This window comes from Xiphophorus maculatus, chromosome 17, assembly GCF_002775205.1.
Source record: "Xiphophorus maculatus strain JP 163 A chromosome 17, X_maculatus-5.0-male, whole genome shotgun sequence".
Taxonomy (NCBI): Eukaryota; Metazoa; Chordata; class Actinopteri; order Cyprinodontiformes; family Poeciliidae; genus Xiphophorus; species Xiphophorus maculatus.
The window spans coordinates 16,951,805-17,206,450 of record NC_036459.1 but is presented as its reverse complement, the minus strand read 5'-3'; the positions used below and the strand labels follow the sequence as shown (position 1 = coordinate 17,206,450).

General features: G+C 40.7%; 11 protein-coding genes across 22 annotated transcripts; 5 read left to right on the top strand and 6 right to left on the bottom strand.

The window, feature by feature from the left end:
* Positions 1-9,462: 9,462 nt before the first annotated feature.
* Positions 9,463-26,764, bottom strand: pik3cg (phosphatidylinositol-4,5-bisphosphate 3-kinase catalytic subunit gamma). 2 transcript variants are annotated; one of them, XM_023350398.1, is made up of 24 exons: positions 26,563-26,764; positions 24,768-24,987; positions 24,502-24,673; positions 23,312-23,574; positions 22,710-22,796; positions 22,517-22,617; positions 22,253-22,422; positions 21,987-22,174; positions 20,979-21,086; positions 20,799-20,880; positions 19,699-20,128; positions 19,525-19,623; positions 19,309-19,444; positions 16,564-16,629; positions 15,889-16,032; positions 15,586-15,667; positions 14,520-14,623; positions 14,285-14,431; positions 14,114-14,204; positions 13,199-13,329; positions 12,444-12,555; positions 12,198-12,355; positions 12,016-12,097; positions 9,463-11,058 (listed from the first exon to the last, which is right to left on the bottom strand). In XM_023350398.1, the coding sequence occupies exons 2-24, from the start codon at positions 24,978-24,980 to the stop codon at positions 10,859-10,861; spliced, it is 3,366 nt and encodes a 1,121-aa protein (XP_023206166.1). In that variant the 5' UTR covers positions 24,981-24,987; positions 26,563-26,764; the 3' UTR covers positions 9,463-10,858. The 2 variants fall into 2 exon arrangements, with proteins under 2 accessions (XP_023206166.1, XP_005808105.1); XM_005808048.2 differs by having other exon boundaries at positions 24,768-24,983.
* A 789-nt stretch (positions 26,765-27,553) lies between these two features.
* Positions 27,554-36,590, top strand: LOC102233468 (HMG box-containing protein 1-like). Of its 3 annotated transcripts, none has more exons than XM_023350386.1 (13): positions 27,554-27,705; positions 28,536-28,633; positions 29,673-29,777; positions 29,885-30,065; positions 31,547-31,670; positions 31,766-31,877; positions 32,156-32,265; positions 32,747-32,903; positions 32,976-33,120; positions 33,275-33,393; positions 33,513-33,687; positions 34,025-34,166; positions 34,268-36,590. In XM_023350386.1, exons 2-13 carry the CDS (start codon positions 28,543-28,545, stop codon positions 34,289-34,291), a joined length of 1,485 nt encoding a protein of 494 aa, XP_023206154.1. In that variant the 5' UTR covers positions 27,554-27,705; positions 28,536-28,542; the 3' UTR covers positions 34,292-36,590. The 3 variants fall into 3 exon arrangements, with proteins under 3 accessions (XP_023206154.1, XP_023206155.1, XP_023206153.1); XM_023350387.1 differs by lacking the exon at positions 27,554-27,705 and adding an exon at positions 27,721-28,333 and having other exon boundaries at positions 31,571-31,670; XM_023350385.1 differs by lacking the exon at positions 27,554-27,705 and adding an exon at positions 27,721-28,333.
* Positions 36,591-44,770: 8,180 nt separating this feature from the next.
* Positions 44,771-103,102, bottom strand: LOC102225295 (receptor-type tyrosine-protein phosphatase zeta-like). 3 transcript variants are annotated; one of them, XM_005808033.2, is made up of 32 exons: positions 102,700-103,078; positions 81,268-81,336; positions 65,143-65,322; positions 62,242-62,393; positions 62,075-62,170; positions 61,921-61,987; positions 61,170-61,327; positions 60,494-60,644; positions 59,505-59,689; positions 58,696-58,822; positions 58,563-58,615; positions 57,867-58,370; positions 57,545-57,722; positions 56,743-56,970; positions 53,476-53,620; positions 53,307-53,398; positions 53,145-53,230; positions 51,663-51,683; positions 51,336-51,432; positions 51,179-51,261; positions 50,003-50,137; positions 49,790-49,921; positions 49,534-49,691; positions 49,319-49,454; positions 48,206-48,352; positions 48,034-48,127; positions 47,599-47,672; positions 46,843-46,971; positions 46,611-46,763; positions 46,390-46,532; positions 46,182-46,317; positions 44,771-45,393 (listed from the first exon to the last, which is right to left on the bottom strand). In XM_005808033.2, the coding sequence occupies exons 1-32, from the start codon at positions 102,761-102,763 to the stop codon at positions 45,250-45,252; spliced, it is 4,317 nt and encodes a 1,438-aa protein (XP_005808090.1). In that variant the 5' UTR covers positions 102,764-103,078; the 3' UTR covers positions 44,771-45,249. The 3 variants fall into 3 exon arrangements, with proteins under 3 accessions (XP_005808090.1, XP_005808091.1, XP_023206157.1); XM_005808034.2 differs by lacking the exon at positions 51,663-51,683; XM_023350389.1 differs by lacking the exons at positions 44,771-45,393; positions 46,182-46,317; positions 46,390-46,532; ... (13 more) ...; positions 53,307-53,398; positions 53,476-53,620 and adding an exon at positions 53,627-56,068 and having other exon boundaries at positions 102,700-103,102.
* Positions 103,103-109,137: 6,035 nt separating this feature from the next.
* On the top strand, positions 109,138-114,545 carry LOC102225740 (cytochrome c oxidase assembly factor 6 homolog). Its single transcript, XM_005808035.2, has 3 exons — positions 109,138-109,338; positions 109,556-109,709; positions 113,799-114,545. The coding sequence occupies exons 2-3, from the start codon at positions 109,566-109,568 to the stop codon at positions 113,895-113,897; spliced, it is 243 nt and encodes an 80-aa protein (XP_005808092.1). The 5' UTR covers positions 109,138-109,338; positions 109,556-109,565; the 3' UTR covers positions 113,898-114,545.
* Positions 114,546-116,342: 1,797 nt separating this feature from the next.
* On the bottom strand, positions 116,343-152,020 carry slc13a4 (solute carrier family 13 member 4). 3 transcript variants are annotated; one of them, XM_023350256.1, is made up of 17 exons: positions 143,609-143,754; positions 133,887-134,015; positions 130,634-130,770; positions 129,799-129,974; positions 129,013-129,076; positions 128,294-128,333; positions 127,156-127,242; positions 126,870-127,054; positions 123,739-123,858; positions 123,484-123,585; positions 122,658-122,759; positions 122,415-122,524; positions 122,101-122,222; positions 121,775-121,936; positions 118,294-118,431; positions 117,931-118,115; positions 116,343-117,110 (listed from the first exon to the last, which is right to left on the bottom strand). In XM_023350256.1, exons 1-16 carry the CDS (start codon positions 143,729-143,731, stop codon positions 117,978-117,980), a joined length of 1,935 nt encoding a protein of 644 aa, XP_023206024.1. In that variant the 5' UTR covers positions 143,732-143,754; the 3' UTR covers positions 116,343-117,110; positions 117,931-117,977. The 3 variants fall into 3 exon arrangements, with proteins under 3 accessions (XP_023206024.1, XP_023206025.1, XP_005808106.2); XM_023350257.1 differs by lacking the exon at positions 143,609-143,754 and adding an exon at positions 151,425-152,020 and having other exon boundaries at positions 116,343-118,115; XM_005808049.3 differs by having other exon boundaries at positions 116,343-118,115.
* On the top strand, positions 143,155-185,088 carry LOC102229620 (sushi domain-containing protein 3-like). Of its 4 annotated transcripts, none has more exons than XM_023350259.1 (6): positions 143,155-143,221; positions 161,066-161,431; positions 181,949-182,140; positions 182,300-182,453; positions 182,521-182,706; positions 183,513-185,088. In XM_023350259.1, exons 2-6 carry the CDS (start codon positions 161,137-161,139, stop codon positions 183,847-183,849), a joined length of 1,164 nt encoding a protein of 387 aa, XP_023206027.1. In that variant the 5' UTR covers positions 143,155-143,221; positions 161,066-161,136; the 3' UTR covers positions 183,850-185,088. The 4 variants fall into 4 exon arrangements, with proteins under 4 accessions (XP_023206027.1, XP_023206028.1, XP_023206026.1 ...); XM_023350260.1 differs by lacking the exon at positions 143,155-143,221 and adding an exon at positions 143,844-143,925; XM_023350258.1 differs by lacking the exon at positions 143,155-143,221 and having other exon boundaries at positions 160,334-161,431.
* A 3,256-nt stretch (positions 185,089-188,344) lies between these two features.
* Positions 188,345-206,142, bottom strand: LOC102229879 (aryl hydrocarbon receptor nuclear translocator-like protein 2). 2 transcript variants are annotated; one of them, XM_023350392.1, is made up of 17 exons: positions 205,944-206,142; positions 198,495-198,609; positions 198,316-198,354; positions 198,198-198,239; positions 197,880-198,037; positions 197,721-197,803; positions 195,980-196,072; positions 195,338-195,455; positions 195,103-195,252; positions 193,776-194,013; positions 193,218-193,324; positions 192,949-193,099; positions 192,812-192,867; positions 192,509-192,620; positions 191,323-191,401; positions 191,124-191,226; positions 188,345-190,514 (listed from the first exon to the last, which is right to left on the bottom strand). In XM_023350392.1, exons 1-17 carry the CDS (start codon positions 206,071-206,073, stop codon positions 190,366-190,368), a joined length of 1,923 nt encoding a protein of 640 aa, XP_023206160.1. In that variant the 5' UTR covers positions 206,074-206,142; the 3' UTR covers positions 188,345-190,365. The 2 variants fall into 2 exon arrangements, with proteins under 2 accessions (XP_023206160.1, XP_023206161.1); XM_023350393.1 differs by having other exon boundaries at positions 198,513-198,609.
* A 5,159-nt stretch (positions 206,143-211,301) lies between these two features.
* Positions 211,302-228,044, bottom strand: stk38l (serine/threonine kinase 38 like). Its single transcript, XM_005808036.2, has 14 exons — positions 227,535-228,044; positions 219,460-219,599; positions 219,034-219,085; positions 218,552-218,674; positions 217,999-218,082; positions 217,796-217,919; positions 217,569-217,723; positions 217,395-217,497; positions 217,216-217,277; positions 216,461-216,578; positions 216,189-216,312; positions 215,958-216,053; positions 215,778-215,869; positions 211,302-215,505 (listed from the first exon to the last, which is right to left on the bottom strand). Exons 2-14 carry the CDS (start codon positions 219,591-219,593, stop codon positions 215,381-215,383), a joined length of 1,392 nt encoding a protein of 463 aa, XP_005808093.1. The 5' UTR covers positions 219,594-219,599; positions 227,535-228,044; the 3' UTR covers positions 211,302-215,380.
* Positions 228,045-232,696: 4,652 nt separating this feature from the next.
* On the bottom strand, positions 232,697-236,965 carry med21 (mediator complex subunit 21). The gene is made up of 4 exons (XM_005808038.2): positions 236,893-236,965; positions 236,408-236,522; positions 235,620-235,720; positions 232,697-233,436 (listed from the first exon to the last, which is right to left on the bottom strand). Exons 1-4 carry the CDS (start codon positions 236,932-236,934, stop codon positions 233,257-233,259), a joined length of 438 nt encoding a protein of 145 aa, XP_005808095.1. The 5' UTR covers positions 236,935-236,965; the 3' UTR covers positions 232,697-233,256.
* Positions 236,966-237,034: 69 nt separating this feature from the next.
* fgfr1op2 (FGFR1 oncogene partner 2) lies at positions 237,035-241,492 on the top strand. The gene is made up of 6 exons (XM_005808037.3): positions 237,035-237,258; positions 238,043-238,179; positions 238,997-239,114; positions 239,216-239,358; positions 239,434-239,547; positions 240,783-241,492. The coding sequence occupies exons 2-6, from the start codon at positions 238,045-238,047 to the stop codon at positions 240,918-240,920; spliced, it is 648 nt and encodes a 215-aa protein (XP_005808094.1). The 5' UTR covers positions 237,035-237,258; positions 238,043-238,044; the 3' UTR covers positions 240,921-241,492.
* Positions 241,493-241,945: 453 nt separating this feature from the next.
* Positions 241,946-252,779, top strand: tm7sf3 (transmembrane 7 superfamily member 3). Its single transcript, XM_014472127.2, has 12 exons — positions 241,946-242,222; positions 244,134-244,288; positions 245,954-246,104; positions 246,223-246,343; positions 248,136-248,307; positions 248,383-248,560; positions 248,641-248,727; positions 249,868-249,948; positions 250,035-250,187; positions 250,302-250,402; positions 251,127-251,289; positions 251,363-252,779. The coding sequence occupies exons 1-12, from the start codon at positions 242,156-242,158 to the stop codon at positions 251,614-251,616; spliced, it is 1,683 nt and encodes a 560-aa protein (XP_014327613.1). The 5' UTR covers positions 241,946-242,155; the 3' UTR covers positions 251,617-252,779.
* The last annotated feature ends 1,867 nt before the right edge of the window (positions 252,780-254,646 follow it).

Sequence of the window (254,646 nt, the reverse complement as noted above, 5' to 3'; positions counted from 1 at the left end):
GCTCATTAAATGAAATTCATTCCCAACATTCTAAACAAAGTCCCTGTAAGGTAACATTAATATCAGCCTTCACCATAAACTAGCTTAAATCTCGCATCAACTTCCTTCTGTTTCATATAAGAGCTGCTTTATTATCAAGTAGACTTGTTTACATAGATCCAGAGCATCAGCACCAAAAACGTATGCCTCCATCATTATCACAGTCATATCTCCAATGTTTCTAATGAGACATCTCTTGCCATCTCATTAAATGCTGCAATGAAATGAAATGCATTGCAAACACAGGAAATATTTCATCATTAGCTCAGTTTAAGAGGGTCCTCATATTTCTGCATGAGCTACTGTCTCACCCGAACAGTGGCTGCGTTTTCCATTACAAATTTGCACAAAACTTTTGTCAGCGGTTCGCTAATATGGGGGAAAAAAATATAATTTTGCAATTGTGGTGTTCCCATGAAATAAGACACGCAATTAAAATCACACATCAAAAAGTTTGCTTGGCGCCCCGGGCGAAACGCCATGAGGTTGTTGACGCCGTAGAGGGTTGTTGATCATGTGACTCGTGATGCAGAAAAATGTTTCAATTGCAGTTTTGTGAAATAAACCAATTTTGATAGGAGGGGGGGGGGGGAAGAAAAGCACCTCCCTCCTCCAAGCAGGAAAACGTTTTATCGAAAAGCAAGGTTTTTTTATTTGATTTTTTTAAATTAGCATGTTTCCATTAAGCGAATTTACTTTCGAAATGTCAAATTGCGCAACCACATGGTGAAAGTATAAACTCAGCTGGTGTAAACAGTGACAGCTTAAGCTCCAGGCTGCCGTTACCTGCAGTAAACTCTGAGACTCCTCGGCTGTGGCCTCCTCCCGGTGACCCTGAGGCTCCAGGACGCTGCAGGGCATGGGCCTCAGCCCGGCGCCGGGGAAGTCCCGGGTCAGGAGGCACGGGGCGTCGCTGTGGATGGACGAGGACTCGCTGAGCGCAGTGGACACCCGGCTGAACCCTGCACCGTTGGGCCACGGCTCTGGAAGACATTTTCTTCAGAAAGTGAGTCGTCGTACATAACTGTACGGTTCTGGTGAGAATCTGGGACATGATAGCCAGAACATTGAAGTCAGTAGCAAATATATATAATATAAACATAAATATGGTGATATTTGCATTATTGAATCAATTAGATTTATATGTATATATATATTAAACATAAAAGGAAAAAAAGATTTATTTATTTTTCAACAAGAAGACATTTTGACATAGTTTACCTTAACATTCACATAAACACAGAATCAAAAGCTAACTTTCCATCAACCTGCAGAACACTGAAGCACCACAAAGAGAAAAACTCAGTCAAGTTATTCAGGAAAAGCAACGGTGAACGTCGCTTACATTCAAGAAGAATGTGAAAACTAGTTTCTAAGAAAGAAAGAAGAATTTAAGGGGGAAAAAAGACAAAGAAATGTTCAGAGGGCGAGTTTTTCACATCCAAGTATAGGCTGCAAACCGCTCAACTGGTGACAAAAAAAAAACATAAAAATCTACCGAATGATTAAGAAAAACGGAAAAATATCAAACTAAGACTTTAAGTGACTGAAGTGTATAAACATATAGCTCTAAAAAGGCAAACCAGCATCTGTGATCAGCAGGAGGATGGCCTGTGTTAGTGCAGAGCTTTGCCGCGGTGTCGGCCCTCGTGATCCCCCGGCTTCATTTCCAGCTGATGCTAAGTGTTGCTCGGTGCTACAGATATGCTAAGTGGCTGGATGAAAGCTCCGCTTCCCACTGAGCAAATTGTTACGTGTGTCAGTCAGTGACAAAGCCAGTCTGAAAGCACAATGAAAAGGAAAAGCCCACTTCTCCGTTTTTCCTCGAATAATTAGAGAGAGAGAAAAAAACATGACATACACAGCAAGTATTTTCACCTTTTGGACCGATAAAGCAGAGCGCCATTCAGTCCAGCGTCAATTACTGGAAACAGTTCCTGCGTTTTCATTGCACATGTGCGCAAAACCTTTTCGATATTCCGCTAACGTCGGAAAAAATACAATTTCGCACTTACGGTGTTTCTATTAAATAAGCAACGCAATTCAAATCACATGTGAACACGTTTGTTAACGCGATAAGTCATTTTAAAAACATGCAGCGCCAACATTCTCCTACTACTTTCTTCTTCGTGGTTTGTGCCAGTGGCCGTCCGGTTGTTGGTCATGTGACTCGTGTGACGTGGAAAAAAAGTGTTTCCGTTGCAGTTTTGTGAAATAAATCAGTTTCGATACGGCCGGAAAAAAACCTCATCCAATACTTTTTATTGAAAAATTATGGGGGGTTTTTTGTTGTTGTTGTTTTTAAATTAGCGCGTTTCTATTAAGCAAATTTATTTTCTAAATTTCAAATTTCACAATTATGTGGCCGATGGAAACGCAGCCGCCTGCCAAACATGACCGTGTAGCTAAACTGTAAGACAAGAAGTGTGGGGTAAGATAATGCTTCGTGCTAACTCTGCCGACGTCGTCATCTCGCGCGGACGGAATCTATTGCCATAGAAACACCAAAACGGCCTTGTTTACAATTAGCCCCAAACCGCGTAGGGAGCACGTGTAGCGCAGAACAAAACTCCAAAAAGTATTAGGTGAGGAGAAAAACTAACTCTGCACATCCACGCGATGGAACACAGTGAATAAATACTTGGAAGTTTTTAGTTCTGGCGTGACGAAACGTGGAATATTTCAACGCTTCCTTCCACGAACTTCCTGGTTGAGGTTTTACTGTATGTACAGTAGAGGCGAACATCAATAGAAGACTTGTGGCTGAGTGTTTAGAGACGCCTCCTCTCCTGCTGCTGCTTCCCTGAACGATTCTAAGCAACAAAACAGATATTCCTCCATCTTTGTCTGATTGCCATGCTGTCAGAAACAGATTGCTATTTTTCCTCTCTCTTTTTGTAATAAGGTTACCGCATTTGTGTGTGTGTGTGTGTGTGTGTGTGTGTGTGTGTGTGTGTGTGTGTGTGTGTGTGTGTGTGTGTAGTTATTTTAGGGCTACAGACAGCTGTCGCCATAGTAACGCACCAGGCCACGAGCGGCGCTCTCATTTCAGCACCACGGACAGCTCTCTTCATGTATTCTGTATATTTTTTTTTTCCTTCTTTTTTTTTTGAAAATGATTCGAATCCATTTGTTGCTCGCTTGCGACAACGAAGCCGGCCTTGAGGTCAAGGGTCGTACTTGTGTTTCTAAAACATTCAAAGGCAACAGACTGACATGCGCGCGGTCACTCGGTTACTGGGAGGTCGCCAAGTTGCCTCTGGTGGGAAGAGGGGGGGTTGGTGGGCTTGGTGGCTGATTGAGGTAATCCCAAAAGTATAAATATAAAAGAGGACACCCGTAAAACTGGAGTTCCCATTGAAACCAGTTTCCTTTAAAGAGGCAGCATTATGAAACGCTGGTAAAAATGTTGTTAAAGGGTTTATAGAGGAGCCGTGCTGTGATGAAATCTTGAAGGCAGAGTTTCATAAAGAGCAGGGACTTCTTAAAGAGACAGGGGCCCAATTTCAAGACGTTGTATTATGAAGTCAAATTTCTTTAAAGTCATATTCAGTACATCACCACCTTACTGAAATAAGAAATTTCTTTTGCCAAAAGTGATTTTTAATTTTTTTTTTTTTTTGACAAAATCATCCTTTGGCAATAAAGACATGGTGATTTTTTTTTCTTTCTGTAAAAATCGGTTTTGGGGAAAAGAAAAAAGACCAAAAAAAAGATGTAGGCCTTTAATTTAGTAAGGTGATGGTATATTGCACTTGTATAACAACTGAAGTTAACAGTTACTTGATTGTGCTATATGTGCTACAATACGGTGCTATATATGTAGCACATATATAGCACCATAATGCTTTCCATTATTTAATGGAAAGCACATTAAATAAAAGCTAATAATAACATTAGGTTCTGGAATTGAAAAGGTACCAGATTTCTCTTAAGTGTGCCTCATTTGGCTTTCCATCCGACTCTGAAAAAAAAAAAATTCTCTCTCTCTATTTTCACACTTGATTGTAATGGCAGAGACAAAGGCCACCTTCCAGGGAGCAGATAATGTGCAGCGGCAGCAGCGTGGCACAAAGCCTCCATGCTGACGCTTTTATCACATGCTGTCTCACTTGATTGTATGGAAACTTCAGCCAGAGGCCTGTTTGTCTTTGGTTTTCGTGTTATTAACTGCTGAGCAGAGAGAACACTAATGCGCTACAGCTGCACGCATCTTCATGTGACCGCAGGTTTCGAGGCTGTAGTCATGCAGCGTCGAGATGTGGAGGCATTTATGAGTGTTTGCTTGAACATAGCTGTGAATTTAGAGCCTGCATGTGTTCATTTTTGACTGGTTCTGGGATCCAGATATTGTCTGAAATTAAGATTTTTTTTGACTTTTTACAAATTCAGAGGTGAATTTTCTCAGTCTTCAAATTGTACAAATAAGGTCAAAGGTTCAGAATATTGATTAACCGATGCCTTAAAATAGATTGCTAGAATTTTGGTCCGACTGAGTCAGATTTCAAGGTCAACTTGCTTGCACGCCCTTTCAGTTCGGATCACATGGAAATAATGTTGGAAATATGACGGTTTTGTTTGTTTCATAACTTTTCTTGAAGAATTTTTTTTGGGTTAGAGTCATTGTGGTTTTTGGGGGGTTGTTTGTATACGAGCTACGTCTCAGTGCAGCGCAGGTAAAAACGTTGTTAAAGGGTTAATGGAGGTGCCATGTTGTGATGACTTCCTGAAGGCGGAGTTTCGGAAAGAGCAGGAGCTTCTTAAAGTGACAGAGGCCCAAAACACAAAGTCAATTTTTTTTAAGTCATATTTGATATATATAATTTTTATAACAACTAAAGGTAACAGTTAGTTGATTCTGCTATAAAACGGCACTATGTGCCTGCAAAACACATAATACTGCCCATTCAAAAAAAAAACTAATGAGTTATATGTTCTGTTTAAACAATTAAAATAAACATTTCAGAAATCTCAGGTTGCTCGCCTGGTTTCCAGTTGAGCATGGATCACTGGACTACCGGAGTGAACTGATTTGTTCTCAAATGAACCAACAAGGCATGCTGGTACGTCAAAGTCTGAAGGAAACTAAACAGCTCTACACCTTAGCTGCTGATGCCCGCCCCAAACCCCCATAGGGTCTGCTGACACCCAGCGGTATCCATCTTTTGTTGTGTGGAGGTGCAGGAAGAGACAGACGGGACAGGCCACACAAAAGAGAGAGAAGAACGTTTCCTATTGGTTACTCACCTGCACAGGTGGATGATGGCGACCGGCGGAGAGCCATGTCACGTCGACTCCGACTGACTTCCTGTTTCCTGTGATGGACCGGTCAGTCGGCCATGCTGCCTGCCTGCGAGGAGCAGCAACAACAACAACAACAACAACAATCCTCAGCTCAGTGGAAGCTTAGCTCTTCCAGGATAAGAGTCTTTCCCAAACGGCCGGTGGGAATCGCACAATCTCTGCACCTCTCTGCTTATTGTGCACACTTACTTAAAGCCACTGCACCGCGGACTCATGGGTAGGAGAGCGGGGCGGCTGATTGGGCGCTCGGCTGAGGAATTACAGGAGCCAAGCAGAGATTATTGGGCCTTCTAACGTTCATTAATTATTGGACCATCTGTTTAGGCTTAGCCGCAAACCTGCGAGGTCTTAAAGGTCGGCTTTATGGAGCTTAAGACAAGGAAAGAGTCATCACGGCACAGATTACAACCAAGGAGTATTTCTCCCAAAAATAGGAGATGAGGTGAAGCAAATTTGTAAATATGAGGTCAAAGTGTCGAGGTTTTGAAATGACAAGAAACGAGCAATTTAACTCCTTTACATTTGGAAATCTTCAGCTAATTGATTCCGGTATTACTTAAAAGAATATCAGGAGGAAAATGTAACGTCTAAACCAAAACAATAACAAAAAAAGTATTTTAGGGGACATATCTGAAGGTGTGGTGGTGGCAGCATCATGGTATGGGCTCAAAGTTGATGGGATTTGTGGATGTACAACACAATAAACATGCAGGAGCCTTACAACACCAAAATGATTCTTACACAACTTAATTTTCATCTTTCACTTGAAGTTGGTATCTAGTTGGTCGATCTAAATAGGCTCTGCATGTTGAACAACTCTACCTGGAATATCATTAACTTCCACTAGGGGGCGCAATAGCTTATGCCAGAACACGATATTTCTCTGGTTAAGGTTCCAGGAAGAGGCACAGGTCCAGTTTGGGATACGGGAATAATCAATAGTCTTTCCTCATTGATTATGAAAGCATTCATTCAGAAAGATCACACAAAGAGAACACAGGGCACTGGCCTTGGCAAAAAATATCCTCTCCAATTAGTAATCCTTTAGGATGACGGTTACAACCGCAGTCTCATGCCAATCCATGCTCCACAAATAGCGCCGCCTACTCTGCAACTTCTCAGGCTAAACACAAAGTAGGGTTTAAATAGTCAGAGTGATGTCAGGTTGGTGGTTTTGCATATCCAGAATTACATTCGATGTCTAGTTGGTCGTTCTAGTTGGAGCTTCTTTGTGTTATATTTCACTGGATGATTTTTCCACTTTCCTGTTTTGGGTCAATCATGTAATTCGCAGGCCCTCATTTTAAATATATACCAATAGTAATGTTAGCTATTTAAATCAGACCGTTAACTCCGGCCAAACCTCTACAACTGTCAATTAAATTGTCCCAACAACACGCTGTACATTTCTACCTCTAATGAGGTAATTAATGAAATAAATTCAACACAGTCTGATGTGTTTGTGCACTCTGTTTCCCACCAATCTAATTGCCTGGCAACCTTCCTGGGTGACTAATTGTCCTACCCAATGGTAACTGATGCTAAATACAGATAGAGTGTGAGAGCCAGCGTCAGGTTACACACACACACACCCGCACACAAACATACACCCGTGAGCCTTCGCTTCCTGTCAGTAAAGATATCTAATGTGGCACACACACACCTTCACCCTTTGTCTTCGGTTACTGTGGGTACAGTCGTGTTGAGGGTGTTAAATATTAAATGGTTGTAATGAAAACGCCTAGGTGTTGTAATCGGGGAAACTGCTAAGAGGTCAAGTTCAGACTGAAGGCTGCCCACTGGTCATGTTGTCCATTTTGTTCTGCACGCTGGCTTTTTGTGGTTGCTGCTTCTCAAGTTCTTCACAGGCAGGAGACACCTTGAAACTTTATCAGACTAAAACCACAAGACAACGTTGGATTTCATTGGGATTTTGTGTAATAAAGACCAACGTAGAGAGGTACATAGTGGAAGACATAAGATTGAACAAATAACCTTGTTTCAGTCATAAAGACTCCTGGCTAGCTCGCCATCTTTAAAGATGGCAAGCTAGCCAGGAGTCACTGTAGCAAAGCAATCTCGAATCATGACACTTCTACCTCTGTGCTTCATTGTTAGTATATGTTGCCTTGGTTCAACAAACTGTCCTGGTGTTCAGATAACTCGATTTCAGACTCATCTGTCCAAGAAACATTATTCAAATTGTAGAAAAAAACCTGGAAACTTGACTTTTGAAACTCAAGAAATTTCCAAGTTTTTTTTTTCTCTAAAATGTCAGAGCTCAATCTCAATATTTCTAGAGTCTTTTTCTAGCAAATTTTTGACTTTGAGTTAAAAAATTTCCTGTTTTTCTGAGATTTTCTTTGACGGAAATTTGCTCAAATTTTTATATCTACAATGGTCCTGATATGCTATTGTACATTTCTGACAAAGTTTTAGAATAATAATAAAAATAAAACTGTTAGTAGCAACATGGAGGCAACTGTGAGCATGGTGTTCCTTACGGACGGAATCATGAAAATGTCCGTCTTCTCTGCAAACCTCCACCATGGGACGCTCTAGCTCGTCCGCCACGTTTTTCCGCAGGGAACCTTTTGTGTAGAAGATACTTCAATGAAAATTTCAGAGGTACAGAGTGCAGAACGTTCCGTCCTCGCAGGAGTCAGTTACTGAAATGATGTAATTTGACCTTGCGGACGCCTCAGTGATAGTTTGTTTTTTATGCCCAAATATATGTGCACATCATACACATTTTTCTTTTTTTTCTTTTAATTATCCTACTGGGTTGCATAGTTGTTTTGTCCTTAGTGTGTCATTTTTAATATCTGTAGGCCTACTGTATTATTTTTCTTTTGTTGTAAAATTAACTGTTTTGCCTCTTATTCCTATTTTTATATGGCTAAGTTTTGTGTGAATGTGCTTGTTTCCACTTCTCTTTAACCTCGTGCTGGTATAGCTAAATTCACCCACTGTGGGACACTAAAAGACATTTTGTTCAACATCAGCAGTAGCTAACTTCTTCTAACGTTTTTGAGAGTAAACCTATGTGGAAAGAATGGATATTGTTTTGAATGACTGCTTTCTGTACAGCGAAATGTGTGATTTGAAATGTCTTTATGCTATTCTGAATCTTTTTTTTGTATTAAATCCTTAAAATTGAAGTAAGATGCACTTTGTTGTCCCCCCTTCCACTGTAATGTTGAGAAAAAGAGCATTAAATGTGTATTTACGCTATTTGGGCCACTTAAGACTCCCACCATAAACAGAGTGAATCCCACCCACACATATAACAGCCTTTATGTTCTACAAACCATATACATTCAGGCACCTTGCTGCCTTTCAAGGACAATAACCCCTGGCCTGGATTCACTAATTACGCCCTCTAACCTCTTAGTAACCCTTCAGAGAAGCGAGGTCAGGACAAATGGCCTCTGCTGGAAAAAGTAGCTGGAAAATCCCACCCACACACCCACTAATGCAGGGCCGAGTGATTTCCCTCGTCGTCTGATCTGGTTCAAGCCTTCCTAAAGGGGAACAAAATGGAACAGAGAAACGGAGTGAATCGATCGCGGATGCTCCAGTTCCCTCCAGTTTCTTCCAGCTGCCTCCCACACCAACCTCACAGGCCCGTGACAGCGCAGGGAGTTCTCCTGTGGAAAGCTACGGCGCATGTCTGCGGGGGGAGAAGAGAAAATACAAGAGGATTCCTGAAAATCTACTGGAAGTCACGTTAAGGCCATATTATAGATGCGTGTTTTTTTTTTTGCTTGTTTGTTTTTCAAAGCGTCTAAGGTGAAAACGCCACAGATTCTGAGCGAGCCATCAGGTCATTTGGTGAAAAGGCACTTAAAGCTGTCTAATCCACTTACACCCTCGCTGCATGCTGGCGGATTGATAGAAAACATCTATTGTTCTCAGCGCGGGGCCCTCACACACACCCACTCTCTGTTGAGAACTCAGAGGAAGAAAACACAAGCAGCAAAATCTGGAGAAACGCAAAGAAAAGTAAGAAAGAAAAAAAGTGACTACATGGAGTCGGGCTTTTGGTGAGTCGAGGTGAGCTGGTTGCAGGGCTCCATCTGGTGGATAAAGCTCATAATGACACTCTGAGATGCACTCTTGATTTTTCATCTTTATTTGCTAAACATGTTCAAGCTTTTTCCAAGAAGCAACCCGACTTTTTCCAGTGTGTTTTAAAGGAAACTCACAACACAAATACTGGTTTTAAAGAGGCAGTGTTATGTAAAATCAACTTTTAAGATTTACATGATGTCATAATCAAAACATACACGGAGTATTGCTTTGATTCTTTCATGCATGTTTGAGAAACCCTTTCGTCTCCGGTGGCAACGATTTGGGGTAAACGCTTGGTCTCACCAAGTGCTGCCTTTTCCACTAAGCTCTCCATGACTCCCCCTTTCAGCTCCTTCAGACTAGCCAGCAACAATTAGCAAACATCTGGTAGAACTGTGCATCTGTTGAGCTCATTGTACAAACTACTTCTCAGTGAAACATTCAGAATGGCTGTAAATGACTTAATGGAGAAACGTTGTGATGACTTCCGGAAGGCGAAGTTTAGGAAAGAGCAGGAGCTTCTTAAAGAGACAGAGGTCCGATTTCAAGGCGTTAAAATTCCAAAGTCAAATTTCTTTTAAGTTTTGTTTGATGTATACAAATGAAGGCAAGATAAACTGCATTTTCATTCATCATATATCATATCACTTGATCAAGTTTTGGCGCTAGGATGCGTTGCAGTTTTTTGGTTTCAGAAAACTGCAACAGAAACACTTTTTTCCCCATCACAGGAGTCACATGATCAACAACTGGATGTTGAATCTGGTGCAAACAACAAGGAAGAAGAACACGACAGGAAGTAGCTGGAGGATAGCTCAGTGGTGTTTTTTTAATGACTTGAACAAATGTATTCACTTGGGATTTTGATTGCGTTTCTTATTTAATGGTAGCACTGCAATTGCAAAATTGTGTTATTTTGACAAAGTTTTGAGCACTTCTGCAATGGAAACGCGGCTACTGTTACTTGATTGTGCTATAAAATGGCACTATGTGCCTTGTAAAATACATAACACCGCCCCTTTAAGACAGATATTTACTCTGCAACTCAGATCTTAAAGAAGCTCATGCTTCTGAGAGTTGAGAGCCAAAAAGTTTAAGCATTTTGGAGAGACGGGGAATGTTTCTCAAAAGAACAAAAAAAAAAAAAATACAATAAAATGTACAATTTTACTCATTTGAAAGCTGCACCGATTATTGATCTCATGTGGAAACTGGTTTAAAAAAAGCTCTAGGAATGTTCGTTTATGCGTATGTGGTCTCGACTTGGTCTTTAAAGTGCGATATAAACTGTCTCTCTTTGGCTTTTTGCTTTAATAACGATCAACATTAGTATCTACCTTGTTAATTCAACGAAAAAAAAAAAATATATGTATATAAAAAAGGGAAAAGCTCTGAAACAATAAGGAAGGGTAGCTGTAGCCGTCTGAGGAGGAAGTGCCGTCTACGTGGAGCGTTTCTCCACGCCCTGCTTGATCCCCAGCACCAGGTGGACGAACCAGTTGATCTGAACCATCCAGCCTTTCTCCCGGCAGATCTCGATCTGGTCCAGCAGGTGGCGCTGCGCCTCGTCCTCGCTGCGGCCGACCGTCAGCGCCTCACGGATGTACTCTATGTCCTCCTTGCTGGTCAGCTGCGGCATCCCTGAATGTCAAAGAAACGACTTCGATTTGAGTCTTGAAAAACGTTTGGAAAAAAAAGAAAACAATGGCGCGTTTGTTGTTTGGGTGTTCAAAAGTATTCACGCATTTTCAACTTTTTCGCTTTTTTGTTCCAGTCACAAATTTCAATGTGTTTCTTTTTGGAACTCTATATGACAGGTACTGCATAACTGTAGACACTTTTATTCTGATTTGACAAATCACAGACCATGCCACACTTTTCAGATTTTCATTTAAAGTGTAGAAGTCTGTGTTTGGATTTGTCACTTAAAGCTCCTGTACTGTAAAACTCAATCATTTTTCGTGCATTTTCAAAATGTTTTCCAACCTTTCCAGCACCACTATGGAGATAAAAACAATATAAATATTTTTTAAAATTCCCTTTATTATATAATTTATTGTTGTTAATAATGATTTTTGTTGTGGTAGTATTTCACATGCTGCGATGAGGTAAACTAAAAAAGAAACTAGCAAAATTTTATATTTTTAAATGTCAAAATTAACAAGAACAAAAAAACAACAAAAATTCCTATAACTTTAATGTGTAAAATGTAAGACAATCAATAAGTCATTGAGCAATTAGCATTAATAAATATTAAATATAATAAACAAATCCTGTAAAGGTAAATGACCCTCCTGCTCAAATTAAATGCTAACACACAATATACTGTACAAAGAAAGTAACAAAAAAAAAAAAATTCCTTGCTGAGTTTTCTGTCTCTTAGCGAATAGAAATAATTTGGGTCATTCTAATCAACCAAAAACAAGCAAACTTTAGTCTGATTTAAGTTCAGACAGTGAGAAAAACATATGGATTTTATTAGGTGTATGAAAATATCTGGTTTCAATTGTAGGTAAGGTTTTCTAAATTTAGGCCTTTAATGAAGCGTTAGCTTGCACTTTGTGACAAACCTGTGGCGTGAAAAGGTTTGCGGCTTACCGGTCATCAGCATCATGGAGAACAGGATGATGAGCAGGTTGGTGTGATGGCGGAGAGCGAGGTAAGCCTTCACACACACATCCTGCAACGGCGTGGGAAAATGAAGAGCGGTCATTTTGTTTCTGACTGGATCCGCAATAAAAAAAAACAAAAAAACAAACAAAAACAAACAAGTCTCGCACCTGGAACTTCTGGAAGTGGGGGCTGCTCTTCTTCCCCGACGTTCCCATGACGTACAGGAAGTCCGGCGTGAGCACGAAGGGAACCCACTCCTTGCTGATTCCCATGAAGCTCTTGTAGTTCCCCAGGATGTGACCGAAGTCGATGTGGAACAGGTTCCCTGCAGAAAACCGTCGGCGCGTCCTTTCAGCTGCCCGCATTTTGACCATTTTTGTAAATGTATTGTTATGTTTAAACAGACAGACTACCCGACTCTGTGATCATGATGTTGTCATTGTGGCGATCTCCGATTCCAAGGACGTAGGTGGCCACGCAGTACCCGCCACAGGAATACAGGAACCTCTCCACAGCCTGCTGGAACTACACACACACACACACACACACACCCACGCACACACACACACACACACACAAAGCTTGAAAACATGCAGTCACATGCTGATGTTGCATGTTATGACAGCTGTGTGTGTCGTGTCCTTACTTCCTTCCTATCAGGAACTAAAGGTACTTCCTACTTCCTGCTATTTGGTAAACAAACTTGCAGCAGGAAACAAAGCAACGCTCTGATTACATAACGCTACTGGTCAGTCCCTCCACGATGTTGCCATGTTTTTTTGTGATTGTTGTTCCCTGAAACGACTGATTTTGCGCCATTTTTTTCAAAATATTGTGTTAAAGTCACAGTAATTTTTAAGCTTTTTGTTGGATTGCAAACACAAAACTGAATGTTTTATTAGAATTTTTTATTCTTGGGGGCAAAACAGCATACTGCATAAATAGTAAATGCAAGAAAAAATGTATACTCTCTTTAAAATAATAATTTACTTTTTGATTTTTATTTCAAAGCACATTTTCAGCAGTTGGAGAACTACAACGGTTTAGTATTTGACTCTTGTTTACTTCTATGATGGAAGGTATTCATTTACTTATATTTGCTCAGTAGTGTCCCTGCTGGTGGTTTTGTGTTGTGCAGAAACGTCCAGTTTGTGTTTGTGAAGGGCACCTTTTCCTCGCTGACACACTTGTCCCGCAGCCACTGGTAGAGGATTTCATCCTTGAAGGCACCGGTGCTTCCGACGACGCTCTGCTGGATGGTAGCGATCGTGGTGGCGTCTTTAACGATCTCAATCATTCCTACAGGGACGATAGAGGCAGAACGGACAGTCATGGCAACAGACGACCAGCTGCAGGCTCACCCTACACAGAGGATTCTGCTCTATTGGAGGGAATCTGGCTGTCACTTTGTGGCCATCAGTTCAAATTCGCTTGTGTTCTGCAATATGAAAATGATCTGAAAAAAGAAAATCTAAAAAAGTCTCTGAAACTGCAAGTGGCTCTGTGGACATTCCATAATAGCTCAACATGACTTTGGCTACAAATTACCGGTTTTTAAATGTTTTTCAGTTTTCTTCCTGCAACATTTGCACTAAATTCCCAAAAGGAATGACACTAAAGTAACAGCAATATGTGTTTAGATCTGTTTACCTGGAATCTAAGTGATTTTTTTTTAAAAATCTGTCTTCTTCTTTGTTTACCTTTATTTTAAGTACTACATATAGAGATAAAATGTCTAAAGTAGATATTTATCTAAAATGTTTTTTGTTTTCAAACGCTCATGTGACATTTGCGGTTCTAAACGAGTTTCAATTGGCTGTCTTGAGACGTTGTAAAGACTGCAAACCCCTGGTCTAGTCAAAGTCTAGACTTAAATCCGACTGAGATGAAGCAGAAGGTTGAAAAACTCTCCAATGTGTCTGGATTAAAGGGATTCTGCAAAGAGGAGAGGGACAACGTTCCTCATCTGATAGCAGACATTAGATGGATTTATCCAGTTTATTGTTTTGTGGCAATAAAGTTTGAAAAAAAAGGCGAGGGGGTGTTTTGTAGCATAGATAAAGCATATAAGAGTGTAGCGGACCGATCTTGTTGCCGGTGGAGATGCAGCCGTACGGCAGGAGGCACAGATCCAGAGACTCCGTCTCCCAGATGGACTCCATGATGAGCAGAATCTGACAGGAGGAACGGAGACGTGAGCGGACTTCCTGGAACCTCTGGCTGTGTGAACTTGTACGTCTGGTTGCCTACCCACCTGCAGGATGAGCATGTCCTGTCGCAGGTCATCCCCGTCCTTGAAGATGATGCCCACGGGGTCTTTGGACAGCGTGGTGGGGTCGGCGCGTTTGAACTGCAGCCACAGCGGCTTCTTCTTGGACGCCATCACCTTGCACTGCTCGATCTGCGCGTGCACACCAAACGATTCGACGTTGGTCCTCATGGGTGCAGATGTGTGTGCGCGTGTGTGTGCGCGCGTGTGTATGTCTCACCAGCAGAGTCCCAGCTCTCAGCCCGGGATCGTAAGGGACTCGGAAACTCTCCGGAAGGCCCGACAACTGCAAGGTCTCCAGTTTCTGACGCAGCTGGATCACAACTGACAATCACACAGCACACGCACGCTTAGCTTCACAGGAAGTCTCACACTTGAAGTGACATTTTATGTGACAGAGCAACACAACGTAGAGCGTATAGAGACGTTTCAACATGACGTCACATGAGCAAGATCCCACCCCCCAGCTCCCTACTGGGCCAAAAAACTGTTCGCTGACAATGGCTAGCTTTGGTTTTAGCTGTTATCAATGTAATGTGCTAAATCTTAGATGTAGACTTGATATATAAAATAATATTTGCTACTAATTGTCAACACTCCGACAACTAGATAACAAGGTCAGGAAAAAGTTTTAATCTGAAACAAAAGTAGCAAAGGAAAAGGAAGAAGGTCATGCTAGCTTGACTTTGACAAACTTAACATGTAGATTAGCTGCAGAATTCAGTGTGTTTAGTGTTTAGAATTCAGTTAAAACAAATAAATAAAAAAAGGTAGCCCACACACCAACTCTCTCACAGATCATCAGGGGTTTAAATTTGCTCATCAACACAGCAATCACTTATTAATAATCACAAAATAAACATCAAGACTGAAAGCAAACCTGTAACAGACTTAATGTTCTGTTCAATGTGTGAGAAATGTTTGCCTATTGCTGTTGAATCCTGATACACAAGTGGAGCTGCTGTCAGTTAGTTGCTATGGAAACAGGTCTGTGTGTAGCATAGACGACACAGAGAGCAAGAAAAAAGGTAGATTAGAACGGTGGATAAGATTGGTTTCTCAAGCAAGTATCGGCCAATCACCAATCTCCCAAATTTAACTGAATTTTAACAGATTTTTGTGTTGTTGTTTTATCAATTAAAGATTCAGCAAAATACATTAAAGTTTATTGTGATGCTGGCAAAACTTTACTGGAACTTTAAGGAAGATTTAGTAAAAAAATCTCGCTTCTAAATTTGTGAGAAGTGACTTCAGAGCCACATGATTGAAGCCGTTCTCCTCCTCACCTTGCTGTGTGACGTCATATTTGTCGGCAGACATGGCTTTCATCTCACGCGTGACTTTCTGAAGGGCCTCCGTCATCTCCACCTGGAGAGAGTCAAGTTTGTTAAAAACTATACTCTGTATCCAAAGGGTTTAAAAAAAACAACAAAGAACTTCAACAGGTGGCTCTACTAGAAAAGGATGAGAAACAAGAAGCTTTCAGAAACGGAACAAATACTCCAAATGACTTGTTTTTAAAAAATCATAACACTCTGCTGACTGAGGATCGATTGTGATTATTGTCTGTAGAGGGGGAGACTCTTCACCTGCTTCCTGAAGTCCTGCAGCATGTTCTCCCCGCAGCCTCTGAGGTAGGCCTCCAGCAGCACGGCGTACCTCTGCTGGTAGTGCATGGACTGGGCAATCTCACTCCGCAGGAACCAGAACAGAAAATGGCCGATGCGCTTACTCTGTGGAGAGGAAGAAATGATTAGAAATGTCTGAAAAAAAAACAAAACAGGGGAAACACAAGTTTATTTAAGGCTAGGTGTTGATTTTACACTGGAAATATCATAGGGGTTTTTTTATATCCCATGTACATTTTCACTTCCTTGTAACTCTCTACAACCAAAGTACATGGGTCCTGAAGTCTGGTGGTTCACTTAGATGCAGCTTTGATAACATACTTTTTTTTCTTTTTCTCCTTAATATGTTATAACAGGGATGCACTAATTGCAGTTTTCTAGCCAATCATCAATCTTTAAAAAGTCTGACTTGCTGATTCTGATTTTTTTTTTTTTTTTTTTGTCTGGAAAAACGAGACAGTGGCTGATTTTCAGACCTTTGCAGAGGAAGATAAGATCAGAGAAGAAGATCAGTCTCACATGTGTCGGCCGATTTATGTCTCCCAAAATGAAGGAGATTGTGGCCGATTCATCCAGTTCTAATACTATCCAGTTATAGAAATGTAAACACAGGAGCACTCTTGTTGTTGAGCTTACCCTCAATGCTCTCTTCAGCAGGAACCTGACCAGGGCGCTGTCATGGTACGGCTCAAACTTCACTGCCTGCAGGAGAAGACAGACACACAAACATGTCTGCCTGTCACAATGCACTGGTTTTCTTTTATTCACTTATATATGCTCAGTAATTACCATATTATAGGCAACTGTAACCATAGAAACTATGCCAAAACACCCAACATAGAGAGCTTTAAACCAGCTAAGACTAAATTGAGACAGATTATTTTTAGGTTTTGATCATCCAAACAAACTGATGTTCCCTTTAAAGTCAGACGACAGAAACCAGAAACTTAAGTTGGAAAAAAAATGTTGATTATATCAGTAAAAATGTTTCTAAACTGCCAAGAGTTATACTGTTTGCAGACGACACACGTGTATTTTGTGGTAAAAAGAATTTAAATCAACAACTACACAACAACGGAAGAAGAGACTGATGAAAGTTAAAGAACTACTTTAACATAATTAATAGGCCTGAAAACCTAAAGAGCTGTTTTAGGCCCTCAAAGGTTGTAACAGATTATGGTTTTTGTTAGAAAATTAACAAGGTTTTAAAAACAATTGAAATCATCCGTCAATAACAGCCTTCAGCAGAGGAAAGTTAAATCAAGTGACTTAACCAGTATATCCTGAAAACAAATCTCTCCAAGAAAAGCATAAACAAGCTTTTAGCTTGTCAGAAAGAACGGATACAGAAATGCATTTCTGCATTATTTGGACACCAGAGCAGAGGATGTGCTTGGCAGTCCGGGAAAATAACCTTATACCTGCTGTGAAGCACAGAAGTGGAAGTATCATGGTTTGGGGACGCTTGATGAAACACAAGCTGCTGTTGTGTTCTGGGTTTTTTTCCTGTTTTGGCGTTCAGCTGTAATAAAGCCACTTTCTGTTGTCTAAAAATAAATTTAAAAAAAGATGACGAGAGCTGAATATGTAAACATTGTTCTTGAACAAACTGAATATTTCCTAGCATTTCTATAACTTTCCACATTAGTAAGAACAAAACAAGTGAAACAAAGTTCATATCCATCTAACCCTGCTGTGCTCTGACATATATAGCAAACATAAAAGTGTTCTTATCAGTGATAAACAACCGCAGCTCATAAAGAGGCTGGATTATTATGTCATAAAAGTCATCCTGTTGACTTTCAACAAGGAAGTGGCATCATTTCCACACAGGGCCACAACCTGCACCCAGTCAGTGTTGAGTATCGCCTCTGTTGAGCTGTTAGCAAGTCATGATAGCTGTTAGTCAGAAGATTCTTTAGGTTTTTTTGTTGTTGTTTTTTGCGAGACTGACTGCTACTACTTTATTAGGGACAAATAAAGTATTTCTGAACTGAAACAAATTTGAGTGAAGCAATGAAGGAAGTGAAAACACAGAGTCTATTGTGCTCACCTGGGGGAATCTGTGGGGTGAGCTATGGATGCAAGGTCAAATATAGGGAGCAGTTTGAGCTGAAATTCCCCCTCTTGAACGGCTTCCTTACGAAACTTGTAGTAATGGGGAAGATAAATGCTTTCCTTCACTGCAAAACGTACTTATTTTCCACATTCCAACGACTGTGTTTTCACTCCCGTTCTGTTATTCAGCGGTTAATCTAAGATTAGACTTTGCGGCATTCGAAAACAGATCAGACGGAATGAAGCGAGTGCTGCCTGCTGAGTCACTCCCACACATTTACAGAGCACTTCATCCCTCAATATTAGTATTTATATAAACATTCAGTACTAATCCTCCACCGGCGATTAAAATGCACAGCATGCAGAGATGGAGTCTCATTTTCCTATCCAAGCAAAGGGCCCTTTGTTGGCCTCAGCTGACGCTTGTTGCTCATGCAAAGCTGAGCGCAGAGTCAACTATGGAAACACACCAAGGAGAAGCGTGAGGCGTGAGTCAGCTGTTTCCACTGGCTGGTGAGCTGGAACCGAGACATGAGGAGCCTTCAGTGAAATGAGCAGCAGCTCAGTTAGTCCAATTATTAACTCTGACCAGAACCGGATTCCGAATTCATATTTCAGACACGCCCGTCTGTGAAACACCAGCACTAACAGTAACCCGGTATGAACAGCAGCTGCTGCTTTCACCGAATTGGTTTAATGATTATGGATTGATTATTATTAGTGCAAATGGCTACCTATGTGGTGTTGTACCCAGAATAGGGCCCAAACATGTTGAAACTCTGGAACCTTTAAAAGGTCAAATACAAAACTGAGGCAAAAAGAGAGAGAAAGAGAGAATGGGGAATAAGAGGTAGACAGAATGAAAGAATAAATATAAGAAAGAAAAGAGGCGGAAAGGGAAGAAGGACAATAAGAAAGGAAATAAAAGACGAAGGAGGAGAGCGAGGAAGGAAACCAGGGTGGAAGGAAGGAAGAAAGGAAGGGAAGAAGTAAGGAAGAAAATAAGGAAGGAGTGAAGAAAAGAAAAAAGGAAGTGAGGAAGAAAACATGTATCAAAGAAAGGAAAGGAGGGAGGAAAAAGGCATCAAGGATCACACCTTTGATCCCAATAGACTTGCTCTATGTAGAACACTGACAGATGAACAGAAACTAATTTCCTCTGAAAAAGTGACGGGACCTAAAGTACCACAAAGCTCCTTCATTTCCTAAAGTTTAGACTCTAATGGGTTTTCAAACATCACATATTTCAAACTGTCCACCTGCAGCCTCAGGTTAGCTGTAACGCCTGTTAGCAGATAAACACAAACACGAGATATGACCCACCTGGACGAGCTGGAGGAGATACCGGAGGACGTCATCGTCCTCCAGCGTCTCCAGCTTCCGCACCGCCATGGATCGGACCTGGGCATCCGAGTAGTGGCAGTCTAGCAACTGCATCGCCAGACCAACATCCAGACCACTGAGGAGCAGCAACGTGCCAGCAGGTCAACACAACATCGTCACTACAAACAGAAATGTGTACCGCGGCGTCGGCTTTACCTGGTGTCCCAGGCATTGCTGCGATCCAACAGGCAGTGAGTAGCCAGGACGTCTTCCTGTTTCCCCCATTTGACTGAGCCCAGCAACTTCGGGTAAGCCCTAAGCAAGATTAATGATTAAATTAAGCAAAAAAGTAATATATAGTATAATGTGATTGGGAAGTAAAACAAATACCTCGGATCACGCATGCACTCATGCCTGAAGTGCCACAGCAGCTCTTTGTCCTCTGGACTCAGGGGATGTAATGGATCGGTGGACACAATCGCCTCAAACTGCTTCTTCAGGTGGTTGGGCATTTCTCTCTGTCCTCTCTCTCCTCCGTCGCCCTCCTCACCGCCGGCCCCACAGTCCCTGCCCACTTCCCTGCTCTTGGGCAGCACCACCGGGTAGCAGTACTTGTCCAACAAGATGGCGATGGCCATGGAGGAGGCCTTGTCCGGGTTGGTGGCCGACGTGAGCTTGTCCGCGTTGATGCTGCTGCTGCTCTCCTCGCTCTTTTCGGGCATCTTCCACATGTGGAGGATGAACTCGCCTTGGCGGAGGAGGGAGCGGTGGTCGATCAGGAGCAGGTTGACGTAGTACAGGAGGCGGTTCTTGGTCTTTCCTGAAAGACAGACAAAGAGGCGCGATGATAGAGGGTTCTCTTGTTGATGGTGGCAAATGGCACTGATCGCAAATGACGGAATGGCGACACCTGAAGAGCGTGTAATGCTGGAAGATGAGGACGTCCTGGGACCTTTGTTTCAATATTCTTTGCTAATGAAGTACAGTGTGAAGCAACTTAAGCAAAGGAAGAAAGACACAGGACGCTTTTTCTGGCTATGGACTGTGGTAGCTAGGACAAGTTAGCACTAAGTTATCTGGGCCTACCTTGCCAAGTAACCGCTCAGCAATCAGTTTGGTAAAAATACTGATTTGTCAATGCGTGATAGTTCATTTTCCAATTCGGAAAAGTCTGTGAATGGATTAAATCTCCTGTTGAGCCATGGTGAGAAACACTGCCAGGAGCAGCTCGTACAGTCAGCTCTGTGTCATCTAAAAGAGTTCTTCATCTTGAGTTTATTTGCTGTTGGCAAATGACTATCGGTAGGCATTAAATTGTACATCTTTATAACATAAATCAGCCGATCACAAACAAAATCAGCTGTTCAGACACATAGATGTTTCCCCAAAAACACATCTTGTTTGTCCGAGACTAAAATGGCCATAGTGCGCTGTTCTAAATTTAATAGCTTGACTCATTTGCGATCAGCACTGTTGTAACTGGATATTACCTTCAAGAGTGGAGCTTCCTGCTGTGTTGTCGTGGTAGGAGCTTTTGGAGTTGGGGGTTTGGGGTTGCTTCCCACAGATCACCTGGATTTAGTTAGAGTGTTTCAGAGGTAGCCAAGCGACCCTATTGTAACCAAACACGACAAAATCTACAAAACAGTAGTGAAGGTAACCAGATGTACCTGCAGGTTGAGGCGTGCCCCTTTAGGTAGGTCCTTGATCTTTATGTTAAACTCCAGCCAGCAGTTCCACAGCACTTCTTCATTAAACGTCTTGGAAGTTGTTCTTTCCTAAAAGAGTTCATTGATGTCATTTAGGGTTTTAACGCAGTCACTGCTCATAACTTCAAAAAATCCCCCGGAATGGTCCCTTTAAGAGTCAGCCGCCTTACATTCAGGATTCAAATGACGTTCACAGGAATCGGAGGACAATGTTGGCCTGTATTCATGCTGTCAGCCGTAGCGTTTATTGTCTTCACACCGCATCCGAAATGAATAAGCTGATCATGCAAATTCAGGATAGTTTAACAGGATTGTTGGTGGCTTATGGTTTCCAGGGAAAACGCAGCAGGAAACTGTGTGTGTACTTGACTTTTGTCACAGCAGCAGGTTGTTGGTATATGGAGAATGCCTGTGTATTCATAACATATTATAGCCAATGTATTTTGTGGTGATTTTGTGTGATGATTCTGGTCACTAGCCATACACTAGCCATTCGATTCTCATCTCCTTTCAGTGGTCTGTCTAGAATTTCTCCCACTGACCTGGATTCCTCCAATAGAATTTCAATCGGGCCAATCAGCAAATCAGAAGTTCTGAATGATGACATTGATTACATGCTCTGTTTTGGAATAATAATTTGCGTTCAGCACACAAAATTTCTCGTAATTATACCGTTAAACGTAAATCACAGTCAAATGTTAGCGATTGGGTAAAAATTTAAACTTCGACACAGGGTCCAGACCCTCTGGATGAAGCAAAGTGTAGAACAAAAAGCTGTTTACATTTTTTTTTAAACCAGGCTAGTGACGAACAAACACAATCTAGTAGGTAATTTTCTTTGTAAAAACATCCTTCCACATTTGTGTTGGTCACATGAATTCCTAGTGAAATACTTTGAGTTGTTATGTGGTAAAATGTGAAAACGTCTCTCTAGTGTGTATGGAAGTCTCATTGTTCAATGTGTCCAACCTGAGCCAGAAGCTGCTGCCCATGGAAGATGCTGGCCTCGATGAAGACCGTAAGCTCTGGGACTTTGGGGAGCGTCGGGATGTCGATTCCAAGCACTTTGACTCTGAACTTCCTGTTGCAGTCCCACATGGAGATGGTGAACACTCGCTCATGGTCTTTCTCAGCAATGGTCAGCTGTTCGTGGGTGCCTGTGATAAACCTCTAGAGTTTAATTCGGCTCATATTTGAGTAGAAATAAACAAACCGCAGCGTTTAAAAATGGCAACCTGCGACGCCTGTGCAGTCATCCACTTGGGCCCAGTCCTCCCGCTGGACCAGATCCAGCTCCGGATCAGGCGGAGTCTCCAGAACCAGGTGGATCTCCTCGCCGTTCTTGAGGGACTGACGGATCCAGTTGAAGCTCTGCAGGGCTTTCTCTCCATACAAATACTCCTCTCTTAGTGTGAGGCAGAAACAACAATAACCAACTCAAACCTGACCACACCGACCCCAACGGGAAGTTTCCCAGGGAGTTCCCACACACTGCATACCTGCCACACACACGCAACACAAAGTCCTCGTCGCTCAAGTGTTCAGGGATTCCCAACAAAACCCTTTTATTGGCCGTTTTTGCAAAGAAGCTCGCCAATACCTAAAACACAGGGGAAAGATAGAAACGCTACAGGAAATGGTATTTTTACCAAACAGGAAGAGGTGCATGGTTCATGTGCTATATTTATCAACCTGTGAAGGCGTATCATCAATGGAGACTTTGATAGTCTGGCTGGAGGTGCTGACATGGATCACAACCAGGATGTAACCATTATTAACCTGGAGATTAAGGCACAATTTTGTTTGTCAGTAGTTCAGGAGGAAATGTGAAGAAAATCATTAACATTAGATATGACATGTTCCTAAATCACCAAGAATCATTGATTCTGAAGGAAAACGCATTCTGACTGCCTGAAAAGCATTCACGCAGGGTGCAGAACGAGCGACGCACATTACAAACTAGTTCATAGCAGCACCACTCGAAGCTGGAGGCTGCCCACATGAAACAGGAGAATGAGATTGAGTCGTGCTGCAGCAGCGCTGCTTTAAAGGTGTCACCACAAATCGCAGCGCAGGTCATGAGTGAGCCTTCCTCCTTCATAGTGGGCAAGGAGTGGGAAGTGAGCACTTCTTAGCTGACGGAGGTGGTTGGTTGGTCGGTTGGAAAATATTATTACATTTGCAGTTGAAGAATCCAAAACAAATTTTATCTGTAGTGTTCTAAACTCTTTTTTTCCTCTCAATAATCATGGGTGGTCAATCGGGTGAAGAAGGGGTTCTGGAAGAGAACGCACCTTGGAGAGGAGGTGTTCGGGCAGCGGCTTCCGGGTGACCCAGGGGTCCATGGAGTAAAGGTTGGCGTCCCGGTCCGACAGCTCGATGCGTCGCGGCGTCAGCAGCTTCCTGCGGGTGAATTCCAGCTCGTCGTCGTGGACGTTGCTAACGTCAGTCACGTCGTAGCCAATCAGGTAGTTGAGGTAGCGCTGGTACTGCTGGGACTCGTCTGTGGGCTGCGGGCGCGGCGCCAGCTGGATTCGACCCACGTCTCTCTTTAGAGCTATTGATACGCAAAAAACAAGACACCTGAAGTTCCTGCTGGCACAGTTTGGCTGTCATACAATAGGATTTTGTGAAGTAGTTCAAAGAAGCTACATATGCTAAGCTAAAGCCAACAATGTCCCAAACAAATCACAATTGGTATCAAAACCCTTACAAAATCTTTTTTTTTTTTACCTGCTACAAAAATGTTCACACAGTCAAGGATGGCCTCTATTGGACTTTGTGGTCTTAAATAGACAGTTACTCATGTTTGGATGTTTGAAGAGAGAAACCAGTCCTTCGATTTTTATGAGGCATTGTGCGCTATGCTGTAAAGCATAGCGCACAATAAATAATGCAACTTTTGTCTTTAAGTTTTGCTGACACACAATTTCTACGGAGTTGTACAAGCTGTGTTAAAAATGAAAGAGGGAGAAAACGAAGACAGAGAGCCCTTGTGTTGACTGAAAATATATGGCAGAATGTAGCTCTTCTTTTGTTCCTATTCTGGGAACGAAATGCAGTTCCATATTAGAAGAGCCCCTTTATTGTGCAAAAAAAGGGGAAAAAATGTGTTTAAAACATGTTTTTATTCTGTGGCTTTTAACACACGTTGAAAGTTTTGCTCTTATTTCTGCTAATGTTTTATTGTTTCTATTGTTGTTTTTTGTCCTTTGCATATCTTGAATGTTTATTGCTTTTGTCTGTACAGCAATTTATTGCAGCTATTGCTGCTTTAAAGAACTTTATAAGTAAAATAGTAAACAATAGTTAGTTTGTTTTTCCCAGGAGAATTTTTCCATTGTCCTCCAACATGGCTGCTGGCTACTGCAGGTGGGATATTGTACTCCATACAGTAAGAATACATGTTAAGAACAAATCTCCGTTTTTTTCCCACTAACAGTTATGATAGAAATAGCTTCTGGCTCCAAGAGGCAACCAGTACCTCTCCAGTAGCGAATGCAGTCCAGCGTTTGGAAGACCTGGTGCTTGTCGTAGATCTCGCACACAGTGCCTTTCTTCTGATAGAGGAGGATGCAGTGATCAGGACAGAAGCGCTGGTAGAAGTCGGGACAGAGGTTCAAAGACACCGCCTTCATCCAAACTTGGGCTTTCACCTGGAAAAACGACAAACGGGCAAAACATGTTTCATCCGTTCGCTGGAGTTAAAGTGGAAGAAAAGAAACAAAGAAATCCCTGCGCATCCCCAACCTGTTCCACAGTCCAGTTCCCGGCCACCTCCAGCAGCAGAGAGTCGGGGCTGCTCCCGCCCCGCGCCGCTGTGGGCAGCACAAACTCAACGCTGATCTGATCCATGGAGGCGGAGGAGGCAGAGGTGATGGCTTTCTTCCTCCTCCTCCTGCGGCTGTCTTCCCGTGCCACTTCGCGCTCTTCGTCACTCACCTGGATCTGCTGCCTGTCCATTGCCTAGCTTGGACACAACGCACGCTGTTAATCATTACCTGTAATCATGCAAACACCTTGTTGCCACGGGACGCAACGAGCCAATCTGTCTGTGGCCACAATCTGGACTCCGAGTGGCAGGTCGACTGGAGCGAGCAACGACGGACACTCAAAATGATTGTTCAGGCACGGCGACAGAAATTGTCGGAGCAAAGCTTCGAGTTTTGCAGTTGAAGTTAGCATTCGCTGCAGGCGATCCCACGCGAGGGTCTCCTCTCTGTCAGCTGGAACCTTCCAAACAACTCTCACACACACACACACACATCAATATGTGTTTTCGTATCAAAAAGGCAGCGAGCCAACCCACAGTCATAATATTTCCACCACCATGCTCCCACTAATGTTGTGAGTTAAACAAGATTCTGGTGAATGCGGCCGGAGGACTCTACGGTGCCTTCAAACCGCTGGAAACACGGCCGGGGTTTAAGGAGGAGCGGCAAAAGCAAATGAGGAGGATTAGCGGAGCTTATGAACAACTAATGATGTCACCCAGAGTATAATAACGTGGAATGCGCTCTGTTGAGCTGTTTTATCATGACAGTCATGAAACTGTCAGATAGCAACATCCTTCAGTCAGAAGCCTCTTTAGATGCATTGTAAGGCTGACTGGAACCAGTGAGCAGGACTTTTAGGGACATGTGCAACAACAACAACAACAAACGATTGTTTGTGCTAACACCATTCAATCCCATCCAGACTGTAACGTAGATGAAGTTCTCACTAAGATCGACTCTTAAGTTTTTACTAGAATGTCTTGTGGATTTATTTTTGTCTTGAATCTGTTAATGGGGACAAAGGTGATGATAAATGATGCAGTGATGAATGCATGCATTTTTTACACATTTTTTCTTTAAGTCAGAGATTCAGACAGGTTAAAAAAAGGGAATTATTTTAGGAGGTTTTCACAGGTACTTGATCTGAAACTTGAATGCATTTTTATAGTTAGTTTGATGCACAATGAGCCAAAAATATCATGTCTGGTAATATGCAAATATGGTGAAAGCTTAGTGAGTTTTCTTCAGGTTTTTACTCCATTAAAAAAAGGGAGGGTTACTATAAACAACTGCTTGGTTTGTATTGGAGAGAATTTAAATAAACCGTAACTTCGGCAACATGTTTTGTCCGTAATGACTTTATTGTTGACAGAAATAATCAATTCGCTCAGTGGAGCCCTGAATGACTCGTCCCAAAACTGCTCCAGCTACAACAAACGCGAAGAAGTCGGTGGAGTTTCCCTTCTGCTTCTTTCTGCATCAGCAGAGGAAGCTTTGAAAAGCAGGAAGCAAAAGTCAAACAGCGTGGATGGACTAGAACAGCTCTCTGTCAGCTGTTTTGGGTCCGACGCACTTTTAAGTGTGGACAGCAGCTAAGAGTAACAGCGCAGAGAGGTAAAAAATAAGGGATAAAACAAAGAGAGAGAAAACAACGCAGCCACCATAAGAGTGAGATACAGCCGCAGGTTGTGGTGTAACGGTACAGCAGGAAGCAGAGAGGCGCGTGTGGCTTTACGCACACAAACATAAAGCTTTTAATAAGGACTCACCGAGGAACGCAGAAGGCGACCAACCCCGGAGCTGTCGACGAAGAATTCGGCATTTATGCTAAATGACGAGCTCCGGAAACAGTGAATAAAATCAGGGTTTTCTGGAGTTTGTGCTCAGGAACTGCTGGTGGGGAAACGCTGCGCCTCCACAAGTCCACCAGAACTTGTCAAAAAACTCGCCCGCTAAGTTTTCTCTAAACTGAACAGCAACCCGCAACTTCCGCTTTGTCTTCAAACTAAAACACCGCTGTGCAGGAAGTGAATCACACTGCGCGTGCACGTTTGAAGAAGCTGGGACTATAACTTCATTCTTCAAGTGATTAAACTAACTAATTACATTAATAAAAAAAATAATACTGAGGGTAAATATATTTTATCACTTTAAAACAATGCACCTTTTAAAGCAATAACAATAATACAATTACTGCTAATAATAATAATAATAATAATACATTTTCTACATATTAATAAATAGGTATTAACCTGGCATTATCTTGTCTTGTACTGCTTGATAATATTCGTGATGCTGAGTACTTTAAATGTGAACTTACCTCCCTCTTGTGGCCGCGTAAAGTATAGCTGAAACAATTTGGAGATTTCCATCTAAAGATTTTTTTTCTCCGCCTTACAACATATTGTATTATATCTGTATATATTAAATATATTTCTATTTTTTATCTTTGTTTTTGGATTGGTGTTTATTTTCGGTGCATCACTGACAAGTTTGGGAATAAATAAGATGCATGGTGTAAATGTTGCACACTGCCACTGAATAGTGCCAAACTACGACCAGTAGAGGGCAGTAAAAACTCGCCTCCCTCCAGGACAAGACTGAACTGTATTCTTGACACGAACATTGGAGTTTTTGTGGCCTGGTCTCTACGGCAACGTATTAAAGCCAATGGGTGCACCGAATATGACCAAATAGCATATATAAAAGAGCGAAGTGTTTAGTCATTCTTACTTTAACCATCTTTTATCAAAACCAACCCAACCCATATGTTTTAGAGAGCGCAAGCTCACACTTGGCTGGCCAATGAGAAACGCCAACACCAAAGATTGACACCATGAAGGACCAATTGGATAACTAGAACATTATGTTTACAACGACCCCCCCCTTCTCCCTACAAGGCGACTGTTTTGGTGAGTTGAGAAAAGTTCATTGAAGTCTTTGACGGCTTTTAAATCGCTGAATTTGAGAAGACGCAACAGAGTCGAACATAGACATGTCTAAACTCGGAACGGGAGTAAGAACACGAAGCTGTCAGCGCTCGTTTTTTGCTGTAAATGCGGTTTCGCAGCTCGCTCCCGTAAAGCTTTCATTGTTGACGTTGTTTTGTTGTACTGCGTTTTACGCAATAGGACGTCTTAGCCATTTCACTCGGCCTAGTCTTTTTTTTTTTTTTTCACCTTTCGAAAATCCCTGTCGACCTGAGTTAGTGTGTCTGCCTCGGTTCCGAATGTAACGCCTTTGTTCTTGTTCTTTTATCGACGTTTCACTGTACTTTCCTTTGAAGTTGTACAAAACGTAAAGACGTCGACATATGTGGCGTTTTTTTGGTTGTTGTTTTTTTGACAACGGGCAGAATTCCGCCATTCTGCTCGTCTAAATACCTTTATCCGAGTTTATTACATTGGTTTCCACTTGTTATTTAAAGTGTATGTTCTCCGTCCTTCTCTGTACTGAATGAATGGACTTTAAATGCGCATGCGCGCTGGACCTGAACGTTTATAAACAAGGCATCGTCACAGGACAATAGTGATATAATAGGTAAAAGTGAAACAAGTTCGATTTTGTTCTGAAAGTGAACAATCAGTGCACATTGAGGTGATTTATATTGTTGTAAATGTATATTGATGTGGCTCTAATGTCACTTAAACCGTAAATAAACACTAAGACTGATGCCATTATATTTTTATGTGGTTGATTAAAGCAAACCCATTATAAACATGTTATAAACTCTGTGTTTCAGTTACATCATGGTTTGGGAGGTGAAAAATCCACCTCTTCCATCAAGCGACTCCCATGATTGCAACATGCAACAGGCTGACCATCAGACTCAGTACACAGGTAGCTAACCAATTAGCTGTTTATTGCATTTTGAGTCAGTGTCAAAAGCACAGTATTTATTCTTCCAAAAATGTACTTTATTTCAAACAATGAACTTAAAAAAACTGATTTTGAACACAACACAATAAGTAATAGCAGATTATATTAAATGAAAAAATAATAATTTAATGTCAAAGAAATATTCCTGCATATCAGTCAAGCTTTCTTTTGAAGAAGCTGGTTAAATAACACAACTGGGCAAATTAAATTTGGGGGGCGTGCCGTGGTGGCGTAAGGGACAGCGCGACCCATGCTTGGAGGCCTTGAGTCCCCGACGTGGCCGTCGCAGGTTCGACTCCCGGACCGAAGATATTTGCCACATGTCTTCCCCCCCTCTCCTTTCCCCTTTCCTGTCAGCCTACTTTTTTTGTTCTTTTTTTTTACCCCTCCAGGGGTCTTTTTGTGGGCTCTAGTGTCCCTTTTTACGAAAGTAGGCTGACAGGAATGGGGAAGGAGAGGAGGGAAGACATGCGGCAAATATCGTCGGGTCTGGGAGTCGAACCCACGACGGCCACGTCGGGGACTCAAGGCCTCCAAATACGGGTCACGCTAACCCCTACGCCACCACGGCACGCCCCAGCCTACTTTCTTATATGACAGTAGAGCCCACAAAAGACCCCCTGGAGGGGTACAAAAAAAATGTTAAAAAGGAAAATTTGGGGGAAAATTTGTCAAATTTAAAGGCGATATGAATAAAAATTCTAGAACTAGAATGAAGACAATTCTAGACTAACACTATCAATTAAAAAAATGAAGAATAAACAAAGTTATTGGGTTTTTTTATATGATGAAATCTAAAGTAAAGTAAAGTAAAAGGTGACTTGGATACAATTACTAAATTTCAAGTAAAAACCAGGCTGGAAGTATCCGTTTTTAATCTGCTTTTAAAAACATCAACGCTGAAGACCATCTGGAAGGAAACCAGTGAAAAAGAGACTCATTAATACTCAGTTCCATGAGTCGCTCTAATCCTCAGCTTTCTTTTCACTGTTCCCTTCAGGAAGAATGAGCGCTGACGGGGAACAGGCTCATGATCCGCTACGCTGTGACGAACACTTCCTCTCCTCCCCCGGAATCCCCACCAGCGACAGCTTCATGGAATATGGTAGCTAACGTATAAACAGCGACATAGCTGCTTCTATTTTTTTTGTTGTTCTTGTTGGGTTTTTTTTGTGTGTGTGTGTAATTCAAATGCGTGGCTTGCTCTCCCAGACGACCTGCCAGACCTCCAGGAGGTTCGGGAGGAACTAACGGCGGCGCCCGTTTACCAGGTGGAGCTTGGTGTGTCGCACCAGGAGCGGCCTCAGCCTCCAGAGACGCTCTGGCTCACACAGCTGGCTCACATCGCCACGGGGCCCCAGAGCCCGCTTCTACAGGACCTGCCTCACAGCAGGTCGGCGCTCAGCTCCACACCAGAAATAGGAACTTATTCCACGAGTAGCAACACACCTGAACCACAACGGGAGCACTAATAGAGCTTATGATCATTAATTCTTCAGGCAGTCAACCACTATCACGACAGCCAGTTGCATTGTGCACTGCTCTCATCAAGTACGGCAAGCCTTTCATGCCAAATGGTGGAACTTTTCCAATCTGTGTGGTAAATCAATGATGTGAAAATAGGCATTTGATAAGTTATCCACACTTAATCAATGGCACTTTCTGAGTGTCAAAACGTTTTATGATATGCAGCTGAACAGTGAGCAGCAATTTATACACGCCGTAAAAAAGTGAATAGAGTAGTTTTTGGCACTCTTAATGGGGTATTTAAAACACAAGCTGGTATGGTGTTCCGGCAAAAGCAGGGTCTTTGCAGGTTTCACCAACGCAAATATAAGACTTCTATGTATCATGAGAAAAATTTTCAAAAAAAGTCACATTTTACATAGTAGTAGAACTATGTAAAATGTTTTACCTCGTTTGCCAACCCGTACTTTACATAGTATGGGTTGGAAAGAGAAGTGAGCCTATGGTACCGACATTTGTCGTCAAGTCAGCTGGTAAATAATTTACGCTTACCAATGATAAATGCAACAAAAAGCTAACTAGCTAGCTGGCAAGGGTTTATTAGCAGCTTGTTAGCGGTAGCCTCAATTGCCTTGAGTTAAAGAACACAATGAAGAGGTCGTCACGCAACAAACTGTTGACGGAGAGAAGGTCTAATAACAAAAATAAACTATATGGAATATGAGATGAAATAGTCTCGCCATGACAAAATTTAAGACCTGCGATTAATATATTTAAGGCCAACTTACTTTAAAAAAAATGTTTTTTTATTTAAGACATTTTAAGACCTTAATTTTAGAGACATTCATTTAAGACTTTTTAAGGGTGCACGTAAACCCTGAAAAGGTTTTAGCCTACTTTAACAGTGTAACAACTGAATCAGCTAGATTTATATAATTTCTTAGGAAAAATGTAAGTATTTGCTACTGATGTCTTACCGTAACCACAGATAATATATTTTTCAGTCACCTTTTGGCAGGAAAATTAAAATTCAGCAGGTCTAATAACGGATTGGCTCTATGACATGATCTTCTTGCGTGTTGCCTGATCCTGAACTGTGCAACATATTTCATGACCCAGTTTGTGGGAGTAAGCAGTGAGACTGTTTTGGGAAAGTTCTGCAGACATATTGAGTGTCTTAAAGATCACATTGAGAAACTGACCTACTGATTTTTGTTATTCTATTGTAGAACGTTTTTTTGGTTTTTTTTAAAGCTCAATCCACCTCAAGCAGATGGAACATCCTCCAATGTAGGGTGGCACTTTAGATTTAGTAGATTCTTTGGAGAATATCTTTTAAAACACAATAACTACATCATGTGAATCAAAGCACTGTTGTTCTTAGACTGTGTGGTTGGACATTTTTAGCTCCTCTGCGGTCTGCATCCCCAGCACCAGCAGTGATCTACACACCTACGCCCGTCCTCCACCTACTCTCCCGATCAGCTCGTCGCCCTCTAGAGTTCACAGCAGGGAGCGACATCGCAGCAGGGTAAAGCCCAGCTTTACTTATGTTTTATAATAGAAATCCTTATTCTTTGTTGTGACTGGTGCTAATTGTGCCTGATGGCGGTTTTGTATTTGCAGACGAGCAGCGAGTGTGGCTCTGCCGTGTCAACCAGGTCCTCCCTGTCTGATGATGAGGACATGGGCTGGAGTTTCTCCTGTCCACCTACAGTCTGGCACTGCTTTCTAAAAGGTACATCTGTGAACAGAACAATCCTGGGGGGGGAGGAGCGTGATCTTCAAAAGGATTTAAAGTTTAACCCAAGGAAGTTGGGACTGAAAATGTCTGGAGTTAGGAAAAAGTAATTAGGTATTCTACATTTGATTTCCCCTTTTCCTTCCTGCGATTGTGTCAGTGACTGTGATGTTCCTGTATGTGCACAGTTGTAGTGCAAGTGAGCACACAAACAAACTTGTGTTTCCTTGAACTAAAGTGATACAAGTTGAACGTTTTTGCTCCTCTCCAATCAGGAACTCGCCTGCGGTTTCACAGAGGCTCATGTATGGACTGGCAGGACGTTGAGGACATGGGGTCTGGTGACGAACACCTTGCCGATGAGGAGCGCTCAAGATTCCTGAAGGTACAACAGCTGCCATAGGCACCTCTCTGAACTGTTATTAACTCCATTATCTTCAGGTTTTTCTGCCAGTACATCGAATTAGATGCAGAGAGAAGTTCGGACAATTAAGCCATTATTTAGTACCTCGTTTCCACTGAGAGATATGGAATGCCATTTTATAGTCCAGCATATTCAGGATGAAATCTCCATGCCTGACATTGTGTCATACTACAAACATCGGTAAAAGCACTTCTATGTCTAGTTCTCGTATCAGCGCTTTTTAGTCCCCCAATCAATAGACCATGTGTGATGGCAGTAGCTCCACTCTAACTGTACCTAGTCCTATGGATTTACAACTGAAGTGGGCCCAGGTGTGGTATGGTTTGGTTGTATGAGCCACGTTTACAATGCAAACAAACTAGTGTACCAAACCTTTTCACCCACGCCGTACCTGTCAGTAGAAACGAGGCACAAAATGCATGGAACATCTTGTCTTGTACAGAGTTATGGCTCTGAGGGCCTGCAGCTGGTTGAGCACGAAGAAACTGTGTCCTGTGGTCAGGCCGTCTTGCAGCTAACCTTTGACCCCGGCGTATTCGGACATACGCCGATCACGGCCCGGTGCCAACTGGATCACCCTTTCTACGTCAAAAACAAAGGTACCAGCGCGGGTGACGAACAGTGTGTGTCTACCAAGGACATCATTATTCAAGCTCTTTCCCTTCTCTCAGGATGGTCCTCATTTTACCCAAGCTTGACTGTGGTGCATTATGGGATACCGTGCTATGAAATGGAAGTGGGCGACATGTGCCTGCCTCCTGGACACCGGGATGCTAAGCATACGGATGATTCGCTAGTGTTTGACACATTTAGAAGGTAAAGCAGACTTTTATATTTTGGGGTATTGCAGTCTACTTTTGGGGTGAACGTCTTCTGTGAGTTTAAAGGGGCTTTGGAAGGAGTAGTAAAACAACATTCTGCGACCTAGCATTAGCGTTGACTTTCTTCTGAAAGTGTGCTTCTTTTGCAGTTATGACTTCACTCCTCTGGACTCCTCCGCTGTTTACCTGCTGAGCAGCATGGCCAGACGCCGACATGCCTCACAGTCCAGCGGGGGCGCCGTTTCTCCCGACAGAGACACAATGCGAGGTCTTGTAATTCTTAATGTTTTCAGATTAGGCCCAGCTCTTAACTCAGACAGGCTAATATAATGATTTCTGTCACACAATGTAATGAGAAACTGCTTACTCTACTCCGACACACTCCAGATAGCCACAGTCCCAGCCATTCCCTCTCCAAACATCCAAAGCCAGCTAAAGCTAAAGCGCAAGCTAGCAGCAGTGCCTCGCCCAGCAAGTGCAAGCGGCCAATGAATGCCTTCATGCTGTTCGCCAAGAAGTTCAGAGTGGAGTACACGCAGATGTATCCCGGCAAGGATAACAGGTGGGCAGAGCCACATGACTTTATTTTAACATTGAGACTCACAAAAATTCTTACGCCTGCAGACTTCACCCTCAGCCTGGTATTTTCTGGGTTTCTTTGCATTTCCTTGAGGGGTATCAGAACAAAAGGGCGAGGGGTGATTGCGGTGGTCTGTCACTACACTTTTCAGATTTTTATTTGGAAAAACAAAATGAAATAAATTCCCTTCTACGTTCTACTCTGTGCCGGTCCTAATAAAATACATTCAAGTTTGTGGCGGCAACATGCGAAAGCTCCAAGTCAGAGATGCTCTGAATAGGCGCCGCACGTTGGTCATGCGTGTGCGTCTGTGCCGCAGAGCGATCAGCGTCCTCCTGGGCGAGCAGTGGAAGAAAATGCGAAGCGAGGAACGCCGCATGTTCACCCAGCAGGCCAAGGCGCTCGCCGACGAGCAGAAGAGGCTCAACCCCGATTGCTGGAAGCGCAAAAGAACCAACTCTGTAAGGCCACTCCCATGCTCACAGCGCCACCTACTGCTTGGCTTGACCTGCGTCTGATTCACCTCTTGTGGTTTTATTTGTATTTTTTTCCCCCCCAACAGGGCTGTCAAGGAAATCAAAGCTGAACTGACGAAGCATGTGGGAGTACACACGCAGTCGGAGAAAAAAAAAGGATTCAGTACCGCATCCTGCGCTGAGCTTACGTGTTTATGAGATTTCCACCGATCTCAGAACAAAGTAAACACTCACAGCTGCTCTTGCCTCGAAGCATGTTTTAAAAAAAAGAAGTTATCGTTCCTACCGATGGGTGTGGTGTCTCCCCGAGCCGCAGGTTTGAACTCTGAGTGGCGTTCGTCAATTCACAAAATGTGGTCTTATGAAAACAGAGAGACTGCGGGTATCTCAGCGTCTCTCTTTATGCTTGAACCAGGTGGAGGTTGTGGTGCTGTAGCATTTTAGCCAAAGCAGTGTAGCCAATTTCTCTAAAATCTACACCATAAAATAGGATATATGCAATTTATTTTCTTGCCTGTACTATTTGTATTTAAACTATGTTTCATTGCACACAATTATATGATATGTATTTAGTGTTAGCTTATTTTAGCCTTGGTTTAGTGCAGCGTTAGTGCATAATGTTCATCTACTAAACAAATTTACACCAAATGTAGCGTCAATTCATTAACACTTAAAGGGACAGCTCGGGATTTTTAGTCCAAGGTTCTGCTGGAGAGTTGGAAGCAGTTAATATCTTACCCACAACAGATAACAAACTTCATTTAGTGTGAGACAACATTAGCTGATCTCAGAGGCTAATGCTAATGTCTAGTCTAAGAGGGGCCAAAACGAAGGCCTAGAAGAACTCCAATCTCAAAAAGGCCCTGAACATGTAATCTGTCTTTCCACTGATTGGCTGTTTAAAGAACCCGGTTATTATTATTTACACTGATACTTGGTCTTGGATGCGGTGCGCCACTTATTATCGTCCTACACGAAACACAGCAATTTGGCTGACAGTGAACATGTGATATAAAACGGAATAAACAGTAAAAATATTACAGTTTTTTTTTTTAAATGGAAAGCTATTGTATTGTAGTGTTCATTTTTGAAAGTCCATTTTAAATGAGCTTTAGCCATAGCATTTTGACTAAAAAGTGGTGAATTTTAGTCATATTCAGGCCATTTTAGTTTGACTGTAGCATTAGTCAACTAAATCTTACCATAAATGTCATGACTGAAGTCATAGAGGAATGCGTTATTAAGGACCTCTGACGTATTTGGGAGCATCAATTCTTTACGCCGAGGTGAAATATTTCATCTGGATTGAATTCACTTGGTGAACTTTGCCACACACAGACAGCCCTCCTCTCCTCCAGCTGTTAGCTTTAGCCTCCAGTACCAAGAAATTCAACTTTCAACTAACAAAGGACACCAAGAGGTAAGACAGTAACTGCTCATAATGCTTCAACAGAACCTCACATCAACAACCCTGAGCTGTCTCCTTTAGGTTCTCGTATAAAAGGCAACGTGTGTAGTTTTTTTTTTTTTTTTTATGTAAATGAGCAACAGTTCTGTTTGAACTCGACAAACATTACACATCTTTGAGAACACATAGAGTTCATTTCTTTTTTCACCAAACATCTGCAGAGCCAGACTTTAAAGCCGCACCTCAAACACAAAAGTGCAGAAAATGGCACCAAATCCTGCAGGGGACCTTCAAAAGAAACGCTTTACTTGTCTCTGGCTTTTATTTTGATAGAGGGAACAGAAGGTTGAATTTCCTAAAGGAAGTGAAACCAAAAATTCATTTGACTTGATCACCTCGGTGGTTAACTGAATATGGTCGCAAAATGTGCCTTTGGTTTTAATCCACAGGGCCAGATTTGTGTTTAATTAAAGGTCATTTGTGTAAAATAGAAGCCAGATCAACTTAAGCAGTTCTTCATTAGGATTTGTGTCACTCCGCTCTGTTTGGGGTATTTTGCCCCTCCACAGATAGTGTTTTATCTTTTATTTTGAAATGTTCCAACCAAAATCACAGTGACGCCACCCATTTACATCAAGTCCATCTTCAACCTTTTAGCTCTATTCTGTTTGAATTCCAGAGTGATTTTTGTATTTTGTATATTTCTAGTCACCGTCAGGAAATTACAGTGAAAACTTTGCATAAGGCATAAAAAGCAACAACTGGATTTACATGCCCTCTTTAAAGAATCTTTTTTACAGAAATTGGTTGCTCCAGTGAAACCAGAGGCCGGTTCCTATTTACATTAGCTTTGCCTGAATTTGCAATTTAAAGAAAATGAATCGAAACAAAGGAATTAACATAAAATCAACTAACATATTCACCCGTTAGCCCAGCTGGGTTTAACTCATGATAGAATTAAATATATTTTTTAAATCTTAAGAAATTTGATCTAATTTGGATGTAAATGTAGCGTCAATTCATTAACACTTAAAGGGACAGCTCGGGATTTTTAGTCCAAGGTTCTGCTGGAGAGTTGGAAGCAGTTAATATCTTACCCACAACAGATAACAAACTTCATTTAGTGTGAGACAACATTAGCTGATCTCAGAGGCTAATGCTAATGTCTAGTCTAAGAGGGGCCAAAACGAAGGCCTAGAAGAACTCCAATCTCAAAAAGGCCCTGAACATGTAATCTGTCTTTCCACTGATTGGCTGTTTAAAGAACCCGGTTATTATTATTTACACTGATACTTGGTCTTGGATGCGGTGCGCCACTTATTATCGTCCTACACGAAACACAGCAATTTGGCTGACAGTGAACATGTGATATAAAACGGAATAAACAGTAAAAATATTACAGTTTTTTTTTTTAAATGGAAAGCTATTGTATTGTAGTGTTCATTTTTGAAAGTCCATTTTAAATGAGCTTTAGCCATAGCATTTTGACTAAAAAGTGGTGAATTTTAGTCATATTCAGGCCATTTTAGTTTGACTGTAGCATTAGTCAACTAAATCTTACCATAAATGTCATGACTGAAGTCATAGAGGAATGCGTTATTAAGGACCTCTGACGTATTTGGGAGCATCAATTCTTTACCCCGAGGTGAAATATTTCATCTGGATTGAATTCACTTGGTGAACTTTGCCACACACAGACAGCCCTCCTCTCCTCCAGCTGTTAGCTTTAGCCTCCAGTACCAAGAAATTCAACTTTCAACTAACAAAGGACACCAAGAGGTAAGACAGTAACTGCTCATAATGCTTCAACAGAACCTCACATCAACAACCCTGAGCTGTCTCCTTTAGGTTCTCGTATAAAAGGCAACGTGTGTAGTTTTTTTTTTTTTTTTTTATGTAAATGAGCAACAGTTCTGTTTGAACTCGACAAACATTACACATCTTTGAGAACACATAGAGTTCATTTCTTTTTTCACCAAACATCTGCAGAGCCAGACTTTAAAGCCGCACCTCAAACACAAAAGTGCAGAAAATGGCACCAAATCCTGCAGGGGACCTTCAAAAGAAACGCTTTACTTGTCTCTGGCTTTTATTTTGATAGAGGGAACAGAAGGTTGAATTTCCTAAAGGAAGTGAAACCAAAAATTCATTTGACTTGATCACCTCGGTGGTTAACTGAATATGGTCGCAAAATGTGCCTTTGGTTTTAATCCACAGGGCCAGATTTGTGTTTAATTAAAGGTCATTTGTGTAAAATAGAAGCCAGATCAACTTAAGCAGTTCTTCATTAGGATTTGTGTCACTCCGCTCTGTTTGGGGTATTTTGCCCCTCCACAGATAGTGTTTTATCTTTTATTTTGAAATGTTCCAACCAAAATCACAGTGACGCCACCCATTTACATCAAGTCCATCTTCAACCTTTTAGCTCTATTCTGTTTGAATTCCAGAGTGATTTTTGTATTTTGTATATTTCTAGTCACCGTCAGGAAATTACAGTGAAAACTTTGCATAAGGCATAAAAAGCAACAACTGGATTTACATGCCCTCTTTAAAGAATCTTTTTTACAGAAATTGGTTGCTCCAGTGAAACCAGAGGCCGGTTCCTATTTACATTAGCTTTGCCTGAATTTGCAATTTAAAGAAAATGAATCGAAACAAAGGAATTAACATAAAATCAACTAACATATTCACCCGTTAGCCCAGCTGGGTTTAACTCATGATAGAATTAAATATATTTTTTAAATCTTAAGAAATTTGATCTAATTTGGAAAAAAAATAAATAAAAATCTTTATAGTGTACCTTTTTTATACTTTGAAAACCTAGTTATGCAATGGTAGGGAAGTGAAAAGCTAGCGTTAGCATGCTTTCTACTTTATTCACAGTACAAACCCAGGTGTATATTTTAATCGAAACAGACTTATTGTTTAAAACTAAGAGTATATATATATATATTTTACTTTACCTCTTACCTTTTAGAAGGCATTTTAAAGTTGGGTTAACTTCAGCAACATTTGTCATTTCAAATAAGCTTAGTTTTTCTTGGCAGCTAAAGCTAACAGCTAATCAGATTGGGCCAAGATGGAAGCAGATTTTCACTCTTCAGTCAAACAGCGCTTCCTCCACAGAATCTTATAAATCTTTTAAGATGACATTTTTTTATATAAGCATGATAAGCGAATGCCGTTTTACTGTTTTTTTTTTTTTTTTTTTTTTGAGTGCTATGTGAAAGTCTGGCGCACTTATTTATTGTAGCCGAGACAAAACTCATTTTAATTGGCTGGTTTTATCGTCACTGTTTTTCTCTTGCTTTCGGCTGTAAGCTGGTTGAGCTGCGTTTGTGTTCCGCACAATAGGCGGCCTGTCAGTCACTCAGTGGCTTTTTTCTCTTAATTTTGCGCTTTAATCACTTTCACTTTCTCAACAGCTGTCTCTGTCCAGGATGCCATTCTGTTTATATTTGAAAAAAATAAAATAAAAAAAAAATATTATATATATATAAGAATAATTTAGAAAATAGAATAATTGTGTACAAGTTCTAAAAATAAGACATTTGCTTTCGAATACATTTTGTCCTTTACCTTTTATTTTTGTATAATGACAAAAACTTTTTGCTAGAGCAACTTTTTATACACATAGGCAATTCAGACTCTCTTAAAAACCTGCATCAAAAATAGCATTTATTAAACCATAAGTCTTCAAATATTTTTGACTTGATTGGAACTCCTTTAGAGGGTGTATGTAAATCCACTGCTCATGCAGAGGGTCACGGCATTCATCCTCTCGCCGCACAGTAAGGGTCATTTCTTAATGCACTTTATCTTCCGAGACTGCTACAGTATGTATCATGACAAATATTAAGATTGTTATATTAAAAAAAAAAAACTATATTTTTGTGGGTTGAATTCATCTTTAGCTTCTTGTGTTGGATTATCTCACGTTTTGTTCACGTCACGTACAGCTCAATCAGGGGGAGATGACGTCATGTAATTCATGAGTACAAATAAAAAAGCATGATAAACTTACCGTTTGTGGCTTTTTTGTGTGTGTGTGTGTGTTTAAGACAATGAGCTCCAGAAACTTTGTATTTTAAATAAGTTGAACAGTATTTCACACCTTTGACTGCAATGGAAAATTTTAAGTACAACACAACCGTTGTTTATCTAAAAAAAACTATTACTGACTAGTCGACCGCGCGACATCCAAATCAGCTTTTATTCATTAAAGTTGTCAAAATATAGCATTTTGAAAGAAAATAATCCGGTTCTTATAACCGAGAATCGGTATTTGTTGCTTAAAAATGCGCTACTACTAATTTATACTGTAGTGACGCCAAACAGGCTTTATTAGAAATAAGCACGAGCTGCTATTCGTGAGGCTGCAGCTCACGCCTCTAACAAACTGGCACACTCTACTGTTAGCTTCACTGCTAACTTCCCTGTGCACCCTCCACACTTCCGGTCCTCACAATGCAACTTATAACAAATACAAATAACCATATGGACCCCAGCAGAACTAAAACACAGAATCGTTACAATACTTAAAAAAACAACAACAGTGGAAAGACAAATTAAAAAAAAAATTCAATACTCGTTAAAAGGTTGTGGCGCTAGGATGAGGGTGGAGGGGCTTGGTCGTATTTAGCTTGGTTTGTTTCGCAGAAGCTCAAAGGAACCATTTTTTTCCCCGCATCACACAGTCACATGATGAACAGCCGGATGCTGCCACTGGCTCAATCCACGAAGAAGACGACGACAGGAAGTAAAAATTGCGGACGATGGCACGGTATGTTTAATATGTTTATTCGTATGTATTTTAATTGGATTTCTTATTTATTGGAAACACCACAGTTGCAAAATCGTTTGTTCGACGTCAGCGGAATATTGACAAAGTTTTGCTCACATTTGCACTGGAAACGCAGCTGGCATATATTAAGACCCTGTTTACACGACAATGATGCAACGAAAGTTGTATCGTTGTAAAAATTAAACATTTTGTTCCATTTCTTTTAACACATTTACATGAAGGCATTCTAATTACAATCTTTGTTTACAGCAACGGTACACATCGAAAAGGTGTAATGCCCTCGCCACGCCACTAGTTGGTGCTAGTTTTTTTTTTTTAAACTAAGTGCGCGGTATTAAAAAAAAAAAAAGTTCTACTTGAAAGCACGTCGATTCGCGTTTCCCCATCAGAAACCATTTCCCCAGATATTGGGGGGAAAACACGCCATGATATTGGAAAAAAGTGGGATAACTTCGCTGAAACACGTCGTTTGAGCTTTCAGGTTCATAGGAACCTTTGTGTTGTAGTGTGTTTGGGGGCGGAGCAGAATAAAAGAGTACTTGCTAAGATGGAGACGTCTCACGCGTGCTTCCGTGTAGCCTCAAGATTTTATGAAATATACATATCGCAGAACAGTTATGATCGCTGAACAAGCACACGTGTATTTTGCCACCTGGGCGGTGAAGAGACGCTGAGGGAGCCGCAGCTGATGGGGAAACACGAATTGTAGTAACACCAGCATCGTCAGTAGTTTCTTCTTCTGTGGATTGTAGGAAGCTGCTATGTTTTGCGTCATACAATGCATGAGCTGGGGATTCCCTGACAGAAAAGATCCATTTATTCTGTTTACAAGACAACGGACACCGGTACTTTTTAGAACCATTGTACTCTGGAACCCGTTCTTAAACTGTGAACGAATGAAAACATTCGGTGGTTTCGTGTAAATGTGCAGTACAAACGCAACAAAACTCTTCCATTTCCACCAGAAATAGTCGTAAACTGACAATAAACTGAGTAAACTGACAATATGTAAGACAGAAATAAATCGGAGTCAAAACTTTTGGAACAAATCTTTTTAATTTCATGGTTTTGACATAAACACTTCCCCAGTTTTTCGCTGGAGGTCAAAGGTAAAAGACACAAAGCTGCTACAATAATCAAGAGGGACAAAAACAAACTCCAGAACATTCAATTAAAACTATAGTCATAATCAATATTTCCAGGCTAAGTTCATCAAATAGAATCCACAAGTCTGCTCTTGGAAATGGCTAGAAAAATCAGCTTGTATAGTAAAATAGAAAACTATATAAAGGTACAGTATAAACATACAGTAATTTGGCCTTGAAAGGGGTATTTACATGCAGAAGGTGAGACGGATCAGGATCACAGTCTGCTGAGCTCGAAGTAACATCAGTGACTTTCCTGCATCTTTACAAAACTGCAACAGTCGTAGCAGGTTACCGAGGGAACGGCTGGAATTCTTAGTTTTTTATTTTATTTTATTTGTTGCTTATGTTGAAGAGAAAATATAAAAATTGGTCTCAGGTTCTCGCTGCTACTTGTGCTGCTTGGATTTCTTTCTGAGCGTTCGGCAGGCGGAGTCGCAGCAGAGCACGTGTTGAAACGAACCACAAGAGTTTTAATGTACAGTAATGGGATTTACAGAAGGCACTGGCAAGGAGACAAAGTAAGCAATAAACAAAGTGCAGCTGATCTCATATCCGCCACGTCACGATTTCTGCTCTTATCTGCATCTCATTTCTACAGCATCAGTCTGCTAACCCTACAGAGAAAAACAGATTAGCAAAAGAACAAAATACATAAATTCCCCCAATCAAATCATTTCAAAATCTTTTCCACCTTTAATATAATATAAAGACCTATAAAAACCTGTGATGGGAGAAATTATGAAATGTTTTACATTTCTGTCAGTTTTGAACCTAATTTTCTGTATCACTTCAGAAAACAAAACAAAAAATATGTATAACAAAAGAATGACTTCATAGGGGGAAAAAATGCTTTGGACCAAGCAAGAGCATAGAACTATATCTGGCAGAAACCATTTGTGTTGCCATGGGTTGCCAAGTCAACATTTGATTGATAGACATCAAATTAAAATGTGCTTCAGGACAGGAAAGGTGGAAAAAGTTTTGAGTTTGTTTCTCATCATCTCATTTAAAAAAAAAATTATAACCAGGATTTTTAACAGGGGGCCTCTATTCTCTGTATATCCACTTTAGATAGAACAGGTAAGGTACTAAAGCTGTTCTTGGTTACCAATCTGTGACTAACCTCTTTATCAAACAATAATGAATCACCATTTAAAAAGAAACCATGCTGTTTAGATGTAAATTCTGCGGCTGTTAAGAGTTAGCAACGCATTTGCATTCTGCAGTTTTTAACCACAGTTCAAAGGTCAGGTCAGACAATACAATTCTCATTTAGACTCTTCTCACGTTGTAACTCCTGATCTCATATGTTTTTACGAGAGCTTTAATGACGCCACAGTGGGACCTGAAATAACTGAAACGCCTTTGAATTCTTCAGATGTTGGGCAAACGTCATGGCTTCACTTTGATTCGTCCGTTTCATGATCCTCAGTAGATGGCATAAGGAGAACCAAAGAAAAAAAGCTATTCTTAAATGAGGAACCAAAAGTTTAAGAATATTATATATCCTTGTGGAACTTCAATAAATACTGTATGTGTCTTATATCAGTAGCGTCTGAAGAGACATGGCTTTAGCAGCTTTTGGTTCTCTAGCAAACTTCATGGAACACCTCAGATGTTTTTAGACATTGATAAATTCTGTGTCCTGAACATTGTTACTGAGACACCATACATATACCCCATACATTTGCATCATTGCTATAGAATTTGCATCAACAGGATTACCTAATCTCATGCTCCACAATGCAGGCGCTCTGTCTACACTGACGAATAGTCATTCACCACAGCATCCTGAATGTCTGAAATGGTTCCAACAGCAGGGCAGCCTGGCCCCCTTTTTCTTGATGATTCAGACTAAGTTTGGTCAGGCGACCATTAAATGTGGGGGGTGGGACAGAGACTGACATGGAGGCAAAACGTTACTCACTTCAGCCCCTTCTCCATTTGCGTGGCTTACCCGGTTCTTTGCCAGTCAGACCTAGCCAGATTCATCTACATTTGCAGATCCTGCGGCATTTGTTTTTTGGAACCACTTCCAGAATGGTATAGCGCAGAGGTGTCAAACTCCAGGCCTCAAGGGCTGATATACTACAACTTTTAGATGTGCCTCTGCTGCGCCACACCTCAATAGAATAATTAGGTTATTAAGGCTCTGGAGAACTGATCTACACAAGGAGGAGGTAATGAAGCCATTTCATTCCAGTGTTTTGTACCTGTGGCACATCTAAAAACTGTAGGACTGCGGCCCCTGAGGACTGGAGTTTGACACCTGTGGTGTAGCAGGTCCTAGTTTGGTATTCTGTGCAAATGACTTGATTGACAACAGGTTTCATCTGTTGACTGGCCAGTGGATTTACGTCAGCAAACCCTTCTCAACCACCATTTTGAATCAGACTAATGGTCCTTGTCTCATCAACAAGGATGAGACCATAGTTGTTGGCCAGATGGTCAGACCTTGAGGTCCAAACGTTTTTAGCAATTTTGACGGAAGAGAACACAGCGTCAACTGTTCAGTTGATCCTGCAAGAAATATATCTGGAGATTTTGGAGAAACTGGCCGCTCAAGGGTATAAATGACATCGCAGGAGTGTCGACCACAACTACTGTACGCTCACAGCCCACCTATGTAATGAGGAACACGATGCCAATGGAGAAGGACCCAACTTTGGTTAGAACATAACCAGATATTAACCAGCTAGTGAGATTTGACAATGCAGAAGAGGCACATCGACGATTTTACACCCTTTATCCCAATACAGACGGTCTATACACAACAAAATACCAGCACCGAAGCTTAAATTCTTCATGTTTAGACCAACGTAAAGTCCTTTTTTTTTTAGCAATGCAAAAACACTCAGCAGCATAAAAACCAGCAGCCTTAACATTTACAGAATTCAAACAGCATGGCTTCCTTTTAGATACTTTCATATCTCACGCCAACAAAGTAAGGTGTAATTACACCCAGAGGGAATGCTAACAGATTGTTTGGTTAATCCTGTGAGCAAAATAAAGTTTAACTGTAGGTGCGTTCACAGAGCATGATGTCACTGCAGATTTTTTTATGATGTTTTTTAAAACGTGTATATTAGGCCTCTGTTAATTCGAGTTTGACTGAAACTATAGTTGATGTTTTGGCTAATTGCCACTAAACATTACAACTCTCTCATAACCTTTGACCTGCATTGTATCTTCGAAACATGTTAATGCTATAATCAGAACTTTTGGAATACTTTTGTATTTTATCTGCCACATGGGATGACTTTTTTTTCTGTTGCTTTCAAGGCATAAGCATAACCAACATATAAACATTTCAACCTATCAATTTATTATCCATGATTATTAATAGAAACTTTAGGGTTAAAGTCAACAACAAAATCAGTAAAGTCATCACTTCCCATTGGTGCTTGGGGAAACGTGGGATGCTCATCAGATGATGAACTGCAGTGTTCCGACAATATTTTAGATGATGAAATATGTAAAAATAAAAGATTTTAATAAATGAGCACTTTAAATAGCAAACAGCTTTGTAGGTGTTGCTGTATTTCAATCTCCCTGTGATGAGCTTTACTGCTTTTGAAAGACAGCTGAAGAATATTACAATAAATTGTTAAATTTGACCAAGTGGACATTAAAGCGTTATGTTGCTCACTTTCCACAGTCATGAACGGCCCAGGCATAACATCCCAGCATGTGGGAGTTTGGGCGGGGCTACATGAGCGACTCCAGGCTCTCTGTGGCGTTGGACTGGCCCAGCGGTACCGACCCGTTCGTCTCCGGGCTCTGCAGGGCTCTCTGGTCCTCCTGGCTGCTCACCAGGCTCAGCATGGCTCGGTACAGATACTGATACTGCTCCTGTGAGTTGAGTCGGGAAGAATCACAGCTTCGTATGTACAATGTACTACATGAATTTTTAGATTTATTTATTTTGGATGCAAACATGTAAATTCCATAAGTTGTTTATGTTCTGGTATCAGTAAAGTTTAGGATAGCTCTATGGTCTATATGAGTCTTTCTCAAACTGTGGTCCCCAGTCCACTGATGGTCCGCGGGTGCCCCCTGGTGGTCCACAATGTACTGCATGTAAATGACAGTTTATTTACTGTGACGTTAGCTCAAAGTGCGACGCTACAGTTAGCTTACAAAAGGATTGTGTTTAAAAATAATAATGGATAATTGGCTTAAGGCAATTTATAGCACAGCAGATACGGAAAACCACATATGCAACAATTCAATCATATAAAAATCTATTGTCTCTTTATGTTAAATAAAAAAAACAACTTATTATTTAAATACCCAATGCTCACTGACAGGGGGGAGGCACTCTTGATATTATCTCAAAATTTCGAGATAGTGTCTTGAAATTTAAATAGTATCTCGAAAAATGAATAATTTTAGACTTTTTCTTTTTACCAGAGTGGCGGAAACAGGCTTCCATAATAATCAACTTGACTTTAAGAGAAAAAGAAAAAAAAATCACAAACTGATACTAGGTTATTCTCAGCTTAACTGTAATTTGTAATTTTTCTTGTTGTTGTTTTTAGAAAGTTCAATTTTAAATTTTTTGAAACTTTAATATAGGAATGAGTTACTCAAGTGAAATTCAACGCTCTTCCACAACTCATCGCCGATCCAGTACTTACAATGTCATTGAAAACCCCAGGTCTCATGAGGTTGGTCATCCGTGCCACCATGTAGACATCCACGGCTCCCTCCTCCTCCAGCTGGCTGAACAGGGTGCTGAGGGCACAGAACAGCCCCGACGTAGCTCCTCCCAACCTGCACACAAACACACATTTAGTTCCTTAAAGGAATCCGACCATTTAGGAATCCTCTCCGTGTTTTACTCACGGATCGTGAACGACTACGGGTTCCTGTGAGTGTCTGCTGCGCTCTCTGACGATGCTGATGAGGTCGAAGCTGTTTCTGATGGGACTGTCTGGGTTAGGCCAGCAGGGGGTGCTGTACTGACGTACAAGTAAGATGCAATCGTTCTGCGGGGAGGCATGGACACTGCATCAGGAATCATTCTGTTGGAGGATTTGATAGTAATGTGTGTGAGAGTCTATCACCTGAGAAGACTGCATTGTAAAATCCTGCACAAAAACCCTCTCATCATTGGTCAGATGTACAAGCTCCTCCCCCGTGTGAGACACAGTGAATGTATCAAATCTCAGTGGCAGGTCTTTACTAGGCCAGTGGACACAGCAGTCCCTCTTTTCATTCTAGAAAATAAATGCAAAATGAATGCAGCTGCATTAATGGAACTCATAGTCCAAAAGGCAGAGTGTGAGCAGGTCGTACCTGATTGTTTGTGTCCGGCAGACAGATAACTGTGTGTGTGTTGTGCTCCCAGATCATTCTCCAGAAATCCTCCACAGTGCTGCTGAGAGGAGTTTGACTCACTATGAAATCTTTACAGCAGTGGTGTCCCTGTAAAAACAGGAGTTGTAACACTGAAGAACTCCGGAGGGTTTTAAAAACAGCAACCAACAGAGAGACATTTAGAGAAACACGAGGGCTTTACTGACATTTAGAGGTCAAAATGCAGATGCCTACGGTGCAGTATTATGGCCAAAATTAAAACTAATGCACACTCAGCGGTGGCTACTCCCTTGTCAAAGGCAGCTATATCTTTTCTGAAGCTAGCTACTGATCTGATTTGTGATCGGCCAACACTGGTAACTGAGTGACCGGCGCTGGCAAATCAGAAAGAGAGGACTCATTTGCGTTAGCATTGGAGAGCCTAATGATTAGCATACTGAGGCTAGTCACCCACTGGATTGCCTACTTCCTGTGTTCATTAGCATTGGATAGGCTGGTGTTAGCATAGGCTCAGTTACCACTGAGATGGAGAAATGCCAGATGTTAAGTTTGTAATATTATAGAATGTAAATATTAGTACAATCCTGTTTTACACCAACTGATCCGCAGTAGGATGATGTCACCTCTACTCCTAGTACCAAAGCAGAACTACCATTGCTACTCATACTGCAACTCTTCAGAATAATCCTCCTAAATATTACACATGACAGTGTTAAACTGTAAAAAGTCACTTACCGTTACATAGGAGGCATTGATGTAGCCAGTGGAGTTGGATTCTGAGGCCCCCAGAGAGACTCTTGATCTCTCCACTAGACAATAAGAGAAACATAAGTTCACAAGAAACCAAAACGTTGTTTTGCTTAATTGATCTTTTACATTATTTTGACATGTATCCACTTTGAACGCCATCATAGCTGCCAACTCTCACTGTTCTGCAGTGAGACTGAAACTTGTCCTTCAGGTTTCACTCTGCCCAGATCAATCTCACTCTACATAAGCAAACTGTCAACCATGCAAAACATGGATTCTACACTGCTGTTTGGTCTCACAGATCCCACCTGGGCTTATGTTCTTTCCCCAATGGTACATCATAAATATCACCATATTACATCCAACTATGGTTACTGGAAAATGAGGCGGTACACATGGGTTCTTTTAAGTCTAGTTTACCAGGCATCAGCGCTCTTGCTCTGTTCCTCTCAGCATTGCCATCCTTCAGGGCAGTGCTGTAGTCTGCGTACTTTGCCTGGCGCTGACTTATCAGCTGAAAGGTCGAGAGGAACGGTGAGCTTCAAAACGATCGCTTAGAACCGATGGAAGAGGAATCAAATGAAGGCCCCACCTTGAACTGTTTATCCATGCGCGTTCTCCCTGTGGCACTTGGGATCAGGAGGTCAGAGACGTAATTGTGGAGAAGGTCAGAGGTGACTGACGTGTCCCGACTTAGGATGGCCTCCACCAGAGTGTCATGGATGAACACGTACTGCTCCTGGAAAATATGGAGGAACAATGAAACTGAAGGTTTAGAACTTTGTTGTAATGGGCAGCTTGGGTTAAAACCTTAACTCTGAGTTTTAAATTGCAGACATTTACCCCAACAAAGGATGACCTTTGGGTAAGCTGACATTCTCAGACTAAGTCCCCCCGTCACACTATTGCCCGTCACCCAAGTGTGTGTTTACACCTGACAGATTTGGTCTGAGCAGATTATTTCCCCTATTGGTCCGGTGCAGGCGTTAATACACTCAAGCATATCCTGGTGTGGATCAAACAACCAAAATCATCTGAAAAAGTGGGTCAAGGTCCGTTGCACACAAACTCTCCGGTTGGCTTCTGTTGTGCAGACAGACCTGCATCAGTACGAACCAACTCCATGAAACATGGACTGCCGTTGCTAGGGATCATGCATTAGCCATTCAGTGTTGCTAACACTACTACTGCATGGATTGCCCTGAACAAACAAGCGGACCAAAGCTGGATTCCCTAACCCTCTGGTGTAAATACACCTTTAATCTCACTCTAAGCTATGCTGTGTGCACTGATGAAGGTCCACTCACCTCGGCATTATGGACGTTTGAAACTGAAAGTGAAACCGACGGTTTGACCTACTTTCTGATTAATTTGGCCAATAATTATCTGGCCACTTGGGGCATTCATAAAACCTTGAAATGTTATTGCCAGATAGACAGTTGATCTTAAAATATGAAAAAATACCCTAACATCAATAAAAAAGCAACCCGACGTCATGAGGCAGCAGAAAAAAGGATTACACAACCGTGATCCCAACATACATGTAGGTTTTAGAAGAGGAGATCAAATATGACAGGATATGACAGGACTAGATGCTTCACAAACTCATCTTACTGTCCTAACACTGAAAGCATTCATAGGTAGGAAAGAGCATGACAGATGCTTAATATTAAGCGATTATCTAGTGGAGTTTGACTGATTTTACCTCCGTCTGAACCAGGAAGTTCCTCTGTGTCCGGACGTGTTTTAGGAAGCCCAGTACGTTTACCATTCCCTGATCTTGGATCTGCTGCAGCATGCTGTCTATCACTATGTAGGTTCCTGTTCTTCCTACGCCAGCGCTGAAACAGACAGATGAAAAGAAGATGCCAGATTTGCTGTAATGTTGTTGATAACATAAGAAATGGTGTTTAGCTCTACCTGCAGTGAACCAGGACGGGTCCCATCTCTTGCGTCCGGGCCCGAGACGACGCCCTGATGAAGGACAGCAGAGGCAGAGTGTACTCTGGGACGCCCATGTCCGGCCACTGGGTGTAGTGGTAATGCAGGACCGTGTGCTCCACTCTCTTCTGTGGCACCTGGACGAACAAATGATATCAACTATTTAACTAAAACATTGCAAAGCTTCAGGCTCTCTGTGTGGTAAACAGAGATAAGAAATGTGTATATGAAGTACCTTATTAGCTGTATCCCTGACTGTGAATGTCCGGAGTGTGTAGTACGCTAGAGTCTTGGTGCTTCTCAGAGCCACCTGGTAAGCGCCGTACTCCTCCTGGTTCTCTTCCGGCCAGTACTGGTCACATTTTGTCTGCAGAAGAAGGAGGAGGCATGAAATCCTGACCCGGCGCTGATCTTGGAGGAGACCTTCAGTGTTTGTGTCGGGTCTTACGCGTCCTTTCTCCTTCAGATTGGTGATCATGACAATAACTCCAACGTTCTGCTGCCAGATCATCCTCCAGAAGTCCTCCCGGCTGGCTTTCAGTGGCCCCTGAGCCGCGATGTAGGCCCTCGTTCGCTCGTAACCCTGCAAACGCAGCAGCAGTCTGACCATTTTGCTAGTGGTAGCGTCAGCTGTGACCCTAACCTCAACCCAAGGACCCCACTGTTCTCTGCAGACTTTCTGGCTTTCAGATTGACAGTAAGGGTTCCTACACCTTTTTTTTTTTTTAAGAAATAGAAAATACAGACTTTTTCAAAACTCAACTTTCCTTAGATTTTACTGTAAATAAATACTGAACTTAACCATGAAATTATGAGATATTCTTATACAATGGCCAGTCTTGAAATATGGGCACCTGGATAAACAAAAACAGAAAGGAAAAAAAACAAGAAAGGAAAGAACATGTAAGGATGTAAGGAAGGGAAGAAGGGCATAAATAAAGAGAAAGTTAAGAAGGGACACAAGGAAGCAAAAGAAAACTATTAAGGGTTTGATGAAGTGTCTTCCTCTTCTTGTTGAAGAAGAAAAAGAAAAAAGGATGGAAGGGCACAATGGAGGAGAAAATAATTAAGGTCAGGAAAGAAAGACAGAACAGCAAGAAGAAAGGTAGAACAAAGAGAAGGAAATACAAAAAGAAAGGACAGAAGAAATCCAGAAAAAAAACATGATTTCAGATTTGAAAATCACAGTGAATATATAAAAGGTAAAATTCACGTGGTACACACGTTTTTTTACAAAAAGCCACAGGTATTCATGTGGATTTGGAACGTTTCTTGTGTTGTTATTCTGTACGACACAATAGAAACTGGTAAAAGCTACAAAAAAAAAAAAAAAAACGGCTTTTCTAAACCTTGAAGCGGAACCAAGTAACCGTCTTTATGTCCGCATAAATCAGTGGTGCCCAAAATGGGTCCTCTTTGGCCGACATCCTGCATGTTTTAGTTCTCTCCTTGGTTTAACACACCTGGATCAAATGATGGCTCGTTAGAAGGCCTAAGAAGAACACTGACATGCTGAAAAGGTTGTTGGTACCACCAGAGAGAGAACTAAAACACGCAGGATGCCGGCCCTCGAGGACCCACTTTGGGCACCCCTGGTATAAATACTTAGAAGAAAATCACTCACATCGACAAAGTTAGCGTTGATGTAGTCCCCACACTTCCCATTTCTGTCCAAACTGTTGGAGAGCTTTACTCTGCTGTGGTCGTCTAGGAAAGGAGAAACAGGCGGTTAGCTGACGCTCTGCCTAAATGCTGACTGATTGCACTAAGCAGACACATACAGGCCAGGATGTTAATGTAGCGGTTCTTGTTTTTGTTGTCGGGGTGATTTGAGCTGTCGGCGGTGATGCCCATATCGACTGTACACGCCTGCACCTCCTGAAGCACAACACAACCAACGAGAAACGGGCTCAGCTGAGCAGAGCAAATGTCAATGTAGACACAAACAGAGTGAGCCTGCTCTCGGCTAGCTGAAGAAGAACGGATGTAAAACTCCGTTGACTCAGGGAGTCAAATCAGGGATGCTAAAGTAAGCTGATACTTTGCCTTTCCTTCCCAGAATGACAAAAAAAGCCCTTCTGCAGCAGAGGGATGGAGGGGGGTCTTACCTCATACGACTCTTTCACAATCTAATGGAGGGTGGTGAGGATGCGGAAAGCACGACGATGGTGGTGGAGATGGTGAAAGGAGAGTGGGGCAGAGGGACAAGACGACAGACAAGGAGTCAGTGCAGGTCCTGAAATGTAGGTTTCAGATCCACACAGAGCAGAGGCGCCGAGTGGGAGTGGGGGGGCACACCATCCCACCTGAGCCGCTGCCTGCAAGCTAGCAGCTATGTTAGCGACGATGTAACATTATTCTATGGGGCGGGTGAAACGAGGCCTGGGCCTCCTAATAATTGAAGGGGTAGACTATTTGGAAGACAGAAACAGTAACACAATGGGAGGGAGACACGGGGCACCAATCAGTGCCTTGCAAATGCATTCATTCAACCTGGAGGTTTCTCACCGAGCTACAACCACAAACTTCAATGTGTTGGCATGTTATTCGGAGATGAAAGGGAAATGTTTTGACATAGAAATGTACAGGGTTTATACTCCAATGATCTTTCCCAGGACTGATAAAAAATAACATAAAATGAACCAAACCCTTTGAAAAACCTGTTCCACCACCTTTGCCTGTGGTGGCGCTGCACCAAGAACTATAAAGAAACAACACAAAAAACTTCTGAAGAAGAGAGAGAGCACAAATTACTTCGTCACAAAATGTCAACCAATGGAGTGGCGTCAGATTTTAGCAGTTGTAAGATTTAGCTTCTTTCTTTGGAAAAGATTACAAGGTATTTTTGCCACTAGCGATAGACATGCGCGTTTGCTTTGGTTGTATTTACCCACAATACCCTCCACTTCCTGTTTGTAGAGTGCTCTGTAGTCAGCTTGGCATCCACTTTTGCATTTGAAACAAACAAGAGTTCACTTCAACCAAACCAAGACTTTGGTTTGCTTTTTTGGTTTGCATCAGAGTTTGATTGCGATTTCACACCTCCGCAAACGAACCGGAGTTTGATTAAAGTGGACTAAACTGGAGCTGAGTCCGCTTTAATGATGGAAACTTTATTTGGTTTCACCAGATTTAGGTGTAACAGAGTTAAGGGGGTTCAACATACATTTATAAAAACTGCGTTGAATTCACAATTATGCCCTACTTTCTATAACATAAAATAACAATAACAGACAGAAGTTTGTGGTTGGAACATGAGAAAAATTAGAAATTTAGGGTAATAATAGTTTTGCAAGGCACTGAACTCTTCAAAGAATCAAATCTGCATGTGTGTGTGAGCGGATCATGTGTGGAGATGTATCATTGATTCATACTGAAAACCACAATCAGGGAGTTTTCTCAACACAAAATATTATCAGGCTGCCAAAAAAAAAAGAACTTCCCTGTGAGTTAAAGCATATCTTTCTGCACACAAAGTCAAATTAAATTCTAAAAGCTCATGATGTTAAAAAGAAACATGGATGCGCATTAGGGAGCTGTGACAAATCATTCCACCCATTTTTCTTTCATGTGGATTTAATGTGACACACCTCAAACTCCCTGGAGAAGGTATTGGTGCTGTGGAGCTCCAGGACATGCTTCACAAACTGCTTCACCGTCAGCGGCTCGTGGCAATCTGCAACACGAGACTCTCAGTTTGTCTCAGTGCTTAACGAGGTGAAGAGCGAGAAAAAGCCCTCTGAGTGGCCTACCTGTGGAAAGCAGCAGGGGCGTGGAGGGAGCAGACAGGACTTTAGGTGATGCGGGGTCATCCGGGTAGAAATTGGCTGCCTGGAAACAGTTTCTGGAACCAGAGACGCCAAATTGCTCGTGAAAAGGTGATCAGGCACGATGTAGAATGGGCAGGTTGTGTGTTTGTACCTCCAGTAGATGAGTATACCCACTAGCACCAGCAGACAGAGAGTGGTGAGAGTGGAGACGACAGCCAGAGGAACGACTGTCCTCTTGTCCTTCTCCACGCCTTCAACCAGCCCCACCCGAGACTCATGGCTGCTGTTGCTGCCCTCTGAAACAGAGAAGGAAGTCCTACATACTCATGTTGCACATCAGAAGGGTTTAGTACTGCTACCAAGAAGACGAGAATGCAGCATTTTGAAGACTCATGTCAGCTTCTTAAAGAAGCTTCTTAAAGAAGCTAACACTCTAAAAAAAGAATTTTCAAGCTACATTTCTTTTAAATTTGAAACCTCATAGATACAATCAGCCTTCAATCCAAAGGGGGCGACAAAGTACCACATAGAAACAAGTTAAAGAGCAGAAGGAAGTCATCGTCCAAAATGGGTCAAATCAAACAACCCCCAAACACAAACTGGTGACATATTTTATTACTTTAGACCTTGAACTTCTATGTAAAGGTCATAAAGCTTAATAAAGAATGTAGGAAGAATTTTGTGAGGATTTAGAAAAAGAAAATGGTGCTGCAACAAAAATCTGACCATGGTGACACTAAGGCCCAATCTGTTTTAGTGTGAATTGCAATTACAATGACCGTCACTTTGAATATGAAGCACTGAGAAATGTGAGTCAATCTATGACAATATGTGGTTTCTTTTCTTTAAAAATATCAAACTAAGGAGACATTACAGCTTCTTCCTTTTTATTTCAGACTACACAGCACTAGCATTTTGCCTTTCTTCTGCCTCACTCTGAATAAATATTTCAACTGAAAATATATGTTTTTACTGTTTTAAGTCTTTTTATTCTTAGCTGTTATCACGCTCATTAATTTCTTATTCATTTTGTGTGATTCTTACCAGAGACAGACTAATGGTGCACTCCATTTGTAATCAGAAGTCTTGAGTTTAAAGTCTACAAAAAAGTCTGGGAAAGACCTCTGAGGCTGGAATCCTGGCTTTCTCGCCAACTCAGATCTCTAGGGGGAGTCTGAATCTCTGATTTGCTCACTGAAGTCAAGAAATTCAATGCAAAAGACAGAGATAGTAACAGTAACTACATTTCTTCTTCAGACCTAATTAAGTCTGATGGGTGAAATACTCTCATCTTCTAAACTTAAAATGCTTTGTAGTAAAGTTTTGCATTTACTACTACACTTTTCTAAACCTTTCTCTAAAGAGACAAATTCAAACATTGTGTCTGTTACCTCCCTTTTGTTCCAGTTTTCCTTCTTGAGTGTCAGTGAACCTGAGCAGAGGGAAAAGATCCTTCAACACGGAACTTCCTGCGGTCTGAAACGACCCAGTCACATTTGAGAAATGCTCCAAAGAGTCTTTAGCAGCACTTCCATGACCAGCTCCTTCTGCAAGTTCTTCCTTTTCAGTATATCCCTCTGTTGTATCAACACTAGACCTCAGTCCAAACCCTGGGCTTTCCAGAGTTGTGTTGTGATCCTCTTTGTCATTCCCAACATAAAGGCTCTGGTCATTAGTCACAAACCATGCTTGGCCTGGTGTCGATGCGTCTTCCCTTGATGTCAGCTGATGACTGACTGCTCTTTCAGATCCTAATATTTCATTTCTGATGTGTGTTCTGTTTCCCCTGGACGCGAATCTGTTCTTGCGTACAGCTTTGAAACGTTCCTGATCACCATCGTCTTGCTTTGGCTTTACATGATCACTGGCAGTCGCCTGTTCTCCAGAACCACTACCATCCTCAGCCCCACTGCCACTCCCACTACACACCCTCCCTCTGTGTTCAGGGTTCTCTTTCCCTTCAACACTTCCACCGTTTCCCTCTTCAATTCCCTCTCCGCTCATCTCATTTTCCTTCTCACTGCCCAGTTTCCTACTTACCCCGCTTTTAACTCTTGCTGCAAATATTTTACTTTGAGGCACTGAGCTGTTTTCTCGAGTATAATTCACATTGACGCTAACAGGAGAACTTGAGAATGTTGAAAATTTAGGTTGAGCTTCGGCAACTTCATCCGTTTCTCCTCTCAACATGTTGCTGTCTTGACCAGAGCCCGATCCACTCTCCTCTGTTGAAACCAAACCTCCAGAATCAAGTAAAGACATACTTAAATTAGCATAAAGTTCATCCTCATTTGTATCTGCACTGGATCCCTCTTCATTGTTGTGAATCAGCTCTGACAATTCAACAATGTCTTGACTCCTGACGCCAGTCAGAGAATTGTTCTGACTGATTTCTTCGTGTTGGGTTGTCTTTGCTAGCTGGGCGATGGCTGATCCATAATTAGACAGCAAAAAGAGAGAGTTAGTGGTGTTTACCAGATCTTGGGAACTCAAAATAGTAGAGATTGGTAGCTGGTCTAAATTTGGCTGTGAAGAGTTCAACAAGTATTCCAGGAGGGCAAGAGAGAGATGGGAACTGTTGGTGAATTTGGTGAGAGGTGTGAGAGGTAAAGGTGTAGAGAGTTCCCCATCAGAGACAGACGGTGTAGGGTTTATGTTCATCTCTGTCAGGGAGTTGAATGACTCTATGAAGCCAGAAAACTGGTCAACTGTTGAATCTTCAGTCCTGGATATTGATGCATCTGCTGCAAGAAAAGCCAAAACAGAGGAATCCTTTTTCAAATGTTACCTTTTTGAAATAAGAAATGTATTTGAAGAATGGGTTTTACCAGTGCACATTAGGCAAGCCAAGGAATTTCTGCTTGAAAGTGAAGAAATGCCAGAAATCCTTAAGAGTTGAGACAAAGCGAGGTAGCAAAAAAAGAACCCACTAGAGAGCGCTGCTGAGCTACAGAAAAGAACACAGATGTAGAACAAGCCCCCAGCAGTAGATGTCAATCACCAAGCTTCAGTGAGTTCAAGTAGATTATTATGAGGCAGAAAACTTGGACCTCTTCGAGAAACGTGCGGCGCGATTTATCAAAGAGTCAAGCAGATTTCATTCAGAGCCACTTAGGAAAACGAGAAGCCCCTAATTATCACCCCAATCACAATCAACATCTTATTCCTCATGGCTGCCACTGGAATCCTCCCCATCATGTCCCTCTGATCACAGGGCACAGCACTGATTAGATGCACAGTTGTGGGTCATTAAAGGCAGAAATAAAAGCACCCATTGCAATCTCATCCCGCTGTTTGCCCATCGATACATTTGCTGTTGAGTAAAATCCCTCAAAATGAAGATTAATAGCCATTTATAAAAGGAATAGGATAGCTTAACGGAATGTGGGACTTTCCCAGAGAAAGTGTTATGTCTTACCATTGAACAGGGGCTGAGTGGTGTGCATCAGCCCTCTGAGCAAAGAGGAGGTGGTGAAGGATTTATAGAAGGAGTCGGACAGAGTGTTTCCCCCTGTTGCCGTGTTTTCTGTTATCCACTCTGACGTTGGGCTGGCTGAATCTGAGGTAAAGGATGTTTGCAGAGGTTCGCTTACAGCGGCTCCACTCTCTTCGGGGTTCATCGTCGAGTCTTCGTGCACTTTGTTACCTGTGGACAGAAAGTGCATGAAAATGATGTAATGCAATGGTACAAGATGGGACACCAATAAGGCATTAGAAAATAAAATTAGCTGGGCAACCCAAAGAATACCAACCATCTTTGCAGGATCTGATTATTACATACACCCTGAGATCTTGTTCATCAACACCACGCACAGATTTGGAGAGACAGGAGCAGCAGCGGTTCTGATGGAGTCAAACTCTCATTGAAACACGCTCAAGTCACTCCGTCCATCCTTACAATCACAATCTTATGCTTTACTCTGAATCCCTCCAGGATGAATGAACTTCTCACTCTGTCTTTAAGGGACAGTCCAGACACCCTGCGGAAGAAACTTATTTTGGCTGCTTGTATCAAGCATGTACCAAAAGCTTGTGGTGACCAAGCTTTTGGTCACCACCCAAAGCTTGTGACCTCATATAAGGAGCCTTAAGTGTCGAGTGTCTACACTTAGGTGTCTAATACCTAGCTTTAAGTGTTCAGCCTCTATCTCTAACCCTAAACGAAGTATGAAACACACTTTTGAGTGATCACAAAGATGGAAACCAAAATTAAATCTCACCTGGAACCACAGAAGGAGATCCTGTTGGAGGGTAGGTGATGACTCCTAGTGGAGAGCCGGTGACTGTGTCTTCATAGAAGACATCTGTGACCTTAATGTCCTCCTCTGGGTGGGTGAACAGTTCAGACTTAGTGGGGGGATTTTCACTAGCCTGTTCTGGTAGATCAGGATCCAATTGCTGTAACATGAAGACATGGTGGACATGAACCCACAGTTAGAGAAAATGTCTAGATTGAGAGAGAAAATAGTGAAATCTTTTATCATCTCAGACCTGTTTTAGCACTCAGAGCATTTGATGATTGGTAACAAAGTACATCCTGACCTGAGGTGACAGGATTGACAACGACGCCTCTTCTGTGATTTGCCGACGAATTGCAGGTGACACCGTTGTCCGAGCAACTGGAAACAAAAGGCCTGGCTCCTCAGTTATCCGGTTAACCCAAATAGCACTGGTGCTGTCAAAACTTGGACTTGTGAAAGGTGAGTTCGCTGGGATCAGCTGATCATCCTCTATCCAGTTCTGGTTGCTACCATGAGGGATCAACCTGTTTGAGCTTGCTTTCCCTCTCATGTTCTCGTCCGGCAGAGCTTCTTGTAGGTTGACGGACTTGGACGGCGTCTTTGGCGTTAACTGTCTGCCGGTCTGGACCGGAGTGTGTTGGTTTATTTGGGTTTGATCTGTGGGTTTTTTCTGATGTTGGGTAGGTTGGTTCTGGTAGACTCTTGTCTGGTCAGCGGGGACCTCCTCCACTGGACTGTGGTCTTCTGAAGCCACGTCCAGGTGATTCTGGTTGTCTGGCCTCTTCGGTCCAGTTACAGTTGATCCCTACAGGGACAGAACTTTGTTTGCTTCAACATCCTTTAGAATGGCCTTCAGATGCTCCATTATTAGCTACTGCCAACTCAGTGACACTCATTTGCATAATAATTTGTGGACGTGACTAATTACACTGCAGATGAGAACAAAGCAGATACAGAAATTCAGCCCAGTTGCAGCAAAGCTAACAGACTGTCCTACCTCCCTGTGGCTGTCAGCCTCCTTTGTCACCGTGTCGGGGCTGGAATCACTTTCTGGAAGGACAGGGATAGAATAAAAACTCCTGACCGTAGTGAGAGCGACAGGTAAAAAGAGCTCCTGTGTCGGTTCCTACCGAGTTCTTCTAACGGCATGTCGACTATAATCTGATCACTCCAGCGTCCTTTGAGCCCGTTGTTGCAAATAGCTACCACCTGAACCACGTAGCTGCTATTAGCTAGCAGGCTGGAGATAATGGCACCCTGAAAAAAAAGAAAGAAAAGAAAATCACACAATTTGGTCAATATTAATCATTGTTAAAGCTCTTCTGCAAGACACAAAACAAGCTTTTTCTTTACTTATGCCACACATTTCCACTTGAATTGAAGTTAGTGCTTTGTGCAGGTCAGTCAATAAAGTTCACTATGTTCTCCTGCAGGTAGTTGGGTTCCTCACCAGGAGAGCCATATGCTTTAGGTCACGACTTCTTCCATCTTAAAAAGATTCCCAGTGGCGGGTGGCCAGTGGAGGCCGTGTACTTTGGATTATAAGCAATGTCTCTGTCATCACAGAGCTCTAGTTTCACCTCATCTGATCAAAAGACATGATTCCAGTTTGCAGGGTTTTTAAAGCCGTCTCTTTGATGGTTTTGTTTCAGTTGGTCCGCAGTTCCTTCTTGTGAAGAGCTCCAGTCACTGTCTATCATCTGTCTTTTTCAGATGATAATTCCTAACTTGAGTTATTAGCCCATTTCACAAAACACTTCATGGAAATGACTGATAAGACAAAGGTAACAGGGTATTGAAGCTATTTTCATCAATTTTCCGTTGACGTGTCAGATGTAGCGGTGAGGACGGCAGATAATGGAGTAAAAACATCAGCTGTAATTACAGTTACTACTTTTAACACTATTTTCCCCACCCACCATAGAAAGCTCCCTCCTACCACATCTTGGTCTCCGTCGGTCCTGTACTCCTGTTTGTTCTGATCCCTGCCCTGAAGCCTCTGGTAGGTGACGGTGTACCAGTCGATGGTGGTGTCGAACACCGCGCGGGGGCGCTCCCACGTCACCACGATGGTGGTGTCGTTCTGAGCGTCGGCCTGGACGTTTTGTGGCTCTGAGCTGCATGCTGGAAACAGCAGAAATAAATATGTTCTCTTAAAACCTTGAATAATTGTGTGAATCTTCAAAATGTGGAAATAAATAGCTGACACCACCATTAATAAAACATCCTTATACCAACAATGTTTTCAGAGGTAATATGAGGTTAAGTGACTTGATAAAAAAAAAAAACGGAACTTCGTTTTAAAAAGCCCAGTTTCAGAGTAAGTGTCACCTTGAGTATGTGCTGCAGGTGTGTGTAGGTGTGTGCGCGCGTGTGTGTCTGGATTCATAAATTTGCTACAAGTAAAAAGAGCCTTTTATGAATATCTGAATATGTTATTTCAATTTCTAAAAGAGCTGCAAAATAAATTGCCTATCCGCTCATTGGAGCAGTAACAGTGTGCTACAAAGTGGCAACGCTGAAGATCCACTTTGCTTCTGGGTCGACTTTATGAAGGTGAAGAGTGTCGAGGACTTTTTATGATCCAAAAAGCAGCTGACCTTAAAGGACACGGAGAATTCTGAAAATTTATCCCCAAAATGTTCAGAATTCAAAGTGGTGAAAAGCTCCAACTTATTTTTATGCTACAAAATGATGATATGCTGCTTCTACTGGGAGTTTGAAGCGCTGTCGGTTTCCCAGTTTTGGTGCTGAACTTTCATAGATCTGAAAATCAACCAATCACTGAGCAGGAAAGCATACTATGCTGTGACTTTTTAAAAATCTAGGATAAAGCAATTAGAAATATTATGAAGTGACAAAAAATATTAAATTAGTGCTGTTTGTGCGAGGTAAATTAGAAAACTTTGAAATCAGGTGATGACATACTGGGTGTGGGTACGTCCTCCACTCCAGTGTAGGAGGCAAACACCTGGCCCATAAACTGCTGCTGCTGCTCCCTGAAGTTGTTCTGCAGGTAATCCGTGAGCATCACAAACCCGGCCTGCTCCATGGTCATCACCTCGCAAAACACCTCCAGCTGATGGGAGAGAAATTTAAGTAATTTATCAAAGTTTCCATTTTTTTTCATCAACCACCAGGTTTTTTTAAGAATGTTACGTAAACTATGAAGTCACTAATTATTACAATAAATATCATAAAAATATTCTAACTACACATAATTTCATTATGGTATTTAAAAAAGCCCCATTTACATTTATTGTTAGTTCTGGTGGCTGTTATTTTTATGATCCCTTAATAAATCCGAATAACTCTGAGACCTCCTGATGTTAAATATTATTGACGGTACTCTATTATTTTTACAGTTTACTAAACAGATTATGAAAAAATCTTTCACACTATGACTCAACAAAGTCGCACTAAAGTTAGCAAACTCTTGGTGTCAACTTGTTACGTCATTGCTTACAATGCAATAAAAAAATGCAACAAGTGTAAGAAAACACTTCTCATCCCACTTTAAAAAATTTCAGATATTTGGTTATTACATACATTATTTATGTCTGTCCTTCCTAAAACTACAAAAAACATTTTGAGAGTGACTGACCTGTGCTTCTGATATGTGCGCCGTGTGTTTAAAGACGATCCATTCTACAGATTCAGAGCAGGGAGGAGTGGTCAGCGAGCCGTTGTAGATGTAGTACTTATCGGTGACGTTGGGCAGGAGGGAGCTCAAGGTGATAGCGTCCACTGATCCACTCTTACCTGGGGAAATTAATCACTGGAGTCAAACCTCAAGTCTTCCCATTCTGCTGTCTAGTCTGTTTATAACACAGAATTTCTGTAGGTAATTCATTCAAATCATTATTCTTATCAGAAGAGTCAATGCTACATAAAAAAAAATATCAACTAGTGATGCACGATATTGCGGCACTGACATTGATAACAGCCGAAATGATTCTTTTTTTTTTTAACATATTGGTATCGGTCCGATAAATAACATTTGGGCGATGTCAATATCAACAGTAGAACAACAAAGGCAGTCAACAAATAAAATTGATTAAAAAAACAAATACCACTAGAATTACCAGATACATTTGGATTATCTACACATAAAAAGTCTTCTATGTTACTCATATACTGTTTGAGTAAAAGGGCAGATAAACCTTTTACTCAAAAGATCATCCATAGAGCTAGATGATAGCTCTGTGGATGATAGCATCCATAGAGCCTGGATAATATCCAGATTAAAAGGAAGTGGACACAAGATAAAGCTATAAGCTGTATGTGTTTTATTGTAAAATATTTGCCATCTTCATCTTTTGTAACAAGCTTAGACTTTTCATGTAGTGACCTACCATATCTGCTCACACCACTGACTGCTTCCACTATAGGACTGAAGTTTCCATTGTCCTCCAGGCTCACCTGGAAATGAAAGAAAGATCGTATTGTTGCTTTATTTGAGGCGAGGTACAGAAACAGGTAGGGGGTTCCACAGTCAGGTCGCCTCACCTCAAAGAGAACGGCCAAGGCAGCCACCCTTCCTCCATTCTCCATCGCGTCGTCTAAACTTTGAAATTCATTGGGATTGTAACAGTAAATCTGCACCTGCGACACAGTCAGAGTCAACGTTAACGTTGACGTCAGAGAAGAAAACGTAGCGTGCTGCTGACACTTACCTCCAGAGGGTATTTCATCCCGTTCAGGCTGTGTTCAGACCCATCTGACGTTGCATTGCAGCGCCCCCAATGGAAGCTGAGTCTGGATACACGAAACCTTGAACTCAGCCCTCCTCCACTTACAAAGAAGTCCCCTCCCAGGTTGATGACCACTAAAATGTTCATAAAAACAAACGCTTAAGCAGAACAAAACTTCAACTTAATGAAAATAAATTTACTTTGGCTCCTTAATGGTTCATGAAACAAACCAGCAAGCCCCAATCAAACCGAGTCTACTGGATTACCAAGTGTGAAAACACCCTGAGATTCCCAAAGTACCTTCCTCTACACAGGTACACCCTGAAATCCAAATAAAGACCACTGCAGAGTCTGAATTGCAGCAGAAATGACCGTAACAGTGTGAGCAGTTGAGCTGGTGTGTAGATTTTTCACGTCATAAGCCAAGATATATTTTCACACCACTAGAAGTTCACTTGTGCTGAAACTTTTAAACGTTCAGTGATGCTTAATCAACATCCTGACAGATTTTTATTCCACTAACACCCCGACAGAGCCGTTACATAAAATGTAGTCTTTGTGTGTCTCTCATGAGAGATATTTAGCTCTGGGAGCTATATCTGGGAGTCAGAGCGAAGAGAAGTTGCCTTTATGCGTGTTGTTCATGCAGCCGACTGCACTCATGGTGTTGAAGCAGCATTAAATGTGCCACTCTGGGACTATATGCTGGGAGAAGATCTTCTTTTCCCACCGAAGCAATCGTTATAGGTTTGCATGCCCATGACGGTGTGAATAAATCGATGAACTAAGCTAATAGCAAGTAGTTCTCACAAGCCTCTATCATTAAAAGCTCTCAGATGTTAAGAAATCAATATGAAAGTAATTGACACACACGCAAAAATATGTCGCATGAGCTCCTAATTTTGCAGATGCCATTTATGCAACACACGCACCACTTCTACACAACTTCTCAGATATTGAAGCAACAGCCAATTGATAACAGTACTTAATGTCATGTTGTTTTGACTGATGAAGATTTACTCACATCAGCATACAGAATGCTTGAAACTGTAGGCGTGTACTTTCTGATTAATTTGAATTTATTTTAAATTTGAAGTTTCATTTTCAGACAATGAGATTTGATGTCATTGCAAAAGTAATCTAGCCGTTCCTGAATGCAACACTGAAATCCACACCCTTGATCCCAAAGGACACACTAATTAGAACAGCTGCAAGGACATTTTTATATTTTTTTACAGTTTATTTTACCAGATAAGTTGGTTGATAACTGTTCAGAAAGCATCAAAATGAAAAGACTCATTCACCAAAATCCCCTTCATAACACTTGCCTTTCAATACACCAGCATGTATAACAAGATATGAAGCGGTGTAACAGCAGTTTATAGGCTGAGTCGGTATTTCAAAAGCAAATCTTTTTACAATTACACACCAGTTGAGTCTAAAGCTGTTCCCTCAAGTCAAATATTAAGATTCAAAAACCTACTCTGCTTTTATGAAGGGTGTCCTAACGTTTTATGAACACTTTAGTTTATATGGATATAGAATTATGACCAGTTTATCATACAAGCTGTGTGTGATTTCTGCCATTTCCACTTTCATACCACTAACGTACAATGCTCACACAGAGGCACAACATGGCTTGCAGCTCAGGCAGTATTGCAGAGATGGAGAGGATAGAGTAGCTCAGACAGCTTTCATCTGTTTATCACTTCAGACATCACTTCACGTCTCTTCACATCGTCCATGCTCCCCCACTCGCTTTCCTCCCTCCTGCTCTTTTCTAGCGACTCCTCTCTTCATTGCTGCCTCTCAGCACCGATCTTTTCTCTTTTCATTACATGATCCCTCAGTCGGTGCCGTCTCTCTCATTGCTCTTCTTGCAATTACATAGTCTCTTTCGCTTCTTGTTTCTTTCCCAACAGCTCACTGTGTCATTAATCTTGGAGCTGTGGATTGGTTTTTTTTCTTTCTTTTTTTTGAGGGGGCTTATAAAAACGTAATCCTTCCACCGCTCAGGATTACCAAGTCTTGCTTTACACAATCATTATATCAAAAATATTCCCACATATTTCCGCGGTGTTAAAGCTGCAGTATGTAATTTTTATTAAAAAATGTGTTTTTGACATATTTGTTAAAACTGTCACTATGTTGTGACAGTATAGACAAATAATCTGTGAAGAGATCGACCTCCTTCTTGCAGAGCCATTATTGCCATTTGAAGAAATGCACCGCTCCCAACCAAAAACAACCAATCAGAGCCAGGAGAAGGGGCTTTGCGCTGTCAATCAATCTCATGTATTCGCTGCTAAATGTGATAAAGGTGGAGAACAGAATAGAATACCTTCAACAGTCCCCCCTGGAGGGAAATTGACAAATCAGTACAGCAAGTCCGAAAGAACAAAAATAAAAACATAAGACATGGGTAGATAGGTGCCTGAGGCTGCAGCCATGGGAGGCTCTACCCTTTCGTGACAACTTAATGCTACAGGAAAACTATTAATTCTACATAATTGGTGGCAATGATAATTAGCCTCAGCATTTGTAACAGGATCTCCTAGCTGCAGCGTGGCATAGAGTGTGGAGAGGAGGTGATTGGCAGCACTAAGACCCTCCTTCTGGCTCTGACTGGTTTATTTGTAGTTAGTTCACAGATTATGTCTCATACCGTACTGCCACGACATAGAAATAATTTCAAGAAATATTTAAAAAACTATTTTTTATTAAAGTTACACACTGCACCTTTAAGTACGGTGCTTGTACAGATAAAAAAATGAAGTTGTAGAGACACTGGTTTCACTAGGATACACAAGTTTGAGGATTTGCTTAAAACTTTTCTTCGTTTTGGTATTTTATGCTTATGAAAGAAGGCGGTTTTAAACATACCAGTTTTCCCATTGTTTTGGATGGTGGTGGACTCCGATGTGGGTATGTGCCAGCCCTCTAGCTGCAGGTTCTGGAACTGCATCCTGACCTGGGTAAACATCTCGTCGATGTCCACGGGAGACTGCCGGGCGCCATTACAAGATGGGTAACTCTTCCCCCAGTTCTGCTGGTTCAGGCTACCTATAGGTAGGTATGAAAACTAGCTTAGTACTGCTAAAAGAAAAAAAAATTTAAAAAAAAAAAGCAGTGCAAGTCCACTCACATTTGAGTTCAAAATTATTCATACCTCCGGTAGATTTTAGGTTTAAAGTAATCTTTTTCATTTTATCAACATGCTTCCTTTGACAAGAAAATGTGTTATGATACTGGCAGAATCTGAGCTAAAGATTAGGATGATGGCATCCTTAAGCCTCAAGTAGTCTAACAACACATCATGACCTGATCTAAAGAAAATCAATAACATCAATCAGTCTGAAAAGGGTTACAAAGCTATTTTTTTGTTGTGTCAGAATTATTGTCTGAGTCCCAACAATTCCTGAGAGATTTACTTTCACAAGTGAAGCATTAAGACTTGTATACATTAAAAAATATATATTAGAAATTTCTTTGTGTGTATTTCAAATGTAATGGACACAGATACAGAAAAGAAATGGAGAAAAGAAAGGTAGAAAGCTGTGGAAAAGATTTAAAGGGAAGTAGATAAGAGGAGAGAAAGAAGCATAGAGAGACTACAAGTCAATACCCTAAAAGTCTGAGAGAAAAAACCATTTAAGATATATTTAGTGGCAGCCGCAGCTCAATATGGAGTGAGTACAAAACCATTTAGGAACAGAGGCTTTGGGATTCCAGAGAACCACAGTGGGAATCATTATCCACAGATGAAGACATGGAAAAGTGGGGAACATTTTAGTGTCCAGCCTAAAATTACTCCAAGAAAGCAGTGATTATTCATCCATTAGATCCCGAAAAAAACAAGCTCAACATGAGAAGCACTGCCAGCATCAGATAAGTGTTCATGATTCAACAATAAGAAAAGATACTGGGCAAAAACAGCATCGAGGGTGAAAAACAACCAAAAATAACACAAAGATCTGTTTAAAGAGTTCCCCAGATGATTTGACCTTTGGAAAAATATTATGTGGACTGACGAAACAAAACTACAACTTTTTGGAAGGCTGTAGAAAGATTTTTGAGTTTTTACTGCAGAGGAATAGTTTTCATTGTGATTATATGATTTGGTACAACATTAAAAAGTACAAAGCTGCAGTGAAAACGCCTAATGCTTTCCATTGCTTGAATTAGGGAAAAAAAGGGTCTTTTATCAGTAGTTTGAGTATGTGCCCACTCACACGCACCAGCTATGCTCACAGCAAAGTTGTACAGAAAAGAATCTGAGGCCGATGAGCCGCTCAGTGAAGTGGCAGGGGGATAGTCTCTGAATATTTATTTTTTATGTTTATGACTAAATGAGCTATTGGCTGAATAATCTTCTACATGTATGTCTTTGTTTTATTTTTTCAAAACGGTGCAGCGTGGATTGTGCTGGAAGTCACTGATGCGGTGTTGGTGTGTGTGTTTTTCTGTTTTATAAGGATGCTTTTCACATGAATTATGTAAGAGAGGATGAACACACGAAAACATGGAGACAAACAAAACTCAAAGCCAAACCAGCAGCAGCACAACATTCAGTCAGAGGGCCGTAACATGAAAGACAAAGCCAGAGCGCTTCTTTATATGTTAAAGCTTCATTAAAAATGAACCTTATGTGAAATGCAACAACAACAACAAAAAGCAGCAACTTGTAAATAAAATATGAGCACATGTCAATATTGTAGGCTCTTGGCTGAAATTCCAGACAGCGATTGTGTGTGTTTGTGTGAATTTATTCATGATAGCGCGCCTGATCTGAACCTGCATTCAGTCACATGATCACAGCTGTCTGCTGGATGCGTATGGTTTCGTTTATTATGTCTACACATTCGTGTTTGTAGGATTGACACTTCTTTGAGATGTTTGACGCATATCTTGCACGGTAAGGCATGTTTCAGTTCACCTCAGCACCTCAGTGAGATCAGAAATGGGCATTGACTAGGCCTTTACAGTGTATTGACTCTCAGACTCTCAGTTCTTTGTTGAATTTACTGGTACATTTTGGGTCTTTGTCTTACTGCAAGATCCAGTTCTACTAAAGGTTCAGTCTGGTCCATTGTACAAGCGACCCTTACAATCGGCTTGTACGACACCATTCCTGGTCCCCCTTCAATTGTAGGTCTATAGGACAATGGTATGGTGCGGTTAGGGTGGAGCTACTGCTACACAACACAGTCCATTGATTGTGGGACAGAAAAACACCATTGCTTGACTCACGAGACGTACTAGTGCATCACGTTCGTCGTCGCACTAGTATGACGCAACGTTAGATGTGTGGGTTTAACCTCAACTGGTGGTGGAAACACTCTCCTGAATTTAACAGAATCCTAACCTCCTACAATCTTCTCTTTGAAGGCAGATCTGACCATGATGTTCACATTCACTTCAACAGTGAAGAGCAACAAAACTAGAGCTTGACCATTTCTGGTTTCTCCTGAAAATTACAATAATCTTTTCTGCCTGGCTCATGTTCAAGACAAGATTATTATTTGGATGCCATGCCATAAGCAATCCAGCAGTTCTCAGTACTCAGCGCATTAACAACAGAGTAATGAGAGTATTTCTGTGGTAGAGAGGACTTTGACTTGCGCTAGAAGTCTGATTCTTTTACTCTCAGTTTGTCAGGTACTCATTGATTCAGGTAAATTCCACCAGGTGTTAACTAATTGCTGATGCCACTAGTCTGGGGGAGCAGAGTGAGGGTGGGGGAGGGGTGCTTTATGAGATGGAATCTGGTCATCCTGCAGTTCTGAGGAGGAACTTCATGGAAAAGGTGAAGTGAGAACAAGCATTTAGGCACCTGTGGGAGATTAAAGGATTTCTCAAACAGACATGAAACACTCCAGGTGTGTTTTTGCTGAGGGAATAACATTATAACATGATACTAGAAAATTCCTGAAGAAATTTAACCGGGGACTGCCAAAGTGTGCCCGTCGGTTTGGACCCAGCGTTCTGATGCTAGAAATTAGCATCAATGCTACAGAAAGCTGCAATCATATGAGGACAATGACAAGAATGTTGACTAACATGCACTTGCACCATTCAGTATGATAAAGTAAGTGTATCAGCTAAAATGAGCAAAAATGCTAATGTTAGCATCATTGCTGTCACTAGCATGTGGGACATCACTAGGATGTTCTCTATAATGGACTTACTCCATTCAGTAGACTAAACATGGCTAATAAGTCAAATAAATAGCTAATAGCTTATTTAAGCTAAAATGCTAATGAACCCTAACCTGAGAGAAAAAGATAATGCAGAATAATAATATTGCACCGCCTGCGGCGGTGCACTAACCTCAGGGGCATGTTGAGGCTTTTATATTGAAATTTGCATCAAGCTTCATATTAAAGGCCCACACTCTCCCATTGTGTAACAGTGCTTTGGATAAACCAGTCACATAAAGCCAAAAAGAGCAATTACATGATGTAAAAATTGTCAAGGCTTTTATTTTGAAATTTTTGTTAAGCTTCATTTCAAAGGACCAAACTAATCCCATGTCTAATAGTCATTGGGTTAAATCAGTTATATAATGCTCAAAACACAAGTAGTTGATGTAAAAATATTCTAGGCTTTTATTTTGAAATTTTCTGTATGCTTCATTTCAAAAGGCCAAACTAATCCCATGTGTAATAGTCATTGGGTTAAATCAGTTATAAAAAGCCCAAAACCCAAGTAGTTCTAAAGGCCAGCTCAGTCCTCCTCTGTAGTAACTGACAGTTCCTCCATGTTTGTAGTTCTGACATTCAGCTCAGACCTCTTTTGTAGGCACTGAGTGTCCGCCATGTTGTAGTTCTAACCTTCAGTCATTGTAGTTCTAAAGAGCAGCTCAGCTGTCATGTGAGTTTGACAGAGAGGGAGAGACAGAATTGTAACTGTTTGAAGCAGTTAGTTTTTCTGATCAAATCAAGCTGAACATATCTTTCTCTAAATGCTGTCAATAGCATGTGGGATATCATTAGAATGTTGTCTGTAATTGACTTACTCCACTCAGTATATTAAACATGGCTAATAAGTAAGAAAATAGCTAATAGCTTATTTAAGGTAAAAGGCTAATGCTAATAAACTGCCTTGCTGCGCAAGGCAGTTCCCTAATCTGAGAGAAAAATATAATGCATGCTAATATTATTGCATTAACCTGAGGGGGATATTGAGGCTTTTATTTTGAAAAAAAACATAAGCTTCATATTAAATGATCACACTAATTAAAATGTCTAACAGTGTCTAACAGTGTCCGTTATTTACTGGCCAAATCAGCCAATAGTTCTAAATGGCAGCTCAGCACTCTGTTTTAACTGAGTGTTGATTAGAACTACAGTGATGCGTATATGTAGTCCTAACCAGCAGCCAATCCCCTCCTGTGTTCCATTGCTATGGTTATCAATCCTCTGCTAACTGTCATGTGTGTGTGACACAGAAAGGTGGAGAAAAAATTCTATCTTTGTGAGACACCCCATTGGTTTATATGGAAAAAGCAGCCTGAACAACTCCTTGCCGTTCAGGAACCGAGAGACGTATTGGAAAACCGTTTGAAGCATATGAGAGGGCTATTTGTCATCTCCCATAGTACCGCGATTCATATTTGTAGCTCACTCACAGTAATTGCAGTGATGAGACAAAAATGGTGTATGCAGAGCTCAGAAATTTTTCAGAAATACATGGAAGTGAATCTGGGAGAGCGTCAGTTATCCTGGCGCATGATTTCGCTCTGAAGCACCTTGACAGAAAACCGTAAGCCCTAGAGAAATTTCGAAAACATTTTACCGGAGCAGGCATGCGTATCAATGTCATGACCGAGTTTGATACCAATTGGGCGATATTTGTGGGTGTGACGGCGATTTCAAAATTGTTTTGGGGTCAAAAATTCTCTTCATTTCTCACTCTAAAAAAGCGGCAGTTGGTGTCAGTTAGGCTCTGCGTTTCGGCAGTTGGAAATTTTGCTTGTTTTTCGCTTTTTACGTCGCCATCGTAAGTCCGATTCCCAATAAAAGTAATAGGTCCCTTCTCGGCATCGAACCGCACGTTTTGATACCACTTTTGTGGTGGTGTACGAGCCGCATTAACAGTGATGGAAGAAAAATAAATAAAGAGACATTCTATTGGGTGTAGAATAATAGGTGCCTGCCCATAGCAATGCATAAGGAGAGCAGTACTGACTTGCTCCTTATGCATTGCTATGGCAGGCCCCAATAAATGTCAAAGCTCTAAACGATGAAACTTCCTTCAAAATGATGAGCAAAGATGAAACAGTCATGTGCGCCTGATGACTTTGTCAGTATTGGCAAAAATGATATCTATATGTCCAAATATGTCCAAAAAATACTAAATTATGAGTGCCCTATTTATTTTTTTCAAATGACTGATTATAAAGATGGGTGTTTAAATGAAAAATGAACTCCTCCTGTCTTCATCATCAAGAGAAGGCATCCTGATCACAAATTTATTGTAAGAACTGACATGGGTGAATAATACAATTACACAGCTAAATTCCTGTAATTCATGAAGCCTATGTTTGTGTTGGGTACTGTGCTACAGTGTACAGTAAAGACAATGGGCATAATGAGGTCAGAGCAGATGGTTCAACTGTCACTGGCTTTACATTCCTGGATGTGGACGTTTGTGTGGACGATGGAGACATGGGCAAAACAAGCTTCATCTTGGATGCGCTGCAGCTTTTCTAGGTAGTTGTATTTGATGTAGATCTAGAAATCACATAGCTAAAAACATTTTACATGTGTACTACATTTCAGAATGATGCCCATGTAACTTTAAGTTGTTTTTGTTGCAGCACAAGGGGGAAATCATTCAGATTTAGGTTCAACAGGTGCAACGACTGCTGTTTTCTGGATAATTGCCGATCCTTAAACAGCCAGACCTGCTGGTTCTGATTTTGACCGATACCAATTTTTTTTTGTCTGAAATGTTGGAAAATATAGCAATAAAATGGTTGAGTTGACAACAGAGGGGTAACTATTGTTAACTGTGAATGTGCAGAGATGACTATATGGGTGGTCATTTCATAAAGAGGACAGTTGTTGATTTTTAAACCTTTGCACAAGATCAATGGACAATATTGGCTACACATGAAAGTATCGGCACGTGCACCCCTATTAGGTTCTTATAAAAATGCGTTTTAGGAACAAAAATCCAAACTAAAACAAAAGCGGCTCAGAAATGTCCAAATACAACAGTTTGATAGATACATCAGACATGATGCAATCCTTCAGTTTACTTCAGCTCCAGCTGCAGAACGCTGGCTCCTTCAGCTCCTAATAGCTGTCAGTATGTTGAAAATAAAGAGAAAGAGCACAAATGTAGAGTGGGAACAACATCAGCCTATAAAGCAGCTGAGCCAACATCTCTTTCACCCTCCTCTTTACTGGACAGGCTCAAATTAAGCACTGCTTATAATAAAAGCAACAACCTCAACCTTTTCTCTGCCTAAACTCGCATTTCTCGCAATATTTATTCAGGTTTTCTGTTAGGGAACAAAGCCGTCCAGAATTCCAGCTGCAATAAAAGAGTTCCACGTGTCCGTCTCCACTTGTGCTCTGCGTAAAATAAACACGCGAGCCGCGCAAACGTGCTGCGGCGCGTGAGGGGGAAAATGTCAGGAGGGTGTCAGCGGTCAATAAGCTACATCTCACCCCAACAGCTGTATCTGTTAGCATCACCTCAGGCACACACTCATACACGCGCGGGCACCGAAACATCCGCACACACCGAGCGACTCCGCTGACATAACGCTGCCATGACAACAAGTAGCTGACAGTTTGAAGACAGGAATAAAAAGGAAAAGAAAAAAACCCTAAAGCCCGACTTGGATGTCACTGAAGACTGCTGTGCTCGTTTAAAAGCCGCACCGCCTTGCCTCGCGCGCGCTCGAGCTCGCACTGGGAGAAAAATGGGGATGATTCAGAGAGGAAATTACTTTTCAGGTCTCTTAAGTTCCGTGTGCTATTCAAGCGCGGTCAGACAAAGAAGTATCTAGATGTGTCACCAGCGCTTCTCCAAATCAGACCTTTATTTTTTTTATCTTACATTCAGAACATTAGAATATTATGAGCCCTCCTTTTTATTCTTCAGGCCTTTGTTCTATATGAATGTTAAAAGCAGGTCAGATGCGGCTACAAATGATCTAATTTTAAACCACAATAATCCGTAATTTACTAAATCTTTGGTATTATTATTGTTGGACTTAATTTAGAAGATCTCCAAAGTTAATAATTGCACATACTGATTAATGCAAATATCCGCAGGGATTACCTAAGATGCTAAAGGTTCTTAAAGAGAGTAGGTCTGGGCTTTGACTAGGCAAAACCAAAAAGGAAATGTTTTTGTTTATGAATGCAATAAGAAATTGTCATTTTAGGTGTTTTTCCTGTATTTTTTTTATGCAAAATCTGCTTTTAATATTTATGACAGACTTTTAAAAGTAGTCTCAAACTATGCTACCCATTCTTCATTTTTTCATCTATACTTATAGAAACGGCTAACCTCATTCAAAAAAATCGTTCTTTTTTCCTTTTGACATAGAAGATTAATCTTGTTCTAAAATCTGAAAGTAGAAAGAAGTCTTTGTTTAGTTTTAATAGCATAACGTTTTATGTACATGTTTAGAAAAGTATTCGTTGCTGCTCTATAGGTGAGTTTTGTTTTAAAGCGTGATAGCTCTGGCTGTGTGTTTAGGATTATTGTCAAGTTGGAAGGTGAACAAGCCTCTGACAAGTTTTCCCCCAATTATCTTCTCATGAAAAAATATATGAAATCTCTCAATTTTTTGTTCTTGTTTAAAAAAAAAACCAAACAAACAAAAAAACCCTCCTCTCCTCTCCCCCATGGCATGATCCTGCCACTATTAGTGGCGCTCCGATAAATCAAACCCCATTTCCTTACTTTTGAAATTGGGATCAGCTCAGGCTTTTTAAAAATCGGTGATCGGCCAGAAAACTGCAATCGGTGCACCCAAAGCCACTACCGTGTTTCACAATCAGAATGGTGGAATTTTATGAAGATCAAAAAGAAAATGAATTTTTCTGTCTTTTAACAATGATCATGCATTAAAATGAGGAAAATATTTTCTTCTCATGTGACCGCGACTGCTCTTTTTATCCTCGACACCCTTATCCTTTCAGGCCTGGGTGGAGGGGGGGTCAGAGGCAACAAAAGAGAATGAGGGGAGTGAGGAGGACAAAGAGGGCGAGACAAGGTGATGAAGGAAAATATTACAAAAAGGCCTCCAGAGGAAGGAACGTAGTGTAGGAAATGTCACATGTGCTCCAGAGCTGCAAGCAATGCAAATACACACACACACACGACCCATGTGTGTTTTCTACCACTTAGAGCTGACGTCACCCTCTGCTTCTCCGCTCTGCTGAGTGAGCTAACTGCTCAGAAAACAGGGGAGATTGTTCGATTGAATAATGCAGGGCTCGGAGGGTTTTTTGGGGTCCTGTCGGCTCCTGTTTGCTTCACAGTTGGCAAAAAATAGCTGAATATGTATTAAATATTCAAATGAGAGGCTGCTGGTGTTGTCTTAATGGCACTTTCTGAATCTGCAATATTGCCGCTGCATTCGCAGGAGATCATTATTTTTCATATTCCATTCAGCCTTATTCTTCAGTTAACTCATGGCTTCTTTTCACAGTGGGAGAAAAGAAGAAAAAAAAATCTAACAAAAATAATTTTAAAACATGAGCTGGAAGCAAGATGGAAAATCATTTACATTATTATTTATTTTTTACTTCATGACTTGCAGTTTCCCCAGATAGAACTACATTTCCCAGGAAGACATCGACCCTTATCATTTAGGTTTTCCTTCACACACACCCGACTGCCACAGTGTGACATAGTGACACAAAGGAGAGAGTTAGAGAGAATCCAAGATAAGAAATGAATCTATTATGGATAATAGAGAGGCTTCACACGCAGAGAAACGGGCACATGATTCATTCAGGAGATCTAATACAGACAAGCTGTCACACACAACAGCAGCCACCTCATCTATCAATCAAACGCTCTGATTTTTAGAGGGAAAGAGAGGCCCTGTGTGTCTGTCAGGAGATCTTAGGGGCCCTGAAACATCTAATCAGAACTAAGATCCGTCAGAGTCAGCTTTATTTGCTAAGTTTGTGCTGTTTTATGTGACTATAAATAGATATAAGAAGAGAAAGTTGAGTTAGTGCACACATGCTAAAGTCGAAATAGTTTATGTCCAGGATGTGTGGGGTCTGCCTGTACTTATTATGGCTGAATTTCACACGATGGAAGACTGTGTCTGGATTTTTAAGGCATATTATTTTTTGTTCTTTAAGCTGTTGTTTAATTAGCAAATAAAAAACTGGAAGTGTTGTTTAAATGGAAGCTTAGAAGCACAGCAGTAGTGAAAAATAGTAAAAAACTGAAAGTCAAAGTTGTTTTAGACAAAAGCAGTCACTCATTGCACATTTTATTTTATCGGTCTACATATAAAAAGTAGGGCTGGGCGATATGGATTTGGAATTTTATTGCAATATTTTGTAGTAGTATTCCAATAATAATAAAAATGATGTTAAAAAGACTATTTATTTCTTCTTTTTTTGCATACCATAGCGGAATAAACATAATTACTGCTCTTGCAAAACATCAAGATTTAAAATAACCACATACATGAAGAAGTGTGGTTTAAGTCACTAAGATGCAAAAAAGAGACTTCATTTAATCATACTTTCGAATTTATTGATATTTTTGATGCTCTCGTGAAAAAAAATGGGAGAAATAGTAAAAATAAGTTTTTAGTCAATTTTTTTTAACATTACCTAAAATTTATTGTGTTATTAATGAATCAAAAATGATTATCACAACAAGACATTTTTCACAAAAAATGATAAATGATTCACTAAATGCCCACCTCCACTATAAATTCAAAATGTTATTTATGTATTGTTTGTCATAAGGGAGTCAACCCATAACCAAAGCTCAATTCCATTTAAGTATATTAGCCAAGTTTACAGTGAGGGGAACTAAATAGGCCTAGTTACCAAAAGAAGTCCTTATAAAGCTGAACTGTGCGTACACACACCAGCACACAGCAGTCACTAAGCGCCCACCTTTTGGAGGAAATGCCGCAACTCTTTCACCGTTAAATATCCAATGTTTGGGGCGTGCTGTGGTGGTGTAGGGGGTTAGCGCGCCCTGCGTTTGGAGGCCTTGGTCCTCGATGCGGACGTCGCGGGTTGGACTCCTGGTCCCGGCGACCTTTGCCACATGTCCTCGCCCTCTTTCCTGTCTGCCTACTGTCGCAAAAAATACGAGCCACTAGCGCCGCAAAAACTCTTCGGAGAAAAAAAAATATATATCCAATGTTTGCTCCTGGAACATACAGTGTAAACCTTTCAATCACGGCCCAAAACAGAGCGCAGTTGATTTCTATTAAATATTTACCCTCCAGTAGTGTGAAAACATGGTGTTTCAAAGGTACCACGTGTTTGGAGTCCAAGGTAGTCGGTGCATGTTGCAAACCTTTCTGCTAGGCACTTGAGATGTGAAAAAATGAGCTCTCCTATAATGTTTAACCGCTAATGTCCTCACAGTCCACACCATCTCATGTGGCGGCCATTGTCATTAGCTCTGCAACACGCTGATGAAGACTGGACAAGAAGCAGCTATTTGTGGATGAAGAAAGACACCTCTGCGTGATTACCTCTCGACTCCCCCGAAGGCTTCCAGAGGCGGCTGCACAGACTGAGTAGCAACTGGAGCAGAAGAGCAGCCAGAACGGAGTATTTGGTGACTAAGACAGCAGTTGAGAACATTGTGGGTGGTGTGCTGAAGGATAAAGAGAGATGAAACGCACAGGAGGCTGGATGAGAGGAGCCTACTTATATAGAGCAAGCGACTCCTTCTCCTCATCTTGTTCTGGAAACACCACAGCAAGAGATTTTTAGCTCTCAGATTTTAAAATAACACTGAAAGACAACATAAAGGTGGTGATGCGGTCCACCTGCTTCTGGCCAAATGCATGTAAAGCCATGAAGTGGTGATGGTGGTGATTGCATGGGAAAACAGCATCCAATTTGATACTTGATCAGTTGGGTTCTGGAGAGTAATGTGGCGTTATAGTCTTGGTGTAAAGTAGTTAGCAAACTTTCTCAACGAGAGAAAAAAAAGGTCCTAAATAAGAATGGAAGAGAACCATTGTAAAGTAAAGTGACCCGCTTCCTTTTTGACAAGAGGAAATGGTAAACGTGTTGTTCGTAGGGTTAGCAGTTGATGCTTGTTCACGATGCCAGCGGTCCGGAGGCGGACCATAAAGTCAGAGCCTGTATGTCAAGTAAAATCGGATCGGAGTAAAGTGTCAAACACAAGAGATGTTTTTGTGAAATGCAAAATTATGTAATTCCTAAATGTGAAGGGAAAGTATATTCCTTCATCAGCCAGCTGAATGATAAAGCCTGAAGATGTTCCATAAGAACTGAGAAATTTGGCCACAACAAGAACGATGTTTGCTGTGGCCACAACATTTCATCCTTCAGGAGAAGTTCAAGAACAGAACTCCTTGTACAAAGTGGCAGGAGAAATGTTGATGAAATGCACTTCCATCTTCGACCACGACATTTATAAACTTCAGACAGATCAAAACAGAGGTCTGGCTAGATGATGTGTTGAGAACAATGAGGATTTGGTTTAAAATCTTCTACAAGCTACTAGTTTCAAACTAACTCCTAGGTGTGTAACTCTCAAGTCCTATTGAGGGCAAAATGTTTCCAAATGGTTTTTGGATCTATGTCAGGTCACCAATGTATTTCCTGCTTTGAAGATTGTCGACTTAAAAAGAAAAAAAAGAAAGAAAAAAACGCAACTCGCATGAATCACTTCCACGTCTGCCAGAGCCCACCTCTTTCCAATCACATCGCTTCAGATGTGAAGGAATACGTAGCGCAAGCAAAGCACACGGGGGTGGGAGTTATGCATAATTAAAACCTGAAGGTGTGTGGGTGGGTGTGTGTTCCATAGACAAAGCGCAACTGAAGCCCGCATGTCCCCCGGCTACGGTTTGGTGGGTAGAAGAGGAGAAACAGATGACAGGAAGAAAAAGAAACAAAAACAGGTAGACAGATGACAAAACATGCGGCAATTATCTAGTAATAAATTCAACATTTGGATTCAGAATGCTCGTATTTGGCTCAGACTGCTCAGAATGTTCTGAAGTGGCGTAATCTGACATGCTGCATAATCTTCCTTTGGTTCATGATACATTTATGAAAACTGTAGCAGGGGAAAAAAAATTAATAATGAAAAAAACAACAATTTATCAGAAATAAGAAAAAACAACATACATGCAAATTCTTTTGATTAATCACAGTGTGACAACTCTGGAATATTCCTTTGGGAACTTCCCAGTAAATTTGCCTGGCAGGGGAAACTCTGGGTTAACGGGATTCACAACAACACGTGCACCAACAGATTGGGCCCTAAGGGGTATCTTCCAGGCACAAGGATCCCAGGGACTCCCTGGAGACAAGGCACAGAGTAATAATGATGGAAACACAGAACATTAAAAAAAAACTTCCTGCCTTGCTATACAAAAATAGCAATGCTATAAAAGAAAAATCAAATGGGAGTGTAGCTCTTCAAAGGACGTTTTTAATGTCCTGCGTGTTAGATTTATAAAAACTTTTACTTTATTTTCCACCGTAACAAGCTTCGTCTGGATTACCAGAAGATTATTATTTCATGTTGAACCAAATAAAAACATAAAAGCATTAATAATTTAAAATGAATCCACTTGGGGAAACATGGAAGTAGGATTTTTTTTTTTCTCAAGAGCAAGAGATGTCCCAGAAGAGCTGGTACGGAAGAAAAGGTATGTTTGGGTTTTTCTTTTCTTTTCTGAAGCTTAAAGCATAAATAAATCTTAATGATATTTTGAGATTCTTACGGACTTTCAGGTTTTCGTTTAGGTTTTAGGTTGGATTTATGTTGATAATTTTGCATTTAAATTTAGAATTTGTTTTGTTAAATGAATCTTATCTATATTTTTAACTTAACTGTTTTTTTCACTCAATATGGTAGAAATGCAATTTAGCTTCTGTCCAACAACAAGGCTAAACTTTTTCTGTTTTAAGTCAACTGGGATCAACAAAAGAATTTCTATTTGAAACATGCCAAAACAATCGGGTAAAACATCTTTTGTTTGTTTTTCTTTGTTCAAATCTTTTCAAATTCAAAAATTCACATACATTTCATTAGTTTTTGGCGATTAAAATTGCCTTTTAAACATGTTTTGTATCAAATATTTTGAGATTCCTTCTACAATCATCTCCCAACAGTTTGCTGGGACTTTGGCCCATTTGTTGCAACAGAACTGAATTTGGGGATTGGGTTTTTAGACTGCCTTGCTCGAGCACACACACCTATTTAGCTTAATCTTAATGTTAGTGTGCGTTCACACCAGCCCTGTTTAGTATGCTTTAATCAAACTCCAGTTTGTTTGTCTAGTAGGTCCAGTTCGTTTGGGAAGGTGCGAATGCGTAATCAAACTTTGATAGGAACCAGAAACGCAAACTCTGGTTCCCCTACAAAAGTAAGTCTCAGTTTGATTGACGTGAACTCTAGCGCAGTTTGAATACATATGTGAATGCCAAGTGAACCGTAGAACCGTAGACCTCTCCAAAAAGCAAGAAGCAGAATACAGTGCAGGGCATTCTGGGTAAATACAACTAAAACAAACATAAGAGTCTAGCGTTACCGGCAGAAATGTCTCGAGGTCTTTTGCCAAAGACAGAAGAGAAATCCTTCAATGATAGAAATCTCACACCACTCCATTTATGTTTACATTTCATGAAGATAGAAGTTGCGTTCACTTCTTCTTCAGAGGTTTTTGTGTCATTTCCTTCATTGGTTCTCGGTGCAGCGCCACCACAGGCGAGAAGGAGAACAGCTGGCAGAGTGAAAGTGAACCACATCAGCTGAAAATCTAACAGCTGGTGTGGGGAATTTTGGTGCCCAATCGAACACAGTTTAACCGCTATGAAAACAATTTTAGTGCGCATATGCTTCTAAATTTAAAGGTAAAAACTTCTGTGAGAAATTCCCTTAATGTCAAACAAATCAAATCTGCCTTTCTTACATGGCAGGTTGATAAGTAGTTGTGTAAGCACATTTAATGCGAGGTATGTAGTCATTTAAACCTGTTGCAGTAAATCTAAGCGAACAGCCATGGTTTGTTGGAGGCGAGTTCATTGTAAAGGCCTATAGGGATTTGGATGTATCCTGTCTTGAAAGTTCTCAGACTCTCACTCTCTCTCGTTCTGCTGGCCGTCTCTCTTTCATTCGCTTCCCCCCGGTCCCCCCTTTACTTCTGATACTTCTGACCTAACTAAAAACGCAGTGCGCTGTGCCTCACAATGAAGTGTGGTCCTTTCAAATGTTAATGCTTTTACTCTCGGCTCAGAGCACCGCACAAGGCGAGAAACAGAGCTGGACACAAAAACAAGCTTGTGTACACATGCACGCTTTTGCACACACACACAGTGGTAGCTACAGTTACAGTGAATCTCAATGAACTACCAGAGGAACTCATTTGTGTTGATGAACTTCCATATCCAACACAGAGAAAAGGAAAATGTGTATCCACTTCACTTCTGCTGCTGACAGGTTGTTCATTATTTATGTCAGTGTATCACACACCAAAAAAAAAAGCCATTACAATATGACAAACAAGGTGAAGGTGGCAGACAAATTGATTGCAAAGCTCTGACAAGACGACAGAGCAATCTGAAGGATGAAATGCAGGTGCAGCTATTGAGATTCAGTCTTTGTCACGTATAACAGCAGTAATGGGTAGAAAATGGATCAAAGCATTGGCTTTGTATTCATCCAAGGTTGGAAGTAAGGGGGTAGGTCAATAATTGAGCATAAACCCCATTGAATTTTGCTCAAATGAACATGTAGAAATAGGTTTTGTTCTGTTGTAATTTGGCTTGGTGTCTAATGGTTCCTAAGTATTTCAGAATTCTCGTATTGATTATCATCATTTGGAGGTAATGCACTGAAAATACTGTGCTACATCATTTGACAAACAGCAGTTCTTCCCATTAATATTCACAGTGAAATCTGCTGAGAGGGAGCTTTAGAAAAGGTTTTCACTTTGCTGTCACTCTAAGTGATCAAACTGATGATGTAATTGTAACTAATCAACTAAACAAAACGGTTTGCTTTTATAATTCCAGGTGAGATCTATTAGCAGCAGTGGAAATCATCGTACATCTTAGCATTTTACAGCTAATGTGATCCGTGGAGGTGAAGGTTAATAACCCTAATAGCTCTTGTTTTACCCTGCTGATGGCCGGTGGGTCTCTCCTGAGCAGTAAAACTCTAATCGCTCCCTGAGGGGTCCTTACTGCCTGTCTGCGTCCACTCTTTGTTTCTGTCTGATCGTAGCTTAACTCTGCAGGGGCTCCGTGCTGAGTTAGCTCAAGTCACCGAACCATATGGTCCGAGGCAGATCAACCTTTTCCTGCGGGAGAGGTTAATGGATAATATCTGCAAATCATCAGATATTCATACTGCTGTGGCGTTTGCGTCTAATACGGGCTCTGCAGCTGCAGAATGAGTGATAAGTGATTATTTCTGGGAAAACTGATTAAGTTTTATGACACCAGAATTTTAAAAAAGTAGTTTGTTTAAGCTAAGCCGGCACTAGAAGCAATAAACTGGAAAACAAAATTCTACTTGCAGCCACTAAACAAGTAAAACATCAAAAGAAGGGCCTGTTGTGGTGGCGTAGTGGTTAGCGCGACCCACGTTTGGAGGCCTTGAGTCCTCGACGCGGCCGTCGTGGGTTCGATCCCGGACCCGCCGATATTTGCCGCATGTCTTCTCCCCTCCCTCCACCTTTCCTGTCAGCTTACTTTCATATAAGGGACACTGGAGCCCACAAAAGACCCCCTGGAGGGGAGAAAAATAACAAAACATCAAAAGAATCAAACAGACCTGAGTAGGACCAGTTCATTTCTTCTGGGAGTTTCTCCAGGCCTTGGGCCGGCGGCTCCACTGCCAGAACTATCAAAAACAAGACAGAAATGTTATTGTAGCAGATATGTTTAACAAACAAGTATTGGTTTGTATTATACTCAACTATGGAGTTTTCCAAAAACTTGTACAGAACAAATAAAAATCAATCACCCACTGCTTTCCAATATTCACATTTTCTCTCATTTGACGTCCAAGTTTGTTACAGCAGATTTGCATGAATAACCTTAAGAAAGGAATAGAATCTATATCAAATTTAAATAAAAAAAACAACAAGAACACTTTTTTTTACACTTGTGATTCAACTGTGGCACAGTAGGAAGTGTAGTCAACTCGTAGTTTTAAAGTTTTAAAGTTGTGGGTTCAATTCTAGCTCCCTACCTGCCATCTCAACGTGCCCCAAGTTGCCGACCGATCTTTGAGTCAGAGTGTTTTTTAGTGACAAAAGTATTCACACCCCTTGAACTTTCACATATTTTGTCACATTATAGCCACATACATTAATGTATTTGATTAGAATTTATTGTGAAAGACCAACACAAAGTGGAATACAAATGTGAAGTTGAAAGGAAACTTTTTTTTTTACTAATAAAAACCTGAAAATGAATCCTTTTGTAAGTCACTGTAGTTATGGATTTTTTTAAACTAAATGGTTAAAATCTATTGTGTAGCAATTAATAGCTTATAGTCAATAGAATATATTAGGCATAACATGTAATAAGTGGGGAGAATTGAACTAAAAGTTGCCTTGCTGTGTTATGGTAAGCTTATTTATATGTATAGAGTTGAACATAAAAAAAATAATCAGTTGGCAACATTTTAAATGGAACTGCAAAAAAGCAACACACACACACACAAAGGAGAAATATCAAAATGATACATTTTCTCTTTCTTTGATCTTTCAAAGCGTAACTCTGAAAAAGAAAGAAAGAGAAAAAACAGAATAGATGAAAGCGTCAGAGTCAGAGTTAGGTCGCAGTAACATCCCAACAACAACATGTGGCACAGACACACTGTGAATAATCCTATAGTTACAGTATTTGTGTAAACATCATAAATTACTGCACGGGTGACACACCGTATGCCCCACTGCATTTACTTTCACAGTTCAGTCACGAGTCCTCTATCACGTCACAGAGGTTACTATGGAACGGCTTGTAAAGTATTATTGGCCTTTGTGTGCAGATTTCTCATATTCAGCTTCAGCCCCGCCTCTATTTTCAGAGTAGCCATTTTTGTGTTTAAGCTACTTAACTCTGATCCATGAAGCACCAGCAGAAAAAAACAGAGATAAAAAAACACCCATAGCTTGACAGATTGGGCAATTTTCACAGTCTAACATAAGGACAAAATCTGCTCCATTCCTACAGTAAAAAAAAAATATATATATATATATATATATATATATATATATATATATATATATATATGTATATATATATATATATACAGTACAGACCAAAAGTTTGGACACAACTGTGTGTCCAAACTTTTGGTCTGTACTCAATACAGACCAAAGGTTTGGACACACTTTCTCATTGAATTCAATGAGAAGGTGTGCCCAAACTTTTGGTCTGTACTGTATATATATATATATATATATATATATATATATATATATATATATAAATATCCTGAAATATTAACTTTTAACACCAGATATTGTGTAGGTAGCACTAATATTGTTAGCCTCCTTGCTATAGAAACTCTACCTAAACAAATAATGATCATTCTCTTCTTTCCATTTTTACTAAAAGCTGCCTTTCATTTTGTTTCCATTTGGTAACAATAGGAAGTGTTTTTGTAAAGATTTGTCGCGTGAACAAACTTGTTCCAGTTATTTCAATTGTGAAATTGTGGGGGGGGTTTTGCATTAGCAGAATACTGCCAATTTTTTGTGCACATCTGTAATGGAAAAGCAGCTACAGATACAGTTTTTGCTAAAACATTTTGTGGGCAAAAAACCAAACCATCTACTGAGAGGAAGAGGAGAAGAAGGGAAGAACTGAAAAGAAAGGTTATCTTTCACAAATAATAAAAAAAAGCATTCTAAGATGAAAGCAGAAATTTCAACACAGTTTTTTGTCTAGCGCAGAAAAAAAGACATCAAAGCTGCTCCGTTTTGATGGACACTGGGTCATTCAGGTACGTTTACATTTTAAGCGGTGACAAGCTGGTATTAGGGGTTTAAGACGCTCATACAGCAGCCATCAGTCATCTAAAAGGCAAAAGAAAGAGAAGCCATGGGGGCTCTGTGTTTTAAAGAGAGCAGAGGAAAGTGAAGGGCCTTTATTGCTGCAGGTTGGCCATGCATGAAGCCCAACGCTGAATCACTTCATGATTTCACCCATCTACACAGCACCTGCTTTCCAACACTTTTCAGGGCTTGATATCAAAAGGTTTACAAGACAGAATTTTCTGTAGAAAACCACCATCAGGAAAAAAGTCAAAATCTTCAGTTTTCTTCCTACGAACTTGATGTATAGCTCCAATTCCATTACAAATGTGAGCAATTTATTTTCTAAATATCAAATTGTGCACTGATACAGTCAATGAAAACACAGCTTATGTTGTATTGTAATGTATTGCAGGTCAACATAACAAATGCTAATATGTCCCTTAAGAATTCCATAGACACGGTCCAGGAAGTTGAACTATATCAGTCCAGGATGGCTGATGTTTGCTGCTCTTGCTTACAAATGTGTACAGGTCTAGATTTTACTTATGCAATTTTTAAAATGCACTGTACAAAGATCATCGTTTGCAACAGATTGTTGCATATGCAGTCCTTCCTATTAATCTTAGCTTAGCAGGATGTTTTTCGGTAATGGAAAGATTACGACATTACTGAAGTTTATTCAAGATCAAAAGTAAAAATGAGTCTAGAATTAGCCATCCAATCACTGAGGCAGAATGCTAGTAGGTTTAAGATTTTAGGAAGAGCTCTATCAAACACTCCAAATATTCCATTCATGCTGGAAGGCTAGACGGTTCAAACCCAGGAAGAAAAATACCTGTGCCAACCAGATTGTTTTTCTTCTTCTTTTGCAAAACTAGAAAAAAATTCTCCAAGATTCCCAAGATGTTGATGAGTCCTTACTGGGAGTTCTGGGTGTTCCCTCTGATGTCCTCCTGAGATGTGCCTAGAAAGGAAGGCCCTCATCAGGCACCTCAACGGACTGCTGTTTAAGCAAGGTTTATGTTTTCTATTAACCCAAAGCAGAAAAACATAATTATTTGATTCTTTCTTGCAAGTTATGTAGATTTTGCAAATCATCCAGTCTATTGCACCCTATAGAGGAAGCTCTTCATATCCAGGATCCTGTTCTTTGTGACATGATCTACATTTCTTGACCATAGAGGAAAGCTGGAATTAAACAGAAGTCAAAATAACTTTCTCAATTTTGCCACGAAGTTTTTGCGCTAGCTTCAGGTGGTTTTTGGCTTTACTAAAAAAGAAGATTTAGTGTGCAAAAGGGGTGATGGAAACACATTTGCCAATATGGTCCTCCTCTGTCCAGTGTCAGAATTCAATGGTTTTACTATCCTCGTCTGTAATCATAACCATGCCTGGACTGGGTAAGATTTATGAAAAGGCTTGTTTGAGGTTAACTTTGAAGCAAGCAAATGGTTTGCTTCAAACCATTTTGAAAGTTATTTCGACTTCTGTTGACTATACAGCTGGACAAAATCTTACCCAGTCCAGGCATGGTTATGATTACAGATGAGGGTAGTAAAACTATTGATTAAAGAGGGAATTACATGGAGATTCCCTCTCTAATTCAGCTGTTTTTTCATCACAACAGACCACAGTATCACCAGCCTTACCCTTGACAACATCCATCTCTTGCTCCATCCTACCCACAATCACTCACGAACAGGAAGAGGTATTAAATTCCTAAGGCAATGACTGACCCCAACCAGCAGGAGGCAATCTATGTTTGTCTGCTGTCCTCAGATTTAGAAAATCTGATTCTCATTCCAGCAACAATAAAAAAAATGCATCATTTAAAAGAAGAGATCTAAAGAAAATAAATAAATCTGTGCAAGCGGAAGCATTAAAACTCAAGCAAGAACACAGAGAAACCATTTGCTTGCATCAAAGTTAACCTCAAACAAGCCTTTTCATAAATCTTACCCAGTCCAGGCATGGTTATGATTACAGACGAGGGTAGTAAAACCACTGAATTCTGACACTGGACAGAGGAGGACCATAATTTAGTCCAGATTCCAGACCAGAATAATAAATGTCTCTGTTCCAAAGATCATTGTTCTGACCAGAAATTAGAGTTAACATGGAAGTCAAAATGGTCACTTTGAGAATTGCCTCAATGGAAAAAGGTCTCTTTGAGATGCCAGAGAAAGTATCAGTGACTGAAGTTTTGTCCAGCTGTATAGTCAACAGAAGTCGAAATAACTTTCTCAATTTTGCCACGACGTTTTTGCGCTAGCTTCAGGTGGTTTTTGGCTTTACTAAAAAAGAAGATTTAGTGTGCAAAAGGGGAGATGGAAACACATTTGCCAATATGGTCCTCCTCTGTCCAGTGTCAGAATTCAAATGTCCCTAGTAAACTAGTAAACCAGCCAGTATTAGCTTGTTGTACTCTGAAATGCAACATAATAGCATAGCATAAAAGAGATAAAACTCCTTGCAATCTAAATGTTTTCTTGAAAGATATTTAATTTTTTTTATATAAATTAGATAATGGTATAGATTGTTGTGTTGTTAGCATGAAGCTGCTCATCATACACTCCTCTCACATTGACCAATGCTAAGTAAAGAAGCACTATTTTTGTCTAAAGAACCTTCGACTGGAAGCCAAATTGAACCATCAAAACCTCTCGCCGCTTCCCGATCTTCAAAAACATGGCATCAATCTAACCAACTGTCATCACATAATAAGTAGCACTTTCTTAGTTTTTTTTAGGTCACAACTTATAAAAATAACTACACTGAAATCTCTTGAGTGAAAGTAACCCTACACAGCAGCTGCAGTCAGTGACAAACACACAACATCCGCCTCACATAAAACGTGACACCTGTTGGCCGCCAAACCACCAACACACACTCCCGCAGGCGCAGGCCTTCAGAGGCCAGACGATAACTTATATAGCCTTCAGCTGTGTGTGGAGTGTCAGCCGGGTAAATTACCACACTTGACCTCTCTCACACTTAGCGTTTCTCTGGATTTATCCCACTGCGTCTGCTTAAGCAGAGAACGTTCTGACTGTGCTGTTGACACAATGAGCTTCAGGCGCTTATTTCTGTTCATTTTAATGATTATGGCAAACAGTTAGACCAACAACTCAGTGTTCCAGAAAATGATGTTGCATGAGATTGATATATGAAACCATATACTGAAATATTTATGCTATGGCCTATGCAATCAAGGGGAATACTGCTAACTTAACAGTTTTCCAGCAGAGTCACTTCAGCCTCCGCAGGCAGGGGGTTTTAAAGCGTGCAACGTGTGAGAAGCCTAAAAAAAAAAAAGTAACTGCTGACGAAGCAGGTTGAATAGTTAAATACAGAGGGCTGTATCTAAGTATAAGACTGGAAAGTTGAGTGGAAGGAAAAAGTGTGACAAAAAACGCATACAAGCAACAGGGATGATCACAGTCTAAATAGGATTGTGAAGGAAAGAAAACATTCAAGAGATGAAATTGGACTAGATTCTGTATTTTTTTATATAATTCATGTTTGGCTGGTGCTAGTGGACTTTTACCTTTTTACTGACTGTAAGTAGACAGGAAAGGGTGCAGGTAGAAAGTACCGAGGTCAGGAGTCAAACCCAGGACAACCACAATGAGGATTATCGACTCTACTTACAGAAACAAGCAACTAATGATTATTTGATTATTCTAAAGATTAATCAATTAACTGCATAAATAAATGGCACATTCTGCAATTTTTTTATTCAGCAATTAAAGCTTTTTTATACAATATTAGAAATACACCAAAAGATGCAAATAATCAAATACTCAAATTCCTTTTCAAATACAAAAACAAACATTTTATTGCCAAAAATGCATAAACGTAAGATTTGTTTTGTGTAGCAAAAAGATGCATCTGCAGCTAAAAAATACTTCCAACATCAACGTGAGAGAAGCTCAGCCATTGTGTTTAACACCCATACAGTGGAGTAAATGGTGCTTAATATGAGATTATTTTATTTTTAATTTTTTTTACTGAATTTAAACCAGGTTAAGCTAAAACTGGCACTTGAGTTCTGGGTTAAACAGATCAACAGACAAAGATGATTGTTTATCTTAAACCCAAAATGTAGATATTTTTTGTATCGTTTTTTTTGTTGTTTTGGTAAACTTGTCTGACCGTTGTGTTCTTTCAGCAGACGGCCTTTTTTAAGAGTCTATATACTCCAGTCAGCAATCAATCAATAACTAATTTAGTTAATAATTATTAATCATGATTAATCGATTGATGCTCCCTGGATTCAGTATTTGAAACATGTCACAGAATATAGTCGGCCAGAGACAATCGAAGCCAGTCTATCTATAAGCTTTATGAAGGAACGTTTTAAGCTTAGTCTAGAACGCAGCGGTATTCAGCTTCTATGCACCTCTGATCTGGAACAAACTTGAAGAAAACTGCAAATCAGCCAAAACACTGAGCTCCTTTAAATCAATTCTGTTTAGAGTTGATTTTGAACCATAATAAATGGAACACTGATGATATTTTTGATGATTTTAATGATGGCACTAAACAAAATAATGTCTGCTATTCGTTGTCACAGCTGTTGACTACGTTATGTGTTCATGTTTTTTTATGTTTTCTTATGTTTTCATGATGTAAAGCACTTTGAATTGCTGTGCTACAACCATACAGTTACCAAAAAAAGTATTAATAAATAGTTCTTATTGTCTCATTATCACAGTAGTATGACATCCTGCTGCATCTCAGATGATGGAGGGATGAAGAAAAGCTGAGAGCGACAGAGTTTCTCCGTCACTGAGATTAGGCTCCATGCTAACTAGGAGGATTGTGTTTCTGGGTGCAGGACAAACCGAGCTTTGTGTCGGCGGCATTAACGCTGCAACAGAAACTTTTATCAGGACAGACTTTAACTGGAAGCAGTGACTGTGTAAGGTGAGTGTGTGTGTGTGTCTATATTAGTGCGTGTGAAGCATCTTGCTCTCCAGTAGTTTTAAAAAGCGGAAAGGGAAGACTTGTGAGAAAGTTTTATTGTGAGTTTGACCAAGACAATACGGGGGCTTGTGTTGGAGGTGGTAATGTGGATGAACAGCTGACACACACGCATGCACACGCCCTCACAGTGTCAAGTAACCCTCTATATATCCAACCAGAAGCTAATACCTAATCACAAATTCCTCTAGTTATTTGGCTCCACTAAATTCACATAAAACTCTTTTAAAGCAAATGTATTTCCCAAATGTCAAATTGTGCAGTTAGAAACACAGCTGCAGATCTTATCCACCAATCTTATCTACTTCCACAAAGGTCTGAAAGGTCGCTGAACTTGCTAAGTTGGCCACAGTGGGTGACTCCTATTAAACTCACATATGCAGGTGTGACCTGGTTTGCGTGTCTGTCAGTCAAAAGGAGAGAATACCAACACCAGAAATTGGTGAGGGACAAAAAATTACAATCAGCAGGTCAGGCTTTTTAAAGATTGGTGATCTGCTGGAAAACTCCAATCGGTGCAGAGCTGAAATTAATAATACAGGCACAGAATCTACCCCCCCATTGTGATAGGGATATTTTTACAGATTGTGGGAACACTTCCTGCTGTAAATATGATGTCACAGTGGTAGCACTGTGAGAGGACAGACAAGACAACAGCATGGATACAAAGAGTTTAGTATCCTGAATGGGGCCGATGTTGAGCTTCAGACCTAGTTGTGGAAGTAAATGTGTCAGAGGCCTCTTTTTGTTCACTGTAAATGTTTCAGCAAAGCTCTGCTGTTTCCCCCACAACTGCACTTCAGAAATCTCAAATCTAGGTGAAAGCCCGGAGTTGCAGAGAGGTTTTCGCCACATTTTAGCCTGAAGCTTGCATGTCTCCAATGAGCTGTGAGTAGTACAGACCCTGCGGGGGGCTGACCTCAAATTCCTGCTTCTAGTTAAAGCTCGGGCGAATAGAGGGCTGGGGGGAGTTGCTGTAAAATGAAGCTATGAATAACTGCTGAACGGATACACACGTTCAGAATCACACTGAGGGACTCGCAGCGAGACGAGCGGGCGAGTTTGTGTCCGTTTGATGTGTGCGGTTAATGTTTCAGCCCCGCTCCCGCTTTCTGATTGGTGGCGAGTCGTCGGTGGGCGGACGCGCCGCAGATAGGTTTATCCACAGAGAATTTGTCATGGCACACGTCCAGCCAAGTTGTGTGCGCGTGTGTATGCGTGTGTGAGTGAGAGGCTCACTAATCTGCAAGCCTAGTTAGGGCAGTAAGATGCTACATTTCCATCTGCTTGGCACAAATTGAGAAAATACTATGTGTGTGTGCGATTAGTAATCCGCTAGCCGTTCAGTGGAGCAGGGATGCAAGCTAATACCTAAGCTCCTGGTTTAAAAAAAAAAAGATCTTTTTGAAGATTTTCTTGGATTTAAATGGAAAGGTCCATCTTTAACCAGGAGATTTTAAGGTCAGCTGTAGAAGAAGAAAAAACAGGATGTGAAAAGAACATCCACTGCTCTTTATAAAAAAGATGCACAGTTCAGTCACAAAGTGACTCACAGATTTGCGGTTTTGGTTTCTACCCAAAGTGTTTCAGATCAACAAAGACATTATTTTGTGGTCTTGTAATCTACAGTACTTCATGCTGTCAGAGAGATTATATTTCAATGGTTTCTTGAGTTTACAGGTTTATAAACCATCATTTAAAAAACAAGGGCTGGAACAATTAATCATTATTGAAATAATAGTCATCTAATTTAGGAATTGATTGTTACATGTATACAAATGCAAAAAAAAGGCCATTAGCTGAAAAAAACAATCAGAGAAGTAATTATGCCTAAACTGTACAATATATACGTTTATATACATTTTGGAATCAAGATAAAAACCTTGATTACTTTTGTCTGTATTGTTTTACCCAAAACTCCTCAAGTAGCATAGTTTTAGCTTCACCTGTTTCCAATCCACTGAAGGAATGCTTTGTTATTGCATTCTAGGCACCAACATATTTATTTGGTGCCTAGAATGCAAATAAATCATTTATTTATTTGCATCTTTTCATGTATTTTTTAATGTTGTATGTAAAAAGCTAAATCGGTTAGATTAAAAGTGCAGAATGTTAAAAATGTTTATCCACTTAACTGCCAGAATAATTTATTACTAAACTAATCATTAGTTGCTGCCCTGAAAAAAACACATCATATTTACTCTGATTGTGTTTGATATTAAAATTTGACAAAGTATGAAAAGTATAAACAGGAAATCCATGAGAGGGCTCTTCCACAGCATCAGCTTAACATGCTGTCCATCAGCTGTGTTTCCATGACAACTTGCAGCTCCCCCTCCAATCCCACCCTCCCCCCACAATGGCGTGTAGAAGCCTCAGACTTCCTGTCAGCTTCTTACTCCGACTCTTTCCATCACCATGGATACAGAACCATCCCCATCCCGTCGCTGTTTTCCACCTCGGGTCATGCCCTCTGTTTCTCACTATTGTGGACGCACACAGACACGCACACCCTGGAACAATAAGACAAAGACACATGTATGCACTCACAGGCCTGAGTCTGAGTCTGAAGGAGGCGGGGTTAGCTTCAGAGGGGGGGTGGATCAAGATTCTGACCACTCTCTGGTCACACTCGCAGCCCGTTAATGAACTTTCCCAGAAGGAGAAGAAGCTTTATGCTGACTTCTGCTCTGTTCCCTCAGTGACCAGGACGAAGAAAAACTTCCTCCATCAAACCAAACTGGTTCTGCCTGCTGCTAAATCTCAATGTTGCTGTAAATGATTATTTTGGGGTTGTTTTTCTCTCTTTCTGCAGGTGTAGAAGCAGACTTCCAGGGTGCTGACTCATATTTCCTTGTATTTCTATGTTTTTTTCCTCTCTACTCTTAAACCTTTCTCACTTTTTTCTTTTCCCTTATTTCTTTTCTGCCACCTTTTCCACTACATTTGCAGTAAAACCCAAAGCAGTTTCTACTAAAGTTTTATACAACTGGAGGATCATGAGGCGTAACGTTTCACTCGTAAAAATTAATTTGTTGGGCCTCACTCTGACAATCCAACAACAATTCTGAATGTCACACTGCTGGAGAAGACATCTTTAAAAATGTTGAAAAAATAGGACAACTGTGAAATATCCTAGAGCAATCACCACAAGTCCAACTTATTCATTTCATAAGGCCTGTGTGGCATAAATTCTGCCGTTTATTCCCTTCAACCAGAGTCCACAGCCGGTCAGGATGGCCATCTGTGAGAAGTACAAAAATTGGAAGCTGGGGGGACTGTGCTTACTGCAAGTGTGCCAAATGCTCATACACCTGGATTAACCTTTGAGTCAAACAGCTGTGCCAAAAATAAACCCCACAAAGCCAAGAATGTGCAGAAGGGAAACAATACAGACAGTTGCTTCGAGGTCAAACTCTGTGAGAAGAACAGATACCCTCAACGCAGTTGAGAGACCAAAATGACAAAAGTGTGGCACCATGAATCTCTTAAGTCTGAATGAATGGACATGAGATGTTACTTACGTAATTGTAAGTATCAATTATAAATCGTCATAGATTATAAATGTAGGAAAGACGTCTTTATGTTGACTATAGAATTGGTATACAGAGAAGTTCATGGCAAAACAACCCAAATCTTCAGCCAAAGCATCAGCTTATCACCACCATGCTGGACATTATGAGATGTGCGTGCTGCATTTGGTTTTCAGAAAACATGCCACTGTGCATCATGGGCAAATATCTTTTCTTTGGTTTCCTCTGTCCAAAGAACATGGTTCCAGAAATCTTGTGGCTCCTTCAAACAAAACTTTGATAATCTAACTGGTGCTGCCATTTTGTTTTTAAAGAACAAAAGGGCAAACAAGCCACACTTATCCGGATGTTTATTTATTGTACTATACGTACTAAGTGGTGTCTGCAGAGTGTGGGAGACTTAGTTTCTTTGTGAAAGTGCCTATGATCACCAGAAGGTCTGATATTTGGCAAATATAATGGAGGACTCACTTTTGTAGTTATAGATGTTTTAAGTTTTTTTCCTCTTTCTCACCGTACAGTAAAGGAAATTAAATTATTAGATCGCCTTATAAACTTTCCTACATTGAGTTGGAACAATTGCTTTTACTGATGACTTTCCCTACATACAAGTCTAGTCTGAATCTAGTTTAGAAAGAAAAAACTTAAAAAATTAAGACATTGTAAGATTCTTTTAAGAATGACATCATTAGGAGCTACTGTTAGTCTTAGAGTTCTTTAAGAATGCCAGTCGAGATCATTTACCAATCTGCCCTCGTGTGCATAATCCTACAAGTACAGCTGGCTGCCCACTCTTACAATGATTCACCAGGAAAGAGGAAAGGGACTGAGTCCACAAGAGTGAAGAGAAAGCGAAAAGTCTCATGGATTTTGTCGTTGATGACAAAAACATAAAAAAGAAAATTCAACATCTGAATTCGACACCTAAATCAACAATGTTGGCAAAACCAGAATATCCACGTTTATCTACAGAAGTGACAGCACATTTCTGTTGCTAGGCGAAGGATTGGCATGTCAGTTGGCCACATCATTACCATGCCACAAAAGGAGCCTGGGAACCTCTCCCAACACTCAGCAACCATGAGGTGGGTAAACCCTGAACAGGTTGCCAACAAGCACACACACGAGACTGGCAACCATTCACACACACTCTTACCTGAATGCAGTACAACCAACCTAGCATGCAGGATTAGGGGCTGTGGCACAAATCCAGAGCAGCAAACAAAAAAGCAACAGCTGAGATTTTAAACTAGCAGAACTGCAGCTGTGATTCAGCACTGATACCTAAAATTCAATTGTGCAACTTTGAATCTGTCCAACATATGGCCAGAGCTACAACGAACAGCACACTCACGTATCAGGACCACGACGTGACATTTTTAGTAGAGATGCGCCGATACGATATAAATAGCTGTATCGGTTCTGATATTGAAAATAATTCTGGATCGGGTATCGTTGACAATGTGCCAGATCCATAAGGGCAGATCTATTCAGTTTAATTCTATGCTTTGTGCTCTGAACAACATCATGATTTATTATTGACTTTACATTATATTTAGAATTCCTAATTTCTGAAGCATTTGAAAGAAGGCTTGTTGCAATTTATTTTTACATGTTCGACCAAGGTAGTTGTTTTTGTCAGTTTCACCAAGCTTGTGAAGCTGTTAGTGTACTTAAGTGTGCTGTACTGGTGCAGAGTTATCAAATAAATATCTGTATGTCAGTACATTTATGTCTGTGTTTGAAAAAAGAAACGTATTAAGTCAATTCAGCCAATTTTGGTATAAGATCAGCTGATACTAAACTTCAGATATCAGTTTCTGCATCAGAAGTGAAAAAGTGGATTGATGCATCCCTAACATTTAGCAATATAATATTTTGTAAAGCTTATATGTGCCTTCTACTTTACAATTATGTCCTACTTTGTGTTTTTCTGTCACAAAATCTTGATAACACACAAAGTGGAAAAGTTCAGTCTGGCCCAACAATTAAACTGCAGTGTTAAGTTCAAAGTTCACTAACAGTAGTAGAGCTGTTGAAGGAGTCTTTGAACATTAGAGGACAATGATGGTATTCTTTAGAAATCCTGGATTTTGACATATGCACTGAAGTCTCCACTGACCATCATCTGGGTAGATTAAAAGGTAGTGAAGTTGTCTCAATCCTTGGTGCCAAAGGGAAGAAAAAAAAACAACAGTAGCTTTTTTATGTGAGCCCAGTCAGACACAGACAGCCATTGTCAGCTAATGGAACTTCAGACAGGCTTCCTCATCTGGAGAGAGCGCTGGCATTTGATGATTGAACATCGGAGCGCTGGTCTTAGCGACTTAGTTTCACTCTTCTGCTCCTTTTCACCTTTTGTTCTCTGGTATCCTGCCATCATTCTTTTCTACTGAAAACTTTCTGCTCCCCATGCCTAGCTGCTTCCTTTATGTAAATGTTAAATGTATTTGGTTTCTTCGTTAATCCCTCGTCTCAGTGCACAACCGAGTAGTTTCACTAGTTATTCAAACTAAATGAAATTCTTACAGGAATTGCCACAAAATTGATACTATTTGATTATAAAAACTTTATTATAGTTGCTATAAGTAGAGGTGTAGTCAGAGGAGGGTTTTCATGTTGACCATATGGGCAGTTGCCCAGGGTAGCTATAGAAGGGGGACAAACAAAGATCAAATAAAAAAATGTCTGATAAAGTGATGAGTTGGCAACATGGATGCTGGTGAGAATTAGGATACCAAAAGTTAGTCAGACCCAACTGTAAATGAAAATTGATTTCACTATCTTTTCATTAGGCGGGGTTGCCCGTCGCATTATTCATACAAGAAGCACCACGTCCATCAGCTGTGACAATATTAAGCACACAAAATCTTTTTCAAAAAAATATTGGCAATATTCTTGGGAAATGTAATTTAATTTGAAATTAGAGATAATCAAAAGCAGTCTAGATTCAAACAAAACAAATCTGTAAACTAGTGCTTTAAGTCCTGAAGGAAATGCTAATGTTAGCAAGCAGTTTGTCTGTAGCATTCTTACAGTGCTGGCATTGCTTTGTTTTGCATCAAGCAGAGGCAATTGTTGCATCAGTTGAGCCCAGAGTGTGGATCTGTTCTTCTGCAGCACTTATAGATATTTTATATTTCATAGGTAGAGTTAAGATTTCTCAAACCAGTAGTACATCACCAATATTTCAGTCGCCCTTGGCATGCAGACTGTTTTTACAAACATTTGAGAAATAATGTATACTGTATAAAATGGTGTTGTTGTTTTTTAATCAGATTTTTTATTATCACAATATTACCCAAAAAAGAAAAAGCGAGATAAAATTCTAAGTCCTTATCGCCATTTTGAGGCATATTGGGAAAATGCAATAGTGTCACTATAAAGAAACAAACATGTTTTCTATGCATCTTTAAAAGCCAGTAGTTTGCATAAAACTGGTATTCAGATCCTTGTATACATTAACCCAAATTTTCTGGGTGAATAAGTTGGTCCTGGCAATGTTTCAGTTACTCACAACAACCACCCAGTTGCCTGAAGCAACACATTATTTATACGTTAGGTTTACCTGATGAAAACCTGCAGATAAAAAGCAACAATATGGCTTGATGCAATGAAGGAAATGGTGCATACAGTGCGAGTCGTTATCCACTGTTGACTCCATGCTGGTTAAAAGGGTTGATTTATAGTGGAGGTTAATGCAGGATTAACCTTTCAGCAGATTAAAAGCTGAAAATATGACCCTGATTTAATATTTTAAAATGAAAACTGTGTTAGAATGATTGAATTCTGAGATGCGTTTCCTAAAACTTCATCTATGCCTGACAACATTCATATGTTTAGATCTTATATTCATCGTGAGGACAGACAAAATGTTCGGCTTTGATTCTGGGCAGCTCTTTTTACTGGTTCATATTGTATAAGAATCTAAAAAAAATCTGTAAATATGGTGTTCAGAGTTCTGGTCGACTTGATAATCACATGTGAAATTAGCCTTTTAAAAAGAATATTGTGATTTTTTTTTAACTATGCTGAGAAATTTAATGTAAAAGAGAGATCAATTTAATAATTACCATAAAGTAAATTTTTTAACCTGGTGTTTACTTGTCAGGCACTTTGTAAAGAGAAATTTAGTTTCATTTAATTTAGTTTTATTCCCAACATTTACCTTTAAACAGAACCTCTGGTGATTAAGTCATGATCATCTGTTTGAGTATTTTAAAAAAATCCAAACATCTAATTTACATTTTTCTATTGATATTTGACATTTGATCAAATGTTAACCCACTTAGCTTTATTTAAAAGAAAAACATTACTAATTTCTTTTAGAAAAACCTTTGCATATTTCGTGAAACAGATTGTGTGTTTTGCAAACTCTATGTACATTTGGCAAAATGACCTGGATAATGCAGCACAACATCATGGATCAGCTGCAAAAGGTCACATCTCTCCAAAAACACTTCATGTATGCTTCAAAACTAAACTGAAGAGCATTACCTACAGGAGAGTCTACTGTAGAGCTGCCTCCATCATAGATCGCACCCACCCCCAACATGGACTATTCACACTCCTACCTTCTGGCCTGACGGTCAATGGCCACATTTACAATTGAAGAAGGGATGCTAACTTGAGCCATCAGAGTCGTCAGTTTGGACTCAGGGTCTTTTGACCCTCTTTCGGGACTTCAGGGGGGAGGTCGAAAACCCTGGTAATGCTAGTAAAAGAATCTACCGTCACAGTAGCGAGATCGGGGTTTCACAGAGTCTGCTTCACTGTCCAGGTGCCTCAGCATCAAGAAGATCAAGACATCCTCATGGCACAGAACAGCTTTAAAATAGCCGTGACCGTATGCTAAAATAGCCATGACCGTATGCCGCTAAAGTTAGACCAGACCACAGCTAAGTGGATTAAAGAATGAGAGCATTTATGAATATAACCCTTTAGATGGAGAGGTCAGATGAAAAAGTGACAGTGAGAAAAGCGAGAAAGTGGTGGGAAAAGAAGATAAAGTATCAAAGAAGAAAGCAGGTAATCAATTATTCAGTGTAACATCTGTGTTTTTTAGCAATGCTAACTCTGTGGTAACCATCCCACTGGATTCACTGTTCATCTTCAATGTATGTAATGGAGTGCAGTTTGAACACAGACGTTTCTATGTAGTTCAAATCGCTAAATCTTTCTGACACTCAGAAGAGTTTCAATGTAGCCAAGTTTAGAATAAAACTTTCTGCATTCTTGCGTCTTCCTCTTCAAAGTCAACATTAAGGCGGCTTTAGGAAAACTATCTGAATCAATCATGTTGGGATGATTTGTTATCGCTTTGATGTTAGGTAGGTTGTGTAAAAGAAGCTCCAAACCTGAGTTTTATTCCCCAGCAGGAGACATTCCTCCTCAGTAGAAAGCATTTCAACAAATAGCAAATATCCTCAGGTGGCACCAGGGTGGAGTATTCACTCAGGATAGGATGTGAGAAGCGATACAAATGCAGAGTTTTGCAACTACACACTGGGAATGACAGTCAAGAATGGGGAGCGATGATATAGATCATACAAAATGGAACAATTCGTCTCAGCACACATTCATTTGCTGGAAGATCACCTACTGTATTCATTTCCTTCTAACATATTGTGAAGATTCTATGCCTTTCTTAGCCCTAGTCCAAGTGTAGCGCAATATCTTGGTTTTATGCATTTCTGCCTTTTATCCACTCAAAAGCTCAGTTTAGTAACGCTTATTTATAAAAACTCAGACCGAAGTAGATATTTGAGAAAAAGTGTACATGAGAAATTACAGTCTGCGTCCAATATGTGTCAATATCCATGTACTTGCTCTGACAAGACTCCCAATCAACATCGTCCATATTAAGTCCCATTACAACAAATTCAGGTTTGTGGATCTGATATGACAAAATGCATTAGAATAGCTCATGAGGGCATTTAAGAAGAGCTGTAGAAGTAAACACCGACAGACATCCTAACCACTCAGACCAGTGAAATGCCATTTCATTCAAGTATAATTATAAAGTGGTTGTAAGGCAACCTTCCAGCTGGATGTGAACCCCCATACCCTGGTGATTTGTATCTGACTGCCAGTTATGTCATCGCTCTTCCACTAAATTCATGGATGTACTCCCTCTGCTTTGCTATGGGGCCCCAGAAGCATGTGTCACTATTTTGTAGCCAATTAATTTTGTACCATCCGGCATCCCGTTATGTCGACCGGACGAGCCCCCTCTGGATCGAGTGCTCAGCCAGATGGCATCCCACCAGCAGAACATATGATTGCTGATGTCACATTGAACCTGACATAATGTTTGGTGGCACTTTGCCCAGATTTCCCTCAGTGAAACGAAGAGGGCATCTTTTATCTTGTAAGAACTGTCACTGGACAGCTATTTATGAGTGTCTACTTTACAAAAACGACGTCCACCAACAGCATATACAGTGTACTTGCAAGTTGCCAATGTGGTTCTTGTCCAACAAGCTAATATCCAGTATCCAATGTTGGCCCAAACACTAAAGCTAAACTAATCAGAATATCTCTACACCTACAGTAGCTGCTGGCTTTTATGGGCTTAGTATTTTAAGAAGAAACATGATGCCTTTTATTCACAACATAACAAAATTCAAAGGTTTTTAAGACGACTGTGGTGTTCTTTAGTCTGAACATAATAAGGTTAGAATAACACACAACACCAAAGACCAAGGCTGTCTGTAAGGCTACTTTCTCCACTGATTTGATAACTTGTGTGGACACTCAATATCACTGAACCACCCTTAAAGAGAATCCACAATACCAATTCTTACAACAGAATGAATTTTCTGGGCTTTTCTGGAACCACACCAATAACTTACATGGGTTGAATTATCAGCAGCCATGTCGACATTTTTAAGTATCGCATTTGAAAAGGTTAATGGAACGACAAAATTCTAAATCATTTTCCCAATTTTGCAAAAATGTGTTTACAATCGCTTGAGGTGGTTTTTGACTTTTCAGAAAAAAATTTAAGGCACTAAAGGGGAGATGGAAACACATTTGTCAAATAAGTTCTGACGTAGCAACTGGCTTCTGTGGCAGAGTGTAACTGAGCTACCCGCGGTGTGGCATGCTAAACTGTGGAAATTTGTACATCTTTTCATCAAAGAACAAGTAAGACAATAAAAGTTTTTTAAAACATTTCTAGATCTACCCAAAGCTGCTGCCGCAGTAAGCTATGCCAAAGTCTGTTCCCGAAATTCTAATTTTCTCCTCTAAAAAATATCTTGAAGACCATAAACTGTGGATTATTTGTTGACAATTTGCACTGACAAATATAAGTTCTGACATGGCAAACATTTACCTTTAGTCCATCTAACTATGAACTTTATATATGTTTTTGGTCCTTTTTGTTCTCTTTTTTTAAGAACTCAATCTATAAAAGCCTACATGTCCAAGTACAAATATTTTGGCAATGTTATAAAGTACAGAATTTTGAAAAGATTTTTTTTTTTAAATGCACAAGCACCAATAGGTAAAAGACACTGTCATGGCAACACCTTTCAGGAGCGAGCACTTTCCTGCATCAGCAAGCAGAAGCAGTTATCAATGGAACCCACTGATAACTGCTTCTGCTTGCTGACGTTTATTTCTAATCAACTAAAGTAATATGAGATTGAGACCTTGTATCTACAACTCACAAATCCAAAACCTAGTCAATCAATATTGCAGCATTTGGTCTTAAATGAACTCATTTGTACTTTGATAGGTTTTGGGCTATGGAAAGAAGCCCTAACTCTCCTGAAAGTCCTTTTTCTGCCTTTTGCCTTTTATTTAGAGGCTTCCACTTAGTATTCACACATATCTCAACTGGTGGGATTTAACACACGCAATTATAAGTAGAAAGCATCAAATGCAATCATGTTGTGCAGGCTAAGTGGGATAAATGGAAGGCTGGTGTCTGCTCTTAACATTAGAGGAAAGTACCGCATAGACAACAACCATGCTGAGCACAAGAAGATTAGCTTCAAATCTGAACGCAGTTGGATTCAAAGAACTCAAAACGCTGTTTTTTTTTGTGGGGGGGGATTGCGGGAGGGAGGGTTAATACTGAATGTTAAAAGTAAAATTTTGCAGAAAAACAGGAAAGCATGTCATGATCTTGCTCCCCTGCTGAACTGCAGACACCATCAGATTGACGGGCATCGTCTGCTAGAGCTACAGAGATCCGTGGAGTGTAGATGGAACCATGCTGAAGAGCATATGTCTCGGTGAGAGAGGCACATGCTGATTGGCGGAAACAAGGCCAGAGATGGCAGCCATAACATCACAGCAATTTATATGTATGTAGCAGAGTGTGAGAAGGTAGGGCGTGAAAATGTGTTCCTTTGGAGTCCAGGCTTACTGGAAGACAGGCGGCGTTTTCAGAAGTACTTATCGGGTTCACTTCGTTTCAATAGAGAGAGAGCAAATAACAAGACATAGAGGAAAAGGGTTAAAAGACAGTGAATTGAGGATGTGTGTGGCTGTAGTGATGCATCTTTTAACTCATTCCATCTCTCACCGTTGGTATATTTCTACCGTATATTACAGTTCTTTTGGGTTTTGTTTCTATTGGTTTCCTCTGAGTAAAACATGATCACAGAAGAATCATGTCAACGCAAGTTGAGGACATGGAAAAAGCCTAATCTGGGCTTCCGAGGCAGAACGTCATAGTCTTCATCTTCTGGCGCTCCTTAAAAGAAATGCCAAATTAAATCAAATAACCTTGTTAGGAGGGAGTGGTAAGTGTGTTAGCGTCCTCATGTTGATTTCTCCCAGTTCTAATCAAACTATCAAAGCTTTTGGGATGGTGAAAAAACTTGAGAGTGAGGCGTTTCCAAACTGATTTTAAAATCTGTGGGAAAAAATTATAGAAAGGTCATTATTGTTGAAGCAACAAACCAATCAGTGGTTAACCAGAATCACTCAGCTTTTCACTTGAAGAGTGACTGGACTATCAAATGTTAAAAACAGCGTAAAGTGAGTCTAGGTTTGCTATGATGCGTTGCATAAATTGGGATTATGAAAATAAATCCACTTGATGGAAAGATACCAATTGCAGAAAAAAAACCTCAGGTTTTTTTTTTAAATAAAAAGTCTTTCTCACAAAACTACAAAGGAATCACTTTTTTGCATCACATGAGTGACATGATCAACAACCGGATGCTACTACCGATGGAAAAGACAAAGACGGCAGGAAGTGGTAGGAGGACGAGGGCGGGGCATGATTTTTAATGACTTATCACATGTACAAACTTATTCACATGTGATTTTAATTGAGTTTCTTCTTTAGTGAAAACGCCACAATTGTGAAATTTAGTTTTTTTGACATTGGCGATAATGCCTTGCAAATATATTGCAATTAAAAACCACAAGCGTTGGATTGTTCATTGACAATTTGCAGTGTCAATATTTTCCGGTGATATGTAAAAAAGTTAGCACTGATTGGTCACTGAGCATCTTGTTTGGTCTAACCACCGGAAGACGCTTTAGGGATGCTATTTGGGTAATTCAAACACAACTTCTTAATATTTTCGAATATTTTCAGATGTTTTCTTATGCTTTCCGGCGTCTCATGATAATCCTTAATAACTATACGATAACCCTTAATCTTTTCTAATAATTTCAGTTCAATTCTGCCGGTTTTCAGAGCAGACTTGCTGTCCAAACCAAAATCTTTTGCATTTTGGAAAAAGAAAAAAAAAAAATCACAATGATTATTGATTATTTCAGCAGATTGTTGTAGCAATACTGACGGATTGTGACTTCAAGCCACGTTCATTACAAATGAATCACCATCATCATCAAAATTATTACCGCCAGGCATATTATTGCCATCTTCAGAAGCTTTAACCGAAACAGCAGCGGTGTAAAATATGTAAATGTCAGCAGTCACAACAATATCCACTATTATATGAACAAATCTGCTGCAGATGAGTACATTGTCCATATTTCAAAAATGTCCTGTCCTAGACCCTCCACTCAAAAGTTCTCACAGGCATTTAACCTGAGGTAATTTGTCCATTTTCTATCTGAGTAGAAATTAGACTACTAGAAATTAACACCCACCTTGTCACCTGTTACCAAATCCAGTGTTCTCTTCAGACTTAACCAGTAATAGTTCATACAGACAAAAAGTATCCAGGTGGAACAAAAAGAGCAATTTGTTAGAAAGATGCACATTTGTTCTTATTTATTTTTAGATTTCTTTTTTTTTTTTTCCTTTTTCTTTTCCATACATAATATTTGAGGCAACTAAGATTGCAGTGAGCATCTCAAGTCCTGCACATGGTCCCTGTGCAGAACATCGCGTTTTTGTTTTGGTCATTCACAGTGTTTGTTCAAAAATCCTGACCCCAGAGACTTTCATTTGCATGACGGACTGCAGAGGAAAATATTCTTTCAGCAGGGAATTAAAAAGAAAAAAATTATATATATGTATATCCCTGCATAAAAACAGCCCCGTTGCTCATTCTAATGAGGCTGAACTAAAATCCACAAAGCAACTCTTTACCAACGATTGCATAATCTCAAAAGTGCGTTGGGTGTCCGTGGGAATTCATTAGACGCGCGCATCTCAAAATGAAGCGCGTTCATATCGTCACATGTCAGTCAGAAGACATTTAAACCCTTCTTTCTATCCCCTCTTTTCTCTACCGCAACAGTTCGTTCTCTTACCTATGTGGCTGATTAGAAGCAGCTGGCAGATGCCAACATCGGTTCTCGGAGCCGTTGAGTACATGGTGTCGACGAGCTCAACGTAAAAAGCCGGGAGGAAAAGAAAAAAAATGTTTTCCGTTTGTTTAAAAAATAAAAATAAAAAAATAAAAAATTATCGGATGCGCTAAGAGGTCATCGTTGAGCCCGTCCTCTTCTGTGTGGGACGGACTCGATACAGACTGGCTCAGCTCGGCTTGGTTCTGCTGGGTTGGTTTAAGGAGAGCGGGCTCGCGCGCCGCCTGGTTGGTTGGTTCGTTGGACGGTTGCGGACTCGCGCGCTCTTCACGTATATCGCATTAAGGAGACGGACAGTGCGCGCGCCGCCCACTGCCTTGAACGGAAATCAGTGAATCGCTCCTATCATGTGCGTCTGATCTTCCTGGAGGGACCCATTTATCTGCAGCGGCTGGGACTCGCTGGCTGCCTGTCGCTCACACAGCCTGTCATAAATACAGTTGATATTATATCATACAGGTTGATCGTTGCACTTCTTGTTTTTTTTAGCATTTTAACCCATGGCAATATGTTAACATTTCTGGAGTATTACAGTATTTGCGAGGACATAAAAAGAACCCTAACAATGACGTATGTAGGTTAAAAACGAGTAAAGCGGCAGCATTTAAAATCTCAAAATTGCATTTCTCACCATTTATAATGAAAGGCTGTGACCTAAAAAATTTGAACTCTTTATATATATATATATACATACATATATACAGTATATGAATTAAGCTTTCAGAAAATGTTACTTAATAAATGCTTAATTTTTTTCCGACAATAAGATAAATATTAATCATCTGGTTGACTACCAATAATCCTTTATACTGCCAATAAAAAGTATATTCTGCACTATAGAAATATGTATAGATTAGCTGTAACCGCAGTGATAAAAGGACAATGTTGAATAAAGCCAAACGGTACTCTAGTTGAGCATTAAGAAACGAACAAACTTGGAATAAAATTCTGAAATACAAATTGAACTTTCAGAATGTTTTCTGAAATGTGCATCATTTTGGTGATGTTATGTTTGTTTAGTTGTTGACTGTATGGTGTTTTCCTTATAACGTTGTAAGTTAGTGTTTTTATGACATAAAGGACTTTGAACTGCTGTACTGCTAAAATGTGCTATACAAATAAACTTGACTTGATTGATAGAAATTTCAGTTCCCCTTTATTTTAACTACATTAACATAAAACGTGACACAAAAAGGTGTGCACCCCTTTTCTTTTAGCATTTTCGTCATGCGTTTTTGCTCCAAAAGGATGGGGCTCATGTTTCAATCAATTAATCAGTCAAGTTTATTTGTATAGCACATTTCAGCAACAAGGCAGTTCAAAGTCCTTTACATCATAAAAACACAAAAATCAAAAATAAAAATGGAAGAAAACACATATACGCATCATCAAAATCCTCAATTCACATCAGATCCGTTGGACAATGTTCCACCTCAAAAAGCCTTGATTTAAAGGATCAGAAGCGCCTGCTAATAGTCTACTAGTGGAGGAAGAACTGGTTAAAGCCAGGCCTGTGGAGAAGGAGCTTTTGAGAACTAAGATTGGCTGAAGTTTCCTTCCAGGACAGCCGTGAATTGGGCTCCATCCGTCTTCACATCAACTCCAACAAGTTTTCACCACCATGTGGAGGTGAAAGGTTCACGGTTACAAGTAGTGTCAGTCTTCAGTGCGCCTAATGTTCTGCATGAAGGTCAAAAGGTTTCATTTCATGTCTCCCCTGACCAGAGCACGTTCTTCCACAAGTCTGCTGCTTCTGCTGCCTGGCTTGTGGGAAATCGAGAAACGTAAAAGTAAGAAACCTTCTTGATCCATCTTTTATTTAGAAAGCGCAGCATTGTAATTTTCCACAGAACCAAACAAAGATGGCATCAGTGCTCCCGGGTGTTACTTCAGGCAAGTAGAAGAGCCATGGAGGAATGGTAATGCGACTTCAAAGATACCTTCAAACTGTGAACCGTCTGAAAAACTGAAACAGTACCACATAATGATGCAGGAATGTGAGCCAAGAGGACCTGAATCAATGTGGGCTTTTTGTGATGAGAGTGAGATTTGGCAGCGGCTGGACTTCAGGATTCCCATGGAGTACACAGTTGTGGGTTGCTGGGTGTTTGAATGTGCATGTGTGTGTCTTGTGAGAGAGAGAGAGGGAGCGCGTTTCCACAAGCAATCAACAGGTTTCACTGGTGCAACAGGGCCACGGCTGATGGGAGCTTGGAAGTGTGTGCGTGTGTGTGTGCGTGGGCGGGGGTGGGCGTGTGGGGGTGTGTGTGTGGGGCAAGCCTCGGCCGCACAATGACACAAGGCTCCCATTACTCTGTGTGCATCAATTAGCATACATTAAAAGAGATAATCCCCTTGAATTCACGCAGGAGCCTCGTCTCATTTGTTGGACCAACATTGTTTTTCAGACGCTTGTCTGACAATATCCTCTCTGGTTCTCTGCTTCCGGGTGTAAGGCGGCGGCCCCTGAATGCACGCTTGTGGCTCATGAAAGGGATTGTGGCTCGTACAGTAACATGTTGATGGCAGCGATGGAGTGTGTACGGACGTGAACCGATGAGAAAACTCTTTGAAAGTCTGCAACGCCTTGCTTGTCTAACATTTCGTAATGTTAGACAAGAAAACCTTGTTAACATGACAAGGTTAGACAAGGTTTATGGAATCTTATGTGATATGCCAATTAAAGTGGTTTATAATCCCAAAGAATGGCATGCATTGTCTGTTTCTCATTGCTGATATCTCAACTTCCCTTCCCTGCAATCGGTGACTTGCTCCCTCCTTCTTGATGTGCTTGGTTTTTGATCACCAGTGGCAAGCCTTTTCAACAATTTGGGCAAAACATAAAAGGCTTTTTGTTAAATGAAAGACCTGTTGAAAGCTTATGACGGTTAGAGTGGACGCTGAGTTGGGATGAAGGAACATATCATGTTGCTGTCTCCGAGTTGCCTTTACCTCCCGTTGCGGCGGAAATCTGATTGTCTTTTTTTCTGAGCTCTCAGGCTGCCATAGATTATGGATGCTGTGTTGCCACTGTCTGTTTTCTCTCTGATTGTGCAATCAAACCACAACTGGAACATGGTCAATAACTCGATGGTTCTCATTTGAGCTACCTACAGTGAGCTTTCGAACAAGTCGGGTCTGGATTGTCAGTATTTAGTGTCTTAAGATATCTCTTACTTTTCAAGGTGGTCAAGAATATAGAAATAGTGCAAAATTCTCTTTGCATCTGTGTGATCCTCTGCATATTTGTATATGTTGAAACCCTGGTGAAAGGACAATACAGTGGTATTGACCTCCAACGGTGCCAATCGGAGGTCAGTATCCTGGACACCACTGGGCTGACAAGCACTGGTCGATGTGTGTGTGTGTTTATTGGTTAGAGTGGTGCTGTTGGCAGGTCAATGGCTGCTGTGGAGCAACACCTCTCATTAGTCCAGAACATATGTGGCATTCAGATCAATACTGCAGCTAATTATTGTATACAGTGTGTACGCTTGAACGGTGGCAAACGTAACGTGGGCCAATTTTTCAGAATTTTAAATGGGCAGTATTATGTAAAATAGATTTTTTTTTTCAGCTTTAAATCATGTTATAATGTTATTCCCTCATCAAAAACATACCAGGAGTGTTGCTTTAACTCTTTCATCCTTCAATCTCCATGGCAACCATTCAGCTCTGGTGGACCTAGCTCCACCTTTGAGACACAGCTCCTACCGTGGATCTGCAGTTTCCAGTCTTCTGAGCTTCTGCCTTACAAAGCAGTGATTCCCCACTCAGCTCCTTCAGACTAGCCATCGGCAATTAGCAAACACCTGGTGGCATCTATTGAGCTCATTGTGGAAGTGCAACTCTGGTAAAAACGTTAAAGGGTTACTAGAGGAGCCATAATGTGATGACTTCCTGAAGGTGGAGTGTCAGAAAGAGCAAGAGTTCTTAAAGAGACATAGGCCCAATTTCAAGATGCTAAATCACAAAGTGAAACTTCTAGTAAGTCAAATTTGATACATACAGTATTTTTATAACAACCAAAGGCAACATAGTTACTTGATTGTGCTATAAAATGGCACTATGTATCTGGAAAACACATAATACTGCCCCTTTAACGTAGACAGAACTGAGGTTTGTGTAAGACATTGCTGAAAAGTTTGCATTTCTAGCCATATTAGGACTTTACATGGACTTCCGTTCATTTTATTAATTCCACTTGTACCTGACAAAAACACTTTTCTTAATCCCAACCATCCAAATTGGGGTCTGTCATATTAGGAACAGACTCATGATTAGGCCCCCAGAGCCTATCGGTTTTCAGTAGCTTAGTAAAAATGCCAGAAAAGGTCCAAAAGAGGCAACATAGATGAGTCCACATGCACACACGCATAAATTCACATCCCTAAGTGTGTGTTGGATCTGTAGTTTCAGTGGTGGGTCTCCTTTGACTTCTCAAGATTATACTAATTACAAATCCAAAAGCTTTGGGCGAGGGAGCTGGTCCCTAAATGTCAGGCTCAGTCATAGGGGCCCCTTTGAGGAATAGAAGCTGGAGCACAAACACCCTGACCTCACCAGGCAGCCACTAATGGCATGGCCCCCATCTTTCTTCCTGAGAACATTAGGTGGTTTTGTGTTTCAGAGATTATTCATCCTCTGGGTTTGTCTCGTTGGAGTCTTTAACCCCTGGTAAAGATGGGACTGCTAAGCAGACCCCACCTTAAGCACAGCTAAGTCATCTGAGTTGGGGATTTGTCCTACAGATGTCCCACACCTCAGTCTCAAAGGATCTGCTCAAAGAACAGGAAATTAAGGGTCTGCTTGTAACATCTTGACCTGTAGCTAACTCACACTTTCCTCAGGCATGGCTCCTACATTTTCATGAATACATCATGTGCTTATGCTCCATTACTACATCAACAGATTATGAATATGAGATTATATGGCATTTGCGTTGTTGGAGGAAATGCATGGAAGGTGACGGCATTTGGATGAAAATGTTTAATGGTGGATCAACCATGACGTCTGTGTTAATCACTTCTCTTCAGCCAACAGTCTGTGTCTATGTAAAATGTCAAATGAAAGACTTAAAACAGCTAGCATTGTTGTGCAAGAATATTGTGCGACAGAGCAGAGAGTGATACAGGACTTGTGCAAGGACAGTTGGACAGTGGTGAGGTGTGCAGTGGGAGCAACGCAACATCCCAAAGGAGGAGTAGGAGTACGTCACGGATGATCATTGACCTCTTTCTTCTTCTTTGCAACTTGGATTTCAGTTAAAAAGATTTCACTTGAAGGGAAGATAAAGAAGTAGTTTGGGCTTCAAAATATTAGGTCTTAAATTTCTGCATATGTGTACAACTAATCTGTAGGGAGGTCAGCAGACGGGGCGAGGCATAAATAGAAAATGAGGTCTGCTCCTGAAGAAACCAGAGGAACTCTGTCAAATCTTTCAAACACACACAGACCCACCCCTACATGAGGCAAAACACACTCTTCTGAGAAGTGGGTGAGCGCCTCATCCCTGCATTTGTGTGTGTGCGCGCGCGTGTGTGGGTTTTTTATTCCCTTCTGACAGTGGAAGCCCACAGACAGAGATGGATTGCTGCTAGGCTCCATGGCAACCAGTGGGGCTATTCTCAATCACTGCAGATGAAGGAGGGACCAAAGGAGTTAATCAGCAACGCACATTTTCACTCTGCCTTCACGCACTGTCTTATTATGCAGACATGTGTGGTTATTAAAACTTTGCTCTGCCTTCACATTGTTATTGCGTGAAAATGTGTTCCTCTTCTAGCTTGATTCCTGTTGGTTAACTTTAACTCTCTTTCACATCTGGAGAAGACACGTGGAAATGGTTTTTACTTCACAAAGAGTCTCTCTGTTTCAAATCAAACCTTATAAAGTCTGTTTCTTAACTGTAAATGTTGATTTTAAACATTCTTGTTTTCCAGCAAATCAAGAAAACGTGTGCCTCAACAACCTGAGAGTCTAAATATTCACCGGTTCATCTCTCATTGTTACTTTTTTAAATATTAATTTGACTGTGGTTCCACTTCGCTCTCAATGAAGACAATTTAAATGTAAATATATCCAAAAAAGGGCGAGAAAACCCATACATATTATATAATGCTTTTACAAAAGTGAGAAACAAGGTTGAATTAGCTGAAATGATTGCACAAAGACAACATTTTGGTGAGTATTACGGTAATAAAGTAGTCCATGAAATAGAACTATCCTGAAATTAAGTGTTTTCATTAAAAAAATAGTTAAATTAAATCCATTTTTTTTCCAAAGACAATTTAACAATTTTCATTTTCCATGTTCAAGTTTGTTGTACAACAGCGACATCACCTGGCCCAACCACGTAATTGCATGTACACGTCATTACCGCGCGACGAGGAAGTGCTGTTGTTGTCGCGCTTGTCCTTCACGTCCTCCATCCCCTTCATGTCGTTACAAAAGTGTACCTACCGTACGTTGTTTTTGAAGCTAAGCTGTGGTGATTGTCTTTTTTAATGGAGTGACGAGGGGAAGAGAAGAAGTGGGTCGGAACCGCTGAGTCGTCTTTTTATTTGTTTGGCTTTTTATTCGGTAAGTAACGGCGAAGTTAAATTGACAGCTGACAGTTTACTCTGTTATTACTTACTAATTAGTCAGCGGTGTAAGGAAAAAAAAATTTTCAAAGTATATTTCATCAGAACGTAGTTTAAAAATACATTCGAATTATGAAAGGAAGCTGTTTTTCAACAATTTACCCACCAACCAGCAGCTCTTTCTGCAGCATAGATTCTCCTAATCTCTCCTGCAGGTGATCAGGAATGGCGGCTCCAAACTCAGCGCAGAGGAAGGCCTGCTGGGACGCCAGGGATCAACTCTGGCAATGTTTGGACGACAACAACGACAAGACTCAATCCTGCCAGCAGGTCCAGGGAGACTTCGAGGCCAAATGTCCAGCTCAGTGGGTAAAGTACCTCCTCGTTTTTAATCACCTGCTGTGCTCGTTGAAGCAGAGATGCTCGAAAACTCAGGAAATGTAACATTTCTTTAAAAATAAAACTAATCTGCACATCTGTTTCTCATTTTAAGTTGTTAAGAGATGAATTGGGGCCTGCCATGCAAAGCAATGGCAGGAACCTATTGCTATTCTCCCAAGAAAAGTTTCTTTATTATTATTATTCTTTATTTTTCATCCGTAACCGTTAATGCGGCTCATACCGCTGCGTGCACACCTACAAAAGAGGTATCAAAACGTGCAGAAAATTCACGCCATTCCAGCTATTACTTTTGGTGGGATTTGGGCTTAACGTGGCGACATAATTCGCAAAAAACTACGAAAAAAACCCCATTATAACTCAATGGGAAAAATCCTAGAAATACCCTATTTTTGAGGATTTGCTGTGTCGTCACAAATTCACCTAGAAATGCCATTCAAATTTCATTTTGTAGATACGTCTGTGATCTCTTCGAAAGTGAAGACGGCTCGTCGATACCAGTTATGGTTTGTCCACAATTTGCCTCTAAGCGACCCAAAGTTTCTCATTTTTGCTCATATTAGAGTGACAGCCGACCTCGGTTCATATCTGGGCACAACATTTCTTTCTCTCATCACTGTAAATGCTCTGAGTGAGGTACAGATATGAATCTCGGGACTATCGCAGAAGACACATTGAACTGTCATACGCTTAAAACGCTTTTCGAATATGTATTACGGTTCCCGAACAAGAAGGATTTGTTTCCAATGCTTTTTTTCAGTAAAGTGTGTTTGCTCAAACACACTTGTGTGTTTGAGAGCTCACAGCTCAGAGCTCACACCTGCTGAGACCATTATTTGCCATAGCAACGGAACTCAAGAGGCTATTGGCTGCTGGTTAGGACTACGAATACGCATCGTTGTAGTTCTATCTATCCTCAGTTGAAACAGATCAGGACTGAGAACTGGCCTTTACAACTACTTGCTGCTTTGGGCTGTATATAACTGATTTAACTCAGTAACTGTTACACATGGGATTAGTTTTACACTTTAAAATTAAGCATATTGAAAATTTCACAATAAAAGCCCTGAATATTTTTACATGACGTAATTGCTCTTTTTTGGCTTTATTTGACTTTTTCATCCAAAGCACTGTTACACATGGTATTAGTTTGGCCCTTTAAAATGAAGCTCAACAAAAATTTCAAAATAAAAGCCTTGAATATTTTTACATCAGCTACTTGTGTTTTGAGCATTATATAACTATTTTAACCGAAGGACTATTACGCATGGGATTAGTTTGGCCCTTTGAAATGAAGCATCCTGCAAATTTCAAAATAAAAGCCTTGAATATTTTTACATGACGTAATTGCTCTTTTTGGCTTTATTTGACTTTTTCATCCAAAGCACTGTTACACATGGTATTAGTTTGGCCCTTTGAAATGAATATTAACAAAAATTTCAAAATTAAAGCCTTGAATATTTTTACATCATGTAATTGCTCTTTTTGGCTTTATTTGACTTTTTCATCCAAAGCACTGTTACACGTGGTATTAGTTTGGCCCTTTGAAATGAAGCTTAACAAAAGTTTCAAAATAAAAGCCTTGAATATTTTTACATGACGTAATTGCTCTTTTTGGCTTTATTTGACTTTTTCATCCAAAGCACTCTTACACGTGGTATTAGTTCAGAACTTTAAAATGAAGCATACTGAAAATTTCAAAATAAAAGCCTTGAATATTTTACATGAAGTAATTGCTCTTTTTGGCCGTATATGACTTTTTCATCCAAAGCAATGTTACACATGGGATTACTTTGGAACTTTAAAATGGAGAATAATAATTTCAAAATAAAAGCCTTGAATATTTTCACATCAGGTAATTGCTTTTTTTGGCCGTATATGACTTTTTCATCCAAAGCAATGTTACACATGGGATTAGTTTGGAACTTTAAAATGGAGAATAATAATTTCAAAATAAAAGCCTTGAATATTTTTACATCAGGTAATTGCTGTTTTTGGCTTTATTTGACGTTTTCATCCAAATCACTGTTACACATGGGATTACTTTGGAACTTTAAAATGGAGAATAATAATAATTTCAAAATAAAAGCCTTGAATATTTTTACATCAGGTAATTGCTTTTTTTGGCCGTATATGACTTTTTCATCCAAAGCAATGTTACACATGGGATTAGTTTGGAACTTTAAAATGGAGAATAATAATTTCAAAATAAAAGCCTTGAATATTTTTACATCAGGTAATTGCTGTTTTTGGCTTTATTTGACGTTTTCATCCAAAGCACTGTTACACATGGGATTAGTTTGGAACTTTAAAATGGAGAATAATAATTTCAAAATAAAAGCCTTGAATATTTTTACATCAGGTAATTGCTGTTTTTGGCTTTATTTGACGTTTTCATCCAAAGCACTGTTACACATGGGATTACTTTGGAACTTTAAAATGGAGAATAATAATAATTTCAAAATAAAAGCCTTGAATATTTTTACATCAGGTAATTGCTGTTTTTGGCTTTATTTGACGTTTTCATCCAAAGCACTGTTACACATGGGATTACTTTGGAACTTTAAAATGGAGAATAATAATAATTTCAAAATAAAAGCCTTGAATATTTTTACATCAGGTAATTGCTCTTTTTGGCTTTATTTGACTTTTTCATCCAAAGCACTGTTACACGTGGTATTAGTTTGGCCCTTTGAAATGAAGCATACTGAAAATTTCAAAATAAAAGCCTTGAATAATTTTACATGACGTAATTGCTCTTTTTGGCTTTATTTGACTTTTTCATCCAAAGCACTGTTACACGTGGTATTAGTTTGGCCCTTTGAAATGAAGCATACTCAAAATTTCAAAATAAAAGCCTTGAATATTTTTACATCAGCTACTTGTGTTTTGAGCATTATATAACTATTTTAACCCAAGGACTATTACGCATGGGATTAGTTTGGCCCTTTGAAATGAAGTTTAACAAAACTTCCAAAATAAAAGCCTCGACAACATTTTAAATCGTACCGAACGATGCACGTCCGCCTCGCTTAACGTTCTTGCGGTTCTCCGCGTGCCACTGCTTACGTCGCGGCGTTCTTTGGCGTCGACGCCGATTTGTGGCGCGACGACGCCGGGCCCGAACCCCACGGCCGCGCCTTGGCAGGCCCCGGCTAAATTTCTTCCGAAATTTTCTAGTTAGTAGTTGTCAGATAAAGTCCACTTCTAGATTACTTCTTTTTTTTTTGGTCGCACCTGATTGTTTCAGATCATTAGCTCTTTCCAACACTTTCTCTAAATTCTGATCTTAAATCGCTGACTAATGTTTTGCGAAATTTAAACTCCAATATATTAAAACTTTGGTATAGGCTGCTGCTGTAACTGGCCCCGCCCCTTTAAGACAGCTGGGTCTCTCATTGGATGTAAGATTAGGTTCTTTTTTAAAATATCCTGGCTTTAAATTTGGGATCTGTCTGTTGGAAGCCGCCATGTTTTATGTAGCATTATGCTAAATCAAGAATAAGCTGACTTGGCAGCAGAAACTGTAAAACAAAGTATTAGGACTAGGCTAGGAAATAAACAATTACAAGAATAAAGTCATGTTACGAGAAGATAGTCAGTCTTATGAGAATAAAGTTGTACTATGGGACTTTAATCTCATTATTTCGACTTTATTCGTGTACTATGACTTTGTTGTACAATTTTCTTGTAATTAAAAAAAAAAAGTTCTTAGCCTGGCCCTAATACTCATGGAGCTTAACCATATTTAAAGTTATTAAAAACTGCCCATTTCAAACCAAACTTCATTAAGGTATGTTGGTGTGAATCATTTATCTTTGAATGGACAGATGGATCAGAAATCTGTGAGATCCAAGTTGATCACAATTTGGATCGTTTTCTGTCCAAAAGACTCAAATTACACTTTGACAAAAGTTCGGACACCGGATATGCCGAAGGTCAAACGCACAGAATTGACTTCCTGTTTACTTAAGTCATCAAGGTGTAAAGCGATGCAGAATTAGGGCTTGTGTTTCGTCTCTTTAATTCACCCCTCTCCCCCCCATCTCTTCCCGGCAGGTGAAATATTTCACCAAGAGGAGAGACTTCCTGAAGTACAAAGAGAAGATGCAGACAGAAGGCTTCACACCTGCTGGAGGCCCACAAGTAAACTCCTAACTCCTACCAAACAGGAACTCTGGAGACTGACTTTTAATCACATGAACTCCTGAGTGGAGTTTTCATCGTGAATACAAAAACACCTCACCTTTACCGTTATTTATGTGACAAGGTTTGAATCCTAAGAATTGCGCAACCTGGCAAGTTATTGGACATTGTTCCTTAGAATTACTTAAATAATGTATTTTTCTTTTTTCTGCAAATTGGTCTTAATGGAAAATCAAGACCAGTGGAATCCACCCAGAAGTGGCTGTGCAGTTTGTATAACCGGATCAGCTGTTTCTGTCGCAGAGCATTCAGGATTCTGGATTATGGCCACTCTGAAAAAACATCAACATTCACTACAGTTTTGGAATAAACCAAACCAACAGGGTGATTTTGATGGCTTTTATTGTCGCACATGTATATTGTTTTCTAACTCTAGCGTAATATGAATACCCTTTCAGGATAAAACAGCTGATTTGAGAATGTTACAGGTAATTAGAAACGGGCAAAAAGAAACCAAACAAAAAACACATTGTGTTTATATTACAAATTAGTGTGTATTTACAAAGGAGTGTGGCCTCCAGATCAAAGGTCTTCAATGAAACCATTGCTAGAAACAGGGTTCCTACATTCTGGAGTTTGATAAAAGTTCTTGGTGTCAAATGTATCCGTCAGTCTGTCCACCCGTTTGTATGGCCGCCCCTCTGTCCGGTCAGTCCTACTGTCCATTCGTCCTACTTTTCATACACCGATCAATCCACTCATCACTACGTCCAGCCATTCATCTGTCCATCTGACCAGTCGTCCCGTAATCCAACAATTCCTCTTTCGGTCACTCATCTCCCAATCTGGCCATTTATCCATCAATCATCCCTCCGCTCATGTTCCAGTCATTACCTTTTTACATTTAGAAGTTTCCATAGCTTGATCTTTGGAAGTACCACATTTTGAAATGAACCTGATCAAGAATTACTTTGGAGATGAAATTTTGACCCCGTAAATGTGTAGGAACCCTGTAGAAATCTACAAACCACAAAGAAAACTGTAGACTTCTAACAGGGGTCTAAGGCCTCTGTCAGTACAAAACAGTCACAAATTACATCTCAATTTTGTATTTTCTGTGAAAATATAAAACATATCTTTTGCATTTCTGCTCAGTACAATGGAGGTTTTTGTGTAAACCTTTTCGACTTTGCCACCATAAGAGTTATTGTGATTTGATGAGTGGATTGAACTATTGCACAATACAGTCCCGTACTCAGTTTTCAGTCAACCAGAGCTTGAATGGACTCTGCTGCCTCACATAAATTCTTCTCTTGCCCATAATCCAGTCATGTACTTCCTACACCTCGAAAAAAACTGAGCTAATCCAACAACCGAATACTTCTCCCTGCGACCTTAAGGACATTGAGATATGACAACGAGACAAAAATATATATATAAAAAAGCAAAGTTTCAAGATTATTTTTAGTAAAGAATAAAGGGTCACTACTGGAAATACATTCTTGTCGTAAGCAGAGTAAACAATGTGCAAGATTTAAGAAAGTAAGCCGTGAACAGAGGTTTTCCAACATCACAGCAAGGCACCAATGAGCTTATAAGGTTTGAATCCAGGTTTAAAACAGGCAGCCAACATTTTAGCATTACAGGCTTGATACAGAAAAGGCATTTCAAGACGTTTTGAATAAAACAGGCGGCAAAAACAAATTTGGTATTTGGTGCAAAGCTCCAAATCAGCTTTAGAACCTTTGCAAAAAATGATTGGTCCCATGATAGGAAGCCGTGGTTTGTGTGGCGAATTAGATTTTATCCAAATGAAGAAAAACATTTGGTTATATGTACACTAGGCTGACTACACTCACTGGGAAAACAGTCGAGATCCAAGTCAAGAACTCAGAAGACATAATTTGCTCAAATTAGCGATGGTCAAAACAGGGGTCAACTACCTTTACATTTCCGCCTTCAGTCCAGCTAAATAAAACTCAAGAGCTGCAAGTGTAACATGACCTTTAGAGAAAAAGACACCTTATAATTTTTGAAAAACATTATGTTTGATACTACTGCAGGTTTAATGCGATGCTCCGGAGTTGCGCAGCAGATGTCACCGTCAATAGCAGGGAAGTGGAAGATTTGTCCTGTCAGACCGTCAATTCCCAAAACGAGACACAGGCACAAAAACAAAAAAAACTTGTCAAAGTGCATTCAGTCTTAGTGTGTCCCTTAAGACTGTGGGGACCACAGTTAAATTTTTTGTTGTTGTTTTAAGATAAAGAGAAAGAAGAAAAAAAGTGTTTCCAAAAAGAGAATTGACAAAATATTATGGCTATTTTTAGTTTCATTCTGTTGTGAAAATTTAGTGCTGCGAAAAAACCGAAAACGATTAAAGCCTCATTTAAAACAGTATATATATATATATATATATATATATATATATATATATATATATTTTTTTTTTTTTTTTTTAAATTAAAAAGTTGTTTCTTTATTATTTTTACCCAAAGTATTAAAAGCCATTGTGGAAGGTCCAAATAACCACTTTTGACTCCAGAGCCTCAGGTTGCAGGGCCCTGAGTGGATAAGTGGCAGCATCACAATCTGAGCGATGGTGAGTGAAGATCACTGGAGTAGGAATGCAAAAAAATGTAGTACAATTTCTGAAGGTTAAGTCCAATAATAACAGCTCCAGGTTTTTGGATTAACCATCGAAAGCAGCATCTCCAACTCTCAGTACATTTGGACTACAAAAGAGCACCAAATGCTTAATATTTTATGTAGGTTGTTTTTTCTTTTAAACTTCATAGTTAGCCTCACTCTCCAGCAGCTTAGGTCATTTTGAGTTGAGTGTTTGAAATCATCGGTGTTAATTTAGTCTGTTAAACTTGTGGCTAGCTTCTCAGATATATTTGCTAGCATTGCAGCTGCAGTACTGCTAGTAGCAGGACTGTTTGAAGTTAAAAATCTCAATACAGCTAAGACAGAAGTTCTTGAAGATCTTCACAATGAAAGGCCAACAAATAATTAATTCCGAACTTTAAAAAGAAAAAAGATTTTAACCTCGTTAAAGAGCTTGCAGTACCTTCTTTAGTTGTAAAAACACATGAATCAGAATGCTGGCGTGTTGTCAGTTCAGACTTAACTAGCCTGCATCATAATTTCGTCAAGGTAAAAACTGTTGCTTTAGTTACATCTGTACACCAGACACAGATGATGCCTTGTAGACCCATTAACCTTAGCTTAAGCTAACAGTTGAACGTTCTGCCCCACTGCCTGCAGCCCCATCAGCTTTTGCGTACAAATTATGTTCTCTTCTAGATGTACCAGAGTGTAAAAGTCAAACTAATTACATACCCGCCACAGTATTACACCAGTTTCTTCTGGGTTCTTCCTCTTTACTGTTTTAATCAGTGAGTGTATTGATACAGTACAGCCACAGTAGAAACCTCGCTTTAACCAGTTGACCAGTGCGCTACGCTACCATGCACATCTAGGTAAAGCATAAAAGAGGTTTCTAACAAGTGGCTAGTTAGCTTATTTCTATTGTAACGTTTACTACAAGAGTACAAAGAATACATTAAGACATTTTATTCATGGTGAATTTGTAAAAAAAAAAAACCCATAAAAAAAGACAATAAAACCTCTCAGTTCTGTTGTATATTTGAAATATCAATACAATATGAGCTCTTCATTTGCCTCAATTAGCTTTCTAATTTGTATTGCTTCATTGAAAGAATCAGTGTATTTGTAGCAAAGGAGGTAAAGTTAATTTGTTGAAGTTCGGTTTTCCCCCAGAGTGACCACAATATGGCCAACTTAAACTGAAGCTAATATTCTAGCTAAGCTAGCTTTCCGCCATTTTCTCGTCTTTCTTTCCGTAAGGCCGGTTCTCTCAGTCTCTTTCTGGGGAAGACGATCCTTTTGACTCCGTCATGTTTTTTGTTTTTTTCTGTCTTCATCATAAAAACTCTTCTTTTCTAATTTTACCCCCTGCCTCAACTCCTTTCTATTGGCTGTACACCAGACACAGATGATGCCTTGTAGACCCATTAACGTTAGCTTAGGCTAACAGTTGAACGTTGAATCTTAGCTCGGCGTTGGTTATAAGCCTCCGGTGACGTTTCTGGCCACTGCCCAGGCGGGGAACTCGGTCAGGTTGAAAAGCGGGACGCCCCAAGTGGTGATGGCTAACATAACCACCGCCACGCCGATCAGGTTCACTCCAAACCCTGCTTTCACCTGGATGGGAAGATTAAAGAACACACATAAACTGACCTGAAATGACTGGGGAGAGAAAAAAAGTACAGGAACATTCAGTTCTAAAAGAAAACAAAACATTATTCTTTGATTTTAGACAAAACAAATCTGAAGCCGTTTGGTGCTGCAGGTGCACTAAGAGTGTGTGTTAGAGACCTACCATGTCGCTGATCTTCACGTGGCCGTAACTGAAGACGATGGCGTTGGGGGGGTTCCCCACTGGAAGCATGACCCCAAATGACACGCACATGGTGGACGGGATCAGAGTGTGGAGGGGGTTGATGAGCAGGGTCTCCGACTGGACCGTGGGGTGAAGAACAATACGGATACAGTCAGGGAACATTACAAGGGAGGAACGGGGGAGAGTGGCTGTTGGTTGGAGATCAAACGGAGGGAAGGAGGAGGAGGCAAGATGACGATAACACAATGATTGAAAAATTATTTAAGAATCGAGATGGAACAAAATTTTACATGAGAGCAAGCTTTTGTATTTTAAGTTCATTTCACCACAGCACTTATGAGAGTTCTACAAATCTCTGGTATTCCATCCACCCATTTTCTTCCACTCGTCTGGGGTCGGGTCGTGGGGGTAGCAGCTTCAGAAGGGAAGCCCAGACTTCCCTCTCCTCAGCCACTTGTTCCAGCTGGTCCGGGGGTATCCCAACGCGTTCCCAGGCCAGCTGAGAGACATAGTCCCTCCAGCGTGTCCTGGGTCTTTCCCCTTGGCCTCCTCCTGGTGGGACATGCCCGGAACACCTCACCAGGGAGGCGTCCAGGAGGCATCCTGACCAGATGCCCGAGCCACCTCAACTGGCTCCTCTCGATGTGAAGGAGCAGCGGCTCTACTCTGAGTCCCTCTCGGATGACTGAGCTTCTCACCCTATCTCTAAGGGAGAGCCCAGCCACCCTGCGGAGAAAACCCATTTCGGCCGCTTGTATCCGCGATCTCGTTCTTTCGGTCATGACCCAAAGCTCATGACCATAGATGAGGGTGGGAACGTAGATTGACCGGTAAATCAAGAGCTTTGCTTTTTGGCTCAGCTCTCTCTTCACCACGACAGACCGGTACAGCGCCCGCTTGACGGCAGACACTGCACCAATCCGCCTGTCGACCTCTCGCTCCCTTCTTCCCTCATTCGTGAACAAGATCCCAAGATACTTGAACTCCTCCACTTGGGGCAGGACATTGGAGAGCTCAACCCAGAGTCCCCAGGCTCAGCTTCCTCAATGGAAGACATGTTGGTGGGATTGAGGAGGTCTTCGAAGTATTCTGCCCACCGGCCCACAACGTCCCGAGTTGAGGTCAGCAGCACACCATCCCTACTACAAACAGTGTTGGTGCCGCACTGCTTCCCCCCTCTGAGACGCCGGATGGTGGACCAGAATCGCCTCGAAGCCGTACGGAAGTCTTTCTCCATGGTCTCTCCAAACTCCTCCCACGCCCGAGCTTTTGCCTCAGCAACCAACCGAGCCGCATGCCGCTTCACCCGCCAGTACCCATCAGCTGCTTCCAGAGTCCCACAGGCCAAAAAGGCCCAATAGGACTCCTTCTTCAGCCTGACTGCATCCTTCACCAAAGGTGTCCATCAACGGGTTCGAGTGTTGCCGCCGCGACAGGTACCTTGCGGCCACAGCTCAGATAAGCCGCCTCGACAATGGAGACATGGAACATGGTCCACTCAGACTCGATGTCCCCCACCTCCCCCGGAACGTGTTCGAAGTTCTGCCGGAGATGGGAGTTAAAGCTCCGTCTCACAGGGGATTCCGCCAGACTTTCCCAACAGACCCTCACAACACGTTTTAGGCCAGGTCTGACCGGCATCCTCCCCCACCACCGGAGCCAACTCACCACCAGGTAGTGGTCAGTGGACAGCTCCGCACCTCTATTCACCCGAGTGTCCAAGACATACAGCCGCAGATCCGATGAAACGATGATAAAGTCAGTCATCGAACTGCGGCCTAGTGTGTCTTGGTGCCAAGTGCATATTTGGACACCCTTATGCTTGAACATGGTGATCTCTGGTATTGTTTATTTAAATGCATGATGGTCGAGTTTTACTGAGCATTATCTAGTGCAACCAAGCGTGTAATCTGTAATAAAAAAAACCTAACATTTCATCAACTATGTTGTGTTTTCTGTATCATTTCTTTGGGGGGTATACCTAGGCTAGCTAGTTTGCTAGCTCAGCTGTGTCTCATTTGTGCATAAAGCCATCAGTCAAAGCATTGCTATCTTTGACAACTATTACTCTGTACTAGACAAAGCTAGCTTGTTAGCTTAGCTGCATCTCCTTTGTGTATTAAGCCATCAGTTCTCATCACTCTGTGCTAGTGTGTTAGCAGTGTCTCTTCTCCAAATAAATCCATCAATAGAGCTCCTAGTGCCGCTACCATTAATGTTTTTTCATGGAAAGTACTCCTGACCCAGCAGTTCTACGTTTAGCAGTGTTGCTCTTTCCTAAATAAGGGTACCAATATTAATACCGACATATTAAGTATATGTGCCATTTGATTTTCTTCCCCAAAAAAGTAACCCAAACGGTTCGGCATTTCCATTACAAATCTCCACAAAACTTTGTCAATATTCCGCTAATGTTGAAAAAAAAACATTTCACAATTACTGTATTCTACATTGAATTTTAAAAAAAATGCTATAAAATCACACATGAAATCGTTGGTTCACGCAATAAGTCATCCTCCAACTACTTTCTGTCGTCTGCTTCATGGGTTCCTCCAATGGCAACATCCGGTTGTTGATCATGTGGGGCGAGAAAAGTGTTTCGACTGTCGTTTTGGAAATAAACAAATTTCAATATGGTCTAAAAACCACCTCATCTTAGAGCCAAAACTTTGACTTTGTTTCTAACTGGTTCTTGAACTTCTTTATCTGAACATTTAGCACTTTGTGAAGATTTGAGCCTACTTCTTGGTGTCACACAAGTTCTATTAAGCCGAGTTTGTGATTCTACAGAACAGGCAGTGATCAGATAATACATTTTTTCAGTGGTCTGAAGCATTTGACTCTGTGACTAAACAAACAAAAAAAAGAAATCTGTAATGGGGCAAATATTTTTTGCTGCTTTGTAAACTGTAACAACATCTACCTAAGTTCCTGTTTTACTGAAAAACAAGCATTTTTTTCTATAATTGGCAAATTTTCATTTATTTTCAAAATGTCAAATTGCACAATTATAATGCCAATAGAAACGCAGCTAATGTTTAGCTGTGTCTCTTTCCCAGTTGACAATGTTGACAGAACTATCACCCATATTAACTTTGTTTACTCTACAGACGGTACTCCTAACGTAGCAGTTCTACGTTTAGCTGTGTTTCTTTTCATTATCGCCGAAAGTTAAGGACTTCATGCAGGGGCGTCAAACTCCAGTCCTCAAGGGCCGCTGTCCTGCAACTTTTAGATGTGCCTCTGCTGCACCACACCTGAATAGAATAATTAGGTCATTAAGGCTCTGGAGATCTGATCTACACAAGGAGGAGGTCATTAAGCCATTTCATTCCAGTGTTTTGTACCTGTGGCACATCTAAAGACTGCAGGATAGCGGCCCTTGAGGACTGGAGTTTGACACCTGTGACTTAATGCAAGATTTTCAATGCATGCAAAGTGGAGGACCTGACATACGTACCAGAGCTGACAGGATGGGCAGGAAGACTGTAAGAGTTGCTGGGTTGGAGGCAAACTCTGTGACCGCCGACACCAGGAGGCAGGCCAGCAGGGTGACGGCCCAGGGCGGAAGGCCGCTCATGGGCTCCAGCTGCCTGCCGATCCACACAGACAGGCCCGACACCTGCAGGTTACGGTTTATTAATCCCACAAATACAAATCTGACCAATCGGGAAAATTTTTTTTTACGGAAACACCAGGCTGACCGACAGGCAGAACTACATGATTTGTTTGGGAAGAGTTTGTACATGTTGTGTTGCCGCATCAGCAGAGATGCGTGTGTTTTACCTTGCAGCCGGCCGCGAGCGCGTATCCTCCTCCGACCAGGATCACGATCTCCCACGGCATCAGCCTCTGGAAATCTTTCCAAGTGATCATGGGGGCGAGAGGGTCGGGATCTGAACTGTCTTCTGAAGGTTAAAAAAAATAAAAACAAAACACAAACATAACATAAAGCTGATTACCTTGGGGGTTTTTTGGACTTATTTGTGTAATTCATTGCTTCTTTGGGAAATTCTTGGTAAGTTTTACTGCGTGATTTACAACTGGTAAAATAAATAAATAAATAAAAAATGTGTTTTTGCTGTTCCACTGGAACCGACCCGAGTTACTGCAGCTGGGTGAGGATGATGAGAAGGGACGTCTGGCGGGGATGAGGAAGAGCAGGAAGCCCAGGAGGACAGACACGGTTGCATCGGTCCTGTAGCCCTTCCTGGAGACAAAGACAAACAAAAATCCATCGTGTCCCACGACGGTGCCATATTGGACCATTTTTGGCGCGGACGGCGGGGCCGCCGAGCACAGGACCACAGAGGAGTTGTTTTGCGACGTCCGGAGCCGCTTACTTCTCAAAGAGCGACGTCCAGCCGGGCACGAAGCCGGGCTCTCTGGTGAACCACAGCAGAGTCATCAGGATGAAGAAAATCCCCGTCACCACCTCGGGGTAGCTGCAATGCAACCACAAAAAGGCACGTCACCAACTGTCGCAACTGTTGTGGGCATCGCAGCCACGTCTGGGTGCGACCTCGGACAAGCTGGATGCAGTAAAGTTTTAACTCCTCCATTTCTAAATTTGTCACCCTTACAACTAGAAAACTGACTAAATATCTCACTGTATCATTTTATGAAAGGGCAACACAAAACAGTGTAAAAAATAAAATAAGATAAAATGCAGCATTTTAGCTTAGTTAGAATTACCAAAATTATTTCTATTTGCCAAGTGCCAGAAAACTGCCAGTTTTTAGAAAATTTGTTGCTTTTATTGAATTTAAACGCTTGCATACATTTGGTTAGTGTCAGGGATAATGTGTACCCCCGTCTACAATCTGTAAAATGTTTGACTTGTGTCAAACTTATCAGGTTTCTCTCCACAAATGTCTCGACAGGTTAACTGACGCATCTGAGTTAGCTGTGTTTTGAGGTCACACCTGAAGCCAGCTGCTTTCTCGCTTCTTGTCATTTTTGTAATTTTAAGTCGGCTAAAACAAGAAAGGTTTGGTTGGAATTAACTTCTGATAGGTGCAGCAAGACTTGAGAATTAAGGTAAAAAAAAAACAGTTAACTTTAACATTTCTGAGCTCATTTGTGTCGATGCGTCACTTAAGAAAAAATCCCAATAAAAAACACAGCAGTTTTTCCAGACTACACTCCGACACGAGCCTCTCCAGTCACCTGATGGGGCCCAGCTTGGCGTACTCCTCCTGGATCCGCTGCTCAGACATCGTTTCTCTCCTGGTTTTGCGTTTCTTACTCAGCGAACACGTCTCTCTGAAGCTGAGCACAGAGACGGCAGCGGCCTGAGTTACACACCAACGGATTGCCGTAATGACAAGATGCGGGCGTGAGCAACACTAATAATTACACACCTGGATGTGTGTGACCGAGAGCAGAAAAACAAAAAAACAAAAGAAAAAGAAGTGCGCTCACTTGCAGCCAAGGAAGAGGAAGTGCAGCCAGAGCCAGGTGAGGACCAGCATGATGATGGCTATGGGGAAGCTGAAGATGAACCAGGTGCCGAAGTTGATCACCTTCGCCTCCGGATAGCGACTGGAAAAGGGAAAAATCCAGACAGGGAGACGGGGAGGGAACTTGTGTTTTAAAAGGACAGACGAGAACAAGCAGGTGTGTCGCATTTCAGCTGATATGAATGAAAAACAACAATCAAACCCCGAACCGTTTCCGAACCGCGTCACGGCCTCACGCCTGCTGTGAATGACGGCTGTTTGTCTCACAAATCTGAGCACCAACAGGTGGAGTCGGTGTGAGAGTCACTGAAAACCCGCAGACTCAACCGGATTTATTTCACTGAAACCAAAACTTCGGTTGGATTCAAACAAATCTGATTCTGCCAAGTAGCAATGCTACCTGCGCTTAATAATGTTTTTAGCGTCTTCGCTTACAGTCAAGTCAAGACAAGGACAAAAGTGGTCTTAAAATAGGGCCGGGGCTATTTTGATTCATTAATTAGTAGATTTTAATGCGCTAAAATTTTTTGCGGGCTTCTTGTACATCCGTAAATCTGACGCACAAACGACATCCGCTAATAGCGAGAGACGTTTCCCTTGGTCCACTGTGGCTGAATGTTTGCTTCTAAAAACAACATGATTGGATGCTAAAAAAAAAACTTCTGTCGTGCTAAATGGAATTAGCCGAGCAGCGACGATATTAGCACCTCAATGCTAAATGTGGAGCTAGCACAGACGTCCAAAACACTAGGAATGTCCAAAGTCCACATTCCTAAAGAAGTTCTATGAATGATCAGGAGTTCCTGAAACACTTCCTGAACATCACTCGGCACCAATCGGACGGCTGAAGAACCAAAATAGCAAATTAAAATCAAGAAATCTCAGTGGTATTGAGCTCATTTATTCAATAAATCAACTGCAAAAAGGGGTTTTGAATTGAAAATGTTGCTTATTTTGTTTATATAGTTTGAGTAAAATGTGATTAATTACAGAGCCTGAATTTAACTCAAAAATTTGTAGCAGAGCAGCCAATTATATACTTTTTTTTAGATGTGTCCTATCTTCTCAGCTTAGGAAAAAGCATGGTGGGTCTGGATGCATTACAGAGTTGGAGGGTAATTTTTTTTTTACAAACTGAGTGACATCGTTAAATTGATGGAACAATAGGAAATGGCATCTGGTTCCAGCCTACAAAGCGGATGAAACAATACAAACATGGCACTGAACATCACAAAAAAAAAAAAAAAAAAAAACACCTGGGCACATGGTGGTGGCAGCATCATACACTGGGGTTGCTCTTCTTCGAATGTACCTTAGATTTTTAATCAAGGTTTTCTCAATAGCTTCGGCATTAGAGAGCTGAAAATAAAGGTGGGTCTTATTTTCCAGTGAATCCAGACGAGAGACGTCCTCACAGTCTGAACCTTTGGAAGGCAAAGAGTGTCTGAATATGACTAACTCAATAAAGTTTTAGTTTAGGCATTTCTGCAACCACGTTGTTTTATTTCGCTTTGGTCACAGAAAACGGGACTTGCATACTTTTGAGAGCAACTGCACTCTCTACGCGTCCACCACGAGTCTTGTTTTTAAGCAAAGAGTTAACTTTCTCAAAAGACTCCCGTTCCCGGAAATATACTCTTAGGATTACCTCTGCCACACACACACACACACACGCACACCCACACACACACACACACACACACACACCCAACTGTGCAGAGAATAAAAAGCATGACCTTTGCCCACTGAGCTGTGACATGAAGGAGGCCATTCTGTGGGGCTTAAAAACACTGGCTGAAGAAAATCGGCTCTATTAGGACTGTACAGGCTGATTAGTTTGATTTAAGACCCTTCAAGGCCCCCGGGATCTGATTTCACACAGAGTGTTAAATCACAGCAACGTGGCTGCCAAAACTAGCCGCACATGTGTTCGAAACCAAATGGAAAGATGGTCATTATGAGCTGCCGTCACAGTAACAGCTTCTATGTTTGTTTAGCTTCCATGCTGTTTGAAGTATCAGGAAACTTTGAATGAAAATCTGTTGGCATCAGAATAAAAAATATTATCGTTTTGCTCTCTCAACAGAATGAATTAGAAAAAAAAACAAAAAAAAACATTTACCTAAAAAAAAAAGTCTTATAATTTATACTTAAAGCAGTTTTTTTTTTAAATACCGATTTAAAAATGTGCAACTTCAGAGAAATTTTTTAGTTTTACAAAGTTCTCCATTACATCCCTGTCGCACTACTGCATACCTGCCTTGCTGCACTCTCCCCCCAAAATACTGTAGCGAGTACACAACACAACAATCACTTTACTCTGTTTAATTCAGCTAATCATTATCTTTATATTGAATTGCATTGAATTTTTTTTTTATTTCCAGCCGTTTACTTGATCCTCTTATATTTAAAAATTAACTAATGAGGCTATGAAGTTGAGGAAAGTAATGCACGACACAGCAGAATCCCGTGAATATTCCACACCACTGATCCCAGTATACGGCACTTTGCTGCTCCACAAAAATCAGCTTCGTTATTTTGTGTTGAAAAAAATCCCAGATAACAGGGGTTTTGTTTTCTCAAAACAACAGGACCGCCCTCCATAAAAACAACACAGACAGCGACTAAGCTGTACTAAGACGGTAATACTGTTGTTGCACATTTAGAATAAGGGTTTTCTATAAACCTCATGGTGTATTTTAAATGTGTTCGGTTTCAATGTAGAATCATCAAATTCACCGCTTTACAGACTTAAGTTTTTGAACTACACATGTTAAAATCAGAATTTATTTTTAAAAAAAAGAACAAAAAGAAAAATCAAAACCTGCTATTAGGCTAACGTGACAAACATTAAAGCTAAGTAGATGTTTTGAGGTTAAGAGTAAAAACCCTCCACACCTGTTACCAGTTAAATAGCTCGTATTGAAGAAAATTAATGCTCATTTTCAGGGTTTTTTTCTACGTAAAGCTCCATTGTTGATTTCTGAAACGTCCACTCGCTGGCAGACAGTGGACTAAGGTTCTTATAGCGGAGAATAAAAAGCATGACCTTTGCCCACTGAATATGAAGCCGTAAACAGAACGTGGACCTACGTGTTGAACTGCTCGGCGAAGATGAGGTTGGTGGACGTCCCGGTGATGGTGATCAGTCCTCCGATGGTCGCTGCGTAGGTGATGCTCAGCGACAGGCATTTGCAGATCATGTGGTCCCTCTTCGTGGGGTACTGCGAGTCTCTCCTGGCTCTCACTCGCTTCACGTTTGGGATCTCTATGGCAACCTAAAGAGGAATCACGGGAACGCGTCAGCTGAAATAAAACACTATAGCTGGCGGGGAGCCGCCGAGAGAGAGTTTAAAGCGACGGCGTTTTGTTCCCCGACCTGCGGCAGGTGTCCGTTGGTTTGTCGAACAAAAGTCTTGTTCAAGACGGGCTGAAGACCGAAACCGTTCAGCTCACCCGCCTGACCCTACGGGGCAAAAGGAGAAAGACAGATTTGACCGATTTATGTTTTGTTATTGTTTGCATCTTTTTATCCATTGTCCATTTCATATTTCCCACGTTTTGTCAAATTTCAACAACAAACTTTACGGGATAGGTGAACACAAAGGTCATTGGGAGGTGAAAGGAAAAAGGATGCGTAGGTGGTTTGTAAATTTGCATCCTAATAGAAGACTGGAGCTTATTTGCATTCAGTCACCTTTGCTCTAAAACCCCAAAATAAAATCCAAGTCAGCCTATTTTGGGACAGAAGTCGCCTAATTAGCAGATGGTGTGTATCTGTGTGTGTCTTATAAGAAAGTTTAGTGGGGGAAAAAAACAACCTTATATGTCACAATAAATTTTTTATTTATTTTTTAAAATCAATCTTTACCGTGAAATATGGCTGGTGGCAACATCACACTGTATGGAGGAATTTACTTAAATTGTCGATGGCTGGTTGTATACAGTGTAAGTTTTTTTCTGCTAAAGTTTTGCCTTCAGGGCCAGAGCCGGCCCAAGCAGCAAGCAAACCAAGCTGCTGCTTAGGGCCTCCTATAAATACTTGAATTCTAACACAAACTATAGATCTAAAAGTCTTAGATTTTGTTTATTGAGAATGGGAATACTGTTAGAACACACACACACACACACACACACACACACACACACACACACACATATATACATATATATATATAAATAACAGTTTGACATTTTACCATAAGAATGAAAGGAAATGGGAAGTTTGCTTTGCAAAAATTAAAAATAATTTTTGTTCTTTCTTGCGTTGCCAGTTACAATGTAAACTCAGGATTTTTGGTGGTGATGTTGTTAATAGATAGAGGGGCCCCACATCAACTTCTGCATGAGGCCCCCACACCCTCTGGGCCCGCTCCTGTTTGGGCCAGTAATTTAAATACATGCTTTTTATTTCACAAAAATACATTTAAGTTTGTGGTTGTAATATAATGAAAACGTTTAAAAGCTATGAAACATTTTTTTCAGTGCTCTTCACCTCAGCACAAACTGTATCTTACCTCGGTGAAGGAACTGAGATCCTGTTTGGAGCGTTCGTTCCTCGAAAGGAGAAAAAGAGAAACGTAAATCTTAATCAGATTCACAAACTAAATGCAAAGACAAAATGATGCAAATGAAAAAAAATCTGTCAAATTTACTACACACTTAAATTCCGCCAGAACTGTTTCATGATGAAGACAATAAAAGTTTGGAAAACACATAAAATATGAACGAACGTACAGAAATGTAATATAATATATATAATATGTTAGTATTCTGTCTACAAAGGGTAAGAAAATTGACTTCTTTAGAGAGATAACATGTCTTGTAAAAGAGATTTTGTAAAAGTAACAGGAATTATTTGTTAAAGTAATTGTGAAAAATATTTGGTATGATTGTCAAACACACAGCAGAATATTGTCAATCTATGTTTTTAAACAGCAATATAAATAGATATTAAAAAAAATAAATTATGATGGAAAATTTGGCTGTAAACCAAAGGGGACTTTTGCTTACAGCCAAATTGGTTACAGCCATTACTGGTACACCTTCAATAATCTAAATAGGAAAAATAATCCAAATTGTAAGCCTCTAGTAGCCACCACACAATATTAATTTTTGCTATAACAGAACCTAAATAAAGCCTTGTAGAAATTCTAATGTATTAGCATAAAGATGTTGAAAGTGAAAGAAGAAAGGTGAAGAGAGGAACATGTAAAACCAGACTCTGCACACATACTGTTCATTTTGATAGAGCAGCTCTAGCTGGTTCTTGTCCAGGTTCTCCTCTTTGGTTGAAACAGCTGCAATATGACAGAAAAAAAAAAGATCAAAAAGGTTCTCTGCATCATGTTTACCTTCACACAGCTACAAAAAAAACAAAAAAAACTATTTGTCTGTCCTGAAAGAATTCTTCTGATTTCCTTTTGTTCACACCTAAGTGACAATGTTTCATCATTAAATGTCAGACAAAGATAACCAGGGTTATTTTCATTCAAAGATACATTTTCAATTGAGGATGTCATCAATTGCTGTCAATTGGAGTAAAGTTGTTTTAGAAAACGGTTTCCCCCCCCAAAAAAAACACGATACTCCAAGAAGTGAAGAATCAGAAAACCATAGAAACTGTCTGTCCAGTTCGTTTCCTGCTTTTGGTCTCAGGTCCACTTGGCATTCATGTATGTATTTGAACCACAATACAGTTCACTTTAACCGAACTGAGACCTGTGACTATAAGCAGACTAAAGTTAATGTTTTTGATCTGCGTCAGAGTTCAATTGTGCATTCACACCTCGGCAAACGAGCCGGACCTTCTGGACAAATGAGCTAGAGTTTGACTGAAGCAGACTAAACGGGGCTCATTTTTTTTGAAAAGCGATTCCAGTACTCGCTCAGATTAGCTTTGCAAAATATTAAAATGAACTTGAAGATCTAAAACATCAGTCAAAGCTTAAGAAATTTGTCAGGGGTAAAACTGTTTCACGGCGCTACACGCAGTGATGCGGAAACAAAAACGTGGACCCACCGCTGTCCTCCTCTGGAGCGTCGCCGGTCTCCGAGTCGTGGTGGGAGTCGGCCAGGCCGGTGCAGATGAGCTGCTGCAGGACGGCCTCAGCGATGGGCATCACCATGGCGGTGGTGGACGTGTTGCTGAGCCACATTGACAGGAAGACCGTGCAGCACATGAAGCCCAGCACCAACCTGAGCCGCAAGGTAAAATCATGTCCTGTTTTGTTTTTTATTATTTAGATGAACATATGGGACGTTCCCAAATGTTTTACTTATAGGTGCAGTATTATGTGTTTTCCAGCCACACTGTGGCATTTTATAGCACAATCAAATAACCACCTTCCTACCTTCAGTTATTGTAAAATGCTATGTACTCAAACATGACTTAAATGCAATTTCACTTTGTTATTTAACAGCTTGAAATTGGGCCTCTGTCTCTTTAAAAACGACTGCTCTTTTTGAAGCTCCGCCTTCAGGACGTCATCACAACATGACTTCTCTATTAACCCTTTAACACAATTTTTACCAGTGCTTCACTAAGAAGTAGTTCATATAATGAGCTCAACAGATGTGAAGTTCCACCAAGTGTTTGCCAATTGCTACTGGCTAGTTGCTCTGTGAAACAGAGGCTAGGAAGCTTGGAAACTGCAGCTCAGAGGAGGAGCGTTGTCTTGAAGGCGGAGCTAGGTCCAACCAGGTGTTTTGCACAGCTGAATGAGAAATCCTTTCATCTCCCAAGGCAAACACTTCAGTTATACTTTTGATGAAGGAACAACTTTATAACATGATGTAAAGCCAACAAAATGCAACATAATACTGCCCCTTTAAAAAATCGGAGATATATTACTCACATGCCAGGTTTTGCCCCTGCGATCATCACCATGCGCAGTGCGATGCGTTTGTGCAGGTTCCATTTCTCTATGGAGGCGGCCAGGCAGATGACTCCCATCAGCAGCAGAGTGGTGTCCTTACAGTACTCTGCCGCTACCTAAACACACACAAACATAACGAATGGTCATGTTAGTACCCAAAGCAGACGCTATTGAAACTGAATTATGGCCCAAAATTGCATTTCCCTCCCTTGTTGGGGTCGTCAGTTACAATTTACTGTTGTTCTTGTTAATCTGCTCCACTTCCCACCCACTGTGTTCATGGCACCCGGCGCTGTGTTAGCGCACATCGTCTAACCTCTCCCCTAATAAAACCAGACGGATTTTCTCCAGTCGCGCTGCATCAAATCACAGACTTTTTATGTCTGTTCTGTTCACTACAAGCGGTACCAGTAACACCAATCTTCACAGGGCATATGTAAATATAAAAAATAAAAACAAAAAAAACAAGGTACACCCCCTCTCAAGTGGAGGCATTTGATGTGAGGTGCATAAAAAAAACGTACTCGTAGGGCAAGCACTATAAGAAAACATGGCTGAGCATCGAAGCTAGCTAGCTAGCTAGCTAGCTAGGCAGCGACTAGTTAGCTAGTTGCCGCCAAGCTAACTGGTTGTTTCACAGTTTTTCTACAAATTTGGATCCATTCTATTTTAAAATCAAAAACAGACTAATCCAACCTGAACTGAACAGAGGACTTTAATGTGACTAAAACTCCTGCGGCCAAAGTATTTACCTCAGCTAAAGAGCTGAATGTTAACAGTGGGGAGACAAAAAGACCAACTGCTCTTGATTAGCTATCATAAAACAGTGTTTGAGGAGGCACATTTATGGCTAAACATCCTGAACTGGTTTATGTTTCTGATAACTTGAAATACAGATAAAAAGCTAAAGTTCTGCTTTCAAATGGTGATTTTTATCCTATGAAAGTTGGAGGTGAAACAGCGCTCTGCTAAGAACTCCATTAGAAATACTAACATCAAGTGGTTTCTAGAGGAGAAAAGGACAAAAAGAAACAAATCAAAAACAATGCAAAAACCAAAAATAAATCAATCTGAGGCCAGAATGAGTCTTGCACTCGCAGAGAGGATCTGGCAAGTATACATATTTATTTTACTAATCTGGCACAATTTCAATAAAATTCAAATTCAAAAAGACTGTATTCATCTCAGAGGGGAGTTAAATGTTATTGTAAGAAGGATTTCCTGCAGCACACAGTATTACAGCGGTTTGGAAGAAGCCTCTGACTGAAAACACTTTCGTTGTTTAATTCGTCACAAAATTCCTCCAGATGTTCCACAGTCATACCCAAATCAGAAATAACTTTGTTTTTGTTTAGTTTTTTGTTTTTTAGCATCTTTAAGTCCTTCGTACTGATATTGCTGCCACAACAAACTTGAAGAACATATACAGCCTCTCGCTAGAGGGAAATTAACAGGCTTTCTGATGGGATAAGATTTACTTTTTGTGTTAATTTTAATTTAATTAGGAAAGTTACAACAGAGATAAGCTGCAATATAGATTAAAAAAAACTCTAACAATTGTAAATGATTTCCAAAAAGGGACAAAATGTTAAAAAAAAACAACATAATTAATTAAATGTACCATAAAATGAAAAAATAAAGTTGAATTAAATTCACAGACTTTCTTTAAATATTTAAACAATTTATTTGAGAATTTATTAAATATATCCACCAGTTTTACAATGAATTGTTCTACTTTATCCGCCATATAATCCGGATGATGGCCACAGCCCCGCCCATAGCCCCGCCTCTTGATGTTAATGAGCGAGTTTGACAGATGGTGATTTCATGTTGATGCAGCAAGAATAGGAACCATAAAATAATTAACTACATATTTAATTACTTATATGCATTTTAACAATTTAATGACGTAAAATTTCATCTATTAAATAACTTCATTAAACATCTATTTATTTCATGGTATATTTAATTATGATTTAATGGTATTTTGGTTCCATTTCGTCCCTTCGTATTGATAATAATGCTAATGCTACTCCCATCAGCTGCAGCTAACGGCAAGTAAAGCTCAAACGTAGAGGACAATAACAGACTTGAAATGTTGCATAAATCTCTGCTGGCGTATTTTTAGAAAGTACTTGAAAGAGATTACAGTGTTGCAGATTCTTCACCGCCTGGACAAGAGCCAGCCCGGCCACACGAGGCGTTCGGATCAAAGTTTATGTTCGGCTAATGAGGATCGTGAAGAGCAAAGGAAAGTTGGTATGAGAACAACTAACATGATCATCTTTCACTATTTGTCCCGTGTTTATGTAACTAATTAAGGTTAGTTAGTTAGTTAGTTAGACTCTAAGTCAGATAGATGAATATGAAAATTCAGTGCATGTAATTGCACTGAATTGTTGGAACATAAAAAAACCTTTCACCAAAATTCTTTCTGATCGGGTTTCATTAAGAGCACTGGAAAAACCAAACAGCTGCACATTCATATCAAATCAATTAATTTCTTAATTGTGTAATACCTCTCTTCCGTTCAAGTGTCTTAACTCTCTTCCTAGTGTCCATCCTTCCTTCCTAGTGTCCTACCTTCCCTCCTATTCTTCTTACATGCTTCCTAGAGTTCTTCACTTCCTAAAGTCACTCCTTTCCTCCTAGTGCCTTTCATATTGCCTTTCCTTCCTTCCCAAATTCTCTTCTTCAGGAAGTCAACTATATATTTAACTGCCTAGTAAAATAGGCAGTAAAAGAAGGAAGTGCCCTTCTTTCCTTCTCCCTTAGCGTCCTTCCTTTCCTCCTTCCTAGTGTTCTTCCTTGCTTTCTAGTATCCTTCATATCATCTTTCCTTCCTTCCTAAAGCCCCTTCTACCTAGAGTTCTTCATAAAGTGCTTCAGTCCTTCAAAGTGTGGTTCCTTCATTTCTAGTGATGTTGGTCATGTTCTTCCTTCCTTGTGTCCTCCCTTTCTTCCTGAAGTCCCTTCTTCCATCCTAGTGTCAGTTTTCTTCCTTCCTGTCTTCCCCCCCGTCATTCCAGCCTGCGGTTTTACTAGCCCGCCCACAATAGAAAAATCTGCCAAAAAACTCATTGTGTGAACTTATGTATTTTGTTTTAAGCTGAATGTTAAGAACTGAGAGCTCTGGAAGACTGAGGGTTGACATTTTCTTTTCCACAAAAGCCTGAGAGAAAAGAAGCTCCAGCTGGTTGTGTGTGTGTGTGGGGGGGATCTTTAGCCTCACCTCGCTGGACTTGAGAACGCCAAAGAGAGGATAGAGGAATGCCGGGACCAGGGCAGCGGCCCCCAGGGGGACGGCCTCCGACACCCAGTAGACTGCTGTCACCATCAACACATACGCACAGCAAGCTTCCTGTGAACCAGAAAACAATCCATTAGATCCACGTAGAATGTAGAAACAGCAGTTATTGTAATGTTAAGCAATAAGAAGAGTGGAGAAATCAGAGTTTCTCATCCAAGCTGTAGATTATTTTAAATTATTATTTCATTCTAATATTACAGATGCTAGGCTAGCACTTGGTTGAAACATTAGCATGGATGTTAGCAGGCTCTTCAGCCCTAAAAACTGACTCCAAGTCTCATATTTTTAAGACGCCAGGATTACTAATTACTCCCATCGATCTTGCAGAAGACAGTTGTTCTTCATTAAATAAATAACATCTGAAGTAAAGGCTATATTTAGTATTTAGTGTTAAACATGGGCAGTCACATGCTTTGTAAGCTGGAAGGTTTATGTAAGAGAAGCGTTGAGTCTAATATCTTGATGTGGGTCAGTTAATCTTAAATTAATAAACTCAGGGGAGGAGGAATTAGCTACCGGACTCAGGCGTGGGGCATGTCCAGACCAGTTTCAATCTTACACCTTCTCTAAACACTGACTCCGAAAAAAATCACAGCATAAATTACCTGTTAGGAACAAGACAACTTTTGAAAAGTTCAGTTCAGAAATCTAGGTGTAAATCACGCTAATGCTCGACATGTTAGGTGAGGATCAAAAAAAGATATTTCCAAGTGATATTTCCAATCTGTAACATACAGAAGCATGGTAGTAGACTCGTTATGGTCTGGGTTCGCTATGGGATGCACCAATTGGCAAGAATTATCTGCCGTTGTTCCTTGATCATCTCCAAGCTTCAATTCCTGTCCTTTCCAACACTACAGGTCTTTAATACATACAGCCTTGGAACGCTAAGGGCAAACCTCACTAAGAGATTTTCTACAACCAAGTACCTACAGAGTAAATGGTAACTGGCCTGTACTCGCACAGTGCTTCATCAAGCCTAGAGGACCCCAAAGCATGTCACTGTACAGTCATTCACACATTCATGCTGATGGTGGTGAGCTACTGGACAGTAGTCATAGCTGCCCTGGGGCAGTGTGGCAGTAAGACAGGTAGCCAAAACCCATCAAAGACGTCTATCATGAGAGACCCTGGCAGCGTAACAGCCAGGTCAAGCTAGAAGAATTGAGTCACTGACATCAAGACAATAAAGCCTCCAATGCCTTTAGGGTTTGACCCTACGTCTAGCACCCCAAGACTGTAGTTAGGGACTGACAAGTGTCTCAGCCACCATCAAGTACGAAGATCCCACAGTACACAAAAAGAGATGGTAATGAACTAATGTACTGCAGGAAGATGTCTGAGAGCAACTGTTAGTGAAGATATGCCTTTTATGGCACATTGCTGACAATGACAAGACCTGCCTGTCCAGCTTACAAAGACTCAGCACAGAACAGAGATCAAAATCTACCACATCAGTAAGCCCAAAAATCCAGACCACGCAAAGATGCAACTGAGACAATCCAGGACTTAAAAGCAGGATAAGTAAGGTGCTGTCAGACAAAGGGTCAAGGGAACTTCATAACCAGGTGGCTGGAAAGGAGGACCAGACCTGCATGAGCATCGGCTGGAGCCGCCACAGTGAAAGTTGTGGACTTCACCAAGAGTGGCTGAGAATGGGAGTGGCTAAGACTTCCTGATCAAAGCAATAATCTATTGGGTGTTGAGGGAGTGCCCAATTTAAAGAGGGTAGTAGTGTTAGACATAGTGATCCAAAGCAAAGACATCATCATAAACAAGGTACATGAGAAGCTTGAGAATATCAAAGACTCTGTGTGGAAATATTAGTTAGAGAGTCACTGGAGCCCAAACTGGGAGAATGGCATCAGCAGAACCCATGAGTGACCTCTGAGCTCTCTGTCCAGAAGGCTACAGTCCAACGATACTACGCAGAAAGTTTCAGGCCTCTGTTAAGGGACCTGAAGTGGAACAAAGCGAATGCACAGCAGTTCCCTTCAGTCACAGACAAATTCACAGACGGTACTAAGATATTGTTTCCCAACCATGTTCCCTGGTGAACACCATCCTGCAAGGTCTGCTTCACTATTTAGGCTGTTCTGGTGCTACATAATCAACTTCTATAAACACCTAACTGAAAAATGTAAATGGACTAAAAAAAACAACAACAACCTCGAAGCAAAACATAAAACTTTGAGGAAAGACAGGTAGAAAGACCACAAGGTGAAAAAATGGCAAAAGGAAGAAATAAAAAAGATGGAGGTAGAAAGGAAAGACAATAAAAGTGGAAAGAAATCAAAAAAGGACAAAAAAAATGAAGGACCAGGAAGATTTTAAACAACTTAGGAAGGAGAAGAAGGAACGACCAGAAAGAAAGGAAGGAATGACGGAAAGAAGTAAGGAAGAGAGAACTGGAGGAAGAGCACAAAGAAGTAACTTGTATACTGAAGGACAAAAGGAAGGAGGAAAGACTCATGGAAAGTAGATAAGGAAGGAACATAACTCTTAGACAAAGGGTATTGAAATAAAGTTTTAAAAAATTTAATTTTCATGCACTAAGCTCTCTTTCCACACTTTGCTTTATTTATTTTCATGTTCTAGATCTAGAAAATAATAAACTCAAATTCCAGACATTCAGACTGCAAAGGAATGTCATCAATCACTCTTACATCCAAAACATTTTTACACGCCTGACCGACTGCAGGGCTCCAACCGACCGTCCAGATGGCAAACAGCCACTTCCTTTACAGCATTTTCAAAACCCACCATAACCAGGGCTGCAGTCGGTCTGACTTCCTTTAGATTTCCTCGTGTTTCACTTCAAACTTTCTCTAAACCGGGCGGCGCGGTGACACAGTGTGCTTCCGCATGCGGCATTAGCCCCGCGCAGACTTAGCTTTAACCGTCACCACCGTCAAGGATTAGGATAATGTGAGCTTGTTCTGAGATTTCAGGGAGCTTTTCAACAACCACCCATTATCAGAGAGTTCTGTTCTTTTTAAGTAATTATGAAAAGTGTTAAAAACATCTGGTAAGCCCGATTAGCTGTTAAAAATGGCTGTAATCTGACCGTTAATGTTTGGGAAATTAGCCAAAGTCAGGCGGCGGTTTCTTTCGCCATTCTTCGCTTCATTCATTTATACGCTAAATACATTTTTAAAAAACATCGTTACAGTTCACAACATTTTTAATTTCTAAAAGATCGTCTGAAACCAAATCCATACTTATTCACATCCCTTCACATTTCTTACCGACACACTTAAAAGCATTTTATTAGGATTTTAGGTTCTAGAGTGCCATGTGGTTATAAACTGGAAGGAAAATGGAACATGGTTTTAAGAAACAAAAAACAGCTAAAAAGTGTCATAAACTTGTTTCCAACCCTAAAAAACAACTTTTTTTCTGGGTTTTTTTTACACTGTAGTTTATTTTAAGGTATTACCATAAAGGGGCTAAACACAAACAAACGCCACACTTTTCAGATTTTATTGCTAAAAATGTATATTATGTTGTTCCTCTTCACAAATATCAACCAGGACTGCAAGTGTGGTCAACCTAAGAAATATTCTGACAAAATGATTATCGATCCATCTCTGAGCCATCAGCAGAGTTCAGGAATCTAAAATCTCTCCTGTCGATTTTTAGCCTTAAAAGAGCTCAGATGATCTCCGGGCGTTAGGAAAAAAATATTAGCTGAAAACAAAACAAGGAGATTGGAGCTCAGAAGCGTCCTCGCACGCAAATGTGCAACTAAACTGTAAATCACTTTTAAAAGCAGCCCAGACTTACAAAGACTTTGTTTTTGGCAGCGCTCCTCTCTTTTGTTCCGAGTCTTGACACGTGAATCAGGAAGAAATGTTCAAAGAGGAAAGGAAAGATGCCACACACACACAAAAACACATAGAAAATGGAAACAGACACAGGAGGTTAATTAGCAGTCACTGATAATTGATTATTGGCCCCAATTACTGATCTACGATCTTCTATTATCATTTAGTTGATCTGCTTTAGTGTCCTGACACATCTCAGTATAAAGTCTGATTACAGCAAAGGTTAGATACAGGTCAACGAATAGAAAGTCGCTTTCAGCTTAAAATTCTTAGTCCTACGAAGATAAAAGATAAATGCATCAATACAATTTTCCTTAAAGCAAACTTTTCAGACAGGACATGATTTGTAGCTTAAAATTCCACAACTCTGATCCCGATATACATGTCCTTTTCAAAAAGGAAGAGCATCAATAGGGATGTATTTCAAAGACAAGACGAGATTTCATCTTCCATGAAATCCTCTAGCTTCCTCACGTTGAACACACTTTTCAACACGGCAGGCAGAAAGTAGCTATAAATGGTTTCCCTGCTAACAAAAACTGTTTTTTTGGAATGCAACCTATAACCTTGAAAAGGGTGGAGGGTGTTCTCCGAAAACTACATCAAACCAAACTATTCCCATGTGAACATCCCATTGATTATCTCATCAGCCAACTGGATGACAGTCGGCTGATGAGGAAATAGGAACAAAGGAAAACACACATTGGTTTAAAGGCCTGCGAGTGATGAAATCGGGGATACACTGTTTCAGTCTGTGTGCAAAACCAGATAAGAAGACGCCTGACAAAAGATAGCAGGCAAGCTCACGTTGAAAGGCCAAACACTTAAGATATCACCGAGACTGGATTTTTGAGATAAAAAGTAGTGGAGGTTACACTACATCAGGGTAGCTTCCTTTGTTTAATGAAATACTGGAGCCATCCAGTCTGATATTTTCACAATTTTAGTCCTAGACTTGAGAAAGCACAGAGAGCGCAGACATGCCAACAATCCACACAAATGCTTTCCTGGTGCTACACCAAACTGAAGACCCTAATTTAGGGAATCAACACCATTCTGGATTTTAAAAAAACAAACATATACATATTTTCCTCTTTTTTAAAAGAATTTGCCTTTATGAAATTTGTGGGACATTTTTTTTACAGTACTATTAAACCTGATTTATGCTGACCACACCGCACACCTCTGAAACTTTGCAAACACCCGGATGGTTCTGTGCGGAAAAACATGGCAGACGAGCAACAGCTTCTATTGGTGGAAGTTCGCGAAGACAGACATCTTCCCATAAAGACCACCACACCGTGTTACTACTAACAGCTATGTTTTTTATTAAGTTTTTTTTTACTTCTAAACATGTTGCACAGAGTTCTACATTTGCCATACACTGCCCCCCCCCCCCCCAGAGTCTATCAGAATATGGGCTAAAATGAAACGAGCCACGCAGGACATAAATACTTATTTGCTGTTTTGTGCGGAATGTACTGTACATGTGTCGAGCAGATATCAACATTTAGGTGACAATTAAATACATTTAAACGCAAAACGAGGACCATGAAGTTTTAAACGATTTCAATGCGCTAGCTTAATGAGGCTCACTGGAATTGGTGTGTGCTGTAAGCCACACTGTGGGGAGTAGGGCGAAGACATCTTTACCAGCAATAAAATGTCTTCAGCATCCCTCTCGCTCCAAATTGGACTGCTCCGTATTTGGAAGCGTGGCCGACGCGGCCTGAATGGCTTCATTCACTTCCTCCACTGGCATTACCAAACTGCGACACTATTCAGGCAGACTACAATTCTAAAACGATATGAAAAATTGACGTCACTGTTTAACAACTTATCCTTCTGACCCGGTTGAAATTTAGCCGGAGAAATCCCTGATGGAGCGTTAAAGAGAGATGAGAACCGAGCGGAACTGAGCAGGAAGGCGACGGCTAGGCTAGGTTAGCCAACCTCGCTCGGCTTGAAAAGGCGTTGGAGAAGACGCTACTGCTTTTAAAATGGTTTGTGTGGCAGAGTTATTGATCATGCAAAACTATTATTTAAAAGAGTAAGTGACAGAATGGCAGAAAAGACAGGAATGATATATAAAAACTGTGACGATACTGCAACGGCTAACGTTAGAAGCTACAAACGCTGAAGTTGCCGTTTTTAAAATGGACTGAATTTGTTCTGTTTCGCCTTACAACCCGAAATACTTAGACCATGCTCGAATGGGTTTATTCTACAGTGAAAACAGAAAAGTAAAACAACAATCTGAAATCTACAACATCTCATTTGTATGTTTCAGAAAACAAAGAAGGGAATGTTAGCAATGCCGTGTTGGCATTTGGACCAGTCAGGTTGTACAAACCCACGAATTGCAACATTTAGAGTGATAAAGCCTGTACTGCACTATTTTTACACTAATAACAAAGCCTTAAAAAAGGTTTGGGATTTACAGAACGTATTTATGAAAACAAAAATTAAAATTAAATTAAATTAATTAAATTGGACTTTGTTTTACAAAAAATTCTGCTAAAAGTCTTGTTTCGAGTCATTTTCTCAACACCAATAACGTGTTGAGAATTATTGGTATAGAATCATCCTATTCTATGAGAAATATACATCATCCCGATCTTTATTTAACTTTATATATAGGATTACATTAAAGTTAAGCAGGCCACAACTAATTTCTAACATCTGATGACACAAAAATCGAGCATCAAGTGCTTGTTCTTTGATTCTGTGTCTCTTTGACCTGCCCTGTCTGCATCCTACAGATGTTCTGTTCTTCTGCAGCTGGACACAGTACCACTCCAAACACACACTCTCAGACCCACACACACACACCCACACGCGCGCACACACACACAGAGGAAGGATCGTTCTGAACCACTGTCGCATTCCTGACGCAGTCTGAGGTCCCCGCTGTCGTAACGAAGCCACGTGGGGGCCAAAATCCAGCATGGAGGTGGGTTGATTATGTAACTTAATTGCGCGGATTGTTTCTGCCCCAGCCCCCTTTGTCATGAAGTTGTTGGGGGTTTTTTCAACTTTGTGCTTCAATGGCCACATCCTGCAGCCGTCACTCGAGCCAAGCATCCAACGCCGCTGACGTAACAACATGGATGTTGGGCAATAAAGTTCGACAACCAGGACACCTGCTGTATAGTAGATCCCTTAAACTGTAAAAAGCCTTAATATGGACTCATCTACTCTCACCAGCAGAATCTCACTGTAAAAAAAAAAAAAAGAAGAGTACTTTCATCTAACGAGGGGAGAAAAATCTTATGTTAAGAAGAAACAGTTTTTAACTTCAGCAGTCCCTTAAAATTATCAATAAACCATATTTTCAAATGTTGCTTTACTCTCTAATTTAATTAGAGCTACTACACTCTTCAAAATGGGCAAGACTCTAAACATGCAACACCAGCAGGCAGCTGTGTAAAACACGGCCAACATGGAACATGCAGAGTCCAGGGTTTCCCTCGGTGTATTCTAAGCCTGGCGGGTCACCAGGCTTCACTTGACCATAACCACTGGGCTTAGCAGGTTTTCTGGGGTAAAACCCTGCAGACAGTGGATGAGAAGAAGGGAATAAAAATCTGCAAAGGTTTCTGTTACTCACTGAGTGACATCGGGATTCTTCATAACCAGCCATAGATGCTATTTATGCCAAATTATTTCAAAGACAAAAAACCTGGAAACATGTTTGACCACATGCTCAGTGCTTTGGCAGATTATTTTGACATTTTTCCAGTTTGAGCAGCAGGAAGTGATGAGCAGTTTTTTTTTTGTTTGTTTGTTTGTTTAAACAGTGAACTTTATGTGTAATTATTACGACAGAGTTCTAACATTTTAAACCAAAAAGCCAGAAAATATTTGGGGGGCATGACCCATCCGGACAAGGCGAGAAGACAAACAACTGAAAACGTAGTCAAACCCAGTCGTTGTCGCCATGGCAACATTTTCTTTTTAATCTAGATAGTTTGTCTTGACTTCATTTTAGATCATCTGTGCAGCAAGATAAGTAAAATACATTTCACACAGAAATATAAAGTCATATTTTATATAAAATGCAGTATCTGCAATAACTATGCTAACTTAATGCAGCTGTTGATTTACTTCCAGTAAGATTTTTTTTTATGCAACTGCATCTGGATCCGCATAACTGGCTGAACTACAGCATGAAAGCCGAAATATATCAACCCTACAACCGAATGTGCATCATGATCACCACAAACTGTGACAATCGTTTGTGCATTTTGAGATTTTTTTCAGTTCGCCTTCTCATTCCTGCTTTTCAATTAATTCAGATTTACTCCATACTTGGACTTTAAGTTGTTCTAATTAAAACCATGGACAGCCGGCAGTGACGTGATCATTTGAAGAAAATTGGAAATATAGTTGCGCAAAATATTCTTAAAGTTCCTAAATTATAATTCAATAAAATAGTCATGGAAATTAATTTCAATTTTAATCACATATATAAATGTATATTTATTTATGTCCTGCTCAAAAGTACAGGATGAAATAATTGCTTTCTGATGGATGGATGGATGGATGGATGGATGGATGGATGGATGGATGCTTTTGTTGCTGAAAAAAAATTCACCAACAAATCTATTTTGAAATAAAGAAATTCTTGACTATGTTTTCAGGAAAACATATTTGTCATTTTTGTCATAAAATCTCTTGAGTTTCTCTTCTGTGGAACAATAAAGGCCATTTCTAACAGATAGATTAAATAACTGTCTTTTATAAGCATCAACATCAGATCTACATATAAACGACCCAGAGCTACATACAACATTTCCTCAACAAAGTCCAGTTCAAATCCAATAACACAGTCCAGTTCTAACACAGTGCAGTACAATAAGTGTCAGTAATGTATGGAAAAGTTTCTCTAAACTCTGGAAGCTGGTTAATGTTATCAGAAATTCCCTTTGATTGAATTTATCATCGTTTCAGATAAACGACTTTCATGACAGCGAGGAGTTTTTCTGTTCCAAACGGTCTGCAGTCGGAGTCAGCATCAGTCAGAACTCCTTACTGAATCGACCCATTTGTAACCAAACCAGATCCATCTCTTCTGGAACAAAGTCTGAAAATGTGTCAGGAATTTTTAAAAAGAATTCGTCTTTATTTAAAAAGAAGAAAAGGCAAATATTTGCCTAAATAAGCTCAAGTTTTTGCTCAGAACTGATCTCCATCTCATCACCATGTGGCGATGTCTCCCCTTAACACACACACACACACAAAACTCATCAGCTGAGGAGTGGGACAGCGCAGGACAAACAGAGGGACAGTGTGCCTTTTGATTGATTCTCTTTCTCTCTCTCTCTCTCACACACACACACACACACACACACTCACAGAAACGGAGCTCCCATCAGGACTGTGGAGTCATGTCCAGCCACCAGGAGGAACACACACAGGCAGCAGCAGGTAGTTATCAAATCCTAGATTATGGATTTATTGAGACTTTTAATAACCTAAACCAGCTTAAACTTAATTCCACAGGAATTTGCAAAATGTTACATTCCTCAACTTTAATATTCTCATGTTACTAATTCTGATCAGTCATTCGGTGTATATATTAGACGTTCATCCACTTATGGTCACCTTCCTAATTTAAATCACCATTATTTCCCTTTCCAGAAGATGTTTTAGGCCAAAAAAAATAATAATTTAATTAATAAACACTTTTGGCACAAAATGCCTTACGCCACTATTTTAGGAAGGCGACGATATGCAAACGCACGCTTTTATTTTGAAAAGCCCCACACGTTTGGATGCTTTTGAGGGTAAAGTGGTGCACCGAGCCGTACTCACGCTGGTGGGGTGGACCAGCGGCAGCGGCAGCAGCGACAGCGGGATGAACACCACCACGATCAGTTTCCTGGCCCTCCACAGCTTCCTGAACACGTCCATCCTGGCTGCGGCCTCCAGCCTCATGGGGCACCCGGAACTCTGGCTCGGAGCGGACACGGGTCGGCGGGAAACCGGGCGTGAGGGAACCACCAGCCGGCCGACGAGGTGAGCCTGGGTCCACCTGAGGGAGCGCAAAGTTCTGGTTCGGCTGTGCGCATTTACGCACAAGAACCCAGGCGGCGGCGGCAGCGGCTGGTCCTGCGTGTTTCCACAGTGAGGTGAGAGGAGAGGGCCAGTCAAGTTCCTCCAGCTTTCCTTCCTTGGGTCTGGCGCTCAGGTGAAGCTGCGGGAGTTTTTATCGGGCTTCATAGGTATGCTAATTAGCTTCCATGTTGCCCCACCTTCATTGGCTGAGACCTCACCAATCAGGGTGGCTGGAAAGGTTTGATGAAGGCAGTGCGCAAGATCTCCAGATTAATTAGGCTAATGCAGATGGACGCTACTTTAGGATTACATTAACATGTTTTTTGTTTTTGTTTTTTTTTTTTACAATTATAACTTAAAGGGAAAATGTTAGATATAACACGTGTTTTTTTCCTCTTTCATTTTAATATTGTTATAACATTGTGACGTTTTACTCCAGAGCAGATCCACTTATTAAACTTTGCTAAATACAGCAAGATTTAAAAAAAAGAAAAGAAAAAAAGAAAGTTCTTGTTTTTGTTGCCAAGAGGAATCTATAGACATTTTAATAACCAACAAAATATAAGAACAAAAAACTTAGTTTAAAATAGTTAGTAAACCAACTATATCTTATACTGACCCCCCCTCCTCCCCCCCTCACTTATAATAATTTGTTGTTTTTTACTTTTTTTCATAAAATATTACATGTCACATTTATTGCTAGGCAGGTAAAATGAATTTATACCAAAATTATTTTTGCATTTTCAAAGATACATGATTTTAACTTGCAGTTGAAGAGGTTTGGACACCACTGACTAAGATTGTTGTATTTTTACAAGTTAAGTTTGTTTGAATGAGGTATATTTGAAGTTCAAAGTGGCTTTAAGCTCTGCTGCAGAACTGAGAAGTTTGTCAGATTGTGAGATGTGTTGACAGTTTTAGCAAAGAAGGGACTTGTTGAAGTTTTTTGTACATTGGGCAAAAAAAAAAAAGATCTTTGATTACGATATAGATAGTCCAAGAAATCTGAGAAGTTATTCAGACAAAGCAAACGCTGAAGATTACAAACTTTCAGCCTGGAGGCAGAGAACTGAAATAAATTCTTCCTTAGAACGAAAATGCAGCTACATTTAAGATTTGATGCTGTTTTGTCGTAGAATACCTCAGTTATACGGTGGCATCTGTGTTTGACGGATGGTCAAAATACATTTTATACAGTTATTTTATTGAAAAACAGTAGGACTAACAATCAGAAATAAGTTCAGTGTTTTCACATTCAGTGGTGACATCAAGAGCCCACATTTAAAGAATGTGGGCTCCAGTCACATATGTAATCAGTTTTATTACATGACATTGGATATTTATTTATTTTTTTAAGATTTTATAAAAAATGAAACTGCATACATCAGCAGGTATGAAGTGATGCATTGTAGGTTTAATTCGTCCCCAATACCAATAACTCCGTGTTGTATAACTTCACAATTTTCAAATATTTTTTATAAATGTTGCTAAATTCATAACAATCCTAAATTAATACAACTCACATGATTTGGCATTTTATTGTACAGTACAATATTTGTGAAATACGCATTCAAGGAAAAAAAACGGAAAATAAAAATCTTTAGTTGCGTCCCGTAAAATTGCCGCCCTGGGCTACCGCCCTGTCAGCCCTTTATAAAGTCTGACCCAGGCAGCAGAGCAAAGGAAGCAGTCAGAGTGGATGGGAAAATGAATGGAGATAAATGCTGAGTTTGTTCTATTTTGATTTGATCGATTGATAAGTTTTCTGTTGCTTTGGAACAGAAAACCTCCAAAGCTAATCTGCTAATGGCAGAATTCGTCTGCCATTAGCAGATGAATCCCTAATGGCAACAATAACACATCTTTAAAAATAAGGGAAAACACACATAATATCCAACCACGGGAGCAGAAAATCTATTCTAACCCGTTCTTCAAAACCAGAGAGAAATCTCGCCTCAAAATGCAGGATTGTATCCAGTGGAACAGTACTGCCCTCTGGTGGATAAACAGCGTCAGTGCAGGAAGGTACGTTTTTTTTCCCAGACAACTTCCCAGTCTAATGTTCCTGCTGGCAGTTAAAAACTTTCATCAAATTCATCTCAACGAAATTTGCTTTGTTATTTATTTACTTATTTCTTTATCTTCTGGACTATTGCCGCTCTAGGGAAGCTAGTTTTACTTCCAGTTTTGACTTCTAAAAACATTGGAGAGAAAGACAGGAATATGAATATTCAAAACGTCATCCCAAGTTTATTTCTTTCTACAAACGATTAGACATTTGTTTCTGAACTTTTAGGTTTGTGTGTTACAGGTTACATTTCAAATAACTAAAGCAAAAGACGCCAATAGAATATCACAAAAACGCTTAGTATTTCAGGCAGTAAAAATATTTTATTATACAGATTTATTTCAACTCTAGTGAAATATTTCAAGCCTTTATTCTATATAATTTTGTTGATTATGGCTCGTAGAAAATGAAAACCCACAATACAACATCTCAGACAAGTAGAATAGTGTGAAAAAGGTTTAACGTTGAGTGGAAGGAAAAGGTGTGTATGAGCAACAGGGACAACCACAACAACCACAAGAAAAATCCATTCAAGAGATTCACATCTAGAGACGAGGAATGGAACTACATATGTGGCATTCCTCGTCTCAAGCTTCTCCTGAATCCGAGACTGTCAGAAGTGATTTACCTCCTGGGCTGAGGAGACTTCTTAGTCTAGAAAGGAACAAGTGGAGAGGTTAGAAAAGTCCCCCCGCCTTCCTCTACATGTGTTACCCCACGTCTGGCTGTCTAGGACTAATCTGATGCAGCTGATTGCCTTCCAAATCAGTGTCAAAGCTGCATGGAGTCACTCAAAGCCAGGATCTTCACCCAAATCCTCAGATGACCGATTAACAGGCAGTTCTGTGTTTGGTATTCAAGATGTTAGAGACTACAACAGCAGCCTCTGGTTCTAAAATCTTCTTCCATTTCTCCATCACACGTGTCTCTTCCCAAGCATTTCTGAAGAGAGATCTCCAATGCATCAATCGACCGTTGGGACAGCATGTCTTTTATTACGTTTGCGATCAACAAACAGCACTCAAGAACATCTAATGTGGTATTTTCTTGTTGAGGATGCTTTCCCAGGAGCTCCTCCGATTTGCATCAGGCCACTCCCCGCTGGCCTTCCAATCCTTTCCATCATCCTGACCTCATCATCCTGAGGCTTTGTCACAGCGGGAGTCACAGTCAGCTGCTTTAGACCCAGGCGGTGTGCAGAAAGCAAGTTTTTAAGGCTGTATTCAATCAAAGGAGATTTTTTTTCCCTGTCTACAGACCCCAGCTGTGAAGCAGCAAGATCCTGAGATCTCCTTAATGTTCCTGTAATTAAAGGCTTAGTGAGAGTAATGGGTGGACTTGGTTTGACCTGACGTTGAGGCAGATTTGAGCAAGGAAGTCTCGATCGAGGCATGGAATCGAGATGAAGCTGGAAATGACTCAACTTTTCTCGCATTAATCCCAAAGATTCAATGCTCTTCACAATTTAACACATGATTAATCCTAGGATTATTATCTCAGAAAATGTTTTCACTACCAAGGCAGAAAGAAATCTATTGGTGGAACAACATGGACATTCATCACATTGAATGAACCTTGACCTGTTCTAGGTTTAGCAGTGCCGAATCGTCCTCATGGGTGAATTTTTTCACCTAGCAGTCTTCTTGGCCCTAATGTTCCAATCACTGTGGAACCAAATAGACCTGGACTCACCAGGCGACAGCTTTTAGGATTTGTGTCATTGTCCAGTCTGTCCCAGAGACAGAGAAAGTCCTATCTTGACCACCTTTTATAAATTAGTGAAGAAGTATATCACAATATTGTTTCACTGAATGTTAGTGAAACTTAACATGGGGATGTGAGGGGGTCCACTGAGACTATTTTCCATCTTGGAAAGTCTTAAGACGTCAATTTTGACATTAGAAAACGTCTGATGTTTGTGAGAACAAACTGTGCAGCCAAACATTTTCCATCACCCCAAAATCAAGAACATGTCTTTAAAAGGACAGTTGGCTTAAATCTCACCAGAAAAGACTTTGAAAGTAAACTCAGAAATGCATTGTTTTCCACATTTGATCTATTTAATACACTTGATTTTCTGCCAGTTCAATGGAGCACTGAGTAAATCGAGAAAGGTGTTGATGTAGCTCAGTTGTACCCAAAGTCATATTCCAGGTTTACTTTGAAATAAGGTAACCTTACGAGGCATCACTTTCAGTTCTCTATTCTGTCTCCACTTGGAACTGCTTTCCAAATTCAAACGTGTGTAAATATTTTTGACTTATTGTCAAAACTATACTTTTCTGATTTTCATTAAGTAGAATCGAAGGTGATCGTCTGCAAAAAAAAAAGCACATTTCCGGGGAAAATTAGCAGACAGGACTTTTTTTTTTTTTTTTTCAAATATTAAGTTCAAATGAAATTGAACGTTGGATTTGAACATTGCAGTGTCATAGACGAAATAAAGAACAAATATCTCTCCTTAGTTTTAAAGAAGAGCTAGCATACTACTTAATGCTAATACGAATGGCAAAGGTTTGAATACTCCAAGAGATGACTACTCTTTGCCCAGAGATTAGAAAAGTTGCATTTCCATACTAATAAAAAACAATAAATACATAAAAAGGCATTTAATACAATAAAAGTATATAGTTTTTTTTGTTTCAAAACAAAAAAACTTATTACTGTCTCAAAGAAACTTATTCTGCTAGTAAGTGACCATGTCCTTTTTATTCGGTTTTATAAGTTATTTCAGTACTGATTCAACAAGAAATCAAAATACACATTTAATTTAGTTTATTGAGCCTTTGCAACAAAACGAAAGCCAGATCTACCTCAAATCCTTCACTTTCTTTATAAACACAGGCAGAAAGAAGCTTGCAGACAGATTAGCAGAATATCAAACACGTGAGCATATGCCATTAGTGCAGTCAGTGGGTTTTTGGATTATGTAACGGTATTCAGCAGGTTCTAAGATGTCACACAGAGGTTTAGGCTGATATTGTCAGAGCGGCAGATTGCTGTTGTGAACATCCAGGCAGATAAACTGCTGATATTAGTCATTCTGGCTCCTCTGTGCAAACGTATCGCTTTACTGCTCATCGTGACAGATTGAGTGTGTTTCTTCGCCTGGTCAGTAAGATCAGAAGACTGTCTGACGTTTTGAGTGCAGAACATGGTTTGACATGAATTGTTCTGAAAGTGAGTGTTTCACTTGGAAATACATCTGGTCTTTGATTTTTATTTTATTTTATTTTTTAAAGCTGTTTTTCTCGAGGTGAATGCCAAAACTTCGGCATCGCATTTGAAATATTAACTCCACGACTTATTTCTGACTTACATTGATGTTTGTACTTGACGTTTAAACAAAGGTGTGTAGAATTATTCTAACCATGAAGGATGCACTGATAGACAATATTTCCAGATATCAAATATATTCTTTATTTTCCCCCCAACACTTTGGACACTGCGTAAAAATCCCTGAAACACAAACAGCAACAATAACAACTGTTGTTCCTATTGACCCAATTTTACTTATCGGACCAATGCCAATAAAAATAATGATCAACATCGGCCGATACCGATGTATTGTGTATCCCTTAAATCCATAGAAGCCTACACATTTCTGTTTAGAAAGTAGGATTTTGTGGTGTAAAAAATAAAATGCATTAATCATGAATCATTTGAGAACTTGGACAGGACAGGGATGTCTGTGAATCCGGGAGGAAGGTTAGTTCCTCCAAGCAGTGGGTTAGTTTGTGCGTCAGCTCAGGAAAACAGACCTTGCACCTGCAGCTGAAGAGGGAAGAGCTGAACAGGTTCTTGGGGAAAGGTTATTGTGTGACGATTTGGGCGGGGTAGTCTCTTGATTAAAACTGTTGTTGGGGGTAAAATCTCTGACCACTTCGGGCGTTTTGCTGTCAGAAGTGTGATCCCTAAAATATTCAATTCAATATGAGTAATTTTACCTCGCTGACTCTTTGTGCTGGTTTAATCCTTCACATACGAATCTAGGGGAGGTTTACTGATCTTAGCAACATTCAATAGTTCTAGTTATGTAAGACTAATGTGCAGGGCCGGATTTAGGAGGATGGGGGCCCCTGGGCTAGAGTCAAAAAAAAAAAAAAAAAAAAAAATATATATATATATATATATATATATATATATATATATATATATATATATATATATATATTGTATGTGTTTTGTTTTAGAGGATGAGCAGAAAATGACCGAACAGTAGGTTTTGACAACTTACAACTTTAATAAGCCAGTTGTCACAAACTACAAACAACTCTGAACTCTTTTCTAGAAAGACTAAACCACATGTTGGGGTTGAAACTAGAATATGATGCTTGCATCACAAAATAAAATCACTGAATAGTTATTGTTGCCTGGACTTCAACACAAACTATAAAACAGATTGAGTGCAAGAAGGTGCAATGCTCAAATATACTTTTACAAAGCAAAGCGAGTAAAACAATATTTATACAAATGTCCCCAGCATTTACAAGTCCATATAAGTACAAGTGGAATATATCAAAACTCAAACTTTTTCTTTGGTTTTAAAGTTCTTGGTAAATAGTGGAGGAAATAAATGTCAAAAAAGTGCTTCTCTGCCAGTCAGACAGAACATGGATATAAACAATATCTTCTGGAAAAAAGAGATCAGGCATACTGTAGTTTTCAGAGAATATCCTGACCCAGGTAAGTCCAAAGTGCTGCCCTCTGAAGGATTTTTTACAGCCCCCGGTTCTCAATAAAAGCAGATGAACAATTTTCATCTTCTAGACCAAGGTTTTTACAGAGAACATCTTGAAAAACACGAAGAACAAAATACAGATTTCCATTTATTAATGACACTTTTGCATTCAACTTCTCTGTAGGAACTCGAACCACAAACACGACCTACATTTACTCAAGCGCAAACCAAAGAAGAAAACAATACTCAACCCTGAAAAGTTTGAAACTTTGCCATTTTTACTTCACTCACTATTTGTGATAGAACACGATCACCCATCAGCTGAATAAATTCCTCACGTGTTTGGGAAGAAAGATATGAGGGTTTCCCTGAACCTGCATTTCCATATTTCTCTATGTGAGACTTCAGAAAAGGATCAAACTCGCTGATTAACTCCAGTATTCCCAGATAATTCCCATTATCAGTTCTTCCAAATTTGTCACTGGCTCCTCTCAGAGCCAGTCCCCTCTCTGCTAAAAACCTGACAACAGACACAACTCTTCTCAACACTTCAGTCCAATATGAACACTCTGATTCAAATTGTTTCTGCAGTTCTGTGTCTATCCTCCCGCTGGCTGCTGCAAGTGAAACATATTTCAGCATTGCTTTTCTACGATGTTCGCTGTTTTCATGCTCTCTCATGCGTTCAGTTGCCTGCTTCCAGTCACTGAAACCAGTCTCAAAGTTTGACTGAGTATTAGCATTGCTGAAAATGCGGCATGCAAAACAAAACGCAGCTCCGGTGGATGGAGAGTAGAGCAGCCACGGTCTTTCGATGTACTCACCATTTAACATCTTGCGTTTAAAGTGAGATTTGGAGAAGTGACGCTTTTGATGCTTGTCCACCCGTCCTGATGCTTGAAAGCCAACATTCATATTTTGACAGCTCTCCGGTCCTCGCTCAGTCCAGTAAGCTCGCACGGACTCGTCAATTTCCCCCCAATGCGCCGGATCGGTACTGGACGGATCCACAGTCGTCTTTCCATCTGCGGAAGAAAATCCCGCTTCCACCGACTCTGACTCCACAGACGCCAGTCCAGCCACCGACTCAGTCACGGTTAAAGGTTCTGGCTGGATCTTAGTGCCGGTGTTAGCATAGCTAAGGGTTCGAGGAGCGGGGATAACGATGTTTCTGCTCCATCTCCGCTAACAGGTTGAAAAAAGCCTGTCAGTTTAGGCATTTTGTTTGGCGCGATGCTCTTTTTCTTTTCTCTTCCTTCTTTTCTGCGCTCCGCTGTCATATTTTCTGTTGTCCGCCATTGTAAACTAATATTCCCTTGACGCTCCTCCTCCCCAATGCGTAAGATGCGTCAAAAGTGGACCAATAACAAGCAAGCATTCAAGATGGACGTTTGCCAGAACAAATTGGAACATTTTTCATCGGTGCTGTCGAAATCATCGTAGTCATTGATTAAATTCTGACACTATCCATTCACAAAATTATAAAACATCCTTCGGGGCCCCCGAAATGCCGGGGCCCCGGGCTACAGCCCCGGTAAGCCCCTGCTAAAATCCGGCCCAGCCGACAGGACTCGCTATGAAGCCCGGGAGATCAGCCGGGAGACCAACGGAACTTGCCACGAACCCCTGGAGGCAGGCTGCGAGACCGACAGGACTCGCTATGAAGCCCTGGAGGTCAGCCTGGAGACCAACGGGACTCGCTATGAAGCCCTGGAGGTCAGCCTGGAGACCGACAGGACTCGCTATGACTGCCCCGGACTGCCTTCGGGGCGAAGGCAGTCTGGGAGACTGACAGGACTCGTTACGAAGCTCTGGAGGCAGGTCGCGAGACCAACAGGACTCGCTACTAATCCCTGAGATCAGCCCGGAAACCAACCAGACTTGTTATGAAACCCCGAAGGCAGTCCGGGAGACCGACAGGACTCGTTACGAAGCCCTGGAGGTCAGCCTGGAGACCAACAGGGCTCGCTACAAAGCCCTGGAGGCAGGCCGGGAGACACTGCTGGCCCCAAGCATCTCATCTGACGCCTAACTAAAATAAAAACAAAACTAGAGTTCATAATATAACTCTATGATCTGGCGACAAAGGAGACCAGAATTCGATGGCCTCAAGTTCCCGTGGCACCGCAGTCCTGCGGGCCTCAAACTCTCCTGCCAACATCTTTCAAGCGTTAAGCTCTTCCGCCATCAGCCCCCAAGTGTCAAGCTTCCCCTGACACCGCAGTCCTGTTGTCCTCAAGCTTTTCTGCCATCGATTAAAGCTTGGAGCCCTCATGACACTTCTTTGTTTAGAACTTCAATCTTTCATACCAATACCTGAGAGTGTCAATACACATTTTCAGAAGTTTATTGGAGAAGCCTCCGATCACACGACTCAATACTGGCGGCTGCACCTGTGGCTGGTCTGAAACTGATTGAATGTCTTCGTGGGTTTCCTCTGATGGCTGCTGGTTCAGCTGTTCCATTCTGACCCTCAGGCAATGGCTCAGCTCTACCACTTTAAGCTGCAGGTCAGTGCTCATATTCTCAAAGATGGTGCTTTTCTCCTCCAGGGCGGCTTTTTCCATCTCCAAGGCTGTGATTATTTCCTCCAATGCAGTGCTTTTTTGATTCAGAGCTGTGATCCTCTGCTTCAGGTTGGTGTTTACCTTCTCTAAGTAGGTGCATCTCTGCTCAAAGGAGGTTCTTCTCTGCTCATAGTAGACGTTTTCCGACTCCAAGATGATGTTTACCTGTCTGAAAACTGAGTTTTCCTTCTTCAGGACTTTTTTTCTCTTTTCCAAGGCTGTGTTTTTCTGCAGCAGGGTGCTGTTTTCCTGCTTCAGGGCGATGTTGTCCTGCTCCAGGGTGTTCATTTTCGTCTCAATCGAGGGTCTTTCCTGCTTGAATAAGGTGTTTTCCGTCTCCAAGATGGTGTTCACCTGGTTGAAAAAGAAGTTTTCCTCCTTCAGGTCATTGTTTTCCTTTGCCAAGGTAGTGTATTTCCGCCCCAGGGTGGTAATTTTCTGCTGCAGAGCAGTCTTTTCCGTCTCCAGGGTGGTGTTCTCCTGCTTCAGGTTATTTTTTTCCTTTTCTAAGGCGGTCTTTTCCTTCTCCAGGACAGTGCTTTTCAGATCCAAGTCGGTGGTTTTCTGCTCCAGTATGTTGTTATCCTCCTTTAAAGCTCTGATTATGTCGAGCAGTTTTTTTAATTCCTCATCTTTCTCCTGAAGCAGCTTGTCTTTATCATGTGTAGCTTTTTCCATGTTGACAACTTTTATCTTCAGCTCCTCGTTGCTCAGCTCCTTCTGAGTCTCTCTAGCTGAAGTCTGTTGGTCAGAATCAGAACACGACGCTTTGCTGCTCTGATTCATTGTTAATCTGTTTAGTCTGAACAAATCCAAAAGCTGTTCCTTTATTATTATCTTGAAATGCTTTCGTTGTCAATCTCTTGTTCGGATACAATCCTTCTACTTCCTCTCTCTCTTTCTTCTGCAATGGTTGTGACCGTAGAGTTCCAAGAATTCAGCGTTGTGATGCAAAGTGTGCATCACTCTTTGTGACATCAATTTGTGTGATGTCACAAATTGATGTCACTACCTCAGCAGAACAACTAGAAAACTGCTGAAGTTTGAATAAAAACAAACTTTATGGCTGAATGCAGCTCGGCTTAGCTGATGGCTACAGAAGACAGTTGAGCTGGTAACATATCACCAAGGCTTAAATCCGCACTTGGGAGACAGCGGCTCTTGAGGACAATGGACTGGCACAGCAGGGTGCGAGGGCCAACGGTCAAACGGAAACATTGTGCCCAAAAACAGAAAAAGGGGAAACGGGCTGACCGGTTGATCCAGCTGATGCATATAGGAAGCCACCAAGTCCGACTCTCTTTCTGGCCATTATCCGCTCACTGGATAAGAAAATGGACAACCTCTCTCTAGCTAAGCAAGGTTGGTGGAATCAAATAATGTTCTCACTCTTTGGTTACCTAGCAACTCACTCATTCTTTGGTTACCTAGCAACAGCCTATTGAGTCCCTTTCGCAGCGTTCAGCCTTACCATAATTAGACTATTTCTGTGTTTAAAAGCCGTTTTAATTAGTTATTATTTAGGATTATTTTCTGAGAAATTGAGTTTGATTAGTTTGAATGTAATCACTGAAATTCGTGGTTTGGGTAATGTTATCATTAACCCAATCTATATGAGTTACAACAACATTTAATTTCCCTTTTGGATCAGTAAAGTTGAATTTTGAAGGCAAAATTTTACCAAGTATTTTTTTTTTTGTCCAGTTTCTAGTGAAAATATCTTAGTACACTTAAAATAAGACAAAACTGACCAATAAGCGACTTTTAAGCAAGACATAGAAGCTTGTTTAAGTAAATAATTCCTTAAAATTGCTGAAGAATTATTAGTTCCATTGACAGAATATGATACTGAAAACAAAACATTTTTCTCCAGTTATAAGTGAAATAATCTGCCAATGGAACTAATATTTTTTCCATCAATATTAAGGAATTAAAACAAGCTCCTATATCTTCCTGAAAAGTTACTCATAATTTAGTTGCTACTTGGTGAGATTTTGTGTTTGTGCAGTGAGGGAGCTGAAAACAATCGGAACTCCTTTTTATTTCCAAAAGATGTGAAAAATGATGCGAAATTCTGCACTAAAATAGAGCGTACTGAAGTTCATAGTTATAATGTGTTTAGATTTGTATTAATATGATTAATATGTCTGTTATTAATTGGAAGAACAAACACCCGAACAACCATGTCTTATTGACGAAGAGAGGAATCAACATAGTTAAAGAGTTTGTGAAAAAACAATTAAGTCCCATGTCATGGAGGGGGAACACATTTTGTCAAGTGGCTAAAATATATGGTTCCCCCCCAAGTAAGTTTGATAAATAAAGAGTAAATATTACTAAATTCACAGGATTTGTTGCTGATGAAGAGAGGACTAAGAACAGTTAAAGAGATTGTGAGAAAAATAATTATCTCCCATGTTGTGTATGGGGAACAGGTGATTTCAGGCAGCTGAAATATGTGGTAAAATAGCGTAAACAGAGAAAATAGCACTTTTATTGTGATAAGTTTTAGTTGTTGCTTAATGTAAGTGGTGTCTGAATAACAGTCAGTAAATGGATACATTTTAATTTACAATTTTTTTTTCAGAGCAGTTTATGTGTCTGAGGGATTTTGATGGCATGCAATGATAAAAAGTATTTTTTTTTTTTATATTTTGTGATAACTGCTATGAAATGGCAGTAAAGTATTTTTTATTTGCATAAGACTTTCATTTTCATTGGAACTTCCGATAAAAAGTGTCTTTAATACAGAAATGTCATGTCGAAAATTAAAAGGCGAATAAGGATGGGAAACCTTTTTATTGTAGTTACTTCCACCCTGTGACCAGCAGGTGGCATTATCAGTCGAAAATCAAATCCCAAAGCATCGCTTCAAGAAATGTGCAGAAAATGATAAGCAATGACAATTGTTTTTTTTGTTGAAAAAAACAACATTTTATTAAAGAAGTTTACGTTGCTTTACGAGCTACCCAATGAATTTACAGAACCAGCCGGCGTTCAAGTCCTGACCCCAGTTCAGTCAGGTTACACTCATCAGAGAAATGTCCGCACCTTACCAAAGTTTACCTGCTCTGATGGGGGGGCAGGGAGAAAATGTGACTATTACCAAAAACCTGAAATATGTCCTCCACCTGCAGAAGTAAAAGATTTGTCACCGAACGGCAGTGCTGTCGAACACGTACCGATCGGCACCAAATGAACTGTTACTTTTGAAATATTGAAGAGAGACGTGAGTCGTTGAAGCAGGTTTTTAAACCATCCCTGATGTTGGATCACGGCTCCCTCACTTCGTGATCTACATCCGAGACTCATCTTGAGTAAATGTAGCGGACCCAACCTTAATGCTCGATCATCACACCTGGAACAGACGTGCTTCTGAAAAATAAGCTGTAAAAGTAAACGTCTTCTGACAAATACTTATTTAGACATTGATTTTTAAAAAAAAAAATTTTTTAATGTAGAAATATGTACAATTTAGAAATAGGAAATAGTGACGAGATGCGAGGTTGTTTTTGTTTTGACGATTGTATTTAATGATAAGTCTCTGAGAAGGAAGGAACATTTACAGTTTAGAATGAAAAGGAACAAAACACATTTAAAATGCTAATTAAGTCATTTCAGATTCCTTATTTTTTTGAAAACTATAAATAAATAAGTTATGAAGACTATTCAATGGATTAATTCTGCGCTTAGGTTCTCGGTAAATCCGAGGGTGCATCACTTGTGTGTCTTAGATCTCATATGATTGTGAACAAGCTAAACTGGCAGAGTAATCAGCTTTTATAAGGGCATACATCACTTTTTTTTTTTAATTGACAAGAATTTCATTGTTCGGCTGTTTACTTCCATGTTTTGTGCACAGATCAAATTCTTCCGTCAGTACAGACACTACGCTATCATCCACATAGACAATCGGTTCCTATTTTGAACGAATTATTCAAAAGACTGTTAACTTGAGAAAAACATTCGTAAAGGACCAATCTGTCTTGAAAAAGGAAAAAAAAAAAAACATTAGAAGAGCTGATTGTAATTGATGTTTCACACTTTATATATCTTATTTGCTTTAACTCTGTAAATATGATATACGCCCTTTTGAGAGAAAGCGAAACATACACTGCCTGGCCAAAACTAAAAGTCGCCACCAAAAAATGGTCACACTCTCTAATATTTTGTTGGACTGCCTTTAGCTTTGATTACAGCCCGCATTCGCTGTGGCATTGTTTCAATAAGCTTCTGCAGTGTCACAAGATTTATTTCCATCCAGTGTTGCGTTAATCTTTCACCAAGATCTTGTATTGATGATGGGAGAGTCTGACCACTGCGCAAAGCCTTCTCCAGCACATCCCAAAGATTCTCAATGGGGTTAAGGTCTGGACTCTGTGGTGGCCAATCCATGTGTGAAAAAGATGTCTCATGCTCCCTGAACCACTCTTTCACAATGTGAGCCCGATGAATCCTGGCATTGTCATCTTGGAATATGCCCGTTCCATTTGGGAAGACAAAATCCATTGATGGAATAACCTGGTCATTCAGTATATTCAGGTAGTCAGCTGACCTCATTCTTTGGGCACACAATGTTGCTGAACCTAGACCTGACCAACTGCAGCAACCCCAGATCATAGCACTGCCCCCACAGGCTTGGACAGTAGGCACTAGGCATGATGGGTGCATCACTTCACCTGCCTCTCTTCTTACCCTGATGCGCCCATCACTCTGGAACAGGGTAAATCTGGACTCATCAGACCACATGACCCTCTTCCATTCCTCCAGAGTCCAATCTTTATGCTCCCTAGCAAACTGAAGCCTTTTTTTCTGGTTAGCCTTACTGATTAGAGGTTTTCTTACGGCTACACAGCTGTTCAATCCCAACCCCTTGAGTTCCCTTCGCATTGTGCGTGTGGAAATGCTTTTGCGTTCACAATTAAACATACTCCTGAGTTCTGCTGTTGTTTTTCTTCGATTTGATTTGACCAAACGTTTAAGTAATCGCCGATCACGGATCATTCAGGATTTTTTTCCGACCACATTTCTTCCTGGAAGACGATGGTTCCCCACCATCCTTCCAGTTTTTAATGATGCGTTGGACGGTTCTTAACCCAATTCTAGTAGTTTCTGCAATCTCCTTAGATGTTTTCTCTGCTTGATGCATGCCAATGATTTGACCCTTCTTAAACAGACTAACGTCTTTTCCACGACCACAGGATGTGTGTTTTGCCATGGTTGTTTAAGAAATGAGGAGTTACTCATTGCAACAACAAAAACAACAAAAAGAGAACACAATGCTTCACCTGAAATATGACGGTGGCAGCATCAGGATCTGGGGTTACTTTTATTCTGAAGGAGTTCAGAATAAATTGAATGAAATCATGAGCAGTCCTAAACACTAATCAGCTTTGACCCTTGACCTTCAGCTGTCTAACAGGAACCTGGAGATGAGGAGGAAGTTTGGTTTTAGTCCTAACTTCATAAATCCAAAAAGTGACTCCACCAGACGTGCTGTAAGGCTTTGGACTGGCCTAACCAAAGTCCAGAGTTAAATCTGACAGAACAGCTGTGGAGCTCAGAGTTTCTCTCAATCTGGTAGATTTTGGGGAACTTTTGCTGTTGGGACTTGGGAGATATTGGCGAGTCAAGATGCTAGGTAGCCTCCTGAGCAAAGAAAACTGCTGGAAGTGATTCGAAAAGGTGCTTCAGCAAAGAGTCCCTTGATGTGCACAATCACGCAGCCAGGCTTCTGCAGCTTTTTAATTTTTCATATTCTCCCCCAGAACAGTGGTTTTTTAGCTAAAAAGAACAGGAGACATGTCACAAAATGATTTATTATTATTATCTATTGTATATCATAGCAATTTTACAGGGTTACTTCGATTTTTTTAATTATTATTATTTTAGAAATCTTTTGTTAAAGTAAACAAAAGTAAGACATGTTTCAGACTTAGCAGGCAGATATGAAAACATTCAAGAGGCTGTCATTTGATGGCTTAAAATAACTTTCCACTTTGTCCACTTTGGAAAGGCGGTGGCTGTAAATAATGCAGTTTGCACCAGCAGAGCTTTCCTCATCCCCATATCTACAGGCCCAGCATTAGACTAACATTTTGTTGTTTCAAGCGGCTAGCTCTCCTTCCATCTGCATATGTTTTCAAATCTGCTGTTTTCTTTTCTTTTCTATTTTTTTTTTTTTTTTTTATTAAAATGGTCTTTTTTTCCCTTCTGCTCGTGTTGACACCATGTTTGCTCCTCTCTCGCTCGCCGACAGCATCTTTTCCCGTCCGTCGCATCTTCTATTTTTGGTCCGAGACGCATAAATTATTCACAATTTTTGCACGGACTTCCCGGCCGGAAAGCTATCGACGCGAGCTTTTGTGGGTCATCGCATTACACCTGAACATCCACCCCCGGCACTCACCAGGCTCACAACGAAGGAAAGAAACGGCTCCAGTGGAATCGCGTGCCAGGAAGGCGCCGTAGTCACGTTGTTCACCGCACCGATGAAACAAAACGAAAACCCGGACGGTTTGATAAGCTTGTGATCATACATTAATTTACATCACCTTAAAGACAGTACACCAGTTCTCGTCACCTGGTTTTCACCGGCTACGTTAATTACACAAATTCACACACTGCGGATTCCACCTTTTCACTATTTGGTGAAAAAACAAATCTGAAGTGAAAATGGAAAGTGTCGGGTTAAATTAAGCGCGCCACTAAAACGACAAAAGATGCTTATAAAATGAGTGAAATGTTTGAATTTGAAAGAGATGTGCTGAAGCTACACGCTAACTGTAAACCTTTTAAAAAACATTAATTAAATGTTTATGAGTGCTTTTAGGCATGAAAAACTGGGAATGTCAGCCATCATTCCGATTAAAGTAAAACTATCTAACTAGCTAGCTACCTAGCTACAAGATCCATCTGTTAAGTAGCCAACTGCAGGCTGGGCAGGAGCAGACAGCCTGACTATTTAGCTAGCTGAAATAAACTTGTTAGCTTGTTTGTTGCTCTTTAAAGAGCAGAGCGGCAAAAAGGTTTGCGCTCTAAGATTTTTAAAACTGCAAAAGTTAGTGTAGCTAGTGTTAAAGAATTTGAACGATTAGCCATGACCTGTGGAGCCACGAAAAATGGCAAATTCTGTCATGACCTCAAACATACGTTGATGCACAGAGCGGCCTAGCTAGGGTTTAGGGCTTCACGTAGAGCCAGGCTGGCTTGCTTAGCTTCTTCACGTTTGCAAACTGCCTTTTTGGATGTTCTTTCATAAGATTATGTCAGGATTGTATTTGGAAACAGAAACTGACTCAGACTTTTCAACCACAAACACCTCATGTTAAGTGGCTTTCAGCTGCTGTTTTCATTGTCAAACCTCCTTCCACCAAGTGAGATTGCGCCTTCAGGTTGCTGTTGAGGAAGCTAACGTCTTCTCAGTCTGCAATCTTCCCTTACAAGCGGCAGTCTGCACTCGGCTCTGAGAAACAGGTTTCAAGGGTAGACAAGGGACCAGGAATATCTGGACTTAAGGCTGCATGAGTTACAGCTCAGCAAATGAGTTTGTTACGCAACAGCTCAGTCAGCCCAGCTGGAGACCAGGGGGAGAGAGTAAGCCAGCTGAGCGAATGAGTGAGCCCAGGGACAGAGAGTAGAAGGCTGGAGAGAGAATAACAGCGAGTGAGCAGAGAGCGGGGCAGAATACAGCTGGATGCGGCTCGTACGCGGACGTGCTTTCCGTCTCTCACATCCCTTCTCTCTCTGTCATGCGGCGAGATGATGAGGGAAAACACAGTTTGCTTCTGTCCACAAAGGGTTTGAAGTGAAGGGCATCAAGAAAAATAAAGAAAAAGAGGATAAGAAGAAAGCAACCAACATCCCCCCAGTGAAGGATTTTGCTTTTTTGTTTGCAGCCAGACTATGAGGCTGTGAGTTCGGGTCCTTGTCCCGCTTGCAGAGTTCTTCTTCTTCACCACCTGACACCATGCCACTGAGGAACAGATGGAGGAGTGGAGGCAGCTGCCTCTGGATGCTGCTGCTCCTGCCCAGGCTCTGCTGTCTGGTTCTGGCACAGGGCTCCACGCTGAGCCCAGAGGACAGCCGGTCCATCACTGCTGCGATGCTGCCGGAGGACTGGACCAACACCATGGTGCCACTGCAGCCGGACCTGCAGACCGTAGCCCAAACGCCCACAGAGGAGCCGGCAGAGGCGCCGACGGAAGACCAGACGGAGGCGCCGACGGAGATGCAGACTCAGGTCTTCACCAACAACTACACAGGTTGGGTCTTCCACTAGTCAGCCACTTGTGTAGTGTTTTCTGCGATTTTTTTTTCGTCTTCAAACTTGGTTTAAGTTTATTTTAAAATGTGTTGTGACTTTTGACTCTCACACTAAAACGATGGTCTTGGTGTGGCAAAGCCCGGCGTTAACCTGAAGCAGTCCGCAGTCACAGTGATGCCACCTGGGAAAATCAAGTTCTCATTGGGGAGTTCAGCAAATGCAAAACTTTCCACAACTGAAAAAAAAAACACTACATGAAACATAAATACACATTTATACATTTGGTTGAAACATTTAAACTAATTCTCATCAGAACAACACTGACTGTTTCCAGTTACTTTCCACTCTAGTTCGTTTGTCTTGAATTCCGGTTTGTTTGGTGAGGTGTGAATGTGCAATCCAACTCTGATGGGGACCAAAAAAGCTAACTGGTCCGCCTGCAAATGTAAGTTTCTGTTTGGTTGAAGTGAACTCTGGTGCGGTTTGAATGCGCAATGGGAACGTCAAGCTGACCAGAGACCGCTTCAAAAGCAGGAAGCAGGCTATAGTGCAGGGCATTCTGGGTAAATACAACCGAAACAAACGCGCAAGCTAGCGCTACATGGAGAAATGGCTTGTGGTCTTTTGCCAAAGACGAAAGAGAAATCCTACAGCCACTAAAATCTGACACCACTCTTATTTCTGTTTGTATTTTGTGAAGAAGGAAGTTGCATTCGGCGTCTTCTTCAGACGTTTTAGTGTTGTTCCCTTTAGTGGTTCTTGGTGCAGCGCCACCACAGCCCAGGGGGTGAACAGATTTTTTTTATAGGGTTTGGTTCATTTGACACAGTGCAGTGTGAAATTGAACAAATATTACAATTCTGGTCCCCAATCGAACCGAATCTACCGACTATCATGTGCGAAAAAACACCCCAACAACCAACTTCCACCATAAACCTGAAAAGCCGAGCTACTCTCTAACATCTGGTTAATGCTAGCCATTTCTGGAATTAAGAACGATTACAAACCCCCAAACATCCCCCCCACACACACATATGTAATCCTGTCATCTTAATTTTGGCCCTGAAAACAGATGATGAATAAAGACGTATCAAAATTATTACAAAGGGGGGTGTGCTGTGAGCACGCCCCACGTTTGGAGGCCTTAGTCCTCGACGCGGACGTCGCGGGTTCCACTCCCGGTCCTGACGACCTTTGCCGCATGTCTACCCTCCTTCCTGTCTGCCTACTGTCAAACAAACAAATACGAGCCACTAGTGCCGCAAAAACTCTTCGGAGAAAAAAAAAATTATTATAAAGGGAAACACAAATCAAAGTTTTATATGAAACCCAAACATTTTGTAGAACCAAACAGTGAATCTAACTTGAAACGGTACTCCACAAACACTGATATCTTTAAAAACGACACAAAAAATGTCTCAGAAGTACTGTATATACCGGCTAGTACAACTTTTGTCCGTGCAAAAAAACAAACAAGTGTAACTGACTATTTTAAGAGAGTTAAACATCTATTCTGCCTTTTAATGCCATGATGATGTTTTTAGAGAATCGAACAGCTTTTAATCAAAACCCAACAGCTAACCAAATTGTTATCTCCTCGTTAGTATAGTGGTGAGTATCCCCGCCTGTCACGCGGGAGACCGGGGTTCAGCTCCCTCTTGATCTCGACGGGGTTTGATTAAATAAAGGAATATTTAATTTCACCATCAGGTTGATATTTCACTGCTAACTGGGACAGCAATGAGTGGGAATGGCGTGCCATCAGACCTGAGTGCTTCTTAGTTCTTAATGAGGTTCTTTCTTAGTTTTACAGCTGGATGTGTTCAGGAGGTACGTTGGAGGTGAGGCGCCGGAGTTCGCGTGCTTGTTGTCGGCGGCGGTGTGCTTCAGGTGGAAAACAATTCATTAAAACTGGAGCTGTTCAGGCTGAAGGGAACGCTGCAGCGCCGCTCGCATGACTTCACTTCCACTGGAGCATGAGCTTCCACTCTCCTTCCTTCCTTCCTTCCTTCCTTCCTTCCTTCTCCCAACGCACGTCTCTCTTTCTCTGTCAATGCGTCACCTTCTCGTTTTTCCTCCTTTTCTGTCATTTCGTCTTCTGTCCTGCTTTTTTCCCCCCGTGGCCACGTCGTCACGTGTTTAAGTGAACTGCCCAAAGCGGATACATTTTTTTATTTTTTTATTTTTTAAGCGGGGACCCTCACGTGCTCGGTACACACTCGTTCACTCACAAACACAAGAAACGGACGCTCAGAAATCTTCTTAAAGGTTTAGAGAGTAAACACGGCTGCTTATTTCATAATGGCAGCTTTCTGTCTAACCGAGCCAAAGTAAGCACTTTATGCTTTAACAGCACGCGCGCAAAGAGATCAGCTGGCTTGCCACATTTGCACCACGTGCGTGCTTTACACCAGACCCGAGCTTCGGCTGTGAGGTCATTTCCGAACATTTAAAATCCCGAAGCTGTGATTAATATCACAGCGTTCGTCGGACGGTAAAAACTACTTTGCTTCGTTCAGATTTTATTTGATTCGTTTTGAAGCTGTTCTTTGGCTTTAGAGTCGGATTGCAGCAGCAACGCTGGGTTTATGTTTGGGAAATTTTTTTTTGTGGTTATTTTTAAATTGGCTTCCTGTACAGAACAATTAATTCCAATTAAATGGGCTGTCAGAAAGGCTTTTTCCACCACTGGACCCCAGGGATTCTGGAACAAATGAAAGGCAGTCAGAGCTATTTCCCAAGGAGTGGGAAAACTTTCCCTAATAGGCCTATATTTATTATTTTTTAAAGTAATCACAGGGTCACGCAGTACTATTTACACAACTTGGACTCATTTTTTTTGTGGTGGCTTTTTGTCTGCGTGTTATTATAGTTTACAAAGCGGTGAAGAATATTTTCTCTGTTACAGATTTCTTTTATTTTTGTTTAGCCACATCAGATTTGAATGCTTCACGCCACTGAAAAATTGTATTATCTGATTACTGCCTGTTCAGTAGAATCATGACATCTGCTAAATGGAACTTGTCTGACAACATGATGTCGGCTCACAACTTCAAAAAGTGGCAAATGTTTCAGATAAAGAAGAAACCAAGTTAAAGTTTTGGTGCTAGGATGAGGTGTTTTTTGTTTGTTTGTTTGGTTTTTTGTTTTTTTTTGGCCGCATCAAAATTAGTGTATTCTGAAAAGCTGCAATGGAAACGCTTAACTTTACATAAGTCATGTGATCAACAATCAGATTTTAATACTGGTGGAAATGACGAAGAAGACGACAGGAAGTGGTAGGAGAGCGATGAGTCAGCATGTTTTAAGGACTCATTGTGTGAACAAACTTATTCACATGTGAATTTAATTGTGTCCCTTATTTAATGGAAACACAGTAAGTGCGAAATTGTGCTTTGTGCCGACAAAGTTTTTTGTGTGCTTGCAATGGAAATGCAGCAGCTGTTGTTCAGTGGAACCGACAGAACTGGATACAAACTCTCGTATTGGTAGATTGTTGAGAAACCTCCTTCATTCTGAGGCAGAATCCAGAACTTCACGCGGCATCAAAGTTCATTTTTCTAGTTTGGAATGCAGACTTTCACACTTTTTGGAGAAAATGGATCATAAGTCTGGGCGAAGCCATGATTCTCAGTCACAAAACAATGAAAGTCTCCCTCCAGGCTAGGAGTCAGCCTATTCCCCTACCAGGGGGAATAGATTGCTGTAGAGTGCGGTAGAGAAAGGTTAGGTCTGTTGTGAATAAAGCAAAGCTGTCAATGTACCGGACTCTAAATTCTGACGTTCACCTATATTCCCAAGAGTTGGATCATGACCAAAAGAACCAGATCTCATATATAAGCAACTATAATGCGCTTCTTTTGTTGGGTGGATCCTTACAGATAAGTGAGTTCCTTCACCCAGGTAAGTCTTGGCGCAGAGTTACTTCTCCTCAGCATCAAAATGGGTCAGGTGATGATGCTATCTTGGGTTCCTCCCTGTGGAAGTTTTCCAGTACATAAGGCAGACCCAAAACTTCATGGAGAGACAATGAACGGATGGACGAACAGGCGGCTGGATGGATGGATGGACTGGGATTCTTCAGGTAACACCTGTTCTAACTCGAATAAATCAAATGAATGACTTATTAACAGGCCTTAGTAAAAATTCATAGAGTAGGGCGTGCCGTGGTGGCGTAGTGGTTAGCGCGACCCGTATTTGGAGGCCTTGAGTCCTTGACGCGGCAGTCGCGGGTTCGACTCCCGGACCCGACGACATTTGCCGCATGTCTTCCCCCCTCTCCTTCCCTGTTTCCTGTCAGCCAACTGTGATATAAGGGACACTAGAGCCCACAAAAAGACCCCCTGGAGGGGTAAAAAAAAAAATTCATAGAGTTCCAGGAAGTAATTTCTCTAAAAGTTTCTTGTGGATGCCTGGTTGGTAAAACCCTCGCTTGGTGTTGGTTTGCTTGGTGTCCTGGTGTTCCAGATTAGTAGCAGGCGACCTTCTGATAAGTAGTGTTTATTTCAGCTTTAGAGACGCGCTAAGCTGCGACATTAACACGGTAACACAACCTATTGACCTCAACAGTGTAGGCGAGAGGTAATGTTAGTGCTAATCCCCACATGAGGCCTCTCACTGACTGAACTATCTTTAATCTGTCCTGCCAGCAGTTCACTCATCTCATCTTTTACTTTTTTAAAAATTTTATTTCAGAACTAGGTTTCCTTAAACTTGATTTTTCTGTTTCCAGATATTAGTCACCCAACTCCTTTGCTGATTCTAGATTCTAGGCATAGCAAGGTTCCCTGTTGCTGCTGTTAAAAGCTGAATAATTTAACAGTACCATAAATACTGACCAAAAAAAAAAAAAAAAAAAAGAATTCAGATTTAGACTCATCCGCATGACAGTAAGCTGCTTATTCTTCGCTCTGAGTCCAGTAGGATGTTTGGCCAAAAGACTTACATGTGGAAGCTAACCCTTTACCGGGGTTTCAGTCAAATGAGTTTATGCATAAAGCCAATTAGCCTTCTCTATTTCAGTTTTTTTCTAGTACTACCAATCCTGCTGACATGTTAACACACAGCAGAACGGATTTTCTCTCTAGAAGCAGATGTATGTTAAAGCCAATTACCTTTGTCCATTCAAGGTTTTCTATTCTTGGTGCTGATGCAAGACTTTGTGCTTGAGTTTCACCTTAGCGTCCAAAACAAGGACTGTGGACCACAAGTTTTGTTGCAACATAACTGGGAATGTATATTTAAAAAAAACAAACAACAACAAGAAAACAGCTTCTCAAAACCTATCAGGAGTTTAATTCTTTGATTTTTACCCTTTTGTTGCTTTTACAAATCAATCTGTGTGTGCAATTGGTTTCAATCGGGCAGCATCACCTTGTTGACTTCAAATAATTTCTGTGTAGCTCTAGCTAGATGTTATGGGTTATTGTCTTGCTGGAAAATAAATGTTCTCTTAAAGCTGTAACTGTAGCCAGAAACACTAATAGTGTGACAACACCAAACACGTTTCACGCGTCTGGTTTACATTCAGACTATGTGGAGGCACGACGAGGGCCCGTCGTGGCATCAGATGCGTCAAGCTGATCCAATGCGTCCGATAAATAAGCCGGCAACAGAAAACAACGGCTAGAGAGATTTTGACGCACCCTCGACACACCTCCACAAGGACTTTAGATGTAAACCAGACACACCTGATGTGTAAAACACTGTAGAGCAACATGTCAAGCATCTGCATTCAAAGTGCATACGGGTCGAACTTCAAGCGTCAGACACGTTTTTGGCGTGTGTGATGCGTTTGGTGTGAACACACCATAATGAACCAGTGAACGGACCTTCCAGAACCAGCGGTCTCTATATATTAGACACAGACACATAAACTGCTCTGAAAAAAAATTGTAAATTAAAATGTATCCATTTACTGACTGTTATTCAGACACCACTTACATTAAGCAACAACTAAAACTAATCACAATAAAAGTGCTATTTTCTCTGTTTACGCTATTTTACCACATATTTCAGCTGCCTGAAATCACCTGTTCCCCATACATAACATGGGAGATAATTATTTTTCTCACAATCTCTTTAACTGTTCTTAGTCCTCTCTTCATCAGCAACAAATCCTGTGAATTTAGTAATATTTACTCTTTATTTATCAAACTTACTTGGGGGGGGGAACCATATATTTTAGCCACTTGACAAAATGTGTTCCCCCTCCATGACATGGGACTTAATTGTTTTTTCACAAACTCTTTAACTATGTTGATTCCTCTCTTCGTCAATAAGACATGGTTGTTCGGGTGTTTGTTCTTCCAATTAATAACTGACATATTAATCATATTAATACAAATCCAAACACATTATAACTATGAACTTCAGTACGCTCTATTTTAGTGCAGAATTTTGCATCATTTTTCACATCTTTTGGAAATAAAAAGGAGTTCCGATTGTTTTCAGCTCCCTCACTGCACAAACAAAATCTCACCAAGTAGTTTTGGTCCAGTTTGTTGTGCAAACATCTTAGTACATTTAAGATAAGACACAACTAAATTATGAGTAGCTTTTCAGGAAGATATAGGAGCTTGTTTTAATTCCTTAATATGGATGGAAAAAATATTAGTTCCATTGGCAGATTATTTCACTTATAGCTGGAGAAAAATGTTTTGTTTTAAGTATCATATTCTGTCAATGGAACTAATAATTCTTCAGCAATTTTAAGGAATTATTTACTTAAACAAGCTTCTATGTCTTGCTTAAAAGTTGCTTATTGGTCAGTTTTGTCTTATTTTAAGTGTACTAAGATATTTTCACTAGAAACTGGACAAAAAAAAAATACTTGGTAAAATTTTGCCTTCAAAATTCAACTTTACTGATCCCAAAGGGAAATTAAATGTTGTTGTAACTCATATAGATTGGGTTAATGATAACATTACCCAAACCACAAATTTCAGTGATTACATTCAAACTAATCAAACTCAATTTCTCAGAAAATAATCCTAAATAATAACTAATTAAAACGGCTTTTAAACACAGAAATAGTCTAATTATGGTAAGGCTGAACGCTGCGAAAGTGACTCAACAGGCTGTTGCTAGGTAACCAAAGAATGAGTGAGTTGCTAGGTAACCAAAGAGTGAGAACATTATTTGATTCCACCAACCTTGCTTAGCTAGAGAGAGGTTGTCCATTTTCTTATCCAGTGAGCGGATAATGGCCAGAAAGAGAGTCGGACTTGGTGGCTTCCTATATGCATCAGCTGGGTCAACCGGTCAGCCCGTTTCCCCTTTTTCTGTTTTTGGGCACAATGTTTCCGTTTGACCGATGGCCCTCGCACCCTGCTGTGCCAGTCCATTGTCCTCAAGAGCCGCTGTCTCCCAAGTGTGGATTTAAGCCTTGGTGATATGTTACCAGCTCAACTGTCTCCTGTAGCCATCAGCTAAGCCGAGCTGCATTCAGCCATAAAGTTCGTTTTTATTCAAACTTCAGCAGTTTTCTAGTTGTTCTGCTGAGGTAGTGACATCAATTTGTGACATCAATTTGTGACATCACACAAATTGATGTCACAAAGAGTGATGCACACTTTGCATCACAACGCTGCACTCTTGAACTCTACGTCACAACCATTGCAGAAGAAAGAGAGAGAGGAAGTAGAAGGATTGTATCCGAACAAGAGATTGACAACGAAAGCATTTCAAGATAATAATAAAGGAACAGCTTTTGGATTTGTTCAGACTAAACAGATTAACAATGAATCAGAGCAGTAAAGCGTCGTGTTCTGATTCTGACCAACAGACTTCAGCTAGAGAGACTCAGAAGGAGCTGAGCAACGAGGAGCTGAAGATAAAAGTTGTCAACATGGAAAAAGCTACACATGATAAAGACAAGCTGCTTCAGGAGAAAGATGAGGAATTAAAAAAACTGCTCGACATAAACAGAGCTTTAAAGGAGGATAACGACATACTGGAGCAGAAAACCACCGACTTGGATCTGAAAAACACTGTCCTGCAGAAGGAAAAGACCGCCTTAGAAAAGGAAAAAAATAACCTGAAGCAGGAGAACACCACCCTGGAGACGGAAAAGACTGCTCTGGAGCAGAAAATCATCGCCTTGGAAAAGGAAAAAAATACCCTGGAGAAGGAAAAGACTGCTCTGGAGCAAAACAGTACCTCCTTGGAGCAGAAAATCACCACCCTGGGGCGGAAATACACTGCGTTGGCAAAGGAAAACAATGACCTGAAGGAGGAAAACTTCTTTTTCAACCAGGTGAACACCATCTTGGAGAAGGAAAACACCTTATTCAAGCAGGAAAGACCCTCGATTGAGACGAAAATGAACACCCTGGAGCAGGACAACATCGCCCTGAAGCAGGAAAACAGCACCCTGCTGCAGAAAAACACAGCCTTGGAAAAGAGAAAAAAAGTCCTGAAGAAGGAAAACTCAGTTTTCAGACAGGTAAACATCATCTTGGAGTCGGAAAACATCTACTATGAGCACAGAAGAACCTCCTTTGATGAGAGATGCACCTACTTAGAGAAGGTAAACACCAACCTGAAGCAGAGGATCACAGCTCTGAATCAAAAAAGCACTGCATTGGAGGATATAATCACAGCCTTGGAGAAGGAAAAAGCCGCCCTGGAGGAGAAAAGCACCATCTTTGAGAATATGAGCACTGACCTGCAGCTTAAAGTGGTAGAGCTGAGCCATTGCCTGAGGGTCAGAATGGAACAGCTGAACCAGCAGCCATCAGAGGAAACCCACGAAGACATTCAATCAGTTTCAGACCAGCCACAGGTGCAGCCGCCAGTATTGAGTCGTGTGATCGGAGGCTTCTCCAATAAACTTCTGAAAATGTGTATTGACACTCTCAGGTATTGGTATGAAAGATTGAAGTTCTAAATTAAGAAGTGTCATGAGGGCTCCAAGCTTTAATCGATGGCAGAAAAGCTTGAGGACAACAGGACTGTGGTGTCAGGGGAAGCTTGACACTTGGGGGCTGATGGCGGAAGAGCTTAACGCTTGAAAGATGTTGGCAGGAGAGTTTGAGGCCCGCAGGACTGCGGTGCCACGGGAACTTGAGGCCATCGAATTCTGGTCTCCTTTGTCGCCAGATCATAGAGTTATATTATGAACTCTAGTTTTGTTTTTATTTTAGTTAGGCATCAGATGAGATGCTTGGGGCTAGCAGTGTCTCCCGGCCTGCCTCCAGGGCTTTGTAGCGAGCCCCGTTGGTCTCCAGGCTGACCTCCAGGGCTTCGTAACGAGTCCTGTTGGTTTCCCGGACTGCCTTTGGGGTTTCATAACAAGTCCTGTTGGTTTCCGGGCTGACCTCAGGGATTAGTAGCGAGTCCTGTTGGTCTCGCGACCTGCCTCCAGAGCTTCGTAACGAGTCCTGTCAGTCTCCCAGACTGCCTTCGCCCCGAAGGCAGTCCGGGGCAGTCATAGCGAGTCCTGTCGGTCTCCAGGCTGACCTCCAGGGCTTTATAGCGAGTCCCGTTGGTCTCCAGGCTGACCTCCAGGGCTTTATAGCGAGTCCTGTCGGTCTCGCAGCCTGCCTCCAGGGGTTCGTGGCAAGTCCCGTTGGTCTCCCGGCTGATCTCCCGGGCTTCATAGCGAGTCCTGTCGGCTGGGCCGGATTTTAGCAGGGGCTTACCGGGGCTGCAGCCCGGGGCCCCGGCATTTCGGGGGCCCCGAAGGATGTTTTATAATTTTGTGAATGGATAGTGTCAGAATTTAATCAATGACTACGATGATTTTGCCAGCACCGATGAAAAATGTTCCAATTTGTTCTGGCAAACGTCCATCTTGAATGCTTGCTTGTTATTGGTCCACTTTTGACGCATCTTACGCATTGGGGAGGAGGAGCGTCACGGGAATATTAGTTTACAATGGCGGACAACAGAAAATATGACAGCGGAGCGCAGAAAAGAAGGAAGAGAAAAGAAAAAGAGCATCGCGACAAACAAAATGCCTAAACTGACAGGCTTTTTTCAACCTGTTAGCGGAGATGGAGCAGAAACATCGTTATCCCCGCTCCTCGAACCCTTAGCTATGCTAACACCGGGACTAAGATCCAGCCAGAACCTTTAACCGTGACTGAGTCGGTGGCTGGACTGGCGTCTGTGGAGTCAGAGTCGGTGGAAGCGGGATCTTCTTCCGCAGATGGAAAGACGACTGTGGATCCGTCCAGTACCGATCCGGCGCATTGGGGGGAAATTGACGAGTCCGTGCGAGCTTACTGGACTGAGCGAGGACCGGAGAGCTGTCAAAATATGAATGTTGGCTTTCAAGCATCAGGACGGGTGGACAAGCATCAAAAGCGTCACTTCTCCAAATCTCACTTTAAACGCAAGATGTTAAATGGTGAGTACATCGAAAGACCGTGGCTGCTCTACTCTCCATCCACCGAGCTGCGTTTTGTTTTGCATGCCGCATTTTCAGCAATGCTAATACTCAGTCAAACTTTGAGACTGGTTTCAGTGACTGGAACCAGGCAACTGAACGCATGAGAGAGCATGAAAACAGCGAACATCGTAGAAAAGCAATGCTGAAATATGTTTCACTTGCAGCAGCCAGCGGGAGGATAGACACAGAACTGCAGAAACAATTTGAATCAGAGTGTTCATATTGGACTGAAGTGTTGAGAAGAGTTGTGTCTGTTGTCAGGTTTTTAGCAGAGAGGGGACTGGCTCTGAGAGGAGCCAGTGACAAATTTGGAAGAACTGATAATGGGAATTATCTGGGAATACTGGAGTTAATCAGCGAGTTTGATCCTTTTCTGAAGTCTCACATAGAGAAATATGGAAATGCAGGTTCAGGGAAACCCTCACATCTTTCTTCCCAAACACGTGAGGAATTTATTCAGCTGATGGGTGATCGTGTTCTATCACAAATAGTGAGTGAAGTAAAAATGGCAAAGTTTCAAACTTTTCAGGGTTGAGTATTGTTTTCTTATTTGGTTTGCGCTTGAGTAAATGTAGGTCGTGTTTGTGGTTCGAGTTCCTACAGAGAAGTTGAATGCAAAAGTGTCATTAATAAATGGAAATCTGTATTTTGTTCTTCGTGTTTTTCAAGATGTTCTCTGTAAAAACCTTGGTCTAGAAGATGAAAATTGTTCATCTGCTTTTATTGAGAACCGGGGGCTGTAAAAAATCCTTCAGAGGGCAGCACTTTGGACTTACCTGGGTCAGGATATTCTCTGAAAACTATAGTATGCCTGATCTCTTTTTTCCAGAAGATATTGTTTATATCCATGTTCTGTCTGACTGGCAGAGAAGCACTTTTTTGACATTTATTTCCTCCACTATTTACCAAGAACTTTAAAACCAAAGAAAAAGTTTGAGTTTTGATATATTCCACTTGTACTTAAATTTACTTGTAAATGCTGGGGATATTTGTATAAATATTGTTTTACTCGCTTTGCTTTGTAAAAGTATATTTGAGCATTGCACCTTCTTGCACTCAATCTGTTTTATAGTTTGTGTTGAAGTCCAGGCAACAATAACTATTCAGTGATTTTATTTTGTGATGCAAGCATCATATTCTAGTTTCAACCCCAACATGTGGTTTAGTCTTTCTAGAAAAGAGTTCAGAGTTGTTTGTAGTTTGTGACAACTGGCTTATTAAAGTTGTAAGTTGTCAAAACTTACTGTTCGGTCATTTTCTGCTCATCCTCTAAAACAAAACACATACAATATATATATATATATATATATATATATATATATATATATATATATTTTTTTTTTTTTTTTTTTTTTTTTTTTTTTTGACTCTAGCCCAGGGGCCCCCATCCTCCTAAATCCGGCCCTGCTCACTGCACTCAAGTGATTTCCACTCTGCTCATCTTGAGACTAGCACCAGTTAGTTGGACCTCTGTCAAATTAGGTCAGTCACTTTAAAGGGGGTGATTGTTTATGCAACCCCTTATTTTATGTTAGATGTTATGTTTTTAGTTGCCATATTGTTGTAGAAATCAGTTTTCGCTATGATACTTGAGTTATTTTTATTTTAAAAAAGCCCAATTTTGTTGATCCTGGTTGATTTGTAAAGGCAACAAAAGGGTAAAACATCCACGGGGGTGAAATACTTTTTTGTAGGCGTTGTAACTGAACTTTAACCATAAGCTTAAATTGTGAAGTTATACAAAGCTAATTACCCTATGGATGAGCCGAAAGCATGGATGGACAGGTTTTCCTTTGTCCATGTCCCAACCGGAAACGCTCATAATCTGGAAAGGATTTTTCAACTGTGGCAGCTTAAAGGGTTGTCGAGCCTCTGAGAGATGTGGAAAATTTACAGCAATATCCTCTGGCACACCACAGAGCAGGCGATGTTACTTAGACAGGAAGCTGCAGCAGCCAATACAGTCTCTTTGACAGGAAAAATCCTGATCCTGTAGGGTTTGCAAAACTGGCAAACCCTGCAGGATCAGGATTTTTTCCAACAAGAATCATAAGTAGGGTTTAGTTAGTGGCCTCTAGTCCAGAACTTGTGATCTGTGGTGACAAGTTTACTGAATTGTGAGTTTTTAAGTTGGTAGCAATTTCTCATCCCTATAAATAACCTTTACAGCAAAAAAAGAAAAAGAAAAAAATCCAACTTTCCTACCCCCTTTAAACGACAGCGTTGGGATTTCTGCCGGCCTGAATGGCGGGTAGAATTTCTTCGGACATAAACACACATATGTAAATGCCCCAACAGTGCCGGAGGTATTTATGTCAGCAGCTCACACTGGCGTCACTTCAGGTCCCCGCCGGCTTGGAGAGCTTCGGACAAAGACGTCCCTCTGTCTGCTGTCTGTCAATCCAATATAGCCGTTGGCAGTGACTCTGCTTCGTTATTACCTTCCCACAGTTTAAAAGTGGCTCCTGAACAAAGACACTTAGTGAGGGACTGAAATGAGCCTTGCCCCTCCTCACTTTGGTGAGGCAGCGAGAAATTAAATGAATTGCAGGAGCCAGGAAGGTAAAGATGTAGCACGGTTAAACTTGCGTAGAAAGTTGTATACTAACATGCCACAGTTCAGGTTGATGGACTGTATAAGACACATTTGCCACAATTATTGCATCAACCCTCAATCCATGTTTCTGTTACGTGGAAACATTGATTTTTATTCATGATATTCAGACAGGAAACAGGCAGCAAGGTTAGCAATCTAACCCCAGACAGCTGGTTCATGGACTAATAGCCTCTGAACATGTGGGTCTCACTCTACCACCATGCCAGCAATGTCACCTTGTATGACATTTTAAGTGAAACTTTAAAGGTCGGTCTATTAGTGCAGTAAAAGTCGATTTAGTCAGTTCAACAATGTTCCGTGAGTTTTCCATTGGTAGATCAAGGTTTTCAGTGCGTTTCCAAAACCTTAGAACTGGCTTTGGAACCCTTTGAAGACAGATTGATATCAATGACTTTGTTTTGGGGCCATAATGTGTCCAAAAACACATCTTTTATTCTACTTTATATTTTGTCAGGCAGGTTCTGTTAAAGTGGAATCTTCATTCTACAAGTGTGGCAGCAAAAAGCTAATGAACTTGAAACAAAAAATGCCTTTAATATTCACTATAAGTTTATTATTTAACCATGGAGACCATCACTGTTTTGCTTCTCCTGCAACTTGAATATGTTTTTTCCCCCTTTTCCTGATGCATTTTTTTGACTGATCTGTTAAAAATTAATTCACAAGCCAACGAGTAAGCATTTCCGTCTGCAACTGCGATGAAGGCTAATCACTGGCTGGAAACAAGATGGTCGTGTCTAATTGGGCATGTGAAATAAGCGCTGGCGTATGAGTCTTGTCAACATTGCAGTTACGTTTCCACAAATTAGTAGTTGCCATGGAGATTAATATTAATGTTTTTGGAGATGGGCACTTTGGAGGTGGGTTCCTCACTATGTGGATGTGAATATGGGTGGAAACATGGGCTGGAATGTGGGAACGTGGGCGGGCCAAGAACGAGGAGGAGCTGTACTGTAGTTGACATTCCTGGCTAGTTTACACTAGTTCCTCCGAAGTCTCTCAGAATATTTGATCGTTGCGGGTTTTCCAAGTCCAGTTGACGCTGTATGTGCTCTTCCGCCACAATTGACGAAAACGTTTGGACCTCAAAGTTCGACCACGGAATAGTCAACTTGCAGCTCAACTTTTCGCCAGTATGGTCTCGCTGAAAATGGTGGTTGAGGTGTTGACGTAAATCCACGGGCCAATCAACGAATGCAGTCTGCTGCCAATCAAATGGCTTGTATGCAGTACCCGGCTTGGTTCGGCTTGTGCCACCCCTGAGGTGGTTCCAAAAAATGGGGGAGGAACTGCGCAGGATGGAGACAAATCTGGCCCGGGTTGACTGGAGAAGAACAGGTTAAAGCCACACCTGTGGAACACACACTCTGTTATCAAGTCCTGGACTAGAGGGGACTTTGGTTTGCTTGCAAAACATAACCTTACAGGTTTTTCTGGCCCGTAGTCCCCCTGGTTACACTAATTAAAAGCTCCAGGTCACTTTACACTGTCTGCTGCAACAGTGACGTAGGCGTTTTAGCTTGTGCTCTATTTACCTGGGCAGATTATCTTCTGTCAGTTGAAGCTAAAGCTGTTAGTTAATTGAGAGAGAAAGTACCTTTGTGCTTCTGTGTATGAAAGAATGCAAACATAAGACGTACATGGTGTGTCTAAATGGTACTGACTTCATGTTTGTAAATGAAAACTCCAGAGGTTGTAGGCAATATACCCAGGGCTTCATGTGTTTGCTTGGGGGACATCTCCTACGCAAGCAGAGACAGAGCTGAGGGGATTAGGTAATCAGTTGTGGTACAGCGCGTCAGCGAGTGGCAACTGAAATAGATATGCGGATGGGGAGGACACAGAGGAATGATGTTTGAGGTCAGATCACACAAGAGAGCATCTGGAGCAGAGGGAAAACAAAAGCTGGGGAAGGGACACGTGGAAGGGGCACGTCGGCCGTCAGCCACGAATACCATCATTCATTAGCTTCAGGTCCGACTTTCAGCATCTGGTAAAGGCTGACTCAGATTATTTGTATTTTGGTGCATTGTTTATTTGGAGTGTTTCAGATCTGTCATGTCCAACTTCGAGACATTTCTAGAAGTCTTTTGAGTTGTGAGTCAGAGAAGGAGGGAATAAAGGTTTTTCAGAATGCATGTGATGGAAGAAGCCACGTGTTTTTAGACTTTAAATTGGTATAAATATGTTCAGGTTGAACCACGAAGAAGAATGGAATATTCTGTAGTACGTCGCAAAAGTACAGCTTGAACTTTTCTACATTTTAGCAGGTTGCAACCGCAGAAGCAATGCATGCTTGATTTCTGATAGTCCAGTACAACTTGGTGCGTAAGTGGAAAGTAGAATAGAAATTATACTAGCAATACAAACATTTTCATCAATAAAAAGTGTGACATGGATTTGTTTTCAAACACGTTAAGCCCCCGTTTTGCAGAAGCACACAAACCCTCTAGGCAACCTGTTCCCCTTCTCGCCTGTGGTGGCGCTGTTTCTTTTTTGTGTTAAAAGAAACGACACAGAAGCCTCTGAAGAAGACACAGAGTTCACAAAATGTTAAACAGTAAACTGACACTGAAATCCTACAACCAGATGTTATTAGTTGTAGGGTTTCTCTTTTCTCTTTGGTAAAAGACCAAAGCTAGCATTTCTCTCGCTAGCGCTAGACTCGCATGTTTGTTTTGTGTGTTTGCGTTTACCCAGAATGCCCTGTGCTTTCGCTTGCTTCCTGCTTTCCCACTTTCAGTCACATGTGTATTCAAATCACACCAGAGTTCATTTCAACCTTATTGAGATGTAGATTTGTAGGCAAATCAGAGTTAGATTACGGATTCAAACCCCCCCAAATTAACCAGATTTTCTAAGCAAACAAATTGGAGTTGGAGTCGGTTGCTCTGAGTTTTATTTAGGAGTATCAGAGTGAAAAGACCTGTACACCAAGAGATTTGGGAAAACTATGATTTCCCTCCACCACTCTGTTAGCTTGCCTTCTAAAATCCCATTAATGTTTGTAAAAGTTATTGGTAGTAGCTCGGCAAAATGTGGCAAAAAATAAATAAATAAAATAAAAATCAGGTTCTCCGGGTTTATCTGTGAAAAGTTTGTGGGAATAAGGTCTAATCTTTATTTAATCACATACTAGTCCAAGCGACTCTCCTCACAGAGACAAGTGGGGATAGTCATGAAGAAGAACGCAGCAAAGTGAATGTTTGGTTGGCACTACCGGGTTGCCGGGGTCGGATGTGTCGGAGTTGCATTAGTGAAGCAAGAGGATTAGGCAAATAGAGCAAAGAGCTAAGTCAACACACACACACACACACACACGATGCTTGAGCTGATTTCAACCACTTGCTTTTGTCATGGACACACAAATTGGTGTGAAGGAAACGTTCTTTAAATAATATTGGCATGAGTTTTAGTTTTTATTACTGCTGCTCCCCACCAGTAGCTTCAACCCACAGGGAGATTTTGTACCTTTCTCTGGCCACTGAGGTATGGAACTGGGAATGTTAAAATTTATGTGATTAATTATGTTGTTTTTCTTAATCTAAACACAAATTATTTTTAGTGCTTTTCCACATACAGCCTGTATACGCATCTCACTCTACTGCTTTTTTCCCTTTTGTTTTAATAAAGTAGGAAGACCTGATGTTGCAAAAAAATAAGTCTCCCACATCACTTTTTGTTACCTTGCATTTGAGGCTGTAGCAGGAACAAGATGAGCGCCATAGAAGCTCGATTGCCACTGACTGTTTTGACAGTCACTCGCTTCTGGATGCTGGAAATTGAAAGTGAGACTGAGGACATCACTTACTGTGGGGTTATTTTGCATAATAATTACCCAATATTATTATGGGTGATAATAATTTGCACAGTGCATAAAATGTACTCATGGAACATTAATATGTCAACACAGTAACTCAACGGGAAAGCAGCGTACCCATTCACAGTAGGTCATTTTGAATTCCACACCACTGATCCAAGTGTACAGGCACTATTCAGAACAAGCATTCTTCAAAAGTGACACCTGGGGTGCTGTGGTGGCGCAGGGGCAAAGCACGACCCACGTATTGAGGCTTTTGTCCTCGTGGCGGTGGTCGCAGGTTCAATTCCCGGCCTGGTGACATTTGCCCGCATGTCTTCCCTCTCTCTCATTACCCTGTTTCCTGTCAAACTACTTCCACATAAAGGCCACTAGAGCCAACTAAACCTTAAAAATAAAAGTGACACCTAGACCTCAAAGATGTGACAAGAGTATTTTTTCACCAAAATCCCCCACATTTCTCCACTTGTAGACCCTAGATGAGTCTTCAGCCTGAGGAGAGATCTCCAGAATCGATTGCCCTGAGCTATCTTGTCCACCTCAAGCTCTGAGGATTTCTACAGCAACTGTAGTCATTTGTAACGCAAAAGAGCAGTTTCCTACACTGAGTTACTGCATCAGGCAACGGTCCAACTCTTTCTGTCTTCCATAGGGTGTGTGTTACTCTGACCCTACCCTAACTGTAAGGCACAATATGAGAGTAGCACTCATCAAATTTATAACAAACTTTGAGATGGCTGTAAATACGTGACAAAGAAAATTCCAGCCTTTCCCCCACTAAGTATAGACGAAGTCCAAGTTGCCAGCAGTGCGTATATGAACATGGGAATCAGTTCTTGAATGTGGCTAGCATTGCTTTGAGTGGTTGGAGAACACAACACAACGCAATCGATTGTCTACTGTTGTATGCCAACAGCTTTAGGTTGTTTTTTTTTTAACTTGTGTGACTTAAACATGTGGCATGAGACAATTTGTTTTATGTGTCCTCTTTGCAGTCATGACAAAACAGCACTCTATCATGTTACTTTTTAATAAAAATAGATCAAGGCAAAGCAACAAAAAACACTAAGCACCCCCGTATCGTTTAAGATTTGCTTCTTTTTATTTCTACAGTGACTAAATGATCCGGTTGCTGTATTCTTTGGTTGATGCAACAATCTGGTGGTGGATTTAAATAAAATCCCAAAACAGTAACAATAAATGGGGATTCACTGCACAGTCAGATAAGCAATACATGAGCTCCCCGTTTGCCGAAAAGTGGAACGATAATTTACTCGGATGCATGTCACCTCCTTTCAGTTTAATGTCCTGATCTCATTCAGATGCAAATTTCGGTCATTTTTATCCTTTTGGGCAGATTTTAGATGCGTCAAACACATGAAAGACAATCCTAGTCTGTTTTCAGCAGCAGGAATTATGGAGGTGACGCACAGACCTACAAAGCACACCCAATTCCTACTGAAGTAATGATATTTTGTGACTGAAAAATCAAAGTGTGGAGAGTCATTCTACAAGTTTACATTTTTCAACTCCGCTCCGCTTTATCTGCCTCGCCAGTTTCTGGCTCTGGACTTCTAGGCGTTCTGTTCCCTAGTTAACTCTGTTACTGTTTGTTACTTGTTACACCATGTAATGCTGCAAACACTTCAAAATCATCAGTCCTAAAAGGTTCTGTCCCAGATACTGGATGTAGGCTAAAGACCCTGGTCGAATTTGATGCAAAAATGATTGATAATCCCCAATGAAATCACTAAAACCAGAGTTAAATGAGGATTTGGCAGACATTGTCTTCATGGTTCACGACAGTCAGTAATGGCATTTCATACCGTGTGTTATCCCAGAGACACAGGTTAGGAAGAGTCCAGAATGCAACAGTTTGCTTAGCGACCATCTACAAATTCTAGTAGGACAAAACACATAAACAAAAAACTTCTAGGTGACCCAAACACTGAGAATCAATACTGAATTTGGAAACTACTCCAGACTAATAAGGTTTCTCAGATTTCATGAGATTTTTATTGATGGCATGGAAAGATGTGGGTCTTTCCAAGATGGTGGTTTGAATTGACAAATTGGCAAGTTGACATGGTGACCAGAAGCAGGACATTTATGCCTAGAAATCTCTGAAGTGAATAAGTTCAAAGCAATTCTGCTAAGAAGACTGGGCCAAAGTTCTTCCACAAAGATGTAAAAGACTCACTTCAAGGTATCGCAAATCCTCAATGGCAGATTGTTCTTGCAAGCGGCGGCGCAGCCAGCTATTATTTTGAGGAGGCAATTACTTTTTTGGGGGCCAGGTTCACTTGAACAACTTTTTTTCTCATGATAATGAATCTGCGTTTTGTATTTACTCAGGCTATCTTTGGTTTATGGTAAAATTGGTTGGATGATCTAAACAGGAGCAAAGAAAATAAAATAAGAAATATGCAAGGCAACAGAAACAAATCCATCTAAAAAAAAAAAAAACAAAACAAAAAAAACTAACAGCCTGCTCATTTTTTCCCAGCGCTCTGTCCTGTATCCCTATATGCACGTGTCTGGTGTGTGTGCTTTGACGTGACCGCCATCATCTTTGCACAAGATCACGGGATCGTCTCTCTCACTGTCTCTAGCATTGCAGAAATCCTCCCATCTGTCACTCCTAATCAGCAGAGAGCAGCCTGCATGTTCACAGGGTCTTACAGTGGGATGACATAGGCCCCCCCCCCCACACACACACACACACACACGCACACACACCCACAGATTACATTCATGCTGACACAGTAAGTCATAGAGCGGAATCCTACTCCCCTCTGGCTATTACTCATTATAGCGACATCTGGAAACACGAAAAAGCCATTAGAACATTTACAATCTGCACAAAACTTCCTTATTTATGATACAATTTATTACTTGTTTTTACAGTATGAATATGACGTGAATTATGTAAATTCGAGCTTTGCAAAATCGTAACGCAATATTGCTACGCAGGCTGGGTCTGCATCAAAAATGGATTTCAATCTACTCATCAGTTCGTCCATTTGTCCATCCAGCAGTCATTGGGCGAGAGGCGGTATCTACAACTTGCATAGATCCTCAGTAATGTGGGAATATCCTCTATAATTTTATAGAAATCTTACATATTTACAAAAGAGGAGGTTGTGGAAATGAGAAAGGAACTAGGAGAGTTAATGACAGGTGAGTGGATGCAGTTGGGGAAAGAGGGTGATGGAGGGAAATGAGGAAGTGATTAACAGCTGGGAAGGGGAGGGTAATAGTGGGATGAGGTGAGGGGAAAAAAACAACAAAGAGAACTGAAAGGGAGAAAGAAACCTGAACTAAACAATAAACCGAAAGATACACTAGCCAAAAGAAACAAATCTCAAACGCAATGAGACTAAACTGACACAAGGGATAAACTAAGGAAATAACCAATAAATGATCGTAATATATACATAGATGACACACCAAGTCCAAGCACTAATACATCATAACCCAGTTTTAAAACGCCCAGACTTTCTTTGACATCTTGTCATAATGACTTCCAACCGCAAGAACGGTGGAGGAAGTCATTATTACCAATTTTACAGCCATACCTGGTATACCTTGATGGCGCTTGCTGTCCCATCCGCTTTACAGCGTAAAAATAAAAACAAGGGTCCACATGATAATGCTTCGTCTTTGTTTCCCTTTCAATCAGGTATGTCCTGCGTCCCGGTCCTGCCACCTCGTCGGGGCTCCTTCTACGTGGAGAGAGGAACAGGCATGTCGGTGGGCAGTGTGCTGGCCTTCTGGTGCAGAGAGGGATACCAGCTGGTCGGCAGCGACAAAATCTCCTGCCATATCAGAAATGGCAAAGCGCAGTGGAGCAACTACCTACCCGTCTGCGAAGGTGCATAGATCCACCTTTTAATGGGTTTATGTATACTGCGTTATTAATGGCCAACTTCATTATCTCATTATCTCATGGCTCAGCCTTGAAGTCAGTCCAGTCCAGATGGAAAACAAATGATTGGAAGTGTTAATATAAGCATGCTTTATCCTATAACAGCGATCCCCAGACCAGAGGACCGTGGACTGAGAGTGGCTGTGTTGGCTTCAGTTGTGAGTGGCATCGTCATTTTTGCCATGTCCTTGTCCTTCCTCGTCTGCTGCCTGCAGGAGCGATCTAGCCGGGACCGTGCCAAGAAAGACGGCCGGAGCAGGTGGGCTTGGACGTGAGAGACATGTTGGTTGTTCTCTAGTTAGCTGAAAGACCTTTGTCTTGGTCAGACGCAGAGAGAAGAGATCAGGCCGCCGCAGTGAATGCTGGCTGGAGACGGAAGAGGGAGAGTGGGAAGCCTTCCCTCCACCCAAGATTTTCCACCTGTCCCAAAGGATGGACCCCCGACTGGCACCAGACAGTCCCCTTTACCTGACAGGAGGTCTCAATGGATACGAGAACAGAGGATACCAACGGTAAACCATCTTTACAAACCAAATCAAAATGATTGTAAAGTTTACATAAAATAATATCCAAACTCAAGATTTTCTACACCTCAACATAGTGTATGATAAACTACTTTATCATACACTACCTTGTTGTCGCACTTACACTCAATACATTTTAGTTTTAGACAAACATAACCTCAGTAAATACAAAAACTGTTTCTTACATACTGTCATCTCTCTAAAACAAGTCATGTGTGCCAAAAGATTATTTAGGGGGGGGGAAATCACTTTTGGCAATAACTGGTGTAGGCCATTATTTTAGGAAGGAGACAATATGCTAAAATATTAGATTTTACTCTTTGACTGCTAATGGACAAATCTCATTGGCATTTCATGATTTGTTCAAAAAATGTGCTTCTACACTGGAGTTGTACACTAGCTATTACATTCAATCATTATTAGGGACAATGGTTGTGACCATGGTAGGAGTCTATTCCACACTCTGTCACTGAGTCCTTGGACAAGACACTCCACCCACCTTGTCTGCTGATGATGGTCAAAGGGCCTACCTCTATCAGTGTGCCCCACAGCAGCTGTAGCTACTGTCCAGTAGCTAATGGTAGCTTTCTACCATTAGCAGGTGACAAGCTTGAATTGAGGAATGACTTAATGCAATGTGAAGCGCTTTGGGGTCCTTTGGACTTGATATAGAGCTATGCAAGTACAAGCCATTTACCATTTGAGTCTTGGAACTTTAGACACTTTGAACTCCAATATTGCATTGGCTTGCATTGACTAACAGTGTTCTTCTCGTTGTTCTGTGTCCCGTTCAGGAGTCAGGAGAGTCTGCTGAAGACCTCTCTGCCTGGACTCTACCGTTCTGAATCCCAGCTGTACCCACACGTCGTCCTCCAGAGGGTTCCTACTCCTACTGCACCCTCTGCTCCTTCCGCTCCATCGGCTCCCCTGTACCTCCACCTTCCCCCGTCTACTTCGGCAGGCTCCTCTCCAGCCCACACCATTACCCAAAGCCAGCCCCGGATCATGGCGCAGTACCCCACGCCAACGTATCCGCCCAACCCCAACACAGCTGTGCCTACTTACCTCCACCCAACACCAGCTCCTATTTACCCCAACCCTAACCCACCACCTCAGAGGCCATGGCAGTAGCTTTGTCTTCTGTTGTCCTGCTCTAAAGGGTTCTACAGGTTCTAGCTGGCTATGCAGAAGAAGAGCAAAGAAAGAAAAGGCCCGAGTCACATTTTGAGAAAGCCTTTTAGGTTTTCTTATCCCCGTTTTCTCTGTTGAAAATGCCCTGCTCCAAAGCAGACATAAAGGAAATGCAGCAAACAACAATGTACTCCTTGTTACTGCATGCTTGAAGCACTTTTCCTACCGCCAGCACTTTACCAGTGAACAGTTGAGTTTTCTTAGTTCTACCTGAAATGTTGGTCATCAGCGAAAACTCTGCTTTCTTACAAGGAACTCTGTCAAGCCAGTAAACAAAGGACCTTGGGTTGGGGTTGTAATTTCTGCACTAACCTCATTTGTAAGAGAAACCTGCCATAGTAGGTGTGTTTAGGCAGCTCTAAGCCATTTAATGTATTTTCTATCATTAACTGCTTTTAAAGAAGATCCCTATCAGCCTTTTTTCAGGTGTTGCTGATCTAACTAAGTTTTAACTAAGTGAAATTATGCTTATGTATTGACTAGAGCTGTGAATTAACTAAGGAATGCAGGTCTTCTTAATATTCTTGTACTTTCTGGTCCTATGACTACAACAGGCACTGTGACTGAAAGGCTGCTGTTGTTCCAGCCACTAAGCAAATCTATTTTGCACTATTTGTATGGATTTCAAAATGTAGCAAGAGCTTCTCAGCTGATCTTCAACACCAAAACAGTTCAGTTAATGTTTTCTCTGTGTGTTATCTTACAAAAGTCAGCACTCGAGTGCTTGACTAACTAGACATTGTGACATTCCCCAACAGGGGGATCGTGATTTGCTTAGATCGGTTATATAGAGCTTTCTTTGAGAACCAGAGTTCAACGAGTAACCTATATATTGAAGATGATCATTTTTAAGATAATCTCTGGCTTTATATAATAAAAGTGGTGTAAAAGAATGCAAATCTATTGTTGATCCATTGTAAACTCTGTTGAGTTTGTGTATAAAGTCTAGCCGTATAGATAGTCCCTTGCAAAAGTAAACATACAGTCTCTCTTTCAGCCTTCCACATTTTGGGTGGCAGTGAAGTACAATTTCACAACTGTAATACTTTTGGGGTATCTGCTAGCTTTGTGTCTGCCCTTCTGTGCACAAATGCTCCAGCTCAATAGGAATTGGGAAGCAAGCCTAGGATTTAGGTCGGGACTTGACTGATCTAACGAATAAAAGTGCTTTGATCTAAACTGTTCTGTTGTATTTCTGGATGCATGTTCAGGATGATTGTACTGCTGGACGGTGAGCAAGTCTTTTGCAGCCTCTAAGAAGTTTTCTTCCATGATTGCTCTTATACGCTTGGCCTCTATCCATTTTCCTTTAACAGCGACAGATTCCCTGTCGCTGTTAAAGCCGCATGAATCTGGAAATGGTTTGTTCAGGATGTTGTGCGATATTAAACCCCTTCTCCATTGTCAACTTTCAGTCTAGCCGGTTAATGTCTGGTTTGGGTCTAGCCAAATACCTGTTGGCAGTGTGTTCCTCACTATATGGGCAGGAATGTGGGAAGGTGAGCGGGCATTAACTCTGGTCAATATGTCGATAATATAATTTTGACTTTCATTATGTTTGTTTGTTACGGGTTGTTCTGAACCATTGACGGAGTAAGCGCTCTTCCGCAAGTACCGCCTATGCCTGTCCAGTGACATAGAACTACGGGCCAATCAACGAATGCAGTCTGCTGCCAAACGAGTCGCTTGCATTCAATACCTGGCATGACCCGGCTAATCCAATCCCTGACACGAATCTGTCTGGAACTGACTGGGGAAGAACCAGTTAAAGCCACGCCCCTGGAGAAGAGGCTTTATCAATCTGACCAGAATAACTTCGTCCATGTTTCCTGTGTCCCCTACAAGAGTTGTGGTGATGACTTCCTTCTTGTCATTCCTCCATAAAAGTCTGTTTGTGCTGCATTGACTTATAATTATTCTGCCGACAGATTCTCACAGCTGACCTGTGGATGTCTGCAACTCTTCCAGATTTACCACAGGCCTCTTATTAATCATGCTTCTCTGCTTAATATTTCCTATGGCAACACATTTCTACCAAAAACGCTGAGGAGCGAATTAATGGGCTCTTTGCGCCTCAGCTTCCGCGTTCGGGAAAAAGCGGCTCAATCGTTTCCGATCTATTGAAAAAGGCTCTTTGCACTGGGTGTTTGCAGGGCTTGTCCAAGGTAACAATTAATGATGAACGTCAATCCGAAGCCCCAACAAGTAAGCTGGAGAAATGTTTTAAGATGTTCACAGATGTTCGTTATACACTCACAGATACAAAGGTGAGTTTTACTTTCTTTAAACATTGTGGCTAACATTGCTTTTAGCTTATTCTAGTAGGCAATATTCTTGGACATTTTTCTTGTAAAAATGTGCTATTTAAGTATCTAAACATTTTTCATCCATTCTAACGGACAATGTTTTTACCTTGTGAGGTCTGTGAATAAGCATAAATGTCCCTGGTCAGAGCATGCTCTGTTGATTAATAAATGATGCTCTGTTGTGTTTCCTTAATACACTCCTCAGGGTTTTTGGCAGGACTGTGATGCCATATTCTTCTTACCTGGCCAGCCATTTTATTTGCAATTACTAAAAAGCTAAATTTGACACAGGTGGACTTAATTAGATAACTTCTTAAGGCGATTTGTTCCTATAAATTTCAGAATTAGTGTTAAAGAGACTAGATGCAAAAGACAACATTTTCTCTGTAAAAATTTTTGCAAAGTCTTGCATTCTTTTTCTTCCACTTTATAATTATACCCTACATTGTTCTTGGTATTCCACATGAATTCTCAATGAAACATATTAAGGTTTGTGTTTATACCATTATAAATGTGGAAAAGTTCAAGGGGTTTAAATACTTTTGCAAAGCACTGTAGGTAAACTCCATAACCTTAAGCTTTGTTTTGTCCTATTAATAAAAGGTTTCTGTTTATATTGTAGGTTTGTGGTGCCTTTCTATCCTAAAGAAAGATATAAAACTTCAGATATTTCACAAAAAGATACTAACATTCATGGAAAAACCTCACATAACCTTATATTAAAGCAGAACGTACGGCGCCCACCGTAAGAAAGGCTTGCGGTACTTGACCCTAACTTCACTGCGGTACAGTATTCAATTATGCTGCATAACTGACCAGTACAGTTTTGCGTGGGAACGCAAAAGAAAAAAACTTCCCTATGTCCCCTAAGGGGCTCCGTAGAATACAACATACGAACAACCGAACGTATGTATTTTCATCGCAAAATATGTCCAGTCTCCATTAGTGCTCTATTTATATGACACGTGCCAACATACAACATGAATCGATGTTGTTTTCGAATTGATGGGAGAATGTCATTTCTGTTGATTTACAGCACGAGCGAGCGACGCGTCATATTTTCAACATTTTGAGGATCCAGTGTGTCACAAACTGCTGTTTGTTTGCTGGTTGGAGATATAAAACAGATTACATCTCGATCCCAAACACTTAGCTTATTTTCTTCCAACCCAGGAATCATATTTGCAAACGTGAATTCAGACGCCATCTTATGACAGATAAAAACAATCTGCAAGACAAGGCACATGAAAATAAACAGGCTGACCACATAAAGCATCTGAGTGCTTGACTGGGAAAACAAAAAAAACATATTTTTGCTTGCATGGCAAACAAAAGGTAAAAATTCTGCCTGGAAAATACGAGTGAGAGTAGTTCAGTGTTTTTCAAAGTGGGGGGCCGTCAGGGGGCGCTGTGGGGCCCTCAGAAAGCTGGAGGGAAGATAACGAAAAAAAATGCCGGATTTTTTTTTTTTTCTTTTATCTCAATTTTTTCTTCAGAATTTTAGTTTTGTTTTTCAATCTTTGTGTTTAGGTAAAATATAACTTCAAAAAATTATTTAAACGTTATTTCGGAGGCTCATTTTCTGATTGGCTGCCAGTCAAATTGATCAGACTGCTTGGATGCTCAAGCTAGCGTAGCCTAGCAAGCTAAAAATGGAAACGTTTCGGACAAGAAAAAGACGAAACGAACCGTCCAGCAGCCCGACTGTGGAGAACATAAGAACTGTGTGAATAAAACAATATGTTACATATTTTCTAATAATCAAAAGAGTTCTACTGAAAGTGTGCATTATTTGGAAATAAAGACCTTTTTTGCAACAGAACTATTTTGAGATATTTCATGTGTTTTACTTTTATTAGCTCTATCATTATGTTTCATACACACAGAGCTACAGCTTCTACTTACCCTTAAAATCCCACTGACAGAAACGTATGAATGTTTTATAGAAAGCTGGTACAATTTGGCTTTGTTACATAAATAAATGACGGTACTTTCTGTGCTGCGTCATTGTTCATCTGCCTTCATAGTGTCACCTAGATTTATTGGTAAAGATGTGTAAAAAGTCATAAAATAAATTATTTAAGGAAGTTGCATAATCTAAAAAAATAAAAATGTAGAACATCCCAGCCTTGAATTTAGATACATTTATTTTGTGGGGGGCATCCATGTCAAAAAAATATAACTGTTTACATCTACGTTCCAGGCAAAGTTATTGAAATTCTTAATAATCCTCTAAAATAAATGCCACTGAAGCATTTTACATTTGATAATAACTTCTAATAAGTAAAATATGACACTTTTTTCGCCCTGTGCGTTTAAACATAACATGACACAAAAAGCTCGTTATGTAAGCTAGCCGCTGGCTAACCACCACGGGATTCAACTTACACCTCAACTGGTTGTTTCGGGAGTGATGTCACATAAAAGCATTTTCTGCACAGCCATCACGAATGTAGACATGTGGAGTTTGCTCAGCTTTTCTCGAACTTTTACTGAAACCGTGTGTTTTGGCGATACAAAGACAAAATCTTTTTTAGAAAAAAAAGAGTGAATATGTGGAAGAGCGCGTCGGGCCAGGTGTTGAATATGGTGGAGGATCTGGGATGCTGTGGGTCAGATTCTCTTCCAAAAGTCCAAGGGACACCGCAAAGATGCTGTCAAGCTATACTCTTGTCTTGTTATCCAGGTATGTATTCTACTTCTGATGTGCTCCCATTGTGGAATAGTCCATGTCTATTGGGAGCAAGTGTGTGACATTCACAGTGTCTGGCTGTATCAGGATCGGGACGTTATTTTTGGCCCTTATTTCACCGTCTCATTTTCAGTTTGTTTTCTTTAGGCTTTATGTGTGCTCCTGAATGTTAAGATAATTATAACAACTAAATGATTAGCTGAATCAATCAGAAAGTTGGGCATGCCGTCAGTTTCACTTTCAGTTTTAAGTATCGAGATGTCTGCATAGCACAGCACGCAATACGTAGTGGCATAAAAAGGGTTAATGTAACAGATTTGTGAGCCATAGTTGCATCATTTTTGTAGCAATGGTGGACATGTATATATTTTTATATATAGGGTTTTGTGAGCTGTGTCAGTAATGTGGCAAAATCTTCCGACCTGCCCAAAAAATTTGTAGTAGCCAATTTGTGTAGGCTACAAGGTCAAGTGCGTAGTAAAGGTGTGTGTGTCCTAGCTGATCAGTGAGAGAAAAAAAAGTATGGAAAAGAAAATTGATAAAAAAGCGGCAGAATATTTTTCTACAAGCAAGGCAGATATACAAAATCATCTTAACCCTAGCCAATTGGGTTTGTACCCACAATTGACTGTCCTGTGTTAATAACTTTGGAGTGTATTGTGATGCTTTATTGTTACTCAATTTAGAGTAACAACAAAATTGGTTTCAGAATTTTTATGTGTCACTAAAAACAAACCTCGTGTGGGTGATTGAGTTGGATGGTTATGACTTTTTAAACACCAAAATCTAGGGGAGCTGGAAGGATAAATATTCTTATTTTGACAATCTCTGAACACAAGTTCGGACAAAACGCCTCCTTTTGGAGAATTATCTCACTTTTACTTGACAGTTTTTTTGCAAATACGGCTTTAGAAATGCAAATAAAATCAACAACAAAAGAAAGACAATCATCCATGTGATGGAAAACATGACCGTTTTCACCGTGTGCCGGTGATGCGCGACTGTTCAAAGTTTGAGGAGTTACTATAGCAGCACTGAATTCGTCAGGAGTCTCGTTCTTCTTCTTCCACCTTGATAACTGATGGCAGCAGAGCAAATACTTTGTTCCTTTATTTTTCTGTAGAAAGTGTTGGTCTAGACCTCCCTGAAGGTGCTAAGGTCTCACTGAGGAAGACTGGCTCACCACTGGCTCCGGGGGCACTTTAACCTCAACATGCTTCGAGCAAGAACCAAGAAACCAACAAGACGATCAGTCACAATATTCTGTCCTCAACTAAGACATGTTGCAACCTTTAGGACAAGTCCAGCGCCTTCACTTGGTTGAGGACAGGCAAGTCTTCAGATAATAGTTTGTTAAACGGTTCACAGGTTTGTGGCATTTGGCAAAAAAAAAAAAGAAAAAGGAAAAAAAAGGGCACAAGAACTTTAGAGGGGTCGCTGAGAGTCAGAGCTCTCCCTCTAGAAAGGCCAGTGTAAATCTTCAAAGTCCCCCGATTGGCTCATGTTCACGTCCGTCTCCAGCAGGCTCATGATGACCGCCATTGCTGCCTCGTCGCTGCTGAAGCTGCTGAGCCCTGGGACATCCAGGTCCAGCTGGGACAGGTCACCTGGGGGACAGCAAACAGGAAAGAACTTCAGAAACTCTCATCTAAAGCTTTCAGCAATGCTGAGGGCTTTGTTTTCTTGTCAAGTTATTGTCCCTGAATCCTGTCTTGTTTACTTGTAAACAAGTACTTGTATGCTTTATTGGGTTTATTTGGGTGCTAATACATCATGTGTTACATAATAACACAAACTAATATGTGTCAAGTTTCAAGTCATGAAGATGAATTGACGTCCTCTTGAACACGAGATCCCGTATGGCTGCCACCCATCGAAACACAACAATAGTTGCAATAATAACAATAGTTTACTAATAACAATATTAATGACTAATAACAATAGTTTACTTCCACTTTCAATGGTCTGAATTTTTTAAAGTCAGTACTTAACATCTATTGACAAAAACTTTGCAGTTGTGTTTAAATGCATACAATGATGAGAAATAAAATATTAGCTTGTACTGCTAATTGTTGCTAGCCTGATTACCCGGCTACTTAAAACAGGTCGCTCAAACTATTAAATATTTTCCTTCCATTGGAGTACCAAACATTGATTTTCGCACAATTGTGACGTACTGAAGTTGTGTTTGAAAGTTGCCAACAGACTAAAACTACCTCGACTCTCAGGAGCTCCACTGCTTTCAGCAGCTTCCTTACTGGAATCAGCCTGGGACTGGGAGGTTGAAGAGCTGCCTGCTTCCTCTTCTCTGCTGGGAGTCTGCAAGAGTCAGAGCTCAAAGTTAAAGCAAACACACTGTTAATGCTTGGAAATATGCTGTGGTTGACAGTCTGCAGTAGCAGTGAGGCAACTTACACTCCTGCTGGTGAGTAGACATTTCTCCTGGACAGAACCAAATGGACTAGAAGCTCCACTCGATGGGGATGAGTTTGCCCTGTTAAAAATAGACATAAAACTCTGGTGATGTGCGCTTAAGGTATTCAAACCTTGACGGTTGCAGCATTGAGAACTCTAGGTCTGTTCGACTGGGGACCAGAATTGCAACATCTGTTCCATTTTCAGCGCGGTTCACGTTCACACTGCACTGTGTCAAACCAACCGAAACAGCTGAAAAACCTGTTCTCCTCCTCACCTGTGGTGGCGCTGCACTAAGAACCGCGGAAGGGAATGACACAAGTACAATTTGGAACACTTTCTAAAAGTATATTTTTTCTAAAATATACTTTAAGTTCTAATTAAAAATATTGATAAAATTATACTTTGGATAATCCTTTTAAAATGCACTTTGCATGTATTTGTAAAAATGTATATTTTGAATGTACATTTAAAGTGTACAAAGGATACCTTTATTTGTTCCAAAAAAGCATGTGATAGATACACTTAGCACACTTCAAATTGTGATTTTCTACATTTTATTTACAATTATAACACACTAAGCACAAAATTCATTGTTTCAAAAAAACTTACATCAAACATACTGATGATTAGTCTGGCTTCAAGCATGCTCAAGGACGCTAAAATTTTATATACCTACTATATTTATTTTTCACAAGGGAACTACCATGAGCCATTTCTCCCACTAGTTTTAGACTTGTGTATTTGTTTTCATTGTATTTACCCAGAATGCCCTGCGCTATAGTCCTCTTCCTGCTTTTGGAGCAGTCTTCAGTCCGCTAGGCGTTCACGCAGGCATTTGAACTGCACCAGAGTTCACTTCGACCGAACCGAGACTGAGGTTTGTAGGCGGCGGACCACAGTTTGCTTTTTTGGTCCGCATCAGAGTTTGATTACGTATTCAGACTTCACCAAGCACGCAGAACTTTCTCGGCAACCAGACTGGAGTTCGATTAAAGCGGACTAAACACGGCTGGTGTGAATGCACCCTAAATCTGCCTTTCTGTCACAACAGTCTTCATGTCTTTCTACATCGCTCATTTGTATAACTTGTTGGGACTTTTTTAATGGTACCGTCCAATTATTCTCATGGCAGTTTTAAAAATATTAAAATTATTTCTCACGTGTCATACCAAACGCGTTTTACCTGTATGTGTCGCTCAGTTCGTTTGCGATCTGGGTCCCTATGCTGCCTGCGTAGATCATGGTGCCCACACCAGTGGAGAGGCCAGGAATATCCGGGAGTTGCTGTGCTTCATCTGTTAAAGCAAAGCCTCAAAAATTAAGTATTCATTTCCCTGGATTGTTTTCACTTAATTTTCTGAGGTATATCTACTCAAAGCTTCCTGCTTTTGGGAAGGGACGGAAAAACTATACATGGCTTTATACAAGTGTGAAAGGCAATATCAAGAAAACATCTTGATTTTACAGTTTTGAATGAAAACCTCACCCTGAGTCGATTTCGAGCTGCCAGCCTCGCTTTCGTCTTTTGTGTGACCAGGCCCCCTGTTGGTGCAGAGCAGCATTGCAGCTTGCAGATCTAATGCATGAAATACGAACCGAATCTGAGCGGGGAAACACACTTACGAGATCACCCTGTTCGAAGAGACGATGAACTCCACTTCTTTGGTCCACGGATTGGTGAAGCTAAACCACTGGCTTTGGAGCGTAACATAGGAGCCGTGTTTTGTTCTGAACTTGTAGCACTGGGTCTCAATCTTCTCTTTGCTTCGAAGAACTGCACAAGACATTGGACTTCATCAAAGAGAACTTCTAAAACCTTCTAAATGATGTGTGAAAACCTTCTTCCAGGCGTTGAAAGTTGGGTTTTCTACAATTATAGTCTGCTCCATCACCTTGCCGGTGCTTCCCTGCCATATGCTGCAGGTCGTCCTGGTGGAAGTACTCGTAACAGGAGGTGCCAAGGACTTCCTGCGGCAAATAACCGATGACTGTCGTGGCTCTGGGTAGGAAACAGAAAGGGTGGAGTTTAACTATTCAGCCATTCTCTGTCTTTCCTACCACCTCCCAAGATTGTGTCCAATACGATGCATTCTAGCAAAAGCTGAACAGCAGCCTCAACATTTCACACCAGAAATTGGATAAACTTGAATCACTTTACGTTATTGGTGTTGTGTAATTACTTCCCAAAAAAGTGAGAAGAGATTGTCATGTGATGCCATCAAGACGCACAGCTTCTTCTGAGAAACAACGGCAAAGACAGAAAGGATTATCTCCACTGACAGAGGAATCGACGCCACAGCAAGCCTCTGCCATTCCTTTCTCAGCCGAACCGTGGCTTCAGAGCAAACCCGTAACCGACGGCAAGGGTGGTGGTGAAGGGGTTTGTGGGGGGCAGGGGTGAGGACAAGATCAATGGTGCGGATGGACGTAGTTAGAAAGTGGAAACTCACTGTTGATCTACAAAAGTGAACTTGCCGTCGATTGCACAGCGGGTTACAAACTCGGTGGCCTTGACGTTAACGTCTTTAGGGGGCTGGTGGGAGACGTTGGGGTGGAGGCGGCACACCGTCACCAGGCAGTTCAGGCTGGGCGTCTCCTTGTCCGCGGCGTCGCCCTCCGGGTCCAGCTGGCCGCTCGGCCAGGTCCGCATGTACCCGGTGCAGTGGAGGGTGCAGTACCTGTAGGTCTCTGTGGGCAGAAACAACGCGTGAGGCGATGACGCTCAACGTGTTTTAGTGGGAGTTTATGTTTGTTTGTTGGAGAAAGTTGGTGTTTAAGCAGCATCATAAAAGGAACAGAGACTGGACTGTGGGAGGAAGCCGGAGTACCCAGAGAGAACCTACGCATGCACAGGGAGAACATGCAAACTCCATGCAGAAAGACCCCGGGCCGGGAATCAAACCCAGGACCTTCTTGCTGCAAGGCAACAGTGCTACCAACTGTGCAGCCTGTTCTTATATTTAAGAACGGGCTGCTGTTGTTCTTATATTTAATTGGTTATTTTGTAGATCAATGCCTCTGTTTGCTAGTGTACATTGCTTGTTTTGCATGAAGTAATTGGTGAATTAAAAACAAAAAGAATCCACATGTGCAAAGCTGATGGAGACAAAATGCAGCTGAAAAGGCAGTGAAACGTTGTTGCATGAAGGTTTGGGGTTGAATATAGATGCACACAACATTTTAAGCTGCGGTGCAGACTAAAAGCATGAGGCACCTGGAAGGTTACTGATTCCCCAATGTAGTGATCAGGTTGTACCACAAGGTGGCGTCAGACCTCGAGGCATGTCATTTCAGCAGATCCTGGACCATTTCACTTGTTGGTTGTAAAGCAACCAGATCACCCAGACCTACTTTTTGTCTTTTAAATTGTCTCCTTTTATTTTTAGTGAAAAGAGACAAAAAAAAACATTTTGTAATATTTAGAGTCACTCACAAAAGTTGAACAAAATAGTTTTGACTGAAGAATATTGGTTGTTTTTTTCCCCTTGTTTATGAACTGATGGAGCCTTTATTTATATCTAGTTCCTCAAACTTTACTAATTCTTTCTTTTGGCAGTTTTTGAACATTTAATCCAAATAATAAATTGGTTAATAGTAGGATCACAAAGTCCTACTACCTCTAACCACTCTGACAGAACCTAACCACATCCTTGTTTTCACCTGTATGAACCAAGGTCTTCTGTTCCTTTTTAGACACTAACTCGCCACCAAAAAGAGCAATGCGGTACGGGCGTGCAGCAGAACGGCCATTTCAAAATCTGACAAACTGGAATTCACCTTTCTTCTTAGAAGCGGCGGGCAGCGAGTGCTTGCCTTCGTGCTTCCCTGTGACCCGACTGTGCTTCATGCGGCAGAAGAAGGATCGCCTGGCTCCGGTGGCCAAGTGGGACGGCCTGACGGGGGCTTCGGCCTGGACCTGAAGCCCCGCTGCACAGAGAAGACCACAAGTTCTGACACAAAGCGCCTGACTCCCGTCTGGTTTGCTCTAATTCGGTTTCGCCTGCAGTCTTACTGGAGGCGTCGACGAGGCGCTGCTGGGGGAGCATCTCTGAGGACGAGAACTGCTCCTTCACCTTGTGGATGTCTTTGGGGTGGATGAAATCGAACAAACTCTGGCCGGTCAGCTCCAACTGGAAGAGAAACGCATGTATTGATGATATTTCTGACTTTAATTTGTAAAACTTATGGCGCGAGTAATTCAGCATTTAATCAGTACATAATCAGTTTAAAGTACGACAAAGACTTACGGCTTTGTTTTAATGATTGAGGGAGTCTAACTCCAAATGAAAGATTATTGAGGGTTTGAAACAGATTGTAAAAGTTTGCATACTCTTTGAATTTTCAAATTTTTTACATTATAACTACAAACTTCAACATATTTTATTGGGAATTTGTGGGACAGAACAACATAAATTAATGTTCTAACATGGCAAAACAAGAAAACGTTCCTATGCTATAAATATTTTTGCATGGTACAGCTGATCACTGCATTTTCATGGGCTCAAGTGTAAATTCTAATTTGCATCAGGACTTCACCAAAATACTTTTTGATGAAGTGTCATCAAAAAGTATTTTGTTTTTGTTTTGTCTTGTTTTTTTTTTTAAATCAAGCATAAATATTGACAACAAAATGTGCAGTATGGCCTGAACAAACCTTGCTGAAGTTAAGGATCTTGGAGACAGACTCTGAGATGAACAGGATCTTCGCCCGATCGCACCTTACGACTAACAGGAAGCCATCGGCTGCCTTGACATGAAGACACCAAGAAAATTGAGAAATAAAAAGCCGGTAAAAAAAAAAAAAAAAAAAAAAAAAAGAGGAAGTGGACGTGTTGTGGGAAAGTTGAGGCTACAGTTGAGGCATGTGACCGAAGCCATAATCCCAGACTGGGAAAACTGGCTTGAGTAAATCCAAGCTATAACATATGGGATCCCTGTTCTGAGGAGTGTGAGAACAGATGTGTCAAGCTTTTAAAGCTCAAAGGGGGGTTAAAGCCAACGTCGTAAGACAATGGAAGGGGTATGATGCAAGTGGAGAAAACTTATGGAGTGTGGTACACGCTGCTGAACCGCCATTGAAAATAATCTGGTTATGACGAGGGTTTAGGAATGTGCAATACATGACTGAAAAAGCAGCAACTCATGTCTTGTATTAATTTAAAACAAATACTAACAAAATAAAAAGATCACGAGCATACATTTGGTGCATCGAAGAGTACACAACGTACTCTAATGTCAAGACACAAACTCGTAAGCAAATACCTCTGAGAACCATTGAAATCGTTACGTTAATGGCTCCATTTCAACTCGTGAAGATTCATGTAGGCCTTAGGGTGTTTTGACACCTGATAGTCCGGTGTACTCAGTTCAACTGGAGAATAATATTGCAATATTTGTTACATTTTTAGCCGCTGCAGTTCACTTTCACACTGCACTGTGTCAACCAAACCAAAGCTTTTGAAAAACATGTTTACCACCTCACCAGCGGTGGCGCTGCACCAATAACCACAGAAAAAAGCAACACAAAAACCTCTGAAGAAGACACTAAGAGTAACTTTCCTCATCCCAAAATGCAAACAACAATGAAGTGGTGTCAGACTTTATCTGTTGTCGGATTTGTTTTTGGCAAAACACCACAAGCCATTTCTCCATTGAGTGCTAGACTCAAGAGTTTGTTTCGGTTGTGTATACCCAGAATGCCCTGCTCTTTATGCTGCTCTCTGGCTTTGGACCGCTCTCTGGTCCGCCTGGCATTCACATATGCTCTCAAACCACACCAGAGTTCACTTCTATTGAACCTAGACCTAGGTTTGCAGGTGGACAAGAGTTTGCTTCTTTGGTTCACATCAAAGATAGCGCGAACATTCACACCTCCCCAAACAAATCTGACTTTCTAGGCAAACGAACTAAAGTTGGACAAAACAGGGTTTCTGTGAATGCACCCCAAGTTGCCATTTTGAAGCTACGTATAGTTGGACTGAATGTTTTATAAAACTTGCCAGGAGAAAGCATCAACTCTGAAAGGAACAGAACACATTTTGGCTTTAAAGTTTCTACTGAAAAATTGATAGTTCTAATGGAGCAGTGCAAACTTGGGCAGAGAAGACCAAAGTGCAGATATCTGCACATAGCAAACACAAACTCCTAATACCAACTATCCAAAAGTCCAAAATGAACTAAGCAGTTTTCAAAAATATTCCAAAATTAAGTGTAAGGCCATCTGTCACATTGCTTAAGTGGAGGCATTCAAGAGTCATACTCTGAATGTTATCTAGTTGCCTAGATTTAAGAGCTGATAAGAAGCGGGTGACTTCAATGTGTTGTCCTTGTAAATTGCACCAAGACTTTCCAATAATCAAATAAAATTTTTATGACTTTAGCTTTTAAAATTTTACCCTGAGCAGAAGGTGCCGAAGGTCATCGTGAGGCAGGATGGAAGGCTTGTGCTTGGCATCGGCGAAGGCACCGCTCGCCCCAGCTGCAATCAAACAGAATCCACTTTTAGACCATCTTTACCAACATTTTCAACAGCAGTGCAAACGGTTATGAAGTACCTTTGAGGGCTTTCAGGTGTTGTACAGCTTTCCGTAGAACAGTGAGCTTGTCAAGTTTTCTTGCCCTGGGCTGGCACGCAGGAATCATGGCGGAAAGCTCGTCAATGAGGTTGTTCATTTTGTCCCTCCGTCGTTTTTCAATCTGTCGGTGAGGCTCCCTGTAGGTACATATATCTTTAATGTTTAAATTATGATGATTGTAAAATAAAGTGATAAATTCAGTGAAGAACCGTTTAAGCTCATAGAACTCATTGAAGAGCCATTGACGTCAAAAGTTCCTTAGCTACTCAGATGATCCAGACATGAATAAAGGTTTACCTGAAGCATTTCATTTTGACTTGCTGATCCTCTCCCTCAGATCTACAAATAAAATGATCAAAATCAAACTTGATGTATCCTCCATAATCAAGATGTAAAGCCTGAAGGCTGTGAGTACCTGCTGAGGTCATCCTCTAAGTTGAAGTTGAGGCTTTGCCTGTGAGATCAGAGACAACGTGAGTCATTTAATACTCCAGAGAGACAATTTGTCCATTGTATAGTGTCGCGTTTATGATACTACATAGGAGTAAAAAGACACCAAAGTTGTTTATTGCCACAGACAACACCCGCTCTTACTGTACACGGGTGTCTGACCTCTCCTCCACCTCCCCTTTCCGTTTCCTTGGCAGCTCGACAGATGGCATCGTGGATTCTGCTTGGATTGGCCCCTCCTCCTCTTCTGCAGCTCGATCTAATACGTGAGGACAAGCAGGAATGTAGCAGACTGTGAGTGAACACTGCAGCTTGGAGCCCAAAAAGGGCCCAGGCTGTAACATGGTATCAGGGTAACAGCAGGACTCAAAACGCAAAGAAAGACAGTTGGGAACTTTGGGCAATGATCTGATGGAAGACCTTGTGTCTTGACATTCATTGGGAAAAAACTTTTCCGGTATCACCTATTTAAACATTGTTGTGTCCATAGCGGTCTCTCATGCCAGTCGACTCTTGGATGTCAAGAAAAAATAAAGAAGAAAAAAATAAGGTACAGTTTTTTGCCTACTGTGGTTCCTATTGAGGTTTATTCCAGGGCGCAGCAAAGGAAGTTAAGACCAACTGTTGAATATAAGATTCAAGAGGGGGAGTCTAGTTCTCATACTGGTTACACTTACTAGGCAAAGAGGGTTACAGAAGTTTGATTTTCCAGTTCACATAGGTTTGTAGCATGTCTTTATTGACATGCTGTGTCCCTAAAGACATGCTGTGGGCATTGTTGAGTAAATTTAGGTGAGCTGAACATCTCATTTCTAGAGGATGTCTGGTCTCTAGTTTCCGAAAGCAAAAACTGTGTGCTTGTTCTGGGTACAGAGTCAAATTTGTTCCTTCAGCATGTTGTTCTCCACCAGGGCTGACCCTGAAACTGGTCGTATTACAGGTGTTGACAGACAGGACGTCCAGGTGCAAGTGTGGAGAGGAGGTGTTCTGGTTTGAGAACTTCTGAGTCTCATTATTCAGAGGATGCAGTAGAGTTACTGTCTTCAAGCAAGGGTGCCCTGCAGTGACTTATCACTTCAATTAAATAAACAACTTTGTAGTCAGGCAAGTGCCGTTCTCCTAGCAACTGCCAAATCCAGACTTGCCCAATGAACTGCCAAACAGAGAAACATAATTAACCACTCCAGAGAACTGCTCTAGAATCCACTGGTGGTGTGCATTACTAAATACTTACCAATACTTTGAATTTGATGAGGTAAGGCTTGGATATAACTTTGGGCCATTGAAACCTATACCACCAAGCTGTCCAAATGTACTCACTGCACAGTCCAGTTGTGAAATTGCGACACTTGAGAGCGTCCTGTTCTGTCATAAACTTGTGTAGAAGCAGATCGTGCCCGAGGGCTGTAAATAACACATCTGTAGCCATGGAAGTGATTGGGTGACTCACTACGTTTGCCAATTTAGGGTAAATTTCCTTCAAAAATGCTCTCATGTTTACTACTCCTCTCCCTCCAGCTGTATTTCACTTTAAAAAAAACAAAAAAACAACTAACTTCACAAGAATCCTGTCATTTCCCTTCACTCTATTATCCTTCAGCTTCCAGCCACATTCCTTCCTCAAAAACTCAAACTCAACTGCTTTGCCTCGGTCTTGCTCTAGAGTCATCTGTTTCCAAGCGAACTGTGACACGCCGACTGAACGCTGCCATTCAAAACCTGGAGCTGTGCAGGTTTTGGCTGTTAAATGGCATGTGTGCGTAAATAAGGTTTGTTCTGTGTCTTGCCTAATCCTTATATAACCGCTGGAACACTGACCTACTTACAACTCTCGGGTGGACTCTTTAAATTGTGACATCCACTTACAAAAAAATCAAACCTGCACGTGAGGAACACTTTATAGTGAGATAGCTGACCGCCATAGTGCCTCGGTTGAATTATTGACTGGATTTTTAATATATTAGGTGATTTAAGAAGATTGCCGTGTTTTTTAATTTAATCCTCCAGCGAGGAAGCAAGGTGTCCTGTCAGACCGTCAGTTCCCGAAACAATCTGTTTTGGAAGCAAAGATTATACGGTTGACTCACTTGCACTTAAGAAATAATTTCAGATCATTCTTAAAATGTACATCAATAAAGTGTAACATATTTATTTATATAAATTACAATACTATTTGCTATAAGAGAACCTTTTTCCTAGACAATGTTGATATTCTCTTAATAAATAATAATTGTCATAATTTAGTTCAAAGATTATAAGCAGAAGACTAGACCCACTGGACTGTTAGCTAGTAGCTACCATCAAAGTGACATCTGTTGGACTCATCACAGACCAAAAAAAATACCTTTATTTTTACAATAATCATTATGAAAATAACTAAAAGTGTTATCGGACTGAACAATACTATATACCATGTGCTCATGAAAAACTACTTCATTAACCTACCTTTCCTCACCTTTGATTGTTGTGCGTAAATTACTTGTTTTTTTTTGTTTGCTTTTTTCAGAAGCAGTCTCAAAAAATACGGTCTCGCCGACTTTCTTTATTTCTTGTTATTCCCCTTAAATCATATTCTATTTTTATGATTACAATGTCACACAAAAAGGAAAAAGCAATAAAATCGTACCCTCCCTGGAAATATTTCTTTTTGCATGAGTGCAAATTAGCTCATGGTACAGATCGTGCTTTCAGAACAGATTTTGCAGTAACAGCCACACGAGAACACACACACACACCTACACACCCACAAAACCTCGTAAAAGCGAACATGAGGTCAGTGCAACCCGATAGACATCACACAGGGTAAAAAACTTGCGGAGTCCTACTGACCCTGTCTCTTAAGACCGTGGGAGGGCTAAGTAATTGGTTCAGAGCAGCAATCTGAATAAAAATGTATTTTTATTAAGTAATAAATTACTTTGAGATGTCACAGTGACCCCTCCCTGGCTCAAATGACACCTGGGAGTACTCAAGAAGATTTAAACCAGCAGTGGGGGAAAAAGCTGAATTTCATTGACATATTTTCTTTAATCTTTCCGGTGCCGTTTAGTGGGTCACTGATGCACTAGTGGAAACACCAGATCTCTCCTCCACCCACTGTGGACCTCTGCAGCTGATCCAGCACAGCACACTGCGTCCCTCAGCAGGGGGTTTTACCACCTTTGTGTCATTCAGCTAAGGCTCTGAGGACTGTTTCGTGCTTTGAACGAACATATATGGGCAACACTGAGTCGCATCAGCAGTGACAGGAGCACTGTGGAGAGGCCAGGCCTGCAGGGCGCCATGGTGACGACATACAGGAGGGGAACGACAGGATGAGGCGGAAGCACGGTTTTCTGTTTAACTCCACTTGAATACCTTGAGAGAATTTGCTGGTGGACAATAAACGACCTGATTTGGGTTCAAGTGGTGCACAGAGGGGGGAAAAATCCCTTTGAAACACAATGCAGCAACTCACTTTAGAATCAAAAGACCTTGAAAATGTGTCCAAGCTGCTTGACAACTGGCTGCACGTGTCTTTAATTCACTTATTTATGCAAATTCACAAACAAACTTACATAAGGTCCCTGCAGATAAAGAGACCCAGTCACGGGTAGAAATAGTCTCCAGTTTAGGTCAGGATATTCTTCAGAAAAACTCAGAAAAATGAGCTTACTTGAAGCTGTAGAATTATAATTACATACACCTCCTCTCCACACTTGCACCTGGACGTCTACAGTTTCAAGCACACAGCCAAGCTACAGCAGAAATACAGAAAATGGTAGCTTAATATTATAGTACTTTGTAGCCAGGCGTTTTTTTTGTGTGTGTGTGTGTGTGTGTGTGTGTGTGTGTGTGTGTGTGTGTGTGTGTGTGTGTGTGTGTGTGTGTGTGTGTGTGTGTGTGTGTGTGTGTGTGTGTGTGTGTGTGTGTGTGTGTGTTTTGAATGTTTATTTTCCCATTTTCTGTCCACAAAGTGGTCGTGGTCTTTACAGAAAGTGCTTCGAAATGAGTAAAATGGGCAAGAAGAGGACAAAAACTGTTTCAGGTCTAAAAGACACAATCTACACCAGAAGAACATTATGCGATTCTTCCATGCTAAACAATCATTAAAAAAAGTAACTTAAGGTGGATTTATCATTCGTTCTTAATTAATACTTTACATCAAACCCACATAATGGGCCAGTAGCTACGATTCCATACAATGGTCATGCCAATTTTGACTGGAATTTTAACATGTTGCATAGAGTAGTCCCTCCATCCATCCATCTATTTTCTGTACACCATTGTCCCAGTGGAGTCGGGAGGGGTGCTGGTGCCGATCTCCAGCGAATGTTTCGGGCGAGAGGCGGGGTTGCATATAGTAGTTTGGAGAGAAATTAACCAAGATACGTAAAGCGTTATTTTGTCAGATGTTGACGCTACATGTGGCTGTTATAAACAGAAAGAGGAAGTTGCAAGCTAGAATTGACCATACATATCAGGAAAAACATATGTGTTTTTCCGATAAACTGCTGAGGAGGTGTGGACTTGTACATTTGTCAGGATTCTGTGCCTCTGGTAGGGCACAGACCCACCAGTGGATGGGAACGTTCGATACATTCAAACTTATTCAGCAAATGTGTTTCAACCCTTTTTAACGCAATGCTTCAAATGTGAAAAACGTGAATAGAAACACAGTTAAAATGGGTTTCAATTATTTTATTACAGTACAATCACACACTAAAAATTTGTGGAATATCAGCTCCTTAATTTGAGTGACAGAGAAAATAGACATTTGGACACAATCGACATATGACCTAATTTTTTCCCTCAATTATTTGGTTGGGCTAGTATTCAGAGTCCCTGGACTTTTTCACATTACACATACAAATCTGATAAGTCTTCCATGTTTTTGTATTCGCCCATCGTGAGGCAAAGCTTTTCACAACCATGTTTCACTGCAATAACAGCTGCAAAGTCTTTGGAGATACGTCTAGCAGTTTTTCACATCTAGACACTGAAATTTCTGCCCTTTCCTCCATTTTTCTCCACTTCACAATTTTACACAATTCTAACTGTCTATCATTTAAAAAAATAATAAAAAATACATTTAACTGCACGTGACATGTGAAAGGTTCTCTTGGTTGAAGAATTTTGCGAGGCACTGTACACAGGAAGTGCTGAGCATGACACAATAAGCAGCGTTCTATCATGTAGTGTAGGTGTTGAATGTTTTCTTTCATTTATGCGTTGCTGACGTATTTAGCTTGATGTTTGATTATTGGTCATTTAAGATAACCAGTAAACTAATAGTCTCTCTGCGTTTAGATAACCTCTAGCTATTTGGCACTTAGCTTGCAGGTCAAACCAGTTTGAACAGCCAGTAGTTGAGTCTGCTTTGTTTCTTAGTAATTAGGTTTTTCTGTTAAACGATTTGTTTGAGGTCTTGTTAAGTTGTTGTTAAGGCTTAAGAAATGGGTATTTTTGGCCCTTTGCAATAAATAAAACACACGTTCTAGTTTGAAATTATCACCTTTTTCTAATGCCAGATCTGTTTAATCTTTGTTATTATTCTTGAATAATAAATTGACAAACTTTTGATAATATTAAGGTTTAAGGATTCCATGTAAAATGTAAAAGCAGCCAGTTTTTTTTTTTCATTCCAGTGCAAAAGACGTTTATTTGCTCTGTTCAGACAGAAAATGGGCGAAAACAGAAAAAAATACAGCAAATGTCCCAAGGTTAGGAATTGCTATGTATTGCAAATTTTTGCTCAGGTCCCTCTTGAAAATGAGATCTAGATCTCAACGGGGTTTACCTGATTAAATAAAGGAATATAAACCCTGGACAGCTGCGTTGAAGAATAATGGCTTCTACAAATTCTGCAAGTTTAAAGTTATTTTTTTTTAAACGACAAAAAATATGGCTCAAGACTTGGGTTTAGCTGACTTATACACTCGCTCCTGTTAAGAAAAACCAAGGTTCTTGTGAAACATCAGGAAGAGTTTGCGTTATTCTTAGAGCTGCTATCTATGCATCCAGGAACCGAGACAGCAGTTCCAGAGCCAGGTCTGTTTTAAGGTCGTTATAAACATGCTGCGAGACTCGGATGGCTCATTATTCTCCAGCCCAGTTTGAGGTCATGATCTGATATCCGTGATGCCTGGAGCTGGTTTTGCACGACTATTACTGAAACCAACACTAGTGAACCTCATTTATGCACAGGACACAATCAAATTAGAACTTCAGTGAAAAAGTTCAGAGGGTGTTCAGACTTGTGCAATTTGTTTAATTTGCGGGTGAAGTTTCAATGTTTGAACAAGGGGGAATGCAGCTGAAAATGTTAAGTTAAATTATGCTTAATTAAAATATAAAAAATAAGCACAGTGTTTTGGGCATTAGTTGCCTTTAGTTCACAGCAATTGGACAAGACACAGGGAGGAGAGAGAAATGGAAAACATGGAGCAAAGAGTCGAAGACTTTTTTGTTAAAAAAAACAAGCACACATGCTTTTTTGTGCAGGACAAACAAGGAGTTCAGCTTATTTAATTATTTTTGTCTATTTAAATCTTAATTTGCAGACATTTTAAGCTGCTCTGTCATAAATGTAGGGTAGGCGGAATATGCCTGAGTTTTGTTATATTTCTAATATGGCTGAAAAAAAACAAAACTCAACTGAACTGAATTTTTTGGAACTGTTCATTTACAAGCATATTTCATTCATTGAGGAAAGGTCACTGTATATTTAAACGACAGGCTTCATTTAAACACTGCTGCTGAGTTTTGATAGGACTTATACCGAATTGAGTTTCGCGTTGTCAGAACGTCACGTATAAATTGATCAAAACCCACTTTCGGGCGGACATTCCTACGCTTGTAAGAATTGTGGCGCTTTCCCGAGTCTTTTCATGCTTGACATTCCTGCACTCGTCCCTGGGCTGATTCAGCGGCTCTCGGCCACCGCAGGAACCAGCTGCCTCCCCCTGCCGCACGGCGCAGGCAGCGCTGCTCTACTGATCTACTGACCCACTTTCGGGAGGAAGCCTGAAAGAGAAACGGTATCTCGTGGAAACACGTGACGCAGAGTAGCTAAGCTCTTGTTGGGGCGGTTCTTGGTGACGGTCGGGTCAACCATGCAGAAAGGCTCACCGCTAGCTTCGAGGATAAAGCTAGAAACACAACAATGATTTAAATTGTAAAACTTTGGGAGGTGCTGTATTTCGTCACAGCGGCGTTGACGTGGTTGCTGCGGGAGCGTTGCCTGGTGAAGGGCTCAACAAAGGCACTTCGTGCGCGTGCTTGCCGTTGCTCGAAGATTGAATGAAACAAACTACGTGGAGCGCGCGACTAGATAACTCAACAATATAATAACTCAACAATAGTTCAGCAGTGTTCATTTCATACTACTGTGGCTAAACCCTGACGCTAAGAGGGACACTGAAAGTAGCTGAATTACTCTAAACAATAAACGAGTCGAAACAGACCTTTTAAATAGTAAGTATCTCAACATTTAAATGTTTATCGTTAGAAATAGGAAAGACGGTGAAGCAGGAGTTCAACAAAAATAAATACATAAAACTGTAGCGTCAACCCAAAAGTAAAGGACTGACAACCAGAGCTATAAGGGCTTACCTGCCGGTTTGTCCACCGTGCTGTCGGAGCCCCCGGTTGACATGCCTGCGGACTGGAACCGGCGCTCCCGGTGAAGGCTACGGAGAGCCGCCGAGCATGTTGAGACACCAGCTGTTGTGGTGTGATGCATAAAAGAGACGGTGGGAAGGAGGGAGCTTCAGATAGCCGGGGTGTTGTATAATTGACTTCATTTTTTTCAACCCCCCCTCCATCACTCTCCTCCTCCTCCTCCTCCTCCTCCTCCTCGCGTAGTTCCTGTTTTTTTTTTTCTTTTTTTTTCTTTTCACAGAACGATGTGAGTGGAGTGGAGAGGAGTAGGGTGGGGTGGGGTGGGGGTAGAAACGTGAGGGATGAGTGAGAGAGGAACACCCATTTTCAATAGTGGACGGGGAAAGAAGGAGAGAGTTCACGCCGGTCTTATCCTCCATTAGCTACTATACCTACATGGTTCATTCAGGTCCACAGTCGAAAAAGCTGCAACGTTCCGAGGATTTCTTTTTTTTTTCCAATGTAATTTAATAGAGCCAGTCAGTGAAAAACGACACATTTTTTTTCCAGTAGTTATTATTGTGTGGTTAAGCTGAACAAAATACAACTCTGACTGCAGTTTCGTGTGACAGGTAATAATCCATTTAAAGGGCAATTAAATGGCCTGACAGGAAGCGTGCAGCGAGCGCGCGGCAGTGCTGATAAATTCATTTTTGATTTATGCCGAATAGAGCCGAATAGAGCCGAATAGAGCCCGGTCACTTATTCTTCCCCTCCCCGTGTCGTGCACGTTTCGGTGACCTCAATAAGAGCCCCGAGCTCGTCACCCATCTGACGCAGCTGCAAGCTTTCTCGCTTCCTTCCTATCGGAGCAACGAGAGAAGTGAGGTCTCACTCTGTTTCTTTTTCCAAATCAACTTTCATCCAAAAATATATATATTATAAATCATGTTTTTTGTTGTTTTGTTGGGGTTTTTTTTTAAAATCAAACTAAACTATTCATATCCCTGGCCATTTAAGATTGTAAAAATATTTATTGTACTAAATGACAGAAAAAAAATTGTTTCACAATTACAAGTTCGAATCACTCTTTGGAACAATTGACTACGGAAGAGGATGGGCACTGAAAAAAACTGGCTTTTTTTATCAGAATTTTTACTTTACTCTCAGAAGTGTTTGTCTTAGAAGATTGCAGTCAGAATAATGAGGGGGAAAAAAAACATCTGAAATTTGAAATCTGAATTTCCGTGGCCCTAATCCTCTTCCCTGATGAAGTGAAGATATTCACCTGTTCAGACGCTGATGTGCCAGGGTACCTTTTCTGGTTAGAAATGTGCAATTCAATCTGCTTAATAAAAGAATAAAATGTAAAGATGCTTGCCGAAGCTACTAAGAGCCTGTCATTTTTAGAGTGTCATTTTATATGCTGAAACGCCACTCGTAGAGGAAGACGCAGTTACTTCAAAAGCAACACATGGAGCTAGAGTACAGTTTACAAATCCACCTTATAGGCATGAGACTACTTTTTTTTTTAAGTTAAACTGTTGTGCAGATTAACCACCCAAATGCTAGGGTCCATTTGATGAGCCATAGCAACAGTTTTAATTATTTAATGATGGATTGTAGCATATTTTAACTAAATAGATTCTGAAATAATTACATATAACTTTAACATAACGGATTCAACTTTTAATTCACCATCTATATTTGCAATACTGCACTTAAGTATGTTTTCATTTCATTTCAAACATCGATGCATGTTACTTATTTATTTCAGATATAAAAATGTTTTTGATTTGTTGTTGTCTGTTGGATTATAATAATTTTAGCTTTCAATAGTCTCAATCTAAGATTGTATCCATGCTAGGCAGGACGTAAAAGTAATTTTTGTTTGTCTGTTTGTGTGCTTTAGCAAACCCAGAAGCACAGTTACACAGGAGTTAAACGTGTTAAAAAGTTTTAATATGGAGCTTTTAGGTCTTTAAAACAACCTGCACGGCAGCAAATAACAAAGATTAAATACATGGTAAACTGATTTTATATAGCAAATTCTACAACATGAAGGATAATGGGGGAAAGGGGAGCAGACGTAGACTATTGTGTGTTTTAGTGAAAACATTTACTTTGGGGAGTTTTGTTCAGGAATATGTATGAGGAGTGATAGGTCCCCACTAGTATCGACGATCTTCGGCGCTCACCTACATAGTGTTATTCGAGACCTTTGCACGAGACTTTACGTAAGAAAGAAGGCTGCACGTGCCAGCGAGAAACGTGCTGACCTATATATTATATAACTCGAGGGTCACGTGGCGGCGGGAGGCTCATTAACCCATTTTATAAAGAGTCTGTGGAGAAAGTGCGGCGATTCCACGCACGCATTCAGCTGCCCATCAGAACAGCGGAGTGGTCAGGTGATACCGAACCAGAGATATTACAAACATATTCTGATGTTTCAGAGGAGCAATGCAAGGAGTCAATACCAGTAGTTCTTATAGGTTGACATATATAATAAATATTTAACTTATAATTAATATCAATCTATCTACCTACGTATTGAAATCGTCAGCATTAACATAATGATTTATGATTAAGGAGTGAAATGTCCTTCATCTTTCCTGATGACAGAGGAATGTTGCCCCGCAAATATTTCAGTGTGGTCATTTAATAACTGACGATGTAAAGGTGAAGAAATTTGATAGTCAGTGTTTAAATATGAGGGAAAACAGCAGTCAACAACTGGAAGACAAAGATGGCGTCCAAGATCTACAATGTTCTTCACATTGAGCATTTAATGTTGTCAGCTGCTGTTTTTGAAAAGTTCCTTACATGAAGAACCTTAAGGGAATTTTCTCTGCGATTTGCTGCGTTCGAAACACTTTTGAACACAGGGGAGGTTCCCTGAAGGTTACATTTAGCAACTACAATGTGACCTTTGAGGAACCTTTCAGGAATCTTCTCTCTAAAGTAACTTGAATGTAAGTTAAGCAACATTCATGATGTTTCACTCTGCGAGCCTCCAGGGAATGTTCAAAAGTTTCAAAAATAACCTTTGGGGATGAATTCCTAAATCAGAAAGCATGTTAATTGCAATATTCATTGTTTGATTTCCTTGTAGTCTTTAGGTAAAGTTCTATGACAATTAGCTTCAACATTTACAGGGACATTTAGAGAACATTCCCTAGATGCCCCAAGAAGATTAGCTTCAACACTATATGACTTTCTGGGAACCTTGAGGGAACCTTCCTAAAGGTTTCCAGAAGGCAGTTGCAACATTGATAGAATAACGCTCCCTAAAGGTTCCCTGATACCTTCAACTTTGACAGTGCAAAATCCAAAATGTGATATTTCAGGAACTTCTGAGAAACATTCCATGAATCGTCACTGAAGGTTAGCTTCAACATTTACAGTTGGACCCTTTCTAAATCTTCACAGAATATCCCCCAAAAGTTCCTTGAAGCCTTGTTGCAACATTGCAGCTTGGGGACCTTTAGGGGACATTCTCCGAAGATACCTAGAGGGTAAATGTGAACTTTCACACCACACATAACCTCCACAGAGGATACCTAAGACTCTTTAAAGATTAAGTTCCACTTTTACAACTGGATCCTTTGGGTACATTACCTAAAGTTTCACAGAAGATTAGCGTTAAAATTCAGAGTGTAACCTTTTTACTGACTTCAAGGAATTTTAATTGGAGGTTATTGGCGATGATCACAATGTGACACTTCACAAAATGCTCCCTTACTGTCTCTCGAGGTTCCGTGAGAACCAACGTCAAATGTCATACTTTTTATATTATGACCTTCAAAGAAATTTTACTAAAGGTTCCTTGAAGATTAACTACTCCATGATGTGACTCTTTGTTCCTCAAAGCTTTCCTTGAACATTAAGAGATTGTTCTCTGAAGGTTCCTTGAAGTCCTGCTTTAAACATTCAGTGTTACTCTTTAGGAATTTTGGGGGGGATATTTTCCTGAAGGTTCCAGAAGGCAACATTCATAGTATTAAAACCTGGAAACTTTCAGGGAAAACTTTGTAAAGGTTCTATGAAGTCTGTTGTCAACTTTCATATTGCATTGTGTTTGTAATGATGTAAAGCACTTTGAAATGCCTTGCTGCTGAAATGTGCTATACAAATAAAATTTGATTGATTGATTGATTGATTTCATAATTTTCACTGGGTGGCATTCAAAGAACCCTCAAGGAACTTTCTTTGAATGCTTCCTGGAGATTAGCTCTAATGTCCGCAGTGTGACTCTTGGAAACCTCCAGGGATTGTTCTCTAAAGGTTCTGTGAGGTCTAATGTCAACTTTTACTTCCACAAAATGACCTTCAGAAGACCTTTTATCAGTGTTCCTTAAAAGTTACTTCCATTTTCATGCGTTTAATTTTCTCCACAGCTAAACTGAAAAGTGGATACTACAGAGTAAGACCATGACAACAGGGTCATGGCATGACGGCCCTATCACTTCTTCTGTGAGGCGGGTTTTCGAGTGCGTAAGTAACCCGCTTGCTGTTGGCTTTCTGTTGTAACCTGATTTCGTGGTCCAAACCAGAAACCCAGTTTCCTTAATGGGGGTAAGGGATTAAGAGAAACCCGGTTAACTAGATTTGCAGGGTGGGATGGGACAGCGTGAATTCTTGGCCAATTCTTGACATAACATTGATGACTCACATGAAGGTTTGCTGTGTTTTCTTATAGCTGCCGGTTTACTACATATGGTAACCTGGGACACAGTGTCTTTAAAGAACAAGAACTCTGTCTGGGAAAATATTTTTTAATAGCACTGACTTCAAAATATCACTATTTATAAGTTACATTGATTAATGATTACTAATGCTTGACCGGCATACTTTGATTTTGTAATTTAATCTCTACCATGCCTTAAGTTGTTCTTATCCATTTGTTCATTCAGGGCTTGACCAACAGAAAATGAAATAAAAGCTCGCCAAGAGCTCCCCCTAGTGGCTCAACAGGGAGAAAGTAAAGAGTTTTGATTCTACGTTGCGAAAACTTCATCTGCTACAGATTACAGTCTCATTTCATTTGGTCTGCATCTGGTTTCTGTTTATCATCATTGCTTAGAAGGTAGAAAAAAGTTCAAATTAAGTCTCAAGTAATTCATTTAGCACTTGAGTGTAAGAGAGGTATTTAAAGTTAGGAGAGATGACTGTAGACAAGACCAAGTTAAACCACATCACATTGTTGATCCCTGTTGACTAGAGTGAGTTTGTTTTAACAGTTGAGATGAAGCAGGAAAAGACCAACAACTGTATCAATTTGGACAGTGGTGTTTGTTACATGGCCTGTGCCAAACAAAAAAGAAAAAAGGAATTTCCCAGAACAGTAAAGACATTGAAAACTTCAAGTGTTTAATTATTTTTTTTATTTTATTATTTCTGAGCAGTGTATCAACATAAAAAAACAACAACTCAGCAACATGAATGAATATATTAATGAGCATCCCCTTCTCTCCTCTACAGACAGTAGCCTTCCAGGTTTCTACCGCATCTTAACACAGTTCTGAGCCATGGAACCGGGGAATCTTCCTTCTACAGGGAGGGGAATACAGATCATTCACCTTTTCGGCTTTTATGTTGATTTTACCATACGATATAGTTGCGCTCATTGTCTCTTGGCAAAACGAAACATGCAGCATTACCCTTTAATAATCTGCCGACGACTGTTTGTTACTCGGCAGTAAACTGGTTTGGTCCAAACGAGGCAAATGAATTGTCTCGCTTGATAAATAAGAAACATTTTCCTGAACCTTCTACTACCTCGTTGGAAAAATCCCTTTAGTTAAAGTGACGCCGCAGTGGATTTCAAGTCAAGTGTGGCTGTATCAAGTGAAATATAGCACGCATCGCAACTATTCATCCTCCGTTTCTCTTCTTCATGATAAATAAAACAAACACCGTCGATCCTAGCACAAAGCAGACATTTGACACTAAACAGTGAGACACTTCACCTCACAACACAAAAGGAGATCATCCACTTCATGAACAATTGTCCCTTTCCTAGTCAGTCTTCAAGTCGCGTCACTATTTCTCTGGAGTTTTCTGAAAGCAGGTTTTGTTTCTGAATTCGACACATCTGTGGGAAACTACCAAATACTGACCAAGAGGATTGAATTTTCTAGTTTGAGATTGTTTCAGTAACATTTAAAACCTTTTCTGTTATCGATCAAAGGCAGTCTTGGAATTCATCAGCCATTCACACAGCCACAGTGTCGTCACCAAGCTTTGCATTGACACTTAAGTTTGAACAGAAATTCCTACAAACAGATTTTGTGTCGTTTGAAAGACATGACCAGATGGAGAACACATTGGATGCCATGTCTACGTTTTTGTCAATTTCAACAAATGATTAGACCCCCCTGTCAGCGTACCTTCCTAGAAGATCAAAATAGTTTAAATATGTTGAGCCAATCTGTTTACTCTAGTTTCTCCATTCATGTGCAGTAGTAAGATTTTGAATGGCAGGATTATTTCTTTAAACATGACACAAACAGAGTGGCAATGGAAGAAAAAGTCATGTTTCGAAAGGTCATGCAATGATTTTGATATCAGATCAAAGAGTTGGCAGTACTGTCCCACAGCTGGTTCCATGGCAACATTAGTCATCAAGTCCAAAACATGGCCAATGTCTTCATTGGCAAGTCAACCCAAGATTCAAGAAGTATCCAAGGTGATCCAACACATGTCCATTTAGGGAGGCCTAGCTAGGACCTCATCATGACAGAACAGGTTTGTCAAACTCCAGCCCTCTATGGCCTGGTGTCCTGCAACATCTAGATGTGTCCCAGGTCCAACACAACTAAATCAAATGGCTGAATTACTTTCTCAGCATACAGTCAAGTTCTAGTGTAGAAGGGTGACATCTTGGGGAAGACAGGCAGGAGTATGATGTTCCTGTCTGGTTCCATCAAAACATTACCAGAGAGAACCTTAGGTTATGTGCTGTGGATCTCCTAACCCTACATTTATGGTGTTGTGATCCATCTTGGGTGTTTGGAACCTTCACAGAGAGTGTGGTGACCCACCACACTCTCAGTTTAGGGCTACTGTGTGGTATTGCTGGGAACTTGCACAGTACAACCACCTGGTTCGAAGCAAACACCCAATGCAACCTCCAATCAATTACCTGCACAAAGCACTCACTGTGTCTGGTGACCTTCCTCCACTGTTCCAGATTGTTGGATGCTCCAGCAACTGGCTGGTAAAACTCACTCTCTCTCCTCATGAATCCACCACTTATTACCAATCACATCATCTATATACCAATTTACGGCGATTTTTGTGGCTGACTAAAAACAAAAAAGGGCTCGCTAACCTTATTACCCATAAGAGATGTCCACGGACGTGCATAGGATTCTGAACTTTTTTCTGTTTGTTGTTTACATCAGCGGGTACGATTTCACATAAAACACAGACAATTAAAATACAGTGAATGTCTGCAAAAAGAAAAATCCAATTTATACATTAAAAAAAAAAAAACACTAGCAGCATAAATAACACAAAAATATACAAATATTTGCCTTTAAAACCCTCACCAGTCCAACTGATGAGGGTAGCATTTTCGAGTGTAGTCGGCCAAGGCATTTGTAGCTCGACGAATAAATTACTTGCATGGAAAATGTAAGAAAAGAATTAACACGGGGGAATTACAGAGAAATGATCAGAATGCTGAAGAACTACTTTTCTAGCAGAGACCTTTAGAAACAGCTAACACAGGGATTCCTGGGAATCTTTCCGATTATACATTTACTCTTAGAACTCTTAGCAGACATCTAAGAAATGTCACTGCTCACGCACACATTTTGTTTTAGAAGTTTAGATTTAGTAAATGGAAATGACTTCCTTTTCAAGGGTGGTTTCCTGTTAATAAGCGACGGCTACATTCGAACCACGGCATGTGATGAGCAGAGTTCTTTGGTAACTCCGTAGTCTCCCCTTCTGAGACTTCATGGTTAAAGACTGGCTTTACAGGGAGCCTTTTGTTTGTTGGCGTGCTTGTGAGAGGGATAAATAAAAAAAGAAGTGTTAAAACGCATCCTACGATGGACATAAAATGAAAAATTTAAAACTCCAAACCTAGAGAGAGCACTCTTATGCTGTTTTTGACCTATTTTAGTTCCATTTTTTACTGCTTAAAGAGTCTCCTGTTTTATTATCTCGTCCATAAAAACCTGCCTTTGTATTATCACAACCCTCATAAATCACCTAAAAGACACCAGCTTATATATTTGCTTTTTGTTATACATACAATTCAAGCTGCCCCTTTACCGTTCTCTCAAAATCAATCAGCTTTATGCTAAGCTAATCTTAATGAATGCCTCCTAATTAATGTTTCCTAAACTACAGTGATACATCTAGCTACTTAAAAAGGCACTTTTGCATGTTATGTTGACTTAAGAAGCAAGAGGCTGGGCCTGCGGCTCATTAAGTTGACTGTTTTACATCTTAAAAGGACACAGAGCTATTTGGCAATGTCTCACGCCGACAGATGCTAAGCAGAAGAATTACGAGTTCCGTCTTGTTGCTTTGCAGGGAGTTACACTATTTAACCTATGCCAGTGTCCCACCTTTATAAAGGAGGATTCCAGCAGGATTTGGGTGTTTGCTCATTCCTAAAATATTATACCACGAGTGTGATGCTCTTACTTTTTTGATATCCATCCTCAGATATTACGTATCTTAAACAGAGGACGCTCAATTAAACCCCAAACAGAAGACAAAAAGGTGAAACTCACAATATACAGACAACTCAAGATGTCTTCAGTCTAAACCGATTGTGAGATTACGATTAATAACACTTTAATACCTACGCTGCAACAGCAGGCGGCGACAAACCGAACATCAATATCAAAATTAAAAAACGGAACTTGCTTCGGGTCGGAGCTATAAAACTCATTGGAAATCGTGCTGGAATTCTCCGTACAGCACAGCAGCATGTGTGCTTCAGTAGTTCTGGTTCTCTTCGGTCACCCAGACTTTGATTACAGTGCTGAGAGCTTTTAAGCAGACGTCAGTTTGCAGCTGTGTTAATGTAACCGCCAGTGTATCAACTATCAATGTGAGGATGCAGAAAGCAGGGATTTGTATTCAAGCCCCATTCCTGCCATCAACTTTTAAGCTGAACATGCAGATATGCTTAATTAGTGTCCTAGTTAAAGAGCTGGCCCGAGAGCTATGGCTAGAGACAGCACACGTGAAATATAAACAACCGAGGTAATGCGGCGACGCTCCGTCGTCTCCCAGCTCCTTCCAGTGGGGCGTTTTCTTGGCGGCAGAGCTGACCTAAATAGCTTGTGACGATGGTTACGTTTAGACCGAGGGGCCGACGGTGTGTCGCGGCACCGGCGTGGCCCGTCAGAACCGGTGGGGGCTCGGCGGCCCGACCCTGTGTCCGTTAAACGTCTCTGTGTTTGCTTTCCTTGAGCGTGTCAGGCCTTTCCTGCCTTCATGTACGTGGGGATGGTGCCTCGCTGAGTCAGGCCCTCGAACCGTTTGTACGTGTAGTTCAGGAACACCCAGTCCTTTGATTTGAAGTCAGGCTCTGTTGCATTGGCTGTCAAAAACACACAGAAAATTGATTCAATTGACTGATAAAGATCCGATGTTGGAAAGGAGGAGTTATGTTAGGATTGTATTCTGCAACTTCACCCCTAGATGTCACCAGATTCTCTACACCGTGCCTTTAAGTTCACTTTGTTTTCAGTTAAATAATAGTAATATTTACAACAGAGGTAACCTCATGCGTGTGTGATGCGAGTAGCCGCTGTAAAACTGAGTTTTACTATGATATAAACTGGAAAACATGAGACATTTGATATGACAAACCTGGCTGAAGGATGTCTGATTCAGGGAAGTCGTCAAAGTTTGAAGTGTCATCAATACTTTTGATTTCGATAGAAATGGCTGCCGGTCGCTCCCTGTGGACGGAGACAAGAGGTGTTCCATCTTCTGATAAAAGGTTAGTGTAAAGTGAGTCCGCGTTTAGAAAAGCAGGTTTGTTTGTACCTGATGTGTTCCCAGTCCACTGACTCAAAGAATGGATGACTCTTGATCTCCTCTACGCTCACAGCTCCGATTCTGTTCTCCGCATCAGTGCAATACCTTCAGTAACACCCAACAGAAAATTAAAAGTGAAAAGCGAAAACAGAACTGAAAACTTATAGAAAGACAGCACATCCAGTTTCGGGGTCTGATCTTCCCGTGAGATTGGAAGGTAGGAAAAGTCAATGTTTGAACCTTAAAATCAAGTCTTTGGCCTTCTCTGAGATGGGGACTTCAGGTGGGAAGACGAGCGTTTCCTTCCAGTTCATGACCTTCCTGTAGGTCTCCTGTGGCGTCTCCGAGCAGAAAGGCGGGTAACCTGCCAACGACCCGAACACGCAACAGACAGAAGAAACAGTGGTGATGCCTCAGTACCATCTACTGAGGTTTGAAATCCTACTTAAAGTCTTAGAGCTTAAACGTAAAACGTATCAATCCAACAACACCAAGAAGGACTCTGTTCTTACCGATGAGCATTTCATACATGATGACACCCAGAGACCACCAATCACAGAGCTTGTTGTACCCTGTCTGCATGAACACTTCAGGAGCGATATAGTCTGGCGTTCCCACAGTGGAATAAGCCTGTAAGTGAGCCGCAACATTCAAAACTCAGCTTTCTAAATGGAAGATATGAAAATCAAGTCTAAAACAGGGAATAGCCCGGTCCGACTCACTCCCTTTAAGCTCATCGTATTGATTAAACAGACCAAAGATTTCTTGTTTTAACTTAGTCGGAATTACAAAGATTATTTTTATATGCTAAATGCCAGAAACCTCGGTGAGAACAGATTTTAGAAATGTTTTTGTAACTTTCCTCGAATTCAGAAGCTTATATCATCAGTATCATTGGTATCTGTCGCTTAAAAATGTATGACTTGGGACGTTACAAAGAGAAATTCTAAAAAACAGTTCTCGCCATATTTTCAGGGATTTAGCAAATAGAAAAAAAAATTGGTAATTCTAACTAAACTAAAACAAGAAAAGTTTGGTCTAACTTCAGACAGTCAGAAAAAAAAAAGTTTGTCTTTTTATTCGTTGTATGTAAATATCTGGTTTGAAATGTATAGACAACATGAAAAAGTGCGGTCCATGCTCGGATGACAGCGATTTTAAATGAACTCCATCTGGAGAAGAACTGATCAAATTTGACATTTGCACATGTTGAGTGCATGAAAACACCAAAACTACACTTCAGCTACAGTCTAAAAAGGATCCGTACCAGCTGTCTCCTGTTCTTCTTCCAGGTTTCTGCTTTCCTCTTTGAGTTCATGTTCTGGAAAGCTGGGAAAAAACACACAGAACAAAGAAGAGAAGCACCGCATGAAACAAAATAGAACAATCTCAATTATATGCTGCTGCTTTTATTGATATTTGGTTCAATCTACTTATGCGGCTCACAGAAATCACTGGGTGGGTTGTGCGTCAGGTTCCTGTAAAACTCCGTGCGATGAGCCTTCTTCAGTCCGGTGCACAGCCCAAAGTCAGACAACTTCACGTGACCCTGGAAGCAAACCGACATTCAGTGACACTACGACTCTGGAGTCATTTGAGGGTCATGCGTTTGGTTCTGACCCTGGAGTCCAGTAGCAGGTTGTCAGGTTTGATGTCTCTGTGGATGAAGCCCAGCTGGTGGATGGAGTCGATGGCGAGGACCGTCTCTGCGATGTAGAACTGCGTGGCCTCTTCCGACAGGGTGTCCTTCTTCATGAGCAGCGTCATCATGTCGCCTGGCAACAGAAGGGCAGGAGATGTTTCTCGCTTGTTGAACATCATCGGATGCTGTGTAGGGGGGTAAGCACCTCCAGGCAGGAACTCCATGATGAGGTAGAGGTTCCTCTTGTCCTGGAAGCTGTAGAACATCTTGACCACCCAGGCGCTGTCCGCCTCCACCAGGATGTCCCGCTCCGCGCGGATATGAGCCACCTGCAGGGGGAGCCGACCATGAGGTTGAGAACACAGCAGGGTGTAATCTTGCGATTGGAACGGCAGAACAAGGAGTCACCTGCTCTTTCTCCAGCATGTCTGCTTTCCTCAGGATCTTCATGGCGTAAATGTGTCCTGTGTCCTTCTTCTGCACCAAACGGACCTAGACGAAGAGAACGTTCTCGTTTTATTTAAACGTATCAATCAGTCATTCAAGTTTATTTGTTCAAAGTGAAAACATAAAAAAACCATCAAACACATCATGTAGTCAATAGTTGTGAAAACCAATAGCAGATATTATTTTTGATGATGTCAAGTGACTTGATCACTTGACTGTATGATGTTTTTATGACTTTATTTTTGTGTTTTTATTATGTAAAGCACTTTGAACTGCCTTGTTGCTGAAATATGCTCTACAAATTAACTTGATTATTTCATAGATAGATATTGAATAAGAGAGTTCCTAGGATCGAGCTTTGAGGTACCCCACGTGGGACTTCTGTCCGCTTTGGTGAAAAGTTATCTACTGAAACAAGGAAATCCAGGTTTTTTTATGTAAGATTCGCAACAATTGAACCAACTGGACTTTTAGTTCCACTCAACCATTTTTGGACTAAAAAAACTTGACCTACCTCTCCAAAAGCTCCCCTTCCGATAACCTTTAGAGATTCGAAGTCGTCCAAGCCGAGCCGCGTCCTCTTCAGACGCAGAAACTCCGTCTCCTTACGGGCGTGTTGAGAGCGCCGCATCACTTTCTGCAATGGTACAGAGACGCCGAGTTGCCCGACTGACTTCAAAAATTACAATTTCGGATTTTTGCGGTGATTTCATGTTTGTACAGTGCCTAATTAAAGTATCCCAGCCCCACGGACATCTTTACTATCTATTCAGTTCATCTACAGCTGAATTTATATAAAACATAGGGAGGCAGTCGATTTTGCTGGATTTCATTTAGGGACATTGGATTATCAGAAGGCTGAATGTACTAGGTTTGCATTTGTGGGGAAAAAATAATCCTGAGCCATTATAAGTTTGAATATCACATAAAATCCAAATAGATCTATTGAAATTTGCGGATCTAATGTAAAAGAACATGAAAAAGTTGGATTTGTACCTCCTCGTCAGGCAAACCCTCCTCTTCCATGGCCTTCTCCAGCTTCTTCTGCCTAAAATGAGGAAGACGCCACATAAAACAGGTCATTCAAAGCATTCACAGTAAACACGCATGATAAAACATCTCCAGTTTCTAGTTTCCTCCAAATAGGCCTGTGAACGTAATTGTTGGAGTGGAAGCTTCCAGGGAGCGATTCATACGACAAAGGAGGTGTAGGGTGTTGGTGTAAACAGAGACTCGTGTGTCTCCTACAGGAGTTCCCTGAGCAACAGGTCAACCCTCAGGTAACAGGAGAGTGACAGGCGTTTGTTTTGTTCACACCGTCTCGGGGACTGTTCCCTTATCTACGAGCCCGAGCAGTGGAACGCGACGCTGTAAACAACAGCTCCATCTAGCCTCGGCGACTCTCCCGTCAGCCGCTTTTACCTCATCTCCCGCTCCTCGTGCTGCGTGAGCAGGGTGCTGTAGAAGTTCTCCAGTGTCAGCTTGGCCACTGTCACCCTCTCCCGGGTGTGGTTGCTCATGGGAAGGGCAGCTGCCGTCCCTCCCGTCATGGCCATGCTATCCTGGTGGACAACAAAAACACAAACGGATGAGTCGAGGAGGAAGCAGGTCACCTTTTGAATGGAACGGTTTTGAGTTTTGGCAGGTTACCACGAGAACGTGCTTGTGAAACTTGGAGCACGGGATTACAGCGTAGAGGCGTTTAGGCTACGTTCACACAGAACGTCTTGATGCTCAAATCTGATTTTTTTTCACTGAAATCCTTTTTTTTTGCCGTGACTGTTCATACTGCTAGTTAAATATGCAGGAGAAGAACGTTGATGTCACACAACATTGCATTGCTTACGGAAGTGATAGCAAATGGAACCGTTCATGGAACGATTTTAAATTTTATTCAGCAGTGGGAGTCGACAGTATTGTCCCACGATCATCACAAGACGAAGGAAGCTGATAAAAAGAAAGTAAAACTAATATCGACGGCTGTTTGTGGAGAATTTACAGAAATTTCTGTAGGCCATGTCTGTTGGAATGTGTATTCAGAGCCAAAAGTGGTGGGACTGCGATGTGCTTCACTGACACAGACTTCTGTCAGAATTTCGTAACCATAACCTTCTGAATTATGACGTACAGTACGTCACACACTGATGACATGAAAGCCAGATAAAATGCAACATGGCCGTTCAGGCAGCAGACTGTTCTCACTGCATAATAAACAGAGAGGCTCCTGTCCACCCAAAATGATGTCTGCGCTTAAACACCTATCTGGAGGTTTCATCATCGGCTAAAGATGTGTTATTAATGTTCTAATAAGACAGTTATTTCTCAGCTACCAAAGAAGCCACAGCATTAAAGCTCCAATAAGCCTATTTTGGCTGATTCATGGCAGCTGTGAAAGAAATTTATGATCTTGGTTCTAGTGGCAGTATTATTGTCATACTTCTATATACTGTATCTATATCACGTGTATCCAACTGGTAAACTATATGAATGCTATGGGGATTGTTTTTGTTTTTCAGATTCTATCTGGTATCTCGCTAAGATATTCCAGTGAGCCACGAAATGGAAAAGCCACATGCTTGATGGCCCATGGGGTTTCATTTCATTTAAAGGTTTGAACAGAGTGGACTCTTTCGACTTTAATGGTCTTCGTTTAAACCGGGCAGGCCTAAGAATAAATAAATAAATAAAAAACCGGCAACACATTTGACAGCCAAGTGATTCCCATTCCCCTTCAAATACAGGGGGGAAATAAAGTGTTTGCCTCTCACAGGTGGCGTCAGTTTTAATGATAAAATCATCTGAGTATTGAGGAAAAGATGGTGAACAAACCATAAACAGACATGCCAATCAAAAAGATCGTGATGACTCTATTGGGGAAACATTCTGTTGACTACCTAAAGAGGATGGTAGTGTCATGATGTGGCCAGTTGATAAATCAGTCTGGACGACATTTACATGACAAACTGATCGTATTCACAGATCTTATCTGCCTAACATCAGCATCAGCAGGTGAGGCTTTTTCAAATATCAGTGAAAAAGAAAGCTGGAGTCGGCGAAAGCCCTGCTCTGAAACAGTCACGAGGATAAATTGTCACAGGAGTTATTGAGATAGTAATGTCGTTGGCTTGACACCATTTCCAAATAATGTGTTGGTAATGGCATAACAGTGCAAGAACTCAAAGATGAATACAGAACAGGACGACATTTGAAATATAAAAAAATAAAATATAGCCAAAAGCAATACAAGAAAAAAATAATAATTAGCCTTAAAAAAAAGAATAATCAAAATTTAAATTGAGCTTTTTTTGCTGCAGTGAAAAAAAAAATATATATATATATCATCATTAATAATCAGTATGTTGCATTATTTTTGCAGCAGTATAAATAATTGTTGCTTTTCTATTTTACATAAATTAAAAAGAAGGTCATAACCCAACTCGAAGACTACAAGACTGCTAAAGACAAACTAAGGAAATAAGTTCAATTTTCCTCCTCTTTAAGGAGCTGAATATTGATGAGAGCAGATTATGCAAACGTTACGTAAGAGAGTGAAAAAGGGACGAGGGTGGACGTGCATATCACTAAAACATTTGGCAGCGCGCCATCCGAAAGGCATGAATGGGTTAGATTAGCTCACAAAGACATTAAACAAGCCCTGCGGGACAGATATAGGAGCCGTGTTTCGTCTATTCCCCCGGCCCCTTTTCCCGTTTCGGCCCCGAAGGTCCCACAATAACAGGACACTTCCTGACTTCTGAGGGAAAATCCTCTGAATCATCGCTGCAAAGTCCCTGATTTGGAGCGATGGGTTTATTGAGGTTAGTCAACCTGGGTTACTGTAAGAAAGAAGCACAGTAACCCAACACTTCTTCTTCCTTGGGTTAGGTTGTCAGTATACAAGAAGAGTAACTAAAATCCTGCTGTTTTGATTGGATGCTGGTGACTGAGGGAGGTGAGTGGAAGAGCGGAGGCCTCTGAGGGGAGTGGAGCGATGAGGGCCACATCTAATGCACAGTGTAGGGGACAAAGCTGGCAGGAAAGGTGCAAAATGCAGCCATTGATTGTCTGACAAGGAAGCTGTGGCCGTAACAGCCGATGCTAGGCTTTTCTCTGCTGTCTGGCTAAGTCATGAAAATAAATATACATGATATCCTTCTTTGAAAGACTAAGCCCTTTATCCAATTATGACACCCTTTCTTTTCCTTTCAAGATAAATGTGTTTACATTTTCTAAATGTAACAAAAATCAAATATTACAAACTGCTTACTTTGTAACAAATATTGGTGTGTTTGGAACCGAATCATTTTCAGTTTGGTCAACCACCGCTCGAGACCGGCCAGTAAGAAATTGAAAAAATTGTATATTCTACCAATCGTAACGCCGGTTTTGGTGAGAGACGATGCCTGTTTCCATCTGTCGATTGGGAATGAAGAATGTGTCTTCAACACATCAACAGGGGGCGATACGCAATATCTAAAGAGAGAGTAGAAGCAAGATGTCCTCCTTGCCTCTGCAGCCCGTTCGCCATCCTGCTCATTGTTTTTTGTAGTTTTTTTTATTCACAAAATGTACTTTCTTTTGAACAAATAAAATCAAATAGACGATTACTGTTTCTTCATCTTCAGTTTGGTGAAGATAAAGGTGGAGATGACGCCACAGTTGATGCTGAAGAACCAGGCATCCGATTAGAACCAGATTTGGCGCTCGGGAGCTTCGTTTTTTCCGGCGGTAACGCACAACACGGGTTCAAAGTCACGTTTGGGAAGTTGGACGGGTTCCAGAATGGTGGAAGAGTGACAATTCTGAGTGGTAAGGTGAAGGACAGAGGTGGAAGGAGCAATTTGTAAGCAAACTATTTTTTTTAAGATTTGTCGTCAAGAGAGAGCAAGACTTCAAGCAAATAACAGGAAGGCTCTACGGAGTACTCTTTTTATCGGCTTAGGAGCTTTACGCAAATCTAAGTTAATAGTTAGGATTTTTTTTGTGTGAAAACAGAAAAAAGGCTTGTAGGGAATTACATAGTTGGACTTTTGACAAACTGGGGTTACAAAATGTATTTACTGCCAAGTCGGCAGGAACCTGAGTCATTGATATTTTTATTAAATATCAGATATTTTTAACATAACATGTTATAACTACAAATATGAATATGAATAACGACTCTTAAACAAATCAGCTTTCTTTCTGGACACAACCCAGAACCGCAGGCTGAGACTTAAAAGCCTTCAGACCAGTTAAATATTACTTTACTACACTGCTAATATAATACTTAGAAATCAATGTGCTGAATGATATTTAAAATCATCCTTGTGTGACTACAGATGTAAAGGTGGTCTGTGTACCTGGTACTGTGTATCAACTTTCGCCAAAGTTATAAAATCCCTTAAACTGGAACGATGACTGAAAGTAACTGGGTCCACCACATAAATAAATGGTGTAGAGATAAAAAAAATTACAATGAAATAAAAAATACAGGCTATTAGAGACTGAATTTTAGCTGGATTTCTGGGGGCATTTTTCCAAAACAAATCAGACAGCTAGTGTTGAAATATTGCAAACTGTGAGCTCCTGTGCATCAGAAGCCATGACAGTGGGAGCATTTCACCCCAGAGCTGCCCTGTTTTTCCATGAGTCCGCCTCCGACACAGTGAGCTGCTTACGGTTTTTCCTCTCTAAGTGGACCTCGGCTGCGCGCGCCAAATAAACGCAGCTAGTGCGAGCGCATGCAGTGACGTTTGGGAAAACCTGATGGCTTCTTTCCATTGAGGAGAAGCGGACCGAGTACGTACCTTTCTCTGATTCAGGTTAGCAGAGCGGCTTGCGTTTCAGACTGACATAATGAGGAAAGTGTAACAGACTGGCTGCGGCATGACAGATTTGCCAGGCCGGGTTATGGGTTGTTGTTTTTTTAAGTAATGCACTGCGTAATGTATGCTAACTTCCTATGCAGACAGTGTGTCTAGGAGGAGGGCTACCGGTTTTTACAACCCTATGAATTCTGGTCACTCATTGCAGGAGGAAAATTCATTATTGGGATCAATATCATTCTACTTATTAAAGAAATATAATGCTCTTTGCTGCTGCTTGTTTAATTTGCACTGTTTACTCTTGGTCTGAGTGTTGTTCGTTAGGTGAAAACACCCGTGGCTCTTACCTGCCACATGCAAGCACGGGTAAAACTTGGTTTTTACATGCACTGTATGAGTGGGATTGCATTTAAACTTAATGACGTGAGTAAAATAGAATGGTTATTATGGAATTTGGACCAATTCCTCCTGAAAGAACTGGTGTAACTGAGTCAAGTCCACTAGCTCAGACACATGCTTTCAGGTCAGGACGGGGTTATAGCAGTTAGGATTTTTTTTTTTTTTTTATAATAGTTTAGTTTTATTTTATTGTGACTTTTTGTCTTATTTAGTAAGTTTTAATTAGTCCTTAAAGTCTGTTTGATAGTTTTTGTTAGTTGTTAGTAAAATATTGTTTAGTTTCAGTTTAGTTTTTATTATTTATACTTTTATATATATATATATATACTTCGGGTCATTTTTAGGTGCAGAATTAAAAAAGGTCAAAGTGTTGGTTTGTGATCGTGTTTACATCGATCCACTTTGAGGACAAAAAGTGCCTAAGTGTTCAGCTGTTGTCTTGATTTTTTAAGAAAATCTCATTTGTGAAGTGTAAACCAAACCAGGTGTTCTCAGGCTGTTTTCCTCCAATCAGTTTGGTCCGACATTTCTGGTTTAGTTTTCACTGTGCAACTTCTACATTCAGGTATGTAAAGGGATTTATTTACCCGCCAAAACCTTCACAATACATTCAAAGTAAAGCTCGTGACGTTAGAAATTTCAGTTTTAATATATTTACTTTCACGTACAAGACCATGACGTGTGGATGCAGTAACAAAAAACCTGCACTAAGTGCTCTCCTTTGCAGAAACCCTCCATTTTTGATGTTTTCAGTTCAACTGTTAACAATAATGTAACAAAAACCGCACGGGCGGGTCCAGGTCAGATTGGCTTTTAGTTGTGGTTCAACTGTACACAGCGGCTGGACACATTTTCTTGGGCGTTCTCCTCAGCTCCGCTGACGTGCCACGATGATGTTTAAATTGTTCGCTCATCTAAATTTTGTTCCTGAGAAAGTTGATCATTCCAGATCTTTTTTGAGTGCGTCGCAAATATATTTTCGAAACATACGAAAAAAGCAAGACACGCCACACCACAGGTGGAAGCGGTTATGAACTGGTCAGAAGGTGTTATGTGGACGACCTGGGTCCAGCAGAATGTAGAAAATGAACCGGCTGCACTCCAGCGGCGCTGCACGGCCCTTTAAATCCATCTGAAGGGACTGAATTTGGCTTGAAGTTAACCAGGTCCACCCTGTAGCTAAACAAACAAGGCTGCACCACTCAGGCATTAACAAGGAAGGCATTATGAATGCAAGCAGCCTGTTTAGAAGCTCCAGCATGCAAGCTTGAAGCAGCCCATTAAAGCTAAAAACGACAAGAGCGTCCAGCGAAGCAGGGAGGGTCCGGCATTACTGCTCTGACGGAACAGTTCCATTTGTTCAAGACGGCAACAAGACGTTTGTCCTGGTTACTCTGCAGAACCGCAGCAGTTCCTCAAAGATCTGTTTCAGCGAAGATTGAAAAGTGTTCCCCCCTGGCATGCCGTGGTGGCGTAGTGGATAGCGCGACCCACATTTGGAGGCCTTGAGTCCTCAACGCGGCTGTCGCAGGTTCGATTCCCGGACCTGGCGACATTTGCTGCGTGTCTCCACCCCTCTTTCTTTCCCCCTTTCCTGTCAGCCTACTTTCATATAAGGGACACTAGAGCCCACAAAAGACCCCCTGGAGGGGAGGGGGAAAAAAGTAATTCCCCCTTTAACAAGTGCTGACACTTGGGGAATTATCTAGAGAGCAACAGCGTTCTGACAGGAGTTTTAAAAGCTTCTTCAAAACGCAGAGTTCCACCGGCTTACAGGTAACCAGCTGAATCTAATTCACAGCAAAATCGACAACAGAACAAACAATAACACCTTTATCCTTCTAAGACCCGGATTTCTCAGAATGTGTAAAATTCTCCAGTCAGACGCGCTCCACCCTTGCAGCACTGTTTTCCGTCTTGAATGAGACGACTCATTTGTGACGCCACTGAGAACACGCATGAGCTCACACGTGCAAACACTCCCAAAACACCCAAACAAGAAAATGATCATCAGTCAGACCTGCTTCATGAAGCCTTAAAATATTAAGGGTCTTAAAAAGGAGCCCTTAATATTTTAATAAAACAATTCTTATGCTCAGGAATGACAACTTTGTAATTCATCCAGAATGAAAGCAACAGGAAACAGGCATCTTTCAGATTCTAAGCAAATTGAACAAATTGAATTACATCAAGGTTTTGGTTTAGCAGATGGTTCTGCAACTCCTCCAGAACATCGCCACCCTGACAATGCTCTGCTGCTATCTGTGTTCTTTACGCACTGCAGACAAAAATGCTCTTGAGTTCCGTTTTTTTTTTTTTTATTAATCTTGATCCATAAGTATAAAAGTATTTGTATGTGGAGTTCCTCAAGGCTTTGTTGTCGGGTCGCTTTTATTCAGGCATGAGCCGGCCGCCAAAATCAAGATTTGCAAAAAAATAAAATAAAATAAAATAAAATACATTAAAGAGGAAAAAACAAACTGAGTCGGAAATCTGCAAAAAATGTTCTAATAAATTGTTCCTGACAGCCACAGTCTATTGGCTGAAAGAAGGCAGAGACTTTTCCCTTGAAAACAGCTATTGTTATTATCAATAACTGTAATAACCAACATGCTGTCTTATTTTAGCTGAAGTAGAACTGATTTGCTTTTCTGTTTTAAATAAAATATATCTTTTAGCTTTTACTTTTTTGTACTTCACGTTGTATGGCAAAGTTGTGGTATTTTAACTGAGAGAATGACTCAGGCCTTTATGCAACACCTTATCAAAACCATCTTGTCTGAGATGCAACTGCATTCGCGTGCATCTGGTTATGTAGATCCATAAATACACATGTTGATCAAAGGTCCTCAAGACTCAGCTCTCGGGTCACTTTTTAGTTCATATCCACGAGGCTCCTCAAGCTCCATGAGATCACAACATCTTGTACTATATGCTGATGATACAACTTTCTATTTGCGTGCCCTCATGACCACAGTGTTTTGTAGTGTCTGACTTAGTGCAGGTATATCAGTGAGTGCATCAGGCGTAATGTTATAAAGAAGTCATCGTTATTGCTTAACTAACCTACCAGCATCTTAAAACTAGAATTAAAGCTATTGCTTTTGGATTTTGCTAATTTTTTCAATTTTATTTTATTTTCGGAGGCATTCGAAATTGCTTTGTGCATAATGGACGTGAGAATAAACTCGCCCTCATCTTATATAGGCTCTATTGTAAATAAGCGCTGTTCAGACAATATTAAAATGGTATATTTTACATTTCACGTGCATTTTTTTGTATTTTACCTACCTCCGTGTCCTGCTCCAGAGTCAATTATTGGCGTGCCGCCAGCACACAGCAATATGAGGGAAAAAATATGTAAAATAATCCGGTCTGTGCCTAATATTTAGGCAGTTTCGGGCTGGTGGAACCAGTTAATATTGGCTGTCCGTCAGAGACCTATGAGGATGAACAGTAAACATCACCGGTATCAACGCCAAAACCACAACAAAGCTCTTCTGTCGCTGGCAGCAACCTCACCTAAAAATATTAGAAAATATTTAACCGCCTTTAGCTGTCTACCCGACCCTCCCAAAAATATCAGCCGCCTTCCCGTTTCAGTCGCTACAAAACATAAAATAAGAACCGCTGCTTCCTGAGCTCGTCGGGCTCATCAGACGCTCTGGGCTGACAACGCAAACACGTCGACATGGAAAAAACGTGAGCGACGTCCAATCAGCGGCGTCCGAAACGCGACTGCTTTTCCTCTAGCCAATCACGACGCGGACACAACGTAGAGGAGCGGGCGCTTCAACCAATGAGAGGGCCTCTGCCGTCACACAACGGACGCAGGTTTATTCGGCTAGCAGGCTCTCTCCTCTCGGCAGCTATGAAGAATATACTGTACTACCTCCAGTTGTGAGCGTTGTTACATCATTTTGGGGGCTGTGGTTTGTGCGGACCCCGGCTAAAAATAGCGAATGTGGCGTCACTGTGTTAAAGTTAAATTCATAATGAAAAAAAGGCTCATTTTTCCCTCTTGCAGTGCTGAAAAAAAAGTATTTTCCACCTAATATATTATTTCACTGTTTGCTTTGAGGATCCTCAAACTATTTGATAAACTACCAGATAAAAATAATTCAAGTAAATGTTTTTTTTTTTTAAGTTTTGAAATAATTATTTTCACCTATGAAGCAAAAATAACCCAGTCTGATCTTATGTGTAAAGGTTACTGTCTCCTTTGTTAAATCAGGTATTGACTTACATATGTTTTTCCATTTACATTTTATTAGCCATACCCTGGCCTTATTAATGCTGGATCTGTAGAATGAAGAAATCACTTAAATTGAATATGTCTGACAACATATGAAGTGGTGCTAAAAAAGGCAACACATTGTACCTGAAGCCAAAGATCCAGACGTCTGGAAAGAGTTTTTCTAAGGTTTGGAACTCGAGTCAACAACAGTGAGAGTCATCAACCACAAATGGAGAAAATGTGGAACGGTTGTGAACCTTCCCACCACAGGCCAGCCTACCTAAATTAAAGCAAGATTGCATCAACTACTCACCCAGTTAGTCAAAAAAAAAAAAAACCAACAAAAAACACCTAAAGGCCTCGTTTGCTTCAGGTCAGATATGCGTTTTTGATTTCAACAACAAATGAAAAAGAGATTTGGACAAAATGACGCGGCATGTGAGGGTTCTGAGGGTCAGCCACTGCTGAGAAAAAGCAACACGCAGGCCGAGAAAATGCCTGGCGATTTCTTGGCAAATCCAAAGACTTTTGGCAAAACATTCTGTGGACTAATGTAGCTTGGGGCTTCATTGAAAAACAAAGAACAGTTTAGGTAGCTTTTTTTTTTCACAAAATCAACTAAATTGTAGTTGGAAACTTGCTTTCTGATTTTAGAATCCATTTGATATATGAATAAAATATGGGTGACAGAGTATTTTTTTTTTCATGGCACTGCAAATGACACAGCAAATTAAGATTAGGAATTGATTATACATGTATGACTATTATCGTTGCTGCACAAAGTAAGGCAGTTACACCAGATGGAGGTTTTGTGTACATTAACCTGAGCAATAAAACCATAAACCATGATAAGAATCCAAGACTTTCATTACGAGAAAACTTTCTGAGAACTTTAACATTTCCGAGTACAAACGTGTTCATTGTTTTAAACGAGGTTGTAAAAATTAGGCCTTCAGTTTAAATCAAAGAGCAAAGCAGAAAGCCCGAAGGAAACCAGCCTACTTCCTGTAAAGGTCCAATGGGAGCGCAGCCACTGTATCAGGGTTGCTTTCAATGCTTCCTTGTAAAAAAATAAATAAATAAAAAAACATCCCAAAGGTCTTTAGGGCAGACGTGTAGGGAGCAAAAAAAAAAAAAGATGGACCTGATTACTCCTGGGAATCACAGATAAACACAGACGTATCACTGACAACCCAGTTCTGTTGACCCAAACAAAGCACACAGCAGTTCAGAGTGGACGTTAACATTTTCCTGTCATAAATCTCCTTATTTGGACGACTCGCTGGCCTTTTACCGTCAGGGCCGTGTCGTCGCCGGGCAGAGGAAAGGTGGGTGTTCCCTGCCAGCATGTCTGGGTGTGGTGAGCGACAGACAAGGCTGTTTTTATGTTTCTCGTATCAATGGGGCCCACTGAGCTGTGACACAGCACCTATATTTAGTTTTGTCTGGTGCATTTTCTGGCCTGCAGCTCATGCTGCGTGAAGTTCAGATTTAAATCAATCAATCAGTCACTTTATTTTGGTAAATTGTCCACATTAAACACAGGAAACAACAAAATAAAATAAAAAACAACAACAACAAACAAACCCACAGTTTACCAAAAAAAGGAATACACTGAAGCAAAGCTTATTCTTGCCTACCCTGTTTTTTTTTTACCTTACAACCCACCAGGATATCTTCACAATACATACATAAATCTACACAACAGTGTAAGATTTGATCATTAATTTACATTTTAAAGCTCTTTTGAAATTCACCAAGAAAGGACAAAAATCATCATTCAATTCATTCCACAATTTCACACCAATAACTGAAACGCACCTAGACTTTATCTGGCTTTTTTTCTTTTGCACATTCAAAAATGTAAACAAACCTCACAAATTAGATCTACTCTCTCTTAGCTTAAGGAAGACTTTTGTTCAATGCTTTATACATTATTTCCAGTATTTTTATAGAAACAATATCTTTACATTTTAATATATTACTTTGAATAAAGAGTTTATCAGTTGGTTCACTGTATCCCACCTTATTAATAAGCCTTATAACTTTTTTTTTGCAGCTTATCTAATATATCAATGATTGTTTTACTTGCATTTCCCCAGATTTCTGAGCAATAAGACAAATGAGGAATAACCAAAGAGGAATACATAATGTGCAAGCCTTTAACATTTATTAAAACTTTTATTTTAAACAATATTCCAATAGTTTTTGCAACTTTATTTCTAATATTTTCTATGTGAGGCTTCCAACTAAGTTTATTATCTATAATAATCCCTAAAAATGTTTGTCTCATTAACCTTTTCGATTTCAACTCCATTTATGCATAACTTTACATTATTACAGATCCGATTACGAGAGAACACCATGAATTTAGTTTTTCCTCCATTTAACGGCAACTTATTGTAATCAAACCATGTTTTCAACTCAGCTAACTCTTTTTCTACTGTTTTTATTATTTTATCCATATTTTTTTCCAGAAAAAAAATAAATTTGTAAATGGATTCAAGACGCCTACAATTATCAGTGGGTCATATAAAAAGGTTGTCATTAAATTTGTTGATTTTAATAACAAAGTAATTACCAATTGCCTTTGCATTTATTGATCATCTTTTTTTTTTATTACACATTTATTTTACCAGGAATGTCCTGCTGAGATTCACAATACCAAAGATTTGGAGGGAAAAGTTCTTTTAATTCCTTAGCACTAAATCTTGAAGATGAGATGGATGGCTAATAGCATTATGCTAGCAAAGTCTTTGGCATAAACAGTCCCATTTATATATCTTTTTGTTAATTGTAAAATACTCAGCCGAAGGATTTATGCAAGGATAAAGATAATCTCAGCTAATTTAAAAAAAAAAGAAGAAAAGTAGGAGATGGGACCAAAAACAGTTCCTTGAGGAACACCTAAAGATATTGGAAGCCTCTCGGATTAAAATAAATTAAAGCCCTGAAAGATGAAATATTTTTGGATATAATCTCATCTGTCTACTTCTCCTTTTCTACCCTCTCAGCAGTTTGTTTTTCTAGCTCTGCTTTGCCCCTTAATAATTATGAAATCTACTAAAATAAGGGCTCACTTCCCTAAAATTCTCACACTTTCATGATGTGTTTGTTCTACTTTCTGTAAAAGTCACGAGTCGATGCCCGTCTGTATACTGTATTAAGAAACAACAACTTGGAAAAATGATATAGATTCAGAAGCTATATGTAATCTTTTATTTATGTTCATCCATCTTCTGGTGACCAAATACATTAACTCCATTGTGTTTTATGGATTTGAATGTACAGCCCTAACCAGATATTTACTTAGACTTGACGTAAAAAAAGATACGTAACCTTTTTATTCTGACAGTTTGTCTTGAACTTTTTCCTAATTTAGGTCAATGTGTATTCCCAGATGTAATGGGAAAAGCCGAAATGAAATCGTTTCCATTATATTTCCTAGACTGTACTTTGTGAAGGGCTCCAGGAATTCTTCTGGCAACAAAACGTCGACACATGATGCTGCTGCCACTCCTTTACTTCACAGTTGAGAGGCTGTTTTCAGCCTTTCAATATTCATTTTTCTTGTAAATGCAGTGATATTTATTTAAAAAAAAAAAAAGGCCCTTAAAAGCCGAGCATCATTTTAAAATTGTCTTTTTCTGCAGTGTTTCACTCCATATTGTGACCTGGCTTTTCGTCTCTGAGCGGCACATCTTGGTACAGAACTCATTTCACTGTGGATTAATGACACTTCCACCAGCTTCAGCCAAACAAGGATGAACCAGAATAGTGGAGTTTAACAGTTCTCTTTCTGATGTCTTGATTCCCCCCCCCCATGATGTCACACATCAAAGAAGGCGTTACCTTAAAATCTATTTACAGAAGTGCCTCCTGGTGTTCAAATGGTGTAAATCCCCCTCAATTGCCATGACTACCACAACGCATAATCTTAACTTTACTTATTTTGTGACCTCAGGCACCACAGACGAGACAAACTTGAAAGTATTAGAGTAAGGTGTTGCTCACTTTCTAAGGCTGTTAGATAAACAAAAGCTGCATCACTAAAACCTGACATTTTCCCACAGGTGTGTACATTTGTTTTGTCTTTTTTGGACATTTTATAGATTGAAAGATGTTAGATCCGATACTACACGAAAGCCGTCTCTTAAATTAAAGGCGTTTCCAAGCATTACATGCAGATTTTCATGCAACATATGAAGCCATTAAATATGCTTTCGAGCAGTGACGTTTATTGTTTAGCACAGGGGGGTGAACCCATCATTCATTTAAAAAAAACAATAAAAATGATGCTATATAGACCTGATCCGTGAGATATTTATGAGATCAGCTAAAATAAAGTGTAGGCTGTTACTGGAAATGCTGCTCTGTATTTTTAATCACATATTTACATTGTAACCTTTTTCAAAGCAGACTGAAGTGTTTACATTTACATAAAAAAAACAACAAATGAAATGTACAACATGGAATCTACATATATAACACAGCGGACGTGTTGCTAGGGTGAATGTCCGAATTAACATCTTTTTTTTTTTTTTTTTACTTCTCCCCCCCCCCAAAAAAATGCAATTCAGAAATGACTTCAATTATTTGATTTCAAAATAATGCTTTTAACTTTAAACTACATTGGAGACTCTAGTGTTGTTCATCCCAGACACACGTTGGGCAGTGGAGAGATCTTTCCGTTTTTGCAAAACAAACATTCGCCGTGTGGAAAAAAAACAGAACAAAACAAAAAAAAAAAGTGTCCGCTGGTGGCAGGACGCGACGTCAGGACTCGGCCGGCGAAGGCTGGCTCAGCGCTCCGTTGCGGGTGCGCAGCTGCGACTGGGCGATGTCGGCCAGCGCGTTCTGGATCTTCTCCAGCAGCATGTCGCCGCGGTACACCACCTCCTCCAGACGGGCCGCCGCGTCGTGGTTCTCCTCCTCCAGCTGACGGAGGCTGGCCGCCTGGCGACAGGTAGACAGAGCTGCAGAGTCAACCGCCGCGTCGGGTTTTAATCTTCTTTTACTTAAGAGTTAAGGATCTGAAATTGTGTTTTTAATGGGAGTTATGTGGAGGGAAAAAAACCCTGACTCAAATGAGGAAGTGGAAGGAAAAACGGTGCATTGGTTTAATATTTTATTTAACAAATAAAAATCTTTAAAAAGTGGGCCATGCATTAAAACACAGAACATAACCCACTGGTGTCCAAAAAATTGAATTGTTAAAACATTTTTTTCTTTTTTGTTTGTTTGTTCTGTTATCTAATTGGTTGTTTCTCATTTTGGAGATCAATGCATCTGTTTAATAGTTTTGTATGCACCAATTGGTGAATTTTTTTTATTTTTTTTTAAAGTGGCAAACATACTCCAATTTTTTGGGATATGTTTGTCCTAGCTAGATTTTGACCTGGACTTTGACTGGGCCATTTCAGCACATGATGATCCAGCTCAATCTATTGCAGCCTTGGTTGCTCTTACAATGACAAACGGTGCTTCTTAGAGTTATCTGATTAAAGGTTTTGAATAAAAGTGAATGCCACACTTTTCAGATTTTGACTGGTAAAAACTTTGAAAACATTTTGTATTGTTTTCCTTCCATTTCACAATTATGCACTTACTTTTTGTCAATTTGCAACATAAAATCAAATCATTATTTATATGGACATAAATTCAAGGAGGCGGTTTAAAGCATTTTGGGAAACAGTGATAACATAAATCTGTATTTTACATATTAAAGCCTTTTGCTGGTGAAGGCCACCATCAGGACACAAAGGCAGAGCTCCAGCATACTTACAGCATGATCCCAACTTGATTCTTTTAGCCATCTTATTAGTCATTCCATAAATATATCAAGCACACGCTCACATGACTCGCATTATTTTTACCCAGCGACCCCAGAAGGCTCAGCCATTCACATTGGATCTCATGTATCCTTGCGCTTCCAGAAAAGGGAGCTACACGTTAGCAGCGAGGCTAATTCCATCCACAAGCAGCCAAAACAGAGGCTGACAAAGAGCAGCTGTACAACCAGGAAGTGGCATAATGATGCAGAGAGTGATTGTTGCACAGAGTGACCTCGCATCAATAAGTTTACTCTGCGAGAGAGGAAAAAAAGAACATTTCACCGGATCCAATTCCGCAAGAATTTTTTTTCTCAACTGTCTGGCAGCAACTTAGTGATGTGTTACATGAGAACCTTTAGATCTCAAAAGGCAGGTAGAAAAACTCAAAGTATTGATCAGAAAAGAACAACATAGCATCAGCGATACTCTGAAGAACAACAGTCAACATGGTGAACATTGACTGTATGGATACTTTTGATGCATTTTCAAAATGAAAACATTTAGAAGAAAAACTGAAGTCTGGTTTGAAGAGGACAACAAACTATTTCCCTCCCAGATTCTGGGGCTACCTAAATGGAAACCAACCCAGATGGCTCCCTCTGCTGGCCGAAAGCTGGAAATCCCCACAAGAAACCTTAATGCAGGGGTCTCAAACTCCAGTCCTCGAGGGCCGCAGTCCTGCAGTTTTTAGATGTGCCACAGGTACAAAACATTGGAATGAAATGGCTTCATTACCTCCTCCTTGTGTAGATCAGTTCTCCAGAGCCTTAATGACCTAATTATTCTGTTCAGGTGTGGTGCAGCAGAGGAACATCTAAAAGTTGCAGGACTGCGGCCTTCGAGGACTGGAGTTTGACGCCCCTGCCTTAATGGGATGCACGATTAGTTGTAACAATAAACTTTAAGAAATATAAATTTTTCATGTAAAAACAACACGGTAAAAATACTGTAGATTGGTTGGTTTTTTATCAATTTAAATAAAATATTGCCACATACAAGTCCGCCATGTTGCTTACGCTGCCATGCAGCGACGTTTGCTAGGATTGGTAGTGCTAGCTAAATCTAAGGCTAAATCTTTTCAATTTGAACCGGGGAAAAGGAAACTATTGGGATGAAATTAGCGTACTATATTATTTCAACACTTATTTTTTCAACTAACATTTGTCATTTTAATCCCTTTTTTTGAAATTTTTTTATTTTTTTGCGAGTTAATCCATTTCCTGGACATACAGACACTCGCGCTAGAGCGAATGAGCAGCGCGCGAACTCCTGCCTAAAGCGATATTGCGAGCGGACTCTTCTGACCTGCAGGGCCGCCGTAGACTCCTCGCTGGGAAGAGAGTCGATCAGAACGTCCACGTCTTTGGCCGTCCTCGCTATCAGAGCAGCGAACAGTTGAGCGTATTCTGGAACAAAGAGAGAAAAAAAAAATCACGTAGTAAAAAAAAAAATCCGTAAACGTTAATGAAGTGTGCCAAGGAGCATTTTTGTTCAACACAGTCTAAACCTTTTGCAGAATCCCATTTTGGGATCATAAAGCCACAAACCTCATTGTGGCTTAGCAATTGTTGAGAACACTTGAATTTTATTGGTGTGGGGAGGCAGGGAAAGAGGAAGTCAACTCATTTATTTTATGCTCTATTATCAAAGATTTCTTTTTTTTTTTTTGAACAAAAATTATTTGATTATTGTATTATCCTGCGTTCAGCAGAGCCAAGCCAACAGCTTGTCATTCACAAAGCCGGTTCCGCAGTGAAGCAAAAAAGCTGCAGAAGAAGGCTTTGGATCCAAGCATGTGGATGTGTTAGAGCGGCCTAGTCAAAGTCCAATTGAGATCTGAAAACTTGTGTTCACAGATGTCCTACCTCCAAACTGGTTGAATCTGAGCTACTTTGAAACAAAAAAACAAAACAAAACAAAAAACACCAAATATGTGAATGTGGTAGAGACACACCTCACCGTTTAGATTTGTTTACGTTTGCTTTTATGAAATAAGAAAATAGAAAACCTTACCTCCTTTAGCTTCATATTTAAATCACTATTCTGTGTTAGTTTATGCTTGTGAGGCTGTAATGAACATTTACTGAGCCAACCTTCAGTGGGGTTTGCAGGCTGATCCTTGTTGATGGCCGTCTGGATGTTACTGAAAGAGGCAGGTGGAGCACATTGCTGCAGAACGCCGATGGCGTTACAGAACTGATCAGCGAGCTGCAGCAGAAACACAATCAATACAGAGATCGATTAGATTATCATTCAGTACAGACGCTGCAGTCCAGCAACGATTCAGGGCTACCTAGCTTTAACCGAATCTAAGTAGACCTTCCAATACGATATGATATTCAAATGTGCCAAGCATGTAAAGAAGAATATATTTTTCTTAGTAAATTACATATAAAGCATAGACTCGTGCATCTAGTGGTTAGCTGTGCTAGCTAGATAGGTTGAAAAGTCATGTATACTGCAGTTTTGGAGGAGTTACTACTTGCTATTACTGCTTATTTAATCAAGTTCTTGTCACATAAGCACAAACAATAATGTCCGTTTCCTACAGTTCCTTTTAAAAGAGAGTTTTGCGAACCGAATTGACCGCGTCTTGAAGTTGCGTTAGCCGATCCGCCATCTTTTCTGTCGCTACAGGAAATCGGGTCCTCTCTCGCGAGAGCGGGATCGCAAACTCTCGCGGAAGTAGACGGGGCTGTTTCGGAAGAGTTCAGTTTGCTGTAGCTGAAAGCGGCTTCTTGGCGCGTCGCAGGACTGGCTACAGAGCTAATGTGAATGTTTCTGTCCGCTTCCGCTGTGGTGCGTGTTCGAAGGGAACGGACCCACAACAGAGCTTCAGCCGAGGACCAGTGTTAGCGTGTGGCTAATGACAACCACCAAAACGTCAACAGGAAGTAAAAAGGCTAGCTAAAACTAGCGTCTACTTGCACTTTGAGCTCTTCAGGTATGACTTTCGTATTTTGCACATTTCCTGTTGTTTAAAATGAGCACTGAACAATAAGCAAAAACAGGGGCTGCTGTCAAACATTTTTTTATTAATTGTTTAGTGTATCATAGTCCACTGCTGGATGGTATTAGTTTAGTTAGCATACCTAGCAACTGTCAGCTAAAGTCAGAAAATGAGGAGCAGTTTTTATCTTTGCAAAATATGCTGACCTGTCTTGTATATTAATATATAAACAACAGGTGGATCTGTATAAGCTGAAATATTATAGATAGATTAATATTTGATCATAGAAATATCGATTTCAGTACTTCAATTAAAAAAAAAAGTGAACCTCGTATAAACCCATTAGACACAGTGTAAAACTATTTCTGGTCAGTTTAATGATTGGGGCTTACAGCTAGTAACAACGCACTGTTGAGCTTGTTACAAAGTTAACATGATCTTATGAGTTACAACTATATTGATATCTCTCTGATAGATAAGTAACTTGGATATGACTGTAATATTTTCACTCTATTAATTCTATTTTTATGTACTGAGCTGTACCAGCACTTTTCATTGTGTTTCTAGAATCTGACTCCATCTTTCTTCATTAGATCATATAGTTCAGCAAATTAGATACGGTTTTAGTAAACAACCTATAGTGTTTCTTTTCCAAGGAAAGAGTGAGTTTTGAACATGTAGGGTGTTTCTATTGTTAATTATCCTAACTAATTAATTTTAGAGTGATCTCTTCGGATCTTCTCTGACTTTGTCCTGGCTGTGACTCGTCTCTCCTCAGGTATGAACTGTTCTTTAGAGAAGGTTCTGGCAGATGCCAAGTCGTTAGTAGAAAGACTCCGTAACCACGACAACGCCGCAGAGATGCTCATCGAACAGACAACCTCCCTCAACAAGCGGGTGGAGGCCATGAAGCAGGTAGGGCATGAGTGTGTTGCTGGCTGAGTGTGAACAGAGGTTACTCACGCGGTTAGTGACCGAAAGTCTCAGAACAGAGGCCTAACTCCGTAACTTTTATTTAATGTTCTCATAAAACAAGTTGGTTTTCAACTTGCTGCCACCGGGAAGAGGGGGGCAGCGTTCTCCCAGAAAGCTGGAGCATATTTTATGTGAACGCATTCTCCAGCACTAATGGGTCTGTGAATATTGTTGTACATGTGAAATGGTGAAAGAGAAAGTCATGATTTAAAAAAAGACTGCAAAAGTAGGGCTGAAGCGATTAATCTTCATTAATCAATTAGGGAAATAATTGTCAACTGATTTACTAATCTAAGAAACTAATCGTTAAGGGAGCTATACAAACAAACAACAACAAAAAGGCTATTAGCTGATAAAACAACATATTCAGAGCTGTAATTAAGCCAAAACTGTATATGAACAGTTTTGACTACATTTTGCAAATAAGATAAAAACCTTAATTACCTTCATCTGTACTCCTCAAGTGGCATAGTTTCAGCTTCACCATGGTCAAGTTCACTAAAGGGATGCTAAAGTATTGAATATTCTTACTTTTAAAAAAATAATTATTATTTGTTTTTTATATATACAGTATATATTAATGTATTTCCGGTATTGTGTAAAAGTGCAGGTACAGCTCAGTACAGAAAAAACTTGAGCGGTCAAATGGAGATTCTGGTGATTGTGCCAATTGTTTTCACCGACAATCGATTACTAAAATAATGGTTAGCTGCAGCGCTGTATGAACAGTTGATGATGTGTGATCTCCTGTTGCCAGTACCAGGAGGAGATCGATTCTCTTAACCAGGTTGCACGACATCGACCTCGCTCCAGTCTGGTCCTGGGAATCCAGCAGGAAAACCGTCAGATCAGGGAACTCCAACAGGAAAACAAAGGTGAAACACTTGTGGATCCACGCTCCTTCGGTCCTACGGCGGCGGCTAGTTGACTCATTCTATAAGAGACAGGACCAAGCTTGTGTCCTCTCCTCCTGCAGAGCTCCGAACGTCGTTGGAGGAGCACCAGTCTGCACTGGAGCTCATCATGACCAAATACAGGGAGCAGGTGTTCAGGCTTCTCATGGCCAGCAAGAGGGAGGACCCTGCCATCGTCACCCAGCTGAAAGAGCAGCACACCACGGTCCGCACACCTGACCTGCTGATGAGAAACATGCGTAAAATGTATGGAACTTGAATGTCCTTCTGCTCTTTGCAGGAAATGCAGGCGCACATAGACAAAATAAACGAGATGGCGTCGGTGATGAGGAAGGCGATAGAGGTGGACGAGGGCCGGGTTTGTGAAGACGAGGAGAGGATTAAACAGCTAGAGGTAACGCTGGACACTTTCAGAAATTATATTATAAAATATAAGTATTTTATACCAGAGTGACTCCTTAAAAACGTATATATCTAAAATCAAAGCCTTAAAATGTCTTAAGTTCATTTTCAAAGATGTAAATATGCTAATCACAGGTCTTAAATGTTGTTGCAGCATCGTTCCATCCTTAATGTAGTTTTTTTCTCTTTTTTTTCTTTCTTCTTTTTTTTTTCGTTGCCGGACTTTTCAGTCAAGTGAAAGTTTGAGTCTCACGCAAATGTCTTTATTACATTATGAGACTGGAGGCGGTTGGTTGCTAATATACTCGTGCTAGCCAGCTAGTTTTTTTGTGTCCATCATGAGAACAAATCCATCGTCAGTTGGCCGGACGAAGTTGGCTTTTGCCACTTTCTTCAATCATCCCCCAATCATCCACTATGTTTATAGTTTTTTGTGTATCAAATGTTATTCATGAAAAAAAAAAAAAAGATCTAAAAAAGTCTTAAATTTGCTGAAAGCTGTGGTTACCCATTATACACAGAGGGAGTGGAACCAGATTCAGAGTGCACTGACTGCGGTCTTTTAAAAGACTGATTTGCAGATTCTGATTTTGAACAACACCATTTTTATTTCACCCAAGAAGTCGCTAAATATAGCAATAAAGTTGCTAAGTCAACAACAGTGAGGTGACAGTTTCACATGTAAATATCATCCAATCGCTGTTCTTCCAAAATCAAGGGAATCTGAATAATAGTTTAATTCACAGTTAACACAAATACAATATAAGTAACATATTGTTCCCAAAGAGATCAACACTTGTAATAAATAATTACATAATAAATACATGTATGTACAATTTTTTGATGATTTATTGGTGCACGTTTACACCAGATGGTTCAACCTAATTTCTGTCTGATTTCTGTCTCTTGCTGTTGGACTGGGCCGTATGTTCTACTTTCTATCAGATAATGCTGAATGAAAATGTACATTCAAGAGGTCATGACCTTAAGCTGAGGTCATGAGGTCAATAATCCAAAGCACACTAGCAAGTCCATCTCTAAGTGGCACAAAAGAATAAAAGAAGCTGATTTTTTTTATGGTTATAATCCAGTCACACAGGAGGATTTTCAAGCACAAAAAGCATTTCTAAGGTCATACTACAACATGTTAGTAAGGTTTAACTCCAGTCTTTAACTAGACCATCACTAGTTCTCACACACACAACCAACTGTGTTTGTGTGTTCCAGCTAGAGAACAGCGGACTCCGAGAGCTGCTGGGAATCAGTCGTGAGGCTTTCCTCGTCCTAAAGAGAGAAGAGGCCTCGGAGAACACGTCGCTGTCTCCGCTGCTGACCAGCGCCGACGTCAGCCTGCGGAAGAGCTAGAGCTCCGCCCCCTTACGGGCCGTTCCACCCACAGACTCCTCAAGGCGAAGCCTCCTGCCGCATGTCGCCACCGGAGCCCGGTCTCTGTCTGCTGTCGCTGTAATGTTTTGCTTTCTTGTGTCAGTGTGGAGCCTGCGTCGTTTTAAAGTATGAATGAGTGAAAGAGTGACATAAATAAATGCACAGTGGTCAAACCGTGTGAGGCCATGTTGATTTAATGTAACATCTAAACAATCATAGCATGTATTCCCATGTTTCTGTCTCTGTTTTGGTTTCGGTGGTTGTGTGTGTGTACGCAACTTCTTACTTTCACAACTCCTGTTATTGTTGTCGACGGATTTAAGGACAGGAAGCGAAACTTTAACTGCTCAAAACACTGCCAGGAGTAGGAGCAGATGTTCTCAGGTTCTCTTATTTATGATGGGGGAAAAAAAAACAATAAAACTACAATGTAAATAATAGCCTTTTACAGCTACAAAATAAATTAGCTTAAAAATAAGATGATTTACTTGAAATATGTTTATTTACAGTGCTTTGCATTGTTTGTTTTACAAATAAAAATCTGAGAAGTATGGTGTGAATTTACTCTGATACCTCCAAGTGAAATTTGGTCCGTCTAGCTGCTTCCAAAATGTTGAAAGGTCTAGTCAAAGTTCAAGAGAGAATATCGGACTTGAAGTTTGATCCCGTTAATTATTTTCTGACCTTTTCTCTTAAGTTCTTAGTTTGAGTTTTTGTCATTGTTTAATTATGATGTGTTTTTTTAAAAATAGAAATAAAAAGGCATAAGAAAAAATATATGTATGTATATATATATATATATATATATATATGTATGTATATATATATATGTATGTATATATATATATGTATATATATATATATGTATATATATATACATATATATATATATATATATATAAATCAAATTTGTAAAAAAAAAAAAGTCATTTAATATTGAAGTTCACGTTAAGTCGAAGTATCGCGGGATTAGAGGCGAGATTTCCAAGCCAGAAGGAGCCTGTTGTTGAACCAGCAGAGCGGCAGGGAGCGGAGTGAGGGAGACAAGTTGGGGTTTGTTGCAGGGAGCAGACCTCAGCTGTCCACTATGTCACTATCGCGGTTGGTGGGACGAAAACACGGACGAGTTCGCGGTTTCCGGTGATTTTTCAACCACCGGCAGGTTGAAGTGTTTTTTTTTTTAAATTTTTGTCGGGCAGGTAAACCGGAGGGAAATGTCTCACTGGATGTGGAGTCCGCTGCTGCTCTTCTTCGCATGTGAAGTACAAGCTCAAGCGGAAAGTGAGTACAGTCACGGCTACGGCGTGTTAGTGTGTACTTTCCTTTTTTAAAAATAAATCTTCTTCATAAATCATTTTATCTGTATAAAACTGCAGAATTTAGTTTTATGCGGTTTTTCCTGTTAAGCTAGCAGGACAGGTAATTCCGCTCGTGCAGAAAAGCATCTGTAGCTTAGCTAGCTAAAAATAAAAAACCCGACATATTTAGTCCACTAACCTCACTATAAGAAATAGCTCGATTAAAAGTAAATTATTAAAGTGACAGGTGCCTGATGTCAGTGGAATAAACATGAAGGAAAGTCAATAAAATGCAGCAAACGTCAGTCTGGGTAAAGTAGTTTTAAGTTCACAGAATTGCACTTATAAGGAATTTAGAGGCACCAGCAGGTGAAAACATTAGGTTTTACTTTGTTAAAATAGATGTTTTACGTAATAATGACATTTTTAAAAGTCAAGGTATTCGATCATATAAAGAGATGTTGGCATTGAGATTGGGTTCCTTCAGCTCATTCCTTCCAAACAGGCTGAGGAATGAAAACATCCATAGTTAACCGATTATTCTGCCTGATTTGTGGGGGGGAGGGTGCTTCCATTGCATCTTGGGAGGCAATGGAAGCAGATGATCAGATGATGCACTTAATTAATCCTGGTATATCTGAGGCTTGGCCTGACAAAAATATATTTGTACTCATTATCAAAGAATGTCTTCCATCAAATCTTGCCCATTAGCAGCAGTGGAGATTAAGGGAGCATTCAGACTTACGCAGACTGAAGGGATTTTTGATTTTCTTGGAAATTGCCGAAGATCAACAACTGTCAAAGAGAAGGAATGTGAACATCCTTTAGAGCATGACAAGCTTGAATTTCTTTGAGATGAGAAGTCATTTTGAATTAAAAAAAAAACCAATTGTCTAATTCTAATCTCTGGACATTTGTAGTAAAAACAAAACATCTAATTGCTCTTATATAAGATGGAGATCAAGCTGTGAATGCATGGCACATAAATGATATGCAAATATTTCATCTAAGCATTCCTGTAGTGCAGTGTTTCACTTGCTGACATTGCAGCGACAAGAATTGTGATTGGATATATATTCTGCAGCTCTCCAGAAATCTATTTTGGTGAGCAGCAGCTCGCATTTGAAAAGTCAAAATTAAGGCAATCTCTTTAATAGAACTGCTCTACAAAAATCGGCAGTGAAGAATTCAGGTTTATGTTGACTAATCTCAATGTCAATGTTGTATTTTTAGTCCGTTTTCAACCAAATTTTGCTTGGCTGTTGGACAGGTCTGTCATTGTAACAAATTTTGTCCTAGAAATTATTTTTGATAAACAATGAAATAGTCATTTTGAGACCATTTTTAACAAATAAATAATAATAATGGCTTATTAATGCGAGTAAACCCACTCAAGCATAAAAAAAACCCCTTTAATTTCTAAAGATCATTTTAACATTGGATCTGGAAAACATTTCACGCATAAAAAAAGCAAATAAAACAACAATAATTCAAAGTCTTGATAATCAAAATTGCAATAAAAACAATAATCATCTCAGGGAAAACAGGCCAAAGTGGGAGGGAGTGGAAGCTAACAGTTCGTACCATGTGTCAAAAGCTTTGCAGTGTTTCACAAAACTTTTAACGATATTGCGCTCATTTTAATTTATCATCCCATTAATTGATTTATTGATAATTGTGACCGGCTTCCTGTTGAGCCCTTCAAGAACACTTCCTTAATCCAGGAGGGAAATTAAATGCTAACTCATACTGTTCATGTTGTTGATGCTAACGGGCGTAGGCAAGAACCATCTCCTCTAGCAGCCTGTGTCGTAGCGCAGCAGTAGAAGACTCTGACTGAAGATAATGATTCCTGGACGTCCACATGACCATCTGTGTCGTGTTGTGTCCTCAGACCGGGTGACGTTCCTGCCGGGGGCGTTCCAGAACGTGAACGTCTCTCTGAACGAGACGGTGGAGGCCGTGGTGACCCGGATCCCTCCGGACGTGGCCTTCATCACGCTGCAGTTCCACACGCTGCACCGCAACGCCACGCTCTCCTACACCAGGGTGAGAGGAACAGGGGTTACTTTCATGCATCCGCTCACTGCAGTGAAACGCGAGGAAGTGGGATTTACTTACCAGATACAATAAATGTCGGACTGTTTGTGGCAGAAGCTTTATTTCCTTTAATGTTCCTGTGATTTCAGGTGTAGCTTCAGTGAACCGGGCGAGTTAAATCAGCAAAACAAGTGCGTTTTTAATTTCTCCCGCTAATGCTCGGGGTCACGGAGTGCGCTAAAACCGTTCTGCCGCCACGGAATGAATGAATGAGGCTTTGTGAGGCGGGTCGGCTGACCCCCTGAGAGAAGTCCCAGTCAGCTGATGTACAGTCCTCAGGTCAGGAGCAGCAGACGAAACGACTTCCAGGAGAGGGAGGGGGGGTAATCAATCTTCAGGCCAGGGTCCCAAAGTCTTTGAAGGGAAAAAAAAATCTCCCCACGGGGTCAGGGTGGCACTTACAAGTCAGGGAATGTTCTCTGATTATTCTGGAAGAAAACTAATCTGTGATTAATTGCCTGCTTCGGACAGATGAAAGGAAAACAGTTCCAAGTCTGCTAAACTTGTCCAAATAAAAGGGGAAGTAGAGTTTTTCAGCAACAATGTAAAGTCATTCTAAAGATTTTAACTTCCTGTATGTGATATCTTTAATCAGTTCCCTTTTTTTTCCTTGCTTTGATCAATTACTTTTAGGATTTTTTTTGGTTGTGTCTACACCTTTCACAATAACAAATATTGCTGGACAACTTATAGTTTTAAAGTAATGTAATAATAATGCAGGAACACATTCTCGAAGACCAACAAACTTAAAATTCTAATGAATATTTAACAGTGGAACTGGGGCACAGTTAAAATATCCCAAATAAATAAAGAAAACAGAAACAACAAATGAAATTAATCATGATGTCTCTGTAAACAAAATTGTTTTTCAAAGAAAGCTCTAACTGAGACCTGAGCACCAGACTCAGGACTTTAGTCATCCAGTTTTTGGTTGATAGAGCGAAAATAGAGAAGAACAATAAATCACGCAAATGGAAATGATGAATCTCAAAAATCATCTCCGAATCGAATTGTGACCCTGAAAATTGGAATCAAATCCGTTGACAATGAGAGCAATCTGAAGGCGACACATAAAGACCTGATCAGTTATGGATTATTGAGTATTTCCTACAGATGGAGCCTCTGCGCTGGATCCGCAGTAGACTGTGGTTGTTGCTGGAGTTACAATGAAGCTGTGATGGAGAGGAACAACAACAAGCCTGTTGTTGAGTCGCAGTTAAATGTTGACTGGTTTCTTTGTGGTCCGACAACACGGAGCCAGACTTGTCCCCAGTTACTGCTCTGGTGAAAATTGCAGTTTAAAAATCTCCTGATTGGGATACAGTTGTGACGGAAAACATTTTCTGTAGGCTAAATAACTACCCTTTAATTAAAGTTATAGTTTGATTAATGAAGAAATAACCAACCCTCTTCAGTGTGGAAGTTTAAGGAAGACTCAAACTCATTCGTTTCCAGTGCCAACAGTGTTTAGTCTGTTTAAAACAAACTCTTGTTCATAATTTTAAATTTATCTTCAGTCTAACTGCGGCTAATTCTGCTTTTTTTCTTTAACGAGGCTGATTAGTGCGTCCAAATGGAATAGCTAAACGCCTGAGCTTGACGTCTGTGTTCCAGATCCCAGATGAAGGTCCTTTCCTGTCGGCCGTGGACTCTGGGCTCCTCACGGCTCTGCAGCCGGCCCAAATCCGGCTCTCCTTGTTCCTGTCTTCTCCCGACGAGGAACCCGTCTCTGGGACTGGAGTCATCCTCTCTTACTCCAGCACTGGTACGGAGAGCAGGAAGTTGCGCACTCTCAGTCACGAAACGCATTTCTGCAAAAGATTTCACCACAAACTGAGAAGCAAACTTATCTATTTAGTTTTTGCACTGGTGGTTCTTTCCAGCGCCGGTCCCTGGAGCCTGCAGCATGGAGTCCAGCCTGGACGTGGATCCCAACGTCTACATCAGCTACAACCTGTACGAGACCACCGTCCGCTTCGGCCCCGCTAATTTAGGATACCAGAGGTGAGCCGGGGAGAGTTTGCTTCACTTCCTGTTTAGCCACTCTGGTTGCAGGCTTCAGCAACACTGCAAACACACCAAGCAGATCAGTTTTTTTTTGTTTTTTTTTCATGAATATTTCTGAGTGTTGAACCTCGATGACTTATTACTGGGAAACATTTGCAATGGTTTGTGGACTGGAACGCTACACTAGGCCGAAACGCTGTTTTGTTTTTTTCTGTCGCCTTGCAATGTCATGCATGAGGTTTAGCAAGCAGCTACTTATCTGATTAGTTTTTAGAGTAGACAGGAAGTCAGTTTTGATTTAGATCAACATCTGCACTGCAAAAAACAAAATCTTACTAAGTGTTTTTGGTCGAGTTTCTACTTCAAAAGTACAATCGAAATAAGAGAAACTCAAAAGTAACTTTTCAGCAAGAAATAAGAGCTTGTTTTAAATGAATAATTCCTTAGTTCCACTAGAACTATTTCACTAATAACATGAGGAAAATTTCTTGCAATGAATTAAATAATCTACCAGTGGAACTAGTGGGTTTTTATTTATTAATATGAAGGAAATATTTACTTAAAACAAGCTCCTATATATTGTTGAAAAGTTTCTTGTAAGTTAGTTTTCTCTTACTTCAAGTGTACTAAGATATTTGCACTACAAACAAGACCAAAAGCACTTGGTAAGACTTAATGTTTTTGCATTGTAACTCATCACAAAGATTTAAAAAGCTGCAGCTTTGACTCTGAGATGTTGCAAAACCGCCACACGTTGGTGGCAGGTTCTCGTTTTACTGTCGGGTTTGCGACTTTCAGGCGTCCTACTGGTGCAGGAACCAAAGTAGAGCAGACTGATGCACATCAGCTGTTTATCAGCGCTCACATCGCGTTTGTGTCCCGCCCTGACGAAAGAAGTGAAAACGCACCAGTCCGTGTCTGTTCTCTCTGCACACGATGCGCCAACAACAATTAAACTGCAACTGTCTACTGTGGGTAATGAGATCCACAATCGTTTTCATGTGACAGAGATGTATGTAATGTTTACTGTTTGCATACGAGGCGGCAGTCAAGTCAAAATCAGTCCCTGATGTTTTTCAGAGTTTACATTTATGGGCCTAACCTGACCCAAAACGTGGTCGGGCTCAGGCTTCTCTAATACGTTTGATTAGATCAGAGAAAGCCAAACCAAACTGTAAAGTTGTGTTAATTTGCTTTTTAGTCTAAATTAGAGGTACAGAAAAAAAATCTGTTCTATAGAAAACCTGCCATCAGAGAAGCATTTGTATTTTGAATAATTGTTTGATATTTTTTTTATTTAAGAAAAAGTTAGGCAGCTAAACTAACCTAATGCTAGTCATTTAAGCTGCAGATTTTTATGCACAATTCTGTGTTTGAAAAATGTGGATCTCTATTCTACATATAACAGACAGCTTACCCTGTTAAGGAAAGAGAATAAGGTGTAGAGTTTCATTAGACTGTAACAAGTGCAGCACAAAGCGCAGGCAGCCCCGCCCTGCTCTTCTCCTCTCAGTCACATCCCAGATGATTTGCTCTTGACTCGCGCTGCGGTTCCAACAAGCGACAAAGTGGAGCAGGAAGATGCGAAATGAAAGATTAAAACGCAAAAAAGTTGCACTGCTGACTCAAGTTGTGCTCTAAAAACTAAACCAGTGAAATTTTACTAAATAATATGTCGAGTTTAGATTTGATTTAAACTTAATTAGTCGGGTCGAGTTGTTTTTTTTTTAAATTTTAGGTAGATATTAGCTCTCTTTCTTTCTTTCCTTTTTTTTAAAATCTTTGTCAGAGGCCAAACCCCGGCAGCCTGCGACACGTCGACAGCAAGCGACACGCGCTGGCGCCTGGAGTACGACGTCTACCAGTACTTCCTGCCCGAGAGTGACCTATCAGAGAGCAGCCTGTTCAGCAGCCTCAAGGCTGTCGCCGACGCCCGAGGCATGGCGGCGAGCGGCAGACTGGTGAGAACCAAAACATGACCAGTAAACTATACGTTTAGCGACGCATCAATGAACGACCGTCTTGTCTCCTGTAAGGTGGTGACGCTGAAGTCAACGGACAAGACGGCCGTGGCGTTCAGCTCCATCCCCGGTCAGGGTGTCATCTACTCCGTCATCGTCAGAGACCCCGTGTTGAACACCTCCGCCTCCTACGTTCCTGCCCACACCTACGCCTGTAGCTTCACCTCCACTCTGGACGGCTGCCAGACCCTCGGTTAGCATCTGTCGTTGCCGCTGGTTTAAAATCAATGTTTTAAAGACTTTAGTTTTAAGTTGGGTGTGAACATGTTGCAGGAAAAATATCGACAAAAGTTTTCTTCACCATCGCTGGCTTGGCAGGCTTGTTCGTCTGCTTTTTCGGCCATCGATTCTTCAAATGTGGTGAGTCGACACACTAACAGATGTATTCTTATCTGTTGGTGATGTAGAACCTGCTTTGTGATACTTTAAAATAAGAATCCCTCAATAAAACTCTAATTTTGAGATCTAACAAACGGGCACCTCAACCAGGGATTTATGAGCGTTCCGCTGAGTCTACCTGATTACATCTCAAATTCAAACTGTGTTTTTGCAAACTCTTACTCAGGGTTTGTATGGGTACTTGAAATCCTTTAAAATGCTTGCATTTCAATTAGGCCTCTTTAAGGTTTGGAAAGTTCTCGTTTTCTGCAGAAAGTCCTTGAAAGTGCTTGATATTCAAACTGCAATCAGACGTTTGACTCAAACCCTACATTTGGAAAACATGTACAGCTGAAACCAGATTTTTACGTACACCTAATTAAAGACAGCAAGTTTTTTTTCTTCTCACATTTAAGTTAGATTGAAGTAAGTTCATCTTTAGGTTAGTTGGAATTACCCAAGTGATTTTATGTGACATAAAATTATATTTTAGTTTGCTAAAATATCCCTGCTGTAGAATGTCGAATACTGCCACAATACATTATTAATAACAATAATAAATGATGTCATGCGGTGGTGATTGTAAATGCTTGAAAAGTACTTGAATTTTACTGTGTAATGTGCACAAACCCTGCTTATCTTAGCAGGCAGTGAAGGAGTTGTACAAAACACAGAAGTGAATGGAAACAGCTAGAAGTCTTACTTCTCAGTCCATAGTTTGTTTTTTGGTTTAGGAGTTAATTCTCCAGACGCTTCATGCCTCTTCATCACATCCACCTAATGCCACACAGTGATTGGAAAGGAAGTGTAATTATTATGGGGGAACACAGATGTTTTGTATCAACAGAGGGCTCACTCTTATATAAAAACCCTGCTATAAAACGAGCCATTTTTTAAACTTGAGAAACATTATGCTCACAAACAACATCTGTGGTTTCACATACTACATCGCCATTCATGTATGTTTCAGGAAAATGTTTTAAAATAACTTTCAAGCTATGGAAAACAATAGAAAGACATGGAAACATGATGAAGTAACACTTTAGGAAGCTAATGGAGCTAATGTGAGTCAATCTACTTCCTGTATGGGTTAATTTGTCTTTCTCTCTTGCTGTGGTTCAGAGCTGTTCTGCATGGGATTCAGCTTCGCTGCGTTTTTCTTCTTCGTCCTCATCACAAGGACCACGCAGCTGGACTATGACAGTGAGACCCTCCTCCCAACCTCCTGACCCGTTCACACAGCGTCAACAAGTTGGGATTTCTTTATTTTTATTTTTCTCCACTCCCAGTCCGGCTGACCGTGTCCGCTGTGGTGGGGGTGGTGGGCGGCGTCGTCCTGGTGATGAGCTGGTGGCGCTTCGGCTCCGTCATGGCCTGCGTGGTCGTGGTCGGCCTGATGCTGGGCTTCCTCGTCGCTGCCGTCGTCCTCTTCACCCCGCTGGGTACAATCCGCCTCTCTCTCTGTCACAGCGCACCTGTTCCTTGTTGTTGTTGGGGTTTTTTTTTTTCTCGTCTTGCTTTGATTTTTAAATCTGTGCCTTGCCGTTTGAACACAGGAGACCTTGAAGTGTTCAGGAACTCGGACGTGGTTTTCTGGGTGACGTTCTGCTGCATCATGGTCACACTTCCGCTTTTCTTCGTGCGGTGGCCCAGAGAGGTAACACATTTCACACTCTGGTTACCTGACAGCGGCCTTCGTCTGGTGAACGTTGCCTAGTTACCACTGCAGCAAAACGCCGGCCTTTCATTCAGTTTTCCTGTGGCAGATGGAGAAGGAAAGTGTTAAAAAATAAATACAAACCTGAAATGTGCAAATTATGCTAGATTTTGTTTAGGAGCATCAGAGTGAAGGCTGACCGATGTACAGATGTAAGCCACACTTTTCAGATTTTATTTTTGTAATGGAAGATGCTGTGGGAAAACTGGTCAGAGCTGTTAGAGAAAATGAGTTTAAATACTTATGGGTATTAGTTTATTAAATAAACATGAAGAACTACATTTTTTATTTTAATATGAAGCACCACATTATGAAAGTTATATGGTGTGAATACTTTTGAAAGCCAATGTATGCCTTTATTAATAACTTTATTTATTAGTTTAGTAGATCACAGTGGATGGATTGGTTTGTTTTCAAAATGTGAGCTACTAAACAAATTGGTGCCATGCTGCCACCTGCTGGTAGTTTTGCTGCTACTGCAAGTCGGTGGGAAGAGAGAGCAGATAATCAGTATGTACCGCTGGTGCCCCCTGGTGGGCAAACAATCCATAGTCATTTGGACAAACTGAATGTTTATGAAGTTTATTTTTGTAGCTTCTAAGTTAGATGCGTAAGTTAGATGGCCGCCATGTTTGAGGTTCTCCTCGCTTCTTGTTTGCTCCAGGGAAACATCGTGACGTGCGGCGGCGTCGGAGCGTACGCCGTGGTGCTGGCCGTCAACGCCTACGTCTACACCAGCCTCTCCTACATCACGCTCAACATCCTGAAGCGCTTCCTCAACAACAACTTCAGCGCCGCCTTCACGGACGCGCCGTTCCAAACCATCGGTGAGTTTTCATCGACTTGTTTCAGCGCGAGCCATGATCAGATTTTTAACCGCCTCGCCGTGTTGTCCTGCAGACTACGCCTTGATCACGGTGTGGGCGGTGCTGGGCGTGTGTGGCGTGGTGCTGCAGCTGTACCGCGAGCGCTCGCGGCCCTTCTTCCCGCCCAGCCCGTACCTCATGTGGCTGCAGGAGCGCGAGCGCCGCAAGACCAACGTGCTGGACCCGAGCCACCACGTGCCCTCGCTGGCCGGGCGCCTGGTGGAGAGGGCGCGGCAGCTGGTCGGGCGGAGGGAGCCGGCGGGCGAACACACGCCGCTGCTGCTGTGACAGCCGTCGGTGCCATGCTGCCACCTGCTGGCAGTTTTGCAGAGTCGCGGCGCAAACGGACAGGAAACGATTCGGTTACTTTTAACACTGACGACACGAGACTGAAGATCTGCAGAAAGACCCAAAGTCCTTCAACCACTACCTTTTTACTCAGCTCTTTTTTAAAACAACGCAGATTTTTACATGCACAATGAAACATGGGAGCCGCCATCTTTCTTTCCTTCACTTCCTTTTTGATCAGGATCCAGAACTCTGGAGGCTTTCAAACGATCAAGACTAAACATATAAACAAGTCCTCCCTCTGCAGACCTCTTCATATTTTGCACACTGGATTATATTAAACTATATGATGTTACATCGTTTAGTGCTGTGACGCTGTGTTTGAAACATTACTGATTTGTTTTTGTTCATTTAAATGTTTTAATATCAGACAAAGATAACCTTAATCAACAAAAAGCGCTTCTCAGATCAGGACTTGATCCGAGCCCAGCTGGCCCACACCATCTCATTCGTCAAGACTTTGACTAGACCCAATCAAAATGTTTATTTTTTTTCCCCTTTTGGAGTAACTTTGATAGGTCAGCCAATCCTAGGAAAGCTTTCCTTCGTTCTCTCCAGACTGAAGGACGTTATCTGGTCCTGATCGTTTCTGTCCTACTTCGTGTCGCTAAGCAGGTTCTAATTAAGTTCATATTTAACAAATCTGAAAAATCAGATTAATTAGGTCATTATGTATTTCCCCAGCTTATCTTTGTCTGATAATAGATTAATTTGATTTGTGCGAATGTGACAACAGTTCATCGCAGCACCTGGTTGCCATGGCGTTTCTCAGGGGTTTTGACACACAGCTTTTAGACCGATGAGTGCTGATGACACATGGTTAGATTTCTGAAGCAATTGAATATGTTTTGGGGTATTTTGTTCAGACAAGCCAACATGTTACTAAGATTAACCTGTTTGAATTTTAATGTATTGATATTTAATAAAATGCCTTCAGTGTTTTTTGGACAGATTCTGCCGTAATGTGATTTCACTGCACTGCCTAATAATACGGGGGTCGACACTAACTGTGGCTGTTTAGAGTTGCTCACTTCGTGTTCTGCTCCCTTACTCATGAATGTGCCTTGAGCTTTTAATAAATGAGTGCTTTTCCTTCAAACTAATTTTCCCTCTAAGGTTCACTTTTAAAGTTTGCCCAAGAGCACTTTATGAAAAATATAATTCATCCTTTGCTTTCTAGCACTTCAGAAAAACTCCAGAGCACAATGCTGCCAACACCATGTTCTAATTCCGATATTTTGTCAAATCCGATGTTTTTTTTCTTTTGCCGGGGCGGTTCACACTGCCACACGTGTGCGACCTGTACGTGTTCTGCAGTCTGAATGGGCAAAGGACCTGAAAGTGTCCCGCATGCGCAGTAGAGGGCGCAATAGTGTCAGCGTTCTCAGTGTTCTGCCATAAAAAGAAGTGCTTATGGACCTTACCAACCGACCTAGAAACTCCCACGTGACCACAAGTCTCACAAACAAAGCCTGGCGGCGCGTTGTTTCTATGTAAACATGGCGTCTTCCACTTCGACTGATTCTCTGCAGTGTATTTCTGACTCGATTAGTGCATCATTTCTACCGGATTTTCACAATATATCAGCTACTACAATAGACAGAGGAACTAACAAGTTCATGTCTTTTTTGGGTGAGATCAAGGTGTTTGAGTCACGCCATGCCTCCATTGTGCACGTCACAGCAAAATGCTTTCGCTTGATGAGGAAAACCAGCAGATCCACACACCCTCTACATCAATATAACTGGACAAGATCACTGATGCCTCTTGTTCTTACAAGGCTGGGTAAGTTGGGCATTCGTCGTTTTATAGGTTACTTTTGAATACAGGTCGCATTACGTAAAAGAAAATTGGAATTTAATATATTTTGCCGAAAAATGATCACCTGTAAAGATCAAACTCCTCAGCTTTCTATGACCCCATTATAGAAAGCTGAGTTTATCGTTATTCTAAATCTCATAATGTCAAAGTTCTCAGTTTGAGAAGCAACAAAACAGTCAATGATCTTAAACCAACATCCATTTATTAATCAGACAAAAACAGACATTCAACATAAGTTTTATATAAAGTGCTAAGAAATAAATTGATAAAAACACAAACCACCATAAAAAATAAAATTTTAGACCACAAAAAAAACGACAAAAGACGTTCTACAAAGTAGATTCTGCTCTATAAATGCTGTTTTCTCAGTGTTTTTGATTCAGGAGAAAGAAAAGGAGGGGAAGGCATCTGATCAGTAGTTTCTTTCAAAAAGCAAAAGTCACACACAGTGTGTTCAAAGTGTGTCAGCTGCTCGATGCGCCATCTTCTGGCCTCTGATACATTCTGCAGCCACTCAGAATCACGGGTAAGAGAGAAGGAACGGAGGATTTCTGTTTAAAGGCACAAGACAGGAAGGAGTCTGCAGTAACAACCTCCAGTAACAGGATCTGGTGTTCAGAACGTCCAGAAAGTATTTACAGCCAACGCTCCACATTATGCTGCAACCTTGATCCAGACTGCAGTGCTTCTCAATTCCAGTCCTCAGGCCCCCCTGCTCTGCATGTTTTAGATGTGCCTCTATTCCAGAACAGCTGATTCAAATGATTGCATGACCATCAAGTGCTGCAAAAGCCTGTTAATCACCCAAAGATTCAATCCAGGTGTGTAACAGAAGGGAAACACCTAAAACATGCAGGGCAGGGAGGCCTGAGGACTGGAATTGAGAAACACTGATCCAGAGTAAAGAAAAAAAAAAACAAAAGGCACCATCTGGTTAATACCACCCCATATTGTGAAGCACGGTGGTGGCAGCTTCACTCTGTGGGGAGGTTTTTCTGTAACAGCAACTAGGCAGACAGACGAGTTAGAGTTGAAGCCAAATATGAAAAATGGTTAATTTTGCAATTAAGGTTGTGACAAAATGTGGAGAAACTGATTAGTTTTTCGGTGGCCTGACATCCAGTCGTTTTCACAAGCCGAAACTGGAAT

Coding starts and splice junctions, on each gene's coding strand:
- stk38l (XM_005808036.2), bottom strand. CDS start 219,593: ATGGCCATGACGGGAGGGACGGCAGCTGCCCTTCCCATGAGCAACCAC. Junction 217,498..217,568: donor ACCTGCTACTGGACTCCAGG/GTCAGAACCAAA, acceptor GTTTGCTTCCAG/GGTCACGTGAAGTTGTCTGA. Junction 215,506..215,777: donor ATCAGACATCCTTCAGCCAG/GTTTGTCATATC, acceptor TGTTTTTGACAG/CCAATGCAACAGAGCCTGAC.
- slc13a4 (XM_005808049.3), bottom strand. CDS start 143,731: ATGAGGCTGGAGGCCGCAGCCAGGATGGACGTGTTCAGGAAGCTGTGG. Junction 128,334..129,012: donor CTGCTCTATCAAAATGAACA/GTATGTGTGCAG, acceptor TCTCCTTTCGAG/GAACGAACGCTCCAAACAGG. Junction 123,586..123,738: donor TTCCTCTTCCTTGGCTGCAA/GTGAGCGCACTT, acceptor CTCTGTGCTCAG/CTTCAGAGAGACGTGTTCGC.
- LOC102225740 (XM_005808035.2), top strand. CDS start 109,566: ATGGCGGCTCCAAACTCAGCGCAGAGGAAGGCCTGCTGGGACGCCAGG. Junction 109,710..113,798: donor CCAAATGTCCAGCTCAGTGG/GTAAAGTACCTC, acceptor TCTTCCCGGCAG/GTGAAATATTTCACCAAGAG.
- med21 (XM_005808038.2), bottom strand. CDS start 236,934: ATGGCGGATCGGCTAACGCAACTTCAAGACGCGGTCAATTCG. Junction 236,523..236,892: donor TTCAAGACGCGGTCAATTCG/GTTCGCAAAACT, acceptor TTTCTGCTGCAG/CTCGCTGATCAGTTCTGTAA. Junction 235,721..236,407: donor GCCTGCAAACCCCACTGAAG/GTTGGCTCAGTA, acceptor TCTTTGTTCCAG/AATACGCTCAACTGTTCGCT.
- LOC102229879 (XM_023350392.1), bottom strand. CDS start 206,073: ATGCATCACACCACAACAGCTGGTGTCTCAACATGCTCGGCGGCTCTC. Junction 191,227..191,322: donor GTCTACTCACCAGCAGGAGT/GTAAGTTGCCTC, acceptor TGACTCTTGCAG/ACTCCCAGCAGAGAAGAGGA. Junction 190,515..191,123: donor TGGAGCTCCTGAGAGTCGAG/GTAGTTTTAGTC, acceptor GCTGTCCCCCAG/GTGACCTGTCCCAGCTGGAC.
- LOC102229620 (XM_023350259.1), top strand. CDS start 161,137: ATGCCACTGAGGAACAGATGGAGGAGTGGAGGCAGCTGCCTCTGGATG. Junction 161,432..181,948: donor CTTCACCAACAACTACACAG/GTTGGGTCTTCC, acceptor CCTTTCAATCAG/GTATGTCCTGCGTCCCGGTC. Junction 182,141..182,299: donor CTACCTACCCGTCTGCGAAG/GTGCATAGATCC, acceptor ATCCTATAACAG/CGATCCCCAGACCAGAGGAC.
- tm7sf3 (XM_014472127.2), top strand. CDS start 242,156: ATGTCTCACTGGATGTGGAGTCCGCTGCTGCTCTTCTTCGCATGTGAA. Junction 246,344..248,135: donor GCTAATTTAGGATACCAGAG/GTGAGCCGGGGA, acceptor AATCTTTGTCAG/AGGCCAAACCCCGGCAGCCT. Junction 249,949..250,034: donor CACGCAGCTGGACTATGACA/GTGAGACCCTCC, acceptor CTCCACTCCCAG/TCCGGCTGACCGTGTCCGCT.
- pik3cg (XM_023350398.1), bottom strand. CDS start 24,980: ATGGACAGGCAGCAGATCCAGGTGAGTGACGAAGAGCGCGAAGTGGCA. Junction 23,575..24,501: donor CTGCATTCGCTACTGGAGAG/GTACTGGTTGCC, acceptor GCGTATCAATAG/CTCTAAAGAGAGACGTGGGT. Junction 16,630..19,308: donor ATCTCCTCCAGCTCGTCCAG/GTGGGTCATATC, acceptor CTTCTCCTGCAG/GCAGTGAAGTTTGAGCCGTA.
- fgfr1op2 (XM_005808037.3), top strand. CDS start 238,045: ATGAACTGTTCTTTAGAGAAGGTTCTGGCAGATGCCAAGTCGTTAGTA. Junction 238,180..238,996: donor GGGTGGAGGCCATGAAGCAG/GTAGGGCATGAG, acceptor TCCTGTTGCCAG/TACCAGGAGGAGATCGATTC. Junction 239,359..239,433: donor TGAAAGAGCAGCACACCACG/GTCCGCACACCT, acceptor TGCTCTTTGCAG/GAAATGCAGGCGCACATAGA.
- LOC102225295 (XM_005808033.2), bottom strand. CDS start 102,763: ATGTACTCAACGGCTCCGAGAACCGATGTTGGCATCTGCCAGCTGCTT. Junction 51,684..53,144: donor CCTTCTCCAGGGAGTTTGAG/GTGTGTCACATT, acceptor ACCCTCCATTAG/ATTGTGAAAGAGTCGTATGA. Junction 51,262..51,335: donor CTACATTAACATCCTGGCCT/GTATGTGTCTGC, acceptor CTCCTTTCCTAG/ACGACCACAGCAGAGTAAAG.
- LOC102233468 (XM_023350386.1), top strand. CDS start 28,543: ATGGTTTGGGAGGTGAAAAATCCACCTCTTCCATCAAGCGACTCCCAT. Junction 29,778..29,884: donor CGACAGCTTCATGGAATATG/GTAGCTAACGTA, acceptor TTGCTCTCCCAG/ACGACCTGCCAGACCTCCAG. Junction 31,878..32,155: donor CTGGCACTGCTTTCTAAAAG/GTACATCTGTGA, acceptor CTCTCCAATCAG/GAACTCGCCTGCGGTTTCAC.